Source organism: Seriola dumerili, unplaced genomic scaffold (genome assembly GCF_002260705.1).
Source record: "Seriola dumerili isolate Sdu_G_001 unplaced genomic scaffold, Sdu_1.0 BDQW01000468.1, whole genome shotgun sequence".
In the NCBI taxonomy this organism is placed as follows: domain Eukaryota; kingdom Metazoa; phylum Chordata; class Actinopteri; order Carangiformes; family Carangidae; genus Seriola; species Seriola dumerili.
The window spans coordinates 2,658,120-2,946,477 of NW_019174723.1; the positions used below are offsets into that span (position 1 = coordinate 2,658,120).

The 288,358-nt window shown below is 40.4% G+C and overlaps 15 protein-coding genes across 22 annotated transcripts in view; 8 read left to right on the forward strand and 7 right to left on the reverse strand.

Annotated features, from left to right (window-relative positions):
- Positions 1-17,517: 17,517 nt before the first annotated feature.
- fam43b (family with sequence similarity 43 member B) lies at positions 17,518-19,876 on the reverse strand. Its single transcript, XM_022763317.1, has one exon. It carries the CDS (start codon positions 19,724-19,726, stop codon positions 18,716-18,718), a length of 1,011 nt encoding a protein of 336 aa, XP_022619038.1. The 5' UTR covers positions 19,727-19,876; the 3' UTR covers positions 17,518-18,715.
- An 11,483-nt stretch (positions 19,877-31,359) lies between these two features.
- On the forward strand, positions 31,360-36,800 carry mul1 (mitochondrial E3 ubiquitin protein ligase 1). The gene is made up of 5 exons (XM_022763315.1): positions 31,360-31,449; positions 32,591-32,718; positions 32,813-32,900; positions 33,086-33,206; positions 34,233-36,800. The coding sequence occupies exons 2-5, from the start codon at positions 32,599-32,601 to the stop codon at positions 34,960-34,962; spliced, it is 1,059 nt and encodes a 352-aa protein (XP_022619036.1). The 5' UTR covers positions 31,360-31,449; positions 32,591-32,598; the 3' UTR covers positions 34,963-36,800.
- An 11,437-nt stretch (positions 36,801-48,237) lies between these two features.
- vwa5b1 (von Willebrand factor A domain containing 5B1) lies at positions 48,238-71,219 on the reverse strand. The gene is made up of 21 exons (XM_022763431.1): positions 71,081-71,219; positions 70,726-70,887; positions 68,567-68,786; positions 68,161-68,315; positions 66,949-67,080; positions 65,075-65,199; positions 62,983-63,159; positions 61,694-61,804; positions 60,723-60,925; positions 59,303-59,417; positions 58,909-59,094; positions 58,400-58,601; positions 57,524-57,720; positions 56,117-56,351; positions 53,890-54,183; positions 53,067-53,204; positions 52,257-52,391; positions 51,596-51,661; positions 51,101-51,170; positions 49,480-49,603; positions 48,238-48,897 (listed from the first exon to the last, which is right to left on the reverse strand). The coding sequence occupies exons 1-21, from the start codon at positions 71,217-71,219 to the stop codon at positions 48,238-48,240; spliced, it is 3,846 nt and encodes a 1,281-aa protein (XP_022619152.1).
- A 4,747-nt stretch (positions 71,220-75,966) lies between these two features.
- LOC111235032 (ATP-dependent RNA helicase DDX19A-like) lies at positions 75,967-81,202 on the forward strand. The gene is made up of 11 exons (XM_022763324.1): positions 75,967-76,029; positions 76,214-76,277; positions 76,387-76,579; positions 77,988-78,080; positions 78,667-78,769; positions 78,869-78,983; positions 79,100-79,277; positions 79,397-79,634; positions 80,453-80,615; positions 80,724-80,915; positions 81,001-81,202. Exons 1-11 carry the CDS (start codon positions 75,967-75,969, stop codon positions 81,060-81,062), a joined length of 1,464 nt encoding a protein of 487 aa, XP_022619045.1. The 3' UTR covers positions 81,063-81,202.
- A 1,795-nt stretch (positions 81,203-82,997) lies between these two features.
- Positions 82,998-84,339, reverse strand: ubxn10 (UBX domain protein 10). The gene is made up of 2 exons (XM_022763407.1): positions 84,262-84,339; positions 82,998-84,146 (listed from the first exon to the last, which is right to left on the reverse strand). Exon 2 carries the CDS (start codon positions 84,057-84,059, stop codon positions 83,313-83,315), a length of 747 nt encoding a protein of 248 aa, XP_022619128.1. The 5' UTR covers positions 84,060-84,146; positions 84,262-84,339; the 3' UTR covers positions 82,998-83,312.
- An 868-nt stretch (positions 84,340-85,207) lies between these two features.
- On the reverse strand, positions 85,208-87,966 carry cptp (ceramide-1-phosphate transfer protein). Its single transcript, XM_022763356.1, has 2 exons — positions 87,612-87,966; positions 85,208-86,997 (listed from the first exon to the last, which is right to left on the reverse strand). Exons 1-2 carry the CDS (start codon positions 87,743-87,745, stop codon positions 86,475-86,477), a joined length of 657 nt encoding a protein of 218 aa, XP_022619077.1. The 5' UTR covers positions 87,746-87,966; the 3' UTR covers positions 85,208-86,474.
- Positions 87,967-88,773: 807 nt separating this feature from the next.
- Positions 88,774-97,633, forward strand: ints11 (integrator complex subunit 11). Its single transcript, XM_022763451.1, has 17 exons — positions 88,774-88,988; positions 89,239-89,336; positions 90,446-90,519; positions 90,620-90,848; positions 90,954-91,052; positions 91,139-91,173; positions 91,254-91,392; positions 91,507-91,571; positions 91,993-92,182; positions 92,289-92,372; positions 92,452-92,541; positions 93,056-93,218; positions 93,362-93,472; positions 93,955-94,016; positions 94,201-94,343; positions 94,713-94,842; positions 97,243-97,633. The coding sequence occupies exons 1-17, from the start codon at positions 88,961-88,963 to the stop codon at positions 97,306-97,308; spliced, it is 1,806 nt and encodes a 601-aa protein (XP_022619172.1). The 5' UTR covers positions 88,774-88,960; the 3' UTR covers positions 97,309-97,633.
- Positions 97,634-97,733: 100 nt separating this feature from the next.
- Positions 97,734-99,474, reverse strand: LOC111235123 (lysophosphatidic acid receptor 6-like). Its single transcript, XM_022763452.1, has 2 exons — positions 99,390-99,474; positions 97,734-98,856 (listed from the first exon to the last, which is right to left on the reverse strand). The coding sequence occupies exon 2, from the start codon at positions 98,751-98,753 to the stop codon at positions 97,785-97,787; it is 969 nt and encodes a 322-aa protein (XP_022619173.1). The 5' UTR covers positions 98,754-98,856; positions 99,390-99,474; the 3' UTR covers positions 97,734-97,784.
- Positions 99,475-100,134: 660 nt separating this feature from the next.
- Positions 100,135-107,611, forward strand: LOC111235091 (PHD and RING finger domain-containing protein 1-like). Of its 3 annotated transcripts, XR_002665665.1 has the most exons (8): positions 100,135-100,633; positions 101,175-101,258; positions 101,352-101,479; positions 101,750-101,841; positions 102,087-102,286; positions 104,758-104,854; positions 104,948-105,036; positions 107,478-107,534. XR_002665665.1 is itself a non-coding variant. In XM_022763410.1 (7 exons), the coding sequence occupies exons 1-7, from the start codon at positions 100,499-100,501 to the stop codon at positions 107,555-107,557; spliced, it is 816 nt and encodes a 271-aa protein (XP_022619131.1). In that variant the 5' UTR covers positions 100,135-100,498; the 3' UTR covers positions 107,558-107,611. The 3 variants fall into 3 exon arrangements, 2 of the variants coding, with proteins under 2 accessions (XP_022619131.1, XP_022619132.1); XM_022763410.1 differs by lacking the exon at positions 104,948-105,036 and having other exon boundaries at positions 107,478-107,611; XM_022763411.1 differs by lacking the exon at positions 107,478-107,534 and having other exon boundaries at positions 104,948-105,233.
- Positions 107,612-113,787: 6,176 nt separating this feature from the next.
- On the forward strand, positions 113,788-189,994 carry LOC111234931 (arf-GAP with coiled-coil, ANK repeat and PH domain-containing protein 3-like). 5 transcript variants are annotated; one of them, XM_022763157.1, is made up of 25 exons: positions 113,788-113,958; positions 145,862-145,919; positions 151,036-151,155; positions 151,909-151,962; positions 161,059-161,117; positions 161,489-161,672; positions 162,992-163,036; positions 163,169-163,264; positions 163,880-163,954; positions 166,593-166,604; positions 172,406-172,518; positions 173,630-173,681; positions 174,070-174,170; positions 174,881-174,992; positions 175,788-175,996; positions 178,779-178,848; positions 179,151-179,245; positions 179,349-179,566; positions 180,598-180,687; positions 180,930-181,031; positions 181,212-181,438; positions 181,670-181,779; positions 183,148-183,258; positions 183,373-183,434; positions 188,976-189,994. In XM_022763157.1, exons 1-25 carry the CDS (start codon positions 113,912-113,914, stop codon positions 189,083-189,085), a joined length of 2,532 nt encoding a protein of 843 aa, XP_022618878.1. In that variant the 5' UTR covers positions 113,788-113,911; the 3' UTR covers positions 189,086-189,994. The 5 variants fall into 5 exon arrangements, with proteins under 5 accessions (XP_022618878.1, XP_022618879.1, XP_022618880.1 ...); XM_022763158.1 differs by having other exon boundaries at positions 188,979-189,994; XM_022763159.1 differs by having other exon boundaries at positions 180,939-181,031.
- A 1,656-nt stretch (positions 189,995-191,650) lies between these two features.
- LOC111235109 (homeodomain-interacting protein kinase 1-like) lies at positions 191,651-206,502 on the forward strand. The gene is made up of 16 exons (XM_022763438.1): positions 191,651-191,954; positions 193,580-194,310; positions 194,965-195,338; positions 195,456-195,579; positions 196,965-197,084; positions 197,194-197,280; positions 197,634-197,815; positions 198,002-198,152; positions 199,221-199,425; positions 199,724-199,842; positions 203,604-203,755; positions 203,868-204,020; positions 204,101-204,265; positions 204,381-204,574; positions 204,698-204,828; positions 205,752-206,502. Exons 1-16 carry the CDS (start codon positions 191,915-191,917, stop codon positions 206,262-206,264), a joined length of 3,441 nt encoding a protein of 1,146 aa, XP_022619159.1. The 5' UTR covers positions 191,651-191,914; the 3' UTR covers positions 206,265-206,502.
- Positions 206,503-210,615: 4,113 nt separating this feature from the next.
- Positions 210,616-215,976, reverse strand: sdf4 (stromal cell derived factor 4). Of its 2 annotated transcripts, none has more exons than XM_022763442.1 (7): positions 215,765-215,976; positions 214,617-214,933; positions 213,398-213,534; positions 213,103-213,216; positions 212,812-212,970; positions 212,360-212,535; positions 210,616-211,512 (listed from the first exon to the last, which is right to left on the reverse strand). In XM_022763442.1, exons 2-7 carry the CDS (start codon positions 214,925-214,927, stop codon positions 211,336-211,338), a joined length of 1,074 nt encoding a protein of 357 aa, XP_022619163.1. In that variant the 5' UTR covers positions 214,928-214,933; positions 215,765-215,976; the 3' UTR covers positions 210,616-211,335. The 2 variants fall into 2 exon arrangements, with proteins under 2 accessions (XP_022619163.1, XP_022619165.1); XM_022763444.1 differs by lacking the exon at positions 215,765-215,976 and adding an exon at positions 215,652-215,754.
- A 2,482-nt stretch (positions 215,977-218,458) lies between these two features.
- On the forward strand, positions 218,459-234,874 carry c1qtnf12 (C1q and TNF related 12). Its single transcript, XM_022763359.1, has 8 exons — positions 218,459-218,972; positions 228,962-229,066; positions 229,178-229,289; positions 229,536-229,720; positions 230,755-230,863; positions 232,050-232,143; positions 233,838-233,916; positions 234,003-234,874. The coding sequence occupies exons 1-8, from the start codon at positions 218,793-218,795 to the stop codon at positions 234,099-234,101; spliced, it is 963 nt and encodes a 320-aa protein (XP_022619080.1). The 5' UTR covers positions 218,459-218,792; the 3' UTR covers positions 234,102-234,874.
- Positions 234,875-261,653: 26,779 nt separating this feature from the next.
- LOC111235099 (olfactomedin-like protein 3B) lies at positions 261,654-268,063 on the forward strand. The gene is made up of 3 exons (XM_022763421.1): positions 261,654-261,764; positions 263,722-264,034; positions 267,119-268,063. Exons 1-3 carry the CDS (start codon positions 261,654-261,656, stop codon positions 267,901-267,903), a joined length of 1,209 nt encoding a protein of 402 aa, XP_022619142.1. The 3' UTR covers positions 267,904-268,063.
- Positions 268,064-273,325: 5,262 nt separating this feature from the next.
- Positions 273,326-288,358, reverse strand: part of syt6 (synaptotagmin 6) — a 71,868-nt gene continuing 56,835 nt past the window's right edge. Inside the window, exons 2-7 of the mRNA XM_022763350.1 lie at positions 285,922-286,312; positions 284,348-284,909; positions 277,090-277,210; positions 275,865-276,036; positions 274,678-274,828; positions 273,326-273,435 (exon numbers count right to left, since the gene is read on the reverse strand). Coding sequence (XP_022619071.1) covers positions 273,364-273,435; positions 274,678-274,828; positions 275,865-276,036; positions 277,090-277,210; positions 284,348-284,909; positions 285,922-286,312 — 1,469 coding nt within the window. The 3' untranslated portion in view covers positions 273,326-273,363. The remainder of the gene's footprint in view (positions 273,436-274,677; positions 274,829-275,864; positions 276,037-277,089; positions 277,211-284,347; positions 284,910-285,921; positions 286,313-288,358) is intronic.

Below are 288,358 nucleotides of genomic sequence, written 5' to 3' on the forward strand. Positions count from 1 at the left end.
CTCTCGCATACCTTACCCAGTAGTGCTCTAATTTATTGCTACATGAGATGTTTTTCTCAGGTCATCATATGGAGGAATGTACTGTACCACACTATTCCTTCCACTTTTCAGCAAACAGTGTACATGAATGAGTAATGAAGACTTGAGGTGGCTTGCTGTGTGCACTGCAGCATTCATTTTCTGCTGTTAAATGCCTTGTTAGCAGCACATCCTGCTACTCTCTCCCTCCCCTAGCATGATTGTAGGTAATTGTTTTCGGTATGCATCATTAAAAGATTCCTAGAAAGCAATAAACCGCCAGAAAAAACACAGCAGCAAGACTCAGCCTATCTCTCTCTGTCAGATTTGTTGTTCTGAACAATTATTGGGGTTGTTATCACAATTTTTTCTTCTTCTTTCTGTATACATTGTGGGGAAATTTGAATGGGAAGGTTTTTTTCCCCCACTGTATAGTGCAAGTGGTTGACTTCCATCCTTGTTATCACTAGAAAGTGGATGTGGTAAAATTTGGGCATCAAGTCCCCAGATAAAGTGGCAGTTGAATACCACACAAACAAATGCTACTACATACCTTTTTTTGTCTTCAGCTGCCTATTGAGGTCACTGGGCTGTTTCTCTCATTACACATACTGTAAGTCATACATTTCCTCAGTCATTTAAAAAAAAAAAACTTTTTGCAAAGCAACCCTGTGGTTTTTGTTTCTCCCGCTGCCAATATTTAAGAATTTTACTTACTTCAATTTTAATAGAATCAAGGAGCTCCTCCTTTCAAAAGTAGGAACTTCTGCTAAGAGGTAAAGGAGCCATTTGTAAGTTTTGCTATCGCTTCATAGCCATCGCTTCGGTGGGAGAGAAAACGTACAAATAGCCCGTATAAAGAATGGGTGGTCTGAATAATTTTGCAATTGTAATTTTTAGACACACTAGCTGTGTGGCATAGGTATGGGAATGTCGAACAGTAGGTCAGTTGGTCACTTTCTGCCCAAACTTGATCATGGTCCCCAGAGGACTAAGCCTATTGTCCCTGATTTCTCCTCTAGTACCACCATGAGAGTGAAATTTCTGTATTCTAGCAAACTGTCTCAACATTGGATGGATTGTACAGACATTCATGGTGCCCAGGGGATATATCCTAATGACCATGATGATCACCTGACCTTTCTTTTAGCATCACCACAAGGTTTACATTTGTGGTTTTGATTGAAGTATCTTAACAAATGTTGTCATCACATTTATTACAGACATGCTTGTCCCCCAAAGAATGAATTAAAAACATTTTTATCCACTGACTTTTCATGAGGGCAAAATTTAAATTTGTTCAACGGTTTATGACCAAATTCCTGCAAAATAAATGATAGTCCCATCAGCATCAGCTGTACACTTTGTTAAGTTCTAATTAGCAAATCTAAGCTAAACCTAAGCTGGTGAACATGGTAAACATAACCTGCAAAACATAAGCATGTTAGCATTGTCATTGAGAGCATGTCAGCATTTTGCTCAGAGGAACATTGTGCCTAGGTAGAGCCTCACAGACATACTGCCATAGCTTTAGACTTGTTTCCTGCATGGGTAAGTAGATAAAAGTGTAAAATTATATTCTAAAAATCAAACTTTCCCTTTTAAATGAAACTGCAAATGTGTCCTGCTGTCATTAGATAATGATGTTTTTCTCTGGCACAGGCTGTGAGACATGTGAACTCAGTTGTGGAGCTAAGGGTCACAGCTCTGTGACTGCTGAGGGCAGAGCAACACCTGCCTCGGCCTGAAGAGACCCTGGGAGGCTAAAAGGACAAAGCCTGGTTCATGGCTAAATGGAGAGACGATCCTTGGCCATGCTAAACTTCCTTACAGCCCTGCCAGGGTCTCCCTGCATGCTTTGTATTTACAGATGGCATTTCATCCGTGTCTGCTGGGAAGCTAAGCAGAAAGGATTGTGGCAGATTGACAGGAGCAGAATCCAGAGAGGAAAATATATGGGACGTACAGAGAAAATGCAAAACCATAACTGCACTGTTTTTTTTATTATTGACTTTATGCACTTTGTATGATTATTGAAATAAATGATTGGCTGAAATCACAGAGAGGAATTTAGCCGTGTATCTGTCATTTTTGAATGAGACAGCACAAAAATTTGTGTTTAATTATATTTCGTAAGGATCTTAAAAATGTTCCAAGCAAAGACAAGACCAAAATACATTACTGGAAACAAAACTTTTTTGTTGTGCTCCACTTTGATCATGTAGACCCTTGAATATAAAAACAATTCATTGAAATGGGTTGAGAAATGTAAACGTGCTTCATGTCCAGACAAACCACAGCTTCCCTGTTTACTTGTGTTTGTTTGCATGCCAGTCCAATATGGCGTCAACGTTGGCATACGATTAAGCGACCAATGTGGTGTTGATATGTCAGTATGTCAATGATTGTTTCATATTTGCTGGAGACCCGGAAAAGTGTTGTAGATTTTCAAGATGGACGACGGTACGGACTCTTCCGTGACCCAAGGGGGTTTGGATACATACATTTTTGCATCCACCCCACCTCCACCAAAGGAACAAATCTCACTCCAGGCTGAATTCAAAAATTGGCAGCCCTGATAATTGAAACACTCAGAATAAGCACAAAATAATGTTATGCAAGTGACCTGGCTATTTCTTTTGATTTGATCAGCCATGATAAATCGCAGCACTGATATAGCCGGGCAGAGCTACATTATGTGACAGTGTGCATATACAGTAGCTTGGCACTTGCAGAACAAAGTCCAGAGCCAGTCTGTCAGAGAGAAAGCTGTGCCTGAGGACAGACTGTACGTCTGGGGAGGACTGTGTGGGCTTTGAATTCAACAGAAATGTGATTTATGAAATACACAAATGAATGTTTGCTAAAATGAGTAATCTGCATCTTTCTTTTATTCTTTTCTATTCTTTTCTATTCCTTCCCATTCCGTCTTCTTACACTTTCACTCTCTCACACACACACATTTTACTCTGGCACTGACTGTTCTCTGTCTGTGTGAAGTAGAATATTAAATTCTTCAATATGTACCCAACTGAATATCTGAGATCACATCCAAGTCATTTATCTTATGTCTGTAACGCTGATGAAACCGACAAGTGTAGTCAACAGTAATGAGGGTGAAGTAACCGAGATATTAACTTTACCCCAAGCTTCGTGAGGAGCAGCTTTGAGCTGTCAAGAAAAACATATTCACTCCCCTCATCCATCACCTTTCAAAGTAAACTCCGAGCCTGGTGTTCGGAGGTGTTATTCTGATGCAGCCGACTTTACTTGTGAAGAAGATGAAACTTCGCTACAGAGGTCATTTTGAGGTTTTGAGGCTTCACTTAGGCAGTCCTCTCACACAATGGCAGCTCCATTTATACATACATACTGTACATCTCAGGAACTCCACCTCAGCAGGGATTACAGCTTTTTCTGTCTTTGATCGTGTTTTCACCAGACTAATGCTGTCTGATGTCAACGCTCTGCAGAGTTTCACAACAAAGTTAGAGTTGAACTGACATTAAAATTCATATTGGCTATGGATATACAGTGGTGTCAAAAAGTCCCAAACCCACTGTGTATTATGTGTGTGTGTGTGTGTGTGTGTGTGTGTGTGTGTGTGTGTGTGTGTGTGTGTGTGTGTGTGTGTGTGTATATATATATATATATATTTACAGTGGATCTCAGACACATATATATATCAGGACAGCAGCATTACCAATACAATGTCTTGCACAAAAACATGCCATTATATATACTATAATTAAATATAATTACCTAAAAGGAGCAGTTTAGAACATAACCAACATTGGAGCTGGTAAAAAAAAAATAGGGGGAAAGGCAGCTTTGTGTCAATGTTCATAGGCTGCATGGAGCTGGTGTGCTCAGAGACTTGAATTTGTTTGTTCAGACAGAAAGTGAAGTGTTTTTTCTTCTTGTGCCATTCACATGAATGTGACCACTGGACCACTGTTGTTAGCTTCAGTGCGTGTGGGAGTGTGCTTTAGCGTGTGACTCTGTGGGAGTGCTGTTTTCCTCAGTCTCTTTCCTTTTTTCTCTCATTTTTGTATGCTTATGGATCCATTAAGCCCTGGGTCATCCACGGGGTTGAAACATTTTGAACTCGCCACACTGGGTGAATTCACATCTTATCACCTCTTTCCATTGACTGTGTGCGCAGTGTTCTGTCTGAACACACAGAAACTCTTCCCACAAATATGTCCAAAAAACATTTTTATCCTTTCGATGACAAATGGGAAAATATAACAAGACTGCTTTTATATTTCCTGAATTCAAATTTCAGTTCATCTTTAAGTTTGACACTTATCAAGCCAACAGCTGGAGCCACCGGCACACATTCAGTCTCTACCTGTGAAAGGCAATAATGACTCTTGATGAAAGAAATCAAGCGCAGCGTGTGCAGGAGACTGGAGGATATTCGGGGGAATGGTTTTTGAGTGATCCGTGGTGATGCCTGTCTGCTTCCCTAACTCAGACACAGAAGATGATGAGTTTTACAATTAATTAGCATTGTGTGTGTGTGTGTGTGTGTGTGTGTGTGTGTGTGTGTGTGTGTGTGTGTGTGTGTGTGTGTGTGTGTGTGTGTGTGTGTGTGTGTGTGTGTGTGTGTGTGGTGCTTTTGAGGACCACATCAGTATTCCCTCCCAGCTCTTGTCAACATTTTTTTAGAGTTGGCGTGTCATGCAGTTGTGGGGAGATGACTGACTAAATGGATACAAGGACATTCACCTCAACTGAAAAACTGAGGAAAACCTCGCTGTGAATAAATGAGTGTGTGAGCTCGGAGAGCCGGTAAATGCAGACATGGTGAATTTATATATGCATGAATGTGTCATGCACTGCTGTTAAAAATAAATAAAGCCAATATTCTATCACTTGCAACCTGGCATAAACCCGCATGTGACGTAATGCGTTGCATCTTTAATCTATCTTATCCTTTATTGGAGCACGCCTCTGATGATGATGTCCGCCTTAACCCCAGCTTCAAGGTTGCACCCTGCAGAGATTGGCAGGTTTTATAATGACTTCCTGCTGATCCCAAATGAACACAGGCACTGTCTGAGAGAGCAAGAGGGATTTGTCATGCATGTAAATCGCCAAATGGGGTAATCCAAGCGGAACGCAAAAACCTCTGGTTCGGGAAACATTAGACTGATGAAATAACCCAAGAAAAATAGGAAATTTCTATATTCTGTCATGAGTAGGTGTTATTTAATATCTGTGTAAAGAGTTTAATTTAATTTAGCTCTGGAAAAAAAAGGTAGCATGGATTCATAAAACGCATGTCGAGAGCTTTATGTAACTTTTCAGACATGCTGCCAGCATAGGGGATGGCAATGTCTTTCTGTCGGTGACTCCAGACTGAAATGTCTTTTTCAATTTGTACATTCGCACATTCATGGTCCCCAGAGGAGGGACAACCAAGAAGTTTTATTTTGGTGATCCCCTGACCTTACTTTGACAGCACCACCATGAAGTTGACATTTTTGTTTTTCAGTTTTTCATCCCAGAGGATGAATCTCAAGTGCTGTGCTGATCTTCTGACTTTTCATCTGGCACCATCAGCAGGCCACATTTTTCACTTATCTGTGAAATATCTCAACATGAGAGCAGATGATGTATCATACTGACTTTGGTGATTCACTGACTTCTCCTCCAACGTCACCATGAGGTTCACATTTGTTGTTTTGAGTCATGTCTCAACAACTATTAGAGGGATTGCCATGAAATTTGGTGCAGACATTCACCTTCTCCTCAAGATCACTTGTAATGATTTTGGTGATCCCTTAAGATTTTTATTTACAATACAAGTTTATATGATTATATTACAAAGTGATGATATCATTCAACACAGAAATTCTCCAATCAGGACAAGTACTAAAGATGTTTGGGAACAAGACCCTGATATGACCCCGACACTACATGGGATTTTGGAATTGAATGAATTCACTCCTCTTTTCTCAGTTTTCAAGTTTTCAATTCAAAGTAACTTACTGTCAGTATCTTACGAAAGAAAGTGGACCCATGCAACTTTTTAAACAGAATTTGGACCTCAATATTTGAAGTGCTCTCATATGTTTGTACAAAACAAAAACCCATCATGCGTTAATAATTATCTTGACAATTAAACCTCCGGAGGTGGAAGACTGCCTGCCCTCCCTCTCTTATACAGTGGATTAAAGAGATCATGACATGACATGTCTTCAAATTGAGAAACTGATGTTAAGTCTAAGTAGACATTTTAACCTCTTTCTATTGTGCATACCAAAAATTTATGCATTCATAAATGATAAATGATCAGTGATTCCCTTTCAATATAGTCTTGCACCCTGAATCTATAAGGCCTATACTGCAAATGATGTTCTGACACTGAAATGCCTGAGAAGGCTCTAAATCTATAACATGGGGAGTCTGCAATTGTGTAACCATAATATATATTTAAAGTTTTTTGCTCTCTGTTTTTGTTGTTGTAAATGAATAAATAAACACAAACAATTTGATTTATGGAAAGTTAGTCTTCAATCAGCCATCAGGATCTGATTCTGCCTTGATCATCAGCACATAAAGTGATGTGGAAAACAAAGCTGTCATCGCTGGAAATGTCCCCTCTAATAGGCTGCAGAGGTCCAGTCTGTTTTATGTGCATCTTTGTTTATTCAGGTACTGTGGCCATGGCTCGCATCCATACATGGCGTCCTCTGTGGCATGTGCCAACCCACTCACATGCCTGCCAAGTCCACCCACTCCACTGCCCCCTTTATCCACCTGCCACTCTCTGTAGCTCATCAAAGAGAGAAAAAAAAGCCTTATCTTATCCTCTAACACTGTCTACCTAAATCAAATGCCCCAAGCCTTGCGCGCCCATGTGTGTGTGTGTGCACGCCTTGGCCCAGTTTCTTTTATGACTGTTTGTGTGTGTGTGTGTGTGTGTGTGTGTATGTGTGTGTGTGTGTGTATGTGTGTGTGTGTGTGTATGTGTGTGTGTGTGTGTATGTGTGTGTGTGTGTGTGTGTGTGTGTGTGTTCCTAAGTGATTGCTCTCCAGTACCTTGTTTCACCGTTCCCCAAGTAATAGGAAACTTGGAAACAAACGGATGCTGGACTGATTGCCTCTTCGCTGTCCAACAAAATGCTTCAGGGGTAAATAGGGATTTTTTTTTTTATTATTTTACTTTTTGATGGAGCCTTGTTTTCTTCTGCTTCCAAAAACTTTCTCCAAAGTGTATCCATTTGGTCATGATATTACTCATGCCTTTTACTAAGACATCAAAGAGCTGAAAGTGCTGCATCAGACCCACAGGTATAATGACGAGTACACCTCCGCCGCGACTGCAAATAGCGGCAAATGTGATGATAATTGCAGCCAATTACTTTCCTGTTGCCCCCTGGTGTTTTGCAAGAGCTAAATATATGGGGCCTTCAGCACGGTGGCAAATGACATGACTATAATGTCATTTCTCTCTACATCTCCAGCAAGCAGCAGTGGTTTAAAACCAAGACAAAGAAAGCATCTCTAAGGGCACATGAGTTTCATTGCAACACAATGGATGTCATTTATCTGAGATAGCTGCGTTACAAGTAGGTGAGACGGTGAAAGGAAAGGCACGAGAGAAACTCCTGTAACACCTTTTGAAAGACGTGATCTAATTTAACAATAATGTAATTTGTATCGGCCCCAGGACCCTCTACCAGGGCTTGTGTGTGTTGTTGCTGTGTTGTGTGTTGTGTGTGTTTATGTTGCAGGTTCCTGGCTGGGCGGAGCTGGAAGCTATCAGGGAAGTGGAGGCAGCTGGTGACTGTCCTCCACATAGATTATATAAGACCTCCCCATCCCGGCACTCAGGAGGCCCCCTCCTCCTTTGCGCCACATTGTCTTCTGTTGGAGTTTCTGTTCAGTTAATTTCATATTTCTTGTGTTAGTCTGGCGCTAGTTCCACCTGCCAGCCTTATTTGTTGAAATTGCCATTTATTGTAGTTAAATAAGAACTAATTTGTGTTAAATAAAATTCCTTTGTTTTAGTTATATCCATGCATGTATTCCCGTATTTGCTATGGTCTCAGAGCTGGGCCATCACACATTGCACTGTGTAACATTTATGTTTTGACAACATGCACTTCCAATATTTACAACACAATCAAATACAGAAAAACGCTGCAAGTAGCACAGGCGACAAAGGAAGTGTTTCCAGGGAACACAAAAAAATGATGAACCCAGCTGGGACGAACTTGTTGTGCAATACTTTGTGACTTTTGAAGTTATGAAGACGGTTACTCTTCAGTGGTGTTGGGAAAATAAACTAGGTGGAAGTTTGTTTGGTTTATTCAAACCAGCCGGGTTTAAACTCCCACAGGCACCTCTACAGTTCACTAAAACTCACATTATACTGTATCTTGCGAGTTCAATTTAGACCAAAGTGAGCTTTAGAGGTGCTAGTGCCACCAAAACCCATCTGCAGACAGACCATCACATTACAGCCCATGTCCCACTTTGGAGGAATCATTCGGGAAACAGAGGTTAATTTAACTGTGATGATTTCTAGAACAATATATTAGATAGAAACAGTTGCTCATGGAATATGTTTACATGTTTATGAGACCAAACAGAATGTAATAAACTGGAGAGGGAGACAGATGTGAGGGAGATGACGGACACACACAACCGGAGTGGGCCTCGACGCCTGCTCCACTGGGCCGATCACCAAAACACATCTATCTCTCTTGCTCTCTCTCTGTCTCTCTTTGATTGAGCCACCAGCCCAATTTGTGTAGCAGCCCATCTGGAAAAGATTCTCTCGATGGCCATTTTGTCAGTGCTTTTTTTTTTTTTTTTTACCTTAGGACAGAGCCAGGCTAGTTTTCCCCAGCTTCCAGTCTTTATGCTAAGCTAATCTATCCCTCTCCTGGATGCAGATTCATATTTAAGGGAGAGATATGAGCAGAAGTGTAGTGGAGCATATAAGCTGGTAAACAGCATATATTCACCTCTGGGTAGAGTAGACAGATTAGAAAAAAAAAGACATGGATACGCATCAGTGCACATCCTCCAGAACAAGCATTACATGCTTCATATAATCTGTAGTGTTTACTGTGAACAGGAAAAAGCTAGCTCGCTTGCTAGTTTAAACACTGGTAGATTGCTAATCACGCACAATTACAAATATAGAGTGAACACAATAAGGCACATTATTCAACTCAGCGGAGGTGTGTGTTGATCAGAGGTGGAAGCTAAAGGCTCCCTGTGAGTGTTATACTATTAGTGATGCATTAATGTGCATTTTTTAAAGCTACTTTATATTTAAACAGCATACACACATACCAAGACAAAACTGCACCACTGGACAGAATGGTATCAATCCTCTCATCTCACTCTTGGCAAGAAAGTGAACCCAAAATGTCTGTAGGCTACAACCCATTCCCAAAAACTCCAAACTTTTCCTTTGAATTCAAATATAGTCATACCTCTTAATATTCTACTCTTTAAATCTGTTTATTTTTCTGCAAACGCTGCCGATGTCTGTATATAATTACAACAGTCAGCACAGATCACAGGTGTCAGGTTGGTCGTGCATCTGTAACCAGATCTCACCATTGCAATCAGTGAAGCAGCTGACGCACAAGCACTACAAGCACAAAACAATTTAAGCACACTCCGCAAGGACATACGCCTCCGATTTGGGCGCCATAAAAGAACAATTTGGAAACACAAACGTGTGTTCCCAGGTTATTGATTCCATAATTAGTCTGTGTAATGGCTCTCCGGTGACGTCAGGGGAAGATGGATACGTGTGACCGGCCTGCAGGTCCCTGGCCTGTTCTGTAGCCTGCTGTAGAGAGACATCGGGTTGCTGTGTGACAGGCTGGGTTATTAAATTGCCTCATGTAGCTTTTATAAAATTACCTATAAAATCACCAACAACCTTTTAAAGAGCCTTTTTCATATTTTGCAAAGAGTAATTTAATCAGGTTTAATGGTAACAGCGGTGAAAAGGCCAAGGGAACATCTTCTGTGGCTCATTTGCAATAAAGTCAGCAGCAAAAAGAAGTGTAAGGATGAGCAGTGAAGCCGACTGAAACATTAGTCCAGATTGCAGAATTCAGTCATTTCACCACCATAAATTTATCTGCAGCCTTTGCCTTGCCGCAAAAAACATGAACTGTTTCGGGGAAAGAGCACACAACGGACATATTATTCACTTTTCTGAAAAGCATTACCAAGCAAAATGCACGCACAGTCTTCCTGAGGCATGATTTTTCATCTCTGACTTCTTCCCCAACAGTTTTGGCATTGCTTATTATGTTTTAATGGGATAAAACCATTAATGTTTCATGGCAGTAACTAATCCCTGATTCTCATGAATTAGTTAGCTGTGTAGTTATGCTTTCTGGCGCTCAAAGTTTTCTTTTTTTTCCATAGGAGTCTGGGTTGCAGCTTACACTCAACAGGAACAGTTGTGGCCCCAGGAAATTATTTGACAACTAAGTCTAATGAGTTCTCACTCACTTGAAGACCATGTGGAGAAGTTGTGTCACGCAACATCCAACACTAAGTATTCCAGTGAAACCAAAATAAGTCATTAATGTGCATCTTACCGTTGGAGTGCAGTTTTGTTGTTTGTATCAACAGAGAGCACGCTCTGCCTCGGTGTGGTTTTGACAGTGTTGCAGCACAGCAAAACACAGAGCATCTCATTTGCAAATTGCTAGGTGTGCAACTCTTTCCTCAGAAGATACTATTAGATATGTATGAGATGGAAAATGATGCTTGTTAGCTTTGATAGTCTGACCATTTGAACTTGTAAATCTAACTCAAGCTTTTCTTCTACGACTGTAAAAAGATAGGAGCCTCATATAATGTCCCCCCAAGAAGAATGACAGCATCTGCTGTCTCAGGAAGTGACCCAAAATGGCATCTGCTCATCTTCAAGTGACAAAGCCTAGTGTCTAGTGTCTAGTCTAGTGGCTGTGGTAATTATGAAGGGAGCAACGTGGTAGACAGGTGACTGTAATATGGCCTCATTCAAGACTGTCTTATCCACTGTGAAGGAGACAGTCCCAGTAGGGGTCATTGAAAACCTCTGGGACACGACTATGTGTTACACTGTAACAGAGGTGCAGAAGTTTAACCAACCAACCAACCAACCAGTTAGTCTTTATCCTTTAAGTCTTTTCTCTTGTAAAACCAAAAAAATACCATTTCAAAACACTTGAAGGTGAAGATGAAGAGTAAATCTTACCTTTGTGTCGAAGTTCGATTTTAAGTGGAATGGCATCATTGTTGCCCCTTATGGCTGTTTAGGGGAAAACACCCATAACAACTGCAGTTCTCACCTAGCGTCAAGAACCAGTGGGTGTTTCTTCAGAGGGCAGTAATGAGCCCTATTACAATTTGGCGTACCACAATTTGGACTTTAAGGACAAAGACTAACTGTTTGGTTTGATAAATGTACATCTGGAGAACCGCCCCTCCTCCATGAGAAAGCAGTGCACAGCTGCTTCCCTGAGCTTTTCTTATGGTAGCCTCCAGGTCTGTCTCCCACACAGTGGACGAGACAGTCCAGAAAGGGTAGAGGTGTCATAGACCGAGTCTGCGTGGATGGATAGGTCAAAAAACCATCAGACTTTAACAGTGACATACATTTCACTTTTCCAATTGATCATTTCTTAACCTTAACCACTCGTTTATTATTGTAACCATGATGGCGGAGGTCCCTTAACTTTAAAGTCATTCATTAAAGTCATTTTAACCCAAAACGCTAAGTACATATTTTAACTCAAACTATGATCTTTCCTTTGGTGCCTAAACCTAACAAAACCTAAAAGGAGCTATTTGTAAGTTTTGCTTTTGCTACATAGCCAATGTTAGCATTAACAGCTGCTTACATAAATCTTGGCAAGAGCTTCAGCCATTGCTACTTTTACACGACAGTAGGTGATAATACAACCTCTGAGCAGCACTACTTCTTCAGGGCAGATTGGACACTACAGTGACTCGGTATTGGAAAGTGACCAGGCCAGGGCTAGTTTGTTAGCATGCTAAGTTCAGTAGAAGGAAAGACGTGACAGAATTAGAAGCAAAGTAAGGAAGGGTGCTTTGGTCACAGCTCTTGGAGAGGAAAGTTTGATGCTGAACTCGCAACATTTCTTCTACACTGGTAAGCAAACAGTTGCTAATGCTAACGTTGGCTATGAAGCGATAGCAAAACTTACAAATTGCTCCTTTAACCATAGCATTGTCAGATAATAAAACAGATTTATTTGTGATTCATATTGGTTATAGAAGGCACAGGTGCTGTCCTGCTGAGCATCATGATTAGAGAACATTTCTGTGTCATTCTACAGGGCACAAACAAACAACGCATTTTGTTGCTGTTTTTTTCTTTGCAGTCAGCAGCATTAAACTCTAAAGCACACAACTATTTTTTTACAAGGTCTCATCACCATTCATCTCTTTCTGTATAGAGCAGAGTCTCATTGATCCACGGTGTCCTTCCTTCCTCTGCATGGTCTGTTCTTTAGCTCTGCCATCCTCACAGAGAAGCTGCTCAACACATTTTTTTTGTACAGTTCTCACTGGAACAAAATGGACTGCCACCTGCTGCCAGCTGCTCTGGGACACAACATTTTGTTCCTCTTCCTCGTCTCGATGGAGACAAGCAGGCCTGTGGTGCTGTCACTCATGTTCCCGTGTTTGCTTCACAGACGCTGCATGAGGATGAGAGAGCCACTGAACAGCTGTGTGCAGCCAGAAGCATCTTTTTGGGTCTCCAAAGAAGCCCCACTGTGAAATGGCACAGCACAGTTATATGTGATACTTGACAGGCCAGTGTGTCTGTAATGTTTGATCAGATTTTGTGCTCTTTAAGAGCATCTCCTGCGGCTGATGATGTGACAAAGCACAACGAGCTTTGGTTCTGGGCTTGAGCCCTTGTTATTCTGGAGGATGAGTGTGATGAAGCCCAGCATGCACCTTGCTGCTGCCATCTGCTCCCTCTCTCTTCTGCTGGCCTGACAAGAGTTATGTTTACATAAAAGCACTGTGGCTCCTCTGCTAACCACTCCATGTTAACACAACATTGGCAGAGTGTCACACACAATGCATCTCTGCATGAATGTCAGTGAGCAAACAATGTGACTTTATCACATTGTGTACTGTGTGTGTATATGATTACTCATCTATGCAGAACAGCCCGACAAATATTAAAATGCAGGGAAAATATAATGAAGCAATAAAAATGGTTTGTATTAGTATTCAGACTCTGCAGTTATCCTTGCTGTGAGTGGATCTGTGGCAAGGACACAGGAATCCTTTATTATCTATCCGCTGACATTAGGTCCTGTTCTTTTTCAGAGGAAGTTTATTCCAGGAAAAGAAAAAATATTGATCTCGAAGGCTCCAGCCGAAAGTATCCCTTCAGAACAATCCATCTCAGTAATTCAGACCAACTCAAAATGATTTTCTGATACGTCAACAGAGCAGCACCTATTTTACACTCAAAAGCACAGTTCTTGATGAGGAATGACAAATCAAACAGCTTTTGATGCCATTATGTATGCAAAATTATGAATAGTTTGACATCAATAATTTCACAGGGAATTATTTATTGCGCTACAATATAATACTATATTGTGATTATATAATGTGGGATATAAAAATTAATTCATTGTTGCTCACAGAAAGAGACGCTGATGTTTTTAAACTGCCCGACTGCAAAAACACTACAACTCAAACGCGCCGTAGCTTTAAATGTTTGTTTTCACTTGCTGATTTGTGTTATTCCAGTTAAAACAGTGTAAAGTCTCAGTGTCGTCACTGAATTGGCTGATGTTGGCCACGTAAAATGGTTGAATGAGTGAGCAACTCCCAGTTCCCGTTTTGGATCACTTTCTGGTTCTGTCAGGCTGACAGCCGTCCTGCCAGAGGCAGGTGCTTTATGTTTCACCGAAACAATTTCAATTCGCTGATTAATTGCCCTCCCCCCCCCCCCCCCCCCCCCCAACCCCCACCTCTCCTCAGAGTAAAGGCCTGGGAAGCCCATACAAGGCCTGCAGAAATGTATCAAACCACATTAACATCTAATGGCACTGACTCACAGTTTAAAATTGATATTGTGTCTTTTTTTGTGGCAAAGACCTTTTTTTCTTCTTTTTTTTAACGCAGTTTTATATCTCAGGAAGCAGATGACGCTGGTGTAAATATGTTGTTTTTTGTCTTTTGAAGTGTAGGTTAGACATATTTTCACATCACAAACATGCAAATGCACACTGGGGGAATGCAGAATTGTTGGATTCATTTGAATAACGTCTTTGATGATGTCTAGGAAAAACCCTCCCGCCGAGATTCAAGAAGGAAACCCAAGTGAGGGTAAGTTTTATTCATCGTGTTTGGAAAATAAATAGCTTCATCTCATAATAATAATAATAATAATAATAATCACAATGCATCTTTAGACGGTAGCACAGATATTATCAACAGGAAATTAGATAAAGTCATATTCAAAACAGTTTGTGTTAAATCGTACGGGTCCATCTGTATTTTTGCAAGGGCTCAGTTGGAAAAACTGCACTAGCAAAACTTGGCTAAAAATGGTGGCAAATTGAGATCTGTGTTTGTTTGTTTGTTTCTTTTTTTGTTGTTGTTGTTTTGGCAAACCAGGTGACACTGCAATAGATATAAATCAGAAGAAATGCATTACACAAGCAAGACATCACTGCATGAACAGTTGTGTGTTTTGTCCCTGGTCAGACATCAGACTTTAACAGTGACATACATTTCACTTTTCCAATTGATCATTTCTTAACCTTAACCACTCGTTTATTATTGTAACCATGATGGCGGAGGTCCCTTAACTTTAAAGTCATTCATTAAAGTCATTTTAACCCAAAACGCTAAGTACATATTTTAACTCAAACTATGATCTTTCCTTTGGTGCCTAAACCTAACAAAACCTAAAAGGAGCTATTTGTAAGTTTTGCTTTTGCTACATAGCCAATGTTAGCATTAACAGCTGCTTACATAAATCTTGGCAAGAGCTTCAGCCATTGCTACTTTTACACGACAGTAGGTGATAATACAACCTCTGAGCAGCACTACTTCTTCAGGGCAGATTGGACACTACAGTGACTCGGTATTGGAAAGTGACCAGGCCAGGGCTAGTTTGTTAGCATGCTAAGTTCAGTAGAAGGAAAGACGTGACAGAATTAGAAGCAAAGTAAGGAAGGGTGCTTTGGTCACAGCTCTTGGAGAGGAAAGTTTGATGCTGAACTCGCAACATTTCTTCTACACTGGTAAGCAAACAGCTGCTAATGCTAACGTTGGCTATGAAGCGATAGCAAAACTTACAAATTGCTCCTTTAACCATAGCATTGTCAGATAATAAAACAGATTTATTTGTGATTCATATTGGTTATAGAAGGCACAGGTGCTGTCCTGCTGAGCATCATGATTAGAGAACATTTCTGTGTCATTCTACAGGGCACAAACAAACAACGCATTTTGTTGCTGTTTTTTTCTTTGCAGTCAGCAGCATTAAACTCTAAAGCACACAACTATTTTTTTACAAGGTCTCATCACCATTCATCTCTTTCTGTATAGAGCAGAGTCTCATTGATCCACGGTGTCCTTCCTTCCTCTGCATGGTCTGTTCTTTAGCTCTGCCATCCTCACAGAGAAGCTGCTCAACACATTTTTTTTGTACAGTTCTCACTGGAACAAAATGGACTGCCACCTGCTGCCAGCTGCTCTGGGACACAACATTTTGTTCCTCTTCCTCGTCTCGATGGAGACAAGCAGGCCTGTGGTGCTGTCACTCATGTTCCCGTGTTTGCTTCACAGACGCTGCATGAGGATGAGAGAGCCACTGAACAGCTGTGTGCAGCCAGAAGCATCTTTTTGGGTCTCCAAAGAAGCCCCACTGTGAAATGGCACAGCACAGTTATATGTGATACTTGACAGGCCAGTGTGTCTGTAATGTTTGATCAGATTTTGTGCTCTTTAAGAGCATCTCCTGCGGCTGATGATGTGACAAAGCACAACGAGCTTTGGTTCTGGGCTTGAGCCCTTGTTATTCTGGAGGATGAGTGTGATGAAGCCCAGCATGCACCTTGCTGCTGCCATCTGCTCCCTCTCTCTTCTGCTGGCCTGACAAGAGTTATGTTTACATAAAAGCACTGTGGCTCCTCTGCTAACCACTCCATGTTAACACAACATTGGCAGAGTGTCACACACAATGCATCTCTGCATGAATGTCAGTGAGCAAACAATGTGACTTTATCACATTGTGTACTGTGTGTGTATATGATTACTCATCTATGCAGAACAGCCCGACAAATATTAAAATGCAGGGAAAATATAATGAAGCAATAAAAATGGTTTGTATTAGTATTCAGACTCTGCAGTTATCCTTGCTGTGAGTGGATCTGTGGCAAGGACACAGGAATCCTTTATTATCTATCCGCTGACATTAGGTCCTGTTCTTTTTCAGAGGAAGTTTATTCCAGGAAAAGAAAAAATATTGATCTCGAAGGCTCCAGCCGAAAGTATCCCTTCAGAACAATCCATCTCAGTAATTCAGACCAACTCAAAATGATTTTCTGATACGTCAACAGAGCAGCACCTATTTTACACTCAAAAGCACAGTTCTTGATGAGGAATGACAAATCAAACAGCTTTTGATGCCATTATGTATGCAAAATTATGAATAGTTTGACATCAATAATTTCACAGGGAATTATTTATTGCGCTACAATATAATACTATATTGTGATTATATAATGTGGGATATAAAAATTAATTCATTGTTGCTCACAGAAAGAGACGCTGATGTTTTTAAACTGCCCGACTGCAAAAACACTACAACTCAAACGCGCCGTAGCTTTAAATGTTGTTTTCACTTGCTGATTTTGTGTTATTCCAGTAAAACAGTGTAAAGTCTCAGTGTCGTCACTGAAATGGCTGATGTTGGCAGTAAAATGGTTGATGAGTGAGTCAACTTCCCAGTCCCCGTTTTGGATCACTCGGTTCTGTCAGGGCCTGACAGCCGTCCTGCAGAGGCAGGTGCTTTATGTTCCCTGAACAATTCAAGTTCGCGCTGATTAATTGCCCGCCGCCCCCACCCCCCCCCCCCTCAACCCCCACCTCTCCTCAGAGTAAAGGCCTGGGAAGCCCATACAAGGCCTGCAGAAATGTATCAAACCACATTAACATCTAATGGCACTGACTCACAGTTTAAAATTGATATTGTGTCTTTTTTTGTGGCAAAGACCTTTTTTTCTTCTTTTTTTTAACGCAGTTTTATATCTCAGGAAGCAGATGACGCTGGTGTAAATATGTTGTTTTTTGTCTTTTGAAGTGTAGGTTAGACATATTTTCACATCACAAACATGCAAATGCACACTGGGGGAATGCAGAATTGTTGGATTCATTTGAATAACGTCTTTGATGATGTCTAGGAAAAACCCTCCCGCCGAGATTCAAGAAGGAAACCCAAGTGAGGGTAAGTTTTATTCATCGTGTTTGGAAAATAAATAGCTTCATCTCATAATAATAATAATAATAATAATAATAATAATGATCACAATGCATCTTTAGACGGTAGCACAGATATTATCAACAGGAAATTAGATAAAGTCATATTCAAAACAGTTTGTGTTAAATCGTACGGGTCCATCTGTATTTTTGCAAGGGCTCAGTTGGAAAAACTGCACTAGCAAAACTTGGCTAAAAATGGTGGCAAATTGAGATCTGTGTTTGTTTGTTTGTTTCTTTTTTTGTTGTTGTTGTTTTGGCAAACCAGGTGACACTGCAATAGATATAAATCAGAAGAAATGCATTACACAAGCAAGACATCACTGCATGAACAGTTGTGTGTTTTGTCCCTGGTCGCACATTTATCACAGTGTTCATTTTTAAAAGCCGAAGGATCAAAGATGTCACATGAAAAAGAAGACAAAAGCTCTGCACGGAAAGGTTACTGCTGACATGTCATGCATAAATGATAGGGACTGTGACAAATGGCAGCAATAAACATGTCGACTCAATGGCTTGCTTCCTAAATTATCGCCTTATTCATTAGTCGGCTGTGATCATTAGTGAAACCGTAATAAACTTCATCTTGAGATTGTGAGCGCTCAGAAAGGTCAGTCTGTGAACAACATCAGTGAGGATTGTCATATTAGAAAAATTACACAAATATACAAAGAGCCTCCCTGAAAAAATATTACAAGTCAATCCGAAAAATGTCCCTGCTGGCAAACACGGCGTCAATTATATTCACAAAAATAAGAGATAAGAGGACTAACAAACACATCCTGCTTGGTGCTGTGATCAATATGTGACCTTTGTGTCAGTGATCTCAGTGTCGGCGCGCTCGTGTTTTCTGAAAACCACTGTCCTCGTTCGTCATTGTGCTATCGTTAGTCTGTGCATCACCAGCCCTCTTTGTAAACAGTTTCCCCAAACAGCTACAGTCAAACCAACGTCTGAGCCATCTGGCCAGAATAGAAATTTACTCCCACAGATCAATCGTCTGCCTTTTTATCTACCGCCTGGCAGGAGGACAAGTTTTCTGGGTAACACTTCACATTACATGGAAGGGGCAGGTAGGGAGCCTGAGTGGGGTACCGGTGAAGGGTAAAGAGAGAGGAATGTGTTACTGTAGTGTTGCAGAATCGCGTTCTTTCAAACTACATTATAGTCACACCAGAGAGGTTATAAACGTAAACGTGTTGTTGTTGCTGTCACTGACAAAGTTGATTTGGCACTGCTCCAATCTGGCAATATCCCCAATGTCCAACTCTGATAATAACTGAGTTGGGTCTGTGTTTGTTGTTAAAACCTTCTGTTTCTCCTGCTGCTCCCCTACATCCTCCTCTGATTCCTCTACCTCCTGCTTCTCGTCTTTGTCTTCCTCCTCCTCCTCCTCCTCCTCCTCCTCTTCTTCCTCTGTGATGGAGCAGAGGCGGGTAGCACTCCCGGGGTTGTCGGCAGGCGGTCTGTAATGGCACTGCCCGTTCAGCAGCCTCCTCAGTGGCATCAGGGGCACCGCTTCCTCTCCCAGCAGCTGCTGCTGGCAGTGTCGGAAATCACTCTGACGCTTGAGCCGTTTGAACTCGCTGAAGGCGGAGGTGGCGTTCTGGTAGAGGCTGTGGGCGATGGCCTGAGCCTTCTCCGACTTGTTTACCAGAACAGCGTGACACCGAAGCACCACTGCCATGTTCTTGACTTGGTGCCTGTAGATCCAGGCCAGGATCTTGGGCCGGCACGGGTCAGCGGTGCAGTAGGTGATTCTGTTCAGAGAGTAAAGATGAATGGGTTTCTTTTTCCCAGATTTGTCTGCGCTCATCCGGATGCCTTGCGGCCCCACTGTTAACCTCATCTTGACACTCTGCTCCCCGTAGTTGCTCCTCGCCCAGATCTTGGCAACCGCCTCCTGGGTGCAGCCGTCTCCCTTAGCCGTGATGGTGACTACACTCCCCAGGTAGCGCACATTATACACAGGCTCTTCTTTGTTCAGTTCCACCTTTTGCCGTTTGGTGTGGAAGATGCTGCCCACCCAGTCGAAGGGACAGTCAGGCAGCAAGTCAGGACAGGAGCGCAGCAGCGAGGAGAGGATGGAGTGGTAGGTCAGCCCGGTCCCCAGGCTCTTGGGTTTACTCTTGGCTTCATCCTCCACCAGAACAAACTTATTCCTTCTCCAGGGCAGCATGGTGCGGGAGGAGTTGGAGCGAGTGAGCCCCTCTGCCGCTGCGTTTGCTCTTGTCAGCTCAGGCAAAAAGAGTAGGAAAGCCTGTGTGTACGTGTGTGTGTGTGTGTGTGTGTGTGTGTGTGTGTGTGTGAGGGAGAGAGGAAAAGCAGAGAGAAGCTGCTTTGCGAAGCACTGAGGAGAGACTGAGAGCTGTGAGCCTCAGCCAGTCTGTTCCCCTCGCTCGCTCCTCCTTCCTCTCCTCCTCCTCCTCCTCCTCCTCTTTCTCCTCTGTTGTCTGCATCATGCAGCGCTGATCAGTGCAGGAGACTTAGCCCGGCGCTCAGGCACCCTCAACCCCCTCCCTGCTTCGTTGTTTTGCTTCCAAATGGCTCCGTACCAAAGCATTATTTATCCGTCCAGCGTTGCACTGAGGTATCACTGTATTTATGCTTCTTGTAAAGCTGAGGTAGAGGATACATCGCCTAGTCATTCTCCATCAGGAGACATATGAGACTACTTGTTAATTTTGGTATAAAAGTCAGTCGAGTCCAAACAGTGTAATTAATTCCTCTTGTTTAGAGTGATGTTTAATTAAGTATGTCAGTAGACGGGTCTTGTAGCATGATTAGGACCTTGTACTTGTACTACAACTCTCAAATTGTTTGAGAGGTTGTTTAACACATGGACTAACACTGTATCTATCTATCTGTATATTTGAATGCTATGAAAGGTTTGTTTACATCAGAAATTCAGAAGAATAATTACTTGAGAAACAGGTGCAAAGTGCTTTGGGACATGAATAAAAGAACATGTGTGAACATCTGTCTTATATTACTCCTGTGTGTCTGGCCCGACACATAATAACGTTGGCAGATAAAAGGTAGCTCTTTTTTCAGGGCAAGGACTCTGGGCTGAAATGAATCAAAAATAAGTATCATCTTTGTCTGCCGCTGAGCTGTGGCGGGCAGCATGGACTGAACTGCCGTGTGGAGATGGTGGAGGAAGTTCTGTGCTGAGGTTACTGTGGCAACACTGGAAAATAAATGTCTCTTTTCTACTCCCAGTGTGTGCTGTGAATCAAAAAGAAGCCTGACTAGAAAAAGAAACTGAATTACTTTGGATGAAAATATCTCATATGTAGAATTATTCAGATTACATAATGGGGAGAGCAAATTTGACTGTAGGACTACTCTTATCTATTATTCTTATCTATTATCTAACAACTGCTGTTTAAAAATCACAGTTCTCAGTGGCTCTGGATGCACACTGAAAGGAGGTTCTTTGTAAACCACACACATAGCCAGAGAGTATGTGGATTAAAGTAGGGTTGGGAATAGGTTGGGCAGTCGCCATAAAGGAGACAGTACCCTGGAGAAATGGTAAAGAGACTTTTGCTCTCAGTCTAGTTAGATGTTTAGTGAATAAATAGTGGAACCACGATCTGATCCAGGATCTTCTTAAGTAACCAAAGATTGACTGAGAGGCCTTATACAAACAGCTGTGGTGCCATAAATCACCTCTGATGTGAAATAACTCACGACTTACCACGGGAGATTAACGCAGACCCTGATATGCTGAATTGAAAAAAATCCATCATGGTTTGGCCTTTACAGAAATGGGTGTGTGTATTCAGTATTGACTTATCTGCCATCTCAGATACCACCCTGTAAAAGGGTTGTTTGATGAAATTGGTAAATGTCTCCACTCTCATGTGTTATGTGTCCAGTCTCGTTATCTCCAGCCTGGCAGTTTTTACTCTCTGCCTGTTTTAGCTCTAGAGTGGTGTGAATTTGTGCAACAATTACTGTGTAAGGGGCGCTGTAACTGAGGTTAAAAGCAATATAATATAATTATCTGTGCATGCATTGAATTTAAGTGTATACTGTTGGGAAAAAAATGGTTTAGTGTGAATTTGCTCTCACAGACAAAGTGTGGTGCATTATAATAAAGCTGTCTGTGTTCAAGGTGAATGTTAGAGAGTTAAAAAAAAAATCTGCACTTTATATCATAAACATATAAAGTGTCTTAATCTTGTTGGAGAATTAGCAGTTCCTCTGGTATGAAAAAAAAAAACATTATACTGTCCAGTGTTGTGAAATATTTCTGGCTTGTGTTCATTAGCCTTTTGCCCTGGAACTAATGTCAATTTAAATTACTCAGCAAATCATCGGTGCTTCACCATTAAGTCATCTGTGAAAGGGGGAAAGTATGAAACAAGACTAGTCTACAGCCATATGTGAGGCTGTGCTTAAGCACAACAATGTGTTGGACTGAATGCTAATGTCATTATGCTAACATGCTCATAATGATGATACTGACTTGCTAGCAGGAACGTTTAGAAGGTATTTTGTTTGCCATGTTCACCACCTTAGTTTAGCATGTTAGCATGCTAACGTGTTATAATTAGCAGTGAACACAACTGAGACTTATGAGAAAAGTCATTAATTTTGAAAACCAAAATATTGGATAAATAAACATTTTGACTTGATTTGAGATCAAAAGTGAATAGATCACAATATTAAGTTAATTCATCCTGTGGGGAAAATGAATGAACCAAAATTTCATGGTGATCCATCCTTTAGCTGTAGTTTCATTCTTAACCATACATGATAGTCTCATGTGGTGTCAAAGGAAAAGTCAAGAGGATCACCAGCGTCAGTAGGATTCATCCTCCGCAAACCATGAATGAACAAAATTGGGCACCAGTCCATCGGGTAGATACGTGAAAAATTTTACCCGCTGGTGGCATTAGATGGAAAGTGAGGGTATCACCAAAGTCATTAAGATTCATCCTTCAGGTGCCATGAATGTCAGGACCTGGAGACTTGGATTTGGATACAGATATATTGTCTAGAAACCATGATCGCATGATTGATTGATTGAAAAGTGAAACTGTCATAGACACTAAAGAAAAAGTCAGGATCACCAAAGTCAGTAGGATTTATTCTCTGGGGGCCACAAACGTCTGTACACTGTTTGTTCACTGTTTCTTGGAAATGGTTACAAATCCATCGCCAACTCAGCTCTGAGTTAAGATTCATCTTCATTTCCCATAACTCTAACTTCATCTCCTCCTCTCTCTTCCTTGAACATACAGATCTGTTATCGACTTGCACAAGCGACCCAAGGCGCCGAACAGTAGAACAGCAATCCAATTACTTTTATCTAAGTGACACCCCCCTCTCTCACCTCCCAAATTCTTCTTCCTTATCCTTATTTTCTTTTCATTGCTCTCGAAGACAGCCCTTTATCCAGCGTATGCTACATATTTCTGTCTAGCAAGGCAGCCTAATTGAATTGAGCTCTCTCTTCATCATGCTACACTTACCCAGTGCAGTGCAATCAATGAGAGGGGCCTGGCAGAGAGGGGCCCAGCTCTTAGTTGGCTGATTTATGGTTGTACGTGAGGACGGCAGCGAGGCAGTCGGGCACACAGTAAAGAACGAGAGAGAGAGGGAATGATGACAGAAAGGGCTGCTGTGCTCTTCATGCATCAGACTGCTGCCACAGATAACACGCCTATACCCAGTCAAACAAAAAGAGGCAAGTCTCCCAAAAATGATAAGGGAATGCCTTGAACGTTTCGGAGCGCTGCGGTCATTTCTTTGTTTACAAAAAGAAGGAAGGGGATGGGAATCAATATCATCTAATTCCCGTGCTATAGATTTCCATAGGCTTGGCTGAATACATAATGAAGTGACTCAAGTGACTCATAGTGAAATGAGGAGGGAGAGTTGCAGGACATTAGAGACACAAGACTTATTCCTTCCAGGAGGACGATACATTCACAGGAGACCTGCAGTTCAACTTCCTCTCATTTACTCCTGAGCTTTACCATGCTGCGCTACAGCAAGTGATTTATTAGTTTGCATGTAAGGTCAAATAAAAAATAAGCCAATTACCCAAATTAAATTAGAAATAACAGCCATTTAGGGCACGCTAATGTTAATTAGACTATTAGCTTCTGCCATTAATCAGAGTGCAGATTTGAAGATCTTATAGGAAGGAATAATTAAACATACACGTTTGTTTGCTTTCTTGCCAAATGCTCGATGAAAAGATCCACACTTCTCTCATGTCTGCCCATTAAATATGAGGGCTACAGCAAGAAGCTGATTAGCTTAGCTTAGCATAAAGACAGAAACAGCTCTTGGCTCTGCCCAAAGGTAACAAAATCCATCACAAAGTAAGACGTCATGTATCATTCATCAATCTGTACAATAATTGAAATGTAAACATGGCAGTTAGAGGGACTCTTTTTTTTGGCAGGCCACTGACAGAAAGGAGTCTCCACAAGAAGTCACTGTGCTTGGCCAAGTAAATATTAAATAGTTTTTTTTTTTGTTTTTTTTTTAAATGCTTGATAGTGTCTGTCTCTGCTGTTTAAAAGCACATTTTGGATTATTAGTGTTTCATCATACGATACAGGTATATGTGTTACACTTCTGAAGTTTTGAAGGACAGAATTTGAGTGGCACCACAATTAAGTCTGTGCCAAATAGCTTCATTATACAGCCAGAGCTCTTGTTGAGTGATCCTCAGAGGCAATCCTCCAGGCACAGAATGCCAGCTGATTTCAATATCTCGAGGAACTGAGACTTTTCCAAATAATGTGCTTTTCAGTGGGAGAATGGGGTGATTGTATACCAGTGTGTAGCTAAAAGGTGTGTGATATGGTGAGAGAACAGAAAAGAAAACTCCAAACTCAAACTTCCAACTATTCCTAATAGGTTTTTATGTGAGATAATTTACTATTGAAGTTTTTCATCAAATGACCAAACCTTTTGATCTCATCCTTGATTTTGAGCTCACCTGAATGAAGTTAAAATAGACTTGTCTTTGTTGTGTATCCTGTTTATATGCTGGTATTTGTCAAGTCAGAATGAAAGTTAAAGGAGGTGCTGAAACTTTGAGACAGATGTAGTGCCAACTTATTCATCTCCTTCAAACAAAAGTAGCTAAGAATTCAAATCTGACAGTTTAAAGGAGCTATTTGTAAATTTAGCTATTGCTACATAGCCAGCGTTAGCATTAACAACTGTTTACTATTGCTTGAGTTTCAGCCAGCCATCGTTGTGTTTACACGACAAGGGCCCATAATCAGGGCAGCTTGGATGCCACAGTGACTCGATGAAAGTGACTAGATGGTCCAACAGGCCTGGGGCTAGCTGGTTAGCATGCTAATTTCAGTAGAAGAAAAGAAGTGATAGAAATGGAAGCAAAACAAGAGGGTTTCTTTCCAGCACTGGAGACGCGCTCTTCGCAAGTAAAATAATGAAATTTGATTGTTTCTTCAAGACTGGTAAGTATAACAGCTGATGCTAAAATTAGCTATGTAGCAATAGCAAAACTTACAAATAGCTCCTTTAAAGGTTCATTAGTTAGTGTTTAGGCTGTAAAATAGCTAATAATAATAATTTTAATAAAAGCATTTTGTCAAGTATCAACATGAATTTCATTTTCAACATCTGGTAAATCCAACAAAAAATAACAACAAATCTAAGTGCCTGCTGTGTGTTTGGGTGTGTAATTGGATAGACTCTACAGGGAATGGAGTTTGTCTGGATGTTGACAGGCAGACAAGGTCCCAAGCGTATCTAAACACAGCAAATTCAAACTGTCATCCTTTCAACGTTACAGCATCAAAAGGACACATATGATGCTCTTCTCGCCTCTTGTACTCCTCCCATAAAGCTGTTGCCTTCATCTGCTGTCTCTATTTCTGCCTGTCTGAATCCACTCGAATGTGTGTCAGGCTGGCATTTGAGCAAAAGTCATGTGACGGGCACAGAGAAAGTAAAGAAGTAGGAGGTTTACGTGGGCAAAGGGGCCACCGGATCTGCAAGGTAGACTCTGGCCGCAAAGCAAGGTGACTAATATTGAACCGAAGCCCCAAGGACATTTATGTTCTTTTGCTGGGGTTGAAAACGAGGTTGCACCTTTTCCCGTCAGAAGCAAGCCGTGAATTCTCGTAGGCTCATCATTCACATGTCAGGTTGATTATGTCAGACTGATACAGCCTGAGGAGTTTTGTGTGGCAGCTATTCCTGTTACATTATTAAACTTCTCAAGTTTAAGCAGCCATATCGAAGTAAAACTTAAATCCTGGTTATATTTTTGTCTAAATAAGATATTTTAATATAAAATCCTGTTCAAAACAATTGTAGTTTTAATGCAATTAACTAGATGCAGAGCAGGACTTCTGCAGTGTCAACAAAATTAAATTTAAGACTTCTCAAGACCTTTAAAATACCAAAGTTCTTCTCTGTCATACTGCTCAAAGAATCATAGGACAGACAATAAGGCGTACAATTATTTGATTATACAATCTTAATTTGCAGTAACATTACCTTCTTCTGCTGTAGATGAAGCACTCATGTCATGCTGCTGCGCACCATTATGTCACAATTACATGGCGGGCATACTAATCTCTAAGTCCTCCAGGAATTCATCTGTTTAGAAAAGAGCTAAATTATCCCAAAAAGTTCTCCATTACCTCCAATAATGAGGAATGCTATCACAGGCCCCCGAGCACTAATCGTGACGTAAAAGGACAAATAAGAGACATATTAAATGTGTCTCTTGTTGCACCTTCTTAAAGGAGTATCTTATTTTGGGATAAATTCTTATTTGCATTCCTTCCTCGGATGAGATGAAAAGATTGATAACAGTCTCGTGTGTAAATGGAGCTCAGCACGTGATTAGCCTAGCTAAAGGCAAGGAGAAACGCCCACCATGTTGTCACACCAACAGCCAACATGCAACCAAATGAACAGAAATGTAAAATTACAAATTGTGATTTTAGGGGGCTTGTGAAGTGTATTGTGTGAGCTTATGAAGCTTTTCTTTTTGGACATCTTGAGAAATAAAGAAAAAAAAGCACAGAATATCCAAATTTAACACACACTGTGTAAGTGTAAAGCCCCATTCAGAATGATTTTTTTTTCTCTTTATATTATCAGTGATTTTTATTTTATTTTATCCCAACCAGAGAGTACACGAGGGAGGTTTTTCACCCTCACCCGGTGATTTCAGTCCTTGTATAATTTAAATTCCATCCAGAGTGATGTCCTTGTATAAGTAAGTGGGTGTCTGAGGTTTTTGAAGAGCTGCAATTTCCTCTTCTTTTTTTGAAAAAAAAGAAAAGACAGGATGTGGTCTGTAATAGACGTGGACATTCTGTAGTACTGGCCTAGAGACAATACTAGTACCTACCTGTAGCTGACATGTCCTTTTTATGAGCTTTTAAAGGCCTCTGTTCTCTTGATAGTAATGATTTTCAAATGCCATCTGGAACAATCATTCAATCAAAAGGGGCACAGTGAATATTTTATATATAAAAATACATACATGAATTGATAGACATGGTATGAACCTTAATTTTGTGTTACATGTTTGATTTTGCCTCAATGTTCTTTTCACACATAATGTTGTTGATTACATTAGCTTGAGGTATGCTAGCTGTATGCTGGCTAGAACAACATTTAGGCTTATAGTATTATCATAACAGTGTAATATATAGTCTCTAGTGATTTATTTAGGCCATATACAGTAATGTCATTCTACCCCAACAGCAAATATCTACTAAGGAGGTCCTGTCAGACTGAAGATTGGTAAGGAGTATTAGCCAGACAGGATTTGGACTATACTTCTCTTTTCCCCAAGCATGAACAAACTAGTTTTAATAAAGTAGAGACACTTTTTAAACTGAGAGCAACTCTGCTTGCACTGACACAGGCTATCATTGACTAGAACTGGCTGCTGGTTATTTGCTCCACAGTTCTCTTACCAGTAATTTGCTCACAACACTGCGCAGTACCAGTGTTTTAATGGATTGCAATGCGGCGGCTTTGACAGCTAGAGAACCTAGAGCAACTAAACAAAGACTCAGAAATGGTTTGGGGTATTTTGGGAAACACATAGCCAACACAATCCATCATCTGGATGTCCCTTGTTTTTCTGTGTAGTCTAATAAAAATCTGATAATTTATCAAAAACAATAAAGTCGCTGGAGTAGCGTGTAGTTTCTTCATGGAGGGATTTATAATTCACTTAACTCCAACTCCAACAATCTGTAAAACACACTGAGGTTGTGATTTTTTTCTTTACCTGACATTATTAGCAGATTCAGTCAGTATTAACAGTGCATGAAGTTTGAAGTATAACATCCATGTTCAGAACTTCGTTTGCCTATTGAGAACCTAACCGTGAAATACACCATACACATGATGCAATGAGAATATGCAAAGGAGCAATATAAAGGCAAATTCAGTTATTTAGTTGAAGTTCTTGTCAGATATCAACAACAACCCGTTAAACAAAAGGCTTACCCAGTCCCCTGCACTCAGTGTTATAAATCTACTGACTCACACTCTGACTCATGTTGCCTGATAACAGCCGATCTCTCTCTGGTGGGAAAGTGTAAGTAGACCCAAAATCATGGTTGACGTTAGAAACCACCAATAATATGAGTGTACAAATAAAAATTGTATGCTGCCAAGGATAAACCACTAGCTCAGAGGGCCAACTCAGGACAGGTAAATCTTCCTGACCTCCATCTGGCCAGCGGGTGCTCCCTCACATTTTTATGGATTGGATTCTGTATTAATTTTACTACAGTACCAACTTTATGTCCTCTGCAGTGACACAAGAAAAAATGAGTAAATTGCAGTGGAGAAATTAAATGTGGCATGGAAGGTAGTGGCAAAACACCATAACACTAACACAGTAACACAGAGTTAAGAGTTCTTGGTTTCTAATGAGACATTTATTTATCATTCGGACACAATAATAAAATGTAACTGCTGAAGTGATGAACATTTTACCGGTTACTTAATTACTCTATGAATGGCATATATCTATTAAACACTCCTATTTCTTTTCTATTTCTATTTGGGCGCAGAGAAGTGAAGAAGTGAGAGACCTGGCTTGCATGGGTGTGATAACATTAATAATAGGTGCAGGGTTGAATGGAACCATTGTTGTTATTAGCTCTACCTGTGTTTTTCTTTCTACAACACAAGAAAAAAAAAATACTGCAAAAGTACAGTGTCCCAATTCTCTACTGCTACTACTACTACCAGTACATACAATATGTTGTATACAGAAAATAGTTTTTGCAGTTCGTATACATATATCTTTAAACAGTCACCTGCACTTTACTTGAGTATTTCTATTTAATTCTATTTTTAACTTCTACTGTACTCCACTACATTTTAAAGGGAAATATTGTACTTCATGATGAGCCACTATCCATCCACTGAGTACGTCCACCTACAGAGTATACTGTATATGAATTGTTATATCAGTATGTACAGTGGTTGAGATCTAGTCCTAATTTGACTTCAGCTTGTGTCAAACTCACCGTTGTGTTGTACCTGCAGATGTCAGCAGCTGCTTTTTAATGATAGATACATGTATAACAACATTTCCTAACTTCTCCTATGAACATGTATTATTACAACAATGTTTTTAGTATGTTGTCACCAGTTATCTGATACATCAACTTTATGGGTGCCCACAGGCGAAATTACAGTTGCTGACAATAAATTTGTTGTTGACATTTTTAAAGTCTTATATGTGCTTACAAAAATTGTTCTGTCGTCTCAAGTCTGTTTATTCTTAATGAATAAGTGATGAAAACAATTACATACAAACAGGTATATTTAGAGTGAGAAACAAAGTAAACAGTTCAAAGTAAAATATAACATGTTTAGCTGATTTCATTTCAGCTGTGCTCCTTGAGATGAAGTGATTAAGTACCAGATGGTATTTTGAGAGTAAAGTTAAATTATTTCACATCCATACTTTTACATTTCCAAATGGCTAAAAGGACTGAGGGCTTTAAACCACAAAGTATTTTAACCTAATATTTAGATCATGTGTGTAAATGTATCTATAAATTGTGTGCACAGCTGTGCAATCACGATTGTTTATAGTGTTTTTGGGGGATGTTTGCCTTCCACACAACACTGATCCACTAATTTCCACATATAGTCCAAAAAAGTGAAACTCCCCTCTTTTCATTCAGCGTGTCTAATCACCAATCCCAATTTATTTGTCTCTTTTGCAGCTGTGAGTGTTTGCTCCATTTCCTTTGTGAATTGCATTGTGAGACATCCGTGTGCACTCCACAGCACACTCAAAAATCAGTGACTTTTCTGCTGTGAAAACACTACAACATGCACAATATGTCCAGCCCACATGAACTTATAGGACACCAACAAATACATCTGCAACAATGAAACATTAGTCAGACATTAAAAAAACTTCTTACATTGCAATCTGTAATGTCTTCCCCGCGCTTCACAAATAAAGTCAGCCACAAAAAAGATTCCCTTCTGACATTACACATGATCGGTATTTCAATCCCTGGCTCCTCCAGAATCACGTCTCCAGTGTCCCAAGTTGCCCCCGATGCTGTGCCGTCGGTGTGCGAGTGAGTGTGTGTGAAATGAATGAATAAGTGACCTACAATGTAAAAGGCTTTGAGTGGTCAGAGTAGTATTCATCCATCATTAATCTTGTCAGAATGTAATCCATGAAAAAGTGCAATTATTGGGCATAGCCAGATTAATTTCCTGGGGGCCCCAGGCAAAGATTTGTCGTTGGGCCCCTACTGACCCCCATTATACATACATATTTCCTCAGGCACCCAGAAACCACTCAGTACTATAGAGCTGGCATGATTAGCTGACTGACAGAAAATTAACAACAATTTTGATAGTTAATTAATCATACAAGGAAAGGCAAATGAAATGAAACTGAACATCTTTGTATTTTTGAAAACTGCTCGGACAAAACAAGAAATTACAATATGTTAACTTGGGCTTCAAGGAATACTAATGTTCAGTGTATAAAATGTCATTATTTTCTGACATGTTATATGCTCAACAATCAATCAATTATTGAACAAATTAATGGGGGCAGAAGATGGAAGACCTGACATAGTTGATATTGTAGGCAGTGGTGCAAATTTCTAACAAACTTGAGATTAATAAAGTAGATCAAAATGATATGGACTAAACTTGGGGCTTTTGAGGGCCCCGGTGTTGCAGGATTTGGCAGTTTTTAGCCCGGTTGGCCTACTTTTTGTTGAGTTGGATATGTAAAAATTAGTTTTTTTATTATGTTATAATTTGGGCTACTTTTTGTACCATTAGGGTAGTTTTCACTTATGAAAAGATTTAATATTTCAGAGGTTGTCTTAAAAGACGTTCCTTATAACTCAAGAACTTGCCTGAGAATAATCATGTTTTTAAGTTTTTGTCAGTATAAGTAATTCACTGATAGTTTTCAGCACACCCATTTTGATTGTTTGTGAATTTTACGATGTCTAAATAAAATTGCCCTAACTCTAATTTTATCATATTTACTGTCAAATAAATTTCCCATCCAGAGTCAAAATCCATGTCTCTGTGTTCTTGTTACTACCTATGGGGAATCCAATATCAAGTTGTATTTAGTTTTCCTGGGCTTTTTTAATCCCAGGTAGCAGTTCTGCCTTGAGGCCTACCAGCCTTTTTAATCACATATATTTATAAAGATGGTCAAAAAATAATCCTAAATTAAAATTAAAAATGTTTTGATGAGACAAATCTGGCAGCATTATTGATTCTACAGCGACATCTTCTGGCAGAGAGGAAAATTGCATGTCCGTGGCTTAACTGGTGTTTATTTTGAACAGTGGAGACCTGCAGCTGCTGTTAAAGTCTCTGTTGACGGAGGGACGACTGTGAACACAGGTTTGACAAACCTTTTTAACAGTTGTTCTAACAAGCCGTCAGTGGTGGCAGTGCTTTGTAACAGGACTGTTACAGTATCTTATAAACGGGTGGTTAAATCATGCTATCGTAGTTAGCCGAGGCATAGCTAGCAAACTGCTAATTTAGCTAACTAGCCAGGCAGCTCAGTAAAGTGTGTGGGTTAGAAAGCAGTTCAGAAATGTAACTAGCTACGTCTTAGTGGCGTTTACATAGCGTTAATGACCAATAAAGCTTTATATCAAGTTATCCTGTGGAAACTTAAGCTAGTCGCCTGTGTCACTTCAAGGACTCCAGTCATCAAATGTCACTGTGTAATCGATGTTACTCCATAGCCAGCAAAATAATGAATATTCTAGCAACGTGTCATGTTTAGTGACGGTGCAGTGACTGAAATATTATCAAGTCAGTTCAGTTTCTTTTCCCCAAGTTCAGCTGAATGTAACAGCTCAGTTGCCCTGGGCTGTTTGCAGTCTAGTTTATGTATGAAACGTTTGTTCAGCGGTATTCAGACCCTTTACTGAAGTGAATGTAATAATGCCACAGTGTAAAAACGCTATGTCACCGGCAAAAGTCCTCTAGTTAGATAACGAAAAGTAGAGAAATATCAGCAAAATGTACTTAATTTGGTTTCTTTATATAGCCAAATATCATTAATTAGTCTTAATGGGCTTCACAATATCATCTGTTTGCATAGGCATGGAAAGTATCTTTAAATTATGTATGTAGTACATTTGTTTTTTCTAACCGTTTCTCAACTTGTTTCTTACTTCTGATTGTTATTTATTTTCTGTTGTTATGTTGGATGCATTTCTGTATTTTCTCACATTTCCTAAACCAATCAATTAAAAGTGAAAGTAATGGTCAGGCTAATCTACAATGAAAATGATTGTTAGTTGCTGTGTTGAGTGTTTATGGGTACATGATATTTTGTCAAGTGAATATTAGGTTTGAATGTCAAATCTTAATCTGCAAAGAAACTAGCTGTCAAAAAAATTTTATTGGAGTAAAAAGTGCAGTATTTCCCTCTGAAATGTAGTGTGTAGGGAACAGTGGGAAATTGTTTGTAAGCACAGCACTTGAGTAAATGCACACCAACAATCATCTGTTTTCCTTGCTGCAGATCACAGGATGGACTCCAGTGGGAAACCCTCAACTGCACAGATCGTGGTTTTAGCCAGCAGCTCAGCACTGACTGCACTCTTCTACTCCATTTACAGGAGCAAAGCTACAACAGTTGCCAGATTAAAGGTCAGCCACATTTCTGACATGGGAATGTCACAGGTGTGTGAACCTATTGCCCTGTTATGTTCCGTTTCTTAATCTGAAAAGTCTGTTTCCACAGGAAGCCAAGAAAGTATCCATAGACCAAGATTTGAGAAACATCTTGTCTGAAACCCCTGGCAGATGTGTCCCATATGCTGTCATAGAAGGTGTGTTGATCCTTGTTGAAACCTAAATAAAGTTACTGTATTGTGGATTACATTTTTAGTCAGACAATTTCTACAGTATTTGCAGGACAGATTCTAATTTATACTCTTGTTTATCATGACAAAAATTTAACTGCATAACATTGAGAATACTTTTACATTGTGTCTTTATTTATTGTACACTCCAGGTGTCGTCAGAAATGTGAAGGAAACTCTGAGCAGTCAGTTTGTTGAAAACTGCAAAGGCGTCATTGAAAGACTGACGCTGAAGGAGGAAAAGATGGTGTGGAATCGCACCACTCACCTCTGGTAAGTCAGTGAGAGGGTTAAAATAAAGTTAATAGTACACTGGATGTAGTAAATACACTCACAAGGCATAGTGAAGCTCATAAAACTGTTTATTGGTTGTTAAAGTGCAACTGCATAAAGCCTTAAGCAGTACTGTCTCTGTTCTGTAGGAGGCAAACACCACCTATCAGACTTTGACAACCCACATTGGCATTCCTTCTAAAGTCTCCCTCATATCTGAAGTTACAAACAGGAACTTGCGTTTTGTCCTGCACCACAGCTTGTTGAACAAGCCACCAAATACACATTTACCAGGAAAATGCACTGATCTCTCTCCCTCTCCTAATCTGTCTCTTTCTCAAAAAAAAAAAAAAAAAAGCCTTGTGGTGTCTGTCAAGGCATTGTTCTTTAAGATTTCTCCTTGATCTACTGTGGCTTGGATTGTACAGAGTTTGTACATTTTAATATACATTTTGTTATACCTTAATATATAATGAATAAAGTAAATTGGCTGCTCAGCTGCACTGAACATTATATAATCATACCAGCAAATCACTTCTGTTCATTGAGATGCTGGTGTGGTCCGTACTCTTAACACAGACTCCAACTCCAGCTGCTGGGAGGAAAAGCAGTATTTTTCATATTGAATAAATAATAAACCATTTTCTTCTTCCTTTTTAATAATAATAAAAAAAAAACATCTTGAAACATAATTATTGAATTAAAAAAAGATGACAAAATTGGTTATTTTTTTCAATAGAAACTAGCTTGTTCCTCTACCTTTCATATCAGGATTTTCAGTTTTTCTCCAGTTAATAACATTGCAAAGTGAATATCTTTAGGTTTTAGGCCGTTGGTCAGACAAAACAAGACATTGCCAGATGTTACCTTGGAGTCTGGGAAACTGTAATGGGAATTCTTTGACATTTTATAGACCAAGCAACTAACTGATTAATAGAGAACATAATTGACAGATTAATACATAATGAAAATAAACATATGTTGCAGCTTTAAACAAAACATTAACAAGTGGGATTTTCTGAACAGGAACAGCACAGAGAAAATCATCCACCAGCGCACCAACACAGTTCCGTTTGCCCTCGGGTCTCACGACGAAGCTATCGCCGCCACAGTTCGGATTATACGGCCACTAGACGCTGCAGAGTTGGACCTGGAGACCACCTACGAAAACTTCCACCCCTCAGTCCAGTCCCTATCCAATGTCATTGGCCACTTCATTAGCGGGGAGCGACCTAAGGGCATCCACGAAACCGAGGAGATGCTGCGGTTGGGAGACAGCGTCACAGGGGTGGGAGAGCTGGTGCTGGATAACAGCCTGATCAAGCTCCAGCCACCCAAGCAGGGCTTCCGTTATTTCCTCACCCGTCTCGACTACGAGTCTCTCCTGAGGAAGCAGGGGAACAGCGTCAGGCTGTGGAGGATTCTGACTCTCGTCTTCGGCGTCGCTGCCTGTTCCATGCTTGTCTACATCCTGTGGAAGCAGTACGTGCACCGCAGACAGAGTAAGAAGGAGAGGGGCATGCTCGAGGAGTTCAAGGAGCAGCAGAAGAAACGTATGCGTGAACTCAACATAGAGGAAAGCAGCGTGTCGCCCACCAGCTGTACTGTCTGTCTGAGCCGGGAGCGCTCCTGTGTGTTTCTGGAGTGTGGTCATGTATGCGCTTGTGCTCAGTGCTATGATGCCCTGCCAGAGCCAAAGAAATGCCCCATTTGCAGGGCAACTATAGACAGGGTGGTGCCTCTTTACAACAGCTAATGTGGGCAGTAGCAAATAGAGATGTGCGGAAAAGGCTTACATAACATCTGAAGTCTACTCAGCATTTTACAGTCATGGTACCACTGGAAGTCTGTGCTTTTTTTTTTTTTTCTTTTCTCTTTTTGCTTTTTACACATCCTGTTCGATAAATAACAAGTTGGTCTGTGCTGAAACATGATGCGATTACATTTCCTCTCAAATGTTCAAATCAAATTTGGAATCTGTAATTCATCTTGATGGTGAAAATGGAATCCCTCCTTTCATCTTGATAAAAGAAAATTAAATCCCATCCTTCATCCTGAGATACAATGAGATGTTTTCTTACTCAGACACACATAAATACTGATCATTATCTGTTTCCAGAAAAAGATCAATCTTAGAAGTTAAAAGCATTTTCTAAGAGTGTTTCTTTGAGCGCTTCAAAATTGTCATATGCGTTTCCCAAAGCACTTATGAGCGAGGGCACATGCAGTTAAAAGCTAATGAATACACTTTAAAGTAACATGGCATATTTAACCCATGGCTTACAGAGAATTAAATTAAAAATGCATAAATGACAAACCATAAATGTAATAAACACAATAGAACTGCTTTAGACTTGAAATCATTCAGTATGAATACTAATCTAAAAGTGCCTCTTAAGACTACATTAAACCTCTAATCAGGCAGTGACAGTTCTTGTAAGTTTCATGAGTATGCACGTCGTGTACTGTATGTGCATGAGCATTTCATCCAAAAGAGACATATTAGGTGAAAACAGGAAGACGATGACAGTTAATTTTGTGTGTTAAGTTTATTTTCAAATCCAACCAGCGCCATTTAATTTACATCATTTGACCTCTCACGGTTATTTAAATGAAACCCGTTCAGAGGGGAAATCGTGCTTTGGAACTGCTAACATTTTGAAATATGTTGGGCTCTGCCTTTTTGCAAGAGAAAACAAACCAAACCGCTGATTGAATGTATTGCAGTGCATTTTTATAAGCTCATCCTGTGTTTTATTTAATGTAAAATTTTATCTCTAGAGTAACCAGTGACTTTAGCTTTCAGACAGATGTAGTGCCTCTGAAATGTAGTGGAGTAGAAGAATGAAGTAGAATAAAATGGAAGCACTTAAGTAGATTACAAGCACATTAAAAATGTGCTTAAATACAGTTTGAGTTAATGTACTTAGTGACTTTCCACCAATGGAGGCAATCAATATATGATGATTTCTAAAAATGTCTTATTACGATGCTTTTGGGAAACGCATTATAAGCTTAAGAAGTATGGATTTTACCATCATCTTAACCGTAAGATTCTTTTTTCTCTCGTATCTAGTCTCTACATTTGGTTTGAAAGTGGGAACAGATCTTTCTTTTAATGGCTGATATTGGGAGTGGGCCTCGTAGGTTGTGTTTTGTGCAGCGGTGTGTGGGCGCGGCAGAGGAAAGGCTGCAGCTCACACTAAACAATCTGTGCAAGAGTTTGAAGGGTGATGTGAGGTGGTGAGGGGATAATTGTACAGGCCTCTGTCAGGTTGTTTCATGTTCTGGAGAGAGAGAGAGAGAGAGGGAGCGAGCGAGCTGACCCTGTCCTGCGCTTTTTTTTTTCTTTTTTTTTTCCACCGGGTGCCTGCTAATAAAGACGTGTGCTCAGGCTCTGACTTTCAACCACAGTGAACGGAGCAAGTGGCAACATGTGTAAAACTTGTTAAAGCGCACTGTACCGGGGCGACCTCTGAAACATCACAGCCACCCGTTGGACTGCGAAGCTGCTTTTCCTTGGACTTTGGCAAAAAAACAAAAAAAACAATCAACCCACTGTTATTTTTGCAACTGAAACCTCATTAAAGACAAATGTCATCCAGACCAAAAAAATCTGAATTACTTTAATGAAATCATTGTGTAAAATAACAAAGCTTTTAGAAGAAGATGGAGATTTCTGCCAGGAGAGGGGGATGTCTGCCTTTGAGGAGGATTGAGGATTTGGAATCACTGAGCATGAATAGACATAAAAATGCAAAGCCACATGCTCCCTCAATGCAAGCAGTTGTTTTAACTCTTGTTGCATTTGTTACTTCATTTCGAACTGCCTGTGTTTTGAAATATTAAGAACAAAATATACTTAAAATGCCATGAATCCAAGGGTAGTTTTTAAGTGCTAGACCCCTGTATGGCATACTCAGTTTGACTTTGTTTCTCTGACATAAAAATTAAAAAATGGCCACATTTATTAATTTTAATACAATGGTCGTAGTTTAAAATCTGTTTTACCCTTTATTATTGTCAGAAAGCACATTTTTAGTCAGACAGTTGAAGTAGAGCATGGAGACAGACTAGAGGCAGTAGAAAATGCTTTAGCACGATTCAATTTTAGGCCGGCAGGGAGGCAAGCGTATCCATCTATATCGACTTCAGCCAGTTAATGCCCATTGTACTTTTAAATGATTGTGTATTATTCAAAAAAAATCCCATTTTATCCTCCCACATTATGCCATGAAACCTCAGATGTACTATTTAACATCATACTGGGACCCTGGTATTATCATTACATTAGTATTCAGCGGCTGGCGCACAGTTATCTATTTTCCAGGAGTGAGCTGATGCTGCTTGGTCTCCGAAGGAACCTGAGCTAAATGTCAGATATACAGTGTAAACAAGCAGGAATAGTAGCGCACACTCCTTCCTGCTGTACGTATCGACGGTGCTAAAAGCCACTAAAAGCCACTTTACTGTCAGGCCTACACTATAACCGACCCAGAGCTCCTTTTCTTGCTCTATGCCCCATTATTTCTTGCAGTGTTATTGTTTACGCTGACATGTTTTTGCCAGCTTGGTCTAGACTTGACACATCTCAACAACTATTGGATTGATTGCCCTCAGTTTGTGCAGAGAGTCCTAGCTCCCAGTTGATGGAAGCCTATTGACTCTTGTGATCCCTTGACTTTTTCGTCTAGCATCACCAGCTGGCTGGCATTTTTGGTTTAGACCAAAGCGTATTGACAACTTTTAGATGAATAGACACAGGGATATTTGGCACAGATATCCATTTTTCCCTCCAGATGAAATATAATAACTTTGATGACCCCTTTTTCTTTTTCTTTTTTATAATTTAACCTTTATTTAACCACTTTTACAAGAAAAAGGCAACATTATGGACCTGCAGATATCAATTATTTTCATTATTGATTGATATTGATTGATTTTAGTCGAAATGTCAGAAAGTAGTGAAGTGCTTGTTTTGTTTGACCAACTCTCCAAAATTTAAAATATATAGAATATACTATCATGTAAGACTAAGAAAAGCAGCAAATCCTCACAAATGACAAGCAGGAATTGGAGAATGTTTTACATTTTTACTTTAAAAATGATTCATTCATTATCAAAATATATTATTATTCTGTCGATCAACTAATTATTGCAGCTGTTTGATCATTAATTTACAACAATCACATGACACAAAAAACAGGCACTGGGAGACATGACAGAGATAAAATGTGTCTTTTTAAAGTAATAACGTTCCTTGTGAAACTTTTTGAATGTCATGCTTGAATACCTGATGTGAAAGAAGCATTTCCAGACGGAAGTTAATTTTGTACATTTTTCCGAACCCAGGGGGCATAATACGTTTAACCAAGACCTGAGCAGATTTCAAGGACACTGAGTATTATCCATCTATTTGATCTGGTCTGATAGCTAGAACATGAGATCGCAAAAGTACTGAACAGAGAACAGAATGGGAATTTATTTATTTAAAAATCTAATAACATTATACATTTTTGCAAGTTTTGCAAACAGATCAACAGCTTGTCAAACTCTATGTATATGTTAATAGTTATGTCATGATAAATCTGCACCTGTAAGTGTTAAAAACTAGTTTATAAATGGATTTTGGTCCAGATGTCGTGCAGCACTTTTCCAGAAGATAAGTCTCTCCCTCATGAGTGCTGAAAGAGGAGTTTATAAAACCTGGCAACCAAGAAGTTTTTCTTATTAATGGCTTCTAACTGATCTATAAAGCATTGGTAAACGATGCATTAAGTGTTACTAAATCCATTAATTACAGCTTATAAATCCTTTTCAAATGGTGCCTTATCAGGAAAGTGGTACCTATTTTTGTGTACTCTGTCAGAAACTTTCTTTTTTTTTGTTGTCATATCAGCTTTTGTTGCTAGATGTTTACCTTACACTCTGACTTTAAAAAGAATTAAAGTGTGGCTTGGAAACAAGCAATGATATCTCAAGATCTCACTTGGGAAAACATCACTTGTGCAGCCACTAGTCACGCATTAACAAACCACTCTTCCTCATTGTGCTACAAACATGAAAGCAGCAGCTCTGGTCCAACACCATGGAAACCCATCAGTCTAGCGCTTCAGTGCTTTTAGCAGCAGGAGCTGTCACTGACAGTGAGTGAACCATCAAAGACATTCCCTCTTTTATTCTCCACTTAAGAGGACGGTGCAAGAACGGCATGATAAGAGCCGTACGCAGGCTTCATGGCGGAGCTGAGATGTTTATTGTGCAGAATTTACTCCAGGGTGCATAACACATGCAATTTAAAACAGATCACATTTTCCTGCGCATGCACCAACTGCCTGTGATTAAAACCTTCAGAAATCAAACAGCGGTCTGATGTGACTCTCAAAATGATGTTTTCCTCAAAGAAAGATAATGTCAGACACCTAGACAGTGAGATTAATCAGGTAAATAACAACTCCAACAAGACACTGATCTGAGCAGCACATGGGATTACTGTGTGATCTGCTCCGACAACCATGGAAACTGGCGGCTAAAGCTTCAAATGAATGTATAATTGTAAATGTGTATTTAAAGAATCTACGCAGTTCGTTTTAATTGTGATAATAATGGCATCAGAGGTAGCTTAAATGGATCAGTCTTAATACTGATTCATTTACTTATATTGTATTAACTTTTTAACTGCACTCAAAGCTCCTAAAAGTTCTTTTATACCACCGGATAACTGGAATTGATACCACTCTCTAACTATAAAGGCTGCCTTATTAAAGACTTAGAATCACCTTTAAATCCCTGTAGTTAATCTCTTCTTTTATCTAAAAAGTGGTGTTTGCTGTCAAGGCGGTGGATTTATTTTTCAGTTTAACTATCCAGTCGTGTAGCATCATGTTCAAACCAGGTATTTGATTATCTCTAAATAAACTAATACAGCTCCGATCCATGTTCTCAGCTACAGCTACACTGCAATGAATAAAAAATACAGGGTTCATTAATTGCACTTCCACATGAGAGGAATTTTCATTAACTTTTGTCTCAGAGATATTGAGGAAGGTTTTCATGTGATCATCCTATTATTTTTCTTGTATTGCTGCTTCCTTTTATGAATGTGAAGTGAGATCTTGAGGTATCATTGCTTGTTTCCAAGCCACACTTGCCACACTGAAAATTAAAATTAAAGCCAGAGTGTACAGTAAACACCTGGCAACAAAAGCTTAATATGACAACACGTTCATAAAAGCTTCCTCTTTTGACAGATGAAGCTGATGCTACCTAAATAATATAGTTACAGTTGGGATATTTCCTGGGATGGTGACATATTCTTAGCATCAGACTATAGGTTTCGGTTTTTCTTGAAGCCATACATGCAGTGGTTGAATAAGAATTCAAATCATTCACTTAATTGACCAAATGTAAAAACATTTTTAACCATAAAAGTCCTGCATTCAAAATATCTCAAAAATCTTACTTAAATTAAAGTATGTTAGTGTTAAAGGTCCCATATTTTACATTTTTCCAGTGTGTTGATCCACAAGAAGATATATTTGTGGTTTTAAGAACCAAAAACCGTCTCAGTATAGTTTTCCATCTCCTCTCTCAAGCACACTTGTATATAATAGGTCTACTCATCGAATGCGCGAGAGAGAGAGAGAGAGAGAGAGATTGATTTGTGTATTTTAGCACTAAAATTATGACACGATGCCACCATAAAACTCTGATTAGCCTACCACATGCATTTCAAAGACCAATCAACAGGCCTGAAAAACAACAACAACAACATGGCAGCTAAATAGCAGGCTACAATATACTATTACATACTATATTGAATATCTCAGAGAAACGTGCAGTAAAAATCAGCTGTGGAATCCCTTATTTAGCATAATCATCATAAGAACATGTTGCCTTGACTAACTACTAAAGATAGTAATAATAATATGCAACAGCAAGACCAAACTAAGCTGATACAATAAACAATCAAAAGACCACATGAGGCAATAGTATTCCAACCAATTTATAATTTATTCTTTGTCGGCCTCCACATTAATTCCAATATCATGATGGATGAGTCAGTGCTCCACATCTGCAGTGTCAACAGTGTGCATCAAAGCTCCATACTCCTCCTTTATCCCCTGCGCTCTTCTTGAATCTAGAGTAAGTGGATACAGCCAAAAAATAAGACAGAATTTCATGTTGTCACAACTTTATTTTGAAGCTAGGATGTAGAAAAAACCAACAAAATCATTTTTATTTGAATGTGCGCACAGTGCGGAGAGCGGTGACTGCTTTGTTGTGACATCACAAATTGGGCTACACTGGACTGATTGAGCACTTTGATACTTTCATAGTATTAATATAGAACCTAGACCTGCTTTATAATCAAAAAAGACATGGAAATCTCAGTCTATACAATATGGGACTTTTAACTTAATATGCAGAAATAACTCTTTCATTGTTATATTATCATAATCAGATGTTATCGGATTATTACTGGGGCATTAATAATGTTTTAATGTTGTGGATGAAGTTAAACAGTTTTACATTCTGCGTCTTAGTTTAGTCTTAAATCATACTTTATAAGCGGATCATATGTTTTTAATGCTAAATATGAATCTATAAATTAACAACTACCAGTTGAATAAAAAGTACAATATTTCCCTCTGAAATGTGAAGTACCATAAAATGGAAATACTGTGTGTACAGTACCACAGTGTAGTGCAAGTGCTTCAGACAATGTGCTTAGTGACATTCCATTACTGCATACATGTCAAGTGTGAGTTTTGCTAATGGTTGATAATTAATATGATTTATTTCTCCGAATTTGTCAGCTGTAGGGAGTCAGTGTGGCTAAAAGGTTTCGTCTGGATTCTTTAGTTGTTAATTAGACTCCTTTATTCTTTCACTCCTGATTGCAGTTACTTTGTAGTGACATACAATCAATGCGATGCCATCATTAAATGCAATGGGCTTTTCGAACAAAAACACTGAAACATAAGGTTTATCTGCGGTATTTATCACATCAGAAATTAATGATGGCTATTGCTGGTGCCCATTTAGGCCAGCAGTGTCAGCGAGAGTCTGTGCAGCTGAAGTGTGAAACTCTTGAGTCCCAGCCAGCCCTCAGGTGTTTTTTTTTTTGTTTTTTTTTAGCTTCAGGATTACTGCTCTGAGCCTCTGAGATTGGGTAAGGTACTTTGCCCAGACTGTCTTTTTAGTCAAATTTACACTGTCAATTTATAGACGACAGAAGAAGAGCTGGTTATTATCTTACTATTTACAGTTTGGATTAGTATGGAGTACAACAAAAAGTCAAAGCAAAGAGGGGAGAGAGGTACCAGTGGGTCACACAGCTGCAGGCCTCAGGACATTGACACATGTGAAGGGAGGAGTCGTCTAGCATACAGACAAATTAAGTTAAGAGTATTTGTGCAATTAAGTATGAAGTCATTTGTCCTAGTATCTGCAGGTCTTGAAAACTCTTAAAAAGCAGTGAATTCAGTTCGCTCAATAAAAGGCCTAGAAGGTTTAAAATCTCAATAAAATTTTGTTTCCAATGGTTACAATCTTACTTACTTAAATATTCTTACTTTATTCCTTTCACACCCTCCCATCTGAAAGAGACACAGAATGACTACAAACAACGTGCCTCTTGTGGTGGTTGTGAGTCTCTGGGTGAGTAAGTTAGTATGTAAATGACTGAATAGATAAATAAATTAGACACGTTGCGGGACACTTTGGACCAAAGCAAAATAAATATCATTGTTAAGATCGTTTTCCTTGCAGCACCTAAGATGGGCATTGTGGAAAAAAAACATCAAAGGTTTCCATGGGAACTGCTAACCATCCTCTTAACTCCTGCTCCCCAAAGTTGAGACAAGATTCATTTATTGTACCCCATGACTTACCTCTGGACTAGCTTTCAGCCAGACAGTGCTATTACTTATGTTTATTCTGAGCGTTTTTTATGTGCACATTAAACTGCTGTGATATAGTGGCCTGGATTAAATTAGACATCAGCCTCCGCTCTGCAGCCAGAGGAGTCTAAATAGCTGTAATGTGAAAGAATAATTGTCACCGAAGATGGACTGTCAACAGACCCGTGTGAAGAAAAAAAAAACACAATGACAGTTGTGTCAGTGGAGCTAAATGATGGCTAAAATGGCTATAAATTTAAATTAAACAGGAAAAAAACCTAGAATATGGCAGGACCACATTGTAGACTATTTGCATTCTGCCTAGTGTCAGTCTATTTAAGCCTTTGATCTGTTTGCTTCTCTCCTATTCTCTGTGCTCACGTGCAGTATTTTAATACAGCCAAATTCCCAATAAAGCTGTTCTCATTTACATTTTTTCTATCTCTGTAGTCAGACAACAGAAAAAGTATGAAATGGTGACTGAAACGCGGTCCATTAAAACTACATGTTAATCAGCAGTCACCGCCAAGCCATTTCCAAGCTGCTGCTCTGCTACTCCTAAAATTCTGAATTTATAACCATGACGTTGTCTGACAAAATCACCAGACACATGCTGTGATTTCAGCTATATTTACTTATAAAATGAGCACTCAGAGAGAGAGTTAGAAGCTCATTCTCGCCAGCTGCTGTATGGTCAGCATAGAGAGGTGGGCCTCAGGCTCTTCTACAGAAAGTAGCTAAAGTCAGTCCAATAAGTCACTAGGTTTTTCACAAGGTGCTTTTTTGGAAGAAAAAAAAAAAGTTGCTAAAGGGTTCTTAAATCTCAAACAACTAAGGCGCTAAATTGGCAACACTGTTTGCTTGCACCGAATCATTTTGAAAGAGCAACAATCAATGGGGAAACTCCAACACTCAACCGACTGACCAATTGTGTAACCTTATCACAGTCACATGGAATTCAGCTGACCAATGGTGTAATTCCATCACTCTCTCAGTCAGTCAGACATTTGTGTTTGTAGCTAGTCCATATTGCAGTCCAGCCAAATACTGTTTGCATCATTTGAACCTCATTAAAAGCTTAACTCTGATGCACCTTCTCAAATGCATTAATCTCATATTTTACTATACACATCACATGTAGAAAAGACACTGTAAGTCAAATTATATTCATTCAAACGACATATTTCCTTACCTTATTTTCAGTAGCATAGCAACAGAACTCGGTTCAAAGTCCGCCATGTCTTCTCATCCTAATTACTATCACCCTCTTTGATTTCAAGGAGCCATATCATGGCGGTTTTTGTTGTTAATGAGGCAGGTTCTGTGTCACGCACGGAAGAAATGCAGCATGTCACCTTGACATCACATCACCTCTTGAGCCAGATGAAATTATACAGCATGTCTTTCCCCATGAACTGGAAACCATGCTTGTTGTGTATCACAATAAGCAGATTTAGAATGAATGAAGTGTGGAGCAAAAATTGTTCACAACTAGAGAAACATAGCAACATAGAAATAAGGTAAGGCCAAGCCACAGTGGATTGAGTGGAAGCCATCAAGATTTAAGTGCCACAAGTTTCAAATTCCACCTGACACAAGAGCCATAAGGCTGAAAGGTGTATGATGTAAGACATAAGTGTGCAAGAACTGAACGTTTTTTATAAATAGATGTTAGGTGAGTAGGTGCTCCAGGCAAAGGCAGGTGTTCAAGCAATTTTTGAGGGTTTGAGGGTTTGAGTGCCACGCAAGAGAAGAATTATGAGATTTCCTTTTGTGACGGTAGGACTCTAGTCATCTTTAGTTGGATGATCATAGCGAACAAGATGTATAAACCTGAGTCAAGTAGGTAGAGTGTCGTGCTAGTGGCCACTCTATAGGCTTGGCCATATTAATCTTGTTACTGGACCCCTTCTGACCTCCACTGGACATGGCAGTTTTATTATTTCCTCATGCACATAGAAACCAACCAGTACTCTAGAGCTGAAATGACAATTATACTGTAATTTTCAAATGCAAAAAATGTACTTGTTCCAGCTTCTCAAATGTGAATATTTTAACTGATGGTCATAGAAAACACAATTTAAATATGTCAGTATGTTGTTCTTCACTATATTCTCGCATTTTATACACAATCGAAACAATCTAAAAAAAGTTTAAAAAGTTAGTAGTGGACCAATAATAGCAACAGAGCCCGTACTTTTGGTCAGAGTCATTTTATTACATGCACCTGCAGAGCTGGTCATAGCATCAACGGTTATAAAGACATTACAGAAGCTTTCAACAGCCTCAAACAGTCAACATTCATTTATAAAGGCACGCACAGCAAGTTGAAAGATACTGCACTATACAACTGACCCAGTACATAAAAAATACAACTTATTACAATTACAGCTGCACTTACTACTGCAATTACAGCACAAAAATATTACTAAATGACATCTACTGTATTTCTCATTCCATTTCAGAGAGTAAAATACTGCACTACTGGCTCCAATGTGGCAATTCAGTCATTGAACATCATAACATAAACACCTGTGTCCATGCAGAAGTACTTATGCAACTTAGCCTGAGTGAAAAAAATGAATAAATACCTGAGTAAAACAACACTGTGATGAAATAAGAAAGAGAAAAATTAATACTGAAAGATGCCTACATAGGCCACCAACCAAGGGTACCCATATTATATTTAAGAAAAAGAATCAGTCATTTTCCACACTGATTAAACTGCAGCAAACAGATTTACACTTTCTGCCGACATTAAACCTTGGTTAGGCACTTGCGGTAAATGAGCTGTGACAATGACCGAAATATAAGGGCCCTTTCCTCTGATTCCTGGAGCAGGACTGTTGATCGCTGCCCATATTAGGATTAGGTTGCATCAGCTGTTTGTAAATCAATTACTAAGTTTGTGTATAACATCTTTCCATAGTTCTGATTATCTACTTTCAGACTAAGTGATTTACTAAGTTGGGATACACCATTTTTAGGAAACTTGAAGACTGTCTTAGCAGAAATGTTATAAGAGTGAGACCTCTTGAAAGATCCTGAATAGAAAAGCCTGTGTGGCGGTTGTATGACACATGTCCTGCCCCTCTGCCCCAACAAGCCAACTGTCTGTTTTACAACAGCTAGAAGGGAAACATATCAAGCCAATTCTTATACTGATGCAAGCAAAACCTTGCACATGTGTAGTAGAAGTAATACTGTATTTTAAAAGTATTTAAATCCTTATTATGAAGCAAAGTCACCAAATTTTTTAAGGATTTTTATGAGAATTGACAGCTTGCACTACAACTTTTGTAATGCATAAATTTGTTGCTAGGAAGCACCATCAGAGCTATCCAATCAAAAGCAATTAGATATATAAACAGTAAGTCACTATAGCATCATGAGCTGTGACATAACATCTAAAAATAAGTTTAAGGAGGCAAGAGATAAATTAAAATGAACTGCCAGTCTTTATGATATGATATGACTTTGTTGCATACATGGAGAATTATGTATGCTTATCAGTTAATAATAAAATTTAATACACTTTACAGAGTGACTGCGAAATGTCTTATTATGCTAAACCAGAGATTTTCAGTCAATGAAGGAGAGGTGAAAGGGAGAGACAACTGGAAGTTGATTGTTGTAGTTTGGCCCACTTTTCAACATGGACAGTCAGTGGTCAATTAAGTCAATTAAGATACTTGAAAACCCTTACGGTCTGATTGTTGCAATTTGCGTCAAAATTTGCTTTCCTTCACTGACTCGGTCAAATCTGGACGCAAGCATGGTACACATATTTTTACATTCAGTGTATCATTATTTAAGGGAGGCGGGTCCGCAGTCACTCTTTGAAAAACCATACTCCACCATAATTTTAGTTGGTCATTTAGTCTAATGCTTTTAGCATAACATTTGCATTTTAAGTATTATTATTTTACTTTTTGTGATATTTTAATTAAAAAGTTTTCATTGTTGAACAGCATTTTGGTCAAGTTTTGACCATATTCCTCATATTCCTATTCCTATCTCTTCTTCAATTTGTACATGTAATATTTTAGCTAGCTAACATTAGCTTTGTTGACTCAATTAGCTACACAACATTTACATCCAGCAGTTACAGGGTGTAAATACTCAGCAACAACTAATATTTCGTAATAATAGTAGTAATAATAATAGTAAAAGTAATAATAAGAGTTTGTGTAGAGTAACCCCTTTTAAATTAGTGAGGCATAAATACCTACTTACAATGTAAACATTTAGCTTATATCTAGGTTGATTTTGAACTTGCAAACAGATGATGCAACCAACTCCAGGTCTGTGTTACTCTCTGATTCTAAAATCTAATGCATGATCAAAACCTCTATTCTTAGATAGGTATATAATCTGATAAGTGAAAAAATATAAACTGTATGTATCATTAAATAATAAACAATAAATAACATGCAAGTGGGATACACATTCACAGATTCCCACCTAAAGCACATATTTCTTAAAACCAAATCTTTAACATGTATTTCTTATTTTCTTTAGCTGTTTGCATATTTTTCTGTCTCTGCTATAATCAAACTGCAAAATGGCAAATATTAATAACATTGTAATGGTAACATCCATTAGAAAAGACTGGCATTACTGCGAGCAAGTACCCAGATGTTTTCATGTAACATTTTTTCCACAAGACAATCAATTCAGAAAATGCTGTAAAGATGTAAAGACAGTGGAACTATTTTCTCCAACCGTTGTTTTGCAGCATTCTCCCCATAACATCAATATGATGACAATAAGAGCTTTTTTCATATGTTGATGGTCGGTGGCCCGGCATGCTACTAATTTAACACTTACATTCTTCTCCGTGAAACTCAAATCTGTGGCATAACTCTGATTAGATCCCTTGCTAACAGGGATCCAGCTACAGTATATGGCACCAGCGAGGTAATAGCTTGCACATAGTGCCTCTGAAGAGCCTGTGATATGTTTGAAGGAACAGCACACAAACAGAAGAAGATGCACATTGTTCACAACTGCCACAGTAAAATCAAACTCCAGAGGACATACTGCTGAATGAAGAATAGTACAGCCTCAGTTAGCATAGTATCATATGGGACTCAGTACTCTGAGTGGTCTGTATTAGTCTTGGACTAGACACTGTTAGGGTTGTAACAGAGCATGTTCAGTTGCAGGTTTTCATCCCAGTGTCTGAGGATGATGAAGAGCTGGTTGGCAGCAGCCTTGATGGAGGCTAAATCTCGGCCTTCTGGGATGTCCTGTGCACTCAACCACATGCTGGCCTTGGCGGCTACCAGTTCCCATTCTATGAAATAACTGGCAGAGCTATGCTCCAGCCAGGCGAGGGCCACAGCTGTGGCCCACACCATGCTCTCTGGATTCAGCATCCTCTTAAGCACACCGCCGGGCGATGCTGTTTCTAAGCCCCCTGACCCAGAGCTCCGTCCACTGTCCACCTGGGAGTGCGGGGAGAGTGGGGGCTCAGCAGCGGTGGACGGACTTCCTAATGAGGAAGGACCCGCATCCGTCCAGGCACTCTTGGACAGATGAGAAGGACTGTCGATGCCTGCAGTTTTCTCTGCAGGTTGCTGATATGTTTCTGGCTCACACAGTGATCTGTGCCCGTCATCGGCACTTTCAGCTCTGCGGCTGCTGGAGTGAGACAAGTGGCCCAAGCTGGTGCGGTGGCTGGTGAAGGGGGACGTCCACTTTAGCTTGTCCATGGGCACGTTGATGGCATCACACAGAGCTGTGTCCAGGGGAAATGCTCCACTAGCCAACTGCAACAACAGCTGTGCAGAAGGAAATAGATAACTTTTTTGATTTTGTGGTTTGCTTCAATACAGATTTTGAAGAAAAAAAATGATGGTTTTCAGTTTAGTTGCCCAAGATTATACATTTCCTTCCATGGTCAGTTACCAGAGAAATATATTGAGCATCTCTGATCTGGTGTTTTAAAGTCCAAGACCAACACAATATATACAAGCCAGCTATAAGATGAATTAGTGTAATCTATAAATAACCAATCAAAAAGCCAGTATCCACCACTGACACCCTCTTTTTACCATCTCTGTATTATTTTTATGTACTTTTTCCAAAGAGACTGAAAGACTTTGCAAAGAAAGGGGAATAATGTGCAGGTAAAGGTCCTGGGTATGATGTAAATAAGATATGACATGCTTCCATGCTGCACACCTTGCCATTCACCACTATTCAAAGCAGTTTAGGAGTGCTACTGCTTATTGTTCCCCTGTATTCAAACTGGCTCAACAGATTGTGACACATTCGTCTCCCCAGACAGTCGGTTCAAATTAGTGTCCATCAAAAAACATGCAGGTCGACAGAGCATTCACATGTATAGATCGGCTACCCACCAGAGGAATGTAGTCTTTGTTCTCGTTGTCGCTTTCTCCAATTGAATCACCAGACTTGCTGTGAGATCGACACATGAATCCTTTGGCAGCTCGAGTCAGCAGACGAGTCCTGCTGAGGGCCAGCCTTACAGAGGGGCAGGAGACGCGGATGTAAATCACAGTGTTGAGTGTGTGTAGCACACACCATTCGATTTTAATCTACTGCTTTTATCAGGATAGGAAGGTAAGAGTTTCTGTTGATTATTTTGGTACATATGAAGATTTACACATAATAGAATTCCACTACATTCAGAGCAAAGAGAGTTTTAAGCCATACTAGCAGTGTGGCTCTTAACATGGCATTGTTGTAATAGACCAATAATCAATTTGGTAATTTCATGACTTTTCCTCTAGTGTCACCATCAGGTTTTATGTGAAATATCTCAACAAGTGTTAAATAGATTTCCTATGAAATTTTGCACAGACATTCATATCTGTCAGAGTGAAGTTTAATAACTTTTAATCTTGCATCCTTAATGAGCGTCTAATACTCTGGTTTTTGACAAAATGGCAAAACGAATAACTTTCCCATCAGTTTCAGCTGTACCTTGTGTTGAGTGCTAGTTAGCAAATGTTTGCATTCTAACATGCTAAATGCTAAGACGGTGAACATGGTAAACATTATATCCTCTAGACATCAGTATGTTAGCATTGTCACTGTGAGTATGTTTGAGTATGTTAGCATGTTGACGTTAGCATTAAGCTCACAGCTCCGCCGTGCCTAAAGGGACCTTCATGTCCGGGCTAGCCTTTGTTGCATTAGCTTCAGTAACTCAATGCAATTTGTTTTCTTCTTCTCTTCTCTCTTCTTCCCATATTCTAAGACAACTACTACAGCACTGGTAATTAGAAGTTAAAACCTTCATGATTTTAGCAAAGATAAACAACAATTAACAACAACAATATTTGAAGCATTCAAATAAGTGCAGTGACGCAGGTATTTACATCATTGGTTTCAATGTTGGAACTGTCATCTCTGCTGTCTGAAAACTTCTACAGTGTTCAGTCCTCTCTGTCCTGCTGTTTTTGCAGACATGCCTGAACGAACTGCAACATCCTCATCTTCAGAAACCGTCTCCAACAACACATTTGCAACGTGGGGATGGCTGTGTCCTAACAATTTCCAAACTGACAATACAACAATAACACCAACTTTATGCCGTGGTAGTCCAGCTGTGTGGAGGTGCGAAAGTAAGTAACATTTAAACTTCTCTCTTTGTTTCTTTACACAGCTATTTCTGTCACTGAACAACTGAGTGCAACACTATGAATGCTTTCCAGGAGACACTGTCTGAAAATGTGGGTCATTATCTCCACATTTAAATGATTATCGCGTCTTTGACGGAACATGGTAGGAACTAGTTCTTTTCTCTTATCTTCTGGTCATGAAATAGTCGGATATTCTTCTGATGCATTAACCTCAAGACAGCTTTCTCAAAATCATCTGGCGGAAATGGATAAAGACGAAGATGCTATTGTGAAGCGATTCTCAAACTATAATGCTGTAGTCCCTGTTTTTGCTCACGCAGTGGTTCCACAACCACAGCGTATTTATGCTCCCAGCCGGTCTCCAATCACCCACCTGGCAGAAAAAATGCTCTCCACTGATTTCTGTGATTGGTCAGAGGTCACAGACGGACTCCTCTGGGAGACTTGGAGACAGAGAAGCAGAGTCAGACAAGGGAAGGAGAGAGAGAGAAAGCAGTAGTGGCATTTTCTGTCACTTTTCTATTTTGTCCTTGACATGAGTCTCGGGTAACAAAGAGCTAAAACACACCCACTGAGCTGTAGCAGTGACAGCAGAGAACATATATTTCATGAGCTGTCCCCCTTTGCAACTGAAATACTTCTGAGTGTGTGCTCATTGGTTTTTTTTTTTTTGTTGGTTTTTTTTTTGCCCAGACAGCGTTTGTCAATACAAGCTACAAAATTGTGCCGACCTCTGTTATCACTTACAAGAAGGGGGACTAAAATATCAATAATCTCATGTTTCACATTTGGAGCAATACAGCATAGTTGCCTAGAAAATGAGAAGAGGCTGCCAGACAGTTGATGTCTGCTGATGTCTTGCACTTACCCTCTGTGAAGCTACATCTCTCCCAGCCAGCGGAGGAGGGAGTGCTGCATGGAGAGACACCATCCTCTCCACCTGAGACAATGACAACAAAGATTGAGAATTGACTGTTAGCTGTCCTTTATTTTATTTTATTTTAATTTTTTACAATATCATTTCCCCCTCTTTTCTCAGAGCCTAACTAGATGTTGTTTGAGTAAAAAAAAAAAAAGATTAGATTATCAGGCAATACTGATGCAGCTCATCTGCATCTGTGCCCACTGTGCACCTTCTTTTAACTTGCAGTGCCAAGCAGATGCTCAAGCAGTGTGTTAGTCTTCGTGCCTGCTGTTGCTATGCCACCACTGAAAACCAATTTAAAATGCTGCGCCCTTTCGCTGAAGTTGGAGTATTTTTGATGTAAAGCAGCACACCCATTAATGAGCGTTCAATATCTCACAGCTCCCAGTGCTTGCGATTGCAAGACTGCAACCATTTTCTTTTTCAAATAAATATAAATATATAAACATCAATCTTGAAAAATCTCATACCTCCTTCTCCCTAAAAAGAGCTCTGTAGCTCTTATATCTTTCTACTATATTTCTCATTGGTTAGAGATCTAAAAATGAAAGCTCAGTCTATTTGGGATTGATTGAAAGTGTGAGCTAAAAAAAATGCAGCCTACTGTTGGGCTGCAGGATGTCTTCAGCTTCCTCTGACATGCCGCCAGACTGAGAGCGACCCAGTCCAATGGAGTAACCTCTGTTCTTCCTGCTCCCTGAACGAGAGCTGGAGTGTGAGCCCCTCTTCAGACCCTCACCTGAAAACAAAATTCAAACTTTGTAAAAAAAAAAAAAAACATTTTAAGTTGGCAGCTGGCTTGCGTCTGTGTTGCACAATTACGCCCTATCTGTGACGCAAACCTTATAGGAAAAGTCACAACATTATTCAGCAGCAAGTTGCATCTTCAGAGGTCCTGTAAAAATATGCACATTAGGAAGCTGTTAAAGAAGCTTTAAGATTAATTCCACTAACTAACTTTTATTATCAACAGCTTTTATTTGGGAATTCATTCATAATTGTTTCAGCTGTAAACATGAGCTAAGATGGATATTTTTTTACTTTTCTACAGAGCTAGGCTAGCTGTTTCCCCTTTGTTTCCAGTCTTTATGCTAAGCTAAGCTAACCACCTGACTGGTATCAGATTGGTATCAGTCTACTCATCTAACTCTGCATGACAGCAAATAAGCATATTTCCCAAAATGTCAAAGTATGCCTTTAATAAAAGTCATTTTACTGACACGACATACTGTTGACTTTATAGGCCACACTGTTTGGTTTATAACTAATATGATAACTAATATAACTAATACTAACGCTTAACTACAAAAAAGTTCAAATACAAGAAGTTTTTCCAGGTTATTTTTGAACTTGAGGAGAGGACTGAACAATGAGTTGTGTAAGGATCTAGTCACATTAAATCCATATGACTTACCGGGGTTTATGTATTCAATACATGTCTGCAAATACTCATTAGTGTCCAGGTCGATGGGAACAAACGCTGTGTATTTGCTCAGTATATTGCAGGCTTTGCTGGTGTGAATAGCATATAGCTGGTACTTCCTGCCAGAGCCTGTGGATTATAATAAATATAAAATGATTACGTAACATCACACTGGATTACATAATATTTTTTAACACTATACTGTATTAAATAATGTTTAATAACATTATTCAAATCATACATAACATATACAGTACATAACCTATAGACATATGCATCTTAAAAGAATAGTTAGACATTTTGGGAAATGCACTTATTTGCTTTCTTGATCAATACCATGCTCATATCTATGAATTGGATATGAAGCTAAAGCCAGCAGCTGGTAAACTTAGCACAAAGAGTGAAAACAGCAGCTTGCCTGGCTCAGTTGAATGGGAACAAAATCACCCATGAGCACCTCTACATCTCGCTAATTAACATGTTATTAATCTGTGCAAAAGTGTAAAAATTATGTTTATGACACTTGTGCTGCATCTAACCTCCCATAAAACCATTTTTACAATTTAATTCTTGTATTAATTAAACAAGAAAATATCACGTTTTATATAGTGAGATTTAGAGAGTATAAAAATGAGTGGTATCAATGTTCTTATCTAACTCTTAAAAATATACAACTGTATTTCCCAAAATGTTGACCCGTTCCTTTAGAGTTTCATTTCAAAAATTTCAACAGCTATGTAAAATAAGCAGATGAGAGATATTAACAGCTAAATATTAAAATGAAACATCCCCACGTCTTCCCAGACACACTCACCGTGTTCAATCTCACACTCTTTGTCCGCCATCTGCTCAAAATCGTGTATGATGGAGTGTCCAGCCAGGTGGTGGAAGGTCTCGTTCCACAGCTCCTCGTGAACCTTTTCCTCACGTTCCCGTCCGTTCAGGAATGGCTCGATATCGAAGACCACTTCCCACTTCATCGGTTTCCCACACAGCAGTCCGGACACCACGGCCTTGCAGTCACCTTTGTGCTGGTTGGCAGCACCCAGATCTGATATTCGGTTCTCCTGTGGGGTTTCTGCTTGACATAACTGGTGTCCGTAACCATCTGAAACATCACAGCAGCAAGATTTGATTCCTAAATTTGCACTTATCAATCACACTGTTGTCAGATCTCCCTGAGGCCTCTTGCCTGCTACTGCTCAATTGCAACTGGATTCGTGTTAAATTCATCACCCATGTTTCCAAAGCTCTGTGTTCATCCTGTTTAAACAGACCACAACTGACTGCTATTCATCTCCTGGGTCATTTTTTGTTTTGTCACAAAATATAGAAAATCATTTCCTGTCCTTCCTAACAACCTGTTTGTCATTTATATCAAACCTTTAAGGGACTTGTTACATCAGACTGAATAAATCCATTGTGTTTGTCTTGCCTTGAACTAAATGGCTGCAAATGTTATTGCCTCAGTTTCCTTATTGTTACTTCCAAAGTAGATTCTGATCCAAATTTGGGATTAGGATTTCATGTTCCATTATTTTAAAGGAATAGTTCAATATTTTGGGCAATATTTGAAGTTGGATTCGAAGATCGATACCACTCTTGTGTCTGCCCATTAAACATGGACAGACACAAGAGGCAATAGGCTACAGTTAGCTTGGCTTAGCATAAAGACTAGAAAAAGGGGGAAACAGCTAGCCTGGCTCTGTCCAAACAGCACCTCTAAATCCTTAACTCTAACAAGCAACCTCTGTGACACCTAAACCTAAGCCTCAGAGGGCGACACAGAGGGCGACAGTTCAGGAAACATTGTTTGAGAAATATAATGAATGAGCTTGGTAAATGAACTTGCATTTATACAGCACTTTTCTAGTCTTAACAACCACTCAAAGCGCTTTACACTACTAATCACATTGACCCATTCACACACACACACACACACACACACAAACACACACACGATACAGGGGCAATTTGGGGTTCAGTATCTTGCCCAAGACACTTGGACATGTGCACTGGAAGAGCCGGGGATCGAACCACCGACCTTCTGATTAGTGGAAAACCCTCTTTACCTCCAAAGCCGCCCATGAGTTAATGAGTTAATTAGTGATCTTTAATGATGCAGGTAGTCACTCTGTCAAAACACTTGATTTACACAAAGCTAATTTTTTCAGATCACCTCCAGATCAGGCATTTTGTCCAGAAATGTTCCCCTCTCAGTAGAGGTTCTGTATCAGCTATATATAATATGATATGTAATAGCTTGACCCCCTCACTCTAGGATGTTAGGCAGCGGTGGGCGACCAATTAAATAATGACTATTGGGAGACTTCCCTTAATGACATGACTGGCAGAAATGTGTCCTGATGTAGAGCCCTCTTGCCCTCAATGTAAAAGGCCAACCTGCAGACGACATTCACAAGTTTTCTTCCTCTCTCCCAACCCTGTGCGTGGGTTTATTCCAGAAGCTTGCTCTATAAAAAGGCAAAGTTCAAGTGGTTGTAACATTTACCTCCTTAATCGCTAGAAGGCTCATTCTGCTGGAAGCAACAGTCTCCACTTAGACTCACAATATGGATCAGAGACACAATGTATTTCCTAAAATTAAGTTGTCGAAGGGATAAACAACAATTCATGAGGATCCGGACTCCTTTACTACAATACTATGAGAACCTTCCTTCTCTTAATGTGGATGACCAGGAAGATAACTACCATTATTATCACCATTACATTGTCTTTAAGTCATTTTTCTTGTTGTGTGGACTACATCGGCTTTTATAAAGGCATGCAACTTTGAGGACTCTTGAATGAATATGAACTGACTCACTTGGAGATTTAGGAGACAGCTGATGAGCTGGGTGGTGGGCTTGTTGTGGGAGGGATGGGATTATAGGGTTTATAGTACCACTGTTGTATGAACATCCCTACAGTATGTTTTACATCTGCACTTGTGTATGCTTGTAGATGCTCTGGTATGCAAACAAAAACAATAGAAAATGATTGAAAATAATGATTTAAAATTGTTGTGTTTGTTGTCTCACCTGTATCTCCGACACTGCCAACAGATGGGCTGTCGGTGGAGGATCTGGATCCGTCTTCCCCAGCGGTGTTGCGAGCTGCTGGCAGCACGCCGCCGCCGCCGCTGCTGGGCTGTGGGTTGTCCTGAGGCTCTGAATCGGCTTCCTGCTGCAGAAGCGGCTCCTGCTGAGGGAGAGGCCTGTGACAGCTGGCAGGACGCCCTCTGGAAGATGTGGCGCACAGGCTTGCCAGCTGTGGCTGAAAACAACAGAAAGTTTTTTTTTTCCCCAATTTAAAAAACACTGGTTCAATCACAGGATTTAATATGGTATGTAGCCTCATCTACTGATTGTAATTCTGGTCATTTAAATGATTTCACTCGAGCTTGGATTTCATGCTGCTTACATCATACAATGGAATATCAAAAGGACTTTTTTTTAAAAAGATATAGGAAAATCACCTTTAGATGCACTAAAACGAACAATTATTGTCATTATCAATTAATCTGGCAATCGTCTTCTTCTTTAATCCATCTATTGCATGGTGTATAAAATGTCAGAAAATAGTGAAAAATGTCTGTCTCAGTTTCCTAAAGCCAAACTTGACGTCATCACATTTTTCTTGTTGTCTGACCAAGAGACCAAAACCCAAAGATGTTCAGTTTACTATCACATTAGACAAAGAAAAGTAGCCAATGTTCACAACTGAAAAGCTGAAACTCGGGAATATATAGTATTTCCTTTTAAATTACTTAAACAATTAGTAGTTTTAAAGTAGTTGCCAGTTAATTTTCTAAATAATCAACTACTTGTTTGGTTGATTTGTGCAGTAGAGAATAAATCAGATTAATGTGAGGTGTAGTCTTCATCTTCTCATTTGTGTAAAAATAAACAAATAAATACGAAGTTACTATTTACTCATTATAATTAGATTTCGATTGATTAGGCATGGCATGAGGGCAATGGAGCCTCAGCTGCGTTTACAAAGAGAAGATATAATTTCTTCACAGCCCAATGAATTCTGTTGAGTTATACCATGATGCACACAGAAATATTCTAATTTGATTACCGTTCATATATTTTGCCCTTCACTACTGAGCTCTGTCTGTTCTTGATTATACACCAGTCCAGACAGGGTCAGATGTTAATTTGTCAACACAGTCTGAATACAAATATCATTTTTCCTGATACAAAATAAGATTGCCTTCTGCCTTCATAACTGCACTACATTGTGCTTAAACAAGTACAGCAGCTGACGACCAGCATGATTATTATTTTCAGTTTGGAATCACGGATGTGAGATCAATGAGCTACAGCTAAATTACAGACTGAATCAGAAATAACTGCCGATCCATTTTCAGAAACTAGAGGAGAGCAGATCATCTTAAAAGCAATCATGTGGATGTTTCTCTTGGCAGCGCGGGTACACACCTGGTAGTCGTTCTTCCACTGCGCCTCATGCTCAGGGCTCATCTGGCCGACCAGCTCCTGGACCTTGGCTCTCCTCAGTGGATTCTTAGCCACCACAGAGCTGGGGTCACTGGGAGTGTAGACCCTCTTAGCCGGGTTGTAGTCTATTATCTGGTTGGTGCTGTACGCCCGCCTTCTTGGTGATGTATTACCCAACCCTGATGTTTTTGTTCAAAGAAACAAATACTTAATGTGAGCTAATATTAAATGATGTTTCAACCCATGATTTATGAGCCATAATAAATCTACTGGGCCCCCTGACAGGTGACACCATTTTCCAACCGTGACCAAGCAGCAACCTCCGGGGCTGAAAGATGAAGCCAACACAGGAAGTCTCAAAAACTGTAGTTCCTCGAATGGCCACTTGAGGCTGGCTCCAAAAACAAATCAAACCCCTGGACTCCCATGTTACAGCAGAAGTAAACACATTTACAGCCTGGTACAAAAAAAGGTTTTGGTCTGTAAAGCTAATTCCCCCCTTCATGACAACTGTACGGGGGTGAATTTTTATATAACTCACTCAAGGTTTAAAGTTATGCATAATTGAGGCATATATGGGTGACATTACCGAGGATACGTCCATCTTTATATACAGTCTATAACAGTGACCTGATTTACTTTAAATTGCCTTTGAATCCTGCGCTCATCCAAACAGAGGGCAGATACATGGCGACTTAATCGTGGTCTTACATCTACATTATATCTGTTTCAGGAAACCTACAATGACAGTTGTCACGGCCTGACCAGTTGAACTAGTAATAAGAACACACTAATTAAGATTTAACAACTGTAGTCTAAGCAATTGGAGATCCCCTCATCTAGGAAGTATGTACTCACCCATGGTGTCTTGCTCTGTGGTTACAGGGCTGCCATCTATCACGGAGTCCTGGTAGGAGTCATACAGAGGGCCGGAGGCTGTTTCCCTGTAGGAGCCCTGACTGTCGACACTTGTCTTCACCTGGTCCTCCTCTTGAGAGTGGTAAAACACAGAGCTGGCCGACTCAATGGAGCGCATCATGCTGTATCGCCTCCTCTTATCCTGTTAAGATTTAGAGTAGGTGACACATCCAAGAAAAGTGCATAAATGAAGGCCCATTAATGAGATTAAAAAGCTTCTGCATAGTTGAGCTTAGCCCTTTTTTTTTAAAAAAAATTCCCTCAGGATTTACTTCAAACACATTTCAGAGGCGACAGATAAGTGATTTAAGTGAAGTCTATGATCAAACTAAACATCAAAAAAGAAATCACATGGTGTAATTTGAATTTGAATTTGAATTTTCACAACACAGAAAGTCATCCCAAATGCAGTCGTTTACATCACTTTTCAGCAGGTGTCTTCCACTTACAGATTTGGGGTTGGTGTGGTAGCGTGTGGTGTCACAAACCACACTGTAGCCAATCAAACTGTCCCCTGGAAACAGGAAGGTGTTGCCCACCGGGGACAGAAGCACTTCCTTGGTCTCAGGGAAGAGCCATTCAATGGAAATGTCACTGAGCACTGGAGACATGGTTTTCTTCAGGGACTTTATCATCTGTGGAGCAAAAATAAGCCTTTGAAAACAGACTTTCAGCTTCTGCCTGACCAGTGCATAAAGCCAATGGCGTCTCTGAGATATGATTTCCTAATTGGTATCAGCGATAGACACTCAGCGCTTTGAAACCGCTGCATAATGGCTCCTCAGTGGCCCTCAGAATAGCTGGCTGTCATTATGGGTGACACACAAAGCTGGAAATGAGTACCTTGGGTTGCAGCCTCTCTCCCTCGGCCAGGAACTCTGCCGTTCCTTTAGAAACTGTCGCCAGTCCCTGCACCAGCCTCCTGCAAGCATTCTGCCCTATGCCGAACGTAAAACATCTGCACAAAGACATTAAACACTGCAGCTCCATGGACAGATCGAGATATACACGAGCATGGTAACAGGTGTCTTCTCAGGATGTGCACACATTTTGCAGAGATTCTAAAGAAATGCTGTGGAGATATACATAAACTATCTAATTTGTCAAACATACAGTAGCTTTGGGGGAAAAACAGGAAATTATCTTTCATGGTGGGAAGTTGAGACATGCCTACTGCTTTTCAGAGTTCTCCAGGGAGGGAGAATGGGAGATGCTTTATTTGACCATTTTTATTCCATTTCTCACAGAGGAGACAAGCTGACCAATTCCACTGCACCAGCAATGTCCCTTTTACATTTTTAATGAGCTCAGAGAGTGCGGATAAAAACGGAAATGTCACCTTCGACGTAGTTAAAAACGTAACACGGATTTTGCAAAACAGAGATTCATTGTTGTTTGATCTTGTCTCTGAAAGGCTGCACTGATTTGTAAGCATAGCGCGATAATGACCCGGGAAGAGTCGACGGATTGGCCGAGCTCCTGGGGGGGGGGGGGGGAAGCCAACCATTAAGGGGGGGGGGGGGGGGGGCAGTCATCCATTAAGAGGGGGAAGACAAAAGTCAATTATTTCTAGGGTGACTCAGGAGAGGGATTCACAGTGTGAGACCTGGAGATGCAAGCAGCAAAATGAAATGATTTCCCTGTATACGGCAGCTCTATTGTGCCACCAGCGCCCACTCTCAGCTGACAGCTGCTGTTGGCATCCGGCAGGGAGCATTCTTATGTTGTGTTATTTTAATCTAAAATCAATCCTGCGAAAATGTCGGGATTCTGACAGATTCCTTGTAGTGATAGAGATGTATAATGTTTGACACTGACACAACATAAGATGCGTACTTCCAGATTTCATTTCGAGAGGATTACAGCTCCATAACCAGGTGTTGCTTTTAAGCCCCTGGCAATCCCTGGATGTAATTTTTATGTTATGTGTGAGCTTTGCTTTTGCTATCTGCATAATGAGCAGAAACAAAAAGATGAATTTATTATCATTTTCTTTGGCACAACATACAGTAGTTTGTCTGCCAGTGCTGTTACTGCTACAGTGGCTTCTAATAAGCTTGGCCTTGACTCATTCTTTACTCTTAATAACCAGGTGGCTACATCAGATATATATTCATGTCAGTGTGACAAGTTGTGTGTGCAGATATGAATCAAATTCAATATCAAACGGGTCAGTTTGTGATGGGTTTTGAGTCAATGTTGATCTTTACTCCTCATTCTAACATTCAGCATCGTGCCCGAGTGCGGTAGCAGTCATACTTGCCTGATGTAGCGTGCATGTCTGCGGACCAGTTCGATAACTTTGCCTGTGTTGCTGACGGCTCCGTCGGTGAGCAGGAAGAGCAGGCGTGGGTGTCCACTGGACATCGGTTGCCTCAGGATCCAGTTGAGCGGTGCCAAGATGTTGGTGCCCCCCATGTCAGCTCTGATCTTCCTGACATACTCACAAGCCACGGCCAGAGCCTCCTGGATCATCATGGTGAGGAGGAGAATATATAAACTGAGGTTTCTTATTTTACAGCATCATACAGTTGCTTTAGTTCAGTGTTGACAACAGATCTGTTGTAACACAAAATGTTATACACACAAAATGAAAACATCAAACAAATTGCCACAAAGCAATGTATTATCTAGTTGCACAATATTATATATGTTCATTACTGATTATAGCAATATGAGGATTTGGTGCTTTTCTCTGTGTGATATCACTACAGATTCAACAGCTAGATTAGGAATTGGACTAATATGAAGAAGACCTAGACCCGCTGCAGCTGTAAAATGGCACTTATGTAGTGATGCATCAGTATTAACAATGTAATAATGTAATAATAATATAACACCAACAGGGTTTTTTTTTTTTTGCAGATTATTAGTATTTTTACTTTGATTCTTTAAGTACATTTTGCAGATAGTACTTCAGTACTTGAGTAGGATTTTTAATGAAGGACTTTTAATTGTAATTGTATTATATTATATTTCTTTTACTTGAGTAAAGGATCTGAATACATTTTCCACGACTGTAAGTATGGATCAAGCCCCCCAAAAATGCTACACCCTACATTTCCTACCATCCAACTATATAGCATCACATAATCCTGTTTATCTTTTCAAAAAGCGCTTTTCAGAGCCACAGATGACACTAATACAACTCTCTTCAAAGCCTGAGGTCTCCTACTCATGACAAGTAAACTAACAGCCATTTAATTCCCATTAAATGACAGAGAGATTCTTTACCTCCTCATAATTCTGGCTGGTTGTGAAAAGCGATTTGAATGTAGAGCCGAAGCCTATGATGTTGAAAAGGCATCCAGGCACGAGGCTCTTGAGAATCACCACCATGGCATCCTGGGAAAGAGACCGAGAGCAGATTAAGTCCACCTCCAGAAAACAGAACCACATAAAGGCTGTGAAATCTGAAATTCTTAAAGAAAACAAAACGCAAAACTCTTCGGCTCATTAGGTGCTTCATGTCCTGTTAGAGTATTCCCACTGCAATACAGCTACATGTGCTAATGTCTAGTTGACTGAATGTATCGTGCTATATGAGCTGTCATCACTGTGTAGCAGATTTTCTCAAGGAGAGGAGTGAGTGAAGTGGAGCAGCGTGCAGTATCATTTCATCAATCATCGCCTCTTCTACAGCAGAAATGCAGTTTCCAGAGGAATAACACTTATCTAAACCTTCATTCAAGTGAAGAGCACATGGTCACATCAGCCAGACAATCTATAATAAAATGCTTATTCAGGCGCATTAACAAAGAAAAACCTGGATATATAATAGTCCAGTTTTTAAAGATATACAGAGGGTATTTTGTAGGAGTTTTTGAAAGATCAGTGGTAAGTAGTTGGTACATCACCACCAGGCTCACCCTGGCCTTAAGCCTAGACTCTGTGGTATTAGACATATCCAATAAAAGACCGAGTCTGGGCCACAAATGAACATCAGTTGGCAACACATCACAGGGCAGGCTCAGTGCACAAGCAGCCAAATAACTTACAAACATTTTTTTTTTTTAAATAACATAAACCTTTAATGTAGGTGGTAAAGAAACCTCATATTAAGTCTGATGAAACCTCGAAGAAGTGCTGTCTAACACCTAGCAACTGGGAGACGTTTAGTTAATAGTGAGTGATTTGTCTGATTAATATTCTTGAGTACATGTCCTTCACACGTATATAATCTCTGCAGACTGAGTATACAGTATAGCTACGAGCCAATAAGGTAATTATACAGCCCCAGATGGCATATCATGTTCATCGTGTGTTTTGATGCATTAGCTTTCCATTTAATCTCTTAAAAATCATGTATATTTTTGATCCATTTGGCGTCGACTATGGCAACTATGACACATTTCAGCAAATTCACTGTAATCTGAAGTTTTCATATCGAGAGAAACCCATCTTTAAACTAGTGTAGTGTAGTGTTGTGTGATACATTAAAATGTATACGTAAATCAGTGTATGCCACCATGCATGTTTGGATCTGTATCTATACGAGAAATGAGATATAAAAAAAAAAAAACCTTCACACGGTTGATGTTAACCCCGCTCATGCTGCCGCTGCGGTCAATGAGGAAGATAAATTCGCCGTGAACCTTCCTCAGATCTGAGCTGATAGACTTGAGGTCAGGACAAAAGTTCAACATAACCACAGGGTTGTGAAGGATGTCCTTATGCAGCCGCCTGTGAATGATATCAACCTATAAAGACAAAGGAAGCAAAAAGGAAAGGCATGAATCATTGGGGATTTGACAGCATGAGATAACTGGATTTTCTAAGAATTTGTGAATGCTTTGATTTATCACTTAAAGAAAAAAAAAGAAGATTAAAGAAGATTTAAAAAAGAGATACGAGTGATCAGGTAGATAGACAGAGCACATCAATTATTGTAGATGTGCAGGAAATTCCAGGCAGAGTGTGGCGAGCCTTTGGAGTGTTTCCATAGAAACCGATTTTTATGGCTAAGTGCTCTCTCTCTCTCTCTCTCTCTCTCTCTCTCTCTCTCTCCTTCTCCTGTTAAGGTCTGCTGGTCACTTAACAACCTCATCACAGCTGAGATATGAATGGAAACACATGATTCTCCTAAATAAATAAAAACAAAGCTATTAAACTAGGCATTTTGAGAAAAAATAATGCCAAACTGGTATCGGTGTGGCTACATTTTCTTTAAGTGGGCTTGTAAATTATTGATTTGGGCAGGTTGTAATAACATAGGTAAGCATTAGGGCTGTTTCCACATAAGAGGAGTTAGGCTCTCCTGGGGGGCAGCAGTGGCAGTGAGGCACAGCTCATGGAGACAATTAAAGGAGCTATGAGTTTTCTCTGCCACCAAACGCAGTTTCTTGTCATGATCGGGCGGTGTTGGCAGTGATAATGGTGTCTTGACATAAGCTTCGGCCATCATTACAAGGCAAGAGGTTATACACCCTCTGATCTACTTCGTCATCCTCTCATGCTGGACTGAGGGAAAACTAGATACTACAATGACTCACAATTGCAAAGTACTATTGCTAAAGGGGATGCTAGCAGGTTAGCATGCTAACTTCAGCAATAGAAGTGATAGAAGTAGAAGCAAAATAAGAGTTAAAATTCCACCACTGGAGACAGTGATTGGCTAGTAGAATTTAAGTTTGATGCTGAACTCGCAACGTTTCTTTTAGACTGGTAAGTAAACAGCTGCTAATGCTAACATTGGCTATGTAGCAAAAAACTTACATGTAGCACCTTGCTACTTTTAAAGTTAAGTTAAATGCCTCTGTACCAGATTGCAGCAGTTTGTGTCATAACACAGTTCACTCTGAACACAGTGGCAGCATAATATATTTTTAGATTCAGTTTAACTCACACTGTGTTAATATATCTTTATCTCTGATGTGTACTGCAAATAAACATTCATAAACATATTTAGAAAGAGTGGCATGCCTTCAAGGCAAGAAAGGCAAGCAGTCTTTGCCCGGTTGAAGCTAAAAATAGACATCAATTACAGTGAAGTGTTGCATGGCTCTGCTTGCCTGTAAAAGCCAATATAGCCTAACTTTCTGACACTGGAAACTGCCCAAATGGTACATTAAGTTACCCAAATCATCACAACCAGCCTACCCTCTAATTAAGTAACAAAGTTGCCCAGTCGGGCAGAAAATCCCCCATCTGGCAACATGGACTTTACTGGTTCTGCTCTACAAAATGTACTCTTTACTCTTTCCAGATTTGCAGCTCTACACATTTCATGAAATTATGGACTTACATAAAGGGCAGACACAGTGTCATGAACATTGGCAAAAGGTATCTGATACAATCCCATTCAATGAAACCTATCTACCTTTGCAGAGATCATAATGTTCAGTTTTTTGTTGAGACTATATCAGACAGGAGTTGATTCAACCCTGTAGTGATTTTGAAACTATGATGTCCAGTATTGGTTTGCATTATATTGCAAGATATAACAAAATAATGTGACAACATCACTGCGGTTTCATAAAAATAGTATTTGTTGCAGGGAATTGTTTGTGATAATGTCCTGTTTTGTAGACTTTACCACTCTCCTCAAAATGATATTGGTACGATGTTGCAGTCATCAGTTCAGGTACACGATGCTGAGGTCGATGACACACTCACTTTCCTCTCATTGCTGGAGTCCTTCTTGGTGGCCTTGATGAAATCACTCCGGCCATGAAGATACTCATCATACTCCTCCTGTGTCATGTCTCCGTTCTCAATGAGCACATGTGGCAGATGAGGCTCTACAGTGACACAGTTGGTCAGGACCGAGACATTACTAAATATATTACAGGCAGATTGACAAGCAAAGGACAATGTCTGAAACTGACTCCAGGTAGCAGCACAGGGTGGGGGAGTGTGGTTATCTGAATTGCAGAATTATCCTAATATTGATGAAAAAATTAAGAGGTGATTGCAAATAAAGATGCTGTATCACAGCTGTGTCTAAAGGAAACAGCATGAGCTCAGAGGGTTGAGTGAATCGCGAGGAATTGGACTGTAATTGTTCCGTACAAGTACAAGGTATCTGTACTTTTTAAAGTGATGGTTTTTAAAAAGCTGATTTCAGCTTTGTCAAAATATTAGATCAAAAAGTCTTTAATTTGCAAACATTACAAACATTAGTTATAAAATATAGAGGTTTAGACCTCTGTCCTTATGTAAAATTCATGTGGACCTTAAATTAATTGGTCAGTGTTTAATAGGTTAATGCATCCATCCTGTTTCTGCTGCTTATCCAGATCCAGGTCATGTGCTGCTGAGAAGTAAAGACAAAAATGTCAATAAATTCATGCATTTGGCCTTATCTTTCCCATGGGTTTCCACTGACATCTTTTATACTTTGGCCATGAAACAGGTATTAAATTGCATCCTTTGTAGTATATAAAATGACTTTAAAAGTAAAAGATTTCACTTATAAAGTTTCTTAATATGTTTTCTAGCCTGTCATTAGCAATAACATTAGTTTTAAAATGTTTTATATGTGATAGCTAAAACCAAAACACAACCGGAAAAGCTGAAAACGAAAATCACCAGCACTGTTGTTTCAAACCTCTGATCTTATGTAAAATTCATGTGGACCTTAATTAACTAATTAATGAATTAGTAATTTTTAAACTGCTTAATGTATACACCAGTCGACCCATCCATTTTCTGCTGCTTATCCAGGCTGTGTTTAATGAATAGTCAAGGATAATTGGGGATTATACTGCTGGGAGGAACTAACAACAATGTGATATAAATGTCAATAAATTCATGTACTAACTACATAGTACTAGCTAAATAACTCTTGGTGTTATCACCCCTTCTGGTTTTCATTGAATAATTTCATGCTCTGAACAGTGTGACCATGAAGCAACTATTTAATTGCATATTATGTGGTATTAAAATGTATTTAACTGGTGCATTTATATGATGCAGTCTATGTTTCTGGTCATTAATCGACCAAGCTGATGATGAAAATAAACCTCTACCCTCTGTTGTGTTTGTTACAACACACATGCATGCCTTGTAATGAGCTCGCTTTCCTCCATCTCCATCTACTCGAACTGAACATCCATGTTGTCATTGCACCAGTCTGAATTAAACTGACCAGCACTGGTCACAGGTCTGTTTACAAAAAAAGCCTTCATAAGAGGCCTATTGGATCAGCGAGGCCGGGGCTCATTCCTGCCTCTGGGAGACAACAGGCCCACACATACTGTAGGTCAAGACAGCAGTTAGGGAAAGATGAGAGCACAGGGGAAAAACAAAAAGACCTGACACTGCACACCCACACAATGGAGTCTGTCTCCGCTGGCATGTCATACATTAATAACAAGAGGCAGTGAATCACCTCGCCACTGATCTGATTATGAGCTTAACAGAAAAAAACACTGTAAGAGAAGCTCGACAGAGCCTAAATAAACAATTTCAAAATATTATACTTGAGAGGGGAGGAGAGACTAATTGCAGGGCCGTGCTGTGAGTGAGTTTTGAAGCTGTACACCTACCGCTCGGGTAAATGAGGATTTTGACAGGACAGTCGTAAGTGTATTTGTCCGCCAGAGTAATGACGACACTGGTGGCAGAGCGGGCCAGAGGGTCCGCATCAGCTCGGATTGCATGAGAGGGGCTCTCTACACCTACACAGAGCAGAAACCAAGAGCAGATCAAATAACCACTGGCTTCACCTCCAGCAATAACAAACCAGCAGCTCCCACAGAAATCACCAGAATTACACTAAAAGAGCTCAAATTTTCAAAAGATCTAATAAGGAAGATAACTCTTGTACTGATGCCTTCAAGTGCTGGTGCACTTGTTTGATCAAACATGAAGAATAAACAGACAATAATTATTATTATGTAAAAAATTCTATGATGATAAAAATCAACAGTTTATAGTAAAGGAGTAGTGCAACATTTTGGAAAATACACTTATTCACTTTTGCGCAGAGAGTTAGATGAGAGGATCAATACCACCGTTACTCATGTGTGTTGGATAAATAGAAACCTACAGCCAGCACACGGTTAGCTTAGTTATCTTAGCTTAGCTTAGTTTATTTTGGCTTATTTTAGTTTAGCTTATCTTATTTTAGCTTAGCTTAGCTTAGTTTAGCTTATCTTAGCTTAGCTTAGCTTAGCGTAGCGTAAAGATTGAAAACAGGGGGAAACATCCAGCTGTCTCTGTTCAAAAGTAATAAAATCTCCCTACCAGTACTTGTGACGTTCCCTGGTTGTGATTTTACTGAATTTAATGAGTAGAAATCTTTAATCAGGGTTTATAAGAAGTGTTAGTGTTGGTGGATTTTCTTTTTTAACAGAACTAGGCAGGTCTTAATGTTAAGCTAAGCTAACTGTATCGTGGCTGTAGCTTCATACTGTGCAGACAAGAATGAGAATGGTATCTTCTCAGCTAATCCTTGGCCAGAAAATATAATCGCGTTTTCCAAAAAAAACATTCCTTCCTGTTTTGTTACCAAAACCCAATTCAATTCAGCATTTGCTGTACACACAAATAAAGCTGAAGCAATGTTTTGTTTTTTCTTCACCTCACTGCAGCATGCATCACGATAACAATTTCTTATTGCAGACATGAGAGCTGTCAAGAAACTCTAAAATGCAGTGCTTGATTACAGGATAGCTCAAGTGGCCTGTTATATGATCATACACGCTGGCCCACTGGATTCATGGATTTGTTCTTGGAATAATGGTTAGTTCTCTGACCTGCGAGGAGATAAGGAGCGCGTATCTCTAACTGGAAGTTAAATTTGTAGTCCATGGAGTTGATGGCCTCCTCCTCCAGCAGTGAAGCCAACCACAGCTGAGGGGAGTTGGGAGTTTGATCATGAGGACTTGAGGCACTGGTATGCCTGTCCCGCCTAAAAGTGGCAAAGCATAACTACATTAAAATGGAGCCATCTCAAATGAACATATAAAATGTTAGTACTCAGATTCCATCCATAAAAAAAGTATATTTGGGGCCCAATAATCCAGTTTACAGTAAAAAATCGTACTTTGAAATACACCAAATTTGACCACAACATGTAACAAGGTGTAATATCAATATGGCAGTTGTTCTTTGTTTTCTTTATTATTATTGTTTTCACGAGTTCCTCCGTTTTTTTCTTACGTTCTGGAGAAGTTGGGGGACAGTCCCTGCTCCTCATTGATGGTCCTCTGTACTCGAGGCGTACACACCGGTGGGGTTGACACCCTGATGCCCCCGCTGGGCAGGGTTGAGAGCTCAGAAGAGGTGCTGACCAGAATATGGACCGTCTCCATAGGAGGGATGATCCCAAGGTTAACCACTAACACTGTCGCCTCCAAATCCTCATCCAACACTATGTGTCCTGTAACACCAGACTAGATTAGCAAACAACCACATTTTTAAAATTGACCACAACCTGTATGACTCTCAGGGTATACAAGTCCATGTCAAGCTGTCCAGAAACAGCCTGGAGTTATCTTTGACGCCTGATTCCTTCCTTAATTCTTCATTTTAATCTTGAAAACAGACATCACTCGTAGTACAGAATGTTGGAATGACTTTTTGTTGCTGAAAGTTTTTGCTGATTTATGTCGAAATCAAAGTCAGGCTTCAAAGTCAGTTAAACCTCTAACTTATTAACCTCTTAAAAACCTGTAAACAACTCAAGGCACCTTGAGTAAGAGTCTTTCCTAAGATTAAAGCATGGGTGAGAGGGCAGGTGTATCTTTAGAGAGACCTCAAGGTAGATTATCACATTATCACATTATCACATTATCACGTCTTGTTGCTCTCAGAGTTAATTCTACAGTAACACAAGTATTTCTTTGCACTAGTGAAATAACTAACTATAATGTTATCTTGAGATCACATCCCATTGATTATATTGGCTTATAAAAAAAATTTCTAGCTGACTCAAACCCCTAGTCAGATCCATAAATACTCTACATTTGATGAGAATGTGTTGGAGTTTTATATGCATACCCATGTAACAAAAAATATAAAGGGGTACTCCATCAATTCAACATTGCCCTTCCATAAAGTTTGGGCACTTGTGAGAGACAAATTTAAGAAATAAATAAATAAATAATGGTCCTAATGAAAGTTCGCATCAGAACCACAGAAGAAATCACAGGTGACAAGCAAAGTGATCTCCATATGTAAAATTAGTGAAGTGGCCCTTTAAACCTGCATTCAATTATTTTGTAGACCACTTAGGGAAAGTGCAACAAGCTCTAAACAGTGGTATATTATCACCTCTTAAAATTGATGTGCTACATGTTAGCAAACAATTACCTGGATGTTGATTTACACATCCAGCAGACACGGAGCAACATTAACATTCATTTGTATCCACCTGATGAATATATACACCGGTGACAAATTAAAAGAAAAACCAGAATTAATGAGTGGAGAAACATAACGAATGCAGATGCTTCCACACTGGTGCACTGAGTGGTACAATTAAGCCATTAACATCCGGTCATGCTCTGCAGCAGCTATAATAATGCTGAGCAGGCTCAGTTGATTGTCATTTTGTATGACGATGGAAGGAGTGAGGTGATCTGGTGGCTCTGTCATACTGTGGGGTGCATTTTGCTGGCACAGTTATAGAGAAGGGAAATCAATAAAAAGTTGTTCTGAGTGATCACCTTTATCCTACGAGGAAACATTTCTATCCTGATGGAGGCTGCCTCTTCCAGGATGAGTATGCCCCCATCCAAAGGATACAAGGGCTTAGTGAATAGTTTGATGAGAATGGAAATGAAGTGAGTCAGATTCTATGGCCTTCGCAGTGACCAGATCTCAACCATTTTGATTTTGGACTGACGTGTTAGACAGCGCTCTCCACCACCGTCATCAAAACACCAAACGAGGGAATATCTTTTGGAAGAATTGTGTGCATCCCTCCAGTAGAGTTCAGTGACATGGAGAATGAGGGCAGCACATGGTGGCCCAATACCTTACTAAGACACTCTATGTTGGTTTTTCCTTCAGTTCGTCTCCACTGACTTCTGAGGGTCTCCTGGCTTAGTAGCTAATACATTCACCATGATCACTAGATGGTCTCTAACTTTGGAAAACGGGTTGCTACAAGCAGTGAGAGTGAACCAAAACCGTGAAGAACAACATCAAAACAATGAGCTGAAAGACACTTAAACACTCTATAGAGCTGAAGAGGAACTGCAGAGTCAGGTGATAATTTTCTCTGGGTTCATCACTATGAGCAACCCCATTTCACATTATAGTCACTTGATCCTTTGCTTATACAAAAATATTGATTAGAGCACCTTTAATCTTACCACTGCCACTCTGGAGAGCTCCATTAGATGTGTTGTAGCAATCGAGATAACAGTCCTCAATTTTTGCCTTGTCTTTGATTTGCAGTGTTATGATCTGACTGGATATCATAGCCTCAAACCCTACAACAATGGACTTTTCCTCCAGTGGATAAATGAAGATTCCTAAAAAGCAGCACAAGAGGAAAAACATGAATATGTGCAGATGCAGCAGACAAGCAATTACACATATTCAGTCGATAACAATCAGTTTTACAGCAGTGTGTTTCAGAGCATAAGGTGGGTTTAAATTGATTGAAAGTGGATAGCGTTCCCGTGACTGAAGTAAACAAATTAGTCTCCTGTAGTACACACTTACCCTCGATTGCATGATCTTCAATATTTTCATAGGTCATAGAAGCTGTCAGGGCCAGAGTATAACCCCTGACACAGGAAGTGATGTCAGAGACACTGAGGGGCAGAGCACTCCGATTCTCCTTGTTAATGAGTCCAGGCATGGTGCTGGTTTTAGGATTCTGGTTTTGTAACATGTGGGGAAAAAAAAAAAAAAAACCTCCTCAGATAATGACAATTGAACCAACAATGTGTGAAATAAACTAGTCTGCACACCACCACACGTGTGTGTCTTGTTTATATTGGTGTAATACAATACAAATAATACAAAATACAAAAACGGATCAAAACTTCAAAAGCTGAGTTTACAAAAGTCGTCCGTTCGCACGCCACGATTTCTTCGTGCGAATTTCTTCCCGAATTTCCACGAGGCCCAACAAGGAGGGAACAGTACAGGTGAGCCCACGCAGAGCCCTGTGGTTTAATAGGTATTTCAACTTCAATAATCTTCTACGATATGATGTAAAACCAAGGAGCCTGAGGGCGGGTGACAGAGGTACTTTAGGCATTTGAGATAAAGGTCACGGCAATAAAACAAATTTAGGGTGGTTTCAATTCTACAGCACACCAGCAATGTAATAGCAGAGGGAAAACTGTATTCAGTGCCATGTGAGGGGAAAAAAATAAACTTTGGATGTGTTGAAACTGCTTGGGGAGGAATACGGCATTGGTAATTGTGTAAGTGATACTATAAAATTATCTGTTGCTTCAGGGCTGTGCTTCATTGTTAATGTCGTCTCCTCCGCCAGCAATCTTGGTTATGCGCTGTCAATGGTCTGTGTCTGCTGCACGACCAGAGCCCCAGCACAGGCTTGATAGGAAGTGTTATGACGAAAGCAATTTCCATAGAGACAGCTCTGCTTGCTGGCCTGCTCGCCTGCTGACTGACCAGCAACGTCTCGAAAGTGTGCCTTTATTTGCGGCACCGTGACTGATTGCAATTAAAACACAGGGCGATCTCTGTCCATCACACACAAATCACAAAATGATATTCACTTCGAAAATTCAAGCTGGTCTCCACAGACACAACTTTAACACTCATAGTCTGGCTGCATAAGAAGTCCTTCAGAATCAATATCAAATTCGATCAGTCTTTTCTAATAGCCAAACTGGGGTTTTAGGCACCACATGGTTATTTATGGCGAGGAAAAGGTCATTCAGATGCAGTTAGGGACTATTTTTGCTGTCTGTCTCAACAGTGCCATCGTGTGTCCAGTCAACCACAGATTTAGAGGCAAACAGAGATACATCCCTTTGTCCCTATATAGAAACAATCTCCTTTTATACGTGAATAAAGAATGATTCGTGCATGGCTGGACTGCAAAATATCATATTGCTGTGAGTGATTTAAAAAAAATTAAGAATTAATGTGAAATTAAACCTCTATCTCATTTGTAAAAGCAGATTTGGATTCAAATTTGAAATAAGTTTTTTTTTTTTTTTAAATTTGGTGAGACTGGTAGGTGTCTTTTTAAGCATCTTTTTCTTTAGGGTGTTTCAGCTTATGATTAGTGTTAAAAGTGACAGTCCCAGGGTGCTCCTCTCCTGGTTGGCTCAGTCACATGAATCACCCTGCCTCCCTTTGGGTTTTGCGAAAAGACCAGCAAACCGTCAACTCTTAACATTTTCTATCAGCAGTGCCACACTCCTGTGCACTCATTAGTGCCAAAACAGAGCGCAGATGCTGTGGTAACCACCTGTTGAAACACACTGTCTGTATATCTGTTTACAGCACAAACTGAGACAGATCACTGGCAGTTTTAATCATCATCTAACTGGCCTGACCTTTTCCTGATTTAAAACAAATGACAGGGATGTTTAATATATGCATCATCAGAGAGACACACTGCGCCATTAAAATGCATCTGATACAGTCATACTATCAGCCTCATTACCTTACCTTTCATTTGTGTCAACTGGATATGCAGCGAGGATCTCTTTCTCTGTCAGAAGTCCACTTATCATGAAAGATATCCACCTCCTCCTCCTCCTCCTCTCCGACCTCTCGGCTCCAATTTTTTGTTCTCTCTCTGTGGCGTAGAGGGAATAGGAGTGCTGCCACAGGTGGCAGAAACTACAGATGCAGCGGACTCATCGTTAGTTAGATGTACAATGCAAAGAAAGGGAAAGGTAGGAGCTGCTGCAGCACTTCAATCAAGCACAGCAACATGTGGTTACAGAAACTGTATTTATCCTCTCCTTCTCTTCCTCCTCCTCCTCCCTGTGGATGCTGGAGTTGGAGGGCTTTGAGAGAGAGAGAGAGAGAGAGAGAGAGAGAGAGAGAGAGAGAGAAAGAGAGAGAGAGAGTAAAGGGAGGGGGGGACGGTGACATAGGGTCCTGTCCTTCCAATAAATATTCCCCTTCCCATCCCCTACGCATTGAAAGCATCAGCACCACCCACTCACTCCAGCCCTCTCTGACATCGATGACAACAGGAGCCATCCAGGTATCCTTTTTAACAGCAAGGGATCAGTGTAAATGACATGTAGTGTAACACCAGGAGAGTGAAAAAGAGGCTGGAAACAACAGATGCGTTTCTCCATCATATCACCTATAATGTCTCTCTCTCTCTTCCTCTCCCTGGTGTGATTGGAAAGCCCTTAATGTTTTAAATCCAATGTGGGTGTTTGGCTGTCTCTGTGTTTTTGTGATCACTTGGTTTGATCCATCTGCTTTCCATGCGGGGTTACCATGACAATTAATAAGTGTTTAAAAAGTCATTTTGGTATAGTCGTGTATGTAGATGGTGTCTATGTGTGTGTGTGTGTGTGTGTGTGTGTGTGTGTGTGTGTGTGTGCATGGGGGTGGGTTGGCTGAAACTCAGCATCCGCCTCCAAATTGAATTTACCTGCAGCCAATAAAACTTGGTCTCTACACACCTCCCCCCCTCACCTCACCACTTGCTGGCTTCTCATTCTCTTATCTGTTACCTCTCCAACACGGTCACACACCAACACACACTCACTCACTCACTCTTTCTTACAACAACCACAGAGTGGGAGGGTAAAAGGCAAATTCAGTTTACATTTAGAGGTTATGTTTTAGCAACGCAGTAGCATAAGTGACTTTACATTGTGCAAGTAACAATTATTTTCATTAATATGCAGATTATTTCTCCTAGATTAATCATTAAGTCAAGCTGTCAGAGAATATTGACTGTTGAAACCCAAAACCCAAACATATTCAGTTTACAATCACATAAGACAAAGAAAAGTAGCAAATGCTCATATTTGAAAAGCTGGAACTAGAGGATGTTTGGATTTTTGCTTGAAAAATGACTCACTGTCTATAAGTGATTGACTCATCAATTAGTCCACTGATTGCCTCAGCTCAACTTTGAACAATGAGTCTATGTCACCATCATACATAAGGCAATCAAGCATGTTCTGAACAGGAAGTTCTGATGAATGTTTCATGCATTTTATGCACCTAAAATGTTTCTGTCACCATGTCAAGCAATGATATTACCTGCACTGTATAGGAGCTGAAACATTGAGTCAATTATAGACAGGAAATTAATCTACAACAAATTTTTTTTCCAAATTGAGTCATAGTGTTATTTCACAAGCAGAAATACCTGGTTTCAGCTTTGCATTTGCGAGAATTTGCTGCATTTCTTTGTCGGCAATGGTAAATTGAATATATTAAGGTTTTTGACTGCTGATGGACAAAACAAGCTATTTAATAAGGAGTCGACTCCGGCTCCAGGATATTATGATAACAGTTTTCTCTATTTATCGACTTTTATTAATTAATCATGAAAATAGCTGTAGCCCTTGTTTTACTCCAACATCCAACAACGTAACATCAACATCTAAATTTAAGTGGAATTGTCCATTAACGTCCATACTATATAAAGAAAATAATTGTTCATTTACAGAAATAATAGGCAGAACATTTTGAAATGAATGATAATAAAAAAAAAATAATACTTATTATTTACTGAATAGTTTTCTAGATACTTTACAAGACAAAGTGAATGTAGGCCTACAAGTAAACTTTACCATGTAGTGGAACTTGAAAATACTTCAGCTCATAGATATTAGTGCACGTCAAGATTATAACAATGAGAGTTATGAGGAAATTAAATCACCCAGTATGCTTCTTTAGATAAACGGCATAATAGAGAAAAATTTATGAATAACAAAGCAAATTTATAATACAAGACTAAATAAATAGAATACACTGTGTGGAATGTTGTTATTTTTATGGCTTTACATAAATATTAGATTAGTTAATTGTCATTAACTGAAGAAATGTCTCATGTAGCGGTTCAGTGCAAATCATCTGTGATGGGTGTGTCAGCAGGTTCACTCGACAAACATACTACGGTGCCTTCACGTTTTCCCCATAAACTCCGTAAACGTTCATTCTAATGTTAAGTCTGATGCCTTCAAGCTTTGTCTTATTTTTATATAACTGCAAACTACGCCTCAGCTGTATAAAGAAGAGCATTAATTAATGAAAAAAAATCTTATAACTACTATCGAAAAAAGAGAGAAAAATAGACGTAAATGTAACTTCTAAGATGTCAACAGAGGATTTAATTGGCTTCCTCTTAAACCTTTCACCTCATGATAGTCCACTGAATTAAGGTTAACATTAGCTGGTGCTGTAAAATAACCAGCAGGTTCCATTGGCCTCTTCGATTGGCTGACTCTGGTGGCTCGGGTCTTAAAATTATGATATTTCCGACGCCTTGGAAGGCAGCATCAGTGGTGCGGTCCAGCGGGTTGTGGTTGGTTCAGCTCGGGACAGCGGCTCACCGTCACGTCACTTTCACGCTGACATCAAACTTTTGATGAAAAGTGTTGTTTGTCACGAAAGAAATACACATTTAATGTTTGAAAATGTCCGAAGACTCGTGGGCACTGGCTGTCGATGTTCAAGAGGCTACAACTCCATCACTACAGGTAAGTTTTACAGGTGACCAACTGCTCCAAAAGTAACATCAAACAGTGGCTAACCAACCTGCTCATCGTTCGGTAGCAGGCTAGCTTAATCTGCTGCCTCGCAACTTTGCTTACACACGCAGTTTGTTGCATAATTTCTTTTTTTTTAGCTAATAATGTGATTAACTGTGTTTTCTCTAACTAGTTTGACTTCTCCAAGAAAGTGGATCGAGTGCGTGGTCCACGTAACATGAGAGGAGACATAAACGGTAACTTAGTTAATAGTTTTCTGTTTTTAAATCTCTAACTAATTTTATCGCTGACTAATGGTGGCATTTGACGCGGGTTGGGGGGGGGGGGCTTTCTCCACCTGTGCAGGCAACATTGTGTCGGAGAAGAGTGAAAATGGAGGCTGGCGAAGAGACGCGGACAAAGTGGACCTGGCCGAACAGTCCCTGTTGAATAAACTGATCCGCCGCTCTCTGGTGCGGAACAGAAACCAGGTGGAGGTCCTGCAGAGGGACCCCACCTCTCCTCTCTACTCCGTGAAGACGTTCGAGGAGCTGAGACTGTGAGTCTGAAGGGAAAGGTTTTTGATAATGACCTGGGTCTCAAACAGATGCGCACTAACACCCAGTTGACAGATAATGTGGTACACCGAGGTAAAACTAATACTACAGGCCTGCAATAAAATAATGAAGGTTGTAATATTCAAATTTTATTGAAATTGTTTAGAGACTTGTTGATTCAAGTGTATGATTTGGAGGATGTAGTTTGTGGTGTTGTTGAACTGTATTGCATTATACAGAGAGGTGTTTATGTTGTTTAGCCTACCCTCTTAATCTATATGAGCCTACCCTCATATAAATGAGGTGGACAAAATAATACAAACACTTGTCCATATAATACAATACAATTCAATAGCACCACAATCTACAGCCTCCAAAATGACTATAAAACTGAATCAGCACCTCTCTAAACTAATTTGAACACCAACCAAACAGCATAACCTTCATGAAGATAGGATTTGTTGTAGAGCTATTGTATTAGACTGCATTAGTTTTAATTAGATCTATCAAATAAACTCCAAAATGAGTGTATACAGGTGTATCCAAAAGTTTGGACAACCCTGGGCAAATGAAGTATTTTATTGTTTTTTTTTTTTTAACTGAAAAGAAGAAAATGCAGTTCCTGCAATAAACAGACTTTAAAAAAAAAAAAAAAGCTTTTCTCTTCAAATGTTCATATACTGTTGGCTTTTATTCATGCATTTTAAAAAAAAAAACCCATGGGGATATGATTAACAATACAGGGTGAGGTAAGGAATAAAATATTCACTGTGCTCCTTAGCAATTTAACTCATCGTTCCGCATTTTAATCATGAGGAAATTACAGGATATGGTCTGTAATAGACAAGGACATTCTCAAGGACAAAGCCAAGAGAAAATACCAGAGAATGGTAAAAGCTTCCCCAAAGTGACGCAAGGGGCACACAAATATTAAACACATTTTGTTATCATTCAGTGTGACTTACACTTACCGTGTACATCATGTCAGATGTCCATCGAGATTACACTTCCATAAATCCACTTAGAAATCATTAAAAAGATTTGCCTCAGAACTTGCTTATTTTAAGTTTTCTTGAGTATAAAAGTAATCCATTTGATACAAAGTGTTTGGAAACTGTCAAAGTACTGACTTAGTAGGGTGACCAAACTTTTGCACATGCCACAATTACAGTTCAATCTTCCTATTTTTTTAAGTCAATTATGGTTTAATTTTTTCTATTTTTGAAGTTAATTAAATAAAAAGTAACAGTTCATGAACATGAAAGGCTCATTATCACTGTCTGTTTGCTGCAGAGGTTTTACTTCTCTTCACTTGTAAAATCAACAAAACATGTAATTTGCCCAAACTTTGCATACAACTGAATGTCTTTTTTTCCACTATTCCTGTTGTTGTGACTCGATGTTCAATAGCAAACCTGAGCTGTTGAAGGGTGTGTACAACATGGGTTTCAACAGACCATCCAGAATCCAGGAGAATGCTTTGCCCATGATGCTGGCGCAACCGTGAGTTCATTTCCACTCCTCTAAATTACTGCTGAGACAAGTAATCAATTCATCTCTGAATCAATGGACAGAAGATTAATCGTCAATAATTTTGGTTGTTGAGTAAGATTATACATTCAGGGAAAACACCTACTATTTGCTGGTTCAAGCTTCTCAAATCTAATGATTTGTTGCACTTCTGTCTTTTATGTCATCGAATTGAACACCTCTAACAGAAATTTTGTAAATTAATGATTAAGTTACTGTAAAATCAATTGATTGAAAAAATATTCCACATATTAATTGATGATGGTAAATCATTTTTGACTATTCATTTTCTTTGAGACATTTTTGGCCTGAATGCACTTACTGAGTTTGGGGTTCCAACTAATTCTTATTTTCATTATAGCTGCAATGATTAGTCGATTAATCAGTCAACAGAAAATTAATTGACCACTATTTTGATCAACTTGTTGCTGCAGCTCTAAAATGGACTGCAACTATTGTCCTTTTAATTTGGTGCCAACAACTTGTGAAAATCTTTTTAACATTCCTCACATCATGGTTTTCTATGATTTATTCATCAATGTGTTTTCTGTGGTTGTAGACCTCAGAATCTGATCGCCCAGTCACAGTCTGGCACAGGCAAAACTGCTGCTTTTTCTCTGGCCATGCTCAGCCATGTAAACCCAGCCAATAAGTGGACTCAGGTAAGCATATAACATGTAATCTCCACAGTCAGCCGGTGTCCACAGCCAGCTGAAGACCCTAAAATGCACTAACCATTAAAAACTGTTTGCTTCTTTCAGTGCCTTTGCATCTCACCAACATATGAGCTCGCTCTGCAGATTGGTCAAGTGATCGAGCAAATGGGGAAATTTTGTCCAGATGTGAAGCTGGCGTACGCCATACGAGGCAACAGAAGTAAGAACGTGACCATAGTTGTAATGGAATAAAATTAGGGGCAAAATGGTATTTCAAGTCATTAGGTAGCCAGTGTTGGTTTAATATCACTGCATGAATTTGTCTGTTCTGTTCAGTGGAGCGAGGCATCAAGTTGCAGGACCAGATTGTCATTGGGACACCAGGCACAGTCCTCGACTGGTGCACCAAGTACAAGCTCATTGACCCCAAGAAGATCACTATGTTTGTGCTGGACGAGGCTGATGTGATGATCGCCACGCAGGGTCATCGGGACCAGAGCATTCGTATCCACAGGTGAGCTCCTTGTAGAGAAACCTACAAGTGTGGATTGATATTAATAAAAGATGAGTCTTCTGTCACGTTCAAGCTTCTCTAGTCATAATATTTTTCCCATTCTCTTGTTACCACTGCAGACAGCTGACAAAGGACTGTCAGATGCTCCTTTTCTCTGCAACCTTTGAGGACTCTGTGTGGAGGTTTGCAGAGCAGGTGGTTCCCGACCCAAACATCATCAGGCTGAAGCGTGAAGAGGAGACGCTGGACACCATCAAGCAGTTCTATGTTCTCTGCAAGGAGAAGGAAGACAAGTTCACAGCACTCTGCAATCTGTACGGAAGCCTTACCATTGCACAGGCCATGATCTTCTGCCATGTAAGTCCCCTTCCAGAAACTCAGCCCATTGCAATGCAAAACTAACTTTTCCTTCACTGTTGGACCTCATTTACATCTGGTGTCAACATGCAGTCTCTATATGGATACATTAAGTGCCCATTATAATTTAATAAATTATGTCTTGTTTTGTCTAATCCAATGCAAAATGAAAAATAATCAGTTTAAAATTATATAAACCATCAACAAGTTGCATATTCCCATATTTTGTGAAGCAGGAATTTTTGGCATTTTTGCATTAAAAAGTGACCAAAACAATTATTATTAAAAGCATAACACATCCGCATATAGCATTTAGCCCAAATCACCTCTGTGCTGAGGTACAGCCTCATAGAGCTGTTTAGTTTGCTTTTCTTATGGATGAGGTCATGCTCTTTAGATTGCTTTTACACATTGGGGAGGTCTGACCTGGCATTAACGTGTCTTTTTCCTTCTCCATACAGATAGAATGTTAACGCCAAGTCTAAACAAGGTCTTGAATTTTGGTAAATTGACAGATGTGTTTTAATCAGTGATACATTCTGCATATTGTACAATCAGAGAACCACATCTGAGCAGAAATCACACCACAAAGACTTTGTCACTTAAAGATTTGCTATTATGCTGTGATAAAAATGTAACTTCCTTAGTTTATCACAAAAGAAGTTGCCTGGCCATGTGGGTTTTAGCCAATTTGCAAGAAAAGAGTCATAGCGGACATGGTCAGATCTCTCGCATACATCACTCTGTACTCTTAGTACATTCTGGATGTAGTATGAGCTTTTCAGTCTAGCTGATGCTTTTTTTTTTTTTTTTCTCAGACTCGTAAAATGGCTGCTTGGCTGACTGCACACCTGACCAAAGAGGGCCACCAGGTGGCGTTGCTGAGTGGAGAAATGACCGTGGAGCAGAGAGCCGCTGTCATCGAACGCTTCAGGAATGGCAAAGAGAAGGTGCTTGTGACCACAAATGTGTGCTCCAGAGGTAAGAGAAATGAAGACTGACGAGCCAGATTTAAAAAAAATTAAACCTTCATCTTTATGTTGGGAGATGAGTATCAATATCTCGAACCCATTTGTGACCATTTTACAGGTATTGATGTTGAGCAGGTGTCACTTGTGGTCAACTTTGACCTCCCAGTGGACATGGACGGGAATGCCGACAATGAGACATACCTGCACCGTATTGGCCGCACAGGACGCTTCGGCAGAAGAGGATTTGCTGTCAATATGGTTGACAGCAAACACAGCATGGATATTATCAACCAAATTGAGATGCATTTCAGTATGTTCCTGTTTCTTTGGCCTTGATCATGTCAAACAGTAAATGTAAGGGTCCTAACTTTCTTGCCTCTGCCTTTCTCCCACAGACAGAAGAATCACAAAACTTGACACGAGCAATCTTGAAGAAATGGAAAGCCTGATGAGCTGAATGGTTTGCCCCATGCACTACCCAATACTGAGGCAGTTAGACGTGTTACCTCAAATGTGACTTGAGTTCTTTCAAGGGTTTATTGTTTGCATTTTATTGTTTACAGGAGAGAGATGCATGCTAATGTTGATTATGCAAAACTAGTGTGCCAAAGTTTTCACTTGGATTTCTTTTGATATGTCCGACTTTGATCACAAGTCACCTTAAGCCTTTAAGCTGCGTCTCCCAGAGACTCTAAACTAACCACTAGCTGTTAAAACAGTGTTTAAGAATGGTGGAGATAATACTATCGTTGATGGTTTGCTGTGCTGTGTTTTTTGATTTGAAGTGTATTATTAATGTAGATTGGGATATAAGAATGTGTCTCATCTATAGATTTTTGCATGGTTTGATCAAGGCTGAGTTCAGATAAAATATCCTTGGGTGACTTGAAGCATTTTAAGGTTTAAAATGCCTGTTTCAGTCTAGTGGTAGAGTGGTTGTTACTTCAACTTAATTTGGTTGTAATATCAGTTTTGTGTGGATAAAAATAAATAAATATACTGTCACATGTAAAACCTGTGCAGACAGTTTATTACTGTTGAAGTGCTGTTGTATGACAGCTTTGGCTTGTCAGAGGACAGGCACCTTATCAAGACCATTACATGGGGTGTATATAAAAGAATGAATCAGAAGCAGTTTATTAAACAATAAAAAAAATATTTCTTCAGAAAATTTACAATATGTTCAAAAGATTAGAAACCTGTAACTTCCTAATTCTTTGTGCACTTTGTGTGATTGTTTTAATAAATTTTCCACAGTGAGGAGTCGTTAAGTTTATGATGAAGGATGTGATTAGTCGTCATAGTTTTTCACACAGATAATTTTGTCACTCCATTCAGTGTGGAAAAAATGTAAAAAAGAAATACCTGCTCAGAGTGAGGGGCATTTGAAACTGGCCTTTTTGACAGCAGCCTTTTTGACTCCAAAAAACAGGAGTTAAATATTAACATTGTCTTCTTTCTTGAATTCATTAGTTTTAATTGTGTTTTTCCCACTGGGACCTTTCAGAATGTGAATAACGCTATTTTTCTATTCGGTGCTAGCAACAGATTCATTTTTTCCTTTTTGAACTGCATGATTCCTCTTATCTGGAGTAATAACTCAACATGTAGAGTAGAAGTTTGTTAAAAAGGAGGGTATAGTTCAGAACTTTATGTATTCATGTTTACACACATTGAAAGCAGGGCTGTGGTTGTAATATAAAAGTAAAGTGTGATCATTTCTCATATTAATCTAGTGCATCCTAGTTAAAAACTTTATTTGGCATATAAGAACATCAACCATGAAAAACAGATGTGGAAAATGGCAGCAAATAAACTTAAGGAAACCCTGTTGTTGTCAGCTGGCCTGCAGATATTACAAGAATTTCTGATTATGCTTTGGTATTGAATACCAGTACAACTGCAACCATCACACAGTGAAACCAGGTTCTCTTCTCTACATCAATACCTGAAAGCAGATCCGAGTAATGAATTTGGTATTTTCCTGCTATTGTGATTAAGATAATGTGAGGAAACAGAACATACATGTCCTCATAGGCCAGCTGTGGTTACATTCAGGCATACAGTATACATTTTCATGAAATTGAAACTGAAGTTGTTTTAGCCAATAAAAGTTAGAGTTGTGTTAGAGCTGTGTATTGTTAAAAAATCCGCCCCAGACATAACAGTCTCTGCTTTGAGACTATTTTGAGTCAAATATGTTTTTTCCACAAAAAAGTTCAATTAACTCATAACAATTTCTTTAAAACAAATCTACTAATGGAACCTCTTCACGTCCCAAAAGATAAGATGTGAAGAAAATCCAAAACACAAAACCACTTTCAATGACTCCCTTATTGAAAAATTCAGAATTTATGAATACCATATTTTTAGTTTCAAAAGTTTAACCACTGGACACAGGATGCCTGCTGTTTAAAAGAAAAAAGTTAATTCTTAGTGTATGTGTGCTGAAGGTTTTAGTTTCCACACTTCACACTTCTGTGAATTGCATATTGGACCAGGATTGGCTCCACAGATCATGCTTGTATTTAAACATCTTAAACTTATGATTTAAGGTGAGCACAGAGAAACATCATTCTGCACAGTGGTCAGAGATCAAACATCCAAATAACAATAAGCAAAACGTGTTTTAGAGTGGAGGGGGACTTTAAATACCACCACAGAGGCAAATGTCAACTGCAAAAGAGAATCTTAAAATGATTTCATTTCAGTCGTGCTCCACCACACAGCCGTCATTCTGAGAAATGCACAGCACTGATCTGTTCAAGATGCCACACTGGGCCAAAGTCATATCCATGTCTGTGAAGCTCCTCCGTGGCACATCCATAGTCTCAATGGAGGCCTCTCCATACTTGGCTCCATACCTGGCCTCTGCACTGGCTCTCACCATCAGCAGAGTGTCTGTAGGCTCAAAGTGCTGCTGGAACCTCCTGCCACATGGTGCTCTGATAGCCAACAGCAAACTGCCACAGGCACCAGCTGCTTTGGTTGTTACTGGTCCTGGGTCTAGTGGCATTGGCCAGATCCTGAATGGCCCATCAGCCCTGGTGTCCCCTTCAGAGGTGCTGGTCTGTGCTGTGGGGAGATCTGGCTCCTGCTGCCTCTGCCTTTGCTGCAGGATAGCACCATCAGACAGGGTGAGCTTGGACATGTCTTTGTCCAGGCTTCTCCCTGGACTCACCTCTGACTGCCTCCTCTCTATGGATGGCAGGACTTTGTACTTGTTCAAGGACTGTGGTGGAGCAGCAGGAGCGTGTTGCAGCATGTGCAGAACTTCATCCTGGCTCAGATGGCTGGTCTGCCACATGATGGGCTGGGACTGGGAGCGGAGGTTTCTGTCCGGCCTGCTGTATACAGGAGACTCCGGAGACACAGGTGTCCTCTGGATGCTGTCTGTGTTGTTGACAGCAGGCCTGCTTCGTCCTTTCGAGGACTTTGGTCTTGTTAGATGCATTGAAAACCAGCTGTTTAGTGTCTGTCTTGCATAAGAGTTCCCGATGGCCTGTCGGTGAAGATTTCCAGTTGTTTCCTGGCTTCAGTCCTTCGCGAAAAGAGTAAAGAAAGTCATATCTGAGTTAATATGTGTCTCCATTTTCCTTGAGAATAAGCATGCACGACGCTGTTCAGTCAGTTTTAGAAACTGTCGTAACACTTACGAGTATATTACTGCAGCTTCACTACACGTTAAAACGTTAAAATGCCATTTGTGCGCATTACTTTTCCGTCGCTTTCCACCCACTTTCCCAGTTTCAGTCTCTCTTCAGCGTCACCGGTTGCCATGAAAGTCTGGTTGCCATGACGACGACTTGTGAATTAAAGGCAGGGAGCCCCCTGGTGTTGGAAGTACGCAACTGTAGTTAAATTCATCAGCTTTTAATCATTTGGAAACATCCAATTGGAAACATTCCTCTCTATAATGAGCTTACTTTCTCCAGTCGCTTCACACACTTGTTCAACAGTAAATCTCATATTCAAACTGCACTAATGCAAACAAAACAGTGCCTAAGGCTTTTGCACAGTACAGTATATTATATATTCTTTATCATAAGTATTGTTGCATTAAGTGTACATCAATTTAGTGTTGCAGGTGTGTAGCTCCCCTCTGTATGTGTTTATGTTTAGCTCATATAACATTTAACATAAAAAATGTCCTTATTTGGTGTGATAACAGTGCTTCATGGTCATTTACATATTAAAAAATAATCAATTGTGCAGCTTAGCTAATGGCAAATAAAGGGATGGGTTAGATACCACTTGGGCTTAAATAAGATCAGAAGAAAGGACAAATATTTAACAGGGAAAAATATTGATTTTGTAATTATTATTTGTGTACATACATCTGTCTCTAGGTTAAAATATCCAAAAGTTGGGTGCTGTGGACTGATAATCAAAGTAGGATTCAGGGACCACAACACTCAATACCATTAGCATAGAATTATAAAAACATGACACATTCAAAGTTAACTTTTCTCCTCATTTACTTTAGACAACAGGTAACAAAACTCTTCTCTGGCAAAAGGCCAGTGGAAGTAATGTGTTGATGAATAATCAATAATCAAATAAATCTAACACAAATTCACAATCAACAACCAAGTGGAAAATGTTTATTAGGCTAAAGTGTTGATGAGTTCTGTTGGAATCCAGAGTAATATATATAATATACAGTACAGTACATTCTTAAAAAAAACAATACACCATTAACTTAAAAAAATAATAATCAATTAAACCTTGAACATTAGCTATAAACTGAGTATATTTTGTCTTTTATATCTTAAATGAAAAATTGCACTGAGATCATATACAGTGGGAACAACTCTGAGTCCACTGATAATAACTTTTGTTTCATAATTTACCAGAAATGTTTCTAAAGCAAGATTTGATTTTTCCTATTATAATTTTGTTTATTTAGAATGGTACTTCACTGCAAAGCAATGGTTCTGTGTTTCAGCACCTTTGTTTCATAATGTTAGAGTTTGTTTCGTTTTTGTTTAAACTATTTTGGAATTGGCACATTTAGACTACATTTGTCATTGGAGAAGTTGTTTTACAAACAGTTACTCTTCTGTTTAAGTTGCAGTTCGCCGATAGTCTTTTCTCTGTGTTTTAAATTCAAGACCATAGTAAATTATTCAATATCTGACATCATCATCCAATATCATTTAGTATTAGATGGGAGCAATTCCCCTATGAAACAGGAGCAAGTGTGTAAATATTTGAATGAATGCACTCCATGAATCCTGAATTAATGGCCCTATTATTACATTATTTCTTACAAGCATTGGTATCAGATCTAAATAGGGCTGCAACTAACAATAATTTTCATTATTAACTAATTGGCTGATTATCAAATCAGTAAAAAAACTCAAAACTAACCCAATTCACTTCCATGGAAAACCAAGAATAGCAGTAAATTCCTTACATTTGAGAACCTGAAAAGCAGCTTGAGAAAATTACTTCTGCCCGAAATAAGAAGTATCAACTTAGTCTTATTTCTTTGGATAAATAATGAAAACAAGCAGCTGTTAGCAGTGAGCAAAGACGTCTGAGTCCCACTGTAGTTCTCTTCATCTATATCAATTCAATATAAATGGATCTAAATGATTATTCTGAGGCACATGATAAAGAGTAAAGACAAACATGCAATATTCTGATTTACAGTAGTTTTATATTAAAAACTGGGAATGCAGTAGGTACAGACTAGTGTCAGTGAAATTACGATTGATTATTTGTGCCCAATATTGTCCAGATAATACACAACCCATAAATCACCAAACAGGAGTAGCAGCCTGCTCAACAGCCTGTCATCAGGGACACATAGATATTCGATCATGTAATGTATGAATAGGGAAATAATAGCCCCTCTTGCACTCTATGGTAAATCAAGCAGGTTATGTTGAGAGTAAAGTTCCTCTGTGATCTGGTACACCTCAGAGATTAGAGGCAGAGCTTCTCCCAGCATGGCCACGACCTGCTCCGGGGGGCCTACATTCATCACTTCCAAGAAAGCCTGACGCCCAGGGAGCACGCAGAACGCCACGCCCGCAGCCTTACGAACTACCCAAGGGTGGTGCTGGGCGAGGGACTCGTTGTAGGCATCTGCACACATGACAGATGTCTTGCTGTCCTCTGTGCTGGTGCGGAGGCGCTCCAGGAAAAGCTCCAGCCACCTCAGTGCACGGTGGAGCCTGAGCAGAGTACGGCAGCCTGACTCTGGATGACCGCCTCTCTTGGTCAGGTCCACGAGTTCATTGTCCAGCTCGTATTTTACCATGGACTGGACGGTGACGTACTGAGACCCGTTCTCGCCGTTTAAATGGCTGACCAGGACCTGGATCTTGTTGACAGCATCTTTAGAAATGAAGCCAAAGACGCTCCCTAAGCTGTTCAGAAACCTATTAAAGAGATACACAAGAACAGTCTGTTAACACCTCTATAACATTTGCCAGTCTGTTACAGTTGAGTCAAGGCTGGATTACCAACTGGGGGCAACTGCTGAGGGACCCCAGACCCACAGGGGCACCAGAAGCCTCTTTTTGTCTTCATAATTTGATGAATCACTAATCTATTAGAAATTTGCACCACTGAAGTATAATAACTCCCCCCTCTGTCTCATGGCCCTGGCACTGAGGAGGGATTGTCATTGGTTTTTTTCCCAAATAGTCTAGTAAGAACACAATCAAGCACTTGTTTATTGTTTATGTGTCATGTACATGTGTGCATAATATATATGTGTGCATATTGTATGTACTTTATATGCAGCACAAATCTTATCTTACTCAACTTTCTCAATGCAGCTCTAAAGTACAGGTTGGTTTCTAAAGGCTCGTGTACACTGGGGAGTCAGTAGGGGTCAAATAGCAACTTTTTGCTCCGGAGTCCCATGAGAGGTTAATCCAGCCATGAGTTGGGTGTAGCATGTACAGTATAGTCATGTGGTCAATGCATACAAAATACAATGAGATCACACAGGACACATAAATCGAACACATACCAAAAGATCACTTACTTTACAAGCCCACGCCACCCAGCGACATAGTGTTGGAGGTAGACTTCTTTATTTTCTGACAGACACAGCTTGAAAGTGTCGAGCACCTCCTGTAAACTGAATTTCTGCTCTACTGATCCCTCAGAATCAGCCATGGTTTCTCTATGAGGAAATACTGTCGAACAGACAACAGATGAATGAGAAAATATATGTGTCGGTCACCAACAAACCAGAGGTCGCTACAGATGTAAGTTCTGATGTAAACAACCAAAGACCGAACACATTACGTTAGAGAAAACTTAAAAGTGAAAGGAAAACTCTGCATTTCTCTCTGTCTACGAGAAACGACAGGTCGGTACTGTTTTAATCCTCTTCTACTGCGCAAGCTCGAGCCGGGAATCACCGGAAATTGGCACACTTTCCCTTCAAAATAAAAGCGCTGAAATTGGCTGTTAAAGCCAGATACAAGAAGCAGTTGGGATGGTTGAGAAATTATCAATGTCATGGGGATTTATATTTTCAGAAGGGCAGAAAGTAAAATGGCAAAAGAAAGGTACATGACATGGTCATGGTGCCTTATCCAGTGACCCCGACGTGATTATTTCACCCTTAGATTTTTATATTCAAGAGAAAATAGAGATAAAGAAAAAGCAAATTGGGTACATATAGCCAATGAAAGACTGATAACAACTTTTAAACCATGTATTACAATATATACAGATGATCAAAGGAGCTTAAGAATGGAAACACTGGATTTGCATTTATTGTCCCACAACACCAGGTCACTTATATACAGCGTGTAAAGAGTCTTTATATACAGTCATTGTATCATATCAAGACTGAGATTAGAAAACACAGGATTAAATAAAACAATGCAGTTAATGGAGAAACATCCACAAGTATAAAATACATAGAGAAGAAGACATTTAAGAATTGTGGGGTGGGAGTATTGAATTATAACAATATATTTAGCATTTAGGAGGGAAACATAAAGCTTTGTTTGAGTTTTAAAAAGAAACTGGGTTAATAAAGAAAAGCTGGTGTTTTGTTTGTTATTTTAACCAGACCAAATGGAAGTTGGGAACTCTTGGCTCACACTCCAATATAGTAGGTGGCGGTAATGCACCTTTAACGCTAAGTGCGACTCGCCATTAATCAAAAAGAAGAAGAAGAGGAACATGCTAACCGGAAGTTTTACGATCAATAGCGGTTTGCTTGACACCACAAACCCCTCATATGTATACAAGTGTGTCCAAATTCGAAAACATTTCTACATAGATAAAGGCTTATTCGTCGCAAGCAGTCGGGTCGTTTCGGTTATCTAGGTGTTACCTGCTATGTACAAGAACCGGCTGCACTGACGAGAAAACATGCCTGAAATAAAAGTAACGCCACTTGGTGAGTAATGTTACAATGGCTAGTTAGCACCTGCTAAGCAAGTTCCGTCAACATTTTTACTTTAGCTAGATAACTTAAACGCTAGATATCCGCTTTTAACAAAGTATTGAGTTGTGTATTTTCTGCTGTGTCTGTCCTAAATCAGCTTGTAAGTTTGACCCTTTACTGTTGAGCTGGAGTGGCTAAATGAGTGGATTTATATGCGTGTGTATTTTTAAGGTGTCTCACAGTTTGACTTTCCCTCTCCAAGGTGCTGGACAGGATGTCGGCCGCAGCTGTATCCTCGTTTCTATTGGAGGCAAAAACATTATGCTAGACTGTGGGATGCACATGGGATACAATGATGATGTAAGTAAAGTAGCTTACTTTACAAGGGAGGAATGAAAACTGTGTAAGATGGAGAGTTTTTGCTCTGAAAACAGCCCCAATTCTTTGTGGCATGGATTCCACAAATGTTGGAAACATTCCTTTGAGATTCTGTTCCATCATGACATGATTGCATTATATACTTTCTGCAGATCTGTCGGCAGCACATTCATGCTGTCAGTGTCCTGTTCTATCCCATCCCAAATGTGTCCTATTGGGTTCAGATCTGGTGACTGGGGAGGACACTGAAGTACACTGAACTCATTCTCATGTTCATGAAACCAACTTTCATGAGTTTCCAGGATTTAGCCATTAGGAGATGGATAAATTGTGGTAATAAAGGGATGCACATAGTAAACAACAATATTCAGATAGGCTGTGGCATTTAAACAAAGAGCTCAGAGTGTGCCAAGAAAACTTTCCCCACACAATTACAGCACCACCATCATCCTGGACTGTTGACATAAGACAGGCTGGGTCCATGGATTCACAATCCTTGTTTCCGTATTCCTGGCTGCCCCAGATCATGAGAACATTTCAGACAGCTGTGCCTCTGAGACATTACAGACTAATGTGAATGTTGTGACATGCTGATTAGTCATAGCAGATAATATCAATCATTAATCAAATTGTATAAAAACTCACATCTTTTTTTCCATTTCCTTCAATAAAAAATTTTTACACCTGTTTTTTAAAACCAGCAATTTCATCACCAGGGGGTTGCAGTAATTCAGGCTTGTTGTCGCTCAGTCAGACTTACTAATTATCACATTGAATTTACAGTTTATTATTATTTAATCACAAGTTATTTTTTTAGGCCAAAGTACAAACATTCCCCAGTTATAGCTTTTTAATGTGAGGATGTGCTGCTTCATGTCATTGTAAATATACAGTATATCTTTGGGTTTATCTTGGACTTGGAAATTGTGATTGATGAAATAATGATGATTTTACTCTTTACTTTATTTTGCTACTGTTTTTTGAAAACTTAATTTCATGTAGTGAGTTTCAAATGTTTTGGACCTTGTGTAGAAGATATTTTACAGTATGATCCCAATTGAATTGAATGAAAATCTGTATTGTCATTCCAGAGACGTTTCCCAGACTTTTCTTACATAACCCAGAATGGACGCCTGACAGACTTTTTGGACTGTGTAATCATCAGGTTTGTTGTCTGTATAGTTACACTATAATGTACTGCATCTATTTCAGTCATATTTATAAAAAAAAAAAAAAAAACATGGCTACACCTGTTGCTTTCTCAGCCATTTCCACTTGGACCACTGTGGCGCTCTGCCCTTCATGAGTGAGATGGTGGGCTATGATGGACCCATCTACATGACCCATCCTACCAAGGCTATCTGCCCCATTTTACTGGAGGACTTCCGGAAGATCACAGTCGACAAAAAGGGAGAAACCAACTTCTTCACCTCGCAGATGATCAAGGACTGCATGAAAAAAGTGATACCTTTGAACCTCCACCAAACTGTCCAGGTGCAGCGCTCATATAATTTTTGATGTATTTGTTGATAATTTCTGCACCAGCTGCTCGTCTCTTTTGATGGGAAATCAAGCTGTTTTCTGTTGTGCTGCTGGCAGGTGGATGATGAGTTGGAGATCAAGGCGTACTATGCAGGTCATGTCCTGGGAGCTGCCATGGTGCAAATCAAAGTGGGATCAGAGTCTGTGGTCTATACTGTGAGTGAAAACAAGTCTGCACTGTGTGCATCATGTCAGTGAATGTGACAACAACAACCTCAGAGTAATGTCTTTTCATTTCTTAGGGAGACTATAACATGACGCCTGACAGGCATTTAGGGTAAGTGACATTTACTTTTATGTGTCGATTATCTGCTGAGGTGTAAGCCTGTGACATACTACAGTCTTTTTATCCTGTAGTGCTGCATGGATCGATAAGTGCCGTCCAGATATCCTCATCTCAGAGTCTACATATGCCACCACCATCCGTGACTCAAAGAGATGCAGAGAGAGGGACTTTTTGAAGAAAGTGCATGAAAGCATAGAAAGAGGAGGAAAGGTGAATACTGTATATTTGGGTGGTTTTTCTTTTCTTTTCTTTTTATATAATGTTGTGGAGAGAAAATTAAGGTTTTGCTAATTAAAGGCTCTTATTTTCTTATTGTCCTTTCAGGTTCTGATCCCTGTGTTTGCTCTTGGAAGAGCACAAGAGCTCTGCATCCTGCTGGAAACATTTTGGTAGGGTTGTTCTTATTTAAATTTTAGAATAAATACCACAAAGAAAATTCACAGAAGTTTTTTATACACTTTCTTAAATATCCACTATAGGTTTTGTGAATGTGACCAAGCCTCTGTCAAAGAAAGAAATTAGAGAGCAAGGACAGTGATGTGTGTGGAGATAATCACAGTCTGCTTGCTGCCTGAATGATATCAGATAAAAGCCATTTTTTTGGTTCGTAATTGTTAAATTGAATAAAAAGTCCTTTCAATCGGGAATAATTGCATATGATTACAATACACAAAGGTCATACATTGTCAAGATGAAAAATAGCTGTGCCCCAAAATATCCGTATTCATTTTGTTAAGCTTGTTAGAATAATGGTGGTATGTGAACTTTTTCATTGGACAGACACTCTAATTACCTCCTCTCATCACACAGGGAGAGGATGAACCTAAAGGCCCCCATCTACTTCTCCACTGGGCTGACAGAGAAAGCTAATCATTACTACAAGCTTTTCATAACATGGACTAACCAAAAGATTCGAAAAACCTTTGTACAGAGAAACATGTTTGAATTTAAGCACATCAAGGCTTTTGATCGCTCCTATGCGGATAATCCTGGACCTATGGTGAGTTTTGCTCTTCCTCCAAAGTGTGCAAATATTTAAAAAAGTTTCTAATTTAAAAAATTCTAATTGCAGTGCACAACAACAACAACAATATGTCAATTTTCAGGTGGTGTTTGCCACACCAGGTATGCTGCATGCTGGTCAGTCTTTGCAAATCTTCAAGAAATGGGCCGGCAACGAGAAGAACATGGTGAGTCTCATGAGGAAATGTGAGGTCTTTTGGAAAATAACAATACTTCATAATATACAGCCAATTCCTTTTTTCTTAGGTTATCATGCCTGGGTATTGTGTACAAGGAACAATTGGTCATAAGATCTTAAATGGGCAGAGGAAACTGGAGATGGAAGGGAGAGCGACAGTAAGATTTTGTTTTTTTACAAATACAGCTTTTCATTTCCGCTGCATCTATGTGAGTCTTGGGCTCACACTGTATTTTATGACTTAAATAAAAAGTGTGTGTGTGTGTGTTGGAGAGCACAAAAGTCTCTCTACTTCTCTTCTATTACTTCTGCTTGACTCTGTGGTTTGGAGTTTCATTTCTATCTACATGTTTGTACTTTTAGATATCAAAAACATCCACGCAGAGCCGAATGCAGCATCATGTTACACGCCCTTTTTGTGGTTTGTGACAAAAATACATCCAACAAGTCATCACAGTAAACATCTGAACTCTTTGTTGTCTCTAACCAAAGACAACAAAATCGGCCCAACATCAATTTTCTCATCTAGAGCCAATGAGAGTACTTTATAAAAAAATATCGACCTATTCCTTTGAAAATAAGCAAAAAAAAAAACCAAAAAATGTGAAATTGTCAATGTGATCCATGTTAAAAAAACAAAACTGACTTTTATTCTTTCTGTGATTGTTACAGTTGGATGTGAAGCTACAGGTGGAGTACATGTCCTTCAGTGCCCATGCAGATGCTAAAGGCATTATGCAGCTCATTCGGATGGCAGAGCCTCGCAACATGCTGCTGGTACACGGGGAGGCTGTGAAAATGGAGTTCCTCAAGGGCAAGATTGAACAGGAGTTCAGTAAGTGCATCTCCATCTGTTTTGTGCTCTACATATCAAAAGCGCTAGGTTCAATAAAAGTAAATTGGTACTGGTACGGTATGCTTACAGTAGGAAGAGAGGGAGTTTTCATTCTTGTTAATGTGTCTATTTTTAAATGGCAGGCATAGACTGTTACATGCCAGCCAATGGAGAGACAGCAACTGTGACAACAAACCCCAGTGTGCCTGTGGATATCTCACTCAACCTGCTCAAGAGGGAGATGGCTCTCGGAGGTAAGTTTTTATGATAGTTCAGAAACCAGAAACCACACGGTTTCAGTTCCACAATTGTTTTTGTTTGGCTTGACATTTTGATTCGTTGATTTGATTGATGTGATTGTGAAGCGGGTTTTACACAGCTGGTGATCCGGCCCCGTGTCACTTGAATATTATGACCCAGATTGGTTGTCACAATGACTAATGTCAGTTATGAAAGGACTCTAAACCCCAGAGAAGATGAGGAGTCACGTTTATCCAAACAGTACAACAAAGGTTTTCTATACTTACTCCAGACTAAAGTGGCTGCTGAGTATAAAGAAAACCGTCTGATGGTTGTAGTTGTTGAATTATTAGTGATGAAAAGCTGCCTCGCTTTCTTTGGAGCTATGAGTTGCACACCACATACAGCTGTTTTAGCAAGACTTCAAATTGTTGTTTATCATTTTCTGTAATTATTTGCTTGTTTATTTATATATTAAACCACTCTCATGTTGAAGGTCCTTTGCCTGATCCCAAAAAACCTCGCACCATGCATGGAACCCTGATCATGAAAGAAAACGTAAGTTCTGTTTTATCACAAACTTTTAACTAGATATCCGTCCAGTAAGTGTGTTGCTCCTTTTTTTTTTTTAAATACTTTTGTGACCTTTTAATAGATGACCTATAGTCTAGTGGGATTTCCTTGAGTTGTCATGAATGACACATGCTGATTTACCCTCTTGTCGTCTTTCTCCTGAGCACAGAGCCTGAAGCTGGTGTCGTCGGAGCAGGCCCTGAAGGAGCTGGGCCTCAACGAACACCAGTTACGCTTCACCTGCCGCGTGCAGCTCCAGGACCCGTACAGCGACGCCGACACACTCCACAGGATCTACACACACCTCAAAAGGTGAGAGTATAACCGCAGGGAGAGGAGGGGTCACTGGGCCTCCTGCATCTTACAACTCATCTGTAATATTCTGCATTTCACCTACACCATTCACTTTATCTACCTTCCTCCTGTAAACCACACCAGCATTTTCATGTTTGCACATCTACCCAGGAAATGTGTTGTTTTCTCTCAGGATTAGTGTCTTGTTTCCTCTCATTTCTTCAAGTATATTTGTGATATACTTGAACATATATAACATGTCATTTCTGTTGCCTGAGAACTGCAATTTTTGTGCTCTTCTCCTGTATTGTTTCATATCTACTGCATTTTGTGACATGTAATATTATATCTGTTATAACTGCTTGCTTTTGCATTTCTTTGCTGCAGCGTGTTAAAAGGTTACACTATCCAGCACCTCCCTGACAGCACCGTCATGGTGGAGTCTATTGTCATCAAAGTCTCCTCCTCCGCTGAGGACACCAACACCAAGGTCCTGCTGCTCTCCTGGAGTTATCAGGTAAAATGTTTGCATTGTCTTTGCTTCACTGAGTTCATTTTACTGTAGCTGTACTGTCTTTTAAATGCAAAACTGTTTAGAGTTCAGTTTAAGTCAGATCTTTACTTTCCCACAAGTGGAAAATATTTTCCTTCAAGGCAGCATAAAAACAAACACAATAAAAACAAAATATGACAGTTGAAGACATTAAAAACAATGATACTTTATATGCAAATCTGAATAAAATGTCTATCCACCCAATCTTGTGCACATTTTCAATTTGCACAAAAAATCTGTAATCCTAAAAAGGAAGTGGAAATGCTAGAACTAAAAATATCTCAAAGTTTTTTACACTTGAGGTGGAAAAGTTGGTGTATTGATTAAAATCAACATGCAAGAGTGCAGCAGAAAAAGACTCAGCAGATAAGTCATGAAGCATGTGACTTTATTTGTCACTCAAGCTTCGTCCACTGAAGAGACTAAAACTGGCAGCAGACAAAAACAGATTTGTGTGGGGGCTGTTTACCTTCCTCAAATTAAAATGTGAAACGGAAACAAACATGAAACAAGTGGCACTTATTGCACATCGGATAAATGAAAACTTGAACCTGTTGCACCTCATTTACAGAAGCCTCTCTCCAGAGGGGAGAATGTCAGATTCCTTAAAGAGGATGGTTTTGGATTTGCTATGATGGATTGAGCTGTCTGTGTGATTTGCCTGCACACACGACAATGATGGTGAAAACTGTCTCTGGGCTGTGGTCACACCTCCGTGAAGAACGTGAAATCTTTTACTTTATGTCTCCTACAGAGAGGGGGGAATTGATTTACCCAATTATTGGAAAACACTCCATAACAATATGATCACATCTCTCAAATATTATAGTTCTACTATATTTGAAATGAACAAATAGATGAATAAATAAGTTGTTAAATTATATATTACCTGGTGTAATTCAGTTGAAATAATGACTCTTAAGCAAGTGACATCCAGCCAAGGAGAGTTGATTGTGTTCAAAATGAAAGTTTTAGTTCACTCACACTGAGGACCCTTGAGTCCAACATTTGTTTCTAGAAACATCATGTGTACTTGTCAGTCAGTCACAAAAATCAATGTTTTCATTCTGTTTTTATACATTTTGGCTCAGATCATTTCCTAAATAATTAAAAAATACAGTTATTTTTAAATATACTTACACAAAGACGTTAACATTTATAAATATATGTATATTTATATAACACAATTTTACCTAAATTTAAAGTTGTTGATAGTGGTACAATTATTGACTGCATTCGTATTCTAAGGACCCTACACTGGGCCCCAAGTTAACAAGATAATAGAAAATATCACACAGCTGATTTGCACACACACATTCAACAATTTCCTGGTAATGTCCAGCCCAGGGATTTTTCCCATTTTGTACTATTAGACTTTGAAGGTGGACAGGTCTATGCTGGTAAGTTGCCAAACTTTATTTAAAGCTGCTTAAAAGAACCATCAGGAATCTAATGCATGCAACAAAACTCATGGAAGAGAATCAGAAATGATAAAGCAAAGTTTAATCTGATTTACCTTAACACATAAAATCACAAGAATCTCCGCTTTATAGCCAAATTGAGAATTTATGAATTCATTCTATTTGATTATTCATAATCTTCTTTATATATCTGCACCTTTAAATATAACATACAGCAGAGGTTACATCTTGACTACGACGAGTGCAGGGGCGATGGCTGAGGTTCAAAATAATTAGTATTTCCTGTTCTATCTGTTGTTAGTCACATCACGAGTGCTGTTTTTTCGGTCTGACCACACCATCAGTTAATCGGTTTGTTGCGCCGAGTCTGTACCGAGTAGAGGTCTGATTGGCTCGAAGAAGTGAAAAGACTGATGTGGGTGGATAGTGTGCGAGAGTAGGGTCTATGAAAGTGAGAATACGAAAGGTGGGGGAAACCTGCCTGTAGAACTCAGTCACTGTGTAATGGAAGGAGGGAGGTTTTTGTGGCCTTGTGCGTTCCATGCAAAGAATAAAGGGCAAGAAAAAAGAATACAATGTTTAAATCTGTGTCTTTGTCATATCTGTTTTAACTTATGTTCCCCCAAAAGGGTCTTATACATTTTTATTGCCCCTGAACATAAACCCAAGATTACACATATACCCCAGTTTTTGTTGGGAAGATTGCCTAAATCTGTTACGTTATCAGTTTTTGGCAATATAATCAGGTACTCGATAAGACCTTAAGTAACCATTTTAATGTTTTTTTTTTTTTTTTCTTGTGAAATACCAGAGAGTTTTACATCACTGACATTTGCAATGCATGACGAGGGTTTATATTAACGTGTTAAAGTGAATATATGCGTCTCTGTCTTTTCCTACAGTGCTTCTTTCTTGACTTTTATGTTCTGGTTTTCTTCATCAGGACGAAGACCTGGGGAGTTTCCTTTCAACTCTGCTGAAAAAGGGGCTTCCCTCTGGACTGTGCTGAAAATATCTTTTTGTCCCGACACAATAAACATTTGAAGGGAACTCACACTCAAAAGAATTTTCATGCACTGCCATTTTTTGAATCCTGGATTTCTGGAGGCTACAAACTCCTTCCTGGTGGGGGGAATTTCACATTCTTTACAGCAAACATCTACATCATCAAAGCTGATTTTGCTCCCTTTTCCTGTTGGGATTGTGATCCTTAAATGTGTACCTCCTACGAACTTACCCAGGATCCTGCCCTGATTGGTAGACTCTTTCATACTGTCATTTATAGACTAAACTACACAAGATAAAGAATAATAATATACCCGTATTCTGATTTGTCCCTTTATTTTGACATAAAATGACAGTTTTAATAAACATTTTTATAGAAAAGTCAAATTTTTGCAGTTTTTCGGTTACATACACAGTGACAAAGAGGAGTATACAGAGTTCTATTTACATAAGACATTAATAGTTACCCTCTCAGTTAACTTAGATCGTTGCAATGGTATAAACACCCCTACTCCTCCTGATTTGTCCACACAGCCATGTCCTCTTTAAGCCCTTCCATCTGCAGTGGCTGGTGGTGACGAAGTAAAGCAAAGGGTCCAGGCATGTGTTCAGGATGACGAGGGCCATGGTGACCCGTCTGGCGTGGTAGATGGCATCAGAGGCGGAGCAGCTCTTGATGATTTCCATGCGTCGAAGGAGGTGCAGCAGGTACACCAGGTGGTTGGGCAGGAAGCAGAGCAGCGTGATACCCAGGATGGTGTAAATGACCCTCACGGCTCTTTGGGCTGTTTTACTCTTTATCATGGAAATGCGCCTCGCAGCCAGTGGGTAACACACCAGGATGATCATAGAGGGCAGCAGGGAGCCGAAGATCAGGCACAGCACGCTGTACGCCCCCAAACGCGTGGCCCACTCGTGCTTGGCGAAGTTCTCAAAACAGCTGCGGCTTCCAGATTCGTCTCCATCGGTCTCCAGAGGGCCCATGAGGACGAACACCACCATAGCCACTCCAGCGACACACCAGAGCACCACGCTCACAGCCAGAGAGCACCAGCAGCTCTGCAGCCTCAGATAGCTGTGTGGGCGCACAGTGGCCATGTAGCGATCCACACAGATACAAGTCATGAAACAGATGTTCATGTAGATGTTGGCGAAGAACAGAATCCCTGTGATACGGCAGGCGATGTCTCCGAACACCCAGTTGTTTCCGTTGATGTGGTAGTGGATCCTGAAGGGTAGAGTGCAGAGGATGACGATATCTGTCAGAGCCAGATTGCTGATGTACACGCTGAAGGCTGTACGAGGTGTGATCTTGAAGGCGAAGATGAAGAGGGCAATCAGATTTCCAGGCAGACCTACAACTAAAGCCAGGCTGTAGACCGCTGGGAAAAAGTAGTACTGGTAATCTACAGATGGATTGCTGCAGTCGACATTTGTCACGTTCATCATGGCAGATTGAGGTTTCTTTTTTTAATTTTATTGTGAATGTAGTCAGATAAAAGCGTAGGTTGAGTCACACACACACTGCTGCATCACAGGCCGTCCCCTGTAACTGTAACAACACAAACATGTTTCCACTCAGTTTTTTCCACTTTCACTGTTTCACAACCTTGAAAACGAATCTCTTACTCATCTGGTAAATAATATTTACCAAAAGTCATTCTTGGATTCTGATTTCTAACATTAGTTCTGCTCTAGAAATTGATTCCATTAATCTGTTTTGTTTTTAAAAATAAGGGGAATAACCAGGGTGGAGATTTATTTTTTTTACATTTGATTCAATACATTTTCACTTTACTTACAGTACTCAGAGATTATCTAAAAAGAGTGAAGTGAAACAAGGCAGAGAAACACAGATCACAAATAAAGCCAGCAAAATATGCTTCATCCACTGGTGTTCTTGTGACATTGAATAATTATCTCATTGCTAGGTTTTTCCACACAAAGATTTGAGTCCTGTGTACTGAAAGTTATTCACTGTTTTTTTCACCACATTTTAAAAGGGTTAAACACTTTCGGAAATAATAGATTAATTTTATTTTATTAATAAATTACAAGAGTAATGTGACAAAAAAAATCACTTACTGAGTTGCTTAGGGGCTCGATCTCCAATGCAGAAAGCTACAATGTGTGTTGAAAACACATGAGAAAAAATTGATACATTCGCCGTGAAGCTCCTCTGAGACAGTGAGCATGAGGCTTCTTAATTTCCTGTTAGACTACTGTAGGTGTAGAGTTAAGAGCAGGAAACTAGAGCATGACACAAGACTATGCGCATAGTTTACCACCCACCATAATATAAGAATGACTTAAATTGTATTGTTTTATGTTGACAAGTGATTCTATTATTTTGTCCACCCCATTCAAATCAGAGAGGGCAGGCTAAATAACAGAAAAAACTCCCCAATGCAACACAGTTCAACAGCACTACAAAGTGCAGCCTCCACAATGATCATACAGTTGAATTATCACCTCCTCAACATAGTTTCAACAAAAACTGATATTAGGAAGCTTAATGAGGAAGGCTTCATTGCAGGACTGTTGAAAAAAATAATAATGATGCAGATCTTCAAGGAAATACAAATAAAACGCTCCCACATGTCTCCCTCAGTGTCATCAAAAGCAGATCTATCTAATTTAAATTAAACAATATAAATAAAAATACCACAATTTCCATTTTATTAATGGCATTTTAGCATGGTTTAGACACAAATAAATAAATAGACAAATAAATATTGTAATCTTGGCGGAGGTTGTCGTTTTGACGCATTTATTCTGAAGGAATTAGACCGGAAGTTTTTTCATGTAGCGCGGAACACGGAGTGGACTGAAGAGTGATAGCAATTTCTTGTTTTAGCTAACATGCGAATTGTAAATTCTGTAATGTAATATATGCTGAAACACTAGCTAGCTAGAAGCCAGAGAGCAATTGTTAGCATTGTATGACTGTACTGACTCATTTTCAAGGGCGTACTCAGAATAGGCTTCATCATATTGTTAGCTACCGGTTACCTAGATACCTAGCTGTTGTTGTTAAAACTCATAGGAAACCTAAACTTTATGTTAGATATAGCTTATTAAAAGCGTTTTTATGTCACCGTTAATGGTGTCAAAACGAAAACTTATATTTTGTACATTTTGTCATCATTGTTGAAAATGTTATGGTAAAGGTGTTTTAAAAAACACAATACAATATGGATAAGTCCACAGCGTTAAACACAGCAGACAAATGTTACATCTGCCTGAGTCACTTTGAACAGCAAACTGTGGCCTCTCTGCAGAACTGCCAGCATGTCTTTTGCCTTGAATGTATTCTCCAGTGGTCCCAGGTAAACACACACCTCACCTGTCACACAGGAAAATTGTGTTTATAATGTTTTCACTAGATTGATATTTTCTTCACTATGAAGAAATGATACAGTAACCTTCAGATGCAACTACTGATTGTTTCCCCTCATCATTTCATCTGTTGAATGCTTTTTCAAATGATTGGATGAGTCGTTCAATTTTAAAATGTCAGGGAACAGTGAAAAATGTTCAACTGAATTTCAAGCAGTTCCTATGGGACTGCTTACATGATTTACCATTTATCAGAATATTTGGGCATTAATGGATTAGATTAATCATGTCAGTTGTACAGCAGATCAGTCAGTAGTGAAGATAATCATTAGTTTTATTTATTTGATTTATTTGTAAGGGACAAGCACAGAAAAACATTGACAGAAGTGTCTGGTGTACATGTAAAAAACAAATAAAATGGAACAAATCACCTAAAAATTTGCAGCCTTTGTCTAAAATAAGATGCATGACCATCAAGGGAAAATATTTAGTTGTAACTGAAACATTTTGCTGCTCTGTCCTAAACCTCAGACAGCCAACACTTGCCCGGTGGATCGAATCAGTTTTGCCTTCATCCACCAGAGACAGTGTCCTGGAGGGGCCATTCAAAAGAAGGTGATTATTTGCGGCATGTGAAGGAACCTTTTCTGAGAAGTGTTTGGAAATATGAGAACTATGCTGGTAGCTAAACTGTTTGCGCTGCTGCAGATCAAAGTGAGGACACAGAAAAAAGATGCTAATGATGAAGAGGAGGCGAGCGATGCGGTTATCTGTGAGGAATGTGGACGGAGTGACCGCAGGCACCGGCTGCTCGTGTGCATACACTGTGATTCAGGGTATGGCATTACAGTACCAATGCACTCATCATGTAGTGTAGATTGTCTCAGCAGATTTTCTATTGTCATGATTCAACCCTCAGATGCTTATACTCTGGTCTTTGATGATCAGTTTATTTAAGTCATAGCAGAAGCGTAAGTCATACTTTAACGACTTGTACACTTTTCCACTCATGTTTTGTAACAGACGGAAAAACCTGGACTTGATGCCATGTTATCTACACTTGTTCGTGTTAAATTTAATCACAGAACATGTATGTATGTTTACAGGTATCATATGGACTGCTTGACACCATCATTAAACACAGGTCCTGAAGGTGACTGGATTTGTCCTGAGTGTGCAGCCAGTCCTCACCATACAGGTAAAGCTGTGTCTTTATACATATTTTGTTGATTATTGAAGTGAAAAAAGTAAATATAAAATCATGCATATTTCACATTACTGCCAATCACTTGTGTGGCCAAAGTAGTTGAACAACAGTGTTATGTGATGGGATGGGTGGACTATCAGGAATGGTACAATCAGAAAAAAAGAGCACAGGAATAGATTATGATTGATTATTACAAGATATTTTAATTTTATTTTTGTGAAATTGTCCCTGTACAGAGGAGTCAGTGGTGGAGGAGGAGATCAGCGATGGAGAATTAACCGACCTCTTAGCCGAAGTTGATGAAACTGCATCTACCAGCAGTCGCCTTCGGCCCTCGACCATCAATCGTCCCAGGCGCTCCACTGAACGACGACGCAGCACAAGGGTCCAGAGCAGAACCAGCAGCAATCCTAATCCTCGCCCGCAAACCTCTTTGGTCAGTTTAATATTTCGCAGAGTTTCATGTTTGTTTACTAGACAGCATGAGGTAAAAATGCAGAAGTCCCCATTCTCATTAAGTGATAATCTGTTGTTAGTGTGTACATTTTAAGTGACCAGCTCATTTTGGCTTTATAGTATGTGTACATACACATTATTGGAGTCGGTAGTACAGCAAAGTAAACCTTTAAGTGAGGGCTCAACAATATGACCAAAACATCACAATATTTTAACATTATTGCCATTATGATGGTATCTGACAATATTGCATCCTCTTACCCCGGTTCGTTCCTGTCATGTAGTATCATTACATTCGAGTCACAGAGCTAAAAATTTTTTTTTTTCCAAAAAATATATATATCAGGGGATCTTTGAAGAAACCCAGAAAGTTTATTAAATTTAACAACACTGACCACTGTTCTGAAGATATTTCCAGTGTCCTCAAAGATGCATTTAATCATCTGGATGAAAAAATATTCCCTTTGCTGCAAAAGTTGTGCCTTTGTTTCCTACCCAGGTAGCCAGGCATTATAAACAAAAGTGTTTATTTATATATATGTCACACATAAACTGTAAAGATGATTTTAAATGAAAATATGAAATAATAGTTGTTAACATCCCTCCTTACCTTAAATGTGTGTCCAGTGAAGACAGAGGATCCAGCACATTTGTCCAGGGCAGAACACATCATAAAAAATAGGCACATAAGCCTTAGTAAGTCTGTCCCAGAATATTTTTTCATCCAGATGGTTATAGGAGTCTTTGAGTATTCTGGAAATACCTTCAGAACAGCAGTAAGAACTATTAACTACTACTTTCTGGGCTTTTCAAAGATCAAGGTATTTATTTTCCAGGAAAACAGATGCTTTGCTCTGCGACATGAAAGTAATATTTGTATGCTCTGATATAAATAAAACAAAAATATTAACATTACTCATTTAAGTAGCCTGGAGTCTGCCACTAACTTGTTCTAGTAAGTACAGCAAAGGAAAATTCTTCAAGCAATCATCGGGGAGAGAGAGGGTCTCGTCTGAGGTTTCAGTCCATTTTACAGTGTGTGCAAGACAAACCTATCACAGTGCTGTGGCACTTAACCACGCTTCCTGCTCTGCAGAACGCCTTTTCAGAAACATGCACAGTTAGTTGTGGTGCAGAAAAAAACTCTCCATGAGTCAGTCAACCCTCTGCAGATAAGTTTGCAGCATCTTTGGTTGCATGTAAGTGAGGCAGGGTAACTGCTGGTGTTTGTGGTTACATTCTGTGCCCCATCATCTGTGTGGGTAACTGCTGCTGCCACTGCTTGTGTAAATGTTAGGTTATTGTGATTTCTGTTATACTGTACCTGGCCTAGAATCAGGGGTGAAGGGGTCACAAAGCACTAGGTTTGTTGTTGTGATTGCTCTTGAGAGGCTTATATCACTGTGTTCAGAGCTATAAGTACTCTTTGTAAGCTGGTAAATTTGGTTTGTGAGCTTGAGTGCCTGCTTGAGGTGCCTAATACTCTTCACCCGACTGGGTATCAGTGAGCCTGGGTATTTTGTAGATGTGGCTTTTTTTTACCCACTCAGGAACATCTCTGTGTAGCAGGTGTGTGTTTTTCCTCTCCACCAAAGACTTGAACTGTTGTTTTCCATTTCTGCAGCGGAGCCTGCACATGTTGATGTTTCATTGATGGGCTCGCAGTCAGTCAGATTATATTCCACTTTATTCTTTTTCCATGCAAACTAAAAGTTACTGTGTTTTTTTTTCCAGATGACAATTGCACGGTCAAACCAGGGGTTTTGAACACTTCTTTTTGCAAAATGTGAAATAAAAAAATGAGGGATGCGTCGACATGCTGGATCAGTAGCAGGGCTGATAGTGGCCTTCTTAAGCAGCTCAAGTATTTGTCAGTTACAGAGCTGATCTACACAAAATACAGATTCTTCATCTATCTCACTATAAAAGTCAGTGTTTCTGCTATCAGTTGCAGTACCACATTAATCTCTGGCCTCCTAATTAAACAATAAGAGATCTGAGCTCAGTAAAAGTGCTGATACTATACAGAATCCAGTTGTATAATAAAAGAAAAACTGCTACAATAAGAACTGGGATAAGGCAGTTTACAGTTCATTAAAATAATGACTAGCATTTATATCACACATCACAAATGAAATGTATCTCTCACAGCTTCTGTATCTCTGAAACAAGGGGAGGATGTCGATTTCCTTGATGTTTCAAAGATGTTTTCAAAGATGTTTCAGAATTTTTTTTAGATGGATTTAGTTTTTGTTCTGTCTCATGACATGATGTTTGTGTCATTCTATACACGTAATTTCCATTATGATGTCAATTTGTCTGTGAGCTTTAACTATGTACTGTATACAAAGACGAAATTAATTGATGACGGTACAAAAATGCTTCAACTTCAACAACGCTAGTGTTTAGTGCTATGATTTATCATGACTGTGTTTTCTTCTTGTTCTTCAGCATGTACCTAAATACCTCTTGAAAGCGTCACGGCCTCCAGTCACAACAGCTGAAGCAACTGCGCTTCATCACAGTGATACCAGCAGCGCTCCAGCCGGTAAATTATCTGACTGTCACTTCACTTCACAGTAGCTTCAAAAGTCTGTACATTCTTTCATATTCAACATGATCTGTTTTGCGTGTTTCACAGAGTTAGATACACCGAAAAGAAAAAGGGTTTGACTTGAGCTACTGACGCCAACAAGCAGAGAGGATGCTGCAAGACGGTCATCACTGCTGGTACATCTTAGTCGCGCTTGTCAGAAATGACCACAGGGTGGCAGCATTGTGTTAGTAGTTACGAACAACCATAAACCTCATGTGAAGGAACCTGAACTTTTTTGTTTCTTTTTTATTGTTTTCTGTCCTGTGTAAAAAAAAAAAAAAAACTGAGGGTGAATGTTTTCATTTTTACTTTATGTAAAAGATAAGGCTGACATTATGTAACACTTTGTTTATTGTCAACAAAAACTTTTAAAATACCAAAAAGCAATGTGTGAGTCTGTGTGTCAATACTTGTTAATGTCCCCGACGTGTTGGGCCGAGTTTAATTAATAATAAATGATTAGAAATAATCCTTAGGGGGACGTGAGTCACTGTACCAAATTTCATAGCAATCCATCTAACAGTAGAACCACACATGCCAACCTCATGGGGTAATTAAAGGCATGTCTGTACAAAATCTTGTCACAAACCATCCAGTAGATGTGGAGAATATTTGACAGGAAGCTTTGACCTGCGTGGTGTCGCTGGAAGGAGAGTGATTAGGATTCATCCTCTGGGCACCATGATAGTACAACAATTCATGGCAAATAGTTGTTGAGATATTTTAGTCTGGACCAAAGAAAGTGAACGATTATGTATTTTATGCCTTAATCTAACATACTGGGTGTGGGTAGACATTAAAGGTAGGTGGACTCTGGCCAAGGTAAGTATGCGAGGCAACTGAGGTGTCAGACAAATCAAAGACTCAGACTTCAAACAGGAAGCAGCTCCTCTGATCATCTGCAGGATCCCCTCATCCCGCCTCTCTCAGGAGCGCTGGGCCATCGCCTAGCAACACCAGCCTCAGTGATTTTCTCAGGATGTCGTGCAAGCTGAAACACAAGAGGAGGCTGTCTCAGTCACACACACACACTCAGATCTGCTGTTTATCATAATCTAATGTTGAATCCATCCTCTGATGTCCAAAAGCATTGTACTCTATGTTGAGACAAAAAACGACTTAATTTGAACTCATGAAATCATTCCACCAAGATATTGCTGAATTGATGTAACTGAGACCATGACGTGTGCTCAGACATCAGCATACTCCTGCACAGTGATTCCTCACGTTATAGTAAAGTTATTACAGCTCATATGTATAAAGTCTCTGTTAATTTGTGTGTGTGTGTGTGTCTGTGTGCGTGTGCGCGGTTATCCTAGTGTGTGTGTTATGATTCAGTGGGTGGGGACGTAACAAGCCTGCAGCTCATCTTGCCCTACTTTTCCCACCAAAACAACGTGCACAGAAAAACAAATGTTCACCTTCATTGGCCAGACATGTTTGCTAAGCAGAAGTGTTGAATTGAACAAAATGTCCTGGTTGAGACACTGTGAGGAGTGTAAACCCAAGTGTACACAACAGAGCACTCTGTTTCTTGTTTGTTGGTTTATTCTTACTTAGGCAATCACCTTAGGAACAGAAAGCAGTTACTTGCATAATTCATAACCCCACTTTCTACTTTCTACACTTTGTTTTCTTTATTAGCAGTTTTCCATTTAAAAGCCATTTTCAGTATTGAATAAACCTAATGGGTGATTGGCTACCTACCATTATATTAAATGTGTTCAAGGTTGTTATTTTTCAAGCCATTGCAACGTCAGTCTACCCCCCCCCCCCTTTGGTCTAGACTGAAATAGCTCACTAATAGAGCAGAGATTCACGGTGCTCAGAGGATGAATCCAAATAACTTCCTTTGACTTTTTCTCTTGAACCTCTTGCGTTGACATTTTGTGGTTTTGAGTGAAAAATCTCAACATATTGGATGGTTTACCATGAAATTTGGTACAAACATTCATGACTCATTCGTGGATGAGCTACTATCACTTTGGTGATCTCTTGACTTTTCATCTAGCGTCATCATCAGGTCCAAATTTCAGTTTGCCAAATAAAAAAACTAACTGTTGACATTCCCATCATCCTCAGCTGTACATTGTGTTCAGTGCTAATTTATCATATGTTAGCATGCTAACACGCTATACTAAAATATGATGAACATGATAAACATCTGCAAAACATCAGCATGTTAGCATTGTCATTCTGAGCATATGAGCATGCTGACATTAGCATCTAGGTCAAAAGCAAAAAAGTTGATTTTCCCAAAACGTCAAACTGTCTTAAAGGGATTTTTTTGTTGTTGTTGCTAAACAGGCTAGATTTGGATGAACAGGCTACATTCTTTTGTTGATTGAGCATTTGTCAAATTGTTTTTCTAAAGAATGAGCTACTTCGCTGCTGTAATGATATATTCACTGTCAGCAGTCAGTGACTGCGACCCTGCATGACCCAGGTCCCTGTTGTCCTTATATCTTGTGGTGAGGATTTAGATTGCTTTTGGTTATCTGAATATTTGATACTAGTCTTGCTGACACAGTGAAAGAGGCTTCCTGAAAACTACTTTCCTTTGTTTCTGTTCCAGCTGTTCCAGCTCTGACCCCGTACTCACCCTCTCCAGTCTTCATGGGATCCTGTCACTGTCTTCCTCACAGGAATCACTGACAGGAACAGCAGCCTTTTGAAGAGCCCTCCAGTGGATAAGGAGCTGGGCCTGCAGAGCTGAAGGGCTTTGGTGCCTGTAAAGCCTGTGACTCCTTAAGCAATTAGGCTTACCGTAACACGATTAACACACAATGGAGCCAAGGTCAAAACTTCTAATGACTGGCTGCTCCGGAGAAGGTCTGTTTATCAGTGCAGTATGTTCTTAAAGACTGACATGCTAAATGACAATGAGGTGACAGTGATGTGACTCTAGGGTATCTTCCATTCATGAATACAATCTGTTGTATAAAAATTCCCATATCTCATTTATTTAATCTGTACAAACATTAGAATGTCCAGCACATAACTCCTCCTAAATCAACTATTTACCCTGTTTTTTACCGTTGTAAGAACTGTGTCTCTAGAGATGGCATTGTCAGTCTCTCTGTCCTGATGATACTGTATCTTTTCCTTTAGTGCTGCCATGAGTTTGACATCTGTTGGATGGATTAATGTAATTAGGTGCACATATTTGGTCATTTTGAACTTTTTGTTTTATTACTTTTTGTTTTTGTTGTTGTTGCTGTTAGACTCATCTTGTTCACCTTTTCGACAGAGCCAAGCTAACCCTTTCCACCTGCTTGCAGTCTTTATGCTAAGCTAAGCTACCTATCTCCTGGCTCCAGTTTCATATTGTACAGCAAGGGAAAGTGGCATCAGTCTTCTGCTGATTGTCAAATTAAAATTGTAAAAATCCCCTGAAGTTATTTTTGCTGCAGCAGCAGTGATGCAGTGGAGCTGATGCTGGGAGGCCTCCCGACACCCGGGAGCAATGCTAAGAGCTGCAGAGGCAGAGAAGCACTCTCACTGAGACATCAGTGGCACGAGCTAATGTGCCTTGGCAGAGCTGCTAAATAAGTCAGCAGTGATGTTAGCATGATTGCAAACAGCTTCTGGTAATGTGTGTTTCAAACTCGGAGAGGTCATGGTGTCAGGGGTCTTTGGATGTGACCCAGTATGCTGAATGAGAATATAATTTATTAAAATAAGTATTATCATCAGAACATGCAATATAGTGATTCCCAGCCTCTTTGGCTTGTGACCCCATAAGATTAAGCAGTCTACTTGTGATCCCATCATCACTGGTTGCATTTATTTGAATATGTTTTCACCAGTAATTCACATGAAAAAAGCAAAAATTAGAGGAAGGTCTGAAAAAATTATTCTCATTTGGTGCAGCAGAAATATCTTTTCTGCTTTCCCCATCCGGTCAGTCATCTCTTGAGCCTTTAATTTTCTCTTGTGACCCTTTGTCAGGGTGTAGACCAGAGGTAGGAACCACTACTTAACTTATATATGGCACTTATTAGGTAATGGCAACTCGAATTTCCAAACAATTAGTGAAGAATTGATGTCAAACTGTGCACATTATAGAAGAAAACCCATTAAATCCTGTTGCACTTCACTTAGTACACATCACTACAGCGGTATGGGTGAACCTGGTGTGAACATTTGATAGAAAAAAACAAAATGAAAACTTGATATTACGAAGTGACAGAGCCCTGCAGACATCTCTATTCAACATAAACGAGAGAGATTGGAATTGAATTCTTAAAGAAATTGTTTGAGATCTCGAGAAATACTCTCCTTTGTTTTCTTGCCTTGAGCTAAATGAGAAGATTGATGCCACTGTCTTGTTGGTATGGTAATATGAAGCAGCTGATGAACTTAGCTTGGCATAAACACTGAAAAGAGCTCTGGCTCTGCAAATTGTTGTTTTTACACTTAGTGTTTTTGTGTGGTTTAAATATTGAAATATACATGCTTCCCTAAATGTTGAACTATTCCTTAACTAATTTAATTTGAACCTTTCTCTTAAGCTGGATAGAGAAATCTCCAGACAATATCGCACATATACTACAATACCATGATCATGCCAGTATGTCTCTATACTTTCAGCCACCTTTTAAGAACACTTTGCGCACACATACATTACCACCAGTGTGAGCACAGCAGTCCTATTGGAAGATAAAAATGAATTTAGAATAGAGTTGGGAATAAATTTTTGACCAAGTCAGTGCTGAGAAGACGTATGCATAATAAACAACATTCATCCAGCATGTGTACATGCCTCGTTGGTAGTGGCTTGTAGAGCATTGCACCTGCGGTCAAAAGGGATAACATTACAAGCTGTGTGCTCAGCAGAGCGACTCGCAGCTCTCTCTGGCAGACCAAAGCGGGGGGCAAAAGTAGGTCATCCTCCCAGAGACCCACACATCTCTCCCAGTGATTCCATGCTGCAGTTGTGCTTGTGTCTGCCATGAGAGGGCCGCTGATGGGAGAAAAAATGGGAGTCGACAGCTCCCTTCCCTATTTGTGTTGCTACACTGAGGCAGGGAAGCGTCATCCCTGCTCCTGGTGGATGTCACAGTGTTGGAAACAAAGGCAGCAGGAAATGGATCCTGAACAATCCATTAGCCCTACTGATATGATAGCTAGCAGCCTCTTTTGTTAATCATCTCACAGTCAATTTCAGTCATCGTATGACACCTAATCTGACCCAAAACCTCACTGGCTATCCTCCCAAATCTTAAATTAATAATTTTGGGAAATACATTTATTTCCTTTCATGCCAGGAGTTACATTGATACCACTCTTCTCATATCTGTCTGTTAAAAATAATGCTACAGCCAGCAGCAGGTTAGCTTAGCTTAGCACAAAAGGTGTAAACAGGAGGAAAACAGCTGGTTGTAAGAACATTAGCAGTTGTTCTCTGTCTGTCTGTTCTTTGAACTAAATGCTAACATCAGTCCGCCATCATGTTCAAAAATGACAATGCTAACATGCTGATGTTTAGTGGGTGTAATATTTAAAAATGTTCACCATCTTAGTTTAGAGTTTTAGCATGCTAACATTTGCCAACTGGCATAAACCAAAGTATTGGGCAAATTAAAAATTTGACCTGATGCTGGTGCTGGAGGAAAAGTTAAAGGATCAGCAAAGTTAGTACCAGTCATGCTAAACAAGGACAATTATAATTTTCAAGATATTTCACATAAAAAATGTCAGTCTCGTGGCAGAGCAAGAGGAAAAGTATGCGAGTTCAGCAAAGACATTAGGATTCATCATCTGAGGACAATGAATGTCATGGCAATCCATTAAATAATTGTTGAAATATTTCAACTTATTAACCAACATTGCCATCTCTAGAGCCAGGCTGCTAGCATGTCTAAAGCTGATTTAAAACCAGATGAGACTGATTCACTTTCGGAGTCACTTTTAACACACTCAACACGCTATATCGGATTTATATAATCTCTGCAATTACTTACCTTCAGAGGTACGGGTTTGTTACTGTAGGACAGAGCCTGGTTTGCTGTTTCCCTGTTTCTAGTTGTTGTGCTATAGTATGCTAACTGGCCTTTGAGCATATTAAAAAAATGACTGTACTTCTGCTGACAGTCAAAGACAACCTTTAAAGTGGCAGACATTAAAAAACTGTGGTCAAGAAGGCAGGCTCAAGTAATTTGTCACTTAAATACCCAATCAAATGAAAGCAGACTTTACAAAACTGATAATACGCCAACAGATCAGAGATACAACGATCAAGTTTCTCCTGCAGTAGGCACTTTTAATTCAGCCGACTGCTGACTCAACAGCTTTGAAAAGAAGCACTCAGTGCTTTGATCTCAGATTAGTAAAAGGAGCTGGGAATGAGGCAAAGAGGGAGAGGGAAATGAAGGATGATGGGGGGAGTCAAAAGACTTGGAAATTGAAGTTTTATTCCACAAAGCAGAGGAGGATATTTATGCAAGAAGCAAACATGAGACCACTGTGTTGGTGGGGTACCTGCCTTAGTGCTACAGACTTCTTCCATATCTGGTGATGGTCCTGCATGGTTTTATAGGTTAAGGTGGAATTGATTTTTGACCACCAGCTGAATTAAAATAAGACTATATTCAATAATAATATTTATCTGATGTTCAGGGAAGGAAAACCAATGGAATACTAGAGGGACACTGAGAGAGCGCAGAACTATGCCAAGGCTAATGTCAAACAATGTGAACCAGACCTCATAGAAAAAAATTGAAATTCATAGTAAATGATGAAGCCATGCTAGCAGCCCTGTGAGGCTCTGCTTAGACATACCACGTGTAATGCAATGAAAGTGCACTATAGGGTCATCCAAAACTTTTCCAGATATTTTACTCAAAACGAAAAATGTCAAAGTCATGAAGATGAAAAGTAACGAGCTCAGCAAAGTCACCGGGGAAGTTAAAATGTTGCTGGTGGCAGTAGATGATAAATCAGGGCAGGACATGTTATTGTGATTCATCTTCTGGGTACCTTGAATGTCTCCCTGAAATATCATGGCAATTCATTCAATAGATATTGAAATACTGGACCAACCCACCAGCTGACATTGCCTTCCCATGAGCTAGTATCTTTCCTCCAAAGATTTCAGTGAATGACGGTGGCATTTAGTCAAGACACCTCTGCTGAGAGTCGATGAGATCATCTCCATTCATGGCCTGAGCTCCAGCCTTTTTAAAGCCCGGATAGGAAGGAACAATGACGCTCTATGAAAACCTGCAATGAAATCCCAAGCACGCGCTCTTTCTCCAAGCTTTCCTATTTCCTGTGAATTAATAATAGCCCTGCTGGGGAAATAGATGCACTCAAGATACCCTCATTTAACAACTGCATGGTAAAGCGGTATGATATAGCAACCCTACAATGTGTTAAACATGTAAAGCTTTCTTTTAAATGTTTGGGAATCAAGGAATTAGTTTCAGTGACTCAGGCTTTTACATTAAATAGATGTCGCAGCTTGCACAGCAGTAAAACACGATGATCTGACATGACAAACATACCATACTGTATCAAAGGTGTGAAAAGATGAGTGGTTTGAATGTGACTATAGGGAGCACCAAGAACCATTAGCAGTAACTGAAGCTATTGTGGGTGGTTGCTTATTCATAGCTTGAGTTAACACAGCAGAGAGTATAAAAATACCTTCATCACACATCTCTTAATTAATAAACCCCATGGTCATCGCTGGATTAACCCCCAAGGGGGCCCCTTTGTTGGACCACCACTATACCCCCCTCCTTACTCTATACTATTTGATACTAAGAAGAGTTTGAAATTGCAAAATTACATGTGTATTGAGCTGTGGAACTAAAATTAATATTTTGTCCAGACACACGGAGATGCTTCCAGATGCTTTGGATGTGGATGATTGTCCTCCAGGAGTCCCAGCCTCCTCCTTGTGTCTTTCTCTCCCTCAGAGTGTTTGTTTCCTTCTCTGAGATGTGTGAATGATGTGCTTGGTATTGCCTCTTGTATGTTTGTGTAGTCTTGTCCTCTTTCCAGGTCTTCATGATGGAGAGGAGGTTATGTGGCTCAGGTCCTATCTGTGGGCCGCACCTGGAAGTTATTGTTCTATGTCCTCCCAGATATATTCTCCATGAATGCTTACAATAATGTTGTCATCCTGACTGTCCACACTGTAAATCTACTGTATCACTCTATTCTGTGCACACAGCATCTATTGCATGTCTGTCCATCCTGGAAGAGGGATCCCCCCCTCTGTTCCTCTTACTGAGGTTTCTTCCACCTTTTCCTTTTATTATTTTTTTCTTTTTGTGGGGGCAGTTTGTCCTTGTCCGATTCAAGGGTCTAAGGATAGAGGGTTTCACAGTGCTGTACAGATTGTTAAGCCCCTTGAGGCAAATTTGTGATTTGTATCGGGCTGTATAAATAAAATTTGACTTGACCTTTTAGGATGAAAAGATACTCCCAAAATAATGATTTTTTTATATAGCTTAATTCATGCAATGAATGCAGCTCAAAGTGCCTTCCACAATAAACAAAAAAAAAGACAAAAGACAAAAAACAATCATTTAAAAGATATGAAAATTGAAAAAAAATATGAAAGGACACAAAATACTAGGTTTAGAAAACTACAATCATGGCGTTTAACAGCTTGAAAAGGGTTATGGTAATGGGAGTTTTGGTAATGGTAGTCATCGTAATAGCGGTTGCGCAAAAGCACAGTTTCCCAGTAAAGCAACTGAACAGTAGCCTATTTTAGATGATAAGTGTTACAGGCTGGAATCAGTGCGTCGAATGTGTTGAGATCAAAACTCCGACCGTAGGAGGAGCACCTGAATGCAACACGAGGTCCAGTACTGAGTGAAGCGGCACGAGATCCTCAGAGGAGGACTGGCTGAGTGAGGGAGCGAGCCGCTGCAGGAGCAGAAGACCGAGGGAGGATCGCAGTGTCGGATACTAACATCTCTACTTTAATCTGCACAGGAGATGAAATCCACATTTTAAGCGCGCGAAAAAACTTTACTCCAGCCCGACAAAATGACGGTGGATTTTGAAGATTGCATTAAAGATTCACCCCGGTTTAGGTAAGAACATGAAACTCAGTATCCCACTTTTTCCTCTCGTTGAACTGGTGAACGCCACAGTTCTCATGCAGGCTGGTGTTTGCTGGTTGATTCACTCATTACTGAATCCAGGCTGTGTGTGTGTGTGTGTGTGTGTGTGTGTGTGTGTGTGTGTGTGTGTGTGTGTGTGTGTGTGTGTGTGTGTGTGTGCGTGCGTGCGTGCGTGCGTGCGCGCGTGCGCGCGCGTGCGTGCGTGCGTGTGTGTGCGCGCGCGCGTATGTGTGTGTCCTCTCTGCATGTGGCACGTTGGACTAAATTGCGACACGTTGCACTGAAATCTCAGCGCGATTAATACCTCGATCCGATAAATGGTGGATTACAATTACATTTCGGAGCATCTGTCAGATGTGTACGCATTTTCACAGCCTCCAGGTCAGTAATGTCCTACAGTAGTCATGATGATGATAATGGTGATGATGGTGATGGTGAGCGATGCAGCCGTTTGAGTTGTCACATGGACTCACTCACTGACTGGGAGCAGACGAAATCAAAGTCATAGCTGTTCTGCGTTGATTTCCACCCCCATGCTGCCACACTTTGTTTGTTTGTTTGTTTGTTTATTAATCAATCAGCATCCATTTGAGAACCACGTGTGGTTCAGGACATCCCTGACTGTTGCCTACAGTGCTGGAAAGTAACTAAGTATATTCACTTAATTTACTGTAGCTTCCTTCAGTTCAGATTTTAGGTACTTGAACATCACCATTGTATACCTCTACTCCACTACATCCCTGCACTACAATTAAACAGGTTTAGATAATTTACTAATTAAGAAATCAACACAAGAAGAGCTGAAATGATTAGTCAGTTAATCCCTAGTAAATTGATTGCCAGAAAATGAATTGGCAGCTATTCTGATAATTCAACTTTCATGCAAAAAAAAGCCAAATATTTCATTGTTACTGCTTCTCAGAGGTGAGGACTTGCTGCTTTTCATTTTGATAATAATTCCAATGGTTGTACAGAAAAGTATTGTGAATGTGAACATGTCACTTTAGGCATTCCTCACTATTTTACAATCAAAATTCAATAACAGTCAGGAGTTTAATCCAATATGAAAATAATACTTGCAGCCCCCAAATGAAGTAGTTAAGAATGAGCTCCAGCTCATCTGACAAGAACAGTAAGATGCTGCATGAGTAATGATTTGATATTTAATACTATAACACTCACATCGGCCACTTTTCTGCTCTAAGTGCTTTTACTTTTCATACTTTTACATAAGTAACATTCTCCATGCTGAACATTTACTTGTACTGGAGTATATTTACAGTGTGGTAAGGATCTGAATACTTGTCCGCCACTGTTTCCCTATAATGTGATATCATAAAGTCCTAATGCAGAAGAAATAAAGGTAAAATTCCTCATAACATTTAGACTTCCACCATAAATGAGCTGCTGTCCAAAGGATGCAGGTTAAAGTAGGGCTGCAGCTAATGATTATTCTCAGTATCAATTAATCATGTGGTTTACAACATGTCAGAGAAAAAGTGGAAAAGTCCTCTCACATTTTCCTAAAGCCCAAGGTGATGTTTTCAGATGTCTTGTTTTGTCTGACTCTATTCAGTTCACTTTCACAGAAGACTGAGAAAAGCAGCACATCAGCTACATCTAGAAGCTAGAACCAGTGAATGTTTGGGATTTTTGCCTAAAAAAATAATGACTTATGTGATTGATCAATAATCAAAATAGTTGCTGATTAATACTCTGTCCGTTGTCTAATGCTGAATGGATCGATTGTTTCAGCTTCAGTTCAAACAGTGTCACTAATGATTGGATCAGAGGAAACTGAAGGTTTCCACTCAGTCTGTGCCAAAGCCTCTGACCGCCGTGCACCAAAGGTTACATAAATAAAGCAGGAATTTTCTACACCCACATCTAAACCTGGTCCTCTGCTCCCAAACAGTCAAGAGCCTCTCAGGCTGCGAGGGGAGTCTGAGCCAAGGTCCTTTCAGGGTCCTCGCACAAAAACAAGTGGATATGAAATTACTTTAAATGTTAATAGATTGTATTTCAGTCTTATTTCTTATATTTTTACACTGTATTCCTGTGTATTAGATGGTGAAATAATAATGATGATCATTTTTCAGAAGCTCGAACTTCTCTTTAATAATATTTTGAGTGATTATCACTGAGGATTTGTACATTTTTATAGGCACATGTCATTTTTCTTTGTAGTTTGGTTTCCTGGCAGCTTTGTACTTTGTTAAATTGACAAAATGAGAGGTCAGACTTGTAGCTGAGTTTGCGCTGAAGGAAAGGTCACCGTGCATGTGCAAAAGGTGCTGAACACACACAAAGTATTATTATATGACATTGTTACCGTTGAAACTGATGCACCAGTGCGTTAGCAGCATTTGTAGCTGGTGGAGTTGGTAGTTTAGTGGTTCCCACTGTAGGTGCCGGGCCCCTTCAAAGGGTCACAAGATAAACCTGAGGGGTCATGAGAAGATTAAGGGCTTTGCTCAAGGGCACCACAGAGCTGTTGATGAGGGTTGGATAAATTCTGCTCTTTCTTTCTTTCTTTCTTTTTTTTTTGGGGGGGGGGGGGGGGGTTATTTTATTCTGATAGTAAAGGGGGAAATAGACAGGAAAGAGAGGGGATGACACGCAGCAAAGACCCAAACCCTTGGCCGCTGCTGCCAGGACCGAGCCCGTGTGGTACACGCTCCACCAGGTGAGCCGCCGAGGCGCTCCCAGTTCTGCTCTTTCACTTTTCCCACTTAGATCCTGCTCGTCCGACCTTTCGGTCACAAGTTTTTGCTCCTCTAACCTTCCACCGTTTTCTTTAATATTTGCTGTTTTTGTGAAATATCGGGCCTCTAATTCTAAGAAGAAATAAGTCTTTGGTGGATCTGCTAACAACTCATAGACACCTGAGACATGACAAATTGCTTCAGCTACAAACTGCTTTTTTGCAACGCATCAGCCCAAAAAAACAAAAAGGTCGTGAACCACTGGTTCATGTTTAACAGTGCACTCAACACAACATTTCTCAAGCTTTGGTAACTTCTGTTCACAGCTGTTAAGTAAATGTAGCGGATTACAAAGTAGCATAAAATGGAAATACTCAAGTAGAGTACCAAAGTGAATATACTTGGTTCCTCTCCGACACTGCACTTGTGTGCTCCCGGAGATAAAATCTCTGCTCCCAAATCAAAGACGTCCAGACTTGGCAGCAGCACCTTAATGACTGCCATCTGGAGCCGGAGAAAAAGGCACATCTCAGGAAGCGCTGAGTGAAGGGTATTTGCACTAACCACCTCTTTTCCTCGTTTCATATGCTAAGCAGCGCAGCGAAACAAGCTGCATGCTAAAGAGTCACCTACCTCATTATTTACAGCTCTGAGATGCCTCATTGTTTCATGTTTTTTCTCACATGGGTGAATGAGAATATCTCCTCTATCTGGCTGGAGCTGTGAATGTGCAGCCCCATGTACCGTGCTGGAGAAAGATGTTCCTGTTTGCTCAAGTTATTGTGAGCCTTTTTTTTTTTTTTTCCAGTTTATGTTATGAGTCTTTTATCTGCTGCCCCGCAATGTTTAAATGACTATAAGACGCAGTGAAAGAGACGTGTTCTTGTTGCCACTGAAGCCTGTAACAGTGTTTTCAGAGAACATTCAAGCGGCTCCTTTGTGGAGCTAAAAGCAGAACTACAGTATGAGGCGTTATGTAACAACCCTGGAGGTGGATGACTGGAAGGAAGCAGCAGGCCCAGAATACAGGAAAATCGAGGCTTTTCACTATGAGCGTTGGCATGACACACCGCTTCCCACACATGTAAAATCATGCAGGAAATCAGTTCTGCGCAATTACCTCTGACATATCCCAGAATCCTCTGTTTATTAGCTCGAGCTTTGGCCTTTTAATGATCGATCACTCAGTTCGCTGTCAAAGACGGGGAGCAAAACGGCAGACGGTGAAGTTCTTCTCTCCCTCCCAAAGCTGCTGTTTAAGCACTTCCCAACGACATGACAAATAACCAGATCCCTCCAGCAAACTGTTTGTTTAGTCTCTATGGATACTCTGACTCGGACAGATGTCAAGATTGCAACCAGTGATGCTCTCCACATCTGTTCTGAGAAAGTGGTCTGTAAGGGATACAAGGCCACAGGAACTTTCGTGTTTGTGTTTGCTCCGGCACAACACTGGCAACACGCAACGTTTGAGCTGTTTTCTCCCCACTGACGCGTTAATTTGAGGTCACACTCACATACTGTTGGAAGATAATAGATGAAGGGTCTTGGCAACCAGTGACATCTATGCTAGTTCATACAAAATGTATCATGGCTGCAACAAATGATCATTTTCATTAGTGATTAATGTACCTATCATTTCAGCGATCAAGTGGTTGGGGAATAAAATGCCGCTCGTCATTCTCCTGAGTCCATGACAACCTTTTATTACGTCTTGTTTAGCCTGACCAACAGTTTAAAACCCCAACATATTCAGTTTACCATGATAGAAAAGTAAGAAAATGAAAACAAAATCATTTGAGAAGGGAGCCGCAGTCATTAGTCGATCATCAGAAAAGTTATCGACGACTGTTTTCAAAATCAAATAATCATTTTAGCCGTTTTCTTAAGCAAAACTCCCAAAATCCACTTGTTCTGGCTGAAGTTTTTCTGTGTTGTACATAAAAGTACATGTAATATTTTTGGATTTTGGACTGGACGGACATTTGAAGATGTCTCAGCCATTATAAAAGACATTTTCCACGACTTTCTCTTGATATTTTTCACTTTTTTGGGACAAAGTGATGAATCAGTTAATCAGGAAAATAACCTGCAGATTAATGGATAATGGAAATAACAATTTAGTTGCAGCCCTTTTTTGAAAATCAGTCAACCCTGTCTCCTAATAATTACATTTATATACAACTAATCGGCAACAGCAAACATCTTTTGAAGGCAACATAACTGCGACTTGATTATGTTTTGGGTTTCTGTATTTGTTTTCTGACAGAATATCTGATCTCACAGTACAATATCCACTTGTAGTGCCTACAGCATTATTGTTATTTTTATTAGATTTTTTAAGCGTTTTCATGGTTATGTTTAGACTCTCACCAAAGTGCTTTTGTTGTCTGAACCTAAACCACAGACAGGACTGTGGATGTGAACCCTGGTCTCTGGGGCCAGAACCACCTCCAGGAGACTTGCTGACATTAATAAATGTAGCAGGTCATACATAAAAAAAAAAACAAAAAAAAACAAGTTCAATCTGAACACTGTCCAGGCAGCGATTACATCTGTCATCAAAATGTAATTTAGAAAACAGTTTAGTAGTGTATGAATGTAATTTTGGGTTGAACCAGTGAAAAGGAATAACTTTATAAACACTGTATTGGTCAAGCCACAGTCTGACTTTTATTTCTCAGCCCCTTGGTTTTGTTTTACGCTATTAAATGCTCTAAACTTGCAGGAAGCGCTATGAATGGCTCTAGTATGTATGCTGAGCTTGAGAGGATATTTCTTTAATGGCCTTTTTGCCATGTGGCGGGATTTACAGTGTCCCCGATGGTCCTTTCCCGTGTCCTAACAGTCCTCCAGCAGAATATGACTATTGTCCAGAGAGCGTCTTACTTCCGCTGAGAGACAGACTCTTTTCTCTGCGTTTCAATGGTCCAGGGTGGAGAGACATCCCCCCCCCCCCTCCCATGTGAACAGCTTGGGGCGGAGAGCTGAGGCGAGGCTGCCTTCATGGTGATGGGCTTGTCATTGACTCACAGAGCGCAGCAGAGAGCCCCGACAGGCGGGGGAATCCAAGGCCAATGACCTGTGGTGCTAGCTGCTTGTGTCTGTGAGAGAATGACTGGATGGATGGATTTGTGACTCAAAGTCAGATGACAGCCTGGGGTAGGGGGGTGTGGGGGGGGGGNGGGGGGGGGGGTGCATGCATGTTAAATTCCTGGAGATGCCTGGTTTGAAGGAATGCCAAGCATCTGGTGTAATGTCTTGCCTTGTAGGGGTGAATTAACTACGCCTGTTAAAATTAAGTACATAATAAGAGATTTAGTAAGTTGTGAATTCAGTGAATACCAGATGTACAGGAGGAATGAGAGATGACTGAGGGATGTGGCTGAAATTGCTAAATGTGGTAAATGTATGGAGAATCACATAGAAAATGAACAAATTGATATTCAGTGCATGAAATTTCTTTTCGAATGGAAAAAAGAGCAAGTGGTGAAAACAAATGTTTCACAACTCATTTTGTTAGTTTTTAAATAAATATGATGAAGAAGAAATCAGTTATTTAAACAACAGCAACAGATTTATGAACTGGTCCGTTTTCAAGCAAAAACAACAGACCATAAGCAATGAATTATGAAAATGCTTGTTAGTTGCACTCGGAAAAACAGTAACATGATTAGAAATGGGGTTCAATAGTATTTCATTGAATTTGAATCTGGTATGGAATCCCTTATCAAACCTTATTATTATTACCTTATTACATTTCAACATATGAATGTAACTAAAGACTAATTCAAGATTTCTAATCACAATTTGACGTCAGAAATGCTACAGCGTCCTAATGACATGAGCTGCATCATATAGGAAATGTAACCAAATCTATCTGGTATGTTCAATGACCAACCGTAACTGACTGTAAGAGCAAGTTGTCACGATAGGATTTGACTGAAAGTCAATAGATGATAAAACTGGGGCTGCACTATCTATTTCTTTTCTTGATTTAAAAGTTTCATCTATAAAATTTGAGACAATAGTGAAAAATAATCCTCACAATTTCCAAAGAAAAAAACAAAGATGATGTCATCAAATAGTTTGTACAATCATNAGACCATAAGCAATGAATTATGAAAATGCTTGTTAGTTGCACTCGGAAAAACAGTAACATGATTAGAAATGGGGTTCGATAGTATTTCATTGAATTTGAATCTGGTATGGAATCCCTTATCAAACCTTATTAGGTTTACATTTCAACATATGAATGTAACTAAAGGCTAATTCAAGATTTCTAATCACAATTTGACGTCAGAAATGCTACAGCGTCCTAATGACATGAGCTGCATCATATAGGAAATGTAACCAAATCTATCTGGTATGTTCAATGACCAACCGTAACTGACTGTAAGAGCAAGTTGTCACGATAGGATTTGACTGAAAGTCAATAGATGATAAAACTGGGGCTGCACTATCTGTTTCTTTTCTTGATTTTCTTCATCTATAAAATTTGAGACAATAATGAAAAATAATCCTCACAATTTCCAAAGAAAAAACCAAAGATGATGTCATCAAATAGTTTGTACAATCACAATGTGTCAAAAGTCTTCACTTGAGAGAAACTGGAGCCATCAAATGTCCAGTTAACTTCCTGTGCACCAATGATTAATCAACAGATCGAAAGTTTTTCAGTCTACATCCAGCTGCTGTTTGACTAAGATCAAATCTATGTGTCAGCGCTCAGTATTAGACCGTGTCCAAACTGGGCAAGTTTTTTGAGCTCCATTCTTCCATACTGTTCAATGTTTAGTGAACTGGAAACTACCAGGATTTTTTTTAAATATATATTTCAAGATGTTCTCTAACCATCTGTCTACCAATTCTCTGTGGGGAAGGAGTTTTCAGTTGGATTTCATTCACTGACTTCGTATTTAATACATGTTTACATAGAGGAACTTATTGCCAAGCGGCGCCCTTCATCACCTTTGAACGCCCTGATTTCGTATTGGGGTCAGTTCCTGCTCATTCAATTCATAATGGTACCAAGAACAACTAAAGTGAGGCCTTAATGCTCAGAGTCGCACCGAATCCCACGCATCAGGTTCATCTCAGTTCACGGTTGACGCTTGTGTTGAATCGTCTTTGTGCTTCGGGATTTGGAAGGGATTTTTCTTGCGTTTGTGGAGGAATCTGCATCTCCAGCTGCATGGAGCTGGAAGGGATTTCTACTGCGTGGTCTTGTTGCTTCTGCTCTATTTCAGACTGACCTCCTTCCTATCTTGAATCTGTGTCAGTGGCCCTTCTGTTCAGCCAAGATTGCTCCTCCCAAGATTGTGACTTTGGCCAGTCGAGGGTGGAGGGGGACTCTTCGTTGTTGTGATTGATATCAAGCTGGCCTCTGTCACATCCGCCTCCCTGTGCGGCAACAGCTGCAGCAGATACCTTCATCTTTTAAAAGAGCTTCAACTGGTGGGTTGTAACGAAGTATATTTACTCAACTACTGTGCACTTCAGTGCAGATTTGAGGTACTTGTAGTTTACTTGAGTATTTTCTTTTCATGCCACCACATTTCAGAGGGGAACATTGTTCTTTTTACTCCACATACATACAAAATATATGAGGAGTTTATAAAATATGATATTAAATAATAGACTACTAACAGTACACTACTGACAGTATATACAATTTGAAGTCATAGTCACAAGTACTTTTACCTTTGATCCTTTAAGTACATTTTTCTGATTATACTTACAAACCTTTACTTAATTACATTTTCAACCTTCATGTAAGTAAAGGATCTGAATGCTTCCTCCACCAGTGAGTGCTGCACTGTTTCTGTTGCATATTTAAGGTCTCATAAAGCCTGTGTCCTGGTTGTGATTTCTGCATTAGACACATTAAACTCATGCTCTACTAGCATCTCCCCCACCCGTGCCAGTTTATTCTGCTATTTTAATTTTCATTCATGTGCTTGATTTAATGACCGAGAGAGAGAGCTCAGTGGCGCTGGCCTGCGGGGGTATTTTCACCATCTTGTTAAGGGTGTCAGTGAGCTCTGTGCGCCGCCGCTAACAACTCCAGGTAATGAAAGTGACAGGGATTAAGTCAGCAGTGTGCAGTTTGATGGTGGTGTGTCTTAATCAGGGATTGGCCCACATTCGTCGGCTCAATCCCTGGACGGCAAGGTGTTGCACCTGGAGGCTTAACGTCCAATTGGTGTCATCCTGATGCAAGGGATGGCAAACAGATCTAATGATACATACTGTTGGGGAATATGATTTCTTAATCACAGTGTTGACACCCTCCTACCGAGAAGGCGCTGCACCATTAGCTGGAAAGGCTTTCATCTTTTTAAAATGAGACCAGATGAAGGGCTTTTGCCAGTTGGAGTCACAGAGCTCACCAGGCTCCAAAGCATGTAGGGCAGCTGCTGAAAGGTCGCTGATGATCAGAGTGTTCGAAGGAGTGTGTGTCCTCTCTGCAAACACAAAGGAAAAGGCGATGTGCAACAGATAGTGAATTCTTCAGGGTAGACATCAAGAGATAAAGACAGCTTTTGTATTTGCAGTGCACAGAGCATTGAAACTACGCCTTTGCTGCAAAGTTTCTGCTGCTCAGAGGAGAATGAGAATCGCGGGTCTAGTAGTAGTTGATGGTCTGGGATTCCTCAAGTCCCTCCAGAGCAGAATGCAAGTGAATATTATCCTCTCCGGATTTTCACACGCTTATTGTCAGCACCTTAACCCTTCCCGTGATGGCAAGTAGGGATGATTGCGTCTTCTTCGTGATGGAGGAAGTTCCCTCAAAGTTCCGTCATCGTTGTCAATCCTCGTATTTATCAAGTCAATGGATGCTTGAATGAATATTCTTGCAAACATTCTGGCTCATTAATCCCCGTTTACACTTATCATGTCACGTGTCTTGTACGGCCACTTATATGTATGCGATCCTTCTTGATTTTACAGTGCTACATGCTAATTTTTTTTAACTAGCTACGAAACGTTTATCGGTCTTCACAGGCTCTCGCTCACACCGCTCCCTCACACACACAGATCAATACTCTTTCACCCACACATACTGTTCGGTGGGTGCGGTTATCTGAGATCAGATGAGCACTACAACAGCTCGGTGCACCTTCTGTATGATCTTTTGAAATGGCTTTAATGATGAAAAGAGAACAAGTGATGTGATGACAAGACTGTTCTGTCAAAAATTCCACCAACATGTCGAGAAACTACACTGGATTTAGTTTACATCCAAATTGTTGCTGCTAGTGTAAGCATGCTGACTATTGCTCCTAAGACTGTTTGGTGTGTTGTACGTCTGCTATATGTTGTATTGAGGTCCACGAGGAACAACTTGTCACCTCCCTGTATGTATATCTAGCTTATGCGTGGACATGACAATAAACCTGAACCTGAACTTTGGCTCACTTACTGATGTAGTTATTCCTGGGAGGAGTAAAGATTACAATATGTATCTCAGAGAGACAGATGCATTTACATCTTGTCAGCATCTGGCTAGAATACGTCTCAAACCACCTCCGGAGCTGCTGCCTAGTGTAGCCAGCAAATTATACGTCTTGGACGCTTTTACACATCAGCTTTTTTTTTTTTTTTTGATGTTGGATAGCTATCTGATCTTCCCGAGAGGCATGAGGTGTCCAAGTGTAAATGGGGTCTTAGTTCAGATTGCAGGTAGTTTCCTCTGTTTGTGGTGTCATTGAGACTTTATCACGGCCTGTACGAAATGATTCAGTTGTCAGGTGTAGAGGTCATTTTAGTTAAAATACTGTCCAGTGTAGCCAACAAATTATGCATCACTCCATTATGCGCCCTCTCCCTTTTTGAAGGTCAAAAACAGCAACGTTATTTGTGCCAGCTTGTAGACATGGCCTAGCGTCTGCATGTGCTCTCACCCATGAGCTCACAGAGCAGTTTTAATTATTTTATACAGGTATTATACTGTGTCTATTTATACATTTCATATCCCAGAAGTTAATTGATGATTTGTGTAAATGTGGATTAATCCCCCGGTGAAATGCTTTGGGATGCAGAGATGATGTCATCCCTGAGCCCTTTGTGTTGAAAGGAGGGAACTCTCCGCATGAGCCCTGGCTGTCCCCTCTCATTTCATTTTAATGAATAGCAAGACATTTTGCACACACACAAAGAGCTGCGAAAAAAAAAAAAAAAAGCAGGGCGCTTGCATGTTAATCTGTCCTCTGTCGGACATCCTGTGAGGTGACAAAGAAGCGGACCGCAGTCAGCCCGCACAACTGGCGAGGGTGTGAACGGTTTATTAAGTGCGACGAAATCCAATAGCCAAAAGCTTAGTTCCTCTTCTCCCTCTTTCAAACCAGCCATCCGGTGTTGCCACAGGTTGCGCATGCTGTGCCGCAGACATTGAATCAGCACTATGGCAACATCCTGAGCCCCTAAATGATGGATGAATTGTAGTAAATTGGCATTAGTATTCCTATCACGACCCATGGTGAATAAACCCAGCGATGACTAATGCAAGGCAGGGGAGTTAGAAAACAAGAGCTGGGCCGGAGAGTGCAACATCACACACACACACACACACACACACACACACACACACACACACACACAAACCGAAAAAAGACACTGACCAGCCTTTTAACGCTGATAATCTAAGCCTTTGGTCTTTCTTCCAAAGAGCCGGGTGAACAAAATAGCTCACAATTCAGCATTTGTTTTCCCTAGCAGATTGGATTATGGTAATGGAGACCGAACATCTGATCTCAATTCTGTATGGTTGTAAATATCAGATGTCTCATACTGCTTGGAAATTCACTTTCCCCACTTGATATGTAGGAGAAGGGCTCCAATTTGCCCCGGAGACAGACTCAATCATGTGTTTGGCCCCGGGGATGGCGAAGGCAGAAACATCTAGAAACATGAGCGGGACGTAGAGAATTTGTGTACCGGAGCGTAGCTAACAACAGGTTGCTGGAATCGCTCATATTTGGATTAGTGTCATCTGTGCACCTTCAACCCCTTTCCGACCCCGCACGGAAGGAGTTAAGCCTCGGCTGCAACGTGACTCAGTGCGTGGCTGCCGGTTATGCCTTGTGAAATGGACGATAATTCTGAGTTAATATAAATAGTCTGACTAATGTTCCTGCAGGATTATCCAGACTGTAAAGTAGAGCTGTCAGATGGACTGCGGGAAAGACCACCATAATACGACAAGACAGCAGAGCAGTGCTTCTCTGCTCTACTGTGATTGGAGTTTTTTTCTTTTTTTTTTTTTTTTTTGCTTTCATGTCATGTTTAAGGAATAGTTTGACATTTTGGGAAATACACTTAATTCCATTACATGTAAAACTTGAGCCAGTTATCTTAGCTTGTCACTCAGACTGGAACCAAGGGGGAAACAGCTAGCTTTGCTCGGTCTAAAGGTAACAACATCCACCTACCAGCTCCTCTGAAACGCACAAATTGACATGTTTGTATCTCGTTTGTTTAAACTGTGAGAAAACCAAAGCGTAAAAATAATAATTTGCTATTTTACATGGCAGGATATATTTTATCTATATGATTTGCTATAGTCTTGGCTTGTTATTGAGAAATAGTCCAGTACGTAACGGTTAATTGTCACTTCAGTTTTTATTTATTTATCTATTCAGATTCCCATTAGCCACCGTATTGTACCAGCGGCTACACTCCCCAGAAATATATAGACAATACTTGAATGACAACAGATACATCACTACACATCCATATCATTCATACTCACAAAGATACTCACAATACACAACACAAGCCCTACGACGCACAACAACCAACACCAACTCAAAACCTATCCAATACATATGGTAGCTCTATTTAATAATTTAATGTCTTTTAATACCTGAGAAAAGAAAACTTTTCACAATTCAATCCACTACAAAAAAACATAACATTAAATAATATTAAATTGTTATGAACAAGAAAGTCATAGTGTTCTATTTGATTGGATTAATTAAATATATAAGAAATCACCTGTTAATTAGGTGTTTCCCAGTCTTTATGCTAAACTAGGCAAATAAACACAACTTTATATTTAACAGACAGACGATCTTCTCATCTAACTCTCCGCCATAAATCGAATAAGCCCATTTCCCCTAAATACCAAACTACTGCTTTAACTGCTTCGAGAGCCTGGATTGTTTAAAATGCTTCTTCTCTCATGAGTGCATTAACCAGAAACGCCGCACAGAGGTTCAAGCTTTAGGTCTTAGAAATCTGATCAATCCGTATCAGGTTTTCTTATCAGGGGTTGCAGTGCGTTTCACCGGGGCCACGTTTAACAGTCAAGATAGAGCACTAATGGGAAAATACCCAATTTCCTCAGCACATAACGTCTCTCCTATCTCGTGGCCCGTCTCTCAGCTGTGTTTTCAGACTTTGCTGGAGGCGATTTGCCTGTTTTTATTTAAAAGCATGCCCTCCAGTCAAAGGCAGCATGTGAGGAAACTGTCCTCTCAGTGAGACAGTGGCTGCGCTTGGCTCTTGGGTCGTGGCAGTAGGAGTAGAAAGGAGAGTTATGACTAACAGATTTCACTGTTTAATGTCATGTCTCTGAAACTTTTTCTCCCCCGATGACCAGGCTGCTCGGAAATCCTGCAGTCTCGAGGGGGAAAGTGGCTGGGTAATTTCCAGGTGTGTCAACATCAGCCCATGCTAAATGTTTATCACCCTATGGGTCAGGAAATGGGATAAAGTTACCGATAGAAGTGAGGATTTCAGGCATTCAGCTGCGGCTGTGTGTCGTCACCTGGGGAATATGAAATAACTGTACGTCCAGTACAAACACGACGCCGTCATCCTGGAAGTGTGGGGAGGAGATAAAGGGAGAAATCGTCGGCTCTTCGCTCCGTCTCTGCTCGGTTTTGAAATGCTGAATCACATGTGTACAAGCATCTGTTTTTAATTTGTTCCGTCCCTCTCACTCCCTGCCTCATACTCTCCCCTTCTTTTTCCTCTTTTCCGTCCTCCCTGCCTTCCTCTGTGTGCGGGGGCAGACTTCTGGTCGTGGTTGGGCCAGAACCGGGTCTGGGGACGGGTCAGGAAGTGCGTCAGTCTGCTCAAATATTAAAAGCAGGTTCAGAGTAAAGGGCAAAACCCCGGGGAGATGGTGTGTGTGAGGAGGTTGCTGACTCCCCCGCTATGACAGCCAGCCCTGAGTCACAGCATAAATCCCTTAAACACCCTTAAACGACTTCCAGCTTTAATAAACCTTAAATGACAGTCCACCGCTGCACAGGAGAAGACTCATTATTTACTCAGAACATTTCTTCACTCCACCAGTTTACAGAAATGCCATAAGTGGAGACACGTGGCGTTTACTGGTTTTTAGTTGGTTGAATAAAGTGTAGACGATCGATAGGAATTTTTATTGGCAGCAATTTAGGTTCCTGGTTCCAGCTTCTCAAATGTGATGATTTTCAGCTTCTATCTGTTTTGCATGGTTGTAAATTGAATACTTTTGAGTAGTAGTAGTAGTAGTAGTAGTAGTAGTAGTAGAATTTGTAATCTCCAAGTATTTTAACAATAGATTAATTACACAGGGTTATTTTTAAAGTATTTCATGGTTCCTGGTCATTGTATTTGAGAATTTGCAGCTTCCTACCCTTACATTATAGTAAATTGAAAATCTTTGGATCGCTGGTCCTGCAGAAGAAGACATTTGATGACACAACCTTGTGTTATATGAGCTTTTAAAGGGCATTTGTTTTTAGTGTCTTCTAATGTGAAACAGACCAAGCAATAAATCAATTAATCACCAGAATAACATAGAGATGAATTGATAATGAAAATAATCATTAGTATTAGTAGTAGCCCTACTTTTGGCTCTGACTGTGTTTTTTTAAAAAGATTGAAGTCCTCATTTTAAATAATTTATCGGAATCTTTTCTGTCTGTGTAGGTAATAATCCAATACCAAAAAACAATAGTCTAAAACCCCAAAATGATGAATTACTATCAAGTAACACAAAAAAATCCTCATTAAATCCTCACGATTGAGAAGCTAGACGAGGTACTAGGTAATATCTGGTATATTTGCTTGAGAAAATTACTTGCTAATTATTATTATTACTTGATGAACAGAAACAGTTTTGTAATTACAGTTCCCATCATGCTTTGGGGGGAGATGCGAAGAGGGGGTGTAATGTTGCCATGGAGACAGTGAGCTACACCTTGTGCCCTGTTTATTTAGCCAACATTTCTTGACGTTTTGGTGAATGTGCAGCACGACGTTGTACGGTATTAGCCTCTGTTGTAAAACATCAAACACACCACATGCTTGTAAACTGTAACTCGTGCTGATTGTGTGTTTACTTGGTCTGTTTGTCGGGATTCGACTGAGTTATGACCCTGAGAAGAAGAGATGCACCAAGTGTCCCATGCACACTGCTGCCCAGGGCAACCGCTTGTGTCACCTGTACCACAAACCGCCGCCTGTAACACTTCCTTACCTGTTTCTCCATTCTCTAAACAAGAGATTTTGGGATCATGTTATTTCAAGCTCTCTTGGCCTCGCCTGCATTCACTAAACACACACATCAGCCAGAATATTTTGCATTCCACTTCACTGGTTTTTCATTGTTTTCTCACTGTTTGCTGTGGTGCTCTCTGGAGAGTGTGGTTTGGTGAACAGACCAACGAGACGTTACTCGACTTCTTTTTTTTTTTTTTTCTCACAGAACTGTGTGATTTCTGCTCCTTTCTCTCCTCGCTGTGAGTCTGGCAGAAGAACTGTAGCTGCGATTCTCCAGAGAGACATATTCAGTGCCATGTTTCACCATTGTTGCAGCTATCCCACGCTTCGCTTCACTGCACAACCGCCGTTGATTTTCGCACACCGAGTGTCACTGTTGATTTTTTCTCCCGTCGTGCTGTTGATGGATTTCTCTTCACACAGTTTGTGGGTTCATTAAGGGAAATTAGCAAAGAATACCGTGTTTTCTCAGTATCCTCCCTCCTTTGTCTCCTTGTTTTGCTTCCTCGCTGTTAGTGTCAGGGTCCGGTTAGGTCTCTGGTTGGTTGACACAGGAGTAACATCAACATTCAGGGTCCATGGAACTGATGGGAAGAGGTCAGGGGGTCATGGAGGGGAGCCAGAAACTGACGTCAGGGGCACGTTGCTGACTTCAGACCAGAGGAAACACCTGGGGGAAACCCAGAGAGGAAGTGACAGGACACGACACCTCTCCTGTTCCCTCTGACTGTCTTTCAGTCAGCTGACCTGATACTGTGTCACTCACCTCACATGATTGATGGGTTGTCACCGGCTCCGCGTGTTCACATGAATCTGCCGTTCAGAGTGTTTCTCCAATGCAGATTCGTTGGTATTGTTCAATTTCTTCTTCTGTAAAACAGCAGTTGTTTGGAGTCTGTTTGCAGTGGAAGGGACGTCAACATAATTCACATGGAGGCTGCCTGTCGTTTTGCACTGTTGTTTCTACGAGCTCCATCTCTCAAGCTTCTAGACAGGAAAGAGCTGAATGCTTCACACGTCTGGTATGCCTTTCTAGTGCAAGCCAAGCTGCGTGTTTAGCCCACAAAAATGCCGGGAAGACTCCCAGCTCAACCCCACCACGGCCCGGACACATCACGCCTGTGTAGGGATTTTCTCTGAGCTATTTCACCAAAATGTCAGGGTGTTGCACTGTGGGATATATTTTTTTTTTTACCCTGGCAGCCTGGTGTGCTGCCCAGAAAAAGGCTGCGAGAAGCACCACGTCTGTAGGCTTTATTGTCTTCCTCCCTTCAATGGAACATTGTCCAGGCCGGTTCTCACAGCCCAGGCCTCTTCTGAATCCTCTGTGTGTGTATGTGTGTGTGTGTGTCTGTGTGTGTGTCTGTGCGAGTGTGTGTTCTGTCTTTCTTTCGTTTCCCTCGTCCCCGAATATCTTCATTGACATTTTTGCGTGCTGGAGTCATCTCGGACCACCCTGAGTTAATATAAACCTGCGCCGCCAGCCGAGACCTCTCATATCCTGACCTTTCTCTGGCCTTTCAGCCTTTCTTCCGTTTACGTGTCCCCCCCCCCCCCCCCCCCCACTCCCACTGATCAACAGCGTCCCACTCCCCCACCCGCTCTTACAACCCTCCTGTTACGTCGCATCCTATATAATAATAAACACACAATTTGAGACACTGTCCATTCAAGTCGGTTTCCCTCGTGATGATGCACAGGAAGCACTCGCAGACCAAACTCACTCAGTCCGTCAGGCAGGAGTGGTGTAAACGCTGGGGAGCATTGTTGTGCTTAAAGGGTTAATCTTTGTCACATTTCCCCCTACATGACTTTGTCTCTGTTGGCTCCATGTCAGAAGTGCCATTTCCCCATGGGCTGTGGTGCCCCCCCCCATCATGATGAAGGATGGATGGAGCTGACATTGCATTATGCACGGCCACTACACCCAGCTGGTTTGTCAAAAAGCCTAATTGCAGCCAGTATTAAAGGCCTTCTCCCTGTTGTGTGCCAAATGGTGCGATTGTGCAGTGGTGAGATGTTTTGACACGAGGTCTTCTCAGTCCTGGTTGCTCTTGAACATGAGAGATGATCTTACCTCCAGTCAAAGAGCTACTACACTTCTGAAAGACCTACACCAGGGGTTAAAGTTCAATCAGTATTTCTTAATTAGCCTCTAGCGGCTAAGCAAAGTCAGTCCACCACTCTATTATTCTTAACTGTTTGATTTTTTTTTCTTGTATTCACCCAACTTTCGTAGTTTTCTGAAAATAAATACTTTTAGATAACTCATGCCTGAAACTCATGACTTCTGGCTGTATGAGATGGAGAATTAAAGTGACATGGAAAGTACAAGATAATTGAAGAAAATTGTTTCTTGAACTGTCAATATCAACGTCTGCACCGCTAAACTAATTTCCATTATCAGTCAATCTGTTGATCTTGTTGTTGATCAGTTAGTTAAGCCTTTGATCTATAAAATGTGTGAACCTGATGTGATTTTCCTCGGATTTCTCATTTTGTCTCGCCAGTGATCAAAGTCAGAAGCTTCAACCAGGAAATTACTTAAATCAGTGATTTTACTGTCAAAATGATCTATTGATTAATTCTTTGTTTATTAACTAATTGATTAGCCTAATTGTTTCACTACTTATATAATATATTAAATATTAAACGTTTCTACATTTCAGCAGCTTTCGGGCTCTTGGTCTGTTTTAGCTGTTTGCTCTCTGGTATTACCCTACCATTGCTCAACAGGGGCAGGAAGATCCTGTGGTATGTTAAAAAACAATCATTCGAATGTGATATTACGTTTAGTCCAGTTACAGACTGTTGCATCACGCCCGCTCTGCTCTCCCCTCCAGCCGATCTGCGGCAGTGGTTTTCGCTTACGCTGATGTTTTATCCATTAAAAGGAGCTGAGAGTGAAAGCAGGGTCGTCGTTTCTTCCTGTGTTGACATCAGAGTGGGAGTTGTTGTTTATGTCTTCACCGCTTGACCCACAACAACCTCGAGGTCACGCAGGACTCGCTGGCCACGTTCCCATTCATTGTCTGTCTTTTTCTTTTCTTTTTTTTTTTGCGCCCGCATTCCTCTTCAGCCTCCAAGAAGGGTGCCGTCAGCAGGAAGTTCAGGAGGGGAGCGGCACGCGGCCGCTTCCACATCCACTGTAAACACTGGATGCTGAAATTGACAGTTGCATTTATAGAAACCTCTGCCTCATCACCTCCTCCTCCCTGGCTATATTGTCTTATTATATGCAGTAGATTTAGCTCTTTGTCTGGGCCGAGTGTCATCAGTTGTTGCTAACTGATCCCTATAATCTCCTGCACTGTGGTTGTAGTGTTCAGTACAGACTGGGGATTTATTAGTAGCTAATACAGCTCTAACCACAAAGCTTCAGAGGCTTTTAGGAACATGATGGCGTGTGGAAAACTGCTAAAGGAGCAAACCACATTAAGTCTGAACTTCAAGACTAAATTGAAATCGCAGTTTTAGGGCAGAGCATCCTCGTCTGCACCACCTAAGATCGACTCAATAACCTGTCTACAGCCGACGCAGTGAGACGTCAGTTACAGTGTCGATAGCGAACGTTGGAAAATGCCCATGAGAGCCCTGAAAAACACCTTTTCAAACATCTGAAAAAGTGTCTGTCACTAAAAGTCTGATTGTATTTGAAACAGCTGAGTCTCTTACTTCATTCATCTGTTATAAAATGTCATAAAAAAGAGAAAAAGACCCCAAGATGATGTCTTCATCTGTCTTGTTTAGTCTGATCAACAATCCGAAGATACTGAATTTACATTGATATAAAACAGAGAAAACAAGCAAATCCTTTCTTTTTAGAAGCTGAAAAACATTTTTAATCCATAAATCATTTAGGATTAAGCCATTATCAAAATTATTGTTGATTGATTTCCTGTCAATAGCGATCTAGTTATAGTCTCAGCCTTATTTAAGGAAATGATAAACACAAGCAAATCTCCATATGTAAGTAACTGGAAAAATGACAAACAATTGATCAGGCATCAGAAAAGTAATTTTTGGCTAATTGATTAATCGACTGATCACGTGGGCCAGTGAAGACGCTACTCTACAACTCTGTGGTGGAATAGTTTATCACCTTCCCTCCTGCCCTCTAGTCCTTCTCAGGCTCTCAGTCAGAGACAGTATGGACACCCTCCCTCTAACTGCACAGCCACCAAGTCCTCCACTGATTCCCAGATAAACCTCTGTAGTCAGTAGATCGACACCCAGGCCGTACCGATAATCGAATCCCTCATGGATGAGCAGAGTAATAGCGCTGTCATCAGGTTATTCAAACAGACTAAGATGCTCTGAAAAGAGGCTTTTTTTTAATAAACTTAAATCTTCCTTTTTGACTGTCTTCAGCCCTGAAATCCATCCAGCTGTCTGACTACATAATGAAAGGCGATATTGTGCAGCAGACGTCTGTTCCAAAGCTGACCCATAGTTAAAGCTTTGAAATATTAGTGGAAAGGCTGACGCAGGAAAGAAAACCCTCGCAGATCCAGCTCCTGTGTGGCAGGAGAGAAACTTTCTGCCACATTACGGGAATTAGGGGTTATAATTGTGGAGTTCAGGCATGTGCTTTGACACGTCTGTCCGTATCCTCGACGCAGACAGAAGAATTCTGCTTATAATATCTAGCTAATAACTGTGGCTTCACTTGGGTCATGTACCCTTAAATTAGTCTTGAGTAGAAGCTAAAATTAGATAATCCAGATGTTTTGCCATTTGTCTGCTGCACAAATCCCTGAGCCAGACGAGTTAAAAATGGAAACAGTGTTATTGTGTTATAAAGAAATCTCAGTGGATGACTTCAATGAGAAGAAAGCAGCAGTGCTTGTCACATTTGCATATTTTGCACTTGAAAGGGTCTTTTATCATCTCCTGATTATTCTCCTCACTTTATTTAACTCATGCAAAGACGCTTATTTGCTTTAATCCAGATTATGTGGATGTCTTCGTCATACAATAGACTGAAATGTCTCCATGTTATCCTGGTGGATCTGTCTGGGCTGACTGCCTTTTGAATTTGAACGGACTAGATTTAAAAAAAAAAAAAAAAAAAAAAAAAAGCGGGAAAAGTCTCCTCAGCTTTGAATTTGAACGGACTCGCTTTAAAAAAAAAAAAAAAAGAGCGGGAAAGGCCTCGTCAGCTGCTGCAGTTGGTCAGCAGCAGTCTGTCTCTCCCTGGCTGTGAAGCAAACGGGGGGAAACGTGCTCCGTTTTTTCTTTTGGCAGCCAACCTTACTTCTTGCCTGCGTGCAGCTCTGTGCTGCCTGAGCCTGGAGTGTGATCAGACGGGGGCTGAGGGCAGCTGCTCGCTCCCCAGGGGTCAGGTCACTCTCACAGGGTTGCTGCAGGGTCAGGAGTCGGGGTTTGGCAGACAGTGTCTACTGTATGTGTGCATGAGTCAGCGAGGTGTGAAAGGGCTGCTCTTACATTAACTTTTGGCTACGAGTAAAGTGCTGTGGTTTGTGACTGATTGCATCATTTGAATCTGAGTCTTCAAATATTTCTGAGGCGGCCCACGGCTTTGGTCCAGAAGGAAGTTTCTCAACAACTAACAGATGGATTGCCATGAAGTTTTGTGCCGACATTGATAATTCTCAAAAGATAAATCTAAATGACTTTGCTGACCGCCTGAATTTTTCTCAAGCGCCGCCTTGAGGTTGACCTTTGTGGTTTTGAGTGAAATGTGTATACAGCTACAATTTGTCATGAAAGTTTGTACAGACATTCACGGTCTCCTCAGGATGAATTGTTAATAATGACCCCCTGACTTTCCATATAGCGCCATCATCAGGTCAAACTTGCAATGCTTTGGTTTAGGACCAAAGATAGCAAAATAAATGCTTGCGTTTCTGCTGGCCCACTATGCGCCCCAGTTCCATGGCCCAAGTCTGGCATTATACAGCATGATTGTCAGATGCTACTTCCACATCTGGACCAGTTCTGATGCACACAAAGACAATCTTCCAGCTGTCAGCCAACACTGGAGGATAACAGCCGGAATCTGCCCAGATGTGGAAGTATATGGGCCAGACTAGGACCGACGACCCAAGAATATGTTGGGCCAGAAGTTTCATTTTGCTTCTTTGTGTCATTACCTTAACGAAATAGTTTGACATTTTGTGAAATACAGTTATTTGATTTCATGCCAAGAGTTAGATGAGAAGATTGATGCCACTCTCTTGTTTGCACATTTCATATATAGGTACAGCCAGCAGCAGGTTAGCTTAGCTTAGCTTAGATTGACTGAAAGACTGAATACAGGCAGAAACTGCTAGCCTAGCTCTGTTCAACAGCAACCAAATCTGCCTGTAAGTTAACTGACTGCTGGCTGTAGTCTCATAGTGAGAGGACAGACGTGAGAAGGCAAATATTTCCCAATGTTGAAGTATTCCTTTAATTTTGGAATGAGCTGCATGAGAAGTCATGTTGAACTGAAACCCTAAATCTGCCTGATTTTCAGTCTTGGACTTTTTCCTTGGACGTATCAACCCTGGCAGGAGTTTTTGCAGGAATAAGCTTGGCTGCAGAAGTTTTGTTTGATTTGAATGTTTCTGCAGAAGAATGTCTCTCTGTTCTTGTTCTCTTTATATGCACATTGAGAAGATGGGATTCATCTGCTGAGCTTAAGTGGGAATGTTATCCCTGTTATGTGCTGAGGGACTGCCTGCCTGCCTGCCTGGCTGCTTTACTGCCTGGGAACCGTTGGTCGTTGGACAGCGCCAGAACTAATGTCTCTCGCCAAGGGAGGGTCTGAAAATATGCACACATGTTGTTCAAGGTCCAACAAGACACTAACAGGCTGATACAGGAGGAGGATTTGTTACAGCAGAGAGAATATTTGATTATATTTGAATGGTTTTCTTTCCGTAGAAAACGTAGATAACAACATGTGTGACGAAGAGTTTGAAAAGATTGATGTGTTCATCCTCTAGAATGCGTTTTCATGCAAGCAGTCTTTTCTTAAAGGAGCATTCCTCCAGTTCTACCCATGAAGATCAGTTTACTCATCACAGGGAGTACTACTCAGCTTGTGAAAACTTCTGAGGCTTTGCAGAGAACTTTTTAAAGTCTGAGAAAATAACCTTGTTCATACAGTGATCAAGGTTATCTTGGTTTAGGCTTGGCAACTTCAAATTTATATATAAATATAATCGAAATCGCAACATGGCCAACTGCAATATCCAAATCGCAGGCGCTGCAGTTTTTTTAATAAAGGTAAAATGTTTTACAACATTGTTGTGCATTGTTAGCACCATTCTCACCCATTCTCCAGACGTAAGGGAACATGCTGATTTGGTACAAGGCCCAACAAAAATCACATCATCATCATTTTACATTTTTTTTCAGTGAAACTCTACATGCAAAAATGACCATTCAATCTGAAATTGTGACTCATATCGCAATATGAATTTTTATTTATTTATTTATTTATTTTGCATAGTGTGCAGCTCTACCTCATACCTAGTTTGGCATTTCTGTACTGCAATTTCTTGTTAGTTATTGTCCATATACATAAATACCAGTATATCAGCAGTAAACTGATATCTTCCAATAAATCAACTTGCCCAATTTTTCAGTCTGTGAATATCAAAAAATGCTACTTTAATTCAGGTTTATATTTGTTTACCAGTATAACAGACCTAGATCAGCCCTTAATAAAATGTAGGATATTGTCTGGTCATGCGGTCCTCCTCTGATATGGTTGAGGGTTTTCTTCGACCACAGCTGTATAAAATCTGTTGGTTAAACCAGATATAAAATGTATTTTTCTTTTTTTTTTTTTCTTTTGGTGAACTTTTTAATTAGTCTTGGTTTTCCCGGGAAGTGAAGATCTAAGCATCATTTCAAAGTAGTGAAATTATTGTAAAGACTTTAAGAGACCATTTCTGACAAAGGAATAGCCTTTAGCTTTATTTTAAACACTTGAAATATTCCTTTCAAGTTGCTTCTGTTTGTGTCTTCAGTAATTGACATGAACACCAAATATGTTTTTGACTTTGTTTTTTCAGTGTCTTTTTGGGGTCTGATTTCTGAGGAGACTCTTGGAGCCCCTGGGGGTTTTATTCCCTCAGGATTTATGTGCTGTGGTCTGCGGCGTGCAGAGAAGCACCGCACTGCCAGCCCGTGAGCGTGGAGGAGGGAGGGTTTGCAGGGGTGTGGCGGGAAAGGTGGAGGAGGAGTTAGGAGGAGGAGGAGGGAGAGAAGGTGTAAGGAGCAGACAGGCAAAAGTTCACCCACAGCAGGCAGGCTGGTCATCTGAGGTGGATTGCTCAACCCGTCGCCAGACTAGATATCTCCTTCAGTTGAAAAAAAAACATAAGGAGTGTTGATTTTGGAGAGGTTGTCTGCAGTCAGGAGAGAGGAATACATCAGCCAGACTCAAGTTCCCCCCCTCTGCAGACAGACTCCTTTACCTTTCCCCTCCTTTTTTCACTCTCATTTCATATTTTTCCCTCCAATTCTTTCCAGTCCAGACAGCTTTGTGGATGAGAGATGTTCTGATTCTGGCCTGTTACGATAAGCTCAGCCGGCTCCACATGCAGATACTGTACATTTCTGAGATCCTATCCCAGTTCAGGCTTTGGGGAATTCCTTACGTTGAAGCCACAGCAGCACATGGTGCATGTTTTCATTATTTCAGACCCATGCTTTTCAGTTTGACCTTTCTGACTTCAGTCCGTCACTATAAAAATTGGCCCTAAACTACAGATGTGCTATAAGAACTAGATACTGGACTCTCTTAATTGCACTCAAAAACAATTTTCTAGCCCTTAGATTAGCGTGTCCATGCTGCTATCCTGCTTCTCAGAGTTGTAAGTTCCTGTCTCATAGCATTATAAACCATAGGTGCTGTGTTTTGGCGTCTGATAAACCTTCAAATTCACAAATCTTTTACTGAAACTGGACTTCCTGGATCATATTTCATTGTGTCAGCAGTACCCGAAACAACATGCCCCCACAAATGCAGCCCCTCGAGTTGTTTTAGCACAGGGCTGATTTAGGTCTGAACGTCCACTCAGAGGGGCCGACAGGACCGGGAAAGGATGATCGATGACCATCCTTCATCGATTTCACACGCCCACCAAGGTATAGTGTGATAAATGTGGTGGCTGAGGGGGGCCGCTGGTTTCTCACAATGAGCTCTTCCATGATTGCATTTGCTGAAAAGTGGCATGTGATTGAGGTGGTGACTCCCTCACCCCGCCCTCTGCACGTGCAGCACACACACCTGCAGGAACATGTCAGCAAATGCCGGTTGTTGTGCTGAGAGTGGGCAGTTCGGATACCACCCAAGCCTAATAAGAATATTTCCCAAAATGGGAAACATTAAAACTGAATCGTATTTGCAAAAACCAAAAGTGGACCAATCACATTGGAGCCCAGTGGAGGTTCGCTTCCTTCAAACTAAACCTACAGTGGAGACGGGACCAGTGAAACGCGCGAGTGACTAAAATGCTGGAACATTGTTGGTGAAAATATGAAGCATGTACACACATCTATATTGAGACACTCCGTCTAATGTAATTTCCATGTCAAGGACTTTGCATGTAACAAGAAAACTGTGCAGAATTAGCCTAATAGTGTTTATTTCTCACTGCTGGATTATTCTATTTATGCCCTTTTGGTTAACAGCAGATTAGGTTTGTCTGTCATATAAATGTGGTTCTGTGGAGTGATTTCATGCAGACGGAGCTGTCCTGAATTAGCTTCTGTCCTTGTCAGTGGTTTACGAGGCCTGTCATTGTGTAGAGAGAGGGTGCACATATGCCCTTCTGCTAAAATAGACCCAGTTTTTTTTTTCTTTTTTTGGGGGGGCTTTTCCATGAGGACAAGCTCGGTCAGGTGGCAGTTAGGCCAGTCACTGTTCATTTAGTCACTATTCCACTGAGAGTCGCCCTCCCCCGAGGTTACATCTTTAAATCTTTTTATTCTCTTTTGTCCAACTGACCTAATGAATGTTGACTCAAAACAACGAAAGAATCACTTCCTCAGCAATGTTACGGACTAATTTTCTGTATATTGATTTATTTATCGATTAATTGTTTCAGCAATTAAAGTGAAAGCGTGTGACCCCTAGAGTTTCACAGGTCCCGTCCTTTAGTGAACTCCGCGGCAGACAGTATCTTCAGACGTGGCAAGAGTTCAGACACACGAGGCCCCTGTGAGGAAATAGTTTGGAGTGAGTGTTGGTGGTCTCGCTATTGAGTCCACTGAATGAAGTGGGTGGGCCGGGAAGGTCGCCTGTCTGCGAGGGTAGATGAATGTTGCCGTAGAGAAGTGGCTTGCTGTGAATGGTTGCCACTCACCTGTTTGGCTACACTCAAGTATTTGGCACAGTGGGGAGTCGGGGTTGGGGGGTGGGGATGGGGGTGGGTGAAGGATGATCTCCACTTGTAAAAGATCAGACCAGGCCTTTATACACACACATTCACCGCTGGATCAATCGAAGCGTAAATGAGTAATTATTGCTGCATCAGACATGTCACTTCTGTGAAGGCATGTGCGGCGCAGAAGTGCAGATGTGTGTTGCCGAGGAGGGTTTGAGGTTGATGCAGGAACAGCGGCACGCTCGGGAAAGTCTGGTGCAAAAATGTGAGCAGTTTCTATAGTGCAGCTAAGCTCTTTTTCCTCTGTCAGAACAGAAAGCAGACCTGTTTAATTATGAGGGACACATCCAAGCTTTCAAGTGGAAATAAAAAGCCCGGGCTTATGAAACAATAGTCAGAGCTTTGAACACATGTTGGGAAGGGTATTAGTGGAGACATTTGAACTCTCTCTGCACCTTAAATGCATTAGGATTGGGTTACTACAGATTATGGGGCATTGTAATTCTTAAATTATTAGGCTGATGATGTGACTATGACGCGAACTGGTACAGTGCAGAGGTTTCTTTGGCAGTCGTAAGGTCCAGGTTAGGGCAACATGGGCTGTTTACTTTCTCGGTAGGCAGGGGTCACTGAGACCCCCTTAGTTGGTGGTGCTATGCCTGTCAAGCTTTCTGTTCTTGCACGTCGCATTATGCAGTTTACAATGATAACGGAGGCAGATTTACCATTGAAATTAATATTTTAGACAAATGTCCTTGAGTTGGACAAAAGTGGTCGTCTAGATTAACACTGGCTGCTTCTGATCACCTTGGTCCTACATTTTAGCAAATATCTGACCACTTTCATAATGTATAAAAACGCAGAGCACAGATAAACATGCAGTTTAATGAATTTCTTATGATTTCGTTCTGTTGTTTTAGTAAATTTCTGGTCTAAACAACTCCAAACTCTTTATATATGGAGTATCTTTCTTACTACAGCCCCATTTATTCCATTTCAGCATGTAGAGAAATCCAAAGCTTGACAGGCCAGTCGTGCCTAGTTACCGGTTATAAGCTATGACCGGGTGATTGCTCCTCACAGGAGGGGTTTAGTAGCAGTACAGTCAAGTGTTTGAGGAGGTAAGATATTTTTGAGTGACTAGCTAGGGCTCTGAAATGCACTGGATATATTTTTTTAAGTGCTTGGCATTGCATAGCCAGGGGTGGCTCCTTGACCCTGCATTAGTTCATATAGTGGTCTGGAGGAGGAGGAGGAGGAGGAGGATGGGGAGAGCTGGGCAGGGCAGGGGACATTAGGAGCCATGCAGCTAAGAATAAACCGAGCTGCTGCTCAACGAAGCTGAAGGGAATATGCTCGGGGATCCCACCCCCGCCTCCAATCAGCCATTCAACCCTGCAGTCCAGCCCCAATTAGGACACTAAAGCAATCAATATTATGACAAAATGCCGCCTTTTCTCCAGACAGAAAGCTGCTTTGTCACAATGGGGGCCCCTCAGACAGACTGGGCCGCCCTGTCTCCAACCCCTCGCTTCCCCTCCTCCACCCCCACCTCCGGTCCCAGCTACACCCTCCCAAATTCTTCACACTGATGAAACCTTTTGTGGTAGATTTTGAATTAAGAAGAAATATTGAAGAGTGTAGGAAAGAGCAAACAGCAGATTGATATCAAACAGTCTGCTGATTACTGAGGATCACTTGAAGCTGGCATCTTAGCCTGCTCTACAGCTGTTCTCATTTGTATGCTGGCACAGAGACCAGAGCGCACTGACACTGCTGCATCACTCAGTGGCTAATTCGCTCTCCCCAGCTGGCCGCTGTCTGTAGGTTTAGTTGCCGTGCCCCAGCTGGTGGACGCTTTTGAGTTTGGTTGAGGAGCCGCGGCTGCGTTTTAGGGGTCACTACCTGGAACCCAGTGTTGGCTCTCTCCTCGGCATCCCACCTGCTCGTTCTCTATCCGGACCACCAGGCCCCTCCGCCTCGATTCCCCGCTCCAAAACACACCCCTCTGGGGCATCCGAGCCCAGCTGCATCTTTTTCAGCCATCCGGTTCACACACAGCAGCCAAGACGCACTTACTGGCTGTGGTGGAAAGTAAACAAGTACATGTACTCAAGTATTGTACTTAGGTGCAAATTTGAGGTACTAAAAATCAAAAATTTCAACAATGATGTGTAACACAAGAATCCAGCTTCTAATCACGTTAATAACAGAATTGACACTGTTTATTGTGATTCAGGGACCAGTTACCAGACAAACATGACGCTGGCACTAATGGAAACAATGGTAGTTGCCTATCAAAACGGATATTCTGCTGTGCTGAAGGGTTGTGGGGATTTCACTACATATTTCATCACTGCTCTCTGTGACATTTATTAACCCTGTCCTGACTCATTTCTCCTTTTTGCTGCAAGGGACAGCGGCGTTTGCTCCTCAGAGGGGGGCTGTGCTGCAGCTGCAGAAGCTCATGTAAAAACAACACAGAGAAAATAATGTTAATTCTATTTCCTCATTCAGTGAATATCAATTAAGTGAAGCAAAATGTAGAATTTGAATTCGATGTAAACATTAATGCACATGTGAGTTTTCTGTGATATGGCCCATTGTTCTGTATTTTAAACCCTGTTACTTTCATGCTTTAAGTACGTTTTGCTAATAATATGCACTTTTACTTTTTAAGTAAAAAAAATTCAATGCAAGACTTCTACCTGTAATTGAGTATTTTTAAAACATGACAGTCCAACTTTTACTTAAAGCGACTGTAATCAATATTTTTACATAGCAAATGACAACGTGACAATTCACACATTGTTTACAGCCACAGCAGGCAGCTCTTAAAACCCACTGTGCATTACCTGCTCATCACCACACAGCAGAATGACAGTTAGACAGTAGCTGGTGAACTCTGTGGAACATTTAGCAGCACTAAGAGATGGCGGAGACCAAAAAACAGACCTAGAAGGAGAGTGAATATTGGACTTACATTGATCACATGGACATAAGCATAACACCAAATATTTCATATGTTGTTGCTCTTTAACTGCTGATGTGTAACTAAGCAGGTTTAAGTGAGTCTGAATACTTTTTCTGTCTCTGCTTCCTGGAATAATGGAAGTGTTTTCTTTGAGATGATACTCTAAAAGTCATAGTTCACTCACCACGAAATAAAGCCAGCATGGACAGAATGTTGTTTTACATTACACCATTTCAAGGCTTGAGCACGGCATCATGTGAAACTAGTTAAGTCTTGAGTCAGCCCATGAACTGAAGAGAAACAGGGTTGTTCTGCCACTTTGGGCCAGTAAACAGCACCTCAGCCGTTCCTCTGGACGCCGCGTCAGCAGCCAGAAACCACCGGAGCTGCAGCTTGCTCAGCACAATCGCAGTGTTTATTATGTTTTTACACCGCTACTTAACTGCACTGTTCCATGTCAGATAAATGATCCCAGACTAATCCTGCACACTAACAGGCGAGTACAAACTCAATCTGCTGAGACAAGTTCTTAACTTATTGTGTTGTTGCTGTCCGGTCCCAATCAGTCGTTAAGAACAACCATCGACTGCATGTTCGTTTGAGTCAGTTACTCGAAAAGTGAAGCACCAGTAGATTTACTGCTGTGTAATAATCTCCTGACGAGGTTTTAATGGTGCAGCGATGGTCATCTCCTGTCACAGTAGCCTTGTTGTGAGTCATGTTATTATCTACTTAGCGTCCCCCCCCCCCCCCCCCCCCCCGTGGTGTGAATAAGGGTCAAATCGTAAGCACATCGGGGACCTCTGCGGCCCACTTACGAGATGGTTGCCGTGGCTACGGGCCCAGGGCACCGTGTGCATCCATTATGGGAGACATGTGCAGTGAGACAGGCCAGTGGGGGTTACTAGCCTGGGGGTGGGGGTTCAGCGAGAGCAGCTGCCCCACGAGCCAGAGTCTGCACATCTGGATCATCTAGCCGGGCTGTCACCATGATGAGCCACGCTGGTTCAGTGTATTAGGAGCAGCGCTGTGCAGGAGAAGCATGGTCGAAACCCAGCGTCATCCCTTTAATATTTTTTGTTGTCATTTAGATTCTTTGAGATTTGACCTTTTTCGCTGCCACGAAATGGGATGAATTCAGTTTTTGTCCCCCACCTCTGCATTTGGCAAGAAAAAGAAAACCTATATAAACTCCCCCCTTTTCGGACCCCACCTCCATCCCCAATAATTTTCACACAGTCCCTTTCAAGACAGTGTGAATCAGAACCAGCTTTATTGGCCAAGTGTAGAAATCCAAGGAATTAGAATTTTTGTTTTTTTCTTTGCTCTCCGTGCACCTATACACAGGTCCAAAAATAATTCAAGAAGACACGGAGAGACATGCAGCTAAAAACAAAGACAGCAAAGCAGAGCGAAGACACATAAACATAAACATTGAACTATAATAGCTGGAAAAATGGATGCTTCTATAAATATCTAAAGAAACAATAATGAACAAGAAGGTCCAGTGTCTATTTTCAGTACAAGTCAAACAGTTTGTGTAAATTGTAAACAAGAATACAATAGTGTAAGGCTGTTGGAACAGATACTGAGTGAGTAATGCAGTAGGTTACATGTTAAGGCACCAACAGGGAGACATTTAAAAATGTAACTTAGACAAAAAGGTAACAGAGTGTTTAATATGATTAAATCCCTGTTTAAAGCGCATCTGATGTCTGTGCAAGTTGATATTCATACCACCGTGAAATAAATTTCAAAGCTGCTTTAGATGCCCACATCTTAACACTGATGGTGTGCTTTGGAAAATGGATGTTAAAAGTATAATTTGCAAGTTTTACAGTAGTTTGAGAGGAACTTTCATCATATCAAAAGCGCTGCAGATAAAAGTGTGCTTTTTTTTTCTTTTAGAGAATATTCATCAATGCCTCTGAAAGCCTCTGCTTGTAGCCAGTTAGAATTTATGAACTATGTTGAGCATCTGTAGACGTTTGGGGAAAAAAAATAAATAAATAAATAAATAAATAAAAGTTTCAAGATCAGCCTGGCTCCTGCTGAGAGGCGTGAGGGAACAATCCTCCTGGAAAACTAGAGCCCGCTAAGCTCCGCATTATGACATGAAAAGGGCAGTTTCAAAAATGACATCAGCAATGAAAACAGCTTTGCTCACTGCAAAGATTATCCCTGGGTGTGGTTGGCTGGAGGCTGTTCGGTAGGAGATCAGTTGAGGTTACAACAACACGTGTCCACATGTGGAATAATATGGTATTGATTATTTAGGTAATGTATGTTTTCCATTCTGCGTGAGCTGGAGCTTTTGACAGATATTTCCTCTCTGGAGTGTTTCTCCCTCCACTCCCTCACTTCCATATGAAAGGGGATGGTGGGAGTAAGAGGCGTGTGGGGGAGGAGAGGAGGGCGCGCGCACGTGCCATCCTTCGTTCCCTGCGCTCTCCGCAGCCCGGCCAAGCAGGCTAATCCACACAAGGCCAGAGGGAAAGAGATGAGACGGAGATACAAGTTTTATATCCTGCCAGGCATGGCTGATATATGCCACGGATACTCTCATCACAGAGCTCCTGTGTTTGTAGAGCTGCCAATTGTAATGCTATCTCCTTGATATCAAATGGAAAACTAGCTTTAAGAGAAAAGTGCCAGGATACCTCTTCAGAAATGTTTGTGGGATAGCGTCGGAAAAAACCCCCGCCTCTCCGACTCTGTCTCCCTGAAATTCTGTACATATGCAACTAAACTGCAACAGCAAATTGCACATATTTGATAGTAGATAGAAATTAATTCATCAAGACAGTGTTCACGATCCACATCCTGCCTCCTGACGTCATTTGTGGAGAAGCTACAGAGTGTGGGGCTTTTTTTTTTAGGAGCTACATCATCCAGCTGTTAGCCTCTGGCTGTAAATCACACCTCTCCCACTTGGTTCGGGGCTCCAGATGCATTTGGGTGTGGTATTGGTGGCGGCGGTGTTGACAGTGGGTAGGTGGATTGGGGGCTTGTGGGATGAGCCAGACAGCCATGTTCCCCGCACCGCGTAGGAGACCTCGTCTGCCACTTTGTTTTGACAGAGCAAAACCGCTCCCACCAGGACGGCGTCTCACCCACGTAAAGTACACCCAGACTCTCGCCTGTCGCTGAGCAGCGAAACATGTCTGGCTTTGGCTTCTGTCATTCACAGATTTATGGTGTGCTCCTCGTGCTTTCTGAGAACGTGGGAAATCAGGAACAGATTGCAGAACGGCTGTTTTCCAATGAGACGAATGATCTCAATGGATTTACAGTCAACAACGTTAACACACATAAACTAACAGCTTCCCTTTGCTTTCGTTTTTCAGGGCAAACATTGATGAGGTGGAGACGGAGGTTGTGGAGATCGAGGCAAAACTAGATAAGGTAAGACGTTTTGCTATTGTCACTGCCAGTCGTGCCGTCAGGTCCTGTAGGAGTATTTTCTCAGAGGCAGATTGTTTTTGTATTGTATTAGAATATGTTAAGGAGCAAACCAACACTAAATAACAGGACAGGAAATTATTGGCGCATTGCTCAATGTATGCAGTGCTTTTCTTGTCTCATCAACCACTCAAAGCGCTTTACAATACTTGTCACATTCACCTGTTCACACATTGGTACACTGATGGAACAGCCATCAGGGGTAATTTGGGGTTAAGTATCTTGCCCAAGGACACTTGGACACGCAGACTGGAGGAGCCACCGATCTTCTGATTGACGACCCGCTCTACCTTCTGACCATCAGCCGGCCTTTTGTCAAGCATGTTATAATTCTCGCTACACCTTCCATCCACCTGTTTTCATTAGTAGTTTCAGTTTGCACATTAAAAAACTTGAGAGGAAATTCCAGAAATAAAGTGTCAAAATATGACACTGACGGCGAGGTGGAAAGGTTTGTGTTTTGCTGAAAGTGCATTGATTAGCGAATATATCATGACATATCTGAAGCATGTGATTTTTCACTTAAGCTTCCACCAAAGCAAACATCAGCTCTACATGTATGTGGAGCAATGAGGAGACAAATTAATACATGAAACAAACATCATATTTTCTTCATGCTCTCTCCACCTGTGTGTTGTGATCCCCCCCGACTCCTCATATTCGGTTTGTGCTAGTTGTTGGAAACGTTCATTAATTCATTCAAATCTTCTTCTTCCGCTAATGTTTTGGAAATTCTGCTAAGATTTGTGCTGCACTTGAATGGAAACCTGACTAGTGATGGTGCTTGCTGGTAAACCACATGTTGCTTCGAGGCAAGCGCAGTGAAAACCGCAACGAAATGTGGAGCAAGCGGTAGATGTGACACCGATTTTCACTGGGTGGAGCTGTGAAAATGCGACTGCTTGAGGTTTGCATGTTGGAACAACCTCCAGCAAAATTTCACACAAGAGGGTGCTTCCTGTAAAACACTTAATAACTTCATTTTGAAAAGTCTTGTATAGATGAAAAATAGCTTTCTTCTAAAATACATCTTTGTCTAACTTTTTGGCAGAGACAGTGCAACATCTCGTCCATTTGTATCCAGCCCACGCTCTCGGTGCGTGCCTGTTTTCTTTCTCTGCAAAGCGTCAGTTGAGATCAGTCCAGGTGACGTCACCTCTGTCTCCTTTTTTTGTGCTGAATTTATATGGAATATAAATCCTGCCACATTGGCTGCAGCTCTGTGCAAATCTGGTTTTTAAAGCATACACCTGAAGGCATCAGTGACATCACTGATCGCTGAGGTGTGGCCACAAGTTTGACACACTTGAAGCAGCACAGTAATGATTTATGTGTTCTTCATGTTCTGTAATGATCGGAGTTAGAACTCTGTATTGTAGATTTACATCTGTGACTTTTGTTTTTGTAAAGAGGTGTTTTTGTTTTGCGCACATAGTGACAAACACATCAACATCAGATTTGAGTAATGGGTTTTCCAGACCCCTTGTATTTGGCAGTGTGTGAAATGAAGTGTTCTCAGGGGTCTCGAACACCAATAAACACCACCTCAAGGAACCTTAGAACCAAAATCTTTTGACGGGGTTACAAAAATAACCTAGTGCCACATCTGTTGGCATACAAGCACTGCTGGTTATGGATATGCAAATATGCATATTTATAGATTTAAACTTTGCTCTGCTCCTCTGCATATTTGAAAAGCCTCATCTAAGTCCAATACATGTAAACAGTTGATATGCAAAATGTCGGTTGTTATTTTACTATAGAAACAAGTAGGTCATAAATGGGGGTTGAAGATTTGAAAGTAAAAAAAAAAAAAAGTGGACTAATCACTATCAACATGAAATCTTTTTTGGAACGGGTCACCAGTGTGTACTAAAAGGTCTATTACCATCTTGGTGCTGTGTGGCTAGATTTACATAATTAATGAAGGTATCCATGCTGTGCCAGCTGTTTTGTAGAGGTCTGAGCGTTCGTCTCTGCTGAGAGAGAGAGAGAGAGAGAGAGAGAGAGAGAATCAGCTCGGGCAGAAACATAAGTGAACAAACTAATTAAAAACATGGAGGGTCCTTGTACCTCACGTTCTGCATGCGTTATGGTTATTTATTTATTTCCCACAGACATTATGTGCACTTACAGTACCCTGGTGCTCTGAGCTTTTGCCATTAAAGCCTATACCAGTAGCCAGTTCTGGACATATTTGGTGAAAGTGCTGGTCTGAACCCCAGCCCCCACCCCAGGGTATTTCACACACTGATCGTTGGCCCATATGACAGCACTGAATAAAAAATTACTCAAAAGGAGGAATGTCGGTATGTCGTTCTCCACATTCTGTCACAGTATATCTCGCTGCAACAGACATTAGACACAGCTTGCCCAGTACACTCAGCTGCTCACTTTCAACATGATATTACTCTGCAGTGCCTAATCCCACATAGCTAACATTGCTAGCCTCGACTGCTGGCGGTCTACACTTCACATAATGGGCAGTGCAGTGTCGCTCAGTCCTGTTGAACAGTTCAGCCCAGGAAGTGTGATGTGGCAGCAGTGTAAGATGGGATTGACTGAAAACATTAGCATCACGCTGGCTTTCAAATCATCCAGTTGCCCTGTAATGAGGCAGCCAGATGCTTTGCCTGTAATGCTCATGTCACAGGTCCATCTGCTCCTTTTGACTTTGAATTACAGCATGTGTCAGGGAGAGCCAGGATTAGTCAGGCAGGCACTTCTTCTTTAGCTGCCATCAGTGTTGGAAACCACTAAAGTTATATTCCCAACCAGAAGGGATCCAGGGCACTTTTAATCGGAAAATGAAATATTCATAATCAAACTGTTCTCTTTTTGTACCTTCATGAGACTGTGTCTTTAAAACACTGGAGAGAATTTCACTTTTACTCACTCACTCACTTTAGCATCTGAAATTGAAAACCTCTGCAGTTCTGGGATCATTTAAAAACGTCTGTGCTCTGCATGAATGATTCTAATCAAACCCAGTTGCGCAGTTTAAAATTAAAAAATTAAAAGGGGGAAGAAGAAAAAAATAAAGATCCAGGTTTCAATTGATTGCCTGATATAGATTTCCAATGCTTTATTCTTTGCTACTTGAACCTCATTAGTAACATGTAATTAGGAGGGCACTCACATTACATAATGAATGCTTTAAAATGGTCATTTTTAGCCGTGTTAGCAGTGTGGCTCAAGGCATATCTCCACAACGTTTGAATGTATTGCCATCAATTTTTCTACAGACATTTATGGCCTCCAGAGGATGAAGCCTAATGACTTTGTTGACCCCCCTGACCTTTCTGCTAGCACCGCCACCGGGTTCACATTTATGACTTTGAGTGTTGGGATCCCTTGACTTCTTCTTATCATCAGGTCAAATTTTTAAATTCATCCTGTCCTTTACTTTATGTCCAAATTTAGTTTGTGCTTACTGCTAATTAGCAAATGTAAGCATGCTAACACACTGAACTAAGATTGTGAAAACAGTAAACTTTGTACCTGTTAAACATCAGCATGTCATTTAGCCAAATGGTCTACTTCACTTTTACAGTAGCTTTTGCTTTCTAGCTGTGTTGTATGGACAAATACCAAAACCCATTACTGTTCTGTAGCAAGGCAAGCTATGCTTAGCTCAGCTAATTATGTCTTTCATATTCAACTGACTTCACATCAATCTTCTCATCTAACTCTTGACAAAAAAAAAAACTAATAAGCGCATTTCCTAAAATGTCAAAACACTTCCCTTAGACTACAGGACAGAGCAGCTCAGTCTTACACTATGTCTGGTTAACAGATGGGAGGAAGTGGGACTTTGCTGGATAAAAAACAGTGCTGGGAAAACAGAAAGCCTGGCAACAGAACACAGGGTGAAAAATAAGAAGAAATTAATTTTCCTTTCATGAAAGTAGAAGCTAAACAAAGCAGACTTTGGCAAATTTTGCTGACAGTTGCAGAGAAAATGAAGCATATTCACTTTAATACGTTACAGTATGTGGTCGAGATACAAGTCGTACACAAAACATACACGCTGAATTATCAGCGTCTGTTATCAATTCTCCAGTCCTGGATAACATTAATAGCTTTTTCGTGCTCTTGCGTCATATGGACCCCACCTGACAACGCACCCACTAGCTTATGTTACCAAAGGTGGTTTCTAGACAACAAACATGCATCTGTGTGACATGCATCCCTGTCCATGTGTGGTTAAAAAAAACGTGGAGATTTTTTATGTTGAGACAAAAGTTTGAGTGTTGTGGCTGAGCATATGATGTTGAGCCCTAAAAGCTGCTGCCCTAAAGTGTTGATTGTACCTCAGTGAGAGTCACATGGAGCCTCGTATTGAGCTGATTTCTATTTCACCAAGCCTCGGTGAAATAGAGAAATCTACATATAAAGAGACAATATAATCACAATCAACATTCAGGGCTGTAGCCAGGATGAAGCCTACTGATTTATTATTTCACATTTTATATATCTTTTTTTTTTTTTTTTACTGTTGAAATATATATGTGGTAGACATGGACATTTTACAGGACAAAGCCAAAAGAGAATGAGTCATAACTCGGTCAAATCTTAAAACGCAGACATGAAACACATATTGAGTCATCTGAGAATCATCATATTTTTAAGTTTTCTCCAGTATCAAAATAATCCAGTAACCCAGATTGCAAACAGCAACTGCTAATAGTTAATTCAGCAGACCTGAATATAGGAAGCATAGGCAAATAAACGGGGCTCAAAAGAGCTGTAGCTGAAGTTACAGCTGCCCATCTGATGAGCTTTTACTGAGTCTTGCTCTCCTGGAGACAAAATATTTTTTTTCTTCCATCATAATGGTTCCCACATAGGCCTATATGCTGGTTTCAGCACGTATCCGTCTATCAGATTAACAAAAACGTTCTTTTTTGATTTTCACACAAACGTCAATTTTCACACTAAGTTGCCCACAAATGTGCTCAGGGCATGATTGACATTGTCCTTAATGGCACCTACCACCCTGCAAAGCCCTCCCATACCTCCGTTTATCCTCTCCAAACGTGTCTCTATCTCTCCACAGCTGGTGAAGCTATGCAGCGGGATGATTGAAGCGGGGAAGGCGTATGTGAGCGCCAACAAACTCTTTGTCAACGGCATCCGGGATCTGTCCCAGCAGTGCAAGAAGGATGAGATGATCTCGGTGAGTTTCTGATGAGCTGGGAATGCGTCCAGATCATTTCATCTGGCCTCTGTTTGATCCATTGTCGTCTTTATTGTGGCTTTATTGTCTGTCTTTGTCATATTTTTCTGTAATTTAGTGGAGGGGACTGTTGCAGTAAATGTCTCCAGGGATGGGGACTTTCCTCCCCCTTTGGGTGTTAGCCTTACAGCTCTGTACTGTATGTGTGTGTTTTTGTGTGTGTGAGTAAACTTGATTACTAACAGATTAGTAAGTGAGGATCAGATCGAGTCTGGAAACTTACTTCTGGCTCAACTCACGGCACCAGCGTCTTAGACTGTTTTCATTGCTGCTGACATTAAGTGCTATTAAAAGCCTTCTTGGCCTCAGCTGTATGACTAATTGTGAGTTTCTTATTAAAGTCTTGTTCATATTTGTAGTTTCCATTGTAAAAAAAAAAAATAAAAAATTGAAAAAAAAAAATAAAAAGATCTGAATCAGCCCTGCAATTACAGTTCCTTTTCCCGTACAAAGTTCAAGGGAAAAAATCCTCTAGAGCTTAAAAGTCCACCTCAGTGACATTAACCAGCTTTGACTTAATTGTAGCGTTGCAGATCTTTTCATTTTCTCCCACTTAGAATTCAAATAAATTTTGGTTCTAGTTTGTGACAGCTTTTATTTTCTTCTCAAATGCAAATGCAGCTGCAGTTATGAGAATACCCCTTTATGTATTGTCTAGAAGTTAAAGAAAGTTATGTGTTATTTTCTTTGCAGGAGTGCCTGGAAAAGTGCGGGGAAAGCCTCCAGGAGATCATCAACTACCACATGGTAAGTCAGCCTGCTCTCCAGACTGTCCCCATATGCTCCACATACAATAGATTGAGACACACCAGCACCATGATTTCATCCAGTCTTGAAATGCTAAACATTAACTGGCATTTAAGGCCTCACTAGGGCCCTATATTCCCTTTAGTATGATGCAGAGGGTCAGGCTGAGCGGTGTTTGAACTGATCCCACATGGATCACTTCTTTCACACATCATTACATCTGCGTCTGGCGCTGTGCAACTGTCTGTGCTGTACCTGTCAATCAGAGCTTTATCAAATCTCGGTACCACAGAGGGTAAAAATGGCAACTGGGTCAACTCTGTGTTCCTAAAATGGATTTAAACAAGAGGAATTCCCCCTCATATGGTGCAGTACAGATGTTACCGGCAACTGTTACAAATGGTATGTTAATTAGTATTTATTGATGCTTTATGGATCTGTTAAAAGCCATTAAGAAGAACAAATTTGGAGCTGACAGGTTGTGAAAGATCCCATTGGCTTTTCTTGATGATAATAATTCAGTTATAAATGTTGACGACCCATTAATAAATGTTCATGGGTTTCTCACTTACCAATCAATTCTGCAGTTTTAGATGTTAATAGGTAACTAATGAAGGGTTTTAATGATCACATGCAGTTATAAGAGTAAATATGTTGATAATAAATGGCTTTTGGTCCAGATTGTCTGCAGCTCTTCTCTATAAATACTTTAACCCCCTGTTTATTATTTATATGCAGCATATAAATCTTCATACAAAGAAAAACTTATACCCTGTTTGCTCATGTACAATAATATACACAGTATACACAGGCAAAGTTACACACACAGTGTCCAATAGAAACTACATTATAATGTGTTATAATCCATGTATTAAATGTTTTTGAATGCTACTTACAGGCAGTGTTCACAACCTGAAAACCAAAAAAAAAAATGTACACCTTTATAACTCTTTTATAAAGGGTGCCCTATTAGAACGTGGTGCAGTAAAGTCCATTTCTGTTTTTAAATGCAGTTATCTATATTTTCCTTACACTCATCTTTGTTACAGTATTTTATATTATCCATATCTTCCCCCTGACATTAGACCGAGCTTGTGTTTCACTGCTGTGTTGTTTCCCCTCCCCGCCTCCAAGGCTCCTGACCCCCTGCCCCCATTCTGCCCCTCCAAGAGCCTTTGAAGTCCATCAGCTTGAACCCGTTGCGTACTTGACGATGCCGTAAAGTGCAGTGTGTGTGTGTGTGTGTGTGTGTGTGTGTGTGTGTGTGTGTGTGTGTGTGTGAGTCTGTGTGTGGATTACATTCCTTCCTGAAGCTGAAACAAAGATGCATCATTGCAAACCCCTCCACCCCGTTCGCTCCCAGTCTGTTGGTACTGGGAGTTTAGCGATACAAATGGAGGGTTAATAGCTCGGGTCGGTCAGGCTGACGTGGATTAGCTTTAGCCGCTGGACAGTAGTAACCCTGTATAACCTTGACATGTCACAGAGTGTGTTACATATGACCAGTCATGTGTACAGTATGTATGTTCGTGACTGTCGATAGCATGTGACCATACAATAGTGTGCTCTTACAGTATCTAATATATGTGTGTGTGTGATGCCACTTTCATGATGTCCATGAAATTTGAAGCTATATCCAGGAGACAAAATCAACCTAGCAACACCTCTAAATCTCACCAGTTAGAGTATGTTTACTGAAGTATAAAAGCAGCAATTTGTGGTGTTTATGGGGTTATTTGTTCATGCCTGGAAGCAACCTGAAAGGCTCCATTAACAGCCCATTTACTGCCTATCGATCAGGAGTGATAAATCCTCGAAACACCTCTCAGTATAACGTAAAGTAATTAAACAATCTACATCCTCCAAAATGATCATAACATTGAATCAATGTCTCTCGAAAACAATTCAAACAAAAATCAAATATTATAACTTTCACATTATGATTTGATTTATTGGAGAGTTGTTCTATTAGATTGCATTAGTTTTAACTAGGCTTACCGACTGGCAACTGAGTTTTAAGTTCTCCATAACAGTTAATTAAAATTCTACTTTCGACTTCGACTTGGTACAAAACGTAATCTCAGAAGTCTTTCTGGCTGGTTCTGTAGGAAAATGTATATTATGGGGAATCAGCAGTCCTTAAAACACACTAATGATATTTGGGAGCTGGAGTGGACAAAAATCCTTTATGATATAATGTCATTAATATGCAAAAAATGCTGCTTTTGTGAAGGTTGTATTGTTGAGTTTTCTTTACGCTGTCAGTGAGGTGTTGATTCAATATGAGGGTCATTTTTGAGGCTGTATATTGTGGTGTTGTTTTACTGAAATGCATAATCTGGTTCCTTTTGTTTTGCTCTACCTCTCTGAATGTTTTCATCTCAGAGCTTTTGGTAGTTTTAGGATTACATGCTCCTTCTCTGTTTGCAGCCCTTGCCAGCTCCAGTCAGAAGCAGACTTCATCGCTCCGTCAGTGTCACACTGACTTGAGTCCCTGTTTGTCTGGTTCAGTGTGTCACACTTTAGAGACCACAACAGAGCGTGGTTTGGCCTGGGATCAGCTGGCCTCTTCCACTGTAAGCTCAGCTGGGGTTTCAGCCTCCTCTTTCCCCCTCTGCCTCCATCCAGTCCATTAGAGCCAGGAGTCTGACTGGACATTAATATGATTGGCTCTCAAAGGTTTTCTTTGTAGCTTTGATGTAAAAGGAGAACAGGTGTGTGTGTGTGTATGTGTGTAAGAGTTGTGTGAGACTGAAGCGATAAGAGGGATTCCCCTGAGATGTAAGATTCACAGAAATGATAATATTTGCAACGCTGTGCCCTTAACACAGTGAGCAGAGCTTCGTGATGCGCGTACATTAAAGAGTTTCATTTGCTGAAGCTGTGACATTTGCTGTTGACATCATATACATGTTCATCTTTTAACCAGGAAAGACACCACGTGCATTTAACTGTGCAGCTCCCCCTGCAGCCGAGGGACTCCAGCAGCGCTCCGATGAATAAGAGATGATGATGGTTGTATCTGCTTCTTGTGACGGATGTCCCTCTGCGTGCATGTTTTGCCGTGCAGCTGCCACTGTTTTCGTTCTACGCGGCAGACACTCAAGAATATTAAATGGCACTGGTACAAACTGGACCTCTGAGTGCCAACTGCCCTTGTCGAAACGCACGCTCAGATGCCTTTTAAAACCCCGCAAAATAAACACAAACAGCACATATGTTTGAGCGTTTACAGCACATGGACGAGAGCTGAGACAACCGAGCGCACAGAGCCAAGAAAAGTAGAAAAGAGTCTTGGCCCTTGCTTCCCTCCATTTCCTGATAGCTTGGCTCCCTTGCCAGTCTATTACCACACAACAGAACAAACAGGCTCTGTTTGTACGAATGGCAAACGCAAGCCAAGTGTAGCTCCTTCGTCTCGAGCTCCGAGACCCGTGCGTCTTTTCCCTTTTCAAAAGATTTCACAATCAAGTCTTCTTTCAGATGGGCGGAAGCATCAGCAGAATCAGGCCAACATTTTGACAGTCTCTGTTTAATTCAAGCATGAAACTCCATATGAATACTCTGAATAAATTATTGACTTATGTTTGACTCTCTGAGCATCCATTAGAAATGAGGGGAGACTGACACAGAGATGCAAAGTGAGACTAACATCTGAGCTGCCAAGACTGAGCTGCCGAGTCTTAATGCATGGTTTATACATAGGGGAACTGAGAGGGGGGAGGGGGGGTTACAGTAGGTAGATGGGGAGAAAATATGAACGAGTGGAGGAAATAATTTAGGTTACATGTGATTCTGAAATACATTTTCAGTTACATACAGTATGACTTTCTGGATGTGAATGCCTTTAAATAGAATAAATGTCCAAGTGCAGCCAGCTCTACATACTGAATGAGTGAGTGAATTCCCATGTGGGACGCCAACACTAGTGTCTTTCAGTTATATTTGGAAACGGGAAAACAAAGAGACACAATAGGAAGGCTTTTTTTTTTTGTCTACGACTGCAGTCCTTATCATTCCTTCCAGACTGCACCAGCATTGTTTGTTTAGAAAGTAAAAATGTACTTAACTAAATGAACTAAACGCTCCTATATGGAACTGAACACGGTTGTAATTGTGTTCCTCAGTATACGTCATATTGACAGCTGCTCATTCAGTAGTTGTGCTATGGTAAGATCAGCCTTAAAGCCCTTTAACAATATGAATATAAATAGCAATTTTGATCTCCACTGTTTGGACGAGGACACATTCATCTCACTATAGATTAATTAATAATAGGGGCTTAATGTGAGATATTCCATGTTATTTTAATGTTACATGGACTTTTGCCCTTAGATATATTGCAGCTTAGTCTTTGAAAAAATTGTGAGGTTTGCGTGTGAGCTGTTTTTTGGCTTCTGAAGGGGGGGCATGACAGAAAAAGTTTGGGAACCACAGGTCTATATTTAGATGTAAAATAAGCAGAGTAATAAATCCTAGAGCAGGTGTCAGTATTAGTTTCAACCTTGGGCCAGTTTTTCAGCATTGTTTTTGAAGAGTGGGAGGCCACATGCCTCTATTTTGTGTGTATTGTGTGTTTATTTCCTTTAATTGCATTGATTATTTAACAGTTTTAGGACTGTATCTGTGAGGGCACATGTCGTAATTAGTATGTTTGTGAGTGTGGGAGTATCAGCAGTTTGCGTTAACACTCATTTGGCTAAAAACATAATTTAAACATAATAACATTATATTGATGTGTTTCACTATGAGGCTGGAAATGTACCTGATTGGCTGTTGCACAGACAGTGGCCTGCCTCATTTATGGTTAAATGAAAAACAACAATAGTACCTGATGTTGACACAAATCTGTTCTTGTCAAATGGGCCAAATTATATTATTTTATGTTTCTTAGTTGTGTTACTCATCTCATAAGTTACACTTCATTTCAGTACAATGAATTCCATCTCTTCATGTTGGGGCAGTAGTATATATTAGAAAATACATTTTTGGGATTTACATAAGACTTTATTTATTTTGTAATCTACGCTAGATTTGTGAAAGATCACTTAGAATTTTGTAACTTCAGCTCTCGTCAGGGGACCAAACATTTTTGTTGGAGGGCTGGATTATTAAAGTAGGCTACCTTCCTGGAAAAAGTCTAAAAACAACAGTTTCTCCTGCTACGCTATGACAGTTTCTCTTCAATTTAACAAAGGTGCTTTAAGTAAGTTGTGTGCTTACTCTTGTGCACCAACAGGGCAAAAAATAATTGCTCGATCGATGTCATTAGATCAGTCTGCGTCCCAACATGCTAGTGGAATGAGAGGGAAATTAGCGAACTGACAGTCAGGACAGTAGTCCATTGTGATGGTGTCTCATTCTTTAGCTGAGATATCAGGCAAGTGCCAGATAGTCCTTTCTTACTTACAACATGTTTGACAGCGTTGTCTTTGTTCGCCCACATTCCCGCTCTGTTGTTTTTGTTGATCCGTCTGTCAAAAATGAGACTAATTGTTATGATAGTCAAGTAATTGGTGAGAAGATTTCAAGTCCAAACAGAGCGTGATTTCATCCATTATTTTAACACAACTGAATGTCTGTTGCCACAATAGGAGCCTCGTGAATCTGTAATAAGCTTACTGGTAACAGAAGCATGACAACTTACTAACAGTTAGCATGTTAACATTCTAATTTGTAGCATACCAGTATGTGAAGCTAATGTTCCAAGCATCTAACATGCTAATTTTGAGCATCTACCAAAGTTAAAGTCAGTTCTTACGAAATCCTTCGTTTTTCTGTTTCTGTAAAATATAACTTCAATTCTTGTGATATTTATTGAATCAAATATAAATTGGGGCGACTAGCTAACCCTGTCCTGTTAGCTTGTTGGTCATAGTCACTAGCAGAGTAATGGGAGCAGCTTGTTTGGACCGCATATGACTATGACTCAAAAACCTTTTTTTTTTTTTTTTTTTTTTACATACATGTCCAAAAGCAGCGTTGAACATAAATCTTCATTGACCTGTAGATGTACATACATGTAGGTAATTAAATAGATGCGTAGTATAAACAGTGCTGGAATAAATATTGAACATGTAATGCAGTAGGTTACTCTATGAAATGGTGGTTATGTGTAGTATGCATGTATTCATGTATATAGCGTTCTTAGATTAATATTTGATAATGATGATATGTTCATGTTAAATGTAAATTATATCATTCATAATTTGTAGTAGTGTTAGAAATGAACTTCTGGGCATCATAAAAACAAATTTTATAGCAATCCATCGAGTATTTGCAAAGATATTTCAGAAATCTTAACACCGTCAGACTGATAGACCAAACACCAACATCACCATCCCCAGAACGCTACATTATTATCCTGATCAAACCATAATATCCCTTTAGGCATATTGTATATCTGTAGGCAGCACACGCCTTCCTCGCTTTCAGTCGGGTTGGTTCACATCACGCAGAAACAACCTGTGAAATCTTGGTCCAATGAGAGTAGGGTGTCAAATTGCCACAAAGCAGCTCAGGAATGCTATGGGCTCCACTAACCCCAGAGCCAGGAAGTCTCAGCGGCTTTCCTGCCACTACTCACTCACAAACATCATGGCGGTGCACTTGTTGACTTAACAACATGTAAAGACTGTGGTTTACATTGAGCCACCATCCACCTCAGTCCTGTCTGCACAATTCCCAATCTAATCTTACACTCAAGTGTTTATGGCCCCTGCGCACCGCTGCCCTGCTGATCTTGTGTTTTGAGTCGCTGCCTTTTTGTGGGAGCCCTCGATGGCACAAACTTCCAATTCTCACTTGCACTTTTCTGAGAGCTTGTTAAAGTGTTTCCAGGGAAACAGATTGACCACACATGCACAGTCGGACACTGGTGATCTGCAATCAATCAGGGCGTCTTTTGAACTTGACACTTTGCAAGAAGCCATTAAAAGCAGTTTATTTACTCGACTAGGAACATCGGTTCACCTGTTAGAGAGTTGGAAAAGTCTAATCTGGTGCAGTATCAGAGGAATTCCTTTGTTCGTTAATCACATACAGTAAAGTGGATGTTTTGTGATGTAAGAACAGAAACCACAAAGCAACAAACAGGATGGAAGAGCTTCTTTGTTGTTCCACTTTCACGCATATTAAGACCCAGCGAGTTTATAGAGCAATAAAATGAGGCCTGAACCCATGATCAAAACAAACACTTCCGTTTTAGAGTTGGTGGCAGGAATACTTGAAAAACCGACCACTTCCATTTGAACCACATTTTTATTTTTAAATCTGGTCAAATTAAAGTCATCTATATTTATATTTTTAATGCTGGTTAGTGGCTGACTCCGTTCACCGCCTACAGCGGCAACAATAGTGAAGTGTCTCACTCATCATCAGCTCCTGTAATCCCTGAGTTAAAACACCCATAAGCCTAGTTTTATTGGGCCTTGCTAACTCAAATCTTCTAATCCACACACACACAGTTGTTTATCCAATTATTCAGGCCGGATGAGGACGCAAACCCTTCAACCAATGTAGCTGCTCAGCTGTGGTGACAGGACATGGGCAACGACAATTTGTCTGAGAGGGTTTGTACCCTGCATTGGATGCCGACTCTGCAGTGTCACATTGAACCAAAAACTCCTCCCTCCCACTCACTTCCTCTCTCCCTCTCTGCCCGAGTGACCTATTTAGCAGCAGCAGCAGCAGCGGGATGGCAGGAGCAATCACAGACGATGTGCTCAGAGGGTGAAAGAGAGGAGGGATCTTGAATGTAAAACACCTAACTAAAGGCAGTGTGTTATTGTGTTAGAGCGGCTGTGTTCGAGTCTGAGTGACATTCTTCTTCCATTCATCCCAACAGGCATTAAGGGGCTGATTTGCATCATTTGAATGCACCATGCAAAAAAAAAAAAAAGTTGTGCTTTGTCGCCCTCTGTTGGTTAAAATACAGGCAGGTGGTTTGACAGCACCTTGTTGCCTTTTCATAAGGTTGTGCAGACATCATACATTCAGTTCTTATTCATTACATTTTTTGCAGTGGTAGTGAGACCATTTACTATAGAACGGTACAATTTCTGTTTCTCCTCCTTTATACTTTTTTTTAAAAACAACAAAAAAAAATTATTAATATATGAATTATGATGTATTGTTATAGGCTAATATAAGGTAAGATAAGAAAGAATTATTAATTAATTAATTATTAATTAAAACAAAGAATTGTAAACCAGCTCCCCCTTTACCAGTTGCAACATTAAAGTGATGTACATATTAATGTATCAGTAATTTTAAACCTATACAATACTTAAGTTTGAAGCATCTTGTACCAGAGTTGACTTAAAGCTAATTTTCATCAAACTTAACACAGTACCAATGGCTCTTAGTGTTATACTTTATATTACTGCTGGGTAATTCACTCAAACTGAAATATGGTTATTCTGAGTTAGTGTTAAACAACAAGCTCAAGTTTTAACAACTGTCATAAATTTAGTTTTAGTAATACAAAATTATATTCAGTACAGATATTGAATTATTACCAACTGGTAACCAATAGTAATTTGAGTGGATTATTAGTGGATTATTACTGTGCAACCATTATTAGTCTAAATAATAAAAACTGATATCAATATAGAAACACCATTGTCTTAGATATGATTGGGGAGCTAGTGGTTTTCTTCTTGTGGGAACTGCGTTAAGTTAACTCAGTAGTGTGTTGATTATATAATGACACAAATTGGTGTATAATTGATCATTAGTTTAATAGTTTTACAATCACAATTCTGTGTAAACAGAAATTGTAAAGATCATCATTTTATTTGAGTAAGGCTGCAGCTATTACTTATTGTCTTGATCGATCTGTTAATAGTTTTGTCTGTAAAAGATCAGAAAATGGTGAAAAATGCTCATCACAGTTAAAAAAAAAAAAAAAGGTTAATGATTAATTTTCTGTCAATTGACTAATTGTTCTAGCTCTAAATGATTGATATATTGATAAATAGCCTTGAGCTGGTAACCAGCAACATATAAAGGTTTTTGCCCATGGCTTTCAACTCCAGGTGTACAAAGTCTGAATGTGTTTCAAAAATACTAATTTCTTCTTTCCGTCTGTTTCAGATACTGTTTGATCAAGCTCAGAGGTCTGTGAAGCAGCAGTTGCACAACTTTGTGAAAGAGTGAGTAAACCTACAATTCACGATGCTTGAGTCAGGCGTCCCTGCAGAACTTTTACGTGTATTAAAAAATTCAGCAAAGGTAGAAAAAGGCAAAGTTCACAACCTCCACAAGAGCAGAGGTAGACCTTTTAACCCCTGAAAACCTTTTTGGTGTTTTTAAATATTAAACAGAGTGCAACCTTTTGCAGCCTAGGTATTTTTTTCACAGACATATCATGAAATATGTAGCTAAAGCAGATTATTTCTAACAGAAACATTGACTTCACGGTTTGACTCCTGTAAATATTCAAACTCTGTAATTCCCCTGTCTCCTGAATGAAGCTTTTGATTCAGTGGCTGTACTTCAATTTTTGCTCCTCTGTGTCCGTCAGGGATGTTCGGAAGTTCAAGGAGACCAAGAAGCACTTTGACAGGGTGCGTGAGGATATGGAAATAGCGCAGGTGAAGAACGCCCAGGCGCCGAGGAACAAGCCTCACGAGGTCGAGGAAGCCACCAGCACGCTCAGCATCACCCGCAAGTGCTTCCGACACCTCGCCTTGGATTACGTTCTACAGGTCAGAGAAATGACTCAGATCTATGGCCTGATGTTTCCTCCTCCTTCCTGTAGTGCAATGGTTATTAGAAACTGTGGAGATGGCTTTATTTTATATTTATGTTTTTAACTGCACTTTACGCTCTTTATACATACAGTACATGTATTAGGTTAGCTGCTCACAGGCTACATATTTTATCCAACTTCCCCAAAATAGCCAAATAATAAAACCTTTAGAAAAATTGTTCAAGTTGGAATTGCAAAAACAATACTAACATGAAATGTCAAAGTAGGTCTGAGGTCATTCAGAAACAGTATCTCCATTACACCCCATTTTTTTTAAAACACTGAACTCAGATTTTTTACAGAATCAATGGCCTATCTTAAAGGTTGTCAGCTTTATATGATTTCTGAATGGATTTTTATCCTGGATCGTCTTGCTACCACTGTAACGAGTGATGGTCCAGATTCTAAACACTGATTGCAGCAGAGAGTTTATGATACGTGTTGCACTCATCATCAGCTATAACTCTCAAGAAGAAGTGGTGTGACCTTTTGTGGCAAATAGTTGCAGTCAAGTTAGAGGGAACAATCTGGTACTGTACTTGTATTCGTTTACATTCCTGCTAGCCGGACTAATCTCGTCTGTACAATCGAGGAATGACCACGACGAGGCCCTTCAGCCTGCAGCGACGTCTGTATCCGTCCTTCTGATCTATGTGACACATTCTCCGCTCTGTTCATATGCAGCATGGGTTTATTTTGCCCTACAAGTTGTAAGCCTCCTACCCGAGACTGCCGCCGGGAACAAAGAGACTGATTCAGTGTGATCGCCACGATGGCCGTGCCCTCTTTCCCTTCTTGATTTTTGTCTGCTGGCACCCGTCTCTCACTGCTCTCAGACATCTGACCCTTTTGAGTCTTAACTGAAAGTGTCTCAAGGCGGGAAAGGTCAAAGCTGTGGGGAGATGCGCTGTTTGTATAAGCGACCTCTTAAATGTAGCACAAAATGTCATTTAGGTTTGCATCAGATAGGAAATACAATGCAAATGGCTTTAACAGCAGGGGTCATTGTTGTCGCATTAAGTATGAAAGAAACAAGTCTGCATTTAGTGTTGCAGTCACACAGAGAGAGGTCACCCATCCACGTCAGGCAGGCAGGTTTTTTTTTTTTCCACCTTCCGCTTCTTCCCCACACAATGAAATAAGGGTTAACAATGTCACAATTAGACAAAGCAGGATATTGTCCACTAGAGGGAGTTTTCTCAATAGCCACTGGATCCAGACTATCTAATGCTCATTTAGAAATACTTCTTTTTTTTTTTTTTTTTTTTCCTGCAGATCAATGTCCTCCAGGCGAAGAAGAAATTTGAGATCCTAGATGCAGTAAGTCGACTCAGACACGTGCATTGCTCCCTTAACTAACATCTGCATCTTTTATAATATAAATACAGAGTCATCCGACTGTGTCATAAAACTTCATAATGTTTGAAAAACCACTGCTCCTGTCCCACCCAGATGCTGTCATTCATGCACGCCCAGTACTCGCTGTTCCAGCAGGGCTACAACCTGCTGGATGAGATCGACCCGTACATGAAGAAACTGGCTGCTGAGGTGAGAGGAGCATCTTCTGCGCCCCCCCCCCCAAAGCTGGGTTGCATTATCCACCCAGCCTCATTGTCTGAATTAGAATTTGTTTGATCCTCATTTGAACTATCGACAAATGTCAATTGCATAATTTGTCCATTAAATTTCCACTTGATGATTGAAACATTGCGATACAATAGCTTCATGGTTGGGTTTTGGGTCTACTTTATTCATAAAAAAAAGCCTCCTCTCTGCATGCACTTCATTTGTGACTTACTAAAAAAAGGCTCCATTAGAGCTGTTTGGAGCACATGTTATCGTGGGCCAACTTGTTTGCCACAGCAGGTTGACTGCTGCAGGAGAACTGAATCAATGCCTCATTACCAAACACTGACCTAACACTGTCATTGGAGGCTTAGCCTGTGTTTGCAAGTGGAAAGTGTTACAGTCAGCTACTCTGCATCACTGCAGCTCTGACATCACCTTTACCCACTGTAATGCTTTATGTGTTTAGGATTATTTCACTGCTAAATGAAGAGTTTGACTTGGTGCACCTTTGGCTGAATGTCTCTGATGCGAAACTGAACCTGTTTTTGTTTTGTTTTTTACTTTATGTTTTTTTTGTGTTTTTTTTTTAATCAGCTGGATCAGCTGGTGATTGATTCAGCCATGGAGAAGAGGGAAATGGAGCATAAACATGCCACCATTCAGCAGAGGGTGAGTTCCTATTTTACCAAATATACGCAGGGTGTCTGCAGATGATGAGAAGTCGTAAAACATTTAATTCAATCCTCAAAAAATTGCCGTAGAAGGTGTAAAGAGGTTTTACATTGATCAAATCAGTCATTTTTATTGGTTAATCCATCTATTAATTTTCTGCCATTTATCTGGGTCCAAGTAATGTTAATTTAATTAATTAAATGTTTAGGTGTTACTGTTATATACTGCAGGGGGATACTCTATTCTAAATGTGATATGATAATAAATGATTCTGCAGGTTTTCCATCAAACCTTCATATTTTGTTTGATTATGAAACAGGTATTATTTGGTTTTCTTAGAAAGCCTTACCTTTTAATTGGACAACCCTGCAGAAACCTGACATGGCTTCAGTATTTCTTTCTCATACCAGAAAACAGCCACTTACTGACCACAAAGAAATACAAGGGGCTCTTGCGCTGCAAAAAGAATTTAGTACATGTGCAAAAAGTGACAAAAAAATGAATGTTTCATTCATAGGACCATCATCAGTACAACTTTTACATGTGAGGACCCTCTTCTACTTTTTTTTTTTTTATATCAGTGTGCAGGCTTAGATTGGACTGTTTTTCTTCAGCACTTCACACAACTTGTAAAGCCTGGATTCAAGAACTAAACTCTTTGACGTTTATCTCTGATATTTCCTTGCACGAAATCGTACACATGCGTTCGTCCCTGAAGAAGTTTCCTTTTGTGTGAGAGGTTGACAGGTTGACACTGAGCTGTAGCAAGAAGCTAACAGGGTGTGAATGTGCTCACATCACACCTCCGAGATCCAGTCTGCCACTTGGCCCAGTGCATCTGTTGTGACTGGGGAGGGATTAGACCTGGGCAGCTGGGAAGTGTTTGATTAATCTCTCTAACAAAGTCCAGGCATTGATTTAAGCATTAAACCAGGTGGATTTAAGTGTTTTTAAGGAGATATTAATCCCACTGTTGTCTGCTGTAGATGGCAACTGTCAGCACATTGACTACTGTAAGCGGGAGCTCACTGTGTTCTTAGTCCATTAAAGTGCTGATCTTATGGTTTGTTGAGGATTTGTCAAATATCTCAACAACTACTGGATTGATTGATATGAAATTTTGTACAGACATTCATGTTCCCTGGAGGAGGAATCCTACTAACTCTGATGAGTCAGTTCACGTGTGGTTTTTAGAGACACATCTCAAATATTTGTTGGATTGCTGTGGAATTGGGTTCCCTTCAAGATGAATGAAAACTACAATCATGACAAAAACAGACTTGCAGTAAACTAACCTCTCTTGAAAATGTGACATTATATCTATTAAAATAAAACACGCAATTACTCAGATGTTAAAAACCACATTTAAGGATCCTGTCAAATTCTCTGGTTTGAGAAATTTCAGATGGTGAAGAAGACACACCTCAATGCCAGTGCTGAGGCTGAAGGGAATGTCTTTAGCTTTGTCGTTGTTTGGCTATGAATAAAAGTATTTGACAAACAAAATCATGTTGGCGCTAAATAAAAATGCATAGGATCACCATTAGAAATCATTAAAATGTATCCTCTGGGGACCTTGAATATCTTTCGTAAATTTCATGGAAATCCAGTGAATAGTTGTCAAAATATTTCACTCTGAACCACAAACGTCAACCTCTTGGTGGTGCTAGAGGAAAAGTCAGGGGATTACCAAAGTCAGTAGTGTTCTTCCTGTGGGGACCATGAATCTCTGCACAAAATTTCACTGCAATCTATTTAACAGTTGTCAAGATATTTGTAAGATTACCTCGCTAACAGTAGCAGTGCTATCTTAAAATTAACATGCTAGCATTGTCATTGTGAGTATGTCAGCAAGCTGATGTTAGCCTTTAGCTCAAACCATTGCTGTAGAGGTACAGTCTCACTATCATAGCTGACGACTCTTAATCACACTTAATTTAATTGGTAATGATAACGCCCTTATTACTTTATCGATCCACACCATATTACACTAGAATTTTTTACTCCTATTTTTACACATTTAAACAGGCTCTGCGATCACACTTTGATGTTCCAAATAATCAAATCCATAAATGTTGGGTGCACTCCTTGTCTGCCATCTCCTTCTTTAATAATTCAAAAAAAAAAAAAACCCTTTATTTTCAGTGGGCCAGTGTCTGGCTCCTCCGTACCCCAGGATCAGTGACCATCTGTCAGACAGCTCCGGTCAGCGCTCTTCCTCCGGGCGCCGCGGTCTGTGCTGTGGATAGAGCCACGGGGAAGGGCTGGGTCACATGTGGGGCCAGTTATTGATCTGTTTTTGCCAGAGCTGTTAGACACTAAGCTTCATACACCATCCATCACCAAGGGATCTGTAGTAGTAGTAAATATACAAGGTCACAAAGGTGAAGAAGCCACATTGAAATATGCATGAAAATATTGTGGTGTTATAGTCGGTTGGTAAGGTGTTTTGTTGCTGAAGTGTGATGGGCAGCTTCATTACTGGGGGGACCGGTAAAGAGGATAAGGAGAGGTGCATTCAACCTAAAAGATTACTGTATTATCCCCATTTAACCCAGTCTGCTTTTGGTGGTTCTAATGCTGTATTCTCCTTTCTTCTTGTCCGCATGTTCCCAATGCCACCATCTCCTCTCAGACCCTCATGCAGGTGAGTACTCCTCTATTTTTATTTTTCCCATCTGAATTTTCGTTTTTACTTGAAACACATCTATGGTTTAGTGCAGTGGGAGGGTGCAGCGTAGCCCACAGTGTTAGTGCAGAACATTAGCAAACCCCTTTGAAGTTTTCCTCAGCTGTAGTCGCACTCCAGAAGCCTTGAGGGCAAGCTGACGTGCGTCCTGAATCATTTATACAGAACAATTAGAAACACTGAACTTAGTTAGAGCGGCCTGTATAGAAACTGTCTGTTACATCACCACGAAAGTGCAGTGTCCTAAAATGGATAAGAGTGTAATTGTTGGCCAAGATTGACACAAAAATAGGTCAGTCAGCTTCTGTTTTTGCTTTTTCATGTTATTTTACTCTAAATGCATCATAAGTGATGTGGAAACACTCCGAATCTGAAAATATTAAATGAGATATTAGATGTTTTCACGCCAAAAACTGTAGAATATCACTGCATCTTGTTTTATATTCCCCTTCTTTGACTCTGCTGCTTTTAGAACAGTATGACCGGCCTATATGTTGTTATTCTTTTCTCCTTCCCTTTTTTTTTTTTTCCTTGTCTCTTTTCTTCCTTGTCACATCAAGCATGTGCAATAAGCCTTGTGTAAACTTGCCCAGGACAAAGGAGCAGCCCGTACACTCAGTACAAGCAAAAAAAAAAAAAAAAAAAACCAGGGGAGCAGAAAGGGAGTTAAAGTGCTCCACCTGTGGACTGTCACTATTGCTGGCTGGGGCACACAGAACAGCAAAAGCATCTAAATGCCAGCGCCATTCATTTTTAACCACAGATTTAATGGAGAAGTCCTGTCGAAGGCAGTCGGCTACTGCCTGCTATTCTATATCCCTATGTTTACATCACTGGTTCAGCGCTACATGCTCCAAGCCGCTGTGCGTGGCTGGATTTATTTTTACTGCCTCATGCTCCAGATAGATGTTGTAATGAAATAATGATTAAATATTTTGCTTTTTATGATCATCAACAAGCTTCTACATCAGGCAACAAAGCATGAAACCACAACATCACAGATGTAAATATCCAGGAGACATAGATGGCACCTGCAAAAAGAAATATGTAGACATATGTAAGTAGGGCTGCAGCTAATGATCATTGTCAATATCGATTAATCTGCCAGTTATTTTCTAGATTCATCAATTAATTGCTTAGTGCGTAAAACATAAAAAAAAAACTGTGACAAATGTCCATCACAACAACGTACAGCACAAGGTGACTCTTCCAATGCCGTGTTTTGTTTGACCTAAAGTCCAAAACCACTAATTCTCTATTCTCTATTCTATTCTCTATTATTTTTGACTAAAGTAATTTCGGATTCAATTTTGTTTCAATCCATATCTAATCGTTGTAATCGCTTCTAAATGTAAGAATAAATTTTAAAAAAATAAAAAAAAACTTTTAATAAAATTTAGGGCTAAAACTAAAGATTTTTTACATGAGCAATTAATCTGCTGATGTTCCATTAAGCAATAAATAAAGATTGTATGGAAATAGCTTATACAAACTCTAGAAACCTAAATAGACGCAGGCTACTGTTATATAATATATAAAGCATAAACAATTAAGCAATTAGGCAAATTTATTTGTATAGTAACTTTATATAACAAGACGTAAAATACATGAAGATATTAAGAAACACAAGCACTATAAAAAGAAATTTGAATAAGATTCAAAAGAGTCGAATAGAAGATAAAAAAACATGCTACAATAGAATAAAACATGTATAATAATCTTGAGAATAACAGTGCAGTGGGAGACAGGAATAAATCATCCAAAATGGGACAAATTAAAGGCAGTGACAAACAGAAAAAGTCTGAAGCACTGATTTAAAAGAACTGAGAGTTTTCTGGGAGTTTGTTCCAGATATGGGACATCTTCTCTGTGTTTAGTTTTGACTCTGGGGAAAAAGAAACGGTCCCCGGACGATCTGAGGGGTCGGGACGGTTCATAATAGAGCAGCAGATCAGAAATGTATTCTGGCCTGAAACCATTCAGTGCTTTACAAACCAACAACAGTATTTTAAAATCATTTCTTTGAAAAATAGAAAACCAGTGTAAAGATCTGAAACTGGACTGATATGATCCACTTTGCTGGTCTTAGTGGAAACTCCAGCAGCAGCTTTCTGCCTCTTTTTGTGAAGTGACTGCAGCTCCAAAGTCAGAAAAAGAATATTTGTCAAATGAGTATTTACACATTACTTTATTTTTTGTAGCCGCTTTGTTAAAACAAAGTTCAAATTTTTGAAAGATTTTCAAAATAAAAGCTACCCCACAAGTTAGTCCTCTCTGTTTAAAGGAGGGACAGAGGCGTTACAACACTTTCTGTGTAGACAAAGATAGCTCCATTTATTCATTAACACATGACGTTTCAGCCCAGGGCCTTTTTATTAGATGAGTTCATCAGACGCCAAAGACTGAAATGTCACATGTTTTTTTTTTTCTTGTCTCGGGCGCTGGCTTTTTGAACCTCTCAACATCCCTTTTGTGTTCTACCAGAGCTCATTAGAGGGGTCAGTGAAGTTCCTAAGGATTCAGAGAAAGCTTTTTTTCTTTTTTTCCCCCAGCTGAACATGGAGAGAACTGTCTCCAGAGGGAGGGCTTCTCACAATAGTGCTGTCAGGCATTCGATTAGCCACTGATCTGTGTTAACATTTGCTCCAGAGGACTCTCATTTTAATCTCATTTTTTAATTAAAAGCATTAACTTGAGCCCCGTCTGATCACCACAGTTTGGGCTCTTTGTTTTGTTGTTGTGGCGATTTCCTTCACATTCACACAACAGAAGATTGTGGAGTGTTTTTCATGGCTGGATAGTATTTATAAAAAAAAAAATTTAAAAAGATTTGAGAGATGTTGTAGCCTTGGGTAACTTTGCAGTGAAGTCGAGCAGGTGTGTTGAGGATGAGCTTAAGATGGCCCAGCAGATGTACGGCACAGAGCCAGTCTTAGAGCTCTCAGACTGTAGTAATAATGAGACACGGGAGGACCTTAGAGACAATAAACAAGCACATCACAGCAGATTGAGTAATCAGTGCTACCAACTGGGCTCACCATTTGACGTTGTAGCTCTGCATCATCGCCCTACGTAGAGCAGCAGCAGCAGCAGCAGGTGGATGAAGCATCAGGACATGTTGTCTGCATCATGCGGTGTCCCGGTCTGTTTCCTGTTTGTCTGCGCTGCTGCTCCACCACAACTTACTTGTAGTGCTTGTAACATTTCTCTGTTTCCCCGCTCGTTCAATAATTCACCGACGTTCGGTTTCTGTCTGTGTGACGTTGCGTCATTAAAAATAGATGATCTTTGTTGTGGGCTCGAGAGATTGCAGAGTACCACCCAGTGCACATCTTGTTCAGTGTTTGTCATGTGCTGTATTCAGAAATCAAAGGCTTCAGACAGCTGAAGGTAAGCTGAAGCCGGCTTGATTCCTCACAGATTTAAGAAAGTTGCACTGCAGGGGATTTTGGTTGTGAGAGCTGTTGTGGAGTGTAGATGGTCACTGTGACCTAAAGTTGTGTTTGTTTAGTGATCTTGGCTGCCTGCCAGACAGATTCCCTCTGGGTCAACACGGGACTGAAACTCCCACCTTCTTCAGCAAAGGGAGGTGTGTTCAGGGAGTTGTAAAAACTGAAGCAGACCCACACAACTTGAGCGTCAAAGCAGTGTGATCGTCTCTGGGTCAAGAGCGGCTACAGTGCTGTGTAGTGTAGTCCGCTATTCTTCCACACAGCACCCTGCCGCGGATATATTGGCAGCTGTATGGTAATTAGTCCTAATCCTGAGGCTCACAGGGTGGCAGGCAGGTGGCTGTAGCGCAGGGCACACATGTCAGTGTTGGAATTACGCACCGTGCTGCAGCGACACACTGCGCCGTGAGAGCTGCAGCCCTCAGAGAGTGAAGACATGTTTCTGCTCTGAGAGTTCTGGTTTTTAGGAGCCTTTTTATTGCTTTTTATTTGCCTTTTTTTTATTTATTTTTTGCTTTTCAATGTTGTTGGAACACAGTAAACGTCTGAAAATGAAGATCTTTTGCCGGTGGGACCACAGTTTGGTGGGTTGATTTGCATTACATTGGCTTGTTTGTTGCTGCTCGTACTGTAGTTATTATACATGTAATTATTGTAACATTAAATGATCCTCTCAGATTTCTTTGTCTTGACTTTAGAGATTTCTAGCTTTGCAAAGCAAGAGTAGGTCTCTCACTCACTCCCTTTATCTCTGGCTCTCTCTTAATCCCTGTCATTACTTTTTCTCAGCGCACTCTCATTACAATCAGAATTTTAAAAAACAAATCCCAGCCATAACACTCAGTGATGTATCTGCTATGTGTGTTTAACTGCAGAAATAAGCATTATCTAATGCACACTGATGGAAAATGCAAGCATGTGGAGAAAAGGCTGATACCCTGCACACTTATGGCAATATACTTAATATTCTGCGTCATGTAAAACTATTATGTAATTGATTATATTGTCCTTTTCTTCATTAATGGCTGTGTGATTTGTTTTTTCTTCCAAAGGTTTAAAGCTATTCCTAGTTTAGTTATAAAATGTGGACAGGTTATTGCCTCCCCTACTCCTTTTTTGAGCCACTTCTTTTGTAGATAAAAATCACAAATGTGTTTTTTCTCCTTTCGGTTTCTGACATGTGTTGTTTGACTGGTTTTTGTAAGCTAGTAATTGTCTCAAGTCTTTGAGATTTAGTTCAGATTTGGTTACAACCTGTGGCTTCATGTGATGATGTGTTGTTTCCCGTTGTAAAATTGATGCCTGACAGTTGTCTGCGACAGAAACATGTCTCCTCCAGTAAACGCAGTGCCGTCTGTGTGCGGGATTTCGACCCTGGTTTCATATGCATACAAGTTAAAAATGGTGATATATGGAGAGCAGTAAGTCGTTCTATTATTCAGACACGCAGTGAGTAGATGATGGTGTGCTCAGGGCTGCTGCGGGTTCACAGACCCTCTTATGAAACAGAGTCAGTGAAGGTTGTTTCTTATATGGGTCGCTCCAGCAGACGCTTTCATGTATTCTGGGGAGGGCTGTGTTTGGTCTCTTCTCGGAGACGCATGCACGCAAAGTTGAAATTCAATTTTGGATAAGTTAATATTCTGTCCCCGCTGCATATTACATTACTTGTAGGATGTTGTGTACTCGAAGTCTGAGGACACACTGTGTCATATTTGTCTTCCCTCAAATGAAACATCAAAACACTGATGTTTAAATGATGATTTTCCTGCTTCCTGAAGCCTTTAATTTACTCTGGCCTAAGCCCTTAATACCTGTGTACTACTTTCTGCTGGCTAGTATGAAAGTGTTGGGTGTCATGCTGTAAGTCATGAAGAGGTTAGAGGGTAATTTCATATGAATCACTCTGTTTATGTAATAATGTGCGTCATACTCACATCTGTTGAGTTATGAAATGCCCCTGTGTGCCACACAGGAAGATGGCATGCAACTCCACAGCTCCACTCCACATGCATACAAGGACTCACACGTGACCGCTTCTGCATCATCGCACAATGTCTGATGATTTGGTCGGTTTAGGGACTGTATGTACAGTACAATGCACATCGAATAGCACTGGTATTCCAGGAACAGCGCACATGCAAACCTCTTCACTACAGAGAGGGGAGAAGTGTTTTGTTTCCTGTTTGACCATTAAAAGGTTAGAACAACATCCCGCCAACGGTCAGCTGGTGTGTTCACTTTTTCTGTGACAGTCGGAGTTAATTTTCGGGTGCCGCGTCTCTCTCTCTCTCTCCGCTCTTTCAGGACTTTTCGTATGACGACTCTAAGGTGGAGTTCAACGTGGATGCTCCTAATGGTGTGGTGATGGAGGGATACCTGTTCAAGAGGGCCAGCAATGCCTTTAAGACCTGGAACAGGTAACTAACATGGCAAAAATCTCTCTTTACTGTAACATCTGTATACATAGTAAACTGATGGTAAAACTGCACCGTACGTGGCATTAGCATTACCATAGACGTTGGATGAGGTTACAAAGAATTAGCAACTGTACTCATTTTCACACGATGCACAGTATTTATACGCAGAAAAAAAACAAGATAAGACTTTATTGATCTCCAGGGAAAATTCACGTTACAGTAGTACGAGTTAGAAAATAGACAAAGAGCTATTTTGGTGAAATATATTTTTAAATGTAAACAAAGTAAAGAACAAAGTAATAAATTAAAGAAATTAGGGAGATATGACATTAAGAAAAAAACAATGTAAGTGAATTGTGCAACTGTTGCAAAAAGAAATCCAGTAATGCAGTTCTTGTAGCTATGATATGTGAATAATACTGGATGTTATTAACGTTGATAACGTCCATAAATCTGCTCAGGAATCACAGAAAAATGGATTCCCCTTGGAACACCAGAACTTGCCTGCGAATCTTCACATTTTCTAAGTTTTCTGCAGTATCACAGTATTCTAGTGGCAGTTGTGCATGCATCCGTGGACACACTGCAAACAGGAACTGCTAATAGCCAATTGGGTATACTTTTAATGGTGCCAAAATGTAAACAAATGTAGCTTTAAAAACAAATTGGGCCACTTGTAGCCCACAGCTAACTCACTGACACCATGGCAACATTAGGGAGTAAGGACGGGTGTGACTGTCTTGATTTTGTCCAAGCAGAGACCCATAGTTTCTATGCAGTTATAATACAATGCTATGAAGTATAGCGTATATGTAATATAAGTGGAAGAGAATACCATGACTTAGTATATAATATCCATGGTATAAGAAATATAAAATAATGTAATATACTATGTATAAAAATGTATAGTACACTGTCAGCCTGTCTCTTTCACATGTTCAGGATATTGTGCCGCCCGGAGCAAAAGCCACTTCACTCAGTGATGCTTTTACCTGTTCTCGATCACTGGTGTCCACAGTGGTTCAACCTTTGCAGGCTGACCCTCAAGCATCGAAAAGGATATCCATCTAAAATATGTTTTTATTTATCCCCCCCCCCCTTCTCTCTCTAGACGGTGGTTCTCCATACAGAACAGTCAGCTGGTCTATCAGAAGAAGCTCAAGGCAAGTCCATATATCCTCCAGCTACCTGGGCTCTAAGAGGTTAAGTGTAATGGGGGGGTTTCAGTGATCTTCACTGAAATCCATCATCACTCACTTGCTCACCGATTCAGTTGTTTGCGAGTCAAGAGATCTCTGCTGATAAGTGAGCGCTCAATCTGAGGCTCGACGGAGAGCAGAGCCCCGTGTGGTTTTCAGGTCATTTTCAATTCTCTGCTTGAAATCAGTGTGTGTAAATATCTAATGGTCAGATACTCGTAGGCTTCCAACTGCCAGGAAAAAAAAAAAAAAAAGAAAAAAGTCTTATCAGGGAGGAACAGCTGTTTTCTGTTTGTGTTGCATTTGTGCTGTTGCTAAGTGGAAAAATGAGAAGTTGATTGTGTGTTTGCAGGATTCTCTGACGGTGGTGGTGGAAGACCTCCGGCTGTGCTCCGTTAAACCATGTGAGGACATCGAGAGGCGGTTCTGCTTTGAGGTCGTATCCCCCTCCAAGTAAGGCTCACCCTCTCTGCCGTAATAACATCATTTGCTTCGGTCCAAACTGAAGTATCGCAACAACTATTGGATGGATTGTCATGAAATGTGGTGCAGATGTTAATGTTTCCCAGAGGATAAATCCAAATGGCTTTGGTGATCCTTTCTAGCTCCAACATCATGTCAAAGCTTTCACTTATCCAGTGAAAATTTCATCGTTTTGAGCAAAATATCTCGACTTAAATATTGATTGGATTGCTGTGAAATTTGGTGCATTGGATAACTGTCCATTAAAGAGCCATTATACCCAAATACATGCAAACTCACTCATGACATTCCCGTCAGCCTCAGCTTTACTTGGTGTTGCATGATAACATGGATCCATGTAAGATTTAAATCTACATGGATCTAAATCTGCTGCACCTCGTAGATCTCATTTCAGCACAGAACCCAAAACATTTACTGATCACATTAACTTACACATCACATTAACATTAACTGCAAAATTGTTATTATTACTTAAAAATGAGTTATTTCTACTTTTAGTAAAGTTTTAAATGTTGAGATACACAAATATGATTCTTGACTAATTTCTATTGTTGAAGGAGATCTAAGGCTAACATAGGACACCTGTATTGTTTGTTAAGCATGTTACACTGTATTACAGTGTGTAGATCTGTCAGGAGGGACATTATGATTTGGTAATACCAAGACTGTTTGTTTTGCAGGAGCTGTATGCTTCAGGCTGAATCAGAGAAGCTAAGACAAGCCTGGATTCAGGCAGTTCAAGCGAGCATCGCTTCAGCCTACAGAGAGAGCCCAGATACCTACTATATAGAGGTAAGTCACAATTCTTGGTCTTACACCACCACAGATACATTTTATAGCTTGTTTATGATGTTTTATTGTATTGTTGCAGAGGTGCACTAAGTAGATTTACTCAAGTACCGAATAAGTGCAATCTACTTTACTTAAGTTTTTACAATTTATGCTACTTAACTTCTATTTCAGTAGATTTCAGAGGGAAGTATTGTACTTCTTGCTACATTTATTTGACAAATATAGTTACTAGATACTGCAGATGAACAATTTACACCCAAAACATAATGATCAGGTTATAAAATATGCTGCATTGTGATAGATTCAAGTATATAAAGCAGTGGCTTTGCTACTTTTAGTGAAGTAAGTGATCTGAATACTCATTCCACTACTGTACCGTTCTGTTGCATTGTGTGTGTAACTGACCAAGGGCTGCAGCTAACAGTTATTTCCATTATCAATTAATCTGCTGATTATTTTCTTGATTAATTAATTTAAATTTAAATGTCCATTTCTCACACCATTATCATAGGACACAAAGAGATGCAGCAAATGCTCACATTTGAGAAGCTGGACTTTTCTATTTTTATTGTTTACTAAATGACAAAATAAATGACAAATTAACAAATTTAAAGAATTGATTAACAAGATAGTTTAATTTGATGTAAATCGACTAAATCTGACTACATTGAGCACTTACTGGACACTATACACAAACATATCCTAACATGATGAACCCCAGCTATTCTGGTACAACAAAGCAGACACAGGGAGAGCATGGTATGGTATTTTACAATCCAATGTGTTTATATTTAGCATCTGGACAGAACTGCCTCCCCGTCCACCAGCAGTATTGATTCAGCCAGTGAGCCACGGGACCGCAGCGCCCGGGGGGAGACCATCCTGCAGCGGATCCAGTGTCTGCCGGGGAACGAGCAGTGCTGTGACTGCAGCCAGGCCGACCCCCGCTGGGCCTCCATCAACCTGGGCATCCTGCTGTGTATCGAGTGCTCCGGCATCCACAGGTAGAGCCCCGAAAAAAAACATGCGAATATGTAATAACATTTTTACTACTGGATGTCTCCTACATCACTGTAAGTCAATTATCGATGTTTATGCACTCGAGACTTCAACTTTCTACATCACATCAGTGTAAGTTGCCTGTTGGACCAGGATTAGACTCCGAAGTAGTGATGATGTTACATATCATGCTTGCAGGTGCACGCCTTCAGCTCAGATTGTAGGTGACCACAGAGAAATTTTTCCACTTTCAATAGAAGAACTTGAAAACAGCCTTCCTGTGTCAAACTCTGCACATGCATCACTCTGCACAGTGAAGCTACAACATCCAAGTGAAGCAACAGGAAGCGAAACATATTTTTAAGTGGAGCGGGACTTTTAAAGATTCCCTCCAGACATGTTGCAGGACATATAAAAATACTTGGCTTTCTCCTTGTCCCTCATTAAAAATCCATAAACTATTAAAATAAGTCAATCTTCAGTGTATATGCACTGGAAGTTTTAAATTTAGTTAAAAGTTGTGGCACCTTACAGATCTCCACATCGAGGAGTGGCTCCTCATCCTAAGAATAAAGACGTTTTGTAGCTTTATGCTTCAGATTTACAAAACATATAGCTTAATGTTATCTCTTTATAGTGTCGACAATCACCAGTATGAATGCAATGCATGTGCATGCATGTGTGGAGATTTTCCTGTGTGACCTTTTTCAGGCTATATATGCATTTTAAAGATGCTTTTGCACAACATTTCAAGTTCCCCTTCCAGTTTAAAACAGTGTATTGTTGATATTTTGATGTATTGCTTTAGTATTTATATTTTCTGAGATGCACTTTCTTGGATTGCTTGAAGTGCTTTGAGATGTTTATGACCCTGGGTGGGTTGGATGGTGAACCTATCTTCATAGAGCACAGTGACGGTCAAACATCCAAGTGAAGTAACAATGAGAAAAATGCAATTTTCCTTCAAAGAGAAGGATCTGGAAACTTCCTCCTCCGCTGCCATGTGCCGTGTGGTTCCTGGCTCTGAAGAAAGGAAGTGGTGCCAACTGTCTGCGCCTTACCTTATGCTGCCAAGGCCACCGAGCACGTTCTCGCGCACACCGCTGAAGGGATTAAAGGGCAGTATGTTGCGCGTTGGATCAGCCTGGCTTTGATTGAGAGCTTTCATTGAGGGGAGGGAAGTGAGAAGATGAATAGACAGAGCTGAGACACACACAGCGAAGAAGTCCTTGAATAGTTCAATTCACTGTCAGCTCCTGGTGAATCTGATGTAATGCTGTTGAATGAAGATTCCTGCTGCAGATAAACACACTCTCAGATCGGTGCGCCACGCTCTTGTTCGGTTACATCACATTGTTGTGTCACTGAGGTTCATTTTCAAGCTCCCAGTGGGAAAAATTCCCCTCAGGAGTTGTGTGTTATTTTTAATTGCAATTATCAGTGCTTATGTAATCATGAACCCCATTCCTGTATATATGTGTTTGTGTGTGTGTGTGTTTGTGTGTGTGTGTGTGTGTGTGTGTGTGTGTGTGTGTGTGTGTGTGTGTGTGTGTGTGTACCCACCTGTTGAATATTCATGTTGTCTCTTTGGCCTCTTCTTCTCGCAGTGAGAACAGACATGACCTCTTGTCACAATGCAGGGCAAACGAAAGGGAGAAATACTATCAGCTTTTTTTTCTCTACTGTGCCATTGTTGCCAGGATGCCAGACAGCGTCATTGGTGGAACTTGGCGATTTGCATGACATTGGGAGCGGCTTCTCTCATTTCCCCCAGGATAACACTCTTGTGATTTTAGTTTCTTGCAGCCATTCAAACCAGGTCACCATACAACACCACAGTCATGGATGGATTATAAGAAAATTGGCCCCTGGGCACAGACAAGTAAAAGGCTCCCCCCACCCCTTCTATATAGAAGCAAGACACCCAGAATGAAAGTGACACAAAACTACTACAAATGACATGCCCTTTTGTGTCTCTTTATGATCATTTTGTATCTTTTTGAGGTGATAGTTTTATGTTGCTTTGTAGTCGTTTTGTGTTTCTTTGTTATTTTGCATCTTTGTTGTCATTTTGTGTCTCTTTTGGGGGTAATTTGTAGCTCTTCTTAGTCATTTTATCTCTCTTTGTGGTTGTTTTGTGTCTCTTTACAGTCATTTTGTCTCTTTTTATGGATAATTTCACATCTCTTTGTAGTTGTATTGTGTCTGTTTGTGGTCGTTTTGTGTTTTTTGTTTTGTGGTCATTTTGCATGTTTGTAATCTTTTTGGCTCTCGTTGTAGTCATTTTATGTCTCTTTGTAATTGTTATGTCTTTTTGTAGGTGTTTTGGTTCTTTTGTCGTTTCGTGTTTTTTTTGTGCGTTCATTTTGATTCTCTTTATATTCATTTTGTGTCTCTTTTTTGTGTTTCTTCATGTTTTATGTCTCTTTGTGGTTATTTTTTGTCTCTTTCTTGTCATTTTTTCTTGGGATCACTTTGCATGTCATTGTGGTTGTGTTGTCTTTTAATTGAGCTCTGTGGCTGTCAAACAAGAAATATTGACTAGGCCCCGGAGCCTCGCTGACCTGTCAGATCACTAATCCATCCATGGCCATAGTGTATGATTCATTTGTAGAAAAATTCCTATTTTCTTAGAACAATATATTCTACTTTTGTATTCTTGTGCTGGAAACCATCTGCTGCCTCATAGTCATAACAAAGTCAAAATCTTCTACTTTTGCCTTCAAATTGTTTGACCATAGAACATAAACACCATTTTTTTAAACCCAAAATATGTTTTTGTTGCAGGAGTCTTGGGGTTCACTGTTCGAAGGTTCGCTCACTCACACTGGACTCATGGGAACCAGAATTATTAAAGGTAGTTTGTCTCAACAGTGTCCTGATGAATAGGACCAAGAATGATGCAGTTATTATTATTGTTGAGTCATTATTGTTGTTAATACATTAAAGGAATAGTTTGACATTTTCAGAAATATTCCGATTCACTTTCTCGATGAGAGTTAGCTGAGAAGTTTATGCTAAGCTAAGCTAATTGTCTCCTAGCTTTATATTCTGTGAACGCATATGAAAGTGGGTATCAACGTTCTCATTAAACTCTCAGCAAGTAGTCAGCCGAAGTGTGGACGCCATTAATGTCATGTCTCTTGTCTTTCCTTGTAGTTGATGTGTGAGCTTGGAAATAGTGTCATCAACCACATCTATGAAGGCTCATACCAAGAACAAGGTCTGAAGAAACCATTACCCTCCAGTTCAAGGTAGGAATTACAGCTAAAATACAGCTAAACTATATGAAAATGATCTCTTTTATTATTTTTTTTTGGCACTAATATTTGTCATATGTGGTTTGGTCCCTTGCAGGCAGGAGAAAGAGGCTTGGATTAAGGCGAAGTATGTTGAAAAGAAATTCCTGAAGAAGCTGGGCTCCACAGAGATACTCATCAACGGAGAGAGGAAGCCCGACCGGCGGTGGAGTGTAAAGAAGTGTCGGAGACACAACAGTGCAACCACAGTATCCAAAACACGGCGAAGATACCGACAAGAGCCCGGAAGCACCTCCCCTTCTACCCTCTCCTCAGGTAGTTTAACTGATCTCTATCTGTTTGTATCACTTCAGAATAGAGCTGTCTACTGAAGTAGTTCATTTGTTTTAGTTTAAGATGTTAATTTTAGCCTCTGTTTGTGCTACTCATGTATTATCAGTACAGCTGAGTTTACTAAAAATATGTAGTCAGCAGTTTTTGAAAAACACAGAAGATCATTGATCATAACTGACCACTGGCTGTGACACACTGAAGGCAATTAAGGTACTTTAAAGGAGCTATGTGTAAGTTTTGCTATTGCTACATAGCATAACATTAACAGATGTTTATTACCAGTCTAGAAGAAACATTGTGAGTTAATCATCAAAATTCGTTCCTTAACTCTCTAAGAGCTGTCTCCAGCGGTGGAAAACTCTTGTCTCTATCACGTATTTTCTTCTACTGAAGTTAGCACGCTAACCAGCTAGCCCCGGCCCGTCTCAACACTTTCCGATAGCGACTCCTTGTAGCTTCCTACGTGCTCTGAAGTGCTGCTCAGAGGGCGTATTTTAACCTCTTGTCTTGTAAACACAGCGATGTCTGAAGCTCTTGTCAAGGGACAGCCACTACCGCCTGCTCCCGGCACGAAGCCACGTTCAGCGACAGAGAAAAGTTACAAATAGCCCCTTTTAAAACCCTTTAGCGCCAGATTGCAAAGGCATCTTCAAAGATTGTCCTTGTCAGAGTGATAACTGAACACGCAGACATGATAAACATGTTACACAAGGAACGGAATATTTTTGTTTTCAGTCAGATAATTGGAAGAGTCTTGGAGAATTGTGTCAGTACCTTCAGAACAAAGTTCAGTGTTGTTAAACAACCTTCTAGCGGCTCAGTCTCGGTTTTCAAAAATTGCCTGTTTGTACTTTTTATGAAAATCAGATGCTTAGCACTGTGACTTGAATCTAATGTTAATACATGAGAGGCACAAACTGGAGCTAGGCCAAGGTAATGGTCCAAAAAATGTTTGTTTCTGGGTTTTTTTCTGGCGTCCTCACTTGTCACTTTCACTTCTGTTTGTCTCACAGCTGCTGCTAAGTTTAGACGAGACTCCCTGTTTTGTCCTGATGAGCTGGACTCTCTCTTCTCTTACTTTGACACAGGATCTGGGCCTCGAAGTAAGCGACTATCACTATTTAGTCTGGCAACACAGTACATTCACCCTTCACAGGCCGCTGCATGCCGCTACTCGCACCTTTTAATAGCCTTACTACCCAGATTAAAGCCACACAGCAGCATGTGGATAAGATGCCTGAATCTTGTGTAGAAGAGTGCGTGAGCTTGTGTGAGCGTTTAAACAATACCGATCAGCCTGAAAGAGACAGCGGTAATTAATTTGTCCATGTTCTGGCGTCTCCTGGTCCGGCAGGCCTAAGCAGTGACAGCGGGTTGGGAGGCAGCACAGACGGCAGCACAGACATCCTGGTGTTTGGCTCAGTGGTGGACAGCGTCACAGAGGAGGGTGAGTACCAGTAGAGGAATCTTCCACACTGTGGGAATAAAATGTGAAATGAATTTGCTTGTAAACACAGGCACAGACCTACGTTTTTTTGTCAGCAGCCGCAAGAATACATTTTCGATAGATTGTGTAGGTTAATGTTGCTGTTACATAAATAATTAGTCTCTTTTCCACCATCCTCAGAGTGTGAGGTCTCCGAGGACTCAAGTGGCGAAGCAGAGCTGGAGGCCGAGCCAGAGACGTCAGACCCGGAGGACATAAGGGACCTTCATCCCGGCGCGCTGCTGTACAAGGCCTCAAAGGCCCGCAACCTGCCTGTCATGGCTGAAGCACTCGCTCACGGGGCCGACGTCAGTTTGGTCAGCGATGAGGATGAAGGGAAGACGCCCCTCATACAGGCAGTGATTGGCGTGAGTGGCACCAGATACGAGTTAAATAGGATGCTTCATATTTGTGCATCTCATTTAGCGATAGATCAAAAAGACTAAAAGGGGCATTCTACCAAATTTCGACATTATTGTCAGACATGAGGAGCACTTCTCATGTTATAATGTCAAGTCTGAGAAAACGACTGTGACAATGTCTAATAAATGTCAGCAGCTAGGAATGAGTGAATTTTCATTTTAAATACTTTACTTCAGGGTTCGCTGATCGCCTGCGAGTTCCTGCTCCAGAACGCTGCTGACGTCAACCAAAGAGACGCACGAGGGAGGGGCCCGCTGCATCATGCCACATATCTGGGACACACAGGGTGAGTCATGAGGCAGAGAGTAACTGTTTACTCCAGCTTGCATTTGAAGCATTTGTAACCATCTCACACATTTCAATAAAAACCACTAGTACGAATAGATTTGTCCATAGGAGTGATTAAAGAGAGTTTGTGTGAAATAAGTTGTTTGACTTAAAGCAGCTGTAATCAATATTTTTATAAGAGCATTGTATCAAAGGACAGTGCATCACTCTCTGCTTTACGGAGCTTTACAGCAAGTGTCAACTCATTGTTTATCGGTCCGGCACACAGCGTTAATGTTATGGTTCGCTCTCGGAGCTCTCATGATATAACTACACTACCTGCTCAGGACCAGCGTCGGTTAGAAATTGGGTGGTGAACATGGCGGAGCATTTAGCAGCTAAAGAGACGGATATTTTCCCTCAGAGGTTAGTAAAGACCAAGAGGAGGTAAAGGAGAGTCAATATCGGACCGGTGGCTTGAAACATAACTCTAAATGTGTGTTAATGTTGCTCTGTAACAGCTGGATGTGTAAATAAGCATCTGTTCACTATATCAACTTACAAAGATGATGATACATCAATGTTCACGACTTGTCTCTCCTGCCCCCAAGTGGCCAAATAAAACCTCCCCCAAATCAACTACAATAGAGAAACTTGATGCAAAATTAATATTCTGTTCTCCTCATCATCATCAATGTGGCTGCCAATTTACTGGGGTTTTTGACTTTAACTTTTAATATAACATATTTCAGCACTGTGGCTCATACATTACAGTTCTTAGTAGGAAAACTCTCTCACAGCTGCTTCAGGGTCCACAGGTCGCTGGAGAAACATCCTTTGTAGCATCCCTCTGTAGACAGGATAACATCACCTTCTGTGGACTAGGTCTCTGTGACCATCACGTCCACTTGTGACCATCATGTCACTTACATTAGTCATGAAAGAATGAAAGACATTTATTTAACATCTAACTTCATGATTCATATTTTTGAATTGTTCCGGGTCCTTTGATTAAATTTGTTATCTTTTTTTCTGCTGATTTCTGACAACAGGACTCAATTCTGCAGTGTGAACATCTTCTTTTTTTACTCTTTGGTAACATCCTAGTGAATTAAACCACAATCTGAGGGGCCTGATGTGGCAGTTTTTAGGAGCATCAGTCACAAATAGGTGGTATTCAACAGTCTGAACCAGCAGTTGAGAAGTTTATGCAGTTAAGAGAGTTTGATGAATATTACAAACACTCATATGAGCAAACCTCATCGAAGAAAAGTAAGAGTGGTTTTTTGTCACTCAGCTGGACGTACGGCTCACACACATTTGAAATTGAGAATCTGATTGTTCATGTGTTTGCTGTGATTGATCTCAGTTTCCCTTGTGTTTCCAGGCAGGTGTGTTTATTCCTCAAAAGAGGAGCTACACAGAACGACGGGGATGAAGATGGCCAGGACCCTTTGAGTATAGCTGTACAGCAAGCCAATGCAGATATAGTCACACTGTATGTTAATTTACATACGTCCCTCATAGTTTTTTTTTTTTTTTCCTTTTTTTTTTAATTCTCCAGATTTGATGACTTTTTAACACTCTCTTTGTTTTTCCTTCTGTTCTTCAGCCTGCGTTTGGCCAGGATGAATGAGGAGATGCGGGAGTCGGAGGGACCCTTTGGACAGCCAGGTCAATACCCAATCAGCAGTCCCACTGAGCAACAGTATAAGAAATGCATTCAGGAGTTTATCTGTCTCAATATAGCAGAGTGCTAGAATAAAGCCCAGTCAGGTTTAAAAAAACAAAAAACAAACAGTGTAAAACCAGTGCAGGGGGTGCCAAGAGACATTTGACTGACTGAGAGAGACCTGTTGGGGATGCTCCTACTTGTTTCCTCCACTTGTTCTCTCGAGAACAGACTTTTCACCACCAGATTAACTTCATCTCTACATCAGATATATCCAGAATATTTCTAGTGTTCCTCCCCCCAGCACTGTCTATCTACATTAGACCAGAAACCAGAGTCCACCAGCAGTCAGCTCCCCTCTCAGGATCACACATGAACTCAGTGTTAACCTCCTTTTTAAATGATGTCAGATTTAGAGCGACGAACTTTTGCCAAAAAAACAAAAACAAATCAGTGTAGATGGGCGTAGTGAGGTCCGATCAGTCTGATCACTGCAGACTTGAGAAATCACTGGCAGGGAACAGCAGCAATCAGTAGACCACCAACAAAGTCATCAGCAGTGTATCCGGGACCAACTTTGCCCTTTATCTGGAGGTTTTACAGGGTACAGGGTGCTCTGAACCAAAGACCTTCTTCAACAGCTCATTTGTCCCAACAGTTCTAGGTTTAATTTCATCGTGTTGTTATTGTAGTGCTAAGTGGGAGGAGATATTTTGGGCGCCCTTGGTTCTAGAAGTAACAGTCGCATTTATTTTTATCTTAGACAGTGTTACATGACTGTTACAGTTGGATGAGAAAAATATCTGGTTCCATGATAGAGTCAAAGTCCGTGTACATAAAAACTTTAATAATATAATAATAATTTAACTACAACTCCCAATGTGCATTTCAGCAAGAACCATCCAATCACAGAGCAGGGAAGTTTCAAGTCTGGGCCAGTTGAAGGTGAATTCAGCAACTATGGCGCCGTCTTTTGTCCCCAACTGCAATGACAAAGTGTTTTGAATTGGTTAATACCTCTAACTGGCTTCTTCTCCATGGCAATAGCAGCCTAAGCTCATGGGTATTGTAGTATTTAAGAGCCATTCACCATATCAAAATGACATGTTTTCTCAGAAACGTAGAAATAATTCAAACTGATGGTCATAACATGAACCTGTAAGATTGTTACACTATTCAGAAGAGTCTTGTAATTCTGTGTAAAGAAAAATTTAGATGGAAATACAGAATTGGGGGTAAAACACTTCTGGAACCAGCCCTCCCACTTCACAGCTCTTTACAGTATTTGTAGCCCAGATGAGTATGGGAATGATGCCAAACTGACGAGTACAGGGTAGTGCCGCCAATTCACTCAACTAAATCTGATCTGGCTGTGCTTTTTTTTTTTTACTTACCTTAGGATCTGTTGTCCATGCACATGTGATCAGTGGAGGTAGCACTCTTTCTTTTAAATTGTAACGGTCATTGAGGGGTAACTGTGAGGCTGTGATAACTGTGACTGGCAGTAAATGATCATGGAGTCATTTCTCTGAATCGATTTGAGAGACTGATCAAGTGAAGCTTTTATGTTTAATTAAAAGCAAAATTATGCACTTTTTTCTTACCAACAGTGATTTGGATTTTCTTTTTGCGCCTATGTCGTTGTACCGTCTTTTTTTTTTCTCATGATAGGTTTGAATTTTCTTTTTTTTATTTATAACAAAAATCCCAGAGCAATAGTGCAATGATTATTTCAGTACAGATAATCTGTATTTTTTGTATTATGTTTGACAACAATGCAGATGGTATTTTTTTAAGCTGGATATATTTTGTTAGATTTTATTTTGCTGAGCACTCACACACAGTGCCAGTATTATATTCTCATTATGAGAAAGCAAGCCAATACTCCACAGTCTCATTATATTATAATCACTTGGAGTAATTTTGCAGTACAAACTGCAGTGGAAGGTGGACATTTTTGATAAACCACACTTACATGTATTACTGTATAGTATTTGTATGTTAAAATGTTTGTTTATGTAATATAATTAGGCCTATATTAGATTTGTTCTTCAGTTATAGTGCATGGGTGGCTATTGCTCAGGTCTTCCTAAGCCCTGTTGCTTTTGTTTACTTCTGTACCCAGTGTATCTGAATATATGACATTTAGTATTGTTGAATAATGTTACTATCCGTATCATATATATATATACTGCCAAATCATGACAAAAGTGCATGGAATGACATTCATGACAGAAATCAATAGACTGAACACCCCTTTCCCGCTGTCTTACATTGGCTGGATAATGTTTCTGCGAAAAGCTTGATGACAATGAACATGGCAGCTAAGCCGTGGCCCAAAACTAAGTTTATTTTTATTTGACCCCCTTCGTAGTTCACAGTAAATGACAGTGATCCAGAATGTGCTGGAGACGACTGTTAGTCAAAGCATTGAACAGCCTCGTCTGTGACTGACCACATTGTTGCTCACATGTTATGAGGCAAAATCAGCCTAAAGAAAAATGTTGGTGAATTTTTTTTTTCCCAAAGATGGAGCTTGTCCTTCTTTTGCTATTGACTGTTGGGGTTTAGTTCACACCAAAGACCAGAGACAGTTTTTCAGAGAGCCACCAAGTATTTGTGCTATTTTCTTTCTCAAAGCAGGCCATGATTTTTTGTATACCTTTTAAGGGGCTGTACACAAATTATTTTGGTGGGGAATGGGGGGGGGTTAAACTTTATATTTTGCTTGCAGGGCTAGCTGGTGAGCTATTGCAGCTGGAGAGCTAACTGCTAACATGCTAGCCAGCAGGGAACATGTTTGTCACTATAGTTCTCTGAGGTCCTTGCTATGTCCTCTGTCATTTTATTTTCTTGTTTGCTCATTATTTCAATCAGTAGAGTTTTACTGAAGGAGGAAAAAAGCTCTCCAAGCTAACAAGCTTGCTAACTGTCAGTTAATAGCATTACCTGTAACTTAGCAAGCTTGTTGGCTTCTTTGCTAATGGAACAATAAGATCATACAGTTTATTCAACTCATTGCCCTTTTGTAGAGGAGTTTACACTCCAACAGAGAAAGGGACAGTGCTACATAGCTATTAAGCTCTGATAGCTTCCTTCATTTTGGACTCTCTGGCTTTACGTTCCCTCAAAGGTCAGCACTGTCAAAACAGCCTTCTATTGTTGGTTGGTGTTCACCAAAGTTGACCTTCCACCTTGATAATTCCCATACAGTCCCTTGCTTGTATTTGCCAACATGTGTTTGGAGTCCTTTAGCAGTGAAAGATTTTTAAAGGATGTGGCAGCGACAGAAAGATCAACTCACTTGTTCTCCTTTCCCTTATTGCTTGTCAGAGATAGAGTCAACGCACTTTGAAACACACAATATCTCTTAATCCAGCCTTTTCTTATTTAGTGCAGTACTTTACAAAAGTTCACCGGAAGCAGACTACTAGATGAATGATGTCAACACTAACCAAACAATCATTTACATTGAGCCACTGAATGATTATGTCTTGTACAGTACAATGTGTTTACAGTGTATGAGTCAGTATGTCAACATGTTGACTGTTGTGTATATAAACTAAAAACTATTAACACTTTAACTGCTTGCTTCTTACATGCAATTTTTAACTTTGTTGTATTTTTTCCTCTCTGACTGTTACCTGTACAATTTCTTCGAATATTGTAAGAGAACGTTTGTCTCTGAAAATACGGTACCTGTGCATATTAACACTAACTGCTACCTATGTTTGTTTTTTGTTTAATAACTCCTCCCAGTGTCTTCTAAAATGATACTGAAAATAAATGGAAGATGTGACTGAACGCTAACCTCTCCCTTTGCTTCCTTGCTTCATTTCTAAGTTCTCTTTGCTTTGCTTTGACAGACTTTTACTACATCTAACAGAATTAACAAACTTCTAACTTCATGCTGCTGGTGCACTAATTATGGATCAAGGATTTCAAATATTATAACATATTTATCATGTAAACTAGAATGTGATTAACATGTTTGAATATGCATGGAGAGAGTGTGACATTTGAGTTTCTGATTAATATTTTTCCACCGACTCCGACTGAAGAAACATATTTAGTCATAATGTTTCCCTTTATGTTAACCCCCCATATTTAGCATTTATAAGTAGCATATAGAAACTTAATAGACGGTTTAAAAAACACTCTAAAGTAGTTGTATACATGTATAAGCAAAGTGTGATTTATTTATACTGTGAAGTATTTCTAACCTCAGAAACTAATAATTATAAATAGTTAATTATTATTTCAATTGATACAATAAGTATGAATACAACTGTTTTGTATTATATTGTAAGTCATTCACTAACTGTTCAAACTGCTGCAGTTTTTTTTGGCATTTTTGCCTTTATTTAATAAGGATAGTAGAAATATAGACAGTTTATGATGAAAACAGAAAAAGCAGCAAATCCTCACATTTTAGAAACTGGAACCAGCAAATAACTCAAATGATTAATCGAGTAATCAACTAGTTTTCTTTCTAGTTTATACACTGCTTATGAAGCCCAGACAGTGGAGGTTAAAAATAAAGTGTTTGAAAGAAACCCAAATATCTAGTATAAGGTTTGAACTCAGTGATCTCTCCCTGCTTTTCTCAAACACACACACACACACACACAGAGAGAGAGAGAGGGAAAGCCAGGAATGTTCATTCCCCTTTTTAATTAGCCGAGCCTGGGAGCTCTCATGGGACACAAAAGAGTTCAACTGCTTTTGTTATGCCTGTAGATTCAGCGGTTACCATGGCCACAAGAAAAGTAAAAGCTCAGTATCTGGAAAGTTGAAAGAGGGAAGCTTCATGGTGCCTCAGCCTGTTTTTGCCTCTCCATTCATCAGGCCTTTCTCACCCAGAGCTGCTCTGCTGTCTGTTTTCCTCATTGCGTGTATTCTTAACTTTCATATAAAAGATGTTTTGACTGTTCACAGACTAGTGCCAGACTTTTCTGTCAGGGTCCTTCTTTATCACGCATCAAGAAGCCTCTAAAGTACCAACTTTAAGTACCACACAGAGTAAAAATCTGTGTGTGTGAGCAATAAGACTCATTTATCAAGTGACTTACTGCAACGATTAGTCTGACTGATTGTATTGACTGACTGATTGATTGACAGAAAAATTATTTTGATAATCGATTAATCATTTTATTCATTTTTTAAGAAAAAAACATTTACTCCAGCCTCTCAAATGTGAGGAAATAATCATTGAAATAATCAATGAAATAATCTGCAGATTAATTGATAATGAAAATAATCATTTGCAATCCTACTCTTAAGAAACCACACAACTGATCACAATTATGATCATAGAAGGAATAATAGTGTGGAATCTAAATCCCCAGCATTATTGAACATGGGCTGTTAACAGCAGTCTAATATACTTATAATGTATAAATGTATAAATAGGGATGAAATAAAAAGAAAATTGCTGTAATGGAAACTAAATTTTGCTGCAAGACATTTTGCTCTCGGTAGAAGGGATCAGTGCCTAATGATGTACCATCATTTTCATCATTATTTTCTGTTGCTTTCTTCAGCAGGAGACGCCACGTACCTTGACATCTTCCGAGAATTTTCCCACATGGCATCCCACAACCCAGAGAAGCTGAAACGAAGGAGTGTGCACTTCCGGCACTCCTTCAGGTAGTCCGCCAAGCGCCAGGAGAGGAATAATATCATATACTTGAAAAGTGCAACAGCCACTTTCCAGTTACTATGGTCACAAAACTGGGGTTGCATGTTCAACATCACATGTGATCCTGCGGAGAAACCTACATAAATAATACTGTTAATGCATTTTAAAAGGCTCAAATTCCACTATTGTGACACACCACCCAGCCACCTTTAAAGTGCATCAAAGTGAAGAAATCATGACAATTTTGTGATGCTGTTGTTCGTTATCATTAAGTGTTGAAAATAGCTGCATTATATCTGCAAGAGGCTGTTCTCAGATCAGACTTTTATTTTGATAGGATTTTGTTCTATGAGGATTTGCTGGTCTTTTCCTCTTGTATAAATATAGCATCGCTTTTGTACAGTGCTAGATTTAACTTTGGATAAAATACCAAGCACTTGTTTTGTTTCTTTTTTTTATTGTATAAATCATTATGCGTTTGCTCTGTCTCATTCTGTCAGTGTCTGATCATTGAAGGAACTCCATCAATACTTTACATAAATGAGTTTTCCTGTATGTGTAATGCATGCATTTACTCCCATTATATTTCATTACTTAAACTTGAATTCTGTTATGTTGTATGGATAAGTCATATCATCATTAGTTATCATCACCAATCCAACATCTTGAAGTCGCAGTGTTATTTTCTCCTGATGAGCAGTTTATTTTGATATGAATGTGTTGTTTTGCATCGACTATGCTGGTGTAGTCTTCATAATATTTTTTTGTTTAAATGTACTTTGCAGTACCACTATGAAATGCAGTGCTTGTGTTACTGTGTACATGCTGTAGAAGCAAAAATGCTAATATATCTGAATGAACAGGAGAACTGATAAAAGGTGGACTGAAATAAACATTGTCTGTGTTTACATAAAAGCAGCAAGAGATCTCTGTCAAGTCTGACTCACGCCTCCTGTTTTGTAGCAGCGACACTAGCGCCCTCTTGTGTTGAAATGTGATAGTGAGTTTGCCATCATGCGCATGAAACATCACACTAGTTGATTTTCAGAATGGTTATGAGATCCAGATTTAAGTCCTTATCATGTTACTTATCACCATACAAACTGATGAATGACAAAGGTTTCTGTCAGGGATGATGTTTGAGTTGAGGATGTGCTCACACACAGAAGAAGCCAAATAAAAAGCATAAACTCATTCCAAATCAAATATTTAATATCAACATATATAATAACACAATTCAAATTACAGTAAGTGTTGAGGTAATTTGCCTTAATAACTAATTGTGATATTATTAATTAATCCTGTAAAAAAAAATAGTGTTGTATATTTCCAGTATGTAGTACTACTGACACTGCAGTACACAACATCTTAATGACAACAACTGTTAAATCCTGATGTTTGTATGTGTTATGTTTTGGTATTTGAATTGTGAGTGTGTGTGTGTGTCTGACAGTGTTATATTTATCTTATGTGTAGTGGTGGAGGTAGTATTCAGATTCTTAACTTAAGTAAAAGTACAAATACAAGAATGTAAATATATTTCATTACAAGTAAAAAATCCCAAATGTTACTCAACAAGATGACACACACACACACACACACACACACACACACACACACACACACACACACACACACACGCACACACTCATTCCACAGACAAATGGCCATTTTACTGTTGTAGCTGGTCCGGGAAGAGCTGGTTTATTTACTTCATAAACTGTCAGGAACTTTGGTCCAGTCGTTCTTAAACTATGGGCCAAGCCCCTCCAAAGGGTCACAAGATTATCATGGGATTATTAATGGGTGAGAAAACAAGAAACAAAGTTCTGCTACACAAATTTGTATTCACATGTTGATGTGAATGACGTTAAAATGTGCTGTTTTTGTGAAATGTTGGATCATTTTACTGCTTTCAGCCTCAAGCCATTGTTTAAATGAACCATCTGGGATATTTAAAGTGGAAATGTGTCTTAAGTGAATTGTTAATAATGCACAGACATCTGGAACATGATTAGGGCCCCAAACCAGACACTGCTTCTTGCAAGGGGTCAAAAGAGCCAAAGAGGTAGGGAATCATTTGATTAATCTTTAACTTCAAACTTTATTCATATTGTACGTAAAAAGTAACACACAGTATTGTACAACTTTGAGGTACTTGTACTTGGGAAGATTGAATTGCCCAACAGTACATAGAGTAGTTAAAATTTGTTCTGTATCGACCGACAACAACAACATTTAAACACATAAATGCATCAGTAATAATAACCCTGTGATATAATAAGTAAACACAACATGTTAGAACACGCTTATTTTGCATAATGAGTACTTTTACTTTGATACGTTAAGTAAAGTTTTACTCACGTAAGCTTTTCAATGCAGGAAATTTATTTGTAATGGCATATTTTTCACATTGACATTGCTAAAACTTACTCAAAACTGTGGCGCAGTGTTTCAGTAAATAGTGACACATGCTGACACATAGACGATCTTTGACGTCTGTCACGTCTCGCCGTTATTTACGTCGGCACGGTAGGAAGTACGTTACGGCGACCAGACGGTCCGTGATGATGGAGCTCGGTCTGTTTAGACGACAGCGCTCATTATGATGATATGTGATCTCTGTGAGCGGCATCATGCACATGTTGCTCGCCTGACACGCGATGTGACTGCGGTATCGGGTCAGGTATGACTCGGATGCTTGTAGCTAGCTAGCTGTTAGCTTAGTCAGCCCTCATCCTCCCTGCTACCTGCTACGGTCAGAGCTCCAGCTCCAGCTAGCAGCTCAGCTGATCAGCTGCAGCACCACACCGAGCCCGGAGACAACATGACGAGGCCCTAATGTCAGATCGGCGACGGTGTGTTCAGGCATCAAATACAGGTATTGTCATTTAAGAAGAGCTGAAGCCCAGGTGCTGTGGTTTACTGACTGTCAGGCAGCAGTTAGCTTTATCCCACGGACAGGGGCGAACAACAAAAACTCTGACCGTCATGTGTGTGATGCAGGTGGGGCATAGACAGGAGCACTGTGATAGACAAGTTTGTGGGTATTATTGTAGTAATATTATTTTCAAATGTGTGTGGAATGTTGTGAACCTGTATCTCAATCTGAATGTGTGCAAAAATCTGTAAATGTGTAGATCGATTTGTGAATGTCTAAAGAAAAAAGCAAATGTGTACACAAATCTGTGTCTGTTTACATAGGTCAGGTAAATGTGTGCAGAGTTGTTCAAGAGTGTACACAAATATGTAAATGTGATAAATATTTGTACATGTGTAAAAACAAATCTGCATCCAATCCAAATCTGCAAATATATGAAATCAATAAACTGAATATAAATGCCCCTTTATTAATGAAACTGAAACTTCAGCTTCAAGAGCTGAAAAGCTGATAATAGATTTTGCTTCTGTTGAATTTCGTAGCTTCACCCCTGCTTTGCCTGAAATGTGTAAATGTGTGCGATGTGTCTGCAGCTCATTTATATATGTATGTATGTTGTTTGTATAGTTACATAAAACTAGATATTAACAGTTGTCATTCATAATAAAAGGGCATTGACATTCTGTTTTTTTTTTTTGTGCATATATTTGCAGATTCTTTTACACACTTACAAATTTCCTACTATATTCACATATCTGAGTACACGCAGACAGATTAAGATACAGTTTTGCAACTCTCCACAAACATTTGCAAATAATATTTCCACAATAATAACACTTAGAAGGAGCTCATATATTATTTAACTGCCACAAGTATGTTTTTTTGGGGGGAAGTCTAGGTGTAGTGTATTTTGAGCTTGATCTGGTCTGATGTGGTCTGTATGGGAGAAGAAGCTGTGTTCATTTTATTTTTGCTGACTAATTTCTGTCAATCTACTAATCGGTTAATCAACCAATCACTGTAGCCGAGTTGTGCCGAGTTGATTTCCAGCCGTGCATTCAAAGTGAGCTGCACTCTTCGGATCTGTTTCACATCAGAATGAGAATCTGTTTATCAGCCAAGAATGCAAACACACAAAGAATGTGTCTCTGTGTTTGCTCCACAAATGCAACACAGAAGAATAAGAAAACAAAAGAATAGATCAAAAGTAAGATAATAATAATGATTAATTAAATGAAACAAAAATAATTATAAATATTTATTTACAGACTGATAATAGTTGTGAAATGGGATATAAAAATTTTAAATATTGACTGTTTTGCAGAAAGAAGAGAAGTGTATGAACTCTATGAAGGTGAAAATTAGTAATGACGTGTGCAAGCAACAATTAATTTGTGTAACAGTGGAGGCGGAAAGCAGCGTACAATGTAAAGTCCAGTTCGATGAAATATGTAAAATTGACATGTGTAGGGAATAAATGTGCAACAGTAAAGGCTTGTTTGATAACAGCTGTTTGATCATCAGTAGATGACAAACTCTTAATTCCACCTGTTTCAGGTTCTTGCCTCTGGAGGGTTTTAGTCGTCCTATTGATGGTTGCTTCCGATCTGTAATCTCGTCCACAGACATGGCGTCGCAGCTCCAGGTGTTCTCCTCTCCCTCTGTGTCCTCCAGTGCCTACTCTCGTTCAAAGAGGCTCAAAGTGGAGAACCCTGCCTGGGATGTGTCCAACCAGCTGGGAGACAATGGTTACTACCAACAGAGCCCCACCCAGGGAGCTGTACCCTCCACTTCTGGCTCTAACTTCAATCCAGTGTACAACCCCAACCAGGTGCATCCGCCGACTGCAGGCTCCCGGGAGCAGACAGTGGTGCGGGCAGCAGACAGCACAGGTAGCCTTCGCGGACCTCCCTCCTCCTCCTCGTCCTCCTCCTCTAGCCGTCGCGTCAAGGATGCGGAGTCCTCCTCCCAGCCGTGTGACCTCTACCACAAGCAGTACAGCTTGAAGCGGAAAAGCGAGGAGGTGGACAGCAGCGACAGCGTCCAGATACTGGAGGAGCTCTCGGCCCCCGTGGTCTCAAACCGCACTGGTGGTGGAGGGGGGACCACCACAGCTCAGTCCATAGCACATTCCACATCTACCACAAAGAGCAGCAACTCCCACAGTGAGGGCGACTACCAGCTGGTCCAGCATGAGATCCTGTGCTCCATGTCCAACAGCTACGAGGTGCTCGAGTTCCTGGGACGCGGTACCTTCGGCCAGGTGGCAAAATGCTGGAAACGAGGCACAAATGAGATAGTGGCTATTAAAATCTTGAAGAACCATCCCTCTTATGCTCGGCAAGGTCAAATAGAAGTGAGTATGATGTAAAGAATAAAAACACCAGGTTGCATAGATAGAAAGCTGTCGTCAATCTTTAACTCTCAGCAGGTGATTCACAAATAATCTGCTTAGAAATCATAGTAAAAAAACGACTCCAGAACTTTCCAGTAAATCATCACGTTTTGATCTTTTCTTCAGTATCAAAATAATCCAGTGATATGTATTTGTACATCCATGAGTACAATGCAAACATGAACTGCTAATAGCTAATTCGGCATCTTTTTTAATGGTGCACGTTGTCCAAAATGTAAACAAATGCAGGTAAAAAAAAAAACTGACTCCACGGCAGTATTGTACTTTCTGCCTGCATCTCCCAAAGCATGGCTGCAGACTCTTAGTCATGTTTTGACTAAGAGGAACATGGTTCTTATATCCCTGCAACTCTAGCACGTATCTTATCCATATATATACGTATATTCCTATATATGTGTTGCATTTCTGCGTTGCACAACTTGCCTGGCTCTGACATGTAGCGAATCTGCTAAAAGCCTGGAAATAAATGGAGTGAAAACCAAGCAAAAAATGTTTCCTATACAAAATGCAGTCATGCAGTTGATGTATCCTCCATTATTATACATTAATGAACACAAAATATATCTTTTGTCTTCCTCCCCCTCCTCTTCGTAGGTTAGCATCCTCAGCAGGCTGAGCACAGAGAACGCCGACGAATTCAACTTTGTCCGCTCGTACGAGTGTTTCCAGCACAAGAACCACACGTGCCTTGTGTTTGAGATGCTGGAGCAGAACCTTTACGACTTCCTGAAGCACAGCAAGTTCAGCCCCCTGCTGCTCAAGTGCATTCGGCCCATTCTGCAGCAGGTCGCCACAGCGCTGATGAAGCTGAAAAGCCTGGGGCTGATCCACGCCGACCTGAAGCCTGAAAACATTATGCTGGTGGATCCTTTGAGGCAGCCGTACAGAGTGAAAGTCATTGATTTTGGCTCCGCCAGCCACGTGTCCAAAGCGGTTTGCTCCACCTACCTGCAGTCACGATACTACAGGTGAGCGCGTTAGCCCGGGCTGTACAGTGAGGGCCATGAATGGTCAATTCATTGTGTCTGTAATATGTAAATTACCTGTTGCAATTCTGTCATTTGCTCATTTTGACATGCGTGCAGAGCTCCAGAGATCATTCTGGGCCTTCCTTTCTGCGAGGCCATCGACATGTGGTCTTTGGGATGTGTCATTGCTGAGCTGTTTTTGGGATGGCCCCTTTATCCTGGAGCCTCAGAGTACGATCAGGTCAGCTGCAGTTCTCTCATATACACACTGTTTAAGTGACATTTATATTCTCTGTTCATTTGAAACCGAAGTAAGTGATAATACACTTTTTGTTTAAAATCATTTCACCTTTGTTTTAAAGGAAATGTTCAGCATTTATTTGCCAAAATTTGCTTATTTGCTTTCTTGCTGCTAAATATGAAGCTACAGCTACAGCTAGCAGCCTGTTAGCTTAGTTTAGCACAAAGACAGGGAAATGGTAACAACCTTCCAGCGCCTCATAAATTCACGAATTAGCATGTTATATTTAGTTTGTGTAATCTGTAACAAACAAAATTGAAGTGTAAAAATGACAAAGTGTGGTTTTTCAGAGTGTTATATGCGGGGCTGTTTCCTTTTGTGTGTATGTGTGTGTGTGTGTATCTTGACATATCATACAACACATGAATATACATTATATTCAATTGGCAGACACTTTTATGGTGCAAAGCTATCTACAATAACTACATTCAAACCTACTATCATCCAAAACTCAAATGACTAAAATCATCTTCAGTCCTATAATTTCTTTAACAAGTCATAAATAAGTGCTCAAAGGGTTGTTGAAATGTAAGTGTGTTTTTTTTTAACCTGCAGTGAAAAAAAAAAAAAGGCAGCAGTGACGCCGCTGTCCTGACTTCAGTCGGGAGCTCATCACACCGTTGTGGAGCCACAACAGAGAAGAGCCTTGACAAACATGAGTGAGCGCAGGGTCATCTGAGCGCACTCAGTCCAAAGAGCTACAGCCACATGAAAGCACTTTCACTGAAAAAACATGAGCAGCTCTCCTCATGGGAAGAGAGTTAAAGTCTACCCCCCCCAAAAAAAAAAAAAAAAAAGTCGCTAGATTTGTTCTGCAAAAAAAAAAAGTGGCTGAAGGGTTTTTTAACAGTTGGCAAATCTAGCGAGAAAATAGAAAGTTGGCAAACCCTCCCACCCCAAATATTTTTCCCAGAATACTGAACTGTTCCTTTAAGGGGATTTAGCACTTTATCTGAGACGGTGAATGTGTGTGAGAAAAGGGTGAATGCTGTTGTTGCCAGTTCAGTCATATAGCAGCTTTATCAGGGTGTCAGACATGACGGGAAAGTGTGTTTTGATTTCTCACCTATTGCAAATGTGAAAATCTCACAACATGTTTTGTGGGAGATCATAGTAAAATAACAGATCAGTTAAGTACGTTTTTCACGGGAGTCTAATGTTTAAACTGACAACAACTCTGCTCCGACGCTGACACGACCGGGCATCAGGTGGTTTTAACTTTATAAACTGCACAAGTAGAGGTGATAAAGTTTACATTTTTGTCTTAGACCAGCCGCTGACTTTTTTTTCTCTCTCTCTCTCTTTTTTTTCCATTTGTCTTTCAGATACGTTACATTTCCCAGACACAGGGCCTTCCAGCAGAGTACCTGCTGAGTGCAGGGACTAAGACCAGTCGCTTTTTCAACAGAGGCCCAGACTCGAGCTACCCCCTCTGGAGACTGAAAGTAGGTGTATCTGCTGATACCAGTCACAAACAGACAACATTACTGCGCAAGCATATGAATAGTATATATACATATGTACTGAGGTTTTAATGTGGCTATCTTTCTGCAGACACCCGCAGAGCATGAGGCAGAGATGGGGATCAAGTCAAAGGAGGCAAGAAAATACATCTTCAACTGTCTTGACGATATGATGCAGGTGAGGAAGTAACTGTTAACACTGACCCTTGAGGTTGAGTGGTTGGGGTCAGCCATTGTTCAGGTGTTCAGGGAGGGAGAGGGGATAGTAACTTCTACAGTTAACAGTAAAATTACTGCTGTAACTCTTTTAATTTCCAGCAATAATATAAAAAAAATATTGTAATTTTTTACCCCTTAAGGGATACAATGTAGGAGACTGTGTGTGTAGGCATATTGATTATGGGTGTGTGAGTCTGCTCTGCACTGTCACTGTTAACAGCATTAGATCCCTGGTTAACCCGACAGGTGTTGGCTACACCGGGATGTTTCTCACAGATCGACACACACTGACTTCCCCCGTCTCCTCCGCAGGTGAACATGACGAGCCTGGAGGGGACGGACATCTTGGCGGAGAAGGCTGACAGACGGGAGTTCATAGACCTGCTGAAGAAGATGCTGACGCTTGACGCGGACAAACGGATCACTCCCATGAAGACTCTGAACCACCCCTTTGTTACCATGACGCACCTGCTGCACTTCCCTCACAGCTCACAGTAAGTCAGCAAGTGCAGGACTGTGCTGACTGTAGAGGTTTTTTAGTAAATTACCAGTAGAGTTATAGAGTTTGTTTTGTTTGTTGTTGTTTTTTTTTTTATAGTTATCGAGGTGGCTGCGATTTAGCATTGCAGTTAGCATTTTGCTTCTTCTTTTTTTTTTTGACAGTTTTGTTTCCTTTACAGCGTGAAGTCCTGCTTCCAAAACATGGATATATGCAAACGCAGATGCAGCGCCTTTGAGAATGGAAAAAACATGTTTGCCAGCAACAATACCCCAAGTGCTGCCACCAATCTCACTGTCACCTTTAGTAGCCAACTAAACCAGCACAATCAGGTGAGAGCATTATCTCTAATCTGCCCTGGGGTCATTGTGTTCCGCCCAACGTTTTGCTTGTCGATCCAGTTTTCACTCGTTAGTGGTTGTATTAGTGGCTTCGTAAAGAGATGGCTCGGGGTGTATGAGCAGTTTTGTGCTAAAAACCATGTGTACATTTATTTCTACACCCAGATTCTGATTTATTAGATTCCTTTTATGCCTTAGACTGTATGTTCTCCACTGTGTATTTTAGAAAAGAAGGTAATCATTTCATTCACAGTGAAATTAATGTGGCTATTAAGTCTTGTTTCTCTAATATTGCATCACATGTAAGAGATCCTTAAAATCTGTTGGTAACATTCAGTTAGATCAATCTTCATTAGTATTTTCATGCCATTCATTTTAATCGATGTAACTATAGACAGATTCACTCCCTGACCACTTTTCTTATTTACACCTATACAATTTATTACAACCCAGCACAAACACATCAGCCACAGCCTTTCTACATTTAGGAAGATTATTATGTTCAGTTCTTGCTGACACTGTTAGAGAAGTGTTACTCAACCATATGTTTATTATTGAGGTCCAGTTAGTGGTGGTGCACTATGCTAAAATGGGATTCTAATGTTCTTCCTCCCTCCTGTTTGTAAATGGAGGGGTGGGCAAAACATTAGAAACACCTCTCAGTATAATGCAGTCCAGTCTAACATCACTAAAAACTACAACCTCAATAAGAAACATAAGTCAAACGAATACCTCTCTATACAGTATCTCATTACATAATCTTTGTGAAGGAAGAGTTTGCAGCTGAGCTGCTGTATTGGATTGCATTAGACTTCATAGTTGTGCCAACTAAAGTGGCGGCTGGGTCTATGTTTTCTGTGAGAAAACAAATTTGTAGGTAAATAGGTGTGTGTACGAGCAGATCAATGTAGAGCTGGTGGGACTGATCATTGTTCATATCAGTTTTCTTTTTCGTACGGACACTTCCCTCACACACACTTGCTGCCTCGACAAATGAGGCCCCTGGACTTTCTTACTGAACTCGATTCATCTTCATCTTCTGCGTGTTGCGTCCTTCAGATGGCCTCTACAGGAGGCCAGTCCCTGTCCCTCAGCAGTAACGTCCCGTTGCTGAACTACCAGCCCGGCCTCTACCAGCAGGCCACCATAAACATCCCGGGCCTGACCCAGCAGGGTGTACCCCTGCAGACCAGACCCACCCAGCTCTGCACCCAGACTGAACCCTTCCAGCAAACGCTCATAGTTTGCCCTCCGACCATCCAGGGTGAGAATCAGTGATTCTTGTTTCTCATGTTGTGTTGCTTCAAAGAAAAGAAGTATTAGTTTCTACTTAAAAATGTATGAATTACAATAAGTTGACCAACCAGCAACTGCAGAAATAACAACAATAAACAGAATAAAATATCTTCATTTGTCAATTTTTACATTTTCTCCACAATCAAGAGAAACTAGCTAATTTCATAATCCACAAATTTCCTATATTCTACATTTAGTGTGTCTCTTTGCTTGCATGTTGCATGTGTTGCATTTTTGTCACAATATAATCTGCCTCCATCTTCTAGGTCTTCAAACATCCAATAAGCCCTCTGGTTATCCGGTGAGGATGGACAACTCAGTACCCTTAGTCCCTCAGAACCAGTCGTCCCAGTCTCTTCACATCCAGCCCGGCATGCTGGCACAGGTAGGACCCACAGCAGGAGCCCCCGGGGTTAAGCTCCGATGACATTTTATCGGATATGAATCCAGTATCATGTCCACTTATTGAATTGATCAGCATCAGGAAGGGTGGGATGTAACTAAGCCTTGTACTTACTTTACTTGTACATTTTTGAAGTACTTGTACTTGAGTATTTCCATTTTGTACTTTATACTTCACCACCACATTTCAGAGGGAAATGTTAAACTTTTCACCCAATTTATCTGACGGCTAGAGTTACTAGTTACTTTACAAATTAAGATTCAAAAATAAAACACATAGGAGTATAAAAGCTTATAAAATCCAATCAATTGTTAAACCGGCACCTAATATTTTTGGCCTGTGAACAGAAAAAGCTGCAGCTAATTGGGACCCCTTGTCCTGTTTCAAACGTCTAGTTGGTAGCAGTTCCACCAAAAGACACATTTCCCCTCAAAATTTCTCAGACGGTTTTTATTCAACTGTTCGAGGCTCAAAGAGGTTAAATTATCCAATATTTCACAACAGCAAATATTAGAGAAAAGTCCAAAACATTATTAGAATTTTTTTTTATAGCAGAGGCTTGTTTATTTTCTGCCACATTAACCATCTCACGACTCCTCGATTTATCACACTTTGAAGGGGGCTGGTAGCTTAAGTCTGAAACTACTGGACTAACTGTGTGTTAGTAAATAAACCAGCCACACCTCAATCAGATACAACAGTACAAATGCTACTTATGCATTGAGGTATTAGTTTTAACTATATAATATAATCTATAATAATATATAACTCATAGATGCATTTGATTCTGCAAAATGAGTGGGTTTACTTTACTTATACATTGCTGATAATACTTACATACATTTACTTCAACATTTCGAATTTTCTGAGTTGCTGCTTTTCAGTCTGTTTTTAAGTAACTCCTTAACAACAGCAGAGTTTTCATTTTGGCATTTTAGCAGATAGCTTTGGCTTCATTAGTTGCTCCTGATACAATCTGCTGTCTGTGATATTTGTCATTTAAACCTGTGAAATCGACAGTCAGTGAGGGCTAAAAATGAAAAGCTGCGACCAGAAGGTTTTGCACATTGATCATGAAAAAGACTGAAGAGGGATAAAAGGTGTGATAACACGTTTGTTCGCCGCGAAGCTTCTACAAACCAGAAATTTTAATCAACAGGTAGCTATATTGCAAATGGAGCCAGCTTTCAGGACCCAACCCTGACATGTGGTTGGTCATATATTGTATGTTTTTTTGGGGTTTTTTTTTTTTTTTTTTTGCATGTCAAAAACCCTATTCTCTTAGAGTAACTGTCAATATCAATATTCTTGTTCTGCTGTTGTCACTAACTGAAAACTTGTGATCCAAGGCAGAGACTCCCTCTTCTTTAGGATTCAGTGGAATATGACGCAGGTCTGTTCCAAATCTCCTCTCTGTGTCTGTTTTGGTGTCTTTAATGCCTCCCCTCCCTCCACCCTCCCCTCACACCTCCTCTCAGGCCTCCCTCGACCCCCTGCTGGTAGGCAGCCTGTACGGCTCAGTGGCGGGAATGCCACGTTTAGGCTCGGTCCAGCTGCCAGTTGGCTGTAGGGGTGGAAACCTCTGCAGCTTCCTGGATCAGAATGCCTCCGTGCTGGTAAAACACATAAAATCATCACATCAGCCGCCTCGGTTAAAACCTCTTCTTTCTTCCTCCCAGCACACTTGTGTTGGGGGTGTGCAGCAGAGCATGAGGCGCATGTGCAACTCACCGGTCTGGTCTGTGCTTTCGCTTGCAGCAGCTGGTGTTCCTCTTATCTCTCTGTGTTTAAATAAGGACAGCTTTTCATGAAGCCTCTCAGAGAGTTTAGAATATCTAGAAATTGTGACCCCGGAGGTGCGCACTCCACAGTGGTTGCACAGCTTTTCCAAAATCCAGCTACCACTTTACAATAAGTCTACCTTTATAAAGGATTTACAAATGGTTTATGATTAGGTTATTAATTCAGTTGTTACACTTTATAAATCACAAATAAGCAATTTAAAACAAGGTATAACACCGTTTTCATACATTTATGCAGGCTCACTATTTGGCAAGATCAAGTTAACGCTTACTACTCATTAATCTTATGGAGAAAACCAATGGAGAAAACAAAGAAAGCTAAGTAACTAATGAGTTGTTGAGTGTATGAATCAGCTTTCACTGTTATTTACATGTCTCAATGTGCACATGTTTATTTCTAGTGTTTTTCTGCTGGTATAATAATCTTTCTGATGTTAGAAAGACAATGTTGCCTTTTCACTACAACAGGTGGATGCTTAAAGCAAAAGGTTGACACTTTGGGGAAATACACGTATCCACTCACTTTACAAAAATGTGTTTTTGCTTGTTGTAATACTGTGGCTGTCAGTTTCTAGCAAGGAAGCTTTTAAAAGAATCATTCAACATTTTGGGAAATAACGCTTATTCGCTTTCTGGCAAAGTGTTGTAGGAGAAGATGGACAGACATAAGAGCACTCTCAGCTAAATATAAGGTGAGCACTAGCTAGCAGGTTAGCATAGCTTAGCACAAAGACTGGAAAGATGGGGAAAACAGCTGGTCTGGCTCTGTTGTAGTACAAAAATCTACCTTCCAGCTCCTAAAGCTCACCAATTAACATATCTATAATTAATATATCTCATTTGTTCAATCCAAACAAAATCAACGATGACAGTTAATACTTTTACTGAAATTTGTATGGATTACAGAAACAAGATATTACATGTTAATTAGTGAGCTTTAAAGATGCTGGTAGGCGGCTTTTGTTACCATTGGACAGAGCTCTGCTAGCTGTTTTCCCCCGCTGCCAGTCTTTATGCTAGGCTAAACTAACTGTCTGCTGGATATAGCTTTACATGTATATTTAATAGACAGACATGTGAGTGGAGTCAATCTTGTCATCTAACTCCACCAGAAAGCTATTTCCCGAAATGTTGAGTTATTCCTTTGCAAGCTTCCCTCCTTGCAAGATGCTGACTGCAACATTATTACCACAAGTTAAAAAATTCACAAAAATGTGTTTGACATTTTAGTTATGACAGTTGATTTTTTAGAAATCCAGGGTAAAAAAAGAGAGGCAGTTGCAAACAGCAGTACACACCACTATGTTTTTAAAGCTTGAGACGCTTGTGCAAGTCGTTTATTTTGTTAACAATGCTGTTGAGAAAATGCCAGGAGCTGTCACTATAGCAGCGAGACCAGCGTCGACACCTTCCCTATCTCACATTAACACAGTCCTTTTGATTTTCAGGTTGGCTGTGTTTCCACTGGACTCCTGAGTCGCAGTGCAGCTGTGTGGCATGCATGCTTGGCATCAGACTGTCTTTGTGTGAGCTTCGTCCGGTATTTACTGCTTTGGAAGTCTCTCTGAGCACATTTCCTTCTCGGCAGTAACACAAGTAGCTCTCTCTGCGCAGGAATAAGTCTGCAGATGGTGACTTCATCTCCCGTTTTGTTCAGCTTGTCAGTGATTAGTTTTCAATGTGACATCTGCTGGATGTTTTGGTGTAGGAGAGACGGGAAGCTTTGTGTTTGTCTACAGACTGCATGTCTTTTCTTTCAGTATGGTTCACTAAGAAAATAACTGCGACTTCTTTCCCACTATGTTTGACACACTGCACTTTGTTCTCTTCTAACAGACTGTCACTGCTGACACTGGACCGAGTGACATCTAGTCATTGTATGCTTTTAAATTTGTGTTTATGTGTGTGTGTGTGTGTGTGTGTGTGTGTGTGTGCATGCAGCAGGGCTGGCCAGCAGGCACACAGCAGATCCTCATCCCTTCCACATGGCAGCAGATGCCAGGCATGGCCATCCACAACCCTGGGCAGACCGTAGTGCCTGACTCACCTATGGGAGCCCCGGTCTCTGACAGTCAACAAGCTTCTGGCTGGAGGTAAGTTGAGTCAAACACGACTCTGGATGATTGGTAAACGATCACGCGGTCATACAGACGTGATGCAGTTTTCAGATTAAGCTAAGTTATATTTGTTGATGCTTTTTCAAAGGGGTCGTCACGGCAGCCAGTACGATGGCGCCAGCCAGCAGGACTCTGGTGTTGGCCGTCACGCTGCCTCCCAAAACCACAACTCAGGGGCCGCTCACTCAAGAGCCCAACAGGGCAAGAGGTCAAAGGCTCGACATGCTGAGAGCAGAGCCAGGTATCACATCATCTACATGTTGATAGAGAGCAGGTCGTCCATAGAATGAAGGCAGTCATAGATCGTCTTTTTCCCTTCAGGCCTGTGTCATCGGTGCAATCAGCCGCCACTGTGGTCCACAATACTTTTGCTGGTGACCAGTCTCAGCCCATCGTCATCTCTGACACACCCAGTCCCGCTGTCAGCATCATCACCATCCACAGCGACTCAGAAGATGAGGATGACAGGAAGTTCCCCGCTGCATGGTGAGAGCTTTCCCTGTCTGTAGAACAATTTGAGTAAAAATGAGAGGTTTTATGTTTTTGTTTTGTTTTATTTCCCTGATGTGTTAATTCACTCTGTTCTTATTCTCTCCTGCAGCTCTGGAACGAGCCAGAGGACCAACGTGATCAGCTGTGTGACAGTACACGACTCCCATGACTCTGATTCCTCCACCAGCAGCCCCCTCAGCCCCAAGACCACCTCACAGCCCACCAAGTCTCTGGCCATTATCATGCCCTCTGTGAAGAGCCAGCCTGGAGAGAGCACAACCCATAAAGCTCCAGCAGCTCCAGGTCCACTTGGGCAGAAATCCGCATACAGTCCATATTTATTTGTATTCTATACAGCCATCAATGTTATTCTTATTTAGTCTATGTATATTCTCACAGTATTCTATCTGGTTTTCCCAATGGTAGAACAAGCTACAAGTGGCTCTGGAAAGTCCAAGAAGGGGTCGACTCAGCAGTCAAGTCGGCCAGCAGAGTCCAACACTGATCGCCACCAACGGGCCGCATCCAGCAGATCTCAGCCTCTTAACCTGAGTCAGGTAACAGCTTTCAAATGTAGCTGATGTCTGTTCCCGCGGTGAACCCACCGAGAGTCACTTGCGTGACGTATTTTCAGTAAATGCTTCAGTGCCGAAGTGCTCATAAAGACAGCAAGAGTGTAGAGGTTAATTCAAACACATCGGGATACACTTGATGAATGAGGTTATCTTCTCACTGCCGCTAATATACACTATGACTCACTCAGGCTCAGGTGCTTTGTTGGTTTTATTTAATGTCCACATAATTAACAACTGAGTAGGGACTTAGTAGATACATTCTATTAAATTATCTAGAAGCCTTTGAAAGGAGAAGTTTTTGTAAAACGTCAAGTTGTTGATTCAACATCTAAACCAATCAGCTCTTAGATCAGAGGGAAATCGGGTGTAAATTTTCAGTTGTTGGAAAGCAACCGCGGCACATAGCTCCCAAAACAGCAGAAAGAACTGATCTCACAATATTATGACTCACTTTGTTTGGGCAGAAAAGCGAATCAGCATGTATTGTGTGGTGATCGATGCTGAGAGATTCTCCGCAGGCCGCTGGCTCTCCACAGACTCGTGGTCTTAATGGGAACAGTTGCATTCCACATGACACAAACAATATACACACAGCTTTTTTAATTTGCTGATAAACAACTTTATCCATCCACCCTTTTTTTTGGGGGGGGGGGGGGTGTCTATCACTGAGCCAGACACAGATCAGAAGCTAAGGATCTTTTCTATCAAGCACCAATCAAAGTGTCCTAATGTCTGACCAAATGAACAAATTAACGCAGCTGATAAACTTTAAAGAGGTTGAAGTTGAACTCGCTGGTGCAGAGGACACTGTGGCTGTAACTGGAAGCATGCCACACAAGTGGGCACATGACGACTCGTGGGACGGACCCTCTGTTTGCAGAGCTCATCGCTCTCTGTTGTTTCAGGTACAGCAGTCTGTGATGTCATCCTCTCATGACCAAACAGGAAGCAGTAGTTCCCTGAGGCGGCAGCCCACGTACCCCCCTCCCGTCCCCTCCCACTCATCCTACCGGCTTCACGAGAACGCCCTCTTCAGCTCGACCCCCAACCTGTACGCCTACCCGGCCTCTGCCGCCCTGGCCTCCGTGTCCCAAGCTGTGGACCAGATGCAAGGTGGCTCATCCCGCCACAGCAGAGCGAGCGGGGCGTATTCCTCCCTGGCGCTGCTCCAGAAGAACGGCAGCTTAGCCCTGGGGGGGTCTGCTCCGGGACAGTACGGCAACCAACAACAACAACAACAACAACAACAACAACAACAACAGCCGCAGCAGCAGCAGCCACAGCAGCAGCAGCCGCAGCAGCAGCAGCAGCAGCAGCAGCAGCAACAGCAGCAGCAGCAACATCAGCTGGCAGGGCAGCCTTTCCACCGCTCCAGTGCTGCTTACCAACGAAAACTCAACCAGTATCCCTACCTGTAAAGACTGACTGACTGAGGGCTGATTGAGACAGAAGCTCTGCACGAAGACCAAATGAAGACCGAGACTAGAGAGGAGCACAAGCTCATGACAGGCGGCTGTGACTGGACTTGTTTTCAACTCAACTTTTTACTTTCCCTGCACTGTCCAGTCTTTGTTTTTAGAACTTTCTCTGATTATTTTGGATAAAATAATCACAGGATGTATTTATATTTTAATCATGATAATTTTTTTTTTTTTTTTTTTTAATCTATTCCTACTTTGGAGTTTGTGTTGCATACTGGTGTCTTAACAGCGACTAACAGTGCAGTCTGGAAGCATCTGAGCAGTGTTGGTGGTGGCGCCGTACTCCAGCACATCTGATTTGAAACTGAAACCAACGAGGAAGAGGTTGTGTTTATACCCACATGAGATAAACCTCTTGGGAATTGTAGCCCTTTTTATACATAGTGCCCGAATTAATGGGAACAAAATCCTGTTACTACTTACAGACTGCACTGTATGTGTTAACATGTAAAACCTAAAAAAGGTTGATTTTATTTGAAAAATGTGTGTTAAGAAGAAACTGGAACTTGACTAACTGTTATGCTGCTCTGTTATTATCCTAATTATTATTATTATAATTATTAATAATTATTATCATTGTCAATCATCAAATAATTGTTTAAAAGTTGCATTTACATATACACAATCGCCTTACTTATTTAGGCCAATTTCTTTTGTTATTTTAAATCTTACTATGTCAGCACGTTGTGATGAGTTAGATGAATATGTTGTGTGTTTTCTTTATGAATGTAGTGTGTGTTTACCTGTGCTACAAAAACAAATGGAGAGCGTAAGCTATGTACTGTACTGTATAATGATGTGTCACTGTGTTCTTCAATGTTTTCCACGTTAATTCCGTTTCAGTATCAGCCATTAACTTAATTATATTTCTATGTTTAGTATGTTGAATAATGCAGTACATTTCACTGTAGAGTAGGGTGTGGTATTCAGAGGGGGACTGTCCTGTTTTTTACGGTTTTAAAGTCAGTGTTAAGGTTGCACGTGTCGGACATGGAGTAGCAATCAGGAAAGATTTGTAAACTACAGCTGCACCGGGTGTCGCTCACAGAGGGATTAGTAATGTTATGTTTAATTTGTACGACAAACACATTAACGATATTGGGAAAATGTAAAAAAAGCTCTTGTCTTGTGAAGTGATGTCTGTGAAGTAAAAGCGTGCACATAAAATCCGATTGGGTATCACACTTATCATGTAAAAGTTAAGGCCATTTAGATGACAATTGTAAAATTCACAGTGATGCGTTTGAATTGTGAATAATCAAATCCGACAAAGATGATTTATAGAAATATGAATTGATGTTCAGTATGTTCACTGCTTCTAAACAAAATCATTGGTTTGGTGAAATGATGGTTGTTCTCACAATCCTGCTGTGTTGTGAAGTGCTACATTACATAGGACACACAATGAACCTTAACCCGTATATACGCAATAAAATCTTCTCAAAACAGAACTGTGACTCATTTGTGATTAAAACTAAAGAATCTTTTCAAATTAATTGATTACAGATCATAAGTACATCCAAATTACATCCAGAATCCAATAGCAGGGCTGCAACTAAAGACTATTGTCATTGCTGATTAATCATGTGGCCAAAGAAATGTCAGAAAAAAAGAGTCCAGGTTGATGTCTCTTTTTTTTGTATGACCACCAATCCAAAACCTGAAAATAATCAGTTTTTTAATTATATGAAAGTGAAAACCTTCATGCAGAGAAGGTTTGCTGTTTTTGTTGATAAATGACTTGCACATGCAGTACCTTACAAGAAAAGATGATAGAGGGGCCAGCTGCAATATTAGTGATACCCTCATTCATTAATGCATCCATATTTTACAGATTATTTACTGCTGCTGAGTTTTACCAGTTTATCACACATCACCCCTGCAGGAGCCATGTGTTTGATTTGTATGATCCCCCCTCCGAGCACTAGGGGGTGATGCAAGGCCGAGGCTGGCCACGGAAAATGAAAGCCCCCGAGGCAGCATCACACAGGTGTTGCTCATTGTAAATAGTCAAACAGTTTGTGACTGTGCTCGGACAATTTACAAGTATTTATTAAGTACTTGATTTTGAATCACCGGGACAAGACGTGTTGCTTCATCGGGAATCAGCAAAGTTCGCTGTTGGACAATTTATTAAGATGCATCTGACGTATCGATCCTCTTCTACTGGCTTGATTGGAGCTGCGCGGGAGCTGCTGGTGTGACGCGCCGGAGATAATCGAGTGATTAAGGGAAACCGAGCATCAGAAATCGGGACGTCCGATCACCAATGCTTCCAACGTTTGGGGTATGTGCGGTGCTGATACAATCATTGTAAATTTGTGTGCACATATTAATGTGAAAAGTAAATCCAACGCATTGGTTGCAACCGTTAAAAATTTTTTGTCGCCTTAAGACGTATGTTTGCGGACGTAAAACTTTTAGTGGGCCACTGACTTGATGTAAATAATGGAAGAGGAAAATACAAACCCTGGCGACGCACTCGCTGATGATTAACTGCTGGGAAGTGAAACTGTGAAAAAACCTTCTGTGAACTAACACCCAAAGCATTGATGGAAAAAATAGACAATATGCAAAAACACAAGATTAAACAAATTGTCTGACTATTATTGACTTGATGGGTGATAAAGACTTATTATGATTTAAATTATCCAGGTCTGTACTTAATCCGGCCCACATCTGTATTTGGTCCATACTGGATCCGTAGTGGATTAAGTACAGCTGTGGGTCAGCTCATTTTATATGCATTTGGCTTCAGTATGGATTTTATAATCAGTCAATATTACTACTGAATCAAAGGGTAGTAGCATACGCTTCTAGAATTTCAAGCTTCTTCACATATACATTATGAGGAAATTAAATGTCTTGTTTGTCTTGAAAGGCCTTGTACGTTCTGTTTAATCAAAAGAGATCCGACTAAAATCTGTCTTAAGCCACAGATGAATATGTAGATCATGTATTGACGATGGTTATCCAATGAGAAACGTGGCGTGAGTTATTAATACTTATGTTTAAGCATGTTATTTGGTAAGGATTTGGGTTTGTTTGCAGTTTCATGGCTCCTTTAAATATTATTTGTTTGTTTTGTCTTTTACCATGAGCAATTAGGGGCCGGTGTGTAGGAGCCATGTATTTGATTTGATTAGGAACCTGGCTTTACATTGATCCAAGGTTGCAGCTTATGTGTGCTGATTAAACCTCCCCGAGTTTAATACAGCTGTGTCAGGATATATTCTTTGCCACTATCTATGGGATGGTGAGATAACAAGAAAGGGGTTGTAAAATGCATGAAAACTTTAGGAGATTTTGAGCATTCATCTTAATGGGGAAAAAAAATTTCTGAAAAACTGAATATTTTGGAAAGTATGACCTATAAAAAAATAAAAAAATAAAAAACGAATACATATAGTAATGTCCTAATTGAGCTGAAGATTTTAAAGTTTGAATGGAGTATAGTATGGTTTCTATGTTGAAGCATGTAGAAATAATATGATCTAATAAAGAATTTTTTAACCTGAGAAGAACATATATAGTTAATAATCCTTCATTGCAGCCCTAAAAATAATCACAGAAATCCATGTGCTCTTTACTTGATAAGAAATATTTATTGTTTACCAGTATGTCTGCAGTATGTTTTATAAAGCTGTGTCACATTCTGTTATCATAAACATATTTTACAATCCACACAGGACCGAGGAGACTGTCGCAGGATCCAAACGCTTCCACAGGTTATTGAAAATCTCAACAGAGCCGAGGAATGTAATTCCACTATTTGTTCATGCATTTAAAAACATGGCACAAGTGGAACTGTATGGTTTAACTGAGAGCATTCAAAACAGTAAAGGACAGGAGTGAACCAAGACAAAGACACTATGACCAGCCTGCACCGCAACAGAGCAAAAAAAAAAAGAAAAAGAAAAAAGACAAACCTGTGAGATGTTCAAAGATCAAACCGGTCAAATACATGAATTCATCTTTATCCACATCTCAACAACTGAATTAGATTGTATGTAGCAAAGAACAACACAACAAGCCTTTACCACAGGAGACACTCTGACCTGACACACAGGTGAAACTAAAGCTTCCCTTTTGGAGACATCGTTAACGTTATCTTGTGCTTCTTACTGTTGCTGTGCTGCACCTGTGCTTTTTCCTTCAATCAGCCCAAACATCTGCTGTGAAAAAGACAGGCATTGTTCTTATATATTAATCTATTTTCCTCCATTGGAAGTTTTCATTACTCTGACAATAAATTGTTAATGAATGTCTGTGCTAAGTAGGATTACTGTATGTCATTGAGGCGTTTTTTTTATTTTTTATTACTATTACTTCTATTTTTACCGATACCCTGTTTTTAAGTACTGTAGATGGACGGATACCAACCAGTGAAATTGTACACCACGACTGACAAAAATCACCTTTACAATTTGGGCAATGCAGTGCTAGCAGATAGTTAGTGTTTCATCATTTATATAATGATATGATTTCTCTAGAAGAGTTGTTCCTTTCAGCAGCATTACATTCATTTTTTCAACTTTTTTGCATTAGTATGCGATGATGAATATTTACACTGTATACAGACACGCCAGCTAAAAACAACATGATCCTGCAGCACAAATAGCTGGCCTAGCTGCGCAGTCTCTCTCACCACTGGCCCAGGGAGTCTACTCAGGGTTAAAATTCCTCATATACACACATTTCACAATATAACACAAAGAAATTTGGAGTTGGTGCAATGCCTCAACATTTAAAAGGTCAAAAAGTCCCAATGGCACACAGAAGGCAGACCACGTTACCTCTGATGTTTGGCAGACAGTCCAGGGTTGAGGGAAGGGTGTGTTCACTGGAGTCAGCAGTGAAAGAGGCCGTTGAGGCTAGGCTTTAAACACAGAATTGCACAATAGAAACATCCTATCATTAGGTTGCCCCTCTCTACCGGCTCGTCCCTGAAGCAGATGTAGGATACCGCCCTGCCTTGCTGAGCAGACAGAGGAGGATGGATTTCTCCTCAGAACTCCTCGTGGACGTTTCTGGCGTAATCCATGAGCTTGCTGCCTGTGAAGTACTCGCTATACTTGAGAATCTCGTCCAGCTCCAAATTATGATTCTGGTTCTCGTCTGCGACGGCAATCATCTGCTTGGCCTCGTTCAAAGCGTTGTGCTCGTTCATCGGGTCCATGTACTCCTGTAAAACGCGCAGGAAGACGTACCAGAGGGGGACAGGGTGGATATCCGTCAGTACTGATCAAGTTTCAATTCAAGCTCACATTTAAAACCAAAGGCACTCAAATTATTTATGTCATGAGCTCACAGGACTAATCGTTTATCATCAACAATATCAACAGAAGTTAAAAAACGAATAACAATAATAATAATTTTTACTAATTTACCTCATTAATATGCAAATTTATGCAGCAAGGTACACCGCAATCTAATCAGATCATCTACTACATGGGCAGTACATGTGGTGTAAGTATTGAATTTCTACTTTTATCATTCTTGAGTTACTGTGTTCAAACAAAAATCTGCCTCCTCCAATTAACTCATTCTTTATTAAAGATTTTTATACTAACATGTTTCTCTTTGTATGCTACATACCTGGTACCAGTTTGAACTTGTTGGATTAAAGTGTTAATGAGTTACAGCAACTTCTAGGAAATCGGTGTTCCCTCATTAATCTGCAGAAAAGTGCTCTAAAATCTAATCAGATCATCTACTCCACCAGGGTAAATATGAAGTTTCTACTCTGGATCATTCTTGAGTTACCATGTAGACACAAGAACGTGTGTACAGAGCCCTGCAGACCATCTGCCATGGAGGTGGGAAATAACAAGAAACACCTGCATTTATGAAATGGTTGGACTGGACAAAGTTGAAAAAGAATTGATGGTGTGTTATTGAGTTATGCTGACCGAGTTGACATATTTTAGTCAATTGGATACACAGTGCTTCAGAAATACTAGCTGGGAAACATCAGAAAAAAACCCAATATTGAGTATTAGGAAGTAAATACAATTAATAAATATACTAACCTCCAGTTCCTCCATAGTTACGATGCCATCACGGTCTGAATCGATGACTTCCTCAAACTCCTTCTTCCTCTCTCGAACCCAGTCGTCGTCGATGTCCTGAGCCTGCTGGTTCTCCACGGTGCCCACGGGTAAAGAGATGAACTCGGACAGGGTGAGTTTCTTATCACCATCCTGGTCTGCAAGCAAAGCATCGTAAACAGCTGATTTATACTCTGTAGATATTTCCTGGCAGATATTTCCCTCAGGAGTCAGTGGAGTTTATAGCAGAGCTCATTCATCTGATGTCCAAAAACACCACTCCAGATAAATGCTAATTTTGCTCTGCATCTGCTTGATGTGTAAATAAGCAACTGTTTGTTTCTGCTGCCCCCAAATGGCCAAAAACAAAATCACTTTAAAAACAGGTTCAAGACGACAAAGTTCATGATTCAGATATTTTAATCAAAAGTTACCCAAGTCCCGGACGATCTCCTTGACCATGTATTTGAGCATGCCTCTGCTGTGCTCGGGGTGGAGGAAAGACAGGAACTCCTGCTCATTCAGCAGCTGGTCAGCTGGAGGGTTGTCAGCCTGAAACCAGCGGTCCTTCAGACTTTCCAAAACCTCCTGAGCTGCAATGATGAAAATGGAAAAAACATTAAAAACACAATGCAACTCAGACAGATTTAAACTGAATGTCTGCAGCACACATTCACAGATTTAGTCAAAATACTGCGATATAATCCATATGATTCTATACTTACTTTCCTCATCCAGTTTCAGATCTTCATTATTCTTTATTTTCTCAGCAATTTCTTTTTCATTGAAACCTTTGCTGGCCAGAAATTTGACTCTGTATTCATCCCATGTCACATGACCTGAGGACAAAGCATGAATTCAGGATCTCAGATTCTTCAGTTTTCGACTAAACGGAAAATATTTGTTTGCTGAGGACATCGAATTGCAACATGGCCCACACTTGTGGCCTACAAGGCTGACCGGGTTTGAAAAACAGACAGTGTGGTTTGAAGAAAAAAGTGGATGTGACTTTTCTCTTACCGTCGCCGTCTGGGTCAACAGCGCGGAAACTGTTCTTGTTCTCCTTCATGGCCTCCTGAAAGTGCTCCTCCGTCTTCTCCATGATCCAGCGCTGCATCTCCTTGGCGCTGACGCTCCTGTCCTTGTTGAAATCTACTCTGTGAAAGGGGAATTTAAAAAAAAGAAATTAGAGTCTAATTTGGCTCGGGTTGTTGAACATTAGCACTTCCATTATGTACTATCTGCTGTCATGACACATATCCGTCTGGCTTGTGTACAGTCTGATGCTTTCATTTAAGTATGACAAGGACATACCTTTTAATATAGACACTATTTACCATTTAAAGGAAGATAAGTGCAGCTGAAACAATTAGTTGATTAATTGATTAGCTGACTGATGGAACATTAATCGTCAGCCACTTTGATAACTGATTAATTGTTGACATTTTTAAGCACAATTTAACAAACAGTACCTAGTTCCAGCTTCTCACTTGTGAGGATGTGCTGCTTTTCTTTGCTTTACATGAAAACAAATTGAATATTTTTAGGTTTTGGACTGTTGGTTGCACAAAGCCAAGCAATTGGAAGACGTTATCTCTGGCTTTAGAAATTTGTGACATTTTATAGACCAAACAAACAGTCAATTAATCAAGTAATAGCAGATGCATAAAAAAAAAATTACAGCCCTAAAATTAAGGGAAGAATTTTTGTCAAGTCAGAGAGAATTAGTTATTAGTTTTCTCTGTATCATCATTCTCTGCTATAACAGTGGCACCTTGCCTGGTAACTGTATATTATACAAAGAAATAACCTAGGAGCATTCTTTCTTTCAGAGCTCAGGTACATTTAAAGGATGCTGCTTCATGTTTGCTCTAAGGTGAAAGTTTTTTTTTTTCTCTATCTGGATTCAGCCTTTCACAAAGAGGAAATGACTTATAGTAAATAATACTGCTGTTTCACAATATTACAAAACAATTCACTTTCTCATTCTGTGCATGTTTTGCAATACCATGTTTTTGTGACATGGCCCAAGGATGCCTAAATACTTGACACTTTCAGCTTCTTGTGATAAAAAGTAGTTAAAGGAGGAAATTCCCTAAGGGCTATGCCTCTTTGTTTGGCATATGAAGTTCTGTAAATGCTGTCTGACTTCATGCTGGTGAATTCTTAAGAACCTGGTCAGCAACTATGCTCAGGCATTTAGTGACTGAGATAACAAAGAATGAAAAGCATGTCTCACTTGGTGAAAATGTCAATAAGCTTCTTCCTGTTTCTCCTGGGCTCTGAGTCCTCGTCAAACTCCTCCATCTCTTTCCCCAGGAAAACTTCCTGATGGAAGTCCTTGTTGAGGTGGCCGTCCATCTCCATCTTCACCCCGTTCAGGTGGTCTGGGGGAAGAATCTCATTCTCATCCTTGCTGGCCGGAAGCTTATCTTTAGAGGCTGACATGTTGGCTGGCCGTGCATGCACATCCATGGTGTGGAGCAGGATACAGACAAGCAGAGACGCAGCCATGAGGTTTCTGCACCACAGTTTCCTCCAAACAGCCATGATTGCCTATGGAAGGATAATAAAAGCAAAGTGGTTAGGTAACTCCGAAAATGAAAGTATCAACCAAAGGTATCAAAGTCAAACACAGAATTGCAGCACGCCTACTGTAAAATCCAGTTTGTGTCAACACCATTACTGGCATATTTACGTGAAGGATTTAATACATTTTGTGAAATTTGAACAGGCCTTTGAAATCGAGGTATACACAAATACGGTCAGCCAAATGCAAGCACATTTACGTAAATGAACACGATCTATGAAACACAGTGAAGTCAACTTTAAAACTCGAGCAGTACCCGCTACAGTTGGTTAATTTCAGAAACTTTAGTAAAAAAAAAAAAATAAACAAAACACTAATTTGTAGCAAAGGACGTGATTGTTTTTAAGGTATTACAACGTGTATTTATTGAGCAACATAAGGTTGTAACATTAACTTAGCAACAACACTAGGTTTTTATTTACTTATGATCACTTTATCCACTTAAATATTTTAGTCACCATAAAACTACGCGCTCGTAAGGCGGCTGACGATTCCTTAAAGTAAACAACGGTTAGCTCGTTAATTTAGCCTCGTCATGTCATCTGAATCATTTTGCATCGTAATTATGCTAAGTGGCTAGCATAGGCAGGCTAGTGAAACATTGTTGACAAGCGGTTGTTGATATAAGTAAACTGCCCTCCGACGTTAGAAATAAGCGCTAAGTGCTCGCAGAGAAGAACCGACCTGTCAAGCTCCGTAACAAAAACACGACACAGCGGGGAAGTTAAAACGACTTGGGGTATGAGAGATGTCTGGCTGCTGCGGTGTAAGTACCAGGCAGCTAATATTAAACAGACCTGCGGTGGATACAGTCAGTGAAAGCTGTCAGGCTCCAGTTCCTGTACACGTGGCTCCTCCCAAGACTTAACTCCAAAATGTGGGACGGCTCAGTTTCGAACAACACTAGAGAGACCCGGGTCGGCAACAAAATCCGCGCCGATGTTCCAGTTTGCGCTAATTCACTCAAGCTGTCAGTGTAGCTGGTGGCTGGCTAACCGCTAGCCTTGGTGCGATTAGTTGTGTTAAGCTACTCACGTTGTTACGTGCAACATCCGGTCACCACTTTCAAAGTAAAACCTTTGTTAAGTAATGTGCAGCTGATGTCGGGAATTTGTTGCGTTGTGTACAGGACTCCCTAATTGGCCTTGTGAACGAACTTGAAACAGCTAGCTAAGAATAACGGATAAATGCTAAAAGGTAAGGTATAAATGGTCAAAATAGACAAATAAAAGAAATGGATATAGTTAAAATTGTTGCTGAAGCTAAAAGTAATGGATACATTGTCAAAATAGCTAGCTAAAAGTAATGGTAAACGGTTAAAATAGATATTAATGGCAGTTGATACACTTGTTAAGAGTAATATATCAATGGCTAAAATAAATAGAAAATAGATAAAGTAATGGAAGTAGATAACAGTAATAGGTAAACAATTGAAGTACAAGTAATGGACGGATGGTCAAACAGATGAAGGTAATGGCTAAATGGTTAAAATAGTTGGCTAAACGTACTGCTTGACAACTAGAAACAGTTGAAATAGTTGGCTAAAAGTCAGGGATAAGTGGTTGAGTAATAAACATTATATATTGATAGCTAAAAGTAAACCGAACTAAAAGTACCAAGCAAAAAATTGAACCATTTAATGGATTGATTGTTGAAATAGCTAAAAGTAGTAGCTAAATGCTTGAAATAGTTAGCTGTTGTAATCAGTGGATGCTTAAAATGGCTAAAAATTAAAGGCAAATGGTTTAAAACACTAATTAGATGAGGAGGAAAAGCCGGCGCAAATATGCATAAAACAAAGAAAAGAAGGCTATAAAAGTTATTTTTGTATATTTTTCTTTATTTTATTCAAGCTCATGTAAATTTAATTTCTCTCTTATTTTGATGACAACTCAATGACAACCCAATTTCCGTCTTAGCTCTGTCTCCGTGTGTGGAGCTTGACGCCGCCTGGCTGCTGCGTTTTATAGACAGGAGTGTCAGCGGATACAGGAACTGAGATGACACCAGTATCGCGTCCTACTGGAAAGGTACTGGTTAGTTGTTTGTACTTCGGGCTACTGCCTCTGGGTGACGCTGTGTTAAAATTTAATAATATCAGCTGGAACAAGTAGCAGTCTAAAAATGTAATTTGTGAAGTTAAAAATAGTAAAGTTGGCACTTATGAGCTAACATGTTATTTATCCTGATAAGTGTATAAGGGGGCTGAATTCCTTTTAGACAAATGAGCTGATTGTAGGAATACACAGAACAACAATTTGTTCACATCAGTCATGGGTTATTTACTGAAACCTGCAATTTATGCTACTTGAAGTTTAAGTGTTAATTCAACTCTTTTTCCACTAGAGCTTTCAGAAAAGTGAGACACTTTTCTGAATTGTAACACAGAATAAAAACAAACAGGCATGCACTCTATATATGCATATGGCACAGTCAAGATTCTTTGGCAGGTTTCCAAACAACATTGCACGAGATAATACCTTAAGGTCACAAAAAAGTACAGGAATTTGTTTCTATTTCTTGCTTGGATCCAAACATGGGGCTTTGGTAGAGTAGGCCAATATTGAGCCAACATGACAGACACTCTCAGACAGATACACAACTTTATACACATCGCACACACACATACAACTTGTCTGCCAGAGAACCTCTTCAGCTTGAGCATTTCATCTATGAGATAAAACAGAGCTGAATAAGCTAGTAAGGTTGCCAACAGAGAGAGGGAAGGCAGGGAAAGAGAGAGAGGGAGTGGGAGAGGGGGAGAAAGAGTAGCGGGAGGGAGAAAGGGTGATGATAAAACTCCACTGTGAGCCCTCCTGCAAGCTCAGTCAGAGAGCAAAGGAGCAACTGAGACGAGTGCAACGGAGCAGGCAAAAAAAAAAAAAAAGAGACCTGCCACACAGCAAATCTCTGCACACACTGCCTTGGACTTGATGACTTGTTGGGACAATCAGTAGGCAGCACTTGACTTGTGTCAGCCAGAAGCAGGAGAGCGCACTGCTACCTGCAAAGTTTTGTTGTTTTGTGTGAAACCAGTTTATACTTCAAGGAGGAGAGAAGAAGGCTGGGCGAAGATCAGAAACTGGACCTCATCCATCTCCTCTTTGGCTGGGCTCACTCTGCATCCCTGTGGGGGTATGGTGTGCGGATTGACAGACTGATTTTCTAAACTGCATCTTTTGATGAAAGCCCAACTTTTGTGGATCTTGCAGCTTTTCCAGCTACCACACCACTGTGCTGGAGTCTGGATCCAGTGCTCAGTGTGAGAAACAGCGGGAGAAAGCAAGGGGGGGGAAAAGAGAATATTGCCATCCATCTCTCACCCCCGCAGCCCACCCTCAGCTTTGGACGCCCCTCCTCTCTGTCTCTTCTTTTGCCCCCTGTGCCCCCCCACCCCCACCCCACTCTCTCCACTACACCTCACCCCCCAACAGAGCAGAAAGCGTGAAAAATCTCACTAATGGGTTTATTTGCTGTCAGATCTGCGCCGATCTGTCATTCCCTTGGACCATTCTGCTTGACACATTTCATAGTTGAGTAAGCCTCCTGGCTTTCTGTCTAGAGTTAACAGTGCCCCTGCAACGTTGTGCTGGCTGAGAGCTCATCAAAAGGGGAGCAACGGCGGCAGCAGTCAGTCTGACAGTCTCTTGGACGGGGAGTCCCTGAAGCTGCATTCCTCTGGTCTCCTTCTCCCCGTTGGGACTTGGTGTTTTGTGTGAGCCTTGTGGGCATCCTCAGCTCCCGTCCAATCGCACGACCGGTCCATCACAGAAGATTCAGTGTTGTTTCTTCAGGCATTCTGGTGCTGATCAAAGGAGTGTGAAGATGTGGTGTGGGGCTGGGCCTCTGGCTGTGGTGGCTGCAGTGTTTTGGACTCAGTGTGTCCTACTGGATGGGGTGGATGCCAAGAAGGAGAGAAAGAAGCCAAAGGAGGCCACCCCACAACACACAGAGACGTACAATGCAACTCTCTCCAACAGTGAAGAGGTCGATGGAAGCATCAAGGTAGAGACTGAAACACTCTTAATGTCAAAATTCTATGTTAAAGTAGCGTCTTTGATATTTTAAACTTGTTCAATATTTGTTTTGCTGCCTCCATATGGCGACAGCGCACACAGAAAAACAATAGTACAGATTAAAGTTTGAAGTCAACCTTCAGATATGTGAGAGATGTTCCTGTCAGCACAGGCAACATGCAGGGCAAATAAAGTGTGGAAAAGGTAAAAAGCCAGGATGGGACAGGTGTGCCCTCCCAGGTCAAGCCTCAGACAGTGAGACGGACCAAAATGTGTGAAACACTAAATGGATGACTTCCGGAGGTATGCCAGGAATGTGGACATCTAAAGGCTGATCAATGCATCAATTAGTGCGCACTGCGGGTTGTCGGCCACCAATTTTCCAGCCTATGAGAACAAAAAATCAGGAATGCGGTAAGTTTAATGCATCAGACGGAGAGATAAGATAAGGAAGGATATTTATTGATGCCTCATCACTGCAGCAGGAAATTAAGTTAAACACAGACTAACTGAAATTATATGTATTATCTAGAGGGAATTGTTACTATTATTAAGTGCAAAAACAGTCATCTGTAACTGTAGGCCAGTGTTACTATGGTACAATTCCATTTTCAGGAGCAACAGTTGGCCCTTGACTCTTGTTATTTATTGGTTTATTGCGGGTGTTGCATATTTGCGAGGGTTTCCAACAGGCTATTTGTTTTGCTTTCAGCCCACCCATTATGTTGGCATTCTCATATAACTCTCACTGCCCTATATACCAGCCTTCGCTTCAGCTTCTACCAGCAGCAGCCAGTCTCTGGATTCCTAACGGTAACCTCCACCCCCCCCCTCCTTGAAAACCAAGCAGTGAGGTCTCCTTTGTATCTTTAAGAACACATTGTAGGTGGTTGTGGCCTGGTGGTGTTTATTTGACTTGGTTTGCGCTGTAAAAGCACAAGCTATGAAGGATGACCTTGTGTCAACCCTCAAGCCTGCTGAGGATTGCACCCCATTGGGATTTCACTCCTCTGTCTCATCCCATAGGGAGCATGGTGCCTTCACAAACACTGCCCACCCCCCACCCCTCCTCCTGAGGTCCCTTATAGGCCCACTGCCATGATGTAACTCCTGGGAAAGTTAGGTGGGCAGATATTTAAAGACCTATGGCGATGTTGTTCCCAGCCCATTGATTCTGTCATTCACAGGACTAGTCTGACTCCGCTGTGTCTGGGACATCCGATAGGGGCGGTGCGGCCCCGAGAACTGGGGCAGCATGCCGTGTAAGCCCCTCACAAAGCCCCATAGAAAGGGTCCTGAAAGAGAACACCTCGGTGAGGATTAGCCCCCAGTGCCTCTCTCTCTGACATTCTTTTCATCTCATCTCCCACAATCAGAGGGTAATGACATAATCACTCTTAAGACGCAGTGTTATGCCAGATAGTGTCTTTGCCAAACATTGTCACCTCTGACGAGAACCTGAGCTTTAAGCTTGACATCTGTGGAAGTGGCTGTATTCAAGGTCGCATTTGTTGGTGCCACTCTACCCGGATTTCTGTTGAAGCAGAAAAAGAAAGTGTACCACACACTGTGAGAAGTTGTAAACTTGATTTTCTTGGGTAGTTTGTAAGTTTATCCTATTACACATCTGTTAGGCCCCAGAGAAAACAACACGTCCATTGGAGCTGTCTTGGCAAGAAATTTGTGTTCTCAAACAAGCCAAACATTTACACTCCACATTTACATTTTTTTCCCTTGTGCCCAGTGGAAACAGTTGAAACAGTTCTTATGATGGCATTTGCTTTCTATCTGACCAATCCCGTGTGTGGGCTGTGTTGGCAGCATGCAGTCGCACACTGCATTCCTCGGGAGATTTTCCATTTGAAAGTGATCACAATAGTGAGGTGTGGAGTTGTGCTGCGAGTGGAATTTTTTTAATGAGACGATAACTGAAGTACATTTCAAACAACTGTGATCTCTCTGAACCGTCACGTCGTACAATTTCAGAGCAATATGTCAAAGGTACACATTTGTAAGCCTTATTGCTCTCCACTCTAAAGATGAGAGGAATCTGTCATTGTTGAGAGCAGTGCGGGATCTGTGATGGCTGTAATTGAGGGAGTCAAGTCAAACATCACGCCTGGCGTGTTGAGTAATGGCTGGGTTTAGCCCGAGGCAAGGGTTTTTGTTTCCTCTCTCTCATCCTCAGTGATGATTAATGCAGCAGTGTGTGGGACCTTTTGGATCAACCTACACATAAGAGAGAAGAGCAAGTCCCATAGGAAACAGGGCCACTGTGAGAGCACACACCTCTCATGCACTACTGACGGTGTGAACTACCTTCAGTTTGTGTTTCATGATAATGAACTCTACTTTCAACACGTCAGACCCCTGTAAAGGTTACGCTTGTTTAACATTGTAAAATTACCTAATGAAGTCATCTGAAAGAAAAATAAACAGTCTTTTGTCATTACATCTGAAATATGCAAGTAAAATAAACTGCACAGTTATGTGTGCTTCACCCCACAGACATAGAGGGACTGTTTTATTTGGATTTTTGTTTCATTTATAATAACCTCAGATTGGTGCCAGATTTATAGAAATCCCTTAATAATCTTGCCTGATTCTTATCATGTGCTGGTCATGTTCCTGAAACCACAATTTCAGAATTTCAGAATTATTGCTACATTTTACAGTAAACTGAGGCTTTAAGTAAAAACAACTATAGAGCTGATTAGTCAACGTAAGATGACCACTTCATTTTGGTATTGATGCTGAAGGATGGTTTTTCAGATTTATTCCGCTAATGCACATGACGGGCATTGCGGCGTGTAGTTGTATTAAAAACAATCACAATAATAATAATACATCTGTGAGTGTTGAAATTGTCAGATTAAAGCAATAGTTTGACATGCTGGGAATAGCAAAATATATACCAGTCTCATATCTGTCCAGTAAGTATAAAGATACAGCCAGCAGCTGGTTAGCTTAGCTTAGCATAAAGCCTGGCTAACATTATCTGCCTACCAGCACCTATAAAACTCACTAAACTTTTATTTTTCAATAGAGCCAGGCTAGTAGTTCCCTCTGTCTCCAGGAGACTGTCTTCCTATAAAAAATGAGTCCATAGGTTGTTTGTGCAGCAGGTTATTATGACCTCTAGTTACGTTTTACCGTTAGGCGACATCTAGCGGCTGTAGTGACGTAGGATCAGTAATATGACACAGGGGAGGAGTGTTCGATACCCATGTGAAAGTAGCAGTTTATGTTGTTTCTATTATCCATGACCATTCAACAAAGTTAACCACGTTGTTATTATTGTAACCATGACAACAAATATCATCTAATGTGTAGGTAGTACTTATTTGAACCCAAATCACAATCTTTTCCTTAACCTAACCAAGCCATGACTGTTATAATAGTAACCATGGTGACAAAGGAAGGTACGCTGCTCTCGGTGCAGTACACGTGTTTATTATTGTAACCATGACAACCAATGTCTGGTATACCTGCGGCAGTAAGGGCGCTATTTCAGGAGACACTTCTATGTGTTGTGTCAGAGGCTGTTCAGGTTGGAGGACTTGTTGGTTTCCAGTCTTAATGCTAAGCTAAGCTAAACATCTTCATATTTACTGCTACTTTTATATTGTTTTTTGCATCTATTATATGCAAATAAAAAACAATTGTATTTTAATGTACAGTTAATACCCCTGTTTGTGTCACCACCATCAAATGTTTCCACTCATAACCCAACACGACAAGGGAAAATTTGTTGCATAATAAAAATGAGCCAAAAAAATTTAATCAATTACATAATGTACTTATGTAACATAATGCAGAACCACAAATTAATCATATAAGAAGGAGGATCTAATGACTTCCTACCTGAAATTTTGTGCCCAAACTCGGACCGTGTGACAAACCTGTACCCGAGATGGAACTGGATCACTGGTACTTTTCAACACCTCATTTTACCTACCACAGGGAAAATGAGCACTCGCTCCAATTTCAAAGCTATAATTTGTACACAAAACAGATGTGACAGAGCGATCAAAGCAATCAGCTTATATCACCTTTTTTATATCAAGAGAGAGAGCCAAGATTCAGTCTGGTGATTTCTTTAGCATAAACACAAATTTATTCACTTTCTCTCACACATGATAAAAGCATATACACACCTTTGTTGAAGCAACAGTGAAGCTGCAACTTATAAATCAGGCCGTATTTTAAGAAGCATGCTCAACCTTATTATATAATAACTATAATTAATTACACTTCCAAATGGTGTTCCTGCTACAATAACAACTAATAGCAGCATCCTCATAGTGTGATAGAGTAATTATGTTTTGCACATGGTGCTTGGCAATTGAGTAATAACACAGTAAGAAGAGAACAGAGTCAACATTGCATGCCTAACTGTATTTAGCTCTTCGGTGATAAATCCTCAAGGCAGGCCTGTGTCTGTGAAGTGCAGCGGTGGGGAACACGGGGGTGGACGCATGATGACTGGGATGCACGCAGGTTACTAGGATCCCCCTGTCCCGCAGAGCCTGGGGATCCCTGCCTCCCGGGGTGGGATGGGCTCAGCGTTGGGCCCGTCCACCCATGCATGGATGACTGCACAGGGAGCAGTACAGGGATATAAAAACAAGGGATTATAGAAGTTCTCTCCATCATCCTGTCCAACCTTAAACCTGCCTGTGCAACATTTTTATCAGCAGCAAAACGTTTCATGTCATCTAGTGTGTACGAACAGGTAGAAAAACAGATAACACGTAAAAGAAAATAAGATAAGTTCAACTGTACACATGGAAGAATTCAGGAGCTGGCTGCAGTCGGGTAGAGTTTCAGTGTCTGGTTGCAGCCCCAGAGACATGTTTTAACAGTTGTGTTTGTGTTTTTGGTGGCACGCCGCCCCAGGGAAATATTTTCCCATTTTATTGCTTCAAATAAATTCAACCTAATTTTCCCCAAACTACATGACAAACACACTTAAAGCAGTGCACGTAAAAGAATTATTCATGCAGACCCAAGTCATTCTTTTTCATGGTAATAAAATCTCATATGCTCCTGGGAATGATCAACCATGATTGATCCAAACACTCAGAACACACCCCCCAGCTGTGGGTTAATAAAACATTCTCTTTTCACTCTCTGCACTGGGTACAAGAACCAGTCAGAGGTAGAAAAAGTATATTTACTCAAATACAGTACTTAATGCAATTTTCAGGTACTTCTGCTTTTGTATTTCCGTATTATGTTACTTTATACTTCTACTTTAATACAGTTTACTCTCTTGTTTGTATTTGTCAATTACTTTTTAAGTTAAGATTTTCCAAAAAAGGCATACTTAATAGATAAACTTGTAAAAATACAATGCATGGTTAAAGGTTAAACCAATGGTTCCCAACCTTTGTGGCAAAAAACAATGTCTGCTTGGGGCCCCTTGACACATTTCCACCTCTAAACCACTCTGATGGTTTCATTCATCATAAATAACTGCTTGAGGCAGTTAAACAAAGTTTAAAGAAAAGTCAAAAAAATGAATACAGTTTTGTGTTGCAGAACTTTTTATTCTACTTAAGCATTGATGCATCACATACTCTTATTCGCCTTCTTTCTGAGTCAGATGAGAAGACTGATAACCCCTCACATGTCTGTACATTGAATATAAGTCACAACTGGTTATCTTAGCTTAGCATAAAGACTAGAAACGGGGTGAAACAGCTAGCTTGATTCTGTTCAAAGGTGACTCGTTTGTTTAATCTGAACAAAGACTTCAGGAAGTTACTGTTTCAGGCACCTGAATATAAGTGTGGTAGCTTTTGTACAGGCTAACAAATGATATAACATCGTATCAATCTTTTCTCTGCAAGAAACCAAGTAGGCGTATTCACTAATTTCAACATTGTCGTATTGGTACTTTTACGGAAGGGAAGGATCTGAATACTTCTTCCACCGGTGGACACAATGCATCACATTCTTGAGCCCTGAGCTTCAGTAACGTGTCATGATTTAGAGTCAGTGAGGATAAACACTGGCTTGAAGATTTAAAGTTTCTCACCTTTCCACAGAATACCTGACACATTCTCTCGGTCTGTGCTGGAACAGCGTGCGCTCACACCTGCTGACAGACGAGGCCACTTTGAGGCACTCCGCACATCAGCGCTGATCAAAGCCAGAGCCCCAGTGTTCTTCATCAACTCTCTAGACTGATACCTGGATCCGCTCCCTCCCCACTTTGTTCACGATTTGTACATGCTGATACAGAGCTATGTGAGGGGATCCATAGTTTACTTTACGCCACAGTCAATAGCAGTGAGTGAGAGATTGAACGCTTCTGACAGATTTTTCTGTGTCATCAAGCAATATGGTTTTCATGTCTGCATGTGTGGAGTCTTTGAAGTTCTCAGTCGAGACAGAGACTCACCTGCATACAATGAATCACAATTTCTTTTTTTTGGCAAGTTGTGTGAGGCATCCCAGCTGTCACTATATGTACAGTCAGTTATGCTCTGACATTGGAGACAAATGCAATGCAGAGAACACAGTCTGTTTAATGGAAAGACTTGAGTTATTTCTTAAGCTGATGATTAAATTATTTATACAGTGATTTGCTGTTATTTTTTAGCTCAGAAATGAAGGTAATAATTACCTTGGTCATAGCCTTTCTTCCTTGAGCACAGAAAATCCTTGAGGGCAAGGTTTTAATGGTTTAATTACAATGCTGTGTGTTAAAGAGGATAACAAGCTCACAGTATGGCTGATTTCCTGGCAATGATATTCTGTCTTTTTTTCTTTTATTATTATGCAGTGCTAAGATATGTAATTATATGCCACATGTGTGGGCCAACTTGCTCAGTTTCATATCTTTGGAACATTAAGACGATCTTTGACATAAACACAAGAACAAATGTTAGGCTTTTACTTTTTTTGGAATGGTGTCCGCTGGCTGTCAAGATCGCGTGGGTGTCTTTTAAATCACACAGAGCTGTCTGAGGTGATGATTCACAGTTTTACTATTATTCCCAGTGGAAATATACTCAAACTGCCACAGGCGTGGAATACTAGTAGAACAACACAAACCCCTTTCATCTACATGATAGTATTTGCTCAAGCTTACCGAGCTTGTATGTTAAAGGAATAACGAGACATTTTGGATATTATGCTTTTTCACTTTCTTCTCGAGAGTTAGTTGAGATGATTGATACCACTATCATGTCTGCAGGAAAATCAAGTAGAATCAGGGGGAAACAAATGAAAAAATCTGCCAGACCGCACCTGAAAAACTCAGCAATTAACACGTCGTATCTCGTTTGTTTAATCCATACAAAAACTGACGTGTAAAAAAAACTACACTTTGTGGTTATAGTTTCCTTTCCGTCATATAGGATCGTAGAGTTTGGAGAGATTCCCATTTTTCCGAGCGTCCACACTATTCGACAACTCAGGACAGTTGTATGAATTCAGAGCAGGTCGTGTGAGAGTTTGAAATGCAGTGCATTAACAATGCAGTGTAACACTGTATAGATCAAACTTGGGTTTTAATTGCATTGACCAATGAACTTTGGCTAAATGAAGCTGTACTCCCATGCTATTAAGCTTCAAGTCGATATATTAGAGCTTTCAGAAAAATCAGAGTTTCTTGTTTGTAATTATGACTTGGATATTTCACGATGTTTACAAATCAGACCCTCGTAATTCTAATAACTTTGATATGACATGAAGCCCCCATAAAACTATATATATATATATATTATAATATACATATATATAATATGTTATATATTTTTTGTATGACCTCATAATCAGTGATCATTAGAGATGCTGGTAGGCAGATTTTGTTACCTGCAAACAGTCTACATGTTTCCCCTTATTTCCAGTCCTCGTGCTAAGCTAATGTAGCAGGCTGCTAGCCGTAGATTCATATTGAGAGTGGTATTGGTGTTCTCATCTAGCGCTCAGCAAGAAATGGACTAAGCTTTAACACAGCTTTTTAGAAAGAAACAAGACAAAGAACAAAACATTTCCACCAGGAGCTGGTGGAGACTAAAACAAAGTTAAAAGAGAGTGGATATTGGACTTACATTTGCCAGGTGGGCGCAACCATGACTCCAAATGAATGATGATGTTGCTCCATAACTGCTGAATGTGTAAATAAGCAACTGTTCACTAACAAGTTCTCTATCACTTTAAAAGGTGATGATATGTCGATGTTGTGTGAACAGCTTGTCTTCACTGCCCCCAAGTTGCCAAAAAAATAATCTATTGTGGGTTTAAGTACTTCCCAAAATGTTGAACTATAGTATGCTAAAGAATATGAAAAATTTACACAGCAATGGAAAAAGCAGTTTATCCATCAGGTTCCCAGCCTTGTGGAAACTGCACTGAGTAGCATACAAGCATTCTTCTCTTGACCAAATCAGTTTTGCTTTTATCTGTTTCCAAGCCTCAAAATCACAACAAAAACAGACGACGATCCAACATGCAGCCGGCGCAGCGCCTGTTACGTTGTTTATTTTTTCTGCTGTCAGAGAGAAGAGAAAGTCACAGGGAGAAAGAGACTGCTGCAAATATATACTGTAAAGAAAAAAAAACTGTTTTTTATTCCAGCATATCGAAAAGACAAACAAGGAGTTACTTTGTTGCGGTGGAACAAGAGGCAAGTCTTCAACAGTGAAGAAAGGGGCATGTTGGTTTTGCAGATAAGTGATCCGTGTCCCACTGCCAAACCTAAACAAATTCCATTTCAGACAGCTCACCTCCATGGCTTGTCTTTATCTCCTCTTCTATCTCAACTGAAGGCACTTGACATTTGGGGAAGGGTTAGGGTAAAATTCGAGCTTGCTGTAATTGGAATTCATTCAGCCTCACCTTTGACCAAAATGAAAAACATGCCAGTTGTAGTACTATGCATAAAAGCGTTACTTCCAGAGGTCTTCTTGGAGTTTATCTCCCTAACAGATCCCAGTCTCTTATACAGTAATTTATCATAAATGAGTTATTTCAGATAAGGAGATTGAGCATACCTACGGTTAGGAAATAGACAAACAATCCTAAATCATAACTCGCCCTGGTATACATACTGTGTATACTTTTGTTATCTTGTTTATTACATTTTCCATCATAACATTACTCAGACAAGTCGTATTAATAAAAGAAAATACTAGTGTGTCTTTGGGTGGAGTAGAAAGTGTTGGCCATTTTGACATGTTGTTACAAACTACAGTAACTGAGGTCTGCAATCCACAGAATCTACATCACACAAGCAGACTCATTTTTCACTGGAGCGCTCATGGAAATTTTCATGTGCTGAAAAAAAAAAAAATCACTTGACAAGGTTTGTTTACATTCATCTGAGCATATTGGGCAAATAAGAACTGACGTGGCACCTGAGTGGATTATCGGGAATGAAAAAATAAGCGTCAAGCGAACCTTTCAGAGAAGAATGGCGACTAAACTTAGATGGCAAATTGAAAAGACGCACTACTCTTCGAAGGAATAGCAGAAAAACCGACTGAAAGAAAAAGAGGTTTCCCTGTTTGACCTTCCTTGGTGTCTGGCACCCATTTAATTGTATCTTACGGCAAGATTTTCCAGTATTCAATTAAAGGATGTTAAGGACACATTGGATTTTACTTCATAGGTACAGTCCTTTGCATTGTGGTGTATTAGGCAACAAAATTTCAAAATAAAATATATGATTAAACTTGGAAATAGCAGCTTTTTATAGGCTTGTTGTAATTACTGATTGAGAATACAGTGTGGAGACTTAAGAGAAAAGTTTGAGTTGAAAAACGTTCCTTGTTATAGAACCTTGCTTCTCTCTGGCAGGACATGTTTTTTAATTCTGCCTGATTTGTCATCAGTTCACATCAGTATTGATTATGCTGTGTTTTTCCTTGATATGCTCTATTTCATAAGTAGTTGGTATTGATGTTGGCCTAGTAATTAATGGGGGAAAATTTTCTTTTTTGTGTCTTTATTTTTGTGGTGTAGATTTCTGACCACCAGAGAGTCGACCCACTGGGATCATGGATGGACTTTGTCAAAAGACCCGTTGGCAACTTCCCTGGAAAGTGTCGCAAACGCAAACGTCCCCTGGTAAACTCAGTATATATACTGTGAAATAATAATTGATAAATAAGACAAACTAATGATTTACAAATCAAGACTGATGTATGACAAATGTTCTGTACGTCTGCACTCCACCAGCCGGGCCCACCTGGTCCTCCAGGTCCTCCTGGCCCACAGGGACCTCCTGGTTCTCCTGGCGCCGAAGTGACCCAGGAAGTTCTACTCCAGGAGTTCAAAGAGATGATCAAAGGTAGAAACATATTGTTTTTCCAGCCCATTTCCAACACATTTCCGCTCATCTTTAGGCTAGAAGGTTGTTCTTTCATTCAATTTAGAGATAAGATTAGAGATGAGATAACCTTAACCGTTACACATCTGGCTATACACAACTTTACTTCCACAATATAATGTCCATATTTGGTATCTCACCACATTATCATGAGGGAACAGTGTTAACTCACTCTGCACTGTAATGACCTGGATTTGTTTCTGTCAGAGGCTACAGAGAGGAGAGCAGCAGCACTTGACAGACAAATCAGCCCCAGCCAGCTACCTACAGCTCTGCTCACCCTGGAGGGGATGACCTCGTACCGGCGAATAGAGGAGGCTTTCCACTGCAAGCTCAAGGGCCCTGTGGTGGTGGATAAGAAGACTCTGGTGGAGCTCCAGAACTTTCAGACAGTATGTTTGTTTGAAACCAAGTAAATGTTTATGAACTGGTTCTGCTTTGCTCCCTGCCTGTGCCTGAAAAAGTAAAGTTTTGGCCCTCTGCATGGTTACATGGTTTGTTTCTGACCCATTTTGCTTCTCTGTCTTAACTGTATGTGAATGGGTGAGTGTTCGGTAATCATCGCTTATTTTGCATGTGGGGGAATTATGAGCGGATCATCCCCTCACTGGTAACTGGCACTGGCAAAGCATGCAGTGCCACTCCGAGACTCAGACTGGCTCTTTGGTCAAAAATATCTACTTTTTCAATTCTACACATCACTCTCTGGGCGGCATACAAAAGGCACTCTGTCTCTGACTTGGAATAAAGTGTGGAGAGGACAGAAATAGACACTGTTTGAAACAGCATGCTGTAGTGGAAGAACTATGCTGTGTTGGGATGGGCTGACAAGCTTTGCTGAACTATTTAACATGCTAACAAAGCACTATGTTTGCGAAGACGTGTTACTACAGATTTGGAAAGTTATATTTTAATGTTTAAGCAGAGTCAGGAGTAAAGAGGAGGAAGAGGAGGGGCCTTAAAGCCTGGTCACACCAGAAAATGGGACAGCAAAGTTTCATCTGCACATCTTAACAAAATATATGGTCTGATAAGCTAGTTGGTAAACAGGATTATAAACATCTCACCCTAGAAAAATTAATTTTAGGGATTCATTTCAAATTTGAGGGTCAAGGTTCACCAAAACTGAACTTGATATGAAACATTTGTGCAGATTTACTTCACCCACATGAGTGAATCCACTGATGGCAATGATCCAATTGAAACTAACTGATTTCTTGAATTCTTGTAAAATGTTGCTGGTTTAAATGCAGGTGTGACCAGGCCTTTGGGATTAGCTCTGCTGAAATGCCCTTGAGCCAGGCGCTGAATACTGTGTTCTGTGGCAGAGCCTTTGGTTTGAGATCCAGGAGGAGGTGTGTAAGGAGGGATCAATGGATTATTGCTCTAAAATGTAAACATTAATGCAGATTTTCTGTGCTTTCAGCCACCTGCTAAAGGAGCCTTTCTCAGAGGGTCGGGAATGGACCAATCTACTGGGAGATTCACAGCTCCCATCACAGGGATCTACCAGTTCTCTGCTAACGTCCACATTGGTAAATCACAATAACTTTCCTATATGCGGCATATTACATATACCGAGGCCTTAAAGCTGCTAAACACTTGTAGTCTACAGGAACTTAACTGCGGGACAACTTTCTGTGTTGTCATTCTTATTAGTACATAGAGTTTGGTGACAACATTTAATTCCCAGCCTAGCTCCACCCAGCTTGCACCTGGCTAGCTTTGTAATTAGCCAGAGTGATTAAAAACACCTGTGTGGGTGTGCAGAGCACTTGAGAATTAAAACCAGTAAATGAATAGACCTGAGTCGGCCAAATTATGTGCATTATTGACTAAACATGTCAAGTTATAATCTTTAACATTTCACACCTGGTTGATGTAGCGGCCTCTGTGGTTACTGGTCGGAACAGCAAGTTTGGTTTAATACTACAGATCCCAGAATTCTACAGGCAGCAAACACTCCTTGAGCAGTGACTTTGTCAAAAATATAACACAAGAGCAACTGGTGTATCCGTTTACAGCGCAGCCAAGCAAACTCACATTATTTTAATACAGAAGTCAGTCTGTAGTCAGCCTCCTTCTATCAAGCAGTGAGCAACTGCCATCTGATTTCATGCTGAGCAAGGTGCTGGCAAAAGGAGTTGGTTACCTTGCTGAGGACTTTGAGGTGGAGCTTACAGTTCTTCTTGTTCCATTACTGGCAGCAGTATTTAAAACTGACTCACTATCAATAAAAGCTGAATTTTTTTTCAACGCAACAATCTACAGAACATTGACTTTCAGCTCTAACATTCGTCATAAATACATTGTATTCACTGTGACTGGGCTTCACAATAAAAGCCACTCCATGTTTCATCAGCTGAGTGTTTTTTATGTGAACCTGGAGCAGTGGAAAACATTCTGTTTACATTGGGAGACGTAGGAGAGAGAGAACTGCAAACTTTGAGGTTGATACCAATGAGATAAAAATGAATTACAAACAGTATATGCTGTATCGTTCCTGCAAATCTCTCTTGTGTGAAGGCAATTACAGAATGTACGTACAATGAATGGCACTTGCCGAAAGACTCCAAAGAATCATAAAAAGTATTAAAAAAAAACTGAATCTGATTACATGAAAATATTAAGACTGTTTTAATTTAAGGGGAATATAAGTTTTCGCGAGCTACGGGTAAGCCAGTATTTTTATGTGATTGTGAGCATTTTACTTCCTTACAGACCACAATGAGGTGAAGAGGAGCAAGAGTCAGCTCAAGGCCAGGGACAATGTTCGGGTGCTGATCTGTATCGAATCACTCTGCCACCGATACACGTAGGTATTCAGTATTATTGTTAAGCGTGCTGGAGAACTCCCCCTAAATCTAAATCAAATATGCCCTACCTAGCACCTTTGTAACCATGTGCTTTTCATTTGTTATGGCTATAACACATGTTGGTCAGTAATACCCCACCTAACACCAATATAGAAGTTAATGAAATGTATCGTGGGGAAGTAATTAATCTGACTACAACTACCACACTTTGCATTCTTGACATTCTTGTTTTGACAGTTGTTTACTTTTGACATAAAACAGTGATATTTTATTGGTGTTTAATGCTGCCTTCACTTTCACCAGAATTTATGAGCTGTTAAAGGTGTTGTCTGTTACAGTTTGTGTGGAACCAGTTTGGCATTTCCTGTATAAAAGCAGAGCAGGTCTTTAAAGGAAATGTCCTCTCACTTAGAGCCCTCATCCCTGTCGCCTAACTAATCTTTATAGACTCACCTTTGACACTTCAGGCAGCCTGTAATATTCAGCAGCACATAAGTGAAATGCCTTTATTTGGGATGTGGGAGGCAGATAATGAAGTATCTGATACACCAGCGAAAACTTACAAATCCAGTTGGGAACGGTTCTGAGTTCTTCTCAATATTTCAAAATTTCTATTTACATAAAGTCAGTGAAAATTGCTGAAATGAATTGCTCCCTAAAGTCTCCCCCAGACTATACAGAACTCCACAGCCTCCCTTCTAGTGTGGTACAATGAGGGGAGCATATAAATAATATTATTATGATGGGTTACCTAACCCAAAAGCTCTTGACTTTTTTTTATTTTTTTGAGCCAAAGCCCCGGCTGGTCTCGCTCTCCCACACATGAAAATGCAGAGAATGTGAAATGAGGCTCATTGTGATGGCAGTTGGAGTGAAGACAAACATGATTGATTTGCCATAAAAATGTAGCATTTTCCACTTAACAGGAGCCAGTGTGGTTAAAGCCTGCAGCGATGTTACAGCCATTTATACAGACTCTGAGGGCACTGAGTTGTTATAAAGGAAAAGTTTTACATTTGGAAAACACACTTATCCGCTTTCTTGCTTAGATACGAAGCTCGATACCCCTCGCATGACTGTATGCTATGTATGAAGCTGCTGCTAACTTAGCATAGCTCAAAGACTGGAAACAGGAGAAAACTAGCTAGTATGGCTATGTCCAAAGATAACAAATCCACTAGCTAATTAACACTTATTAAGTACGTTATATAGCCGAAGAGGCCTCTGTTCAGCTAGCTTCTCACACAGCTAACTCAAAGCAAACTCCAATCGGCATCCACTACAGCACTCGCTGTTAGAACCTCTATTGTTTCAACAAAATTTTACTTTTATTACTACTAAAATTTACAAAAAAAATTTCTTTGTGAACACAGAAAAAACTACAGCTCCAGTGAATTGGACTCGACTCTTCTGTCGAGCTGTGACGTTCAGCCTGTGAATGTCTAGGGCTTGTGGGAAATGGCATTCATGAAAGGCCGCTATGAAAGATCAATATTACATAAACAATGATACGAGATTGTTTTTCAAAAAACTAAGGTCCTTATCTAAACAAAAGAAGTCAAGTCATTGTTTTCATAGAGCACATCTGAAAACAATGAAATTTGATTGATAATTACAGTCAAATGAAAATACATGACATGACATTGTTGAAAACAATATTTATCGAGAAATTTTATTTTTAATATTACTGCAGCTCACTGGAGATGATTGTTGGGTTAGAGAGTAACAGCAAGATATTCACCGTCAGCGTGCAGGGGCTGCTGGAGCTACAGGTGAGCAACACGCAAGAAAAACACAAGCAAAAATAACTGGATTTATGCAATCTTTATGCTCCAATGGTGTATATTTTCCTCCGCAGGCCGGGCAGTACACCTCCATATTTGTGGATAATGCAGCCGGTGCTTCCATTACAATACAGAATGGTTCAGATTTCATGGGCATGCTGCTTGGTGTATAGCCTCACATACGAACAGGGCATCGTTCAAGCCATCCACTGCTGCCATTTTTTTTTTTTTTTTTTTTTTTATTCAATGGACTGCTTATGAGGACCATCACACAGTACCAAACGACAGGGGAGGTTTGAAGGAAGGATGTAAGGCTGACATTGACTTGACTGCTTGTCAGATGGTGAAAGGACAATGTGAAGAACTCAAGGACTGAGTTTGTTTTTCACCGTGCACTGCGACTTCCCAGAGGAACTTGGTTGCCTGTTGCTTCACCAGTAAAATAACCTGTATGTACAGCAGTGAATAAGTCTCTTACAGTATATTTTTCTTGGTTGTCGAACGCTTTTGTGGTAAGCCAAATATAAATGATTTTTTATGGTCTCTGGATAGATATCAGAAGAGCAGGGGAACATGAAAAAGTGCATTTGTGTTTTTATGTATACTGACATGTTGATGTTTTTTGTCTACATGATCTACACACTCATGAACTATAGTTTTATCATGGGTTAAATCTTACACTTAAGTTATATGGTACATAGACTCTGTGAGTACACTGGACAATGGAAATATGCCCAATCAACAGAATATGGTCTTAGAAAAACTGATGGCTCACATGGGTAATTACATAATTTGTAACATAGCTAGCAATGTTAGCAGCGTGGCTCTATATGACTTCAGTCAGACCAAAATAGCTCAACAACTATTATATGGATTGCAGTCACATTTTGTACAGATATTCATGGTTTCTAGAGGATGTATCCTACTGACTTTGGTGATGCTCTGACTTTTCATTTAGCCATTACACCATGATATTTGTGGTTTTGATTGAAGTATCTCAACAACCATTGGATGGATTGCCATGAAATTTTCTACACACTTCATGTTTCCCTTAATTGTAACCAATGTTGACATGCTAACAAGCTAAATTAAGATGGTATAAACATATAGAAGAAGAACATATAAACATCAGCATGTTATCATTGTCATTTGAACATGCAGCCGACGTTAGCATTTAGCTCAAAGGACTATTGTGCCTAAGTACAGCCTTGTAGAGCTGCTAGCCGAGCTGTGGACTCATATGATATATTCATTACAGTGGAAAAACAGGGGTCTTGCGCTATGCGTTGTGCCTGTGTGTTAGCGAATGCTGTACTAAAGCTGCAGCTGCACCTGCCAGGTATCTTTTTGTCTGTGCTTGATATGAGGTCAGTTCTTTGCTATACACTTCTGGAAATTCAGAAACACAAGTAATTAAATGTCCGTCCATCTTTTAAGTTCAACAGAAAATTGGCTGCAAATATCAGTGCTGCTCATGTTTAAGTTCAACAAATTTGAACTCCTGGCACACCCACTCTCCGCTGAGCACACCATGGACATTTGTGCAGAAGCTGTTTTTCTGCGATAAAGTGAATAAGCCTTTAGTCTTGTTTAAATGTGTTAGACAAATCTACACACACGCCTTTTGACTGTAAGAGAGCTGTAATGGAACGATTTTTTGGGTAGATTATTTTTACAGTCCTTTTTGTGTTTCCAATTTATTATCTGTTCATTTTTACTGTATTTTATTATTTTCCTGACATTTAGATGTTTGTAATTTATCATAACTGATACACCAGTAACATTGGAAAGCATTGAAATTTGATATTTATGTTTGAGAAAATGTATCAATCGTGTGTTGATTTACACTCATGTGGACTGTTGTAACCACAGATTATTGCAAGAATAAAATTATATCTTTTTACTATTTTTTTATTACCCATAATATTCTGTAATTTGAAATTAAACTCTTTAAAAACATTGTCACTTTGTCTCTGCACATTATAGTGATGCTTATTCACAAAAACACATTATAATAACAAGTTCAGGTCTCTATTTAAATTCAATGATTGGAATTTCTTTTTTTTTTTTTTCATCTTTATTTATGAAACCATCCTCTGCAGTGCAACAACAATTTACATTCCTCTGTGGCATGATTTGAATTGTAAAATACCCAAAATACCTCAAATACCTTTGCAAACATTGCCAACTGCTGAATAAATTCATGACTGCAGTTACCTGTAAAATATTACTAAAACATCTTGGTCTTTGTAATTAGACAGTCTGCATGTCATTCAGGATTATGTGTTTGGGGAACTAAATCTAATGGCTATTATGTGTTTTTATGCCTCCACGCTGGTGACAGGCATGGCTGGAGGAATTATGTTTTCGGGTCCATCCGTCACATTCTCATGAATATATCTTCAAATTTTGGTTGTCAAAGGTCAAGGCTGCGGTGACCTCATGTTCTTGTGAATGTGGTGTATCAGGAATGCCCCGTCGGAATAACATCACATCTGATACAAACATGCACTTTGACTCCAGGATGAACTGTTTACAATTTGGTCGCCAAGGATCAAAGTTCAAGGTCACTGTGATCTCACAAAAAACGCATTTTTGGCCTGGTGAAAGCGATATCTCAGGAATGCCTTGATCTGTTGCTTCCTGACAAGGAGTTTTTTTTATTGATTTGACTTGTAGGAGTCCACCCTCTCCAGGTAAATCAGGACTTTATTGCTCCTCTTTAATATTAGTATATTGTTTCCTGGGTGGTCTCACAAAGCTCTAATAAGAAGGTCTTAGACTTTTTGGCATGAATGCTTGTCCAGTCAGTGAAATGAGCTTGTTAGCGTCATTGCATGAATGCCTTATAATAGAGGCTTCTCATGGAAGCATTGCTGAGATGCCAAGTGTCACATACTGTACCCAAGGACCAACCACAAGAACGTTGCACCCACATGCTATTTCAGCCACCTACTGTAGCACACATCTCAGACAGGAGTGGGCTGCTTGCTGAAAAGCACTCCCAAAATTTGGAAAACAAACATTACATTTTTATTTTTAAATGAATTGCCCAACATTTTTAGGTACAAGTTAATATCTGTTATTCCCCCCACATCTTAATTTTTACATAAACCACCAGTCAAGAGCCATGTTTTGAAAATGACAAATGAAAATAAAGATGTTGAAAATAGCCCAGCCAGGATTTATAGTGTACATTAGATGACTGGGATTGCTAAAGCATATTCACTTTCCTTTTTTTTCTTTCATAAGCTGGAGTCTTTCAACATGTTTAACTGTGCAGGGATGAAAGACGACACGTTTCACATAATGTTTGCCTTTTCATTGCTCAAGAAGCAAGAGAGTGGCACACACTTGTGAGTTTTGATTGTCTTATGTGTTTTTTTTCTTTTTTTCAAAATGTGTTTAATGACAGCTATGTGAGCATGCCGTAACGCATTCGCTGCCCTGCAGTGGAACACGGAGCCTGCCAAAGTGGTTGTGAAACCACCCTGCGCCACGACTCTGACAGGAATTTCCCATCACCCCATTATCAGCATCAGACAAGCTGAGTGATTGCAATTACATCTGCCCAAATGCTAAGAGCAACTGCTTTTTCTCTTTTCCTACAGAGACGTGAGGTATTATGAATGGCCCCATTGTGAATCTGTGAGGTTTCTGTCTGCCTGTAAACCAACATAGTTGTGCTGTGTAGCTTTAATGAGGCCTTAATTATGAGATTCCTCTACCTTAGTGACTGACTCATTGGGTGATGGCTTTAAGCAAATCCCGCTTTGCACAGACATCCTTAAAACAAAGAGAGAAAGAAACAGAATGTGTCCATATATCTGCAACACCACACATTTTTTCATACTTAATGCTTTGCAAAATCCATGCAAAGCAGGGAAATCAATCCAAAGCAGTTGTTAAAGTTGTCAAGTTCCCTCCAAATATATGCAATCAAGCATGGTTATGAAAGGTGACCATAGTTGGAGCCCAAATATGAAGAGGACGGGACATTTTGGCGAGGAGCCAGCCACCGGCTGGGACCCCATGCATTCTATCTTTCTTCTCTGTTTGTCAGCACTTCCAAACATGGCTACCTGCAGAGAGGAACAGACAGTGAGACTCTCTCTTAGAGATGCCAGGCTCCTGTATATTATGTTTTTAGCATGCCTTGGATTTTTTCACAGCAGCCTAAGTTACTCCAAACAGAGCCAAGCCGTCCAAGTCCCGCTGATACAGAGGCTGCCCTAAACAAACCTGTTGCCGTGATACCGTCCCCGTCCCGTCTGTCCTCTGAGAAGCAGATGAAAGATAAAGTCAGTGCAGTGGAACTCATTACCTGCTGGTTTTCACATTAATATCATGGGTATCACTCATCCTGGTACCAATTTTTAATAAGGCACCTTTTACAAAGGGTTTGTAAGTGCTAATTAATGGCCTTAATATAAGCCATTAATGAGAACAAGTTTGTTGTCCTTTTTGCCAGCTCTTTGAACTGGCTATAATCAATATTTTCATTAAAGGCTTGCTAATAGTGATGTACCCCGAGAGAATAAGGGGCATGAGGACCCACAGACATTTATCAGTGCATTTTAGCCTACATAAGCTTAAGTCTATGTAGTTTATTATAGCGTATAAAGCCTTTGTAAAGGCTCTTGTTAGAAAGTGGGGTCATTATCCCTTTAGCCCTGCTGCTGTTTCACCCTTTAAATCATTTGCTTGAGCATATTAGAAAGACTTTGTAAGATACTGCCTTAGACAGAAAACAGCTCAAACAGTAGTCATGTTTCCATCCAAATTTAGCTGCAGCTTCTCATCTCATCTCTCCACTGGAGCAGAAGCTTCAGTTTAAGTAACATCATGTGCCATGATTTATTCACCAAGTCTATTTCCAAAGCACTTTGCATTTGCATTTAGCTTTTATACACCTACTTTTCCTCCTCAGCTAAGTTTTTTTTATGCGATACATACATTTCACCATTTCCACTTTTTTAATCTGTAAATTCAAATTGCACGTAAAAACCAGTGGATTGGTGAATTTGAGAAAAAAGGGTTTGTAGGCCACTTCGCTATTTAAATGCATGTTTTAAAGGTAGATTGACCACATCAAATGATATTTACTCCACTAGAGTCAGAGGCTAACATGGCAGTTGGTGGTGCTCCTCTGCTAGCTAGTCTAGTTAGCTTGGTGGGACTATTCAAAAGAGCTATGGACAGTGTGACTACAACCCAACCTAAACTTCATCATCTCATACATGATATTTTTTGTATTTTTCAGTGTTCCCCTGTAAAAGCAATTTTTCATAACTGTCAATAAGATACACTTTATACAAGAACAATGAAAAGATCCATAGTACTTCTACATCTTGTCAAAAACTGCTCTGTGAAGCTGCAAAGCTTCTAGGCCTAATAGTTTAGTTTAATAGGGCTTTATAATTCATTTTTTCACTGGTGCCCATAAACCTCTCTAAAAGGAAAATTGGGAGAAATGTGTTTTAAGTCATTAATATGAAATAATAAAAAAATATATACAGTGGCATTTTGATGCCTAAGAAACCCTTTGAAACCATTCAAAACAGAGCTGATCTTCATTTGTGTCACACAGCTCAGCATGCAGGCTCTCTGGCTGTGAGGTGGGAAAAAAGCTATTGGCCATGGCTCAGAAGTGCCCACCCCCCTGCTTTGCTCTGATTGGTCGGAGGAAACGTCTCTCTACAAGCTAGACTCGTTCAGAAAAGCTGTGAAAAAAATGGAATTTTACGACTGAAAACAACAAGTCATTAGTGTCATTAGTCTTATGCTGGGTTTTGCTCATTGTCTTTCCCTGGCCCGCCTGAAGCTAAATCTGATCCGAGCCTTACAGGGAGGCCTCCATTTTGTAGCCAGAAAGCTAACAAACAATAGCAGACCGCTAGCGCAGCCGCAGATGGAGCTGGACTGAGAGAGAGGAGAGAAGTGAGGCAAGAACAGCGGCTGTGTCCTCTGCTTTGGACTTCTCATGAGGATATCCCTAACCTGGAATACTTTTATAAGAGACCCTTTTGATTTTTGTCTGTGGACCCTTACGGACTAAAGGAATACAAATAACGGAGGAACGGAGGGAGAATCTGAGTTCTGCAATTCCAAAGGTAAGCAGTCACCACACTCAGCTGGAACATAATGCTTGTAGATATTAATTAACTACATGTATGTGCTTATGGTTAGCGCAACGTGAACAGAATATTTGAATTTTAGTGATTCGAACCGATCTAAGGAGGTACAGCCTGTCTATATTGACAAAAGTTTAAGCTTTTACTTGGTCAGGACAAGTTCAGAACCTAATTGGCTCCTGCATGGGCCAGCGGGCCGTATGAGGTTATCTTTTCTTCTTTTATGATTAGATTTATCTTCTACTTATGGGGTGTAGACTGAATAACTAAGATGTTGGAGCATCAAGCTCCGTCCATCAAACCGTTTTCTTCCGTTTATCCGTGATCACGTTGCAGTGGCAGCAGGCTAAGCAGGGTGTTTCAGGTGTCCTACTACCCAGCAGCTGTTTCCCAGCTCTTACTGGGGGATTCTGAGGCAAGTTCTGGGTCTACCCTGGAGTCTCCTCCCAGTTAGACTTGGTTGCTGAGGAGGCATTTTAATCAACTGACACCTTTCAACATGAAGGAGCAGCGGCTCCTCACCTTCATCTCCAAGGCTGAGCTTAGACACCCTGCAGAAGGAACTCATTTCATGCTCTTGTATCCATTATCTCATTCTTAAAGTCACTACACAGAGCTCATGACCATAGGTGAGTGTTGGAAAACGGATTGACTGGTAAATTAAAACACCACAGCAGTCCTGTACAACCTCTACCACCACTCTCAATAAGGCCCCGAGATAGTTAAACTCCTCTGCCTGAGGCAGCAAAGTCACCCCCCAACCCGCAGGGAACAATCTACTGTTTTCCAGCAGAGAACCTCGGCTTCAGACTTGGAGGTGCTGGCTCTCATCCCGGCCGCCTCACATTCAGCAGCACACCACACCATTGTGTTCTGGAGATCATGGCCCGATGAAGCCAACAGAACCACACCATCCACAAAGAGCAGAGATGCAATTCTGACGTTCCAAAACTGAAATCCTGTCCACGAATATAACACGTCTCGGAGACCGAGGAAAACTTTGGCAGATCAGACTCTCATTGAAAATGTGTTTGACAGATTTTTTGATTACAAGACAAAGAAAACCTGGGGTAAAGTTGCTTTAGCTAACGTTAGTGTTAGAGTGCAGTCACTGCAGTTTGGTTTTCTAAATGTCTATAATTTAAACACTGATCATGTCCTTATACAGTGCCTGGAGGACATTATCCTATTGTACCTGTGCAAATTGAATTTCATGACCACTTTTCTGCAACGTATCCCACTGAATAATTTTGCATTAACAGTGTCTGGACGAGAGTGGTTTCAAAATCAGACAGTAACTATAAGTATTTTCAGCAATTTAGTTCTCAAATTGCTGCTGTCAAGTGCGGTTGAAGTTTCCCTCAGTCATGCGTGGCCCCTCAAATTGTGTCTCATGTCTTTGTCATGTCTACATCTCTGCACCTCTACAGGTTTCACTCAGCAACCTCTGGTGCAATTACACAAAAAAGTTATATGAGGACACAGGACGCATTAGAAAAACTGGTCCTGCTTGACATTCACACAGCAAACCCACACAAACACACACTTCACAGCATGGACAGGCGGCAGGAAAGAGTCTGTTGTAGTTGGAGTGGAGACGGTGGGTTTTAATGACACAGTATCTTTCAGAACGCCGTTCCCATAATTATCCTCTGTCTGACGTGGATCTGTCATTGGCATTGATTGTTTGTCCTGATGCCCACCTCCTCGGTGGAGAGGGGGAAGGGGGGTGTGTGAGTGTAGAGGGGAGGGGGAGGGCTGGATGTTTAGATCCCCTTGAGCTGGACAGGTTGTATTCAGGAGCCCATGGGAGGCCCAAACTGGAGCCATTGGTAAGATTGGTATCGTGTTAATGGCTCCACAGGCTCCAAGATACATAGCAGCAAAACCATAAGAGGCACTGGAATGTGGACTCCCTTGAATCATTGTCATAATTAGGGACAATTGCACACACAGATCCAAGACCCATTGTGCTCATTTGGAATCTGTCTTGTCTGTCTTTTCTCATGCCTTACTACACAGCGTCTCGTGTCTCTGTGTTTGTGTGTGTTAAAGGAATAGTTTGACATTTTTGGGAAATGGATATATTTGCTTTGTTTGAGATGACAAGATTGCTACTACTGTCATGCCTGTGTGTTTAATATTAAGATGCAGCCAGGAGATAGTTAGCTTAGTTTGGAAAGAGTGGAAACAGGGGGAAACACCTAGCCAATCTCTGTCCAACTTGTTGTTTTTACACTTGGGTTATGGTATGGATTAAAGTTGTCCTGTGCAAACTCTGGCACAGCACCTATCTGGGGGGGGGGGGGGGGGGGGGGGGGGGGGGGGGGGGGGTTAGGAACTACAGTTCCCACAGTGCTTTGTGGTGGTGGTGGGTAAAGAAGAAGCATTATGTTGCTAAGGCTGTGGGATACAACTTGAGCCCCATTTTCTGTCTTTCTTTCTTTTTGGCATATATTTGTTTACAAAGTGGCACCATTAAAAGTATGCAGAATTAGCTATTAGCATTTCCTGTTTATAATGTGTCTACAGATAAAGAGACAACTATCACTGGAATACTTTGATACTGAAGAAAATGTCATGATTCTGGGGCAAATCTCGAGTTTAAAGGACTTTTTTTTAATATGGTTTCTAGGCAGATTTATAGACGTTTATTCATGATGGACATAGTATATCATGATATCTTCGGGGAGTGGAAGTGACACTGAATCCAAAAATAAGTGTATCATTTTTGTGTGCTCAGATTTGACTTAGTTATGGCTCCAGAAAGAAGTGTCATTTTTATGCCAAGTTTGTCAATGAGGATCACTCTGCATCCTCCCTTCAGCTCACAATGTGAGAAACTGTGGCTTAAACAAATGAGATAAAGTGCATAAGTTTGTGATGAAATTTTTATTATTATTTTGCCCCCAGTACTGGAGGTTGGATTAGAAAAAAAAGAAAAAAACAACAGCAACAAACAAAAGAACATCAGTTCTTACATACATCTATAATATTAGACATGGATTCTTTTAACATAACGTACAAACATGCAGCTCTTATTTATCCATGTGCATCATGGCATTCATCAGCTGCCTGACAAAGGGTTTACCCCTCCAATACTAGAGCCCTTTAAAAAATATTTTCAATCTTGCACTTTCTGAAGCCTCCTGTTACTGCAGTATGTTCTCAGGCTTCCTTATGCAACAGCAGCACTGAGCTCAGTTGTTATGAAAAACATGTCAAACATCCAGTGTATGTGCCTCTCCATAGGACAGATGATTAGACCTTAAATAGCACTATTGACACTAATAAGGGCAAATATCCCTCATTATCTTTTCCTCCAGTGATAGCAGAGGATGGAGCAGGGAGGGGGGTACAGGTGAGGCGACTGAGGCTCAGGCTCCTGGGAATAAAAAACAGCAGATCTGCGGATTCGGTCGTGGGCTGGTAGCTCATGTCTGAGGGTGTGGTGAGTCAGAGGTTGATGTTGTGGATAAGATAAAGCTTTGCAGTGATGAGATTAATGCATGGAAAGCTGAGGTGCACCAGAGTGATGAAGTAGGCGGTACATGATTGGAGTTGTACCAGTGCTTGAAATGTGTTTCTTACATCAAAATGATAATATAGTTGCTGTAATGGTTTTTGTCTGCATAAATGACCCATGTGCCGTGGCCCTGAGAGCTCAACGCACTGCAACTTACGAAAGTACAGCAAAGAGACAAAACACAAGCAAATTCAGAAAACATCGATTTGACAACACACGTGCTGCAAATGTTCACAACACGAGTAAATACAGAAACACGCTGCAAGCAGCACAGACAACAGCGGAAGTGTTCACAGGGTCATTAAAAAAGTGATGAACTTGGCTGGGATGCACTTGTTGATTTTCACTTCAAAAAGTCTAAGTCTAAAGCTTGTGTATTTGGTTGTGTTTTGAGAATTTGCAGAACATGTGTTGTGAAATTGATGAAGATGTTTTCTGAATTTGCTTGTGTTTTGTCTGTTTGCACGTGCAGTGTGTTGAGCTCTCAGGGCCACCGTACTCATGGGCACTGCACTGTAGTGTTGCTTGGTCTTCATCATCCCAGTGTTGTAGTATGACTGCAGTACATATAATTAGTATGAAATGGTAGTAGTAGTAGTAGTAGTACATATATATATATATATATGTGTGTGTAAACAGTGGGCTGTGTTGGATGGGGTGATGGACTGTTAGCACATGTGCTGTTAGCATGGCTAGAAATAACTGGGATCATTTATACTTCTGGGGAATATTAGCTGGTGTTCATCTGGAACTCATCTTATTAAGGTCATCTGCCAAAAAGGTAAAAAATAAATACATTTAAATATAGATATCCCTATATATAATATAAATGTCAGCTCACTCACTTATCTTGTTGTCAGCATGTTAATGAACTGTAAAGCTCAAACCTGGCCACTCCCTGCTTTGTTAACATCCATCACACTGCCACACATTCACCTTCAGTTTTGGTGAATCCACCCTTACATGACGACAGTGTTTTGCCCTTGCAGGCTTGAGGGATAAGGGCGTCCACCGAACCCCACAAACCTCTGCCTCTTCCTCCCTCTGCAGCCTGACCCTGTGAAACATTCAGCCAGTGTCAGGCCAGCCTTACTTGCTCTGCAGGCAGAGCTAGTGTGGTTTTTCATTACTCAAATCAAGTCTGTCAAACGATTGTGTATATCCTGACGGAGACTGATCCAGTAGGTTCATAAATGCCCAGGTTCCTGCCATCCATTTGTTCACATGTGTGATCTCATATATCACACTTGTCACTCCTGAGCAGCTATAATCTCCCAGAAGCTTTTAGTAGAAATCCTGCTGACAGTGTTATTTGAAATGCCCCGTGAGTATTCATTATAGAGTTTACACATCTGTGGGAAGGTCTGTAAAGATGAAGACACACAGAACAACTGTAAGGATGAAAATAACTTTGCAGTTCTTACTAGGAAATATTTTTTATAAGTGTCTTTTACTTTTTTGCCTGTTCCTGGGACTGTGGCTCGTCTACACTGCCTTAAAAAGCTGCTGTATTACCACCTTAATACGCTGGGATATAATGAGATGGTTTGTGGGATGAGGTGTTCAGTATGAAGGGATAAACACAAAACACCAGTGTACTTTCACACAGTTGACAGACTGCAAACTATAATCTTCCAAATCCTGTCAAATCTCAGGGATGTATGTTTTCCCTAGTAAATATACACACTCGCTGTATGTACCTTCTTTCTCCCACTGCTGTGTGATTACACCCATAGATGCATTTGAATGAGAAAGAGAATCAGCAGAAGTTTTGGCAAGCTGATAAAACCTTAAAAAAAGAAGAAGTAATATTTGTGGACGTAACTCTTCTGTCTTGAGACAGGTTTACAGTCTCGTGCTGGCAGGATGGATTCCTGAAATAAACTTTCCAGACCCAGGGAGTGAAAACAACTCCCTTTCTTTTGTGAGGGAGACGAGGCTCGGCCCGATATTCATCAGTGGGGATAACCTCTGACCCCAGAATCATATGACGCTGAGTGCTGGAGATCCCGCTGCAGCCAGACAGTCTGTCTGAGACGCCATCTCTCTCTCTCTCTTTCTCTCTCTCTCTCTCTCGCGCGCGCTCTCTCTCTCTCTCTCTCTCTCTCTCTCTTCCCGACACTCTACCTCCCTCTCTTTCTCCCTATCTCCCACTTTTTCCTCTTTCCTCACCTCTCTAGCAATCGGAGGGACTGTAGAAGAGGTATTAGGGTGGGGAAGGGAGCTGACATTATGTTTCACTTTTGTAGAAAAGCAAGGCCCTCCACAGTGTTGTTAATATTTTCTTTGGACCCTGCCAACATGTTAAAATACAAGCGTTGAAATTGTTATTTCATAAGAGGCAAAGTCACATTGAACTTGAACTGTGAAGGTGGGAACACGTCACTTATACACATAAAGATTCAGTATCTTCTGTTTTTCCCCAAGCAGAAAAAGGACTGCTGTTCTCTGCATGGAGAGACCCAAAGTCCTGGCAACCCATTCAGGCTAGCCTCTGTTTCTCTGGCTTCTGTAATCCAATGCAACCTCTCATTCAGCATTTATTTCATCGACCTCTCAGAAAAAATGAAACATGTTCCTGGAGTTTACTTTCCATATTCTAAGTGAAAATTGAAGAAAAAAACAAAAGAAGACGAAAAAGGCGACCACTAGAGCACTTGCTGTTATAAACTGAAACCGTTGGGATTCAAACAAAGTTAAACAACGATTACTTTGTCAACAAAAAACTACAAGGAGTTCATCAAAAATGAAATACTGAATATTTTTTTCAATTAATATCTGTATCTAAACATATGGAGCGAAACACTCGTTTTTGTCATTTTAGTGTTGAGGTTGTTCCAGAGTTGTATCTGTAATTATTTGCATTATTATTACAAATGTCAATAGGATTGTGAATGAGGTTTTCTGACTTGTGGAACAGGACCCAAATAGAAATCTGAGGTGAGGAAACAAAGAAAAACCCTCCCATGGCTGCCCCTCCCAAAAAATGCAGACCACTTTTCCTTCAGCAAAAAGAGAACTGGCATAGTCATCTCCCATTTTTCTGGTAATTTTCATACACTCCCTTACTCCCCCCCCCCCCTTTTTAAAATACAACTCACATACATCCCTATGTCTTTTAACACCGCATAAATGTCTTTTTATAGGATGAGGAAATGTGGAAGAAATGAGAAATCTGCAAGAAATATCAGTGTCTCCTCTCTGACAGCCTCCCCCTCCCCCTTCTCTCTGCTACCTTTGCTGTCGCCTTCTCTCCAAACCCCTGAGATACCAGCATGCAGACAAGACGTTGGGCTCTCACCACTCCAAACAATTACCATTAGGTAGGCCATGACAGAGCTTTTCCACACCGAGCAACGGACTGAAACAGCTGCTGACAAGCCCATTTCTCCAGAGCCCTGCTCTGGTCTGCTGCGATGCTCTGATTGTGACACTGGTTTTTCAGATAAGGTAGTCTCAGGACATACAAACAAAATACCTAATGGGCTTCCTACAACATTTGATTTAATTTAATTGAAGTCCAGGAACTCTCTAAATTGTTTCCATCTTGCAGCACCACACTGCTGCTAATTGTAGTTTGCTTATCTGGGTGATCACAGGTTTTAACCTTAACATGATGCAGTGGATGCCATGGTAATGTATTGCAGGGTTTTTGTATGAGGCGTGCTGTAATTACAGAGCAACTATGGATAAATCTTAGGGTAGGATGCATTCATACTTTCACTAATCCAGACATGGAGCCTCCAAACATGTAATTACCTTATAAAAGAAGTATGCCCCATTTACATGCACTGGGATCATTCAGCAAAATGTAAGAGCAGATAATGTGGTGATTTTCACAAAGATAAGTACTTGGATCTGGTGTTTATGCACTAATCAGTGTTGGAGTGCATTGCACAGGGCCTACATAATGAACTTGAGCAATTATAGAAGCTGTAATTTAATGTTCTCGTCTGCAGACTATTACCTCATTTTTATTTCGCTGGCGTTCGTAATGAATGAGATGTATGTCCTCGTGATGTATGGTGGCAAAATACGACGCTGTGTTTTGATGAAAAGTGGGCCTGCAGGTGGGCTGCGAGTGGCTGTGTCAACCCAACCTCTGCTTACAGGAAGAGGGGGCCGAGCCCCATGCATACATTTCTGTTCACTTCATAATCTGGCAACTGTAATGTTTGAGGCATTTCACTCAAGTGAGTCATGGTTAGAGTAGAGCCGTGTGCCAGAGAGGTGTTGGGTTTGAGTGCTGTGCTGTTCAGAGTGAGGTGGAGAGCATGAGGTGACATGTTTTGCTGGTATAGAGGATATGGGAGATACTCGTGTAATGAGTGCTTTGTGAGATAATGGTATGCACAGGCCCGCCTCCTGCTATGTTTCCTCACTCAGCTCCAGAGGCAGAAACAGCAACGAGAACAATGCCGAAACATGTCATGTAGACGAGCTTGGGACGCACACGCATGCAGCGCTTGAGGAGTGGTTGGTGGGGTGTGTAGGCAATATAATCTGATTTCTGCATGGCACACGATTGTAAGAGGCTGTGATTGAATAATACTCCTGACAGCTCTGACACTCTGAATCAAAAGTTGTTTAGCTGCGGTAAAACAGTACTCGCATACATTTTAAACCGTTTTTGCTTCTTGTAATCATTCCTCCTGCTTAGAGTGGGCATTGAAAAATGGCTTCCTAACATGTTTTCAGTCGAAGTGATGGGGGAGAATTGAATCCACAGTCTTTCTGTGAAGAATATGATCCAAAAGAGATAGTCAGCAGTCTGAGTAACACAAATCAAATATCTTCCAAGTCTTTTTAGTACCATATTCCCTCTGTGTTGCTCTGCTGCATCTGAGCAGGGAAACATCGGGCCTCAAACAAGAGCATTTTTGTGTTCATGTCCTAAAATGTTATTATTATAACTAGAATTATCTATTTATTTCTGGGAAGATTGTTCTTAAGAGTGTTTCACGTCAGACTCACCAAACTGTCTTAAATTGCTTATTTCAGGCCAATGAATACTACCTGTTCATGAGGAGTTTGTGCGATTTCATTATTAGCATAATCGGCGCGCCTAAAATTGCCATATAGAGCTACTTGTTCTGCTCATTTGTGGGAAACTTTCAGTCACAAACATGTTACGCAAGAGTAAGAAGAAGAATTTCACACTGCAGAGCTTCCAACAACAGCCGCAAACCTAAACATAACAAATTTAGCAGTCTCAGAAGTTGCGTTTAGGGACCCAAAACAGTTTGAAAATGTTAATCATTAAACATCTGTCAGTGATGTGTCATCAGAGCAGCACTGTAGTGTGACAGAAATAAGTGGGAATGTGTTTGGCCACATGAGGTTAAATGATGAATAATGTCTTTCTAAAGCAAGCTGTCCATGACTAATATGCGAGACAGTAAAAGGGACGACAGTCACAGAGATATTAAATTAGACAATATTACGGCCTACAGTACGTGATGTTACACTGTCGGGTGCAACGCAAGATGATACTAAACAGAGACCTGCATAAATACCCTGCTGCGACGCCCGTCAATATGTTGATGTTCCAACCCATGGTTACCCAGTAGTCATTACTATGTTATTACATGATATTACATGGGTCGGAGCACATCTAGACTCAAACTTTTCATTTTGATCTCAACTACGCACCTGCAAAGTTTTGTAAGGGTATCTTACACGGTTGTGATGCTCTCGCTTTGACAAAATCTGTCCACAGACATATAAACAACTGTCAAAGTCCTCAAAATTATCTCTGTGGTAGTAGGATTACAATTCAATTCAATTCAATTTTATTCTGCAGTGCCAAATCATAATGTACATTATTTCACAGCACTTTACAGGGTAAGGTCAAGACCCTTACCCTATTATAGAGAGAAACCCGACAGTTCCCACAAAGAGCATGCAGATTACATTATGCCATGATGACACACACACACACACACACACACCACTGCCGCGGTTGGACATCAAATCAATTTCGACAGCATATTTAAATTCCAAATTAATTCAGATTAATTCTGGAGTGTTTGAAGAAAGGCAGACTATTAGTACATGATACATATGACATGTCTGCACCACTCCTGAGTTTAGTTTGAGCTACGAGAAAATTTTAAGTACAAAGAAATTGATGAATGCCACAAATAAACACTTCCGAACAAATCTGTACGACCAGTTCCTGCATGAATCCCATTGTCCAGGGAGATACAGAGAGGGAATAACTTTGGAAGATTACCACATATTGTTTAACTCATTGTTAAAGCCTCATTTTAAGTTAAACCTGCAATAACTGATTTTTTTGGCCACTTGGGGGCAGTGGTAACAAGTTGTACCAACATATCATCACCTTTTTAAACGGTGAACTTGTTGGCAAATACTTGCTTATTTACTTGTCCAGCACTGACGGTGCAACATGATCATTTGAAGTCATATTTGTGTCCATCAGATGAATTTTAGCTCTGTTTTTGGTCTCTACCAACTCCTGAGGAAGTACCTGTTAGGTGCCAAATCCTCCACTTTGTTCATCAGCTTGTCTCTAACTGTGTCTGTCTGCTGTTTGGTGCTGAGCAGGGAGTGTACTGCCACTGCCACTGCCTGTTATGGCCAAAAATGAATCTATGAGAGTGGTGAGACTGAACCAAAACAGTGCGGTTGTTGGCCCAACGGCTAAACAATAAGCTGAACCTCACTATAAAACTCTGAAGCTGAGGAGAGGTGCAGATTTGTGCAGTAATTCTCTGTAGTTTCATCATTGCAAGTGACCCCTTTCGTGTTTTATACTTTGACATTTGAAAATTATTAGTTATTAGTTACAGCCACTTGAAGCTAAACTTTTGAATATATTTTTGCACAGTATTGCCCAGTATGACGAAGAGGAGTGGTTACAGCAAGAAAGCAAAAAGCAAAAAGTGTTTTAATGCATATATGGGCATGTGAGTATTGTTTTAAGACAGACTTGAAAAAAATGTGAGCTTAACCTTTAAACTACTTGATATAATACAAGGCTAGAGCCTCTGGCTTGGCAGTGACAGAGAGGTTGTACTGTTTGTGGATGCTCAGCCATGCTTGTGTGTGTAACATCAAGCTGCAGCACAGCAGAGAGCGGCGTCTAGACCGAGCAGCGGTATGGCCAACAGCTGTGTGCTCCTGTCCAGGGACAACTGGCTGTGACGGCATTTCCTTGGATATTCTCTCACATACTGTGTCTTTATTTCCAGCGGTCAAGCTCCCATGCAGCGCCCACCATGGATAAATGCAGCTTTGTCAAGAGTTTTTTTCCCCTCTGAGCAGCTGTCTGCAGCCCCTCAGGCAGTCTCCTGCTCAGCAGCCCAAGCAAGTGCATGTCGGCTGTCAGGGCAGCAAGAAATGAACGTTCAAGTTGAGAGACAGCTTTCATTACAGAGCACAGCCTACTTTAGATATCATGTTGAAAGAATATTTTTTCTCAAGAAGCCCCTGTATGCAGCAAATTAAACCTAGACACACCTGTGTGCTGTGCTTATGTGATGTGTGTAAATAATGCATACCTCATTGAAATCTGGCTGGGATACACCACACCTAAAAACCATTTCACAATTCCTGGTAGTTACAGTACATGACTCACTGATGTTATGCGGATGTTCCCAAAGTTGGTTTGTAGTCACACTAAGCCGTTAACTTTCCGAGATTATGTGGCCAACACCACAAACACTGAGATCCAGCGCTGCTTTGACCTTAAATAGACAAAAACTTTATGGAAAAATGAATCATTTTTCACAGCAAATTCTTTCAAATAAACAGAAAAACTCAAAAGAAGAAAAGAGCCGCTTATAGGCTACAGATACTTGTATCAGCTTCCATAGTTTCTGTCTATGTCTCTCCCAGGTTATGACCCCAGAAAAATACTTTTTGAAGACGTGACACACTTTTACTCTCGGCCTGTTAATCCAATGGGAAGAGAGTCCTTTTCATTGATTATATTATTGACTGTAAATGATTATTATTATAAATGAATCGTGAAATATGGTAATACATAAAAGTGTGCTGTCTATCGGCCACAGAAATTCTCCTTGAATATGAGATGTAACAAAAAAAATGTGAAAAATTTACCACAAGTTCTTGCACCAAAAGGAAAATCAAAAGAAGAAAACCCTTGATTATGCGGTAGCCTACATTGGTAAACAAAGACTGAGGATGCAGAAAAACTCTCAGCGGCTGATTAAATACAGGCGATGCCATGAAGGTTTGGAGCCAGGCAGAGCATGTGTGTCACTAATAAGACCTTGACTATTAACTGGACTGACAGCCAGAGAACGGGAGGAGAAGGGCCGGCTCCACACTGCTCAGTCAGCCAGAAAGCCCCCAAACGGCAGGGCTAACGCAGGTCAAGTGATTTGGCGCCTCGGGTGTATTAAAGCTATTTACAAGGGACTAAAGGATTTACGTTGCTTCACCCATTTGGCCTGCACTTTTATACGTCCTGGCACCGGGCTGCTGTGTTTTCTGACCCTCTCAATCAATACTAAAGGGTAATAAAGAATGTTGCTTGTACGGGTGTTTAGCTTTTTGTTTAGTTGCAGAGGAAAGAGGTTTTTATGGACGGCTCCTGACGCCTGGTGTGAAGGCAGACAGATGAGATTACATGAGATCCTCTGCTCTTTGTCATGAGCACTCACACATATAGACAGACACTCGAAACACATACAAATGCGCACACATTCGTTATCATGATCAAATTCATATCGTGATATATGATATTATAGATTTATTTAACCTTCTATTTAGTGTTTAAGTGTACAAGAAATACAAATTTAAATCACATGCTGATAGGTTTTTTTTATGTCTACTTAATATGTGAATGAAGTCCAACCCTCTTTAGAAAATCACTGTGAATGAAGTCTAACCATTTACCAAATTTTATTTGTTCCTCACAATCTTGTGTTATGGTTCATATTTTATTGGGACTGCAGCCAAAATTTAGTTTCATTATCCATTATTCAGATCAGATTATTTTCTGGACGGACTGATTAATGGTTTAGTAGTAGTGTAGAAGTTTTTAGGTCCTCTTGATCATTGAAAGTGAAGTTATGGATCTCCTCATTTAGACAGGGGCCTGGTTTTATTAGCCTGGATTAACAGCCCAGAGGAGTTGCCAAGATGGCTGCCAATAACGATTTTAGATTAGTGATTAGATTATATAAGCATATAACTACATTATAGTGTGTTACAAACCATTTGAATTCCAAACAGCGGTACTTAAAATACTGTCGCCAGACCAACTACATTAAAGATTTTGTAAACAACTGTCACTGCCACTAGATGCCGAACTAGACCACCAGCATCTCAGCCACACCGCCAGCCCCACTTTGGCAACAACCCAATCCCTCAGCAACATTTGCCAAACAAATTCATAATATCTTTAACAGCAAGTTGGCTTACATTATCATGCTGGATACCAAACAAAGAACAGAGAAACTCAGATTACAACACATGCAGAGAGGGTGTGACTTCGTTCTCTGCTCAGGACGCCATTGCACCAATATATCTTTACACAGAAAATAGTTGTTTGCTGCTATATTATTGTTTAAATTATTGTTTACAGAATCATTAACTGAAATTCAATTTTTATTTTAGTGCGGTCAGTTTTATTAATGATTTACAGAGCAGGTTTTGTAGGTTGATATCAGCAATGGTTCTCCACCAGCCCAAGCTCTCTGTGAATACAAGGAAAAACTCCCAATGGGCAAATTTTGGAAGAAACCTTGGGAGTGGCAATTCAAAGAGAGGTCCTCCACTCCATGGATGGCTGGGTGTTGAGAACCTTAAGTATGGGCTCAAATTAGGGTCAATAAGATGGACATTGTTCAGAGTTGTCCTTTCACACATGTAGCACACAACAGGAGATGGTCCGTGTCAGACACGTTCTCGCCTACTGGAAATATTGTTTGGTTTAGGCAAGGGGTGGCGCCTGGGTAGAGCGTGCAGGGTGCAGAATAGAAATGTCATCAACACACCCACCCGCTCACTGTGAATTCTCCTGACAGTTACCTGCTCTATTCACACATGGCTGCCCATGTGTGAATAGAGCAGAATTCTGGGTTGCAGTTAGACATGAAACGGTATAGAAATGTACAATCACGATTATAGAAAGTTATCAGTGTTATCACGGTATTTTTAAAATGCGCTGAAAACTATTACAGAAACTATAGCGTGAATCTGGTAACCGTCTCATCTCTAGTTGCAGTGTATGTGTGAAAGCAGCATTATTGAGCCTAATTTGAGCCAATACACAATCCCCCTTACTCTTGTACAGTTTTTCCAGAGCCGCATGTGAACAGCCTGATGAACCAGTTCCTCTTTCTCCGCCTCCTGTTGCGCACCTGTAATTCTTCCTGCGCCAGGTCAAACTGCTTCATCCACTCTTCCTTGTTGTATTGCAGGACTTTTTGTGGCTCTTGATGTTGGGCCTCTGGTGCCTCCTTTGTTGTTTCCAGCTGCCCAAAAGCTGCCCTCAGCTGCTCCTTTGTCTCCTCCGGCTTCTCCTCGGTCGCCACTGGCTTCTCCTCGGTCGCCTCCGGCTGCTCCTCGGTCGCCGCTGGCTGCTCCTCGGTCGCCACTGGCTGCTCCTCGGTCGCCTCCGGCTGCTCCTCGGTCGCCACCGGCTGCTCCTCGGTCGCCTCCGGCTGCTCCTCGGTCGCCTCCGGCTGCTCCTCGGTCGCCACCGGCTGCTCCTCGGTCGCCACCGGCTGCTCCTCGGTCGCCTCCGGCTGCTCCTCGGTCGCCATTGGCTGCTCCTCGGTCGCCTCCGGCTGCTCCTCGGTCGCCTCCGGCTGCTCCTCGGGTGCCTCCGGCTTCTCCTTTGTCAACTCCGGCTGCTCCTTGGTCGCCTCCGGCTGCTCCTTGGTCACCTCCGGCTGCTCATTTGTCCCCTCAAGCCATTCTTTGGTCACCTTCAGTTGCTCCTCGGCCGCCTTCACAGCAGCCTGGAGCTTGGCAATATCCTCCCAAATCTGACTGATGTGGGTCTCCTTGTTTGTCTGTAACTGCTGCTCCAGCTGCTTCCTGGACTGAATGCTGGAAGTGTGCTTCCCCAGCTCATGTGTGGATTTTTTCAGTTGCAAATGGAGCTGTAAAGGATCAGGGGGAGCCTCTGTGCTCCTCTGATTGGGAGACCTTTGGGGCTGTATATGGGTCTCCTCCAGCTTGCAGTGGAGATCCATGTTGACTGCAGAATCCAGCTGCAGACTGGAGGCAGAGATTGCCTGGACCTCCTTCAGCTGTCGACGGAGATCTTGGATGGTCCTCTCTGCTTCTTGTGCAGTCTGAATCTGCTTCACACGACCTTGATGAAGCTGGAGTTTCAAGTCTCTGATCATTTTTTTGTGGGCACAAAGACTGTTAGTGATTTTATGCTGCTCTGCTTGTGTCTCACGCAGCTCCATCTTGAGAAAAGATATTTTTCTCCTTAACTTTCTCTTGCTGGGAGTCTCTTGTGCTCCTCCATCCTGGAGCAGACCAAGGACTGCATTCAGGTTCCTAATTTTGGATTTCAGGTGCACTCTTTCCCGTTGGGTGTGCACCTGAGAGAGCTTCACTTTGGCAGACATCAGTTCGTTCCAGACAGAAATCTCCCATTTTTCAACATAGGGCTTCACACGAGGGTCCAATGTTGCGATGTCTTCTGTTGCCGTCTCACTTTCAGTATTTACCAGTGCATTCCCCATTTCTGTCGATAGTTTAGTTTAGTGAAGGAAAAATGGGTTTGATTCACCAACACACAAAGTAACACTCTGTGACGTCCCTGACGGTGTCACAGTGTATATGAACTTATGATTTATGGCATTGCATGTGTTCAAAGCAACATTCTATTATGTCACTGATGGACAGTGACATCATCATTATCATCTGTGTTCAAAGCCACGTTCTATTATTTCACTGATGGACAGTGACATCATCGTCTGTGTGCAAAGCAACATTCTATTATGTCACAGATGGAATCCCACTTAATGTGACATCATCATTATCATCTGTGTTCTAAGCAACATTGTATCTCAACATTCTGACATCAGATGACTTATGGCAGTGGTTCCCAAACTGTGGGTTGGGGCCCACTGGTGGGCTGTGAAGGTATTGCAAGTAGGTCGACAAATCATTCGGAAAACAGTAAGATTTTTGGTGAAAACATGTAATTATAACAAATAAAAATATAAATAATGTTTTTATATGTTTTAAACTGTCTTTAAAAACCTGAAAAATGTTGAAAAACTCATTTCAATGTTCTTTTTTTCTTGATTACAATCCATCATTGTGATAAGCCAATGATAGGAACTTTAATGTTGTCGCTGCCTTCGGATTGTTATGGGGTCAGATGTGGGCCACCAACATTTTTTGAATTTTCAAGTGGCCCATGAATTGGAAAAGGTTGGCAACCACTGGCATTCACGGGTGTTCATTTTTTCTTTACAATGTCAGTTAACATGTAGAAAAGCCATGTTTGAAAGCTTCTAGAGAACTGCTCATCCAAAAAAACTTCACAATTGACATTGTGCTGCCTTGGGTCCTTGGTAATACACCAGCAAAGCTTGAAGTCAATCGAATTAATGGTTGTCGAGAAAATCAAAGGACAGACAGACAAACTCAGCCTAGTTTGTTACTGGTGGAGTTGGCTGCTCTGCTCTGATAGTGTCTGGGTGACGGTGTAGAAAGTGTTGCCACAGTTGAGTGACGTGTTTCTCAAAACCCTAGCATGTGTGCACTGTAAGTTGTTTGCGTGCTGCATTGCTCTCATAGCGTATTTCAACCTTTTTCTCCACGTCAAGTAACATGTTGAAAAGCGACTTCTGGGTCTTGAGACCCAAAAAACTTCACAGTTTTTTATAGTTTTTTATTTATAGTTAGATGAAAATTTGACAACACACTATTATGTAGTTGTACAGATACACAGGCATTTCATTTGTCAACAACTATAACGCCACCTGTGACACATCCATATGCGAAGGCTTATGTATAAATAGATGTGCGACAGTTTAGTAAAACACAGTTGTAATAGCATTAAATATCTGCTACCTAAAATTGTAATTGTTGACCAATACTGTACATTTATAAACACTTAAAATGTCCTTATATCTGCTTACAACTACACTACAGTGTGTTATAAACCATTTATTAATGTGCTGCTATATCCTAATACTAAATAGGAGGCGTTAACATAAAATGTTAGCTGTTCTGTGGTAACTCTTAAGGTTACCTCATAGATGTCATTTTAATCCATCCCTGAGGACAGATCATTAAAAATCTACTGTAAACCAACTTTAAGGACATTTCTTATTATTCATATATCTGAATATATTCAGAAGTCAAATACAGAAAATGACGCATTTCTTCTGTTTGCTGATTTTCACACGTTCTTGATCCATGATTGGTGTCGACTGTAGTTTTTACAACCTTCCCAGATTTAACAGTTTGATCATAAGAGGTCTGACAGGAAATGAGACCACTCTAGGGTCTAATTGACCATCTGTGTGCATTTGTGATATTCCACTTCCACTATTTATATAAACAGTCTTTGATGTTAACGAATATTTGACCTGCTACATATGGTTTTTAATGACTGCGGTAGCTCTCAAGTGTCTTGTTAACCTTTGGCCCCCACACTGTTACTTGAATAACATGATTAGTTGTTTTAAATATATATTTTATGACCTATTGTTTAGCAGATTGTGTTTTAACAAGTATAAAGTATAAGTATTGAGTATAAAATAGTGAAAACTAACTCCTTGTCAACAGCACTAAAATGCTGTTTACACATTGTTGAATCTGATCGAACATGTAATATATAATAATATATCAGTCAAGGATAGTTTTTCTGCAGAACAACAATTTTTTGCTTTGGATACTTTAAGTAGATTTTGGTCAGAGTGCTTTTACTTGAGAAGTATTTTAAATGATGCATGCATGATTTATACTTATAATGGGTTACTGTTGTATTGGTACCTTTACTAAGTCTAAGTAAAGGATCGGAATACTTCCTCTATCACTGTTGACTTCACATAAAGACAGAGACTGCCATCTTGTGGATAACTTTATAAAGGAACCATGCACAACAGTGGCCTCATAAATCTTGCCACAGGACATTTCTGTTTTCTTTCCCCTGAATAAATTGAATCAGTGATACCCACCCCTCAACAAATGTCTGAGCAACAGTTACACCCTTTCATTGTTTATCAGCCCCGAGCTAAAAGGTTATGAGACTGCAATATGCTGATGCTTAGTAGAACATAATGAATCCTGAGTGATGCTTTGCCCTTTGATCACATCACACAACTCAATGGTGCAATTAAGCCAGTAATTAATAATAGATTAAAAAAAACCCACATTGAGTGGCAGGCAGTATGAGATGAATGCTTCAGATCCATTTAGCAAAATGGAAAAAAGGGGGATAAAACTGTAAGTACTCACATCAGTCAGAAACTATGATTGAAGAAGAGGCACATGAACACACACGATTTTACAGCCGCTGGCCTGTCAATGCCCTCGCCTGCCGGTTCCAGACAGGCAATGTGATCCAGATTAGATCAAACTCTAGGTTGCCCGTTTCGATTCTAAAAGCAGCACTTTGTTACCATGACGACACTCACAGTCTGGTCTGCTGTCTGCAGGCACAAAAATAGACAGGGATTGTGGTTCAGTTCAGGACTTGCTGAGATGATAGTTGGCTGGAGCCGGTCGAAAAAGAGCATGATTAGACGCACTGTCATTAGGCTGCAGAGTATTCGGCACCACACTTCAATCAAACTATGATGATACAGTAACAAACTGCAAGCCTGGGACGTGAACTTTTCTGACTTCATGGTTTGTTTTCTGATGTGTACACAGGCTTCATGATTCACAGTTATATCTTATATGTGTACACAGGCTTCATGATTCACAGTTATATCTGTTGTGACTGAGGTCAGTTGTGGTGCATCATGAGGTGCAAAATGACTAAAAGGAGATGCAATATCACCACAAACGGGTGCAAAAGAAATCCAAAACAACAATAGATCAAGACAACTAAAAAGATGCAAAATAAGAGACACAAAGCAACCACAAAGAGATGCAAAGGTAACAACAAAGGGATGCAAATTGACTGCAAACGTTGCAGCATAGACATAAAATGACTACAAAGACATGCAAAACGACTACTACTATCTGGGGGTCTTGCTCCTGTGTATGAGTGGTGGGGGACCTTTTATTCGTTTGTGTCCAGGTGCCCGTTGTCTCATAATTTGTTTATGTCTGCATAATGTTTGGAGTTACTAATCACAGCTATTTATTGATATTAATTCATATTAGAATATTTAGAATTATTTATTTGGTATTCATTTATCACACTGAAAACACAATGTAACTATTAATAATGTATAGTTTGTTATTAGCAGGGCTTTACATGTGAGTTTTAACACATTTTTACTCTGTTTATAGTGTCCATCAAGCTGGAGCTTGACTTTTGATGATGTCATCAAAGGGTGGGCTCACAATAAAATGCTGCAGGAATGAGTCCTATAACCCAGAAATTAATAAGCATTTTAGCACTTCCAGGTCCCTTGTCCTTAAGCCTATGGGTTTTTTGAATGTGTTTTTCATTACATGCCTGAAATAAGGTCTGTGTTTAACGCAAGCTTAAGACATTTCCATTTCCACTATTACTTTTTAAGAGGAAAGCGTTTTGTAGAAGAGGTAAGCACGCTAAACCAAATGATAAGTTGGAAGCTTAGAGGCGGTGACGTTGAAGTCATAGTACCGTGGTGCAGTTTGTTTCTAGCCTAACATTAGCTTTTTAATTATGCCAATTTAGTCCTCAAAAATCATAGTTGTGTTCATTTGTGAAGATTGTAATCAATATATCACAAACTGTTGTTTATTACAGAGTTTATTTTCTGCAGTAATCCAAAAGTCAATGGAAAAATCCAATTCGCTTTTTGTTGAGGGAACCAGGGTGATACTAACTTCCGGGTTGGCCTACAGAAATACGCCATCCCTGCAGCACAATACTGAAACCAAAGCATGGTTACCATGGTAACAGCAAGTGCAGATTACAGTTTAAAATAAATGGAGGAATCTCTGTCAATTTTCTCAACAACCGCTCATCAAGCAATCACCTGTGAAGTTTGAAGTCGATTCGATGATCGAATGTTGTGAAAATTGAAAGACAGACAATGATTCCTCTGTTTTATCAGTAGTGCCCCCCCCCCCTTCTTTAAAATTGTACCTCAGTCTGACACCCTGAAACTTTCTAAAACCACCTCTGGGGTGAAAAGTCAGACGCTGTCAGTCACTGTGACTGTCTGTGTAATAAATGCACTCGGTCCGTTTCCCCCTGCAGCGAAGACAATCTACAGTGTACGCCAATGGCTCACATCAGGGCAATGCAATCTCCGTCCAAGTAGAAACAAAGTGTTATTGACTAGTTCTAGCTGTCGATTTGGGAGGGGGCGGATCAACTGTGAGGACCAGTGAAGCCATAAATGTTCGACTCTTGCTTAATTGGAACACACAATAGCCACTGCAAATGTTTTTGTCCCTCAACTTTAAAATAACTGCAGTTTGGTACAAGTTTAACAGTTTTTTGTTTTTTTCACATTGCTTTAAGATTCATTCTGCTGACACTGTCTCTGTTTTAACACTTCATCTAAACTGGACTCTTTCCTCCAAGAGTATTCTGGCATCTTCTTTTACTCTCTTTTTATGCACTAGCCTCATTATCTCGTTGTGTACTGTTGTTCTATTAGTATGATGATCATTGATTATTTTTCACCTATTGTGTTGTAAGTAATTTTTAAATTACCTAATACATATTAAATAATTACAGGGCAGAGACAGGGAACAACAGGCTTAGACTATAGTTTGTTAGTTAGTTAGTTGTTATTAGCCGTGTAATGCCAAACATGTGGCCCATACCACATGAAATTACAAGACACCACTAATTATCAAATATAAAAAAAGCAAGCATCGTCCGGTAATACAAACACCAAATGAATAAACGTCACTTCCAACATTATATGTACTTCTGTATACTTTCAAATAAAATTCTAAACAAATAGTTCACTGAAGAGAATTGCTACAAGCTTAAAGTTTATGGTGATAATAAAATGCTCTTTTTTTCCCCTCATCTCTCAGGCTCTCTACAATCAACTGGCTGATTTAGATGTTTTATATGTGAACTGTCAACTCAGCCTTTGTGCATCATCCATTTTGTCTGTGTACTGTGTTTTTCAAGGTAAAAGCAGACAACAGAAAACAAAATGGAACTAATTTTTTATGGCGCTGAGATGGAAAATAATCAAATCAAAATGTCATTTCATGATAGCAACAGAGAAAAACGTGTCACTTTTACTTGAGAATACAATTTAATATATCGAGTTTAACTGTTAGCATTATTATTCATACATTTACTGCATGCTGCCCAACAAACAACAGTAAAGTTTGTTTCTGAATAAAAGTATATGCTCCCTATTTATATGATAATATGACGGGACATAAAAGCTGGTCTAGGTGCTTCATGATCGTCAGATGGATTTTACATTGGATCCCCCAAAAGTATATTGCTGTTATATTTCATGGTGATTTTATAACATTTATCCAGGGACTACATATGGATTTATAGCCTGTTGGTTGATTCTGGTGCATTTACAGTAATGTTACTGTGCACTGTCCCATATGATTGCAGTATATGACATATATAGTGTAACAGTATCTAGATGTGCAACAAACACATACACAGAGCGTGTGGAGTACATTCATTTTTTTTTCTTTTTTAGGACAGCAAGGGGTAAGAGGCACAAGGCTCCTCCCTGAGAGTTTGTGAAAACATTCCAGCAAAGTGAGAGCGGTCAAAGAATTGGAAACTCTCAGAGCGGCCTCTTGCTCTTTCTCTCTCTCTCTATCCTTCTCACCTCTTCGCACATGTAGTTGCAGCAGCTGTATAAAGGTGTTTATAGGCTGTGTGAAACTCATAAGGACAGTTCTGCATCAAGGAGGAAAACCTGGAGAGTCCTCTGAAATCTGGACAGACTAAGAATCTCAGCTGTCCCATTAATCGGCTCACAATGAAGCCGGTGTTAGTCCTCCTTGTTTCCACAGCCTGGACATTCACGGGAGCCCAGTATTACTACCAGGGGCTGATGGATTATCTGGAGAACAGGTTGTTGGCTATTGAGGTAAGAAGCAACCCCCCCTTTAACTGACTGATAATTGATCAATATATTGTTTGTTTTTTTTCATGCATAAAATGGCAGCATACATCTCTCTGAAGTAAAAGTCATTAAAAAAATTAAATGAAAAACTAGTTGATACTTTTGAGTTCTTGATGTTTGCCTCCTCAGTCTTTTTATTAGAACTTAATGTCATAACTAACGCAGTCCAATTAATGCAATCTCTGCCCAGCTCATCAACTTTGCAGGGGCCTCTGGCAGAATATCAGTTGATGCATGCGGGGCTCTCCTTCTCATGCAACGCGCAGCTTCTGTTCGACAACATAACAGTTTCTGCAGCATTTAAGACAATGACACACCGGTAATGAGTACAAGGCCAACCTTTGCTTCCATGCCTTCAAACATCCCAGCAGCCTAACAGAAAGATGTGTTCTGCAATGGTAGAGTGAATCTGTATTACAACAAAGCGCCTCAGGGAAGAAGTGAAATTACTTTTACTATTACTATTATGTTTTAAAAGGGTTATAAAGCAGGATGGGTGCCATGAAAGACAGCAAGTAGACTTTGCATAAGGAAAGACATTTCTGTTGGCTTTAGGTGAGTGTGATATGAAATGCAAGAGGATTACATGTTTGCTTTCCTCAGGGAGTAATTTCACTGAACTTGAACGTATTCATTTGGAGAGCATTTTCAGAGTCTTGATGTTCTTTTTCATCAGCCGTGTGTCTGTGATGCAAAAATGACAAACTTAAAAATGTTATCCGCATGAAATGAATCATCTATTTACATCCTGCCCCCCCCTCCCTGCGGCTTCCCCCCAGTCTCATTTCCAATATGCTGGCTCAACTCCTGCATTGATATGAACATGGCAATTCATCTGCAAGTTTTCATTGAACTTTCATTTCTATTTGACCACAGGCCCACAGCAAGCAGAAGGAGAAAATGAAACTGAGGCGGAGGAGACAGTGCAGGAGCCGTCAGTTATTACATAATTCACCTGTCACTCTGGTTGTGTCAATCACATTGAGAAACACAGAGCTGTTTTCTATTTGGTGATGGTGATAACGCTTTGATTGAAACAGACAGACACATTTTTACCATCCGAAATTGATTATGTTAGGCAACACAGCTAGCAGCTTTGTGAGGCTGGTGCTTTGAGGTAAAGCATGCTGACAACCTCATGATGACAATGCTAGCAGGTTGATGTTTTAGCGCATATAATGCTGCGTTCATCATCTGCAGAATGGGAAGAACAAGGAAAAAAAATCTCTTTATTCCAACTTGGGAGTGTTTACACTTTTATCAAAGGTGGTTAGTTCAAGAGCTAACCTGGTAATCACACCTGTTAAACAACCTAAATTAGCTAGCTTAGCTATTGGTTTGTAATTAGCAGGCTGATGGGAATGTTATTAGTTTTGTAGGTGTTGTACTGCTCTAATCTGCTCACTGCCTCTTATGTGATAGGAAACTGTACTACGTTGTGAAGTGAAACAAGACAGCGTTAGCTATGGAGACACTCACACACCTGCACCATTCTCCACTGGTTCTCTTGTGTGAAGAGAACACACCACAACTCCTCCAACTCCTATGAGTTCCCAGTTCCCTTGATGCATAGCAGCCTCATAATTGCAAGGCTGTGGTACATCATGTGTATGAATATATATAAATATATAAATATATGTATAACGTGGTAACCTCATAACCTCATGGTGGCACCAGAGGAAAAGCCAGGGGTCACAAAAGGATTCATCCTGTGGGGACTATGAATATCCGCACAAAATTGAATGGACCAACAGACTGCAGTCCCTAAAGCCATGGTGCTAGTGTGGCTAAAAAGTTGAACAAAATAAAAATACTATTTTTTCCTGTTTAGCTGGCTTTTGCAAAAAAACAAAAAAACAACTCAAAACCTCATCCATCTTACCATTACAGCACTTGTTTTGCTCTTCCCATGTCCCTATAGGACCGCATGCAGTTTTGGCATGAACAGTCCCGTCGCTACCACACAGAGCTGCTGGACTTCAAAAAGCTAACTGCTGAGACCATGGATGGGCTGAGGAATGAGCACAGCATGCTGTTCAAAGACCTGGAGGGAGCTGCAGTCCGAGTGGACCGGGTGGAGCGAGAGATGGACTACGTGGAAACTCAGACTTCGCCCCGGGCCTGTGCGAATAAGGCAGACAAGGTGGTGGAGCAGGGGGTCTGGGGACTGCAGGAGAGCAGAGGAGTGGAAGAGGAGGAAGACGATTGGGAGGAGCTCCACTCCAGAGTCTCTGGTGAGCTGCAGGGAAATACAAACACACTTCAGCCCTGTGTCCTGTGCAGGATGGCTGCGTTTGATCTTTCATTTTCATTCATGACGGAGCCTTGGCACAGTCAGACCCTGTAGAATATATAGGATGTATGTTCTGGAGTTACAGTTAGCATTACACATCTCACCAGACACCATACCACCCCTTCAGCTGAGCTGCTGTCTCGGAAAAACCATGCCACTGGAAAATAGGAAACAAACACAGTGCTGTTACAAGTCATTTAACGGAGTGCTTTCAGCCAGTGGGCAGTCATGTTTTCCAGGAGAAATGTGGCTTGATGCAACTAATTTATTTCAGCAGAGCTACTGCTCCGTTGGTGCTGTCTGAGCCCGGCATTTGTCTTTATAATCTCCAGATCCAAAGATGTGTGCTGCCACAAACAATGCTGAAAAACAGCTACTGCACTGACTCATTTATTTAGGTAATACAGGGATTTATAACCCCCCTAAAGCCTGACATGGGAGGTTTTAAAATCAGATTTTAATTCCATGAAACACAACCGATTTTGTATTCTCTTTAGATTTCACTGAGTGTGGTGCATTAAGCAACAGATCTATATTTTTGCACCTAAGTGGTTCCAAAATCCAAACCCCTGATGACAGATCATTAAATTCCTTCTGTACCATTTATACACACTCTTCTTACATAGCAAATGAGAAGAGTATTGATGTCTTTATTTTTCTTGTTAACTTAATAAGAAAATCAATAACACATAAATAAAGCACTATGTGGTAATACCATTAAACCTCTGTTTAGAATCATAATGGTAGTCATGCTGTGCATAATTAAGGGAGATTTCTGGCATCCAGGCTTCTAAATACAAAGAGGATGAAAGTACAATTCATAATAATAAAGTCTTCTGCATTAGCTTCTGTGTGTGAGATCTCCTGGGCGATCTGGAGCTGTGTCTCTGCAGAGAGGAAGGACAGGAAACATGCCCTGAGGTCAGCGGCGTTACTCTCCCATCTCATGTTCGCAGGAGTGAGGTCTGCACACAGTGATCCATTGTGAACGTCTGTGAAGTGACCCAAAACGAACTTTACTGCATTGTGAGGACACCACTTCAAATTTGTGAGCATAATGCTTATATCGCTCCGGGACACATCAGTGGGAAATCCTTTGTTCATGTATTTTAATGAAAGCGCGGCATTAGCCTTACTTCTCATACCGAAAGCATCTCCATGCTGTCGGTGTGCTGCACTCATTCTTCCTCTCATTATGAGTCTGTGTGTCCAATTTCCCCCTGACTGGTTTGAATTTGCCTTAATTTGGAGAGTCAGATATTGACTGCTGCAGGGCTGCTTAAAGTTTCCTAAATGTTGGGCTGCAAATACACATTTCACTAGAGGGATGACTCTTTGCTGAAACTTGCTAATGGAACTAATAGGAATCTAAATTCAATCAGTATAGTTTGTTAACTTCACACCTGTGAGAGCCACAACATTTCAATTTCGGTACATTTAGCATCTGGATGCAACATTCTCCAGTATTCATTGATTTTACTGCTGCATTACTACATCAATTGTCATCATTGTGTGTCGCTTTACACATGACCTCAAACATCAGCCCAATATAAATGGTATCTTTGGAGAATCTGGGGATCGCCAGTTGAATTTAAAATAAACTTGAGTTTGTAATGACCGGCTCATCGGCTGGACAGAGGGGTTTCCTCACACAGACTCTTGATATGAGCGATGGGGTCCTACGTGGATTGGACTGCGCGTCCCCACATTCCGAAGCAATGTGCAATGTACTTGGCGTTTAAAGTTTGGAGAGTGGTGTCTCTTTTTTTTTTTTTTTTTTAACCTTTCCAAATCCAAAAACGCAAGACCATAAGTGAAAGGAATGGATAAAACTGTGTGATTTTCTTCTCTATCATATGCTGCAATCATTAGCATGTCCAACTTACTACCAACACTAAGAACAGAACGTTACATGCAAGGCCAAGGAATACATCATTAACAAACTTCGCTTGTTGGAAGAAAAAAAAAATCCCGTTCACGTCCAGCACCTCCACTGTGTTGTATTTCCCAACTGTGTGGAGGCCGATTATGGCTGCTATAGGAGTTTATGGTAGCGTTTGGAGCTCTGTTCTACTTTTTCTTGGAATTACCCCAGACAACTCCTGTCAGTAATTTTTCTTAAATAATACCAAAAAATTGTAATTAAATATATGAAATACGAATACAGTATGTCTGTGAGTAGATCAGTAGTGTATGTGATGTGTGTGTGTAGGATCGATGTGCAACACAAATAACAAACCGAGAATGGGGAAGACAATGAGAGAGACTACTCAGGTGCACCTTTTCATTGACAAAGTCTTAGCTCCACCCTCTGACTTCCTGGAACAAAAGGAAAAGCACAGCCAACCTAGAGGCAGTCAGTCAACATCAGATGGAAAAAGCCAGACGGAGACAATGTTTTCAATCAAATCAAGCTAACATTGATGCTGTAGCTTGATTAGCTCACATTCATTTTTTACGAATGCGAATTTCATGCAGACAGACAATGTTATTTGATGTGTATTGGCATAAAACTCTCCCAGTTGAATCATCTTTACAAAAGATTCACAACTACATAAGCAAATACCCTGCTCTTTGATACAAAGTCGAAGGTACAAACCTGTGTACATAACACTGTGAGGTAGTTTAAAATTCTGTCATGTGAGCCGCTAACGGGTGGAAGCTGAAGATGATAGTGTTGAGAAAACTAACAATACAATCTGCAACTTAAATCAATTAACTTTTGGATTCTTGGTTAATTTTAGATGAGTTCAGTAGCTAAAGTTGAAGCATTTTAAATTAGCTGTCGCTCTGATTCACATCTCTGACTGGCTTTTTCTACATGGCAATGACATCTGACCCGTCTGCTATGCCAAAATAATGGACAAAAACACTTCTCATTGACAAAGAGCAGCTCCTCCCTTCACAAAGCCTGATGGACACAGGAACAATACGGCAGATGGTCAGTTGTGCTCATGTTTTTTCCATAATTATTGCTCTTTGCACAAAAGCATTACCCTCCTCTTTGTGTTGTCTCTCACTGCAGACTGTGTGGAAATCATCTCTGGCATCAGATCAGTGAAAATCCTGAAGAGAGTGGGCGGTCCCAAGGGCGTGTGGACCAGAGACCCCAGGTCATCCAAGGTGTACGTCTTTAATGGGACATCAGGAGACATTATCTACCAGTTCAACTCGGTACGTGACTTTTCCCGCTCTCCAGGAGTCACTAGCAGCAGACAGATCAGGCTGCCCTCTGATTGGAGCGGTGCTGGTGGTGCTGTTTATAACGACTACTTGTATTACATACAACAGGAGGGTGATATAGACTTGCAGGTGGTCAAATATGACCTGCTTAGTGGCTCAGTGACAGATATCGCCATGTTTCCTGTGGACAGTCACGCTACTGTTTACAGCCTAAACTCAGAAACTGTTGCAGACCTCGCAGTGGATGACGAGGGCCTCTGGCTCCTGTACGCCACCAGTGACAGTGAACCAAACATCAACCTCGCAAAGATGGACCCTGCCACGCTCGATATAGAACAAATCTGGGACACCCGGTGCCCGAGGGAGAATGCGGAGGCGGCTTTCGTTGTCTGTGGAACTGTCTACGTCGTTTACAACACCCGCCTGCCCAGCCGCTCCCGGGTTCAGTGCGTGTTTGATGTCAACGACATGGTGATCAGCGAGGAGGCTCCCCTGCTCTACTTCCCCAGGAGGTACGGCGCCCACGCTAGTCTGAAATACAACCCCGAGGAGAAACAGCTCTACGGCTGGGACGATGGCTACCAAATAATTTACAGGCTGACCATGAAGAGGAAGCTCTTGGTTTGACAGCAGGGAGGTGGTGTCATTTTTTCAAAGGCAAGGATAAAAAATAGGAGCTTGTATCCACCTTATTCCTAATCCCATGACACTTTGCATGAGTTACGGGACTTGCAGTTATTACTTTAACAGAACAGACGTCTGAAATTGTTAATGATGTGCAACGTGTCTTAGGGATTTTTGGGAATTAAATGATACAGCATGCCAAACTTACACCGCAAATTCGCTTTCATGTCGAAAGTCAGATGAAAAGATTCATATCACTCTCATGTCTGCCACCACCATCAGTTTAGTCACTTACACTTTATATGTATGGATTAAACAAATGAGATACAACACAACATGTTGACTAGTGAGCTCTGGAGGTGCGATAAGCTAGCCTTTGGAGAGAGTAGGGCTAGCTGTTTCCCCCTCGTTTCCAGTCTCTGTGCTGGAAGTTTTTCTTTAAACAGGATAATATGATCATACCTCTTCCTGCTGCTGCTGCAGCTGCTGCTGCTTGATTATGAATCAGTAAAGTAGCTAGTGTACATTATTTGAGGCCACTTTTTCAGGTCGCGCTCCCTCCCTAGAAGGCCTCTTATTATCATATTATCCTGTTTAAAGGTGAGTCCCCACATCATTTATTCACTGTTATCTCTAAAAAAAAAAGAGAAAAAAAAGGAAGACACATGTAGCATGTTGCTAACTCTCACAGACACCAGTTCAGCGAAAGGAATGACACACTCGTTATTCATGGGGCTATGGGAATAAGGTGGATACTAAAATCTTACGGTAGCTTTGCACTTACCTCACATCCTGTAGACTCACTCACAGATACTGTTACTCAAATTTAGAAATAAAATAGCCTTTGAAAGTATTATTTATTAAATTTATCCTCTTCTTTTTGTGTAAATACAAAAAAAAAAAAAAAAAAGACACAAAAACGCCACTCAGTAGAGCCTGTCGAGTCTTACTGCTCTGTGGTGTGTGTGTGTGTCCTGTCCTCCTCTCCTTTAATTTGTCCATTTGATTCAGTAGGAATCTCATTTCCTTTGTGCCTCTTCCTGCTTGTTAAGCCACTGGCTGCCCTGTTATTATATGGTGAGTCTGAAAAATAACGATGGCGAGCCAATTTTTGCATAAGTCTTTTAATCAAAGCAAAGAAAATCAGGTCACAGAACCGATAACACATCACACCCCATGGGAGAAAAAAAAAAAAAACAACAACCTCTTCTCTGCTGTTTGATTTTCAGACTTGTTGAAACAAAAGAATGACAGTTTGTGGCAGAAATACTGTATGCTATTTCAGTTTTACTTTATTAAACACTGGGTCACTCATATTGTGAGTCTTGATAATGATCTAGAATCTAAAATGAACTCATAATAGACTCTTGTCTGAACTAACAACTGTTGATGTCAGTCACCAGAACATTTTCTCAAACATTTCTATTATTACAAATACAAAATGTTCAATAAAAAATTGGAAATTCAGTTCTATCATAACAATTGGAAGGGATACAAGATCATATCAAGAAACGTTACAATATTAGGCAAAGCTAGAAGGTCTTGAAACAGTCCATAAACTGAGTCAACTGATTTAACAGGTTTGTTCTACTATGAAAACACACCACATGATCATCATAAAGCACGTTTAAAAAAAAAAAGAAAAAAAAAAAGAAGGTGAAACAGAAACTATGTTAGTACTCAACCACTTGTTTCAAATTTTACATTTAAATAAGGTATTAGAAATATATGAATAATGCCATTAGTCTAGAGAGGAATTTCACCATCAAAACAACAGTGTGAATGAGCAAACACATCTGTGGAGGGGTGCTGATGCGATGATGGATTACGTCAAGCACAAACAATAATGCACTGACTCATTCTCGCTATAGCAAGTGCCAATTAGGGAAATGCCAGTGCTCTGTAGATGCTGACCCATCCACCCATCAGTTGCCCCCGCGCTGTCGTCTCAGCCTCACGCCCACACCGAGGCACTAAACAGCTCGCCCTGGGTAAACTAACCCATGAAGGAAATGGCTAAAACAGATCCGAACGGGGGTCTGCTGAATGCATCTGCTCACGTCTCCATGTCTGGCCAGTGACATTTTCACGAACTCTTGTGATATATAGCTCGCACATTGTGCTGCATTCTGCAACTGAGGACAGTTTGAGCTGTTGTATCACTTGTCCTCTGCTGCTGGATGAGGCACCAGCAGTCTAGACAAGTCTAAGCTGCGGCCAAAAACATTGTCACATATCAGATTAAAGTTGCTGTGGGCTGCTGCCCGAGATAATACAAAACCGAATGCTATTCAGTAAATGGTCCTCATATCAAAAAGAAATTATCTGTACAAGTCCGACCCAATATAATCTGTGAATGTTTCCTGGCAGTTTTCTTGCCTGATATCTTATTGATTCTGTAGATTAACATTTTCTGGCCTGAATGTACTGATTCTATCTGTGTTCGCCAATTACAACAAAAAGAAAAAAAAAAAAAAACTTTTAGTGGAGGGTAAAATGGAAACTGGAAGAAAATAATGTTAATCAAAGATATATGGAACCTAAATCACATAATATTTAGATTAAAAGCTGTTGACGGGTTTCCTGTTGTACACAAGGGAGGATGCGGCAGGGGGGTAGAAAACTCTTTGTCACATTGTGATGATAGCATATGGACAGTTTCAATATTTAAAAATACAGCAACTTGCGGGAAACCACTCAAATGATTGTTAGGAGGTGACTTTGTATGTGGCACTCATACCCACATTTCCAAACCAATTCCAATTTCTTTTTTTTTCACCACACACCACATGTTGATAGATAGATCTGTTAGCTACATGGATGGAAACGTAGCTTAATTTGCATATTGTTTTGAGTAATTTGGTGAAAATCTGTGCTGATGGAAACCAGTGCAAATGACACAAAGCCCACTCAGTACATGAGGCTAGCTCTTGCTAAGTTATGTTAGCTTAAAAATTTTTTTTAGCATTAACGAAATTCCTACCCGGCACAGGGTAAAAGCACAGAACCTCCCTCGTGATATCGAGTAACATAATAGTGATGTAATAGTGGTGAGATAGTGATAGCAACGTTGGCATGTATGAAAATCCTTCTGTTTATCAACAACGTATACTAGACACTAGATATATGCCAGATGTGTTAGCATTAGTGCAAAACTGCATGATAGATGCAGCGTATACAGGCAATTCATTCTTCATATTGTTTGTCTCTGACAAATTATTAGCGTAACAATGTGATATGTTTTCCATTCAAAGGCCATTCATCCGCCAATTCTCCTGTATTAGCTGTCACAGAGTCCCACATTGAAAATTTAAACGCATGTCAAACTGATCATCTAAGCATCGATGACAAAGCCTGACAAATGGTTGAAATATTCATTAACGCAGTAACAATGTGGGCTGTCTTAGCTGAAAAAGATAAGTGTATTTTAATCGACATATTTCTGATCAAAACTATCCACCATCTTATTAAAATCCAGGGATTTGACCAGAGCACTAGATGATAATAATTTCTTTTCCCTCATGGCATATTAAAAATTCTCCACGTGTTGCTTTTGTGATTTGTAAAATTTTCATTATCATCTCCATATTAGCTCTCAGTGATGTGTTGCTCGGAAACCCGTATGTTACAGCAAAACAACTGGAAGTTAAACAGGACGAAAACAACGTAAACAGAAGCAAAATGATTAGAACTTAAAATCTTTGCATCTTTTAACAAAAATTTAAGTTATCGTAAATAGAGCAAATAATGTAAGGGGATCCTTTTAAAGGAATCATACTGATGCAAAGAAAACTAATGTAACAGCAGTACTACACTCTTGTTCTCATCATATCAGATATCTTCGAAAATAATCCTTTTACCACATGTTGCAGATCGAGCATCTGGATGGCAAATTCACGTACACGTTATCCCTGTACAACAGTAAGATTAATGACAGGATAAACATCAAGAAAGTTGCATGTTTTCTAAGTTTCTGAGTTTAGCTTCTTCTCAGTCATCACCACCAACAAGGCTACATATATTCAAAATTTCAGTATTTTTCTTTTTCGGTTTTTTGTTGTTTTTTGTTGTTTTTTTTTTTTAATTTATACCTATCATCATTTCTTTTCTGGTTTTCTGTTTGGAAAAGCAAAAACATACATACAGTAACCGGCTGTAAGACGGCTGAACATGAAACAATACACATCCACCAAAACCTGTTCAGAAAAAGACAAAGAAGTGCTGTCTGGAGGAAAACATGAGCATCTGTGTTTGAGTTTTCACTTGGAAGAAGAGGTTGAGATTGCTCAAAAGCAAACATCAAACAGAGGAGGTACAGGTGTGTAAAGTGTGCTCACAATTTTTCCCTGTTTACAGTAATCTGCAGCTCCATTGACGAAAAGCTTTTTTTCTGTAGAAACAAGCTCTTTAAAACCTTTTTCTATCTAGGTTGGTTTTTAGTTATAATATAAGCTATTTGTGCCTTTATCAAATTGTTTAACCATGTACCTCTTGACACAAAAAAGAACTGAAATCAGCAGCAACACTGCAGCCAGTTTGCTTTTGTGTGAACACTAACCCTGCTAACCTGCTTTTTTCCCCTCTTCATTAGATAAAACTGTTGTCACGGCTACTTGTGAAACCGCACTAAAGCCTCAAATTCTCAAGTTGACAATATTTTAGTTTCAGCCTCTCCTCAGTAAGATGGATATCAGATATTTGCTTGCGTTATTGGTGAAACTTGAAGTACGGCGAACTCAGCTGGAGCTTTGAAGTGATTTTTTCAGTGTTGCTATTCATAAACAATGCCTGATGGAGCGGGTTTTAACATCTAACAGTTCCAAAATGCTACAGTTCAGTATTGTTTTATGGTAATACAGCACTGTAAAATTCAACACGAGAGAGCTGCAGAGCTTTGAAATAGCCTCAGATCCTGTTTTAGATCGTCTCCTTTTTCAACCCCAAACGTGTCCTCAGCTTCCCTCTGTGAAACTTCTGCTGCTCTCAGGGAGCGAAATCCGACTGAGTTTCTCCATCAAAGAGTCTCTGATTCAGCGCAGAGCTGAATCTTCAGCTGTTTGGAAAGTCTCCCGCGAGGACACAGAGATCCGTTGGCCTCGGCCCTGGACAGCTCAATGTTAAATGTCTGCAGACTGGATGTGCAGCCAGTCTCCTCTGAGGGCAACTCTGGTTCATCACAACACCCACATTTCAAATCAGAGACCCTAAAACTTTAATCTGAAAAGACTGTGCGCTTCACACGACTAACTGACTGATGGTGGTCCTAGATCAGTTCTTGGGAGGGCTCTGGGACTAGACTTGAGGAAGAAGGGGGAACAGAGAGAGAGGGAGGGTGAGAGAGAGAGAGGGGAGGGGGGGTGGGAGGCAGTGGGGTTGTGTTTCTCCTCAATCAGACAGACAGGAAGTGGATCAACAGGAGGGAGGAAACCCCCTTCTGGGCTGCTGGGTCACAGGTGGCTCTGCTCAGGGACTGGCAGGGGGCCTTGGTGAGGGGCAGGAGCCTTGGCTGTCAAAGCTGGCTGTCCTCGCCTTCCACTGCAGGACACACATACACAAGGCAATGATTCATAGGGCACATTCTGCATTTTTTTTTTTCTTCTTCTTCTTTTTTTTTTTTTTTTTTTTTTTTTTTTTTTTACAGCACTGTCAGTCTCAGGTCACTTTCAACACAGAGCAAAAAGCTGTACAGAGGAGAGTGTCTGTGCTCCAGGAATATCGCACAAAAGAGACTGAATGCACTCATGCAGGGAACAGATTAATAATTAATATCTGACAGGATACCCACATAACAGTGCCATCAGAAACACAATGATGTTATCAACATCTCCTGGGTCTTTACAATATTGAATATTAATTGATTTTTTTTTTTTTAAATTAAAGCATTATTAAATTACAATGTGTTTAAAAAATATGTAACCAATGCTGATGGGATGTTTTGTGCTTTAGTGATGTTTAAACAGTTAATATTAATGGATTTGGTTGCTCCTATTATTATTTTTTGTCTTACTTTTATTGGGGGATTAATAATAATGGAACTCAATGCTTCACGGAATGTAAACAGGAAGTTTGTTACCATAGACTCAGCTGTTGACTACTACCTTTTTAGCCTTTATTTGTTTACATATAAAAGAGGCACCATTAAAAGTATGCTGAATTAGCTATTAGTACTTCCAACTAGCACTGGATTACTTTGATAGTGAAGTAAACTGTGTAAATGTGATGATTGTCAGGCAAGGATTGTCAGATTATAAAGATATTTTTTTTCAATGACTTCTAAACAGATGTATGGACATTCATTCATTCATTCAGACTTTGAAGATAATGATGTCCACAGAAAGTGTGAGTCACGCCAACTTCAAAAATATGTGTATTGTGTCTGTGTGTTCAGATTTGACCGAGTTATGACTCAGAGAAGGAGTTTGATTGTGGATGCAAGTACCTTCATTGCCTCTGTGAGCTGTGTGGTGTGCTGCAACCTGACAGTGTTGGGCAGGGGGCCAGATCAGCAGACCACACTTAAATCTTGTTTTCAGTACACCTGCATTCACCTTTCACTTGAACCTCATGCAGTATTCTTATTTTTGCTGCTTCATGCCCCCCCACCCCACCCCGCCCCCCACACACAACTCGTCCTCACAGTTTCAAACCTCTGCCCTAGAGCGATAGCGATACTCTTAACCTGAGCTGAGATTTACCAGCTAAGCCCCTGATTCCTCATCCTAAATGATGAACACGTATAGAATAATCCTTGAAAAATGACTACAGCCCAACACCTACCTCCTTCTCAGACTTCTTGGACTCCAGCAGGGGGTGCCAGTGTGCAATGGGCTTGCGTGGATAAGCCAGCATTTCGTTCCAGTGGTCCCTGCCAAGTCCCTCTGCACTGCATCCAACCCGCATCACACCAATAATCTCGTTATGACCTACCCTGTGGGGACAAACGCGTACTGTATAAATACATCTGACTTAACCTGACATGACATCTCATACATCACATTGTTGTTTCTGATCGCACGAAGGGGATTTAGGAATCAAAGGAGACACAAATCTGTATCCAGATGTCCTGTTGATTGATACAGTGAGTCTGCCGCTGACTGTCTCTGTGACACTCGAACTGACTCATCTCAGGGAAGCCATTAAGGCAGATTGTTGCTCAATCAATGACCTCTGAAGTGTAAATGAAAGCTTTGTTTTTCTTGACATAAACCCAAGATTATTAGTACAACCTGATTTAAACCCAGCATAAAAAAAACACGAAAACACAAGGGACTAGGTTTCTAATCCTGGGAGTATCTGATCCTTTTATGCAACACAGTAAAAAAAACACACACACACACATGCTCTGACCTTTAACATATTCTCTTCCTGTCAACTGTCTGCACTGGATCTACTTTTCCCCTTTCCTATTATAGCTTCACATACAGGTGGTGCACACAATATGTTTTTTTCCACACAAAAAAAACCTTCAATTCCCTTCTTGAAAGTTATTAAAATTGCATAATTCAGTCACTTCACATCCAAGTGAATTCATTATAAGCAAAACAATTTTTGTGTTGAAGGGAGATTTAATATTTTATTTATTGTCCTCATCTGGTGGTTTCTAGCATTTTCAGACTGATGCTAAATTGAACATGTATTACTACACTTGTATTTGGTTTGTACCTGGGCTGCAGCTAACTGTTATTTTCCTTATCAGTTAATGAAATGTCAAAAAATGGTGAAAAAAACACCATCACAGCTGCTCAGAGTCTCAAGTGATGCCTTAAAATGTCTTGTTTTGTTGAATCAGAAGCTTACAACCCAGAGATATTCAGCTTATAATGATTATTCTTATTTTTTAGTTCATTTTTCTCACTATTTTGGCTTGAAAAAAAATGACTGAAACTATTGGTTTCGGCTGCAGATTTCTATCAATCGACTAATCGATTAATCGACTATCAGCGTCAGCTCTCGTTTGTACGTACAGATCGTAATCCATGACAGAGATGTGCAGGCTGACGTGGTCCATACTGTCTGGTGGAATGTCAAAGATGATGGCCTCGTTGTAGGTGGGATTCAGAGTGTTCTTCTTTATGCTAGTCTTCTTCTTTTTCAAACGTCTCCCGTCACATATGAGCGACACTTTGACGTAGGGATCTAATGCGGGAGAGGAGAAGAGTGAAGAACAAGAACAGAAAAGAGTGACTGTCACCATGTTCGGACACTCTCCAAGTTCTGCATCTTGCTTAGGAATCTGCCAGAGGAGTAATTTGCGAGACTATCAGGCTTCTGGGATTATTAAAAACGCAGAGCTTTTTACCATGTTTGCCTGCCTCGCCGCCGTGAAGATAGAGCCATCAGTGGCCTATTTCAACAACCAGTGTATGTGTGTTGTTTGGTTTCTACTCAAGCGTGAAACCCTGGAGGACCTGGCATCAGTAATGTGCATAAATGTAGATGAGTCGATGCCTTGTGTAAACAAAAAGAATGGGAGGCCACAGATAGCTTAAAAAGCATGACTGAGAAAGCTTCCTGATGAATGCTGATTTCAATCTTCGTCCGTTAGTGGCAAATCGCCTAGTGTGTTCCATTATGCTGTGTTTTAGTCAGATGTAAGCTGCCCTAAATCTATAAACAACAAACAAGAGTGCTCGCTTAGCAACCCAATATGCTTGAAGGCACAATTTGAAAGCTACGGGGTTTTACGATGCACTGGCTGCAATAATGGCTGCAGCTAAACCCCCTGCCCCCCTAAAACTCAGGACATTAAAATTGTGACTCACATTAAAATCGTGAAATGTCATTAAACATGGGGAGGGAAAACGTCACATTCATTCAGAATTACACCTGAACCCTGACATTTAAGGCACAATAAATGTCACGTTTTACAAGTGGTATCTGTATTTTTGGGGAAACATGGAAAATTGGAAAAGAGGACTATTAAAATAAACAGACCGCCTGCAACTATTTGCTGACAATGTCTCAATATTGCAAGTGTTGAATATTAATAACTGCTGAAATAAACAGCAGTCAGCAGTGGAGAGGGCTCTCCACTGTTTGTTCATTTCATCTGACACACTCACAATCGGATTTTCAAAGTGGGTGGGGGGTAGAGGGGAATCATTCATTGTGACTCATTTGCGGCTATAAGTGAATCACACAAACGCCCAGCCACATACAGACAGCTACAGTGCGTCCACACACACACACCTGAGTATCCAGTGATGTCCATGGCCTTGAGGTTCCTGCACTTGATGACAGTAAGTGTGAGTCTGCCTGCGGTGGGCAGGTAACATAGTGAGAACATGATCTCTCCAAGGTCAACACTTTCCTGTGGGAACACACACAGACAAAAAAATCTCTTTTAGTTTCACATTTATATTCAGCACAGATGATCCAGAGTGATGTGTGATAAGTGTAGGGTCTCTCTCTCTCTCGCTCTCGCTCTCAAGGTCTGTTTAAGGTCTGTGGGTAAGAGCAGAGATTCAGTGAAACAGTGAAAACTTTTTTAATGGAACATTGGTGTTACCTGTTACCCTCTTAAACCTCTATCATAAAACATCAACTTTATGGTTTCTGTTCAATAAAGTCATATTCTCACTATTGTGGTGAGTAAACTAACTAATTACAGCACAGATTACTCAGAAATGTGTATTAAAGGCAATATGATGCAAAATAATGCAACTTTTTCCATTTACATTTTTGGCTTGTATGAGAACTGCATTGTGAGCCTGTGTTTTGGTAACTGCCATCAGAACAGGAGCAGCAGGGATTCAGGCAAATTTTGTATTGTGTCGGAAGACAAATGGATACTTGTTGCATAGTGCAGGTTAGTCTGTCTGTATTTTGTACCATTGGGGCAATAAAAAAAACAGTTTCCACTGTTTTAAGGAAATAGACATTTTGCAAAATACAATTTCCTGCAGAGATTGAGACGACAGAATTGAAACCACTCTCATGTCTATGCATAAACTTTGGAGTTTGAGCCTCAGGAGGATTAGTTTTGCGTAGCATGAAGAGTTTGACAAGCAGGTTAGATAAAAGTGGATGATGCAGCACAACTTATAATCTACAACAGCATCCTCCACTTTTAAGTTCTCAGGGTCTTTGCTCCGTTAAAAGTCAGCACTGTCAAGACTGTCTGTTATTGGTCAATTGTGCAAATGTGGGTGTCTAAATTCAACAAAGATGAATTTGACTAGAAAAATTTGAGCTGATTTATTTCATCCCAGGATGCAAAATCACTAGTGGCAGTGATACCACTTGATTTAATTGATTTTAACACAAATTTTATTTTAAAGTTCCTCTCCAGACATGTTTTATATTATGTTAAAAAATACTCTGCTATGATTAATATTTTGTTTAAAATGTTTTTCCCACATAAATCTTTGCTTACTTCTTCATTGAGAAATCTGGATCCCGCGCTGCTTGTGTTAATTTGACAGGGGAAAGAGAAGAGTGTATCAAGATGGTTAGCGGAGGAAATATCAGAGAGAGGTATCAGAACGGCAAGCGTTGTTATATGTTAATGTTGTTTGTTAGCTTGTTAGATTGTATCTGGCAGCGCTGACACAGTGTTAGACGCTGTGCTAATGCAAACTCTCGCTCTCTGTACTGACAAGGTCCCGTGACAGTTGAAAGAGCAGTGCGTATCAAGATGGTTGGCATTAGTTGAAATATTCATTATAGGGGGTTTAAGTTTGAAAAGCTTTCAGTTTAAAATGCTGTTGTGATCAGGCCTCATTTTTGACCAGACCTTTAAAAGCTCATTAATGAAGTTGTTGTTCATTTATTTTGTTTGTACACTAATCAAAATGTAGAAACAAATTGTTTTATACGATTAAACAAATGAGCTATAATGTGTTAATTAGTAAACTTTAGAGGTTCTGGTATGGTATTTCAACAGAGTCAGTCTGGCTGCTTCCCCCTGCCTCCAGCTCCATAATGAATGCACAGATATAAGATCGGTCCTCTCATCTAACTTTTGGCAAGAAAGGGAATATGTGCATTTCTTAAAGTGTCCAACTATTCCTTTAAAGAAAACTCTAAGCCCTACTTTAAGGATTATTTCTCTTTTTCTGAAAGAAAAAAAACCATCATGAGTTATGCTTACTCACTATATTTATTGATCTCAGTACCTAATACTTAAAACACAAAGACATACAGGAACAGGTGATGAAGCTGTAAAGTTGTAAGAAAAAAAATACTGATCATCATTGGATCTTTTCCCATGCACCTGTCAAACGCAAAGTTAAAGGTGCCGTGGGTCTCATCAACGACATTAGAGAACCATTCAAGTGAGAAAAGGAAAGTGAAAAACTGGGCTTCACTTCAAGTCCTTGAGGTTATCCAGCTGCCAGGATCTCTCTGAGGCGTTTAAGGTCTAATTCTGAAATTACTCCTGATCACCTCAATGCATCTGCCAAACAGCAAATGTCCTTATTCTCATTGCTTGCAGTTTTCATTACATTAACAAAGAGCACAATTTCTGATTATGTTCCCAGATGATCATCATCATCCAATAAAACAGAGCATATCAAATTTGCAGCACAGAACTTTAACATAATGTAAACCAATTACCCACATAATCAACGGGTGACTATGTCTCAGGCAAAGTTTTTTAGAGGCTTGGATCATCATCTGAGGATGTCTTCTATACTCTAAATTACTCTTAAACAAAAACTTTCAAAGTGAAACCTACCAATTAAAATATTAACTTTCACTTGTGTAGAGACAGTCCTGTACGAGTCCCCTCTGAGATAATAGTCTCAAGGGGAAGGAGAGTCCTGTTATCTGTCCCATGTGAGTTCCTAGCCCCATCCTAGAAACAGTATTAAGGTCACACAGACCCCTAATCACTCTGAATGAGCCTGGCGAGAGCCCCACTGATTGGCAAATCCCAACACGTCTGTCTGAGTGCAGCAGTCTTAATGTCTCTTCACACGCACAGCTGCGATTCGGCTTTCTCTCCTGTGGAAGTGAGGGATTTCATTTGAAGGGTGTGAAGGTTCAGCCATAATGTGAGAGCACAGCAGAAACATTGAGTGTTATAAAAGCATGAAGTGACACTTTGATTGTCCAAGTGGAAACACAGGCTGTTTTTGGTGCCAGTCGGTATCACCTGTGCTGCATTATCCATTTTTTTTGCCATGTCGGCGGCGTCGCTCTGTGGTCTGTCAATCAGTCCATCACTTTGGTCCAGACTAAAATATCTAATAGAACAACTATTGGATCCCAAAGGATGAATCCTCCTGACTTGTAGAGCCACTATGAGGTTGACATTTTTGGCTATTGATATTCATACTTTTATGGTCCCCAGAGGATGAATTCTAAAAACTTTGACCCCTTATCTCATTGTATGGCGTCATCATCAGGTCAATAAAATATCAGTTTGTCCCGTACTTTTGTTTTATGACTTGATAGCTTGCAAAATGACTATCACATTTCAATGTCATAAAATAAATATAACCAGGATCCATAACCTAATGCACATTTTCCACTTTCAGTTGCAGCTGCTGGGACTAAAATAACATTGGAAAAAAGTCTAAAATCAAATTGAAAGTAGCTTTTTATTATAAAAAAAATAATTAGATTATACACATAAGTGAGTAGCCTAATAGTTTTCTCTCTTCATATCCAGCATAATTTCCCCTGCAGCCATGAAAATGACTCTGATGCACAAGTCATTGATTTATGTGTTCCTGCTTTTAGTTATTAAAGGAGTTCTTTTTCATGGTTGTGGAAGATAAGATAATGATTAATATGTTTTAATTTGTGTATTGCATTAATTATTAGAAATAACTTTTATGCCATCAACAAGGAAAGGGAGAGTACATATGCCTACTGGGCGATCTAGTAAAAATCTAGTAACATGTTTTCGTGTAAATGTTTCCCACGGCTTAATAGTACATGATCCAAGCCGCTGAAAGATCTTTACATGACAGTGGCTTTCCCGTCACCTGTGCATCTTGTGAACACATAACCAGGTGATTGTGTTTTCACATCATCCTCAGGGGCAATCGTATAATTTTCCTGAAGCCGAGCCATGTTAGTTAAGCTGAACACAGTATGTGTGCATTCAGCCAATTCCAATTTGCTTTTCAGGTCTTTGGATTTACCTTCAGTGAACTTTAGACCAGCTCCACACTAAACTAAGATGGTGATCATTTGTGGTTTTGACTTAAATCTCTCAGTAACTATTGGATGGATTGCAATGAAGTATGGCCCAGACACCCCTGCCCCTCCCAGGATGAATGACTTTTCACTTAGAGCTGCCATTAATTCAGAATTCCCACTGTACTTGCTGTAAGCACCAATTAGCATCAGTTTAAATACTTCTTGTCCAACACTTTGATTTGTGACCAAACACCTGCATAACTCAGCTGTTCTTTATGTTTTGCTTCAGCAAATGTTACCACGCTAAAATGCTAAACCACGATGGTAAACATGGTACACAGTATACTGCTAAACATTAGCATGTCAATGTTAGCATTTAGCTCAACGGACCGCTGCACCGAAGCCACAGCATCGAGCAGAGTCTGCTAAAAAAAAACCACCGTTAAGTCTGGCATCATTTATTTATTAGTCATTTACAGTGATTGCATTCACGCTGCTTCATCTATTAAACACCATGGATGCCTTATTAGAAAAAATAATTACCTCTTGGTTTCTATTCACTTCCACAGTTGATAAATAATCTCCTCCATTCATTCCACTCATCAGCATGTAAAAACCTTCACAGAACAGTTTGCTAAGATTGAACACACACACGAGGAATGGTCTGAAGTCGATATGTAAACTAGTCTCCTTCAGAATTTTTATCCAGTGCTTTTAGGTTGGTGTTATTGACGACCATCTCTCCTTGATCTATGAACTGAGGAAAACTGCTGGCTCTCTTACTTTCTTCCCTCCTCCCCTCTTCACTCATTAAGATGTGCAGTGTTTTTAAAATAGTGTCTTTATCCTACCCAAGACTTTCATTACTCACCGCTTCATATTTATTTTGTTTTCTGGTGTGTGTGTGTGTGTGTGTGTGTGTGTGTGTGTGTGTGTGTGTGTGTGTGTGTGTGTGTGTGTGTGTGTATTTCTACTGATATCCCACCATCTGTGCATTCTTTATGTTGCCAATCTTGAATTTAATGCGAGCAAGGGATTTTGTCACAAAATCATTTGGTGGTTCGATAAAGTTTGTGTGCCAAGGAGAGAGCTGCTGTTTCTGCCTCCTAAGCAATAACGTTGAGATTATTGAACAATCCTTGAAGAAGCTCAAGTTCAACAACTGGAGGGAGCGGGGGGGGGGGGGGGGGGCTGTCTGATATAAGAGTGCTGGGGAGGTGATAAAGTGATGAGGGCTCTGAGGTGCCTAACATGCTGCCAGAGACGAGGCACATCGAGTTCCCGAAACTGGCCCCCGGACAAGAAACAACGCCATCAGAGAAACAATTGCAGTAAGCTGTGAGGCAGAAATATCCTTTTGTGTTTGAAGTGCTAGTCCCTTTATGATTTTAATAAGTGACAATTTGTGATAATGCATTTGCTCGTTGCTGTATTTCTAGTGATTTGTTTCACATCACAGGGCTGTAGGTAGGATTTTAATTCCCTGAAGGCACCACTCACCCTCACATTACCCCTTAAAAATTTTGACTAGACACTTGAAAGAGATTCTCTGAATCTTGTGCTGTGGATTGGCGTTCAGTTATTCAGTTTCATGTTATATCTTCAGTGTATTTCACAGAAATACACAGAAAATATCAAATATAATAGGGGTCAACACTTATCATATTCATATTGTAATTAAATAATGAGAGGAATAAATAACAGAAATAAAAATCGTTTATATGATCGCATCCATGCAACAAGATTTCAGGCATCATTGCACTGCATCTTCCAGACACTGTAAGACTCACCCATATTGATTTACAGTGATGATGAGTTGCTGGGTGGGAAGTATTAAATTGAAATTATTTAAATTTTTAGAATTATTACTATTACTATTAGTGTTAAGTTTTCTCCTGTTGATAAAATCATCACATTGACAGATGTGAGGTTTAGTATTTTTTTTCTTTTCTTTTTTTTTTTTTTAGGACAGACATGTTGACTTGTCATAGCAGGAAATCCACAGGTGAAACTGATTTCGTTAACGATGGCTCAGTTCAGTCTGTCTCAGTGCCGGGGATCCTGCAGCATGCACAACACCAGGACCGTGGAACCAGCCCGCCTCGATGGGATACAGACGTTTTTAATCCTAATAGACTCACATTATCACCTTCCATTGTTTTTTCAGCTGGCTGGGAGTGGACAGAGCCAGGTCAGTTTAGTGCTGATGCATCGCAGCACTGAGGTGTTGACTTTGTTGAGCTATTGTTCAACAGAGAGAGAGAGCCAACATCTGTTTGACTACTTGTCTTTTGCTGAGACTTTCTCCACATTTGTTTCCCCCTTTTTTTTTTCTTTTTTTTCTTTTTTTTTTTTTAGAGCGACTACACGCAACAAAACTTCAACAGAAAGTGGAAGAAGACGAACACCGCATGGTCTGGCCACTCGAGGGACAGCTGATGAGGTAAGCCCTGAACAAGCCTTCATTTTCTTTCCTTTAGTCGTTAATGAAGTGAAGTCTGCGAGCTCGGCGGCCCACCTCAAGTCTCCTCTCGCTGCCACACATGTACAACACACCCTTTTGCTCATAGTTAGTGTGTTTAAGGCGTCAGTGCTCTGCTCATTCATCTGCTGCCACCATACCGCACACCAGAAAAGCAATGCTGCTGTCGGCGCCTTTACCCCAACGTCCACCTGTAGTCTTGTGGGGAAGTCGGTGTCCACTCCCTGCCTAGCTGATCTTGATGTTTCCTTGTGGAGAGCAATAAGGTCAAAGCCTAGATGCCAAACATTAATACATATTCTGTACATGTTCTATTCCATGTGGCTGGCTGAACTAGTTTTTCTTTCACATACACATACACACCCACACACACACACACACACACACACACTCACTCTTTATGTTAGAAAGAATCACCTTGGCTCTAATAAAGATCTGATTTCCAGTCATTCTTGTAGCACAATGGAGAGGCAGAGCGCTGTGGTTCTGAGACATCTGTTCTCAGCACAATGTGTAAGACCCAGTTTTCACTGAAATACAGACGACTCGCTTTGAGCTGCTTTATTTGATTGAAGCAGTATGAATGGTGATAGTTGTTGCGTCGCCACAAAAATATAGCTCATTTAGTCTGAAAGCACTGGATTCCACCTATAAAATGTGTGTGTTTTAAAAGTAGCATTTAAAATTCCTCTTTCATAAATTTTACAGAGGACACGTCTATAGCATCTTCAGTGGTAGTTATCGCCCTGGCTGAAAATGTAATAATATGAATAGCTCATACATGTCACATGGGATATAAGCGTCTCTGTGTAATCTGTTATTTAATACAGAACTTAGAGGAAATGAAAAAAAAAGCCAATAGATTCTTACACTGGTGGCATAGTCGATGTCCCTCCATATGTTTGTCTCCCTGGAGAGGTCCGACGTCTCGAACAGGTTCTCCAGCACCACCTCCCCGATCATATCATGCCGTGAAAACCGGTCAAAGTCAAAGACGCTCATGTGGAGCTTCCTGACCGCCAGCTCGTCGTAAGGCACAGGGAACTGGAAACTCTCGTTGAACGTGGGGTTGAGAGTTTTCCGGTGGACGCGGGTCTGGAACTTCTTGCGGTCGGGCAGCAGGTAGACCTTCACGTAAGGGTCGGATGTGCCGCATAAGTCCTTGGCGGGCAGGTCCTCCGCTTTGAGGATGTTGACTAAGAGGGCCTCGTTTTCGTAGTCGTATTTGAGAGAGAAGTTGATCCTGCCACAGTTTTTGCTGCTGCCATTCTTGGATGAATCCTCTGATTCCAGGGCCTTCTGTTGGTACAGCTCTGGCTGGATGCGACCAATGCTGGTGGGTTTTTCCTCTTTGTCCACCATGTAGTCATTTCCCAGGTCTAGACTGCCTACCTGCATCTGCCTGGGCAGGTGTCTTTTGAAAGAATTGTGCCTGTGGTGGCAGAAAAGACAGGAAGAAGGAAAGAGTGAGGAGTGAGAGGGGATATAGCTGTGGTTTGTGTTGAGGAGCTGTGGTGAAGATGAGCAGGGAAGCTGACCTCAAAGAACCAGCGCTGACAAAGGGGTGACTGATTGTGTCACCTCATGTCCCCGCACATCTGCTGTTAAGGTTGTAATTGATCAGACAAAGATGACAGCCAATGCTATCTTAGTTATTTCCTGTGTGAGAGGAAATAACTTGTGGCCCGTGGCTGGTATTCATATTGGGTTTTTTTGTTGGTTTTTTTTTTGTTTTTTAAAAAATGCATGAAAACAATTACACTTGCAAGCTTGTCTGCTTTCATGTCACTGTCAATCTTTTTTAAATGCTTGGAATACTGATTAAGAATATGTCTGATTTGCATCTGTCACTTTTTGAGCTTTGCCTTTCTTTCGGTGCTCTTTTGTATCTGGTCTTTTGAGGCAAAGTCAAGATAAAACTAGACTAAGCCTGCCCTGTGAGGACGGATGATGTGCTGTGTCAGGACCCTAAACCAGAATTTTTACTGTTTTAATTAGAGGGCGAATGTACTTTTAAAGGACAACTGCATACATAAGCAGAGTGGACTACTAATGTTCACTTATTAACATGTTGAAAACGTGCAGCTCTGCCTGTGTTGCTACAGCAAAGGATTTTTTTCCCCCACCATATTCCATTAATTCTAATGAAGAAGCCATCACATATAATTAGCTTTACCATAATGACCTGCGAAGAGATGCCTCTAAGGCAGAGAGCAATGCCATCTATAGTATTTATTATAATTAACTTTGTAGATACCAAATTGCCCAGATAAAAAATATCTACCCTCATTAGTGATATATTAAGGATATTTGGTGCCCACTCCACGTGATGGCACGTCTTAAATTCTGCTTATGTGTGCACGCCTGCATGTTTGTATGTAACCGTAAGCATATTTACACATGGATAACCACATCACACAGCACATACAGGGTGTGTGACTAACCGAGTGGAGGAAGCCGGCTCAGTGGTTTGTCTCTGCATGCGTTGCGTGCGGCGCAGGAAGTGCTCCCTCATGGAGAGCTGCACATCGGTGGGGATGTCAGGAGATGTATGGCTTATCTTCACCGCTGCCTCCAGGAAACCCATTGAGCCCACGGGGTCCTTCACCTTCTCTGTCGCCATGGTGACCGGCAGCTGCTGGGAGCTGGGCAGCAGGGGAGGCGGCTGGAGCTGGTGGTGCTCTGGGCCACAGGCAGGGGCGAGGGATGGACTGGGGAAATGGGCCTTAGTCCGCCAAGGCACCCAGCACAGCTTCCAGGAGACGAATGTAAGAAGGCCCAGCAGAGCCAGGCCACAAACCACAAACACAGCAAGCAGGAGGCCAAAAGTAGCGTCTGGTGGCGAGCCACGGGGACCAGAAACGAAGGATCACACAATATGGACAAACAGATGGTGATTACAAGGGTGAGAGAGGAGAAGACAGAGGGAGACATTCTATTAGAACATGGTTTTTCAAACGGTCTTGTGCTAAATCAGTGGTTTTTATATAAGACTGAGGACAACAGCCAAGCATTCTGGGAGACGTGCTTCATAAATATTAAATGAACCGCCATTAGTCTTCAGTTCAGCCAAGGGATAAGAAAAACATAGTAGCATAGTAATGTAAACATAATTCAAATGTGGGTCTGCAGTCATGCACACACATATACACAGACCATTTTCTCACTATAGTTGTAAAAGTAATTATAGTTTAACAAATGATAAAAAAAAAACCAACAATATAATCTGTTTGAATTTAAAAAATGACTCGTGGAAAAAGATCCATGGTGTCAGAGGGCTTCCTCTGGGATTTTTACCATGAAACAGATAAAAAAGCGCCGGGCACAGTCAAACTCATTTATTTTCTCATATTTTTGAATAAGCTTCCTGGGGAACAAGCAGCATACAAAGACCTGGAGACGCACCAAGAATGCTGACAAGCACTCTGCAAGGATTCATGGGGACTGAGGGACAAAAAGAACAAACACAGAAAACATACAGCGCTATATCTCTGGCTTTTGCCTTTGGGATGCTTACCGGAGTCACTGCACTCTTGATTTAACGTAAATATATTTCACCAGCTGATACTCGGAGCGTTTTCCACACTCCCAAGTTTCACCCGGGATTGAATTAAATTCTCTAAATTTTGCTGGAGTGTTCTTTTCCGCACAGTCTGATTGCTCCGATTTATCTACAATAAGCCACACTGAGGAGCGTCTCGTTGGCCTCACAGAGGATCCCTGAACTCCCATTTCCACAAAACACTCCAGAGATAACAGGAAGCTGCTTCAAGGCACATTGAATCAGCTCTTTTCTCATATCTACTTGGCTCAACCTTTAAAAACAGGACCAAAGCGCTTAATCCTGCAGGTGAGGCTGTGTTTCTTCAGGGTTAGGTTTTTAGAGAGCACATGTGATTCATTATTTATCTGGGAAGTCAGATAACTTGTGGTCTTTTACAGTAGTGGAGGAAGTAGTTACGTAAAAGTACAGTACTTGTGAGAAAATATTCTATTACAAATAAAGTCCTGCATTCAAAATCTTACTTTATACTTCTGCTCGTCTACATTTAAGAGGGAACTGTTGTACGTTTCACTCCAATACATTTACCATATTTTACAGCCAGTTGTTAGTTATTTCATAGATGTGCTTTCAAACATATTTGGCTTGTGACCTCCTTACAAAAAAAGCAATGCCTGGTTGGGGCCTTTTTGAAATATTTATTTATATAGTGTTGGTAGCAGTTCAACCAAAGAGACAGTTCCATTCTAAACTTCTCAGATAGTTTCATTTCAATAAAAGTTTGAAATAAAATAATCACTTTTTTTTCTTTTCTTTTTTTTTTTAACCAAAAAGCAAAAACTAGACAATATGACAAAAACAGTTTTTTTTTCTTCTTCTTCCCCCTCCCATCATCTCATGACCCCTCAGATTTATTCCTGCAGGCACGCAGCTGGCCACCAATGTTGTTAGACGTTGGTATTTGGTTGAATGTAGGTTGTGACGCTGGGTACCAAAATTCAATATCAGGACAACGTCTAATGCCGGCGTGAATTTAAGTTTAAGTTGTGTTTTAAGTAATACAATGTCTTCCAAACGTCTCATGCCAACACCATCTTGACGTATAAAATACCGACATTCTGGTCGTGAGGAAAAACCCAACATCTGCTAAAGGCCAACATTGGGTTTTGAGGTCAACACAACTTTCATTCCCAACTACAAATGTAACATCTGTCTGACTCGCCTTGCCTTACCACTTGACTAAACTAACAGTATGTAATGTTTTTTTAAACTAGCTCCACTTCCACTAACCACAACAGTTAAATGCTGCTTACTTGTTCATGCATCAGTGTTAATGGTCATAAATGATAATGATCAATAGAGTAATGTTTATGTACATT

Coding starts and splice junctions, on each gene's coding strand:
- fam43b (XM_022763317.1), bottom strand. CDS start 19,726: ATGCTGCCCTGGAGAAGGAATAAGTTTGTTCTGGTGGAGGATGAAGCC.
- mul1 (XM_022763315.1), top strand. CDS start 32,599: ATGGACTCCAGTGGGAAACCCTCAACTGCACAGATCGTGGTTTTAGCC. Junction 32,719..32,812: donor CAACAGTTGCCAGATTAAAG/GTCAGCCACATT, acceptor CTGTTTCCACAG/GAAGCCAAGAAAGTATCCAT. Junction 32,901..33,085: donor CCCATATGCTGTCATAGAAG/GTGTGTTGATCC, acceptor TGTACACTCCAG/GTGTCGTCAGAAATGTGAAG.
- vwa5b1 (XM_022763431.1), bottom strand. CDS start 71,219: ATGCCTGGACTCATTAACAAGGAGAATCGGAGTGCTCTGCCCCTCAGT. Junction 65,200..66,948: donor AATCCTCATTTACCCGAGCG/GTAGGTGTACAG, acceptor GTGTCACTGTAG/AGCCTCATCTGCCACATGTG. Junction 51,662..52,256: donor AGACATCCTGCAGCCCAACA/GTAGGCTGCATT, acceptor TCTCAGGTGGAG/AGGATGGTGTCTCTCCATGC.
- LOC111235032 (XM_022763324.1), top strand. CDS start 75,967: ATGTCCGAAGACTCGTGGGCACTGGCTGTCGATGTTCAAGAGGCTACA. Junction 79,635..80,452: donor AGGCCATGATCTTCTGCCAT/GTAAGTCCCCTT, acceptor TTTTTTTCTCAG/ACTCGTAAAATGGCTGCTTG. Junction 80,616..80,723: donor CACAAATGTGTGCTCCAGAG/GTAAGAGAAATG, acceptor ACCATTTTACAG/GTATTGATGTTGAGCAGGTG.
- ubxn10 (XM_022763407.1), bottom strand. CDS start 84,059: ATGCATCTAACAAGACCAAAGTCCTCGAAAGGACGAAGCAGGCCTGCT.
- cptp (XM_022763356.1), bottom strand. CDS start 87,745: ATGGCTGATTCTGAGGGATCAGTAGAGCAGAAATTCAGTTTACAGGAG. Junction 86,998..87,611: donor GGGTGGCGTGGGCTTGTAAA/GTAAGTGATCTT, acceptor TCTCTTTAATAG/GTTTCTGAACAGCTTAGGGA.
- ints11 (XM_022763451.1), top strand. CDS start 88,961: ATGCCTGAAATAAAAGTAACGCCACTTG. Junction 92,183..92,288: donor CGGATAATCCTGGACCTATG/GTGAGTTTTGCT, acceptor GTCAATTTTCAG/GTGGTGTTTGCCACACCAGG. Junction 94,017..94,200: donor CCCTGATCATGAAAGAAAAC/GTAAGTTCTGTT, acceptor TCCTGAGCACAG/AGCCTGAAGCTGGTGTCGTC.
- LOC111235123 (XM_022763452.1), bottom strand. CDS start 98,753: ATGATGAACGTGACAAATGTCGACTGCAGCAATCCATCTGTAGATTAC.
- LOC111235091 (XM_022763410.1), top strand. CDS start 100,499: ATGGATAAGTCCACAGCGTTAAACACAGCAGACAAATGTTACATCTGC. Junction 101,480..101,749: donor TGCATACACTGTGATTCAGG/GTATGGCATTAC, acceptor GTATGTTTACAG/GTATCATATGGACTGCTTGA. Junction 104,855..107,477: donor TACCAGCAGCGCTCCAGCCG/GTAAATTATCTG, acceptor TTTCTGTTCCAG/CTGTTCCAGCTCTGACCCCG.
- LOC111234931 (XM_022763157.1), top strand. CDS start 113,912: ATGACGGTGGATTTTGAAGATTGCATTAAAGATTCACCCCGGTTTAG. Junction 145,920..151,035: donor TCGAGGCAAAACTAGATAAG/GTAAGACGTTTT, acceptor ATCTCTCCACAG/CTGGTGAAGCTATGCAGCGG. Junction 151,156..151,908: donor AGAAGGATGAGATGATCTCG/GTGAGTTTCTGA, acceptor TTTTCTTTGCAG/GAGTGCCTGGAAAAGTGCGG.
- LOC111235109 (XM_022763438.1), top strand. CDS start 191,915: ATGTCAGATCGGCGACGGTGTGTTCAGGCATCAAATACAG. Junction 199,426..199,723: donor TTGCCCTCCGACCATCCAGG/GTGAGAATCAGT, acceptor TCCATCTTCTAG/GTCTTCAAACATCCAATAAG. Junction 204,829..205,751: donor AGCCTCTTAACCTGAGTCAG/GTAACAGCTTTC, acceptor CTGTTGTTTCAG/GTACAGCAGTCTGTGATGTC.
- sdf4 (XM_022763442.1), bottom strand. CDS start 214,927: ATGGCTGTTTGGAGGAAACTGTGGTGCAGAAACCTCATGGCTGCGTCT. Junction 213,535..214,616: donor CTTATTGACATTTTCACCAA/GTGAGACATGCT, acceptor CCCCTTTCACAG/AGTAGATTTCAACAAGGACA. Junction 212,971..213,102: donor TCTGAAACTGGATGAGGAAA/GTAAGTATAGAA, acceptor TCATCATTGCAG/CTCAGGAGGTTTTGGAAAGT.
- c1qtnf12 (XM_022763359.1), top strand. CDS start 218,793: ATGTGGTGTGGGGCTGGGCCTCTGGCTGTGGTGGCTGCAGTGTTTTGG. Junction 229,067..229,177: donor GCAAACGCAAACGTCCCCTG/GTAAACTCAGTA, acceptor GCACTCCACCAG/CCGGGCCCACCTGGTCCTCC. Junction 229,721..230,754: donor AGCTCCAGAACTTTCAGACA/GTATGTTTGTTT, acceptor CTGTGCTTTCAG/CCACCTGCTAAAGGAGCCTT.
- LOC111235099 (XM_022763421.1), top strand. CDS start 261,654: ATGAAGCCGGTGTTAGTCCTCCTTGTTTCCACAGCCTGGACATTCACG. Junction 261,765..263,721: donor ACAGGTTGTTGGCTATTGAG/GTAAGAAGCAAC, acceptor ATGTCCCTATAG/GACCGCATGCAGTTTTGGCA. Junction 264,035..267,118: donor GCTCCACTCCAGAGTCTCTG/GTGAGCTGCAGG, acceptor CTCTCACTGCAG/ACTGTGTGGAAATCATCTCT.